The 288,358-nt window shown below is 40.0% G+C and overlaps 14 protein-coding genes across 23 annotated transcripts; 4 read left to right on the top strand and 10 right to left on the bottom strand.

Annotated features, from left to right (window-relative positions):
- The first annotated feature begins 22,754 nt into the window (after positions 1–22,754).
- On the top strand, positions 22,755–33,986 carry tada2a (transcriptional adaptor 2A). The gene is made up of 15 exons (XM_062419673.1): positions 22,755–22,884; positions 23,347–23,453; positions 24,173–24,232; positions 24,323–24,414; positions 25,204–25,361; positions 26,018–26,106; positions 26,415–26,487; positions 26,597–26,660; positions 27,852–27,895; positions 30,379–30,489; positions 31,096–31,167; positions 31,778–31,910; positions 32,306–32,349; positions 32,690–32,769; positions 33,524–33,986. Exons 1-15 carry the CDS (start codon positions 22,860–22,862, stop codon positions 33,707–33,709), a joined length of 1,338 nt encoding a protein of 445 aa, XP_062275657.1. The 5' UTR covers positions 22,755–22,859; the 3' UTR covers positions 33,710–33,986.
- A 14,096-nt stretch (positions 33,987–48,082) lies between these two features.
- dusp14 (dual specificity phosphatase 14) lies at positions 48,083–48,703 on the top strand. The gene has a single exon (XM_062419459.1). It carries the CDS (start codon positions 48,083–48,085, stop codon positions 48,701–48,703), a length of 621 nt encoding a protein of 206 aa, XP_062275443.1.
- An 8,754-nt stretch (positions 48,704–57,457) lies between these two features.
- Positions 57,458–93,127, bottom strand: synrg (synergin, gamma). 3 transcript variants are annotated; one of them, XM_062418787.1, is made up of 23 exons: positions 93,090–93,124; positions 86,613–86,653; positions 85,331–85,455; positions 84,708–84,835; positions 83,853–83,958; positions 83,637–83,748; positions 82,550–82,975; positions 81,511–81,789; positions 80,245–80,325; positions 79,881–80,077; positions 78,931–79,176; positions 78,705–78,844; positions 77,326–77,450; positions 76,660–76,722; positions 73,904–74,866; positions 68,144–68,695; positions 66,747–66,910; positions 66,529–66,582; positions 65,976–66,072; positions 65,465–65,613; positions 64,632–64,742; positions 64,467–64,505; positions 57,458–58,614 (listed from the first exon to the last, which is right to left on the bottom strand). In XM_062418787.1, the coding sequence occupies exons 1-23, from the start codon at positions 93,122–93,124 to the stop codon at positions 58,483–58,485; spliced, it is 4,365 nt and encodes a 1,454-aa protein (XP_062274771.1). In that variant the 3' UTR covers positions 57,458–58,482. The 3 variants fall into 3 exon arrangements, with proteins under 3 accessions (XP_062274771.1, XP_062274770.1, XP_062274769.1); XM_062418786.1 differs by lacking the exon at positions 64,467–64,505 and having other exon boundaries at positions 93,090–93,127; XM_062418785.1 differs by lacking the exons at positions 64,467–64,505; positions 81,511–81,789.
- Positions 93,128–103,026: 9,899 nt separating this feature from the next.
- On the bottom strand, positions 103,027–118,809 carry hnf1ba (HNF1 homeobox Ba). Of its 2 annotated transcripts, none has more exons than XM_062418911.1 (10): positions 118,127–118,809; positions 115,882–116,081; positions 115,271–115,538; positions 114,943–115,178; positions 110,071–110,225; positions 108,716–108,842; positions 108,408–108,590; positions 107,437–107,555; positions 107,080–107,124; positions 103,027–104,953 (listed from the first exon to the last, which is right to left on the bottom strand). In XM_062418911.1, exons 1-10 carry the CDS (start codon positions 118,504–118,506, stop codon positions 104,933–104,935), a joined length of 1,734 nt encoding a protein of 577 aa, XP_062274895.1. In that variant the 5' UTR covers positions 118,507–118,809; the 3' UTR covers positions 103,027–104,932. The 2 variants fall into 2 exon arrangements, with proteins under 2 accessions (XP_062274895.1, XP_062274896.1); XM_062418912.1 differs by having other exon boundaries at positions 114,955–115,178; positions 118,127–118,808.
- A 22,951-nt stretch (positions 118,810–141,760) lies between these two features.
- dynll2a (dynein, light chain, LC8-type 2a) lies at positions 141,761–145,610 on the bottom strand. 2 transcript variants are annotated; one of them, XM_062419026.1, is made up of 3 exons: positions 145,489–145,610; positions 144,792–144,946; positions 141,761–143,678 (listed from the first exon to the last, which is right to left on the bottom strand). In XM_062419026.1, exons 2-3 carry the CDS (start codon positions 144,921–144,923, stop codon positions 143,541–143,543), a joined length of 270 nt encoding a protein of 89 aa, XP_062275010.1. In that variant the 5' UTR covers positions 144,924–144,946; positions 145,489–145,610; the 3' UTR covers positions 141,761–143,540. The 2 variants fall into 2 exon arrangements, with proteins under 2 accessions (XP_062275010.1, XP_062275011.1); XM_062419027.1 differs by having other exon boundaries at positions 144,792–144,943.
- Positions 145,611–146,369: 759 nt separating this feature from the next.
- srsf1a (serine and arginine rich splicing factor 1a) lies at positions 146,370–151,576 on the bottom strand. Of its 3 annotated transcripts, none has more exons than XR_009925179.1 (4): positions 151,177–151,576; positions 150,422–150,600; positions 147,121–148,252; positions 146,370–146,674 (listed from the first exon to the last, which is right to left on the bottom strand). XR_009925179.1 is itself a non-coding variant. In XM_062419438.1 (4 exons), exons 1-4 carry the CDS (start codon positions 151,362–151,364, stop codon positions 147,713–147,715), a joined length of 738 nt encoding a protein of 245 aa, XP_062275422.1. In that variant the 5' UTR covers positions 151,365–151,576; the 3' UTR covers positions 146,370–147,712. The 3 variants fall into 3 exon arrangements, 2 of the variants coding, with proteins under 2 accessions (XP_062275422.1, XP_062275421.1); XM_062419438.1 differs by having other exon boundaries at positions 146,370–147,910; positions 148,080–148,252; XM_062419437.1 differs by having other exon boundaries at positions 146,370–148,252.
- A 2,020-nt stretch (positions 151,577–153,596) lies between these two features.
- Positions 153,597–155,529, bottom strand: aldoca (aldolase C, fructose-bisphosphate, a). The gene is made up of 8 exons (XM_062418897.1): positions 155,418–155,529; positions 155,034–155,245; positions 154,877–154,931; positions 154,621–154,781; positions 154,452–154,535; positions 154,086–154,260; positions 153,794–153,993; positions 153,597–153,683 (listed from the first exon to the last, which is right to left on the bottom strand). The coding sequence occupies exons 1-8, from the start codon at positions 155,527–155,529 to the stop codon at positions 153,597–153,599; spliced, it is 1,086 nt and encodes a 361-aa protein (XP_062274881.1).
- A 5,867-nt stretch (positions 155,530–161,396) lies between these two features.
- rskra (ribosomal protein S6 kinase related a) lies at positions 161,397–164,836 on the bottom strand. Its single transcript, XM_062419870.1, has 11 exons — positions 164,627–164,836; positions 164,445–164,528; positions 164,293–164,361; positions 163,698–163,767; positions 163,040–163,147; positions 162,876–162,916; positions 162,751–162,778; positions 162,528–162,617; positions 161,946–162,034; positions 161,765–161,875; positions 161,397–161,669 (listed from the first exon to the last, which is right to left on the bottom strand). The coding sequence occupies exons 1-11, from the start codon at positions 164,834–164,836 to the stop codon at positions 161,397–161,399; spliced, it is 1,173 nt and encodes a 390-aa protein (XP_062275854.1).
- Positions 164,837–166,615: 1,779 nt separating this feature from the next.
- LOC133980852 (bridge-like lipid transfer protein family member 2) lies at positions 166,616–183,725 on the bottom strand. The gene is made up of 40 exons (XM_062419671.1): positions 183,623–183,725; positions 182,962–183,101; positions 182,647–182,773; positions 182,426–182,475; positions 182,179–182,320; positions 181,976–182,094; positions 181,802–181,862; positions 181,524–181,722; positions 180,543–180,666; positions 180,305–180,429; positions 180,142–180,209; positions 179,899–180,035; positions 179,527–179,645; positions 178,875–179,071; positions 178,266–178,560; positions 177,979–178,184; positions 176,819–177,860; positions 176,505–176,696; positions 176,101–176,303; positions 175,843–175,961; positions 175,527–175,750; positions 175,192–175,382; positions 174,897–174,996; positions 174,587–174,786; positions 174,202–174,499; positions 173,956–174,113; positions 173,572–173,778; positions 173,326–173,425; positions 172,914–173,096; positions 172,626–172,747; positions 172,338–172,493; positions 171,871–171,992; positions 171,606–171,786; positions 171,203–171,289; positions 170,534–170,644; positions 170,307–170,442; positions 169,298–169,422; positions 169,102–169,203; positions 168,700–168,834; positions 166,616–168,440 (listed from the first exon to the last, which is right to left on the bottom strand). Exons 2-40 carry the CDS (start codon positions 183,030–183,032, stop codon positions 168,255–168,257), a joined length of 6,720 nt encoding a protein of 2,239 aa, XP_062275655.1. The 5' UTR covers positions 183,033–183,101; positions 183,623–183,725; the 3' UTR covers positions 166,616–168,254.
- Positions 183,726–186,276: 2,551 nt separating this feature from the next.
- glod4 (glyoxalase domain containing 4) lies at positions 186,277–190,022 on the bottom strand. Its single transcript, XM_062419677.1, has 9 exons — positions 189,888–190,022; positions 189,695–189,744; positions 189,459–189,579; positions 189,212–189,356; positions 188,006–188,142; positions 187,815–187,901; positions 187,600–187,713; positions 187,437–187,523; positions 186,277–187,342 (listed from the first exon to the last, which is right to left on the bottom strand). The coding sequence occupies exons 1-9, from the start codon at positions 189,975–189,977 to the stop codon at positions 187,277–187,279; spliced, it is 897 nt and encodes a 298-aa protein (XP_062275661.1). The 5' UTR covers positions 189,978–190,022; the 3' UTR covers positions 186,277–187,276.
- A 1,205-nt stretch (positions 190,023–191,227) lies between these two features.
- On the top strand, positions 191,228–195,328 carry mrm3a (mitochondrial rRNA methyltransferase 3a). The gene is made up of 4 exons (XM_062419672.1): positions 191,228–191,603; positions 193,876–194,120; positions 194,212–194,373; positions 194,466–195,328. Exons 1-4 carry the CDS (start codon positions 191,239–191,241, stop codon positions 195,053–195,055), a joined length of 1,362 nt encoding a protein of 453 aa, XP_062275656.1. The 5' UTR covers positions 191,228–191,238; the 3' UTR covers positions 195,056–195,328.
- A 462-nt stretch (positions 195,329–195,790) lies between these two features.
- Positions 195,791–254,857, bottom strand: nxn (nucleoredoxin). 3 transcript variants are annotated; one of them, XM_062419674.1, is made up of 8 exons: positions 254,382–254,857; positions 209,902–210,019; positions 207,199–207,332; positions 204,280–204,380; positions 203,987–204,093; positions 202,972–203,151; positions 202,230–202,354; positions 195,791–196,766 (listed from the first exon to the last, which is right to left on the bottom strand). In XM_062419674.1, the coding sequence occupies exons 1-8, from the start codon at positions 254,688–254,690 to the stop codon at positions 196,584–196,586; spliced, it is 1,257 nt and encodes a 418-aa protein (XP_062275658.1). In that variant the 5' UTR covers positions 254,691–254,857; the 3' UTR covers positions 195,791–196,583. The 3 variants fall into 3 exon arrangements, with proteins under 3 accessions (XP_062275658.1, XP_062275659.1, XP_062275660.1); XM_062419675.1 differs by lacking the exon at positions 254,382–254,857 and adding an exon at positions 224,905–224,925; XM_062419676.1 differs by lacking the exon at positions 254,382–254,857 and adding an exon at positions 224,861–224,887.
- Positions 254,858–255,820: 963 nt separating this feature from the next.
- Positions 255,821–258,469, bottom strand: txndc17 (thioredoxin domain containing 17). The gene is made up of 4 exons (XM_062419083.1): positions 258,220–258,469; positions 257,905–257,986; positions 256,509–256,584; positions 255,821–256,329 (listed from the first exon to the last, which is right to left on the bottom strand). The coding sequence occupies exons 1-4, from the start codon at positions 258,362–258,364 to the stop codon at positions 256,261–256,263; spliced, it is 372 nt and encodes a 123-aa protein (XP_062275067.1). The 5' UTR covers positions 258,365–258,469; the 3' UTR covers positions 255,821–256,260.
- Positions 258,470–258,982: 513 nt separating this feature from the next.
- Positions 258,983–280,077, top strand: kiaa0753 (KIAA0753 ortholog). 2 transcript variants are annotated; one of them, XM_062419128.1, is made up of 19 exons: positions 258,983–259,035; positions 259,289–259,393; positions 261,338–261,631; positions 261,787–262,057; positions 262,209–262,318; positions 262,421–262,483; positions 262,814–263,035; positions 264,281–264,458; positions 265,283–265,485; positions 265,713–265,843; positions 266,264–266,416; positions 266,967–267,056; positions 268,900–268,987; positions 269,112–269,174; positions 269,352–269,522; positions 269,749–269,830; positions 270,078–270,198; positions 275,609–275,842; positions 277,795–280,077. In XM_062419128.1, exons 2-19 carry the CDS (start codon positions 259,379–259,381, stop codon positions 277,943–277,945), a joined length of 2,640 nt encoding a protein of 879 aa, XP_062275112.1. In that variant the 5' UTR covers positions 258,983–259,035; positions 259,289–259,378; the 3' UTR covers positions 277,946–280,077. The 2 variants fall into 2 exon arrangements, with proteins under 2 accessions (XP_062275112.1, XP_062275111.1); XM_062419127.1 differs by having other exon boundaries at positions 269,109–269,174.
- The last annotated feature ends 8,281 nt before the right edge of the window (positions 280,078–288,358 follow it).

Raw genomic sequence — 288,358 nt, 5'->3', positions numbered from 1 at the left:
AAATCAAGTTTCGGTGTTGCTTCCTCAAGACCACTGTACACAGCATAAAACATTTAAAAACTATACAAGAAGAAATCCAGCTTGGAAAAGGCAGAAATACAATTTTCTCCACAGAAAATAATCTCAATGAACCAGAAAGCAATGCAGTTACAGAAAGAATCATGCAGCTATCACCTCTTTTTCATAGCATGAAAATCAATCTTCTGAGTTTACAATTCTGCTCAACTATTGATTGGAATGAGGTCAGGCAGTTTATATCACATCGTATTTCATCTTCTCAGGGGTTGGTGAAAGGCATGCTGGAAAATGAAGGCAGGAGAAGAACATTTAGCTCTAAAGTTGGTGTTGAAATGCACTGAACATTTGATCATTTAACATCATTTCTAATTGAGATTAAGATTTCTTTATTGTCATTTATCAGGATTCTTACGCATTGAAACAAACCTGATCCTCTGCATTTGACTCATTTTATACACAGCAGTGGGCAACTGCAGAGCAGCTCATGGTGGCCAATTTCAGTTCTTTTTGCCATTGCCAATGCTCAGGGGCACAGGAGAATGAACCCTAACATACATGTGGGATGGTGGGAAGAGGCCGGAGAACCCTGCAGAAACATATGCATACACAGGAAGAACGTGCTGGGTTTCGGTCTCAAGACCATCTTGCTGTGAGACAACAGTGCTAACCCCTGAGCTGATTTTTTTTAAACAGCAAAATTATGTGTAAACAGAAAACCCACTGCAAGCTTGTTGAAATCTTAATTTTGTCTGTAATATTCAGCTGGTAGATTCAAGCACACTGGCCCCGGTCCCCCTTGCTTTAAGGGCTTTTTGGGCTCCTGGCAGGCGCCTGCAGCTGGAGCAGACCAGGGTGCAGGACTGGGAGAAGGGGGTGGTTGAAGATTCAGAATAAGGTCATCGGGCAGTGCTGTGCTGTATTGATGGGTCACTGGGGAAACGTCCATCAACAACAAAGCCCATCCGTCCCGTTGTGCCTCCACACTCGGTCAGTGTGTCGGGTTTCAAGCACATGGAGTAGATTAGCTATATGTTGCTTTACCAGGGTGACGTCTGCCACACCTTGACTAAGCAGTGACTAGTGTGTTAGGAGGTCGCTCTTTGTTTTCTCAATAAACACAATGTACATTTAAGACTTGTTGCAGGATGGTGGTCCATTTACTGCAGCCAAAGCCACTGTTGTAAAGTAGTCTGAGGAATGCTGCAGGATTTTGGCACCTATTGTAGTGGAGAGTTTAACTTCTTTAGGAGGAGTTTACTTTCTGATACAGCTAAACCAAGCAATAGAGGGAAGTAAGCAGCTTAAAACAGTATTAATTGATTTTTGGCCACTTGCCAGAAGCTGAACATGCAACAATGATTATCGCCTTGTAAAATTGATATGGCAAATGTGTTAGTAAGTTGCCTTTGTACCCTTTAGCTCTGTTTTAGTCTCCACCCTGAAGGAAATATCAGCCCCATAGCAGCTAAATCCTTTACCATGTTCACCAGCTATTCACTAACTTTGTCTGTCTGCTGTTTGGTGCTGGAAGCTCGCACACAGTAGGTTCAAAGCTTTTTCACTGAGATCTGTTGCCTATTTTAGCGGATGAGAGCAGTGAGAGTGAACCAAATCAGTAAAGATGTGGGCTAGAAAACTAAAACAGTGAGCTGAAAGATGCTAAAACAGTCTGTAGATCTTAAAGTTAATTGCAGAAGTTTGAGAAGTGTTTTCTTTGAAAGCTTGTCACACAACAACTACAACTAAAGGCCGTCGATTGGAGCGCCTCTGTGTAAAAACCGGCCTTGCAGTTCACAAAGAAATGTATTATAATAACATACTTCAATACAAGGATGCTCTTTCTTCAGCCAAGACCACATACTACTCAACCTTAATCAGGACAGCTGATGGGAACACTAGAGCCTTATTCTCAACTTTCAACAATATTCTGAAACCACCTGATGCTCTACCACCTAACTTACTCTAAGTTACACAGTGTGATGCCTTCATGACCTTCTTCAATGCCAAAATTGAAAATATCCACCAGACACTGACTGTTACAAATAACTCTGCATCCTCTCTGCACTCTTGGCCTACATCGTCCGTCAGCTTTCCGCTGGCCAGCTTCATACTGCCAACTGTCTACGAAATAACTGGTCTTATTCATAAATCCAAGTCATCTACCTGCCAGTTAGACCCCCTACCTACCCACCTGGTAAAAATCTGCCTACCTGCCCTGTCCGCGTTAATAACTGACATCATACATTCCTCACTGACTTCTGGTGTTGTTCCATCATCACCAGGGGCGGACTGGGACAAAAAATTGGCCCTGGCATTTTGGACCAGACCGGCCCACTACATTCGATAACAGTGGCGTGCACAGACTTTTTAAAGGGCGAAAAGAAAAAAAAAGGGCACATACAGCACGTTCTCGCCACTGAAGAGGGCACTTTAGCTCGCGTTTTTTTTTTTGCAGCTTTAAAGCCACCAATCAATGTTTTCTAGATATTTATCCATGAAATTGTGCAATTTTCTAGTCTCACACCACCAGCCGTTTTGTGTAAACACCAATCTGTTTTTCATACAATAACTCACCACTCTAGGGGACTTCTTCGTGGCAAAATAATAAATAAAGCCTCCAAATATTATAAGCAACAGTACATTTGTGATGTGTGACCACAATTGATCCATACAAGTGGGAATATAATACAGTATGTTTTTTAGTTTGGCCTCCACAGACAGATCAAAGGGCAGGGTCAGTTACAGAGATGCAGCTATGTATTGGGTGTGTTTTGCTCAAGGCACTTCAGAAACCCTGTGAGACTTCATTGAACGTGTGTGTACATTGTGAGCTCATGGTTTGGCTTTCATTCTCCAGTTTGGACTGCGCTCAACATTCTTGTTTTTTGATATACTGTAGTGACTACAGCGTCCTTTATGCAATTGTTAAATCTGCTCAACATGATTCACACATTCCTTTCATATACACACAGACTTTTACAGCCAGGGGAAGAGTAAAACATTAAACCATGTTCAACAACAGCCACACAACTCAGGGACTTTCAGCCTGCATCATGGGCCACCAACAGTACATTGCTGTTTATTAGAACCACGTCAGTGAACTTCTCCCTTTCAAGGAATGCCTGGCTACAATCCCAAAACCAGCTGAACAATAAGGACTGAAACTGCAAGGTGCTATCTCTCTCACTCTTTATCGCACTGTTGTAAAAGTCAAATAGATTTTAAAAAAAAAAAAGGATTTCTTCAGAACTTGGGTGGTGAGGTGGTGATGAAGCTGTGAGAGCTGGTGAGTGTGTCAGGAGACAACAGTGTAACGCTTGGTGTCCAGTTTCAGGTTGCACTCACACTGCAATTGAATACACTCAGCTATTTCCCTGCTTGACTTAAAATCACTGAGCTGTCCTACTGACGTAAACAGCAGGAGTGACTTTTTACACATTTCAAGCTGGAAAAATGTTTCACACACTTACTTCAAAATTACAAATAGGTGCATTGTTTTCTTAATGTAATTTTCAAATCTGTCAGCGATACAAACTAAGAAACATTCACTTCAATTATACAATACTGGGGTTCAAAGAAACATTTTGGTAAAAACACTTACACAAGAGTTAGAAGATCGATATCACTCTCATATTTGTGCAGTATAAAGTATGCAGCTACTGCCAGCCACTTAGCTTAGTACAAAAAAACTGCAAAAACAACTACCCTGGCTCTGTCCAAAACTAACAAAATCCTACTAGTCCTCCTAAAGCTCACTAATTAATAGGGTTTGTCTTGTTTGTTTAATCCACACACAAACAGTGTAAAAACCAAATGCTGCAGTTATGTGCCGTACTTTTTCTTGGCTGAACAGTGACTTTCTGGAGTCCCTATGACAACAAAACACCAGGAAGTTACTGCACCCAAAACACAAAATAATAATGTATTAATTTGTGAGCTATAGAGGTATAGACTGATTTTGACCAAAGCCAGTCTAGTTGGTGTTTACTCTTGGAAAGAGAGCAAATAAGCACTTACTAGCCTGTCTTTTTACCAAAACCTTTCAAACCATACACTCATAAAATTGAAACTATGCACATTGCTAATCGTTACTAGGGGCAAATGAGAATTTGTATTGATTTAGGTGAGCTCTTTGTAACAGTCAAACATCAGAAACATTTCATTCAAATTTCATGGAAATGTACTTAAGTCAGTGTTCTCATCTTCACAACTCAAAGCAGTAACAGCTCTTTAGCTTTGTAGGAAAATAAAAAATAAAAACATCCAGAATTTCACCTGATAATTTATTAAAAGACATTAAAATCTGGTCTGATCTCATTTGCTGTAGGAGGAACATGCATGACTGACTCTACATGATAAAACAAACCAAGAGGACAATCCAGAGTGATAAATGTGTTGCTACAGTAAAGAGCTATTTGCAGCCTAGTTACAGTCAGTGATAAATCTGTAATAATCAGCAGATTAAGACGGAAATGTGTAGCACCCAAATTATATATATATATTTTCTGTGTCAAAGATTTTGTGTATAACCCCTCTCCTCCATGTTTCCTCACTGCATACATAATGACAGGCTAGATTCAGAAAAAGCCAACTGAAAATAGATAATGATGTGTTATCTCAGTCACCGAGGCTGTACAGTATGTATCAGTGCCAGTTCCCTGAAGAAAGCGTCAGTGAGAATGTCTCATATTTCCATCATGTTCCTTTAGATGAGGATACACTCTTCTCTGGTATTATTAGCGCTGTCTTATCAAGTCATATACGTCTGTAACAGTGTCACACTGACAGGATGTACATGTGAGGGAGGGCACAGCTAATACTGGCTGGCGTGGGCTCTTTGAAACAAGCTTATGAGTGACTCAGAGATCTTTAGTCTGGAAAGTAAACATGAAGATGAGGTCACTCAAATCTCAGACTCGTCTGCAACAGTGAAGATTTTTTAGCATTTGCTCATCAGAAAAAGCTGATGTTAGGGATGTTTTTGTATCTTACAGAGAGACGTACCCAGTATTTACAATAATACTGGTATATTTCATTTATTCTTTCCTCTAAAATGCCAAATTGTTACTCCCTTGCTCCTCACAGTCTTGTTTTCCTCCACAGGATGAACATGTGACTGTGGGCCTATGTGTTATCAAAAAAAAGTACTGTACCTACAAGTTGTCTTTCCAGAAACGTGACATGTTGCTGTTCATTTTACCTCCATTGTACTTGGGTGGAGATAGATATCTCAAAACCAGATACCAAAGATAGATATGACATGGTGATTGTGGCAGTTAGTGTAGTTTAGTTTAGTTCAGTTAGATTAGCATCTCAGAGGACTCAAGACTCCATTTTAAAGGGTAAATACGATGCATTAGGTCAGTTTCCCTAGTAACAACTATTAGTTACGTTAATTAAATGGTAACTTGAGAACAGAACAATATGCGTCAGATACATATTTCAAATTCAACAGTGTAGCAGGGTCATAGGCTTTCCTGTCGTAACAATAACCTTTCATAGATAAAAGTATTATGATATTTATAAAGGTGTGATAAACTGTTGGGAAAAAACATTAAATAAACTATAGTTGTAGGATTATGCAACTTTTTTTCATTCTTTGCTCAAAATATGAGCTTCTGAAATACATCCATACATGTTCAAGTGGAAATGTGATATGAAATATGAGTGGACAATGCAAACAACACATAGAAAAACCTTAGCAACAACCTTAGCCACAAAGGCTACATAATGGAGGCTGTTTATGGACATGGGAGATAAGGTAAAAAAACAACAACATTGCAAATGAAGCCCTCAGAGCAGGTTGAAGCCCTGGCTTTTATCATTATTACAACAGTATATAGATAACAGAAAATCACAAAAAGCACAATATGTCCCCTTTAAGTCTCAGAATCTAAAATAAATGTCCTTGTGTAGCTGTCTGTTTCTGTGTGTAATCTGTGTTTAAATCTCTCGTGACAAACACAGATTGAAACAAAACATTCACAGTCCTGAGTGGAGGAGGAAAAAATATATTACATGTCTTCAAGCCACAAAGGAAAAGGACATCCTCTCCAACTCAAACAACAAATCTACTGTAAGTCTCTATAAACAAGGTTAAGGTAGAATATGGTCGCCTTCACGCTCAGCGCCTCACTGCGCACTGATCAAACCAGTAAGTAATATGTCAAAAGGTGGTGAGAAATTAAAGCGATAACATTGTAATGGCCTTGAGTGTATATAAATCTCAGTCTGCTGAGCCTTTCAAGACAGCTGAGGATGAAGGAGCTGAGGTTGGAGGGTCATGAACTGTCTTTATGAGCATTGTGGTGACAGATGAAATGAAGATAGATGATAGGTAGAGGAGGTGACTCACTCATACACACATACAAACACACTGAGCCGTCTTTGCAGGACATGCACACAAGATAATATCAACACCAAGTAACTCTGCAGGAAAATCTTGTCAGCTGGGTAAGAAACAACTATCAGGAAGAAACATTTTAAAAACAAGGGCTCTCACTGTAAACTGCCATGTTTGAACAATAGAAATTGGGGAGGGAGGATGAAGAGTCGTAACCTAAGCTGTTGGTTTGATTTCAGCTTGCAAATGGAAAGAGTGCTCTGTTAACACTCCTGTCCTCTGACTGGCAGGGAAGGCCCTCACCTTTGACCCCAGCTGGATGCCTATTCTTGTAGGGGGGTTTCTTCCTGCTGCTTCTTTGCTGCTGTTTTGAAAAAGTCTTTCGTCAGGGGAAACAGCCATATGTCTATTAAATCCCTCAACAAAAAGAGAGATAGCTCACATCTTCATCTGGTTTAGTCAGGACAGTATTGATCCTCTCAGAAGACAGTTACATCATGTGTCAGATGTGAATATCATTTACGTAATGGCAGTCCAGTGACCGCTGACCCCTGCAGATGAATACATTTCACATGATTCACTTTGGCCCTGTGTCCCTGTAATCTGCAGGTGAATTATTGAACAACAGGGTTGGGATTGAGGAGATAATGCCTCAGCCTGAGTCATAATCCCCACCTGCAATTTTGAAATCCATTCGATTCCTGGTAATCCTGGCTGAAATGTGGAGCTGTGGGTTCATGTAAGCACATAAAAACATTGCTATCTGCTCTATATTTCACCAGTGTGAGACAGTTTTTTCCCCACATCATGCAGCCCTTACTGACATTTATTTATAACTCCATTAACCCATTCTTGGTTTGTCCCCTAGATAATTCTTAACCTCAGAAACAGCAGTTCACAAAACAGCTTTGGAGCTTTTTCAATATATCACATGATATTGACGAAAATGCACACTTTTCATCTGTTGATGTACAGTAGATCATGTGATTTGATTGAAGATTCAGAACAGCTACTAAATGGACCTTGAGGTTGAGGTCAACATGTTTTTATTTATATGAACAGCAGATCATATGACTATTTGCAATATGAAATAATTTGCCGGGAGTGGCTCAGAGAAAACAAATATGCATGTCCTAATCAAACACAACTAAAAACTCTTAGAGTACGTTTTTTCTTTATTTCAGATGTACATGTTAATCAATAGAGTCCTGCCTTGATCACACTATAAAGAGAATTGTTTTGGTTTTCAGGTTTGCAAATGTACTGTATTATTCAGTCTCATAGGCCTTGTGTGTATCAGCAACATGGCAATTGCAAGCAAAAAGCTTTGATGCTACCTGTCCAGCACTAGATGGCAAAAAAATTGTGGCTAGTAATGAACATAGCAGCCAAATGTTCAATTCAGGTTGATTGAAACTAAAACAGAGCTAAAAGGAGATTTATTATTAGACAAATGGCATGTGGCCAGAAATAGCACCATAAATTCATACTAATTTTGCTCTGTGTCTTTTAGATGTGATATCTGGATGTTCTCTCCCCAAGTGTCCCTAAAAATCAGTTAATACATCTTTCAGAGTTTAAATTCCCTAAATTTCATGATGGCTAACTGATAACTAATCCAATAATTCCTCGACGGACCATGTCACCCCTTCCATAAAGTGTGCTTTGGTAATATCTCTGTGAATTTTATGAGTAGCTAGAGATGCCTGCCTACCTCTCTGTGTGGAGCACCACTTCACATACACTCAGGCAAAGTGCAGCGACACTCACTAAATAACATCACCAGCAGCAGTGAAGACAAGCTTTCACACAAAAACCTGCTTCCTTCATGTTTGCAGCTGTCATCCTGCCTTGTGCCTCAAATGTCAATTATGTCATCTACTTCCGGTGTCAAATAATTGAGGTGGACACATTCTGTCATGTAAGGACGGAGTTGATCTTTCTATTCTGAAACATCTTACTTCAGTGTTAAAGCATCAGAGTCGTGGCCTCTTCATGACTTATGCCATCAGAGACTAGAGGGAGTGTTCCATTAGTTTCCGCACAAGAGGATCACCTAGGTGTGTCTGTTTAAGAGCCTGTGACTGTAAAGTTGGGGATGGTACTTTAGTTGCATCATCTCACTAACTCTAGCATTTATATCCCACTGTCGTGCATCCTAAGGCTTATTTGAAACATTAGGCTTTATGAGCAACCTCAGCACTTCTTTCCCTGATTAACACACAGGATCAGCACTTTTATACCACACACTAACTTTGGCACACTTTCTTACTTGCTTTGTTCTAAGGGGTACTTCGCAAGACAGTAGCGGTGGTAGTGGTGGTCCTGCAAGACCCTCAGCCATTCCTGATTGCCCAAAGCCACGTTCCCAATGATCACTGCTCAAATGATCACTGAGGAGGAGAAGTAAACAAGAGACGACTCAGCAGCTCAAACGGGGATAGCTCTTTCAACACTATGGTAATGTTTCAGTGTCACCAGATACAGGAGCTGACCCTCAGATGGTGGGGGTAAACGACAAGCCAGCAGCATCTCAGAACAAAAGTGTAAAGCAAAATAAAAGTGCAAACTAAATCTCATGACTCACATCTAGTCGAATATTTATGCATGCTTTAAGTGAATCATTTATTTATTGTTTAATGATTCACATGTCTTACTGTTGTGATGTGTGTTTGTGTTTGTGTGTGTGTGTTTTTGTGTGTGTGTGTGTGTGTGTGTGTGTGTGTGTGTGTGTGTGTGTATGTGTATGTGTGTGTGTGTGTGTGTGTGTGTGTGTGTGTGTGTGTGTGTGTGTGTGTGTGTGTGTGTGTGTGTGTGTGTGTGCGCGCGCACTGATGAATCTTGAGCCCATATTTGTGTCACTCTGCACTGAGCAGATAAGCAGGCCGTTGAGAGGTTCAGCGTATCCAGAGGGTCGTGAGGGAAGTCCTTTGGCCTATACAGGAAACTTGTAAACTGAGTCTGCAGTGCAAACAGGAAGTGAGTGATGGATGGCAGGTTTTGTTGTAGCAGAGAGACGGGAAAAGCTTGAGAGTTCCTCAATCTCTCCAGCACATGCCCGAGTTGTTAGAAAGCTGTTAAGTTTTTCCTGTGGCTGAATCAGTGAGTCACCGGGTCACATCATGCAGTTTCTTTTTACTGATTGGACTTTTGACTGTAATTGTGCTTTTTAATCACTATTTTTTTTAAATCAAGTAAACCCTCTCTATTTGCTATATTCTGTGTTTATCAGCAGACACAAAAGGCTTAGTTTTTGGCTTTTTTTGCTTTGGTATCCGGAAACCAAGATACTAAAAGTCGAACAAAATTAAATGGATTAGTGGTTGAAGAAGAATGAACTTAAAATACTTAAAATATTTGAACTACTTCTGTACTTCTACAGTACTTGCAGTTCTTGGTGGTCTAAGGGTCATGACCCCCTGTACTGCAGAAGAGACAGGTGCTGCCACATTTTTCTGTCCCGCTGCAACTGCTGCAGGCTGTCGTATTCAAATTCAAGAAATGTCCCCATCGTGTGACTTAAAGTTTCGACACATTCTCGCCTGTGTTTCATTTGCTGAGGTAAAAAGGCTAATTGTTTGAATTGTTTTATATTCTTTATAACATAAAATATCCTTTTTCTTAGAGGAAATACGATTTTGGAACATTGTCCCACAGTCTAGGTTAATAGAACCACAAACTTTACAAGATTGTCACAGATTATTTTCAGAAATACAAAACATAGAGGTGAAGCTGAAGTGCAGACTGGCACAAAAAGGTTTGTAAAAATACTTTCCTTAACTTGGCAGAAGACAGTAGAAACTTGACAGGAAACAAATGGAAGGAGAAATGGGAGATGACATGCAACAAAGCTCCCCGGCTGATTCATGGATGAAAATACATATGTCATGATTCCTAATAAAAAAAAAAGAAGAAGAAAAAAAAAAATCTGAAATGTTTGATAGTATTTTCATCAATTTTCAGATAAGCATGTTAATTATCTCAAAATTCCCTCAATATATTCAAGACACTGAATATAAATAGTTTTGTGCTGCTACTCTGGATAATATTAAACGCTAAGTAGCTTGCTTCTGTAATCCTCTGGGATGAATCTAATCTAAATGGTCTCAAATAAAACTGTTAGTTTAATCAGTGACAGAGCCAGTTAAAATCAGACTCTCCTCTTTACTTTCTTAACCACTTTTCTACCTTGTGCCTTTTTTTCTGGCTAAACAAACAAACCTTTATCATTATATTGAATACCAATTGATGTCATTTGTGTGCCAAACAGCTTTCTTTCAAATTCAGGGAGTTAATTATTTGTGATTAATTCAGGATATGATAAGAGAGCAAGAATCTGACTCACAGGCTGATGCTGTCTTTTTACTGCGAGTTATAAAAATGTTTCATGAACTCTGTTTCAGTGGATCAACAACTGAGCCAAACCTGCTGATGAATCCAACAAAAAGTCTGGAGGTGACTGGAGGCTCTTGATAACAGTAGTGCTTTCATCCTGTTTAATGTTAAATGCGTGCATTGTATTCCTTTATCCCCTGACATTTATTAGATTTATGTATTTACCCGTTTGCACTGTTTAGAGGAGAGAGACACATGCTGCAAAGTCAGATCTGACGCTGCTTTTTAAGCCTCCAGGCAGGCACCTGTTGTGAGCTTTTTGTGGTATAGATGTCAATAAGTATGAGCAGTGCTTCTCCATGACCGTGCTTCTTTACCTTCAGCTAAAGGGGTTCATACAGTAGGTCAGATACATACCTCTTTTTTTGCTTGTCTGTCTGTGGTGTCACGTTCCCCTTAAGTAGATATAGCGGACACAAAAGATGGACTTTTCTTGACACTTTTCTGCCACAGTTGCAGAGGTTCAGAAATAGCAGTCCTACTCACAACTGACACTCACACACTGAAAATCACTGACTCACTGACTCTTTGGACCTTTCATATCCTATTACCTCAATACCACACTGCTCCTGAAAAGCACATCCTTCACCAAGATGTTAAAAGAAAATTCATTTTAAATGGGTATGCACTAAAAAAAAAAAGCATAGGTTTAAAATTATTTGAATGGATGGACATTTTTAAATGTATCTATAATAATATGACAACTCTTCCCAGATTATTTTCTTTCCAATATCTCCTAATCTATGTACCATCTAAATATTTTAAGGAATTGGATAAAACCTTTAGGACCTTTGTGTGGAATGAGAAGAAACCAAAGGAGATATTTAAAAACATAAAGTTATCCAAGAGTCAAGCAGGACTGGCACTTATGCAACACAAATTAAGCATTTGACAGCACATGGATGAACAACACAAGAAATTCAAAATGGAAGATTTTTAAGGTAGTTAAAAATAAATATTCAGAACTAAAAGCTAAACATGGGTTGTTAAGATTCTGATGGGCACACATTCATTTGAAATGGACCCATCCTGGCCCAAATGTTTGCTGCTTGAGATTTTTCCAGATACATTTGTTCTTTTTACTATCAACATTAACTGTGAACAAAAACATAGTCAATATGACCTATGGCATCCTTTTCAGTGTTCAAACATCATTCTGTTCACGTGACCTGTTGCCATCAGTGTCTAAGAAAGCAATGCAAAATGAACAACACTGCAGCAAGACCATTCTATTACAGTGAGTGGCATTATAATGACTTTGAGCATATCTGCTGTGCTGTGGACGCAGATGCACAGCTGTGCTGTCTCTGACATAGAGCAGGATGTGCATGCCTGTACAGCCTCCTTGTACTCAGCATCCTGGCTGCTCAAGATAAGGCACAGAGGCACAGTGTGAGGCTGTGTCTGGCTTTCTGCCAGGAGACTTCAGGGCAAAGCATCCACACCAGCAGCACCACTGTGGACACTTCTGCATGTGACAGAAGTGTCCACAGTGGTTTTACCTCCCCACCATCATTATCTACCACAATATACAACCCTAACACGTTTAGGCTACTGTGTGCAGTACTTAAAAAACCTTGCAAAATATGTAAATACTTTACCATGTGTAAATAACAGCAGAATCACATTCTGAAAACTACAATTATTTTTCTTTGTTGCTGAGAATTAGATGAGAAGATTGGTACCTATTTTATCTGTCCACAAAATGTAGGTTGACATAAATACTCAAAAAAGGGGGAAACAGCTAGCTTGGCTTTGTCTGAAGCCTCTAGAGATGCACATAACGAAGTGTAACATTAGCTACTTAAGCTAAATTGTGCAGGGCAGCTGTTGTGATCCAGTAAAATGAAACTCAGTGTAATATTGTGATAATCGTCCAACTCAGTGCGAGCTGTGGGTGGTATTGCACTTTAGGCTACCTCTGCACAGTTTTCAGCCTCAAGCTGTAGTAGCCGCTTTCGACCTACTCCTCTAAAATGTAGTAGTTAACACATTTTATCTCTTTTGTTAAATCTGAATAAAGACCAAAGTTTAAAAAACTATTTTGGGGTTTTATGGTGGACTATTTTTTGTCCAGACACAGTAGCCTGGCTGTTTCCCTGTTTCCAGTGTTCGTGCCAAGCTAAGCTAACTCACGGCAGGAAAGCAAAATTAGCATATTTCCGGGGTTAGGGTTAGGAATAAAATGTTGAACTGCCCCTTTATGGTGTGTGGGTTTTTTTAGTTTGAATCAATCATATGTGTTACTCCTTTTGTGTAAATTGTTTCCAACTGTGTCTGTACAAAGCATGGCCAACATACTTGGAAATGTATTTTTGCCCTGTTTCCCTCTCAAGAATCAATTTAATTCATTTTGTGAAAAAGGAAGATCATCACCCACACATTTCAAAACCGCCTGACCCACCAAACACTGGATAATCAATCACAGAACACATGAAGGCTTAATTTGATTTTGTCAGTTTCTGTGTTATCGCTGGTTTCATTGCAGCTGAGTCGTGTGTTTTCATGTCAGTGAGCACATTATGTTACGCTGAGCTTCCTGTCAATCAAGTGACAGCCTCAGGAAGAAAATTAATCTCTACTAGAAAACAAATCCTTCAAAAACACATCATTTTACAAATATTGTGCCTGCTGTACTTGTAAACAACAGAAATGATTTGATTTTAAAATATATATTGAATCAGCTGTAACACCTGAGCAGCATTCATGAAAACTAGCCAAGCGACTACTTCCAAATTCTGCTACTGCCAAGTGGCTCTACAAAAATACTGAAGAAATATCCACTTTTATAATTAAGTGTGTTAAATAACATCTGGCATAAAAAAGTAATTTCAATGAGCACATTTGGAACATGAAGAAATGTGTCAATGAGAAAGTGTTTGAATTAATCTGACTGGGATGTGGGAGTAGGTACAAAAGGGTTGGGGAGCTATGTGGAAGAAAAAACAGTTAGATTGAAATAGTTGTGAATAAGAAGTTCAAGTAGGTCTGCAAAGCATCTTTTGGCACCCCTTAACAGTCATATTTTCTTATACCCTGGACCATAATTTACTTTTAATAATTTCCATTCTTCTCTGATTGCTGTTGGAATATAAACTAAAGGAGGTATTTTAGGAAAAAAACAAAGCCTGACTCCTCTAGATTCATTTCAGCAACTGTACTGTACTATAAATCAGATCCCAAACCCCTTAGTCAGGGAAAATACGCTCCATGTGGAAGCTGTACTGCGTTGCATCAGCCAAGAGAGTGGGGGGAAAAAATGTTTTTAACATGCAAAGAGGGCTCTGTGTGGCTGTGTGAGCCGGGGGCAGCTTTTCAGCCAGAGCTCCATCTTTACGAGCCCACAGACACAATCACACTGGAACATGTGGTTTTGATCCGCTCACGTGCAAGGCCGAGGCCAGTTAAAGCACCGGCACACAGCGATCGCTCACTATACTGCAGCAATGAGAACCACATGCCAGTTTAAACCCAAACGCCCTGATCTTAGACCCTGTTTTCAGTCATGTCCTGTCTCGGGGGGGGGGGGGGGGGGGGGGCTCTGTTCCCAAGCTTGTAAACAATGGCTCTGTATTCATTCAACTTTTCAAGCAGTTGTGAGACTACAGAGCCCCTCCTAAACATATGTTATTGTGATACTGGATCATTTTGGCTGATGAGCTAAAGGAATTTGTCCATCACAGTTTCAGGATGTTTCTCAAACACATCATATGGGTAGAGAGATGATACTGAATGACTTTCATGATACTGAAAGTTGCATCAGCAGAAGTTTGTCTGTGTGTGAATCTCCTGTGTTTTGGAGCGTTCATTTCACGTTACATGGTGAGAGAGAAAAAAGGCTTCATTGTGTTCTCCTCTGTAAGTATTTTCATACCATCAATGCAAGACCAAACTGACAGGCTCTACAACCCTCTCTTCCTCACGCAACAGACATGATAAAATCACTGCTCACCTGTTTATTATACATCAATGCCTTTATTCTTTACAATCTCTCCATCACACAAAGACAACACAGAGGAAAAACAAGTGCTGAGTTTGTTGTATGATAGTACTGAGGGGAAAAAGCTCCAGGGAGAAAGTGATGCCAAAATAATTAGACAATCGATTAGTCCAGTGGTTTCCAAAAAAAAAGAGGTCACAATATTAATCTGAAGTGATCGAAGATGATTAACACAGTGGGAAAGAATAAATATAAAGCATATTTCTACTATTAAGTTCATTTTGTTTGTGATTTGTCAGTCAATGTCAGTGAAAAACAACTATTTTGTTTATTGATTGATGGTTTAATCATTTTTAAAGCAATTCTTCAACTTAAGCTTTTAAAATATAAAAGCTTAATATATATATTATATAGTTAAGTATTATTTTGTGCATTTGTCATCTGCTGATGTACATTAGATCATGTGATTTGATTGAAAGCTTCAGAACAGCTAGTAAATGGACCTTAAGGTTAGATTGTTTAGTCACTTTTTTTAATACTAACAGCAGATCAAATGACTATGTGTAATGTGAAAGATGCTGCTTGGAGAGACAAAATTGTGAAAACAAATCCCTAAAAGAAATCTTTACATTACATCAGTTGCACCCCAACACACAAAATGAATGCATACAACAGCATTAGAAATGCTTTCTCTGTTAATATTATGATCATAACAATCACAACAAAAATGTATATTTGTCTTTAAATGATTTAGGTTTATATCCATTAGGTTTCAGTAACTTGTCAGCCATAGTCTGGCCTGGTTTATCACACCTTCTCTCTGACTCTCCCACTGGGATGTACTTGTAAATTTAGCCCATTTGCCCACTGTCTGGTCTGTGATGTCCGCGACTTCGCAACAGCATGTCATCTGATATTTGGTGTCATTACACTGCATTCGCTGACCATGAGCAGATTGTTAACAGCACACTTTGCACTCCAGTCAAGTCTTAACTGGGAGAAAAAAAACCCCTCAAATTCCCCCTCCAGCTAACAGTTGGCTAATCCCCTCCAGCTATCTGGTCCCGCAGAAAACCCCCACAGTGGACACCCAGACTGAGGCTTTTCTGCTGTGTGGTCGTAGAAAGTAGCACAGTGGACAGGTTGCAACCCTGACCTGGTGGCCGTGTGGGAAGACTGTTGCTGTCTAAGCACCATGCATGTGTCTTTATCTTCCTTTCCCTTTCTCTCATGCTGGTGCCACTGCATTCCAGCTTTGACCCTGACAGCCAGTCACTGCTTACTTGTACTCTTCAACACTCCTCTACTCTAACTTCTGAAGAGCAGGTGACAACCAAGAATACTTTCACTCTGCCGACAGGCTGCATGCCGCTGTAAGAAAAGAATATAGTGATGCCATGCCACATGTCAGAAGACACTTAGATTAGTGTGAGGCTCTTTATAGTGTACAATGAGGTATTCTCTTTAAAGATATTATTCTTCTCACAAACCAGCAGGAGCTGCAGCTTGAGGGCTCAAGGTCATTTATGCTACAACAGTTCAGCCTTTTATAAAAACTTTTTTTTTATTGTCCCACAGGACGCCTTGCTGTTATTTCTGTCCATTCTCTCAAATGCCACCATAGATAATGCATAATGCACGTCATCATTCTTCACCAAGATTAAGCTGGGGGTGGGGGCTGAATGGGCTGCTGGGAGCAGGACTAAAGCAACAGGCCTGTGGTGTCTCTCTAGAGCAGCACTGGGAGAGCCTGAGTGTGGAAGCCATCAAGGCTCAAGCAGCTGATGTGCTCTGACAATGTTGTGGTGGATCCGCTCTGCCGTAAGAGGTACATAGGAAACACGGTGTGGTTCACATGGGGAGCTCTTTTTCCATCCACAGCTTGGCCTCAGTGGGGTACTTCGTGTCTGTGTGTGTGTGTGTGTGTGTGTGTGTGTGTGTGTTTGTGTGTGTGTGTGTGTGTGTGTGTGTGTGTGTGTGTGTGTGTGTGTGTGTGTGTGTGTGTGTGTGTGTGTGTGTGTGTGTGTGTGTGTGTGTGTGTGCGTGTGTGTGTGGCCACATTTACACATTTCAGGCACATAAATCTAATCTCTCAGCTCACCCAACTTTTTCCCACACCAGCCTCATCCATCTTAATTTGTCCTCCAGTGGTAAAGTGGAAAGTAACTAATTAGATTTACTCAAGTCCTTTACTTAGTTATAACATTGAGGTACCTTATTTGAGTGTTTCTTTACACTTTTACTCTACTGCCATTTCTGAGGGAAATATCACAGTTTTTATTCCTCTATTTTTATCTGACAGCTTTATTAGTTTCTTTTCTGATAAAGATTTAACATGAGAAAACATATGATTAAATATTAAACCATCAGTTCATAACCTTTTATGGCTCGTGAACTGTGTACAATTGTGGCCCCTTGTCACGTTTCAGATGTTTGTAAGTTGTTAGCGTTTCCACCAAAGATTTACTTCCCCTCTAAACCTCTCAGGTGATTTCATTTAAATAACTGTCCAACAAGTCCAAATAAATACAAACTTGTGCAGCACAACTTTGTTTTTCTAATTTTTTTGTCCCATTGATCATCTTATAGCTGTAGGGGAAATATTTGTGTCCCCTGGGTAATTCGCTGAAGGGTTCTCACAACAACTCGTCTAAGTAAGGGATCTGAGTACTCCACCACTGTTGTCCGGCTGATCCCTTGGGTGCTTAAATTAACCTGCTGGCTCCTTGGACACTGTGGTCCTTTGGATAAAACTCCAGAGTAGACCTCATGGAATCCTGGTTGGCTCTGCTGAGGCCTAGCACATGTTTGCTCAGGGCCTGTGTTTCGAGGTACACCGCGTGGGAAACACTTCCATTCCACACCCACTTGTTGACCTCCATGAACTCTCACTGCGCTGATTCCTTGGTGTTACCTTGGCCGTGGGGAGAGGATGTCCCTCAAGCTCACAGGGAGGAGGAACATATGTAGTGGGAATATCTCGCTCAGCGAAAATAAACTGATGACACATATGAGTGGGAGTCATCTGCTTTTATTAATTTATCAAGTTCAAACAGTGCGTTTTGGTGGTATTGAGGAAAACCAGGTCATCCAGATCGTTATTGACATTTATATGAATGGAGAATCATCTTCATTACTGAAGGGACTTAACACCTCACAGCCTTTGCTTGCATTTAAATCAGAAGTGTCAAGTGCTGCATATTTGAATCCCACTCAAAATTCTTAACTTTACACAAAGCTGATAAAAGCAAACCTGTACAACAGGAATGTAGTTTCACAGCTGCTCCCACTATGACAAAAATGTGCTTCTTATCTATTGTCTTGTCGACACACATGACTTCTTAGTTTGCAGAGACACAGTTCTGAGTCACTTTGCACTATGTGAGGATGTGCTGCAAGCAATCAACAGCTCCCTGTACGGCTTAGAGTCACTGATAGTATGTGAACTTTTTTACAAGGATCTCTGTATCTCTGGATCTTTGTTTTTCATCATAAAGATCCTCTAACTCAACAAAAGTTATTTTATGATTGATAGAATAATATCAACAGGTAATAAAGCAAGCTTCAATAATATCCATAGGTTTAAAGAGTAATGCCATACAGTTCTTTCACTTCAGTTTATTGATTCAGGATGACTAAAAGTGATGGACTTAATTTCATTCACCAAGAAAGGCTAGATACACGTCACTTTTTAAATGCAGCGCTTCAGTATTGCACTTCTGTAAGGATGTGGTATTTGCAAAAGAGAAATTAGAAAAACAATTTTCAAAACTGATGAACCAGAGGCCAAGTTGTCCTGACTTTTACCTCGCAAAAACTAAAAAAACACCTCTGAGTCTTTCAATTCCCATATTTTTAGTCCCCAAGTCAAGGATATTTTAAACTGATCATCATGCGTAAATATGCTTGATTGCTCCTTTAAAAGAATTGAGCGTGGCTGCACCATCTGTTCATGCTCTACGCTGCCACATTGGCAATGCATTCCTATCATTATATGGAACTAAGTTATTTTAAGTTTTAGCATTATGATCATGAGTCATTCTTCTATTTTATGCATAATGTTTTATTTATTTTAAGTGCTCTGCAGTTTGTTTTGTGTTTTTGCCTGTCCATGTTTTATGTTTATGGTTTTATGCGTGTGCTTGATCAGAAAGTCAGCTTTCCTGGTGAATTTGAGCAAAAGTGTGCAATGTGCAGGCTTTTTTATGATAAACTAAAACAAGTACAATTACTGTGCAGGGATTGGAGGTGAAAGCTTAAAGACAAATTTCACTTTACACTTCACTATAGTTAATTAACTCTTCTCTCCTTCAAGAGACTTCAACACATAATAGGTGTCTTTACAGGTCTTCAATTGTTGTTTTTACATTAGTAACCAAACCAGCCACTACAACTACACCTCTTACCATTGTCTCTAACCCCTTGTACCCTTTATTGAGGTAGACATTTTACATAATATTTCATTTAGCATTTTCATTGCTTCACATGAAATAATTTATTTGATTGTTCTGATATCTCATACACTGTATGTGCAGTGTGTATTGAAACAATTGTTATAAAACATATTCAATAGGCCCATTGAGATTTTGTTCCTGACCTGAACATTTACTGTACAGAGAAACAGACAGCATGTTGTTTTCATGGTTTAATGAATTAATTGCATTCAGCAGCATGAAGGAAGAGAAACTGGACCTTTTAACTGTGAACAAAGGAACTGTATGTTAATTAGCAGTACTGGCCAGATGGGGCAGGTAGTTTAATAAATCTGAGCTGAAAGCATCCTTTAGAGAGTGATTACGCAATTACTGATGACTTGTCCTTAATTTCAAACTAAAGAAATATGATTTTCTGTTCTGACCTTAACTCACAAATCCAATTTGTAAAGCAAAGCTCTAAACGTGCACTCCAAGCAAGTATTCACTGACATTAGCGAGGATATTGACGTTATCCAGGTGGCTCCTCGTGCTCCCTTTTGTCCAGACTTATTTAAGGGGTTGTGTCCATTTTACCTCTTTGCTCTTTAGAAGTGCTTAATCTTGTTTCAGAACATTTCCATGACAGGAGCAGTTAAAATGTTTTTTTCAGCCTCTAAGGCGTGTGCCAGATGCCCTCTTTTCTTCAGAGGGGCCCTCATATTCAAATCGCAGCAGCTGGGGAAGTGCTTTGGTAAGAGGAAAAGGACTGGGCAGAGGCTGGGGGAGTTTTTAAAGATGTAATGGGGTGGGGGTGTGCATTTGTTTGGCCGGTGTATAATCTGGCACACTTCTATAACAGAGAAACCCCAAGGCTCTCAGTCTTTGATCCACAAGCAGTGTGAGGCCTGCAGGCTGGGGGTTTGCATGGTCTTTCAGGCCTTTTTACTCTTGGTGTGAAGGCAGAGGCAGAGAGAGAGAGAGAGAGAGAGAGAGAGAGAGAGAGAGAGAGAGAGAGAGAGAGAGAGAGAGAGAGAGACTCTGGGTAGGCGGGGGTGGCATGTGGCTGGAGGGACAGCAGGTTGTCTGCCCACAGGCAGTGATGCTGCAGCAGGGGCCGTTGTAGGGGAGCACACGTCACTCTGTGAGGCTGACATTATTTTCTTTGTTAGTCTCCATATGGATAATGAATTCTGCCCGCATTCACTGCCAAGATGTGATTTTATACAGTATGCTGCCACATATGCTGACCCTGGCATTTCCAATTGGCTTGCAGTGAGATTTGTGCTTTATTAAAGTCTCATGGAGGCTACAATACTGTCCTCATGTAAATTGGGATGCAGAAATGTCAGCTTCCTAGCTTTCTCTTTCTTTTTTTAAAGATTATTTTTGGGTTTTTTTTTTTACCTTTTTTATACTGTTGACAGAAAGTGACAATAAACATGGAAACAAATGTCCCTGGAGTCAAACCAGGGACATAAATGTCACATTGTATGTGTCTTAAACCAACCTTACCAGTGATCTTTTTAGCCCACATGTGCCCTCTGTGGGAACAATAAACATATACTATATGACCAGAAGTATGAGAACATCTTGCGCCACATACTTTTGTGTACTTCGGGTTTGGTCTGAGGCTGTTTTTAAGGTTTGTACTCAGTTAGTTCTTGTTTAAGGGACATCTTAAAGCTACAGCATACAGTGATATTTTACACAATGCGTTCCTCCAACTGATGGTCTTGCAGGTGAAGGCTTGTGTAAAGCCTTCCCTGACAAGTGAAGGCTGATAGTAATGTAACGCCCATGATTTTGGAGTAAGATGCTCAAAATTCAAAATGGGTGTTATATTTGGGTGTCCATATTCTTCAGGAACTGAAGTTTCATTTTAAATACAATTTTAATGGGGGTCTGTTGTTCAGAGTAAAGTCTTCACTCACACATAATTTATATTGCAAACGGTCACACAGAAAGGAGAAGTGCCTCTTTTAAAGATAAATAAATCATAACGCTCTCACAGGATTGTTGAACAAACCATGTTCTGGCAGTAAGCTGGAAATTCCACCGAGGGGGAAAGTACAACTGTCCCTTTATCGTGCACAGACTGTCGGGAGGCCGCTTTGTCGTTACTCATGGATCTGTGTTGCTGGAGGCTCTCATGCTGACTGAGTGTCTCCCCAGAGGGTCCGGAGAAGGGACACAGGGTACGGTGCAACTGAACACACTTGTCAATGTGGGTCCTCATCACAGAGATGGCTCAGGGTAACAAGAAAGGAGACCGCTCAAATTTAACCCAATGTGCAGGTTGATAACCACACTACAGCCTGCTTGATGGGCTTTTAATAAGTGTGTTCGCTGTGTGGATTTTAACCACTAAAATAAAGGAAACAATGAATTTTTGGCATCAAGTGTAATGAAATCTTAAATGTCAGAGAGATAAAGTTTCTCACTAAATGTCATAAGTTGCACCACAAGTTGCATCTAAAGTGACAGGCCAACTTTAGCACTTGTCACTAATGTCTTATGGGTTTGTGGCATGCAGATTTGCAGGTTTATGTATCAAGGTCATGAGATATCTGTTTTGCCAGGTCCCCTGATGTACAGTCACTTGGTTGTCCATTAGGTTTAGGTGCTCTCTTTGATTTGGGGGCCAAAGCTGGACACATCATCTGTCTGTCCATTATCCATCCCAGTGCATAATGGTCTAAGGCTCAGTTGGTGGTGTGTGTGCTGAGAGAAAAAAAAGAGACAAAGAAAACCATTCATTTTTTTCTTTAAGAAAATGGTGCAACATCAACACCCTGTGGTAGGATGGAGAATGACCACAGTCACTTCTTTCTAGCAGTAAGATGGAGCTGAAGTTTACTCAACTAATAAAAACTGATTATTATTTTTTTCAATTAAAAATACTTTGTGTTAGTTCAAATGTTTTCTAAATGTGCCAAAAACACAGAGACATTTAAAACCAACAAATCATATCTTATCCTGGTATAAGTAGGGCTGTAACGATTTGTTGTTTAAGTATTTAGTCAGAAAATTAATCAGTAACTATTTATTGATTATTGAATCATTGTTTTAATCATTTTAAGCAAAAATGCAAAAACTTTGCTGGTTGCAACTGGTGTTATGATTTAGAGCATTTTCTGTACCATACATGATAAGAAGCTGAATATCGTTGAGTTTTAGACTGTTGATCAGACACAACAAGACATTTATAGATGTCACCATGATTGTAAAAAATTATGATGGGTATTTTTCATTTTCTGACATTATATAAACCAAATGATGAATCAAGAAAATAATTGAAAGATTAATCGATAATAAAAAATAATTGTTAGTTTCAGCCCTAGACATAAGGGATGTTTTGTTTTGTTTTTAATAAGCCTCACATAGAAGTAGAGGCTATTCTAACCAACTGCCGTTTCCTGACTGATGGGAAATAGAAAGAGGATAATGCATTAACCAGGTGAATATGCAGTTTATGAAAAACTAATCATGAGCTATAGTCACTCTGTTACATGTCCAGCAAACATAAAATTACCACTAGACTATCCAGTAAATGGTCACAGCCACTCTGAAATGGTTCAAATGAGGTGAAAATAGGTCAGATTTGGTGGGGGGGGACTATCGACCGATCTGTGTTCGACTAGTTTTGTCTTCCTGAACAGACTTAGGCGTAAACTCAGAAAAATAGATCGAGCCATAACATCCAATATTATCCATTCTGGTTTTAGTTTTGTTTAAAAAGGGGCATCACATGGACCGTCTGGCATCTTTTGGAAGTAAGTCTGAATCGTATCACACTTTTAATGTAACCCCTGATGTGTTTAAAGTCAACATGCAGATCATTTTTCTCTGCTTATCTGCGGTTAGCCACATTAGCATTAGCACATAACGACACCTCTGCATGACAAAAACAAAATGGGTTATAATTAAATAAGTGTTGCAGCTTACACGGCTTATCAAATGGTTTCTTGCTGAATGCATTTCAGGCACAGGCAAAGTATAACAGGGATAAGTTAGTTAAATCTACGTTAGCTTGTAGCTTAGCTTTGAGGTTACTGATATTTACAGCCTATTAATCACATTTAACTTAAAGCTCTTTTTAATAGGCTCGTTTAAACCCTTTTTTATTGATTAGTTTGTGTTCCTGAATTTAATAACGTTTATCATAGCAATAGCAAGTTCTTATGAAGTGTGTAAATATCCACCGTGAGTTTACTTGACCAACATTTGTATTTTAGATGATCCTTTTGATAAACCACCATGCAGAGGCTGCTCATCTTATCTGACAGAGCCCTACATCAAGTGTGCTGAATGTGGACCTTCACCGTTTTTACTCTGCCTCCAGGTTAGTATGAGTTAAATATTCTAATGGCATTAAAGGACGGGTTCAAAATTACTACAGTCAGTTGCCCAAATGAACACTGACACATGCTTTTTCCGGCTTTAATCATTCCTCTTGTTCATACTGACCATTAGAAGATCCCTTCATAATGTTCTTACAATGGAAGTGATGGAGGACTAAATCCACAGTCCTCCTTCTGTGCAAAAATGTATCTAAAAGTTTATCTAACATGAAGATTTAGCCATCCAAATTTAGTTGAATCAAGTAGATATCTTTCAATATTACAGTCTTTTTGGTGCCTAAGTCCCTCCTTTTTGTTACTATATTTCCACCACAGATCAACAGGGAAACACGGTGTAAGGAAACACAAAGAGGGAATTTGCTGCAAAAAAAGATTGCAGTTTTGTCAGATATCCACTTGATATGACTAACTCATATGAGCTTCAGATAAACCTTTAAAAGCATTTTTGTGCAAAATTGATGGGACACACTGTGGATTTTGGCCTTAATCACTTACATTAAAAGGACATTTGAAGGGGATCTTTTAAGGAATGATTACAGCATTACAAAACCTATTTCAGTGTTCAGTGGGGCACCTGACTGTTGGTTTAAAATGAACTTGAAAAACTGTAACAACTATCCCTTTTAAGCCTTTCTTGATTTCCAGACTACTCTGTCACTGTTCAGTCTGACTGCAATTTAACTTAATGGTTTTATTTCAGTGTTTCACCAAAGGATTTGAATACAAGAAGCATGAGAGTGATCACAAGTATGAAATCATGGTAAGTTAAGTAAAACGTGTCTGCCTGTCATCAGTCTTTTTCACACAGACAGTTTCTACATGTAATCTCACACTTCACCTCTTCATACAGACATCAGACTTCCCTGTACTGGAGCCTGGATGGACGGCACAGGAAGAGATGGCCTTGTTGGAAGCAGTAATGGACTGTGGATTTGGAAACTGGTTAGTGTTAATGTTCTAATGGAGGCTTGTGACAGCCAGAAATCTACCCTTGTTTGACAATTTGTATTCACATTTCCTCCAAAAACTATCCTGGCAGAGACTTCTACCTGTGGACTATTACATTATTTGTTTGACATATCGTTTGGAGTCACTCTTTTAAGAATCTTCTATGACAGTAAACTGAATATATTTGAATTGTGGACATTTAAGGGCTTCATCTTGGATTTTGGGAAACGGTCATCTACATTTTTCACTATTTTCAAACAACTAATCGATTAATCTGGCAGATGATTGACAAATTAATCAAAAAGCCAGAATTAAACAGCCCTAATGACACATACAGTATATTTATCATGAAGTACTGAGTGCAATCTTGCATTTCATTCTGAGCCCAATGTAACAACTCAATAACAACTTGTCACCATGAATGAACTGTTTAGGTTATAGATCTAAATATAAAATTACGTAAAATCAGTATGCTGGAACATTAAATAAGAAGTCTCAAGATGAACCACATAAGCTTTGGAAGTAGTACAAGTCCTTCTCTAAATGTTCCTTATCATATAAATGATTTTGTGGGCTGAATTACATTTTTGGAAACGTTAAGTGAAACACTTTTTATTTAGATTACTTATAGACCCTTACACAAACATTTACAGTGCACTGAACTGTTTGACGTATCTACAATATTTACAACCCAGTGTGTTTTTTATTGATAGACCTTTCTCAAACTTTCTCTTAACTATTTTTATTCACTAACTATCTATTTATACTATTTCTCTCCTGCAGGCAGGATGTGGCGTATCAGATGCGCACTAAAACCAAAGAGGAATGTGAGAGCCATTACATGAAGAATTTCATCAATAACCCGCTCTTCTCCTCCACCTTGCTCAGCTTGCGAAAAACAAAAGACTCTCGCTTTGCAGAGGGCGCGATTCCTTTTAAACGTCAGTAGCCACATTACCATCCCATTACCATTACCATCATGTGTCTGTACAGCATTTAATATTAGTTGGATTGTGTATGTTTTATCACCTCCCAGCCTTGAATTCTGTCTGATTGATTTAAAACTATTTAGATAAAGTTTTTAAAATGACTGTAGCACTGATTAACACCCCTAAAGAAGTCAGCACCCCTAAAGATATGCAAGAGAAAGATAAGTGAAATCTTACTTCAGGCTGGAAAGATGCTGGCTCGACAGTTGGACAGAAGCAGTTGGATGAGTCAGGAACTTGTCTCGGCTCTTTTGGCTGAGTTCCTAGTTGGCTTCAGTTCTCTCTGTCGCAGTGTTTAAACATTTCTCGCAGAATTTGGCAAACTCAGGACAGACAGGAATTCTTTCTACATTTCTGAAATTTTCAAGGGCAGCTGTAAGTCTTTGAAAAGCAAAACTTGCAAGAAGTTTGGGGGTGTCATTCATGTCTTTGTTTCTCATCCTATATTTACATGATTCCCTTTATTTAATGTCTGTAAGTTTCAAGAAGCTATTAATTAGCTTTATGCTTAATATTTGTGTGGTTGTACCTTAAAACACAATCATTTTGGTTCTTGAAAAACACAAAGCAAATGTGCTGCATGCTCATAAGTTTCTCTGACACCACAGCCACCGATGATCCCCCTCGGCCCACATTTGACTCTGTGCTCTCTCGAGACATGGCTGGATACATGCCTGCCAGAGCAGATTTCATGGAGGTGAGGATAGTATACTTTTATATTTTTCTGTGTGCTACCTTTCATCAACTTTTAAAATGTACTTGCCTGACATAGAAAAAGCCGGTTGAGACATTTTTCATGAACAGATGGATGAAATGGCCTCTAGATTAAATGCTATTGAAATGGTGACTCATGCCATTGTTGCTGTCTCACAGTGAGTGACTCATCCCATTGTTTGCTTTAACTCATAAAAATGTTTGAATATGGGCACTTATCTTGGATCATTGATCGGCTGCATGTGAACTTAAAAGATACCATTTGTGATAATCTTTCGCTGTCTCGCCTAGGAGTTCGATAACTATGCAGAATGGGATTTGAAAGACATCGACTTTGTGGATGATGACTCAGACATTCTACGTGGTGGGTCGAATCTTAATAGTTTTTTGGGGTGTTTTTGATAAATAGAAGATGAAAGTGAATCACAGCGTTTCTTATCTTTAATTCTGTCATGCATATTCCTCTCTTTCAGCACTCAAGCTTTCAGTTGTTGACATATATCATTCAAGATTAAAGGAGAGACAGCGAAGGAAAAAGTAGGTCCTTTTTATTCATGAAATGATGAATTTACAGTATTTATTTAGTCAGCATCATGTAATGACCCCAGTCTGTCAGTAGATGGCATTATATGTTTCTATATTGGCTTTTTGGAGCCTCATTTCCATAGATCTTTTTTTGTTTGCTTTTAGGTTGAATAAATGCATTTAATACTGAATTAAAACTTTGAAGACAAATGGTTTTAAACCCTTGTATGCCCCCACTTAATATTAATGAATTCACAGTGATAATATATTTATAACTTCTAATCTAAATTTTAATTATTATTTTTGTTAAAAGCACTGAAATGACAGTCCTCGGAAACGTGGGTTGTAACAGTCAGCAGAGTGACTATAATTGCATATTCAAGCCTTTTTTCAATCTCTCATTACAAGCCACAGGGAGTCATTCAGGTGTAACTTGCAAGCTGCAGGAACCTCTATTTATACCTTGAATATTTATAGAAATGAGAAGTCTGTCCCCTGGTGAACGATGTGCATGCCAAACTATTTGACATTTTGCCAGTTTATGGCTGGTATCCTCACTACAGGACTGTTTGGAAAATGTTTAAAAGCTTTTCAGCTATAGGCACATGTAGCACATGTTTGTATGTTACACATTTTGTTAAGAAAAAAATCTTTGATGAAAATAATATATGAACTATGAATATTTGAACTTTAAACAATATCTGACTCACATTTAAATATAATGAATTTTAACAATTAGTGGTTCAGTTTGTGACCTTTTTTTTCTCTTTTGACCTGTTAATGAGTCAGTACATTATCTACACATCTCCGTCACCCTCAGTATGTCAGCTGTCTGTCTTGGACACACACAGTCAATTCTTGCTGTAATGCATCCATCACTAAATCAGCCCTAACGACCTCATGCTCTCTGAGCATGGAAGAATGGCATGTCTGGCTGGGGAGGCATTTGTGTTTCTTAGCTCCCTCTTTTTTTGCCCCCAGTTTATCTCTCTTAACTTGTAGCTTGTCAGAGAGGCTTCAGGCTCATGATACGGGCCGAGACCTCTAAACCCAACAGACCTTTTCAAGCAATTTGATTTGAGACTCAGACCAAAACTATTAAACATATTACTGACTTATAAAATACCATGATGACTTAGCAAAGGCAGAGCAATCAGAATATTAATTTGCATAGTAATAAATCGAAATCTTTATTTCCTTCAGGATTATCCGAGACCACGGACTGATCAACTTGCGGAAATTCCAGAGTGAGTCCTCTTCTGATATTCTCACAGGCTCGGCTGTGACAATATTCACGGCAGCTCGGGGAGGCATCTGATATATACCAGCCAAATCGCTGCAGTGGGTTTCAATGGATGCACGCAAACAGCTCCAGTGTAATAACCACCGTTAACCTCTGTGGCCTCCTCGGGTTGCTTGAAGTGTGGCAACTGACGGAACTCGTATTTACGATCAAGACTGCGAATAGTCCATTGGGGCTGTGTGCCAGAGTGTGCCATGGCTTAATTGCTTCACTATGAATAGCTCCCCAAGCAATGTGCGTAGCTGCCATAATGACTGAAATGCAGGGGGCTTCATTTATTGATCCACCTGTCACAGGTTGGATTTCAGCAAGCTCAGTAATGTAATTCTTTGCATCTCCCGGGTTGATGCATAGAGGTCAGACAGGCGGCGGGGGACCGCTATGAATGGATTTGTCCAATTAAATCCTCCTTTTTTTGTTGGAGATATGACGATAGACCATCCAGCCCGTTGCCATATCTCCATGTGTTGCTCTGTGAAATTGGCTGTGTTTTGGGAGTTGAAGAGTTCTCCCCTCATGTTTTATTTATGCATCCTCCAGCCTCCAGTTAGCCCTCCTCTCTGTCTCCCTCCTTTCCCTTATCTCTCCAGTCTTTCAAGACAAAAGGGAACTCAGAGTAGCTGTAGAGCTGCAGACTGGTTGTCATGGAGACTGTCAAAGATTGTGTGTGTGTGTGTGTGTGTGTGTGTGTGTGTGTGTGTGTGTGTGTGTGTGTGTGTGTGTGTGTGTGTGTGTGTGTGTGTGTGTGTGTGTGTGTGTGTGTGTGTGTGTGTGTGTGTGTGTGTGTGTGTGTGTGTGACATGCAATAATGGAAGCAGTATCCAAGCCCGAGAGCCTCACAGTATCATGTCTCAGTAACTACTGGAGGCAGATTGACCAGTGTTGTCATTGCAGGGCAGCGGCCTGTCTGAAGTCCTGTAAGGGTTTGTTATATTAAATGATTCAAGTCTGTGTTTTCTTGCTGTTGCCTTTGTTTGCATTCCGTGTTTCTGTGCCAGAATGGAGCCACGCAGAGGTCCAATGTTGATGTCTCCATAGAGATACAGACTTAACAATGTTATGTGTGTGTCTGTCCACTATTTTGTATGACTTCATGTGCTTAGTCGGGGATGGCAGCCGCTAATAAGCGCTCACACACACAGGAGCCCAATGAGGGAACTTAACCAACACACCCATAAAAGGTTTTCCTCTCTGGCTTTGACACTTGTCCGTTACTCAGCAACACAGGCACATTGAGACGAACACAACAAGCTCTTCAGACTGTGTATGCTTGTAGAGCGAGTTAAGTGGTGGTGAATACACATTAGTGGAGCATCGCTGTGACCAATCTCTGGGAGTGGTGCAGCAGGTTGCTTGGATCTGATGGTCTTATACATTTCCCTGTTGTGCTCTTCAGCCAGACTCTGTAAAAGGGTAAAACAAAACTGACAAACAAAACAGAAACAAAACTGCCTCTGACATGAACTGAAATCGCTGTTCGAATGATAGCAGCTCTGTTCCCTATAAAGATGCACCAATGCTGATATCGGATATCGGTCCAATATTGCTTAAAATAGCTGGATCAGGTATCAGTAAAAAGGGCCAACCTGATATTGGATACTTTTTTTTTTTCTTTCTTTTTATTTAATGAATAACAATTCAGTAAATGTATATCTATGTATTTGTTACATTTTGTTTTACAAAATTAGAAAACCAATGTTTAAGTCAAGCCTGATTTAGCCTTACACATAAAGGAATTATGCCAGTCTCTTCCACACAGTGAGGCATACAACTTATTAATTAAACACTGGTATCAGATCAGTACTCCGTATTGGCCGATACCTAAAGCCCAGGTATCGGTATCAAGACAGAAAATGTTCGATCGTTGCAAGAAGAAATCATATTTTGAGAATCAGGCTTTATTCACCAAAAACAATTATTGTATGTTAAGAGCGTGCCTTGGTGCAGGTGTCGATACACAAAAATAAATGATAATGTATATTGTGAATAATACCATTAGAATTTAAAACTGGAATTAAAACGTAGAAATATACCAAAACCCAGGTGCAAAGATACCAGCAGTGTTGAAAGATAAGAGCAGTGTAATCAGTGTTTTGTGTAAAATATACACATCCTTACAATTCACTCTGTAACTAAAAGATACAAACTCTCTTTTCACAGTAGCTTCAATGATAATGCAGTGCAGCCACAGAATGATAGATGCTTGTAATATTGATATGTGTGTACATATAGTGTTGAATCAGAGCAACATGTTAATGTTCTTTGATGGTTATCATAAGGAAAGTAAATTACAGCACTCCTATAATGCACAAAATAAACCGGATGATGTCTAAAAGTGTGTAAGGGGGCGGATTTTTCTTTTATATTTCTGTGTTATATTTGTTTATATCTGCTGCCTACTCACTTCTCTTCTCTCTCTTCTTACAGTGCTGGAGCGATGCTACCCAAAGGAGGTGCAGGAGCTGTACGACGTCATGAGACGGTTTGCCAGAGTGGTTGGACCAATTGAACATGACAAATTCATCGAAAGTCACGCGTGTTAGTATTTGGCTGATTACATGGACGGGCTCTGTGAAAGTGTGCATCAGTCAAAAACAGAAAATCAATTTACTCAGTTCTTCCGGAACAGCTTAGTAAACATTGCAGATCATGGCTTCAGAGTGTGTGTCTGTGTCTCTTTTTTGGAGGTTTTCCTAGTACGTTTATATGTGCAGAATGGTGAGAAATTAACAAATAAGATCATATATTTTCTAAATGTCCGCAACTGTATTGCAGCTAAGCACCATTCCTCTAGAACATATTCTCTCATTTGTTGTTTTGATGATGATGATGATGATGTCTCATACATTGGCCCAACGTCGCCCATATGTGTTGACAATTCAGATTTTTCCATAAATGTGTCACTTGTCTGTATGTGTTAACGACATGTAAACTGCATATGCACGTGTATGAATAGGCATTGATGGCTGAAAATGTGCATGAACTCTCTTTAAAACTATGTGCTGTGAATGCTTAGTCATTGTGTTAGATGTTGAGAAGGGTGAGACTTTAGCTACAGTTGTGAGCCACACAGTTCAGGTCAGTCTCTTTGAAACGCTGGGTACAGACTTCCCTTTAACTGTCTTTATCTCTTTTTCCTTCCAGTGGAGTTTGAGCTGAGGAGAGAGATCCGCAGGCTGCAGGAGTATAGGAAAGCAGGGATCAAGTCTTTCTGCAGTGAGTCTAGCCTGACCTTTCTCACTCCCTTGCTTGCCAAAGCTTAATTTCAAAGTTGCATGACTAAGCAGAAAAACTCAATTTATATTCAGACTTGAGTTGTGCTGCACACATTGTTTTGACTTTGGCATCAAAATGTTGTAATCATTATTATTTGTAGCTGCAGCAGCAGCACCGTCTATCAGACATCAGTTGTTTTGCTGTCTTTGGATCATTTTTGACATATTTGGCTAGTTTGTTGATCTGGACACATGAAGGAAATCTCAGCTGAATATTTTATTTAGTGACTTTATTTTAAAACTGGCTTTCTGCTGTTCTTGGAATGATATTAGAGAATGACTGGCATAATGAATAAAATATTTAAGTATCCCTTTGGCATAAGGTTTTATCTCAGTAAATTAAGCTTATTATAACAGATGTGTCACCTTCAGAGTTACTTTACTAAACAAACATATTGCTTATATGTCCCCAGGCCTCCCAATTTCATATGACATTGCATTAACATCATAACAGCTGCACCTTTTTTTTTTTTTTTTTTTTTTTTTACTGGCAGCATTTTGAAACCTTCCTTGTGATGTCTTTTTTGACCTCTCTGTGTAATTGCGGTCAGGTGCCAAGGTCTACGAGCGGGCGAAGCGAATGAGGGATGAAGAGCGGAGGAAGAGGACGATGTTGTGCGACGTGCTGCAGTACATCCAGGATGGCAGAGCCTGCCAGCAGTGGCTCAGCAAACAGGCTGCAATGTGAGACTCCCAAACTTTCCTCCTTGTTACCCAGCGTGTAATAGAAGGGCTCGTGAAGTCGTGCTCCCCAGAGACGCTGACCTCTGTCATCACACTCGGCACCGGGCATGCTGAGATGAATCGAGCAGATGTTTGTGTTACTGTGTATCTCTCCACCACCTCAGTCTCTTCAGTATTTTTTAGTCTTTTTAATGGGCCACTGCTTTTAGTTTTTCTGCTTTTTGTGTGTGTGTGTGTGTGTGTGTGTGTGTGTGTGTGTGTGTGTGTGTGTGTGTGTGTGTGTGTGTGTGTGTGTGTGTGTGTGTGTGTGTGTGTGTGTGTGTGTGTGTGTGTGTGTGTGTGTGTGTGTGTGTGAACTCGTAGTGATGCTAACACTTATTTCCCACTGATTACAGAGATGCTGGCATCACTCCAGCTGTCACAACGATCACAGTTTCAGGTAGGAAGCCTCTGTACTCTCTCCTCTCTGTTGTCTTAGCATTGCCCCAGGCACAGTCACATTAATGCAGGCGCTCCTCCATAAATTCACTCGAAAAATAGGCCCTACATGCATATTTATCTAGCTGTTTTCCCCTTTCAAATTAGCTGCCTTTCCTTAACCTCCAGAGCACAAAATGGACGCTCACTCCCACACGGTTTGCACACTGTAAATATTTGTACCCCTGTCTCTTTCCGCAAAGGAATTAACTGCAAGTTGTCAGCCTGTTATTATGTTATTTGAACTGTAGACCAACAATGGTGCATGCATATCTGACTGTTGTGGAATTCTTGCTCCACAGCAACAGGTAGGCGGAGCGCCCCTCCCCTAAACCTGACTGGACTCCCGGGAACAGAGAAGCTTAACGAGCGGGAAAAAGAGGTAGAGTTTTATGTTCTTAACCGTCTGAACGATAAGCAAAAGGGAGCTATCTCTCTCCAAGAACTCAGGGTCAGATTTACTGAGGCTCTTGCATCTGGTCTCTCTTGAAAAAGAGATTTTAATTTCAATAAGACTTTTGTACCAGGTAAATAAAGGAAGGAGAGCAGGAGTTTATTAGTATAGAAAATATCTGCCTCTGAAAAGCAGGTGTAGAAATAGGGCAGATGAAATTTACACAAGCCACAAGGTAAGTTTTTCTTGGAAAAGAAACTTTATTATAGAGCAGACATGGAGTGACTACACCCCAACATATCTAGTATTTGTTATCTACAAATAATATAACTTAATGTTGTCCTAGTAAATCAGGTGGTGAATACAATGCAAATTCTATGCAGCATACATTTGCATTGCATCGTGTTCTTTGTAAATCTTACCCTCTTTGGAGTGTGTTTGTAGTATTGATGGAAGAAAACATACAAATAGTTATAATGGCGCTCACTCTCAGCCAGTCCCTCTCTTACGGTATTCATGATGTGGCATTCAAAAGACACATAAAGTGTTTGTATGTATGAATGATAAAAAAGCTTCTCGTATTCTCTCTCAAAAAGTGATGAAAAATGTATTCACTCTCGACATGATCGGACAAGCACTTTATTTGAAGCACACTGAAGGCTTTTAACAGGATGTGGTGTATCTGTGTGTCAAAATACTGCTTTCTCTTTATAACCTTTACTTTTTTTTTGTGTGCTTGTAGCTATGCCAGGTGGTGCGGTTGGTGCCGGGGGCCTACCTGGAATATAAGCAAGCCTTGCTGAATGAGTGCAAACGGCAGGGTGGGCTGCGGCTGGCACAGGCCCGAGCACTGATCAAGATTGATGTCAACAAGACACGCAAAATCTATGATTTCCTAATCAAGGAGGGCTACATCACGAAGGCCTAAGAACATTTGATTTGACCACAGAGGTGAGTGGATTGTGGTCAGGAATTCGTTTTACTTTAATCCTGTAACTTTGTAAGCCTGTGTGTTGTAAGAGGTTCAGATTGTTGCTGCTCATTTGAGATATTTTAACATTTGTAAGGTCCTGTTCTGTTTTTGAGTCTTAAATGTATGAAAATGACAAATGTCTTTGTATAATTCTCTGTCAGAAGAACAGGGGCTTGTATTAAAATGAGAATGTATTTATGTCTCCTGTCATAAAATGTTTATGAAAAAATAACTTGGTGTGTATCTTAATATTTTAACTTGAACTGACTTGACTAGTTTGCCATAATTTCCTTGAAATTAATTGCGTAATTATGAGGGGAATGAACTGGGAATTCAACTGGGACCCATTTAATTCATTAATCCCAAATGAATTAATACTCTAACCATAGAATCTTTTAGTCATTGCTCAACTCAACATGCAGAAATTTGAAATTGCTCTACAGACAAAAACAATTCAAGGTATTCGGAGGGTAAAATTCCAACAACTACTCAAACTGATTTAAACACCAATAAGTGTAACATCTTTGTCAATATCTTCGTCTCTTTTGGAAATGACATCTGTTTTTGAGGCAGACCTGGCTTACACAGTATCTTTCAAAACCAAACAAATGTTCTCATTTTAGCTGGTAAGAGGAAGCAGGAGAGTCAGTGGATATGAATCATTCCTGACACCAGACAAATAGCTTTGTGAATTTCCAATATATTGATCCTGTGTAGCTCTAATAACAGCTTTAAACTTAACAACAGCAGCAAGTTGCAGACGTGTTTTCCTGTATCAAGTAAATTATCAAGGATTCCCCACTATGAATGACAACAACATTTTTCCATATGATGGATGATCCACATGCACATTCACATCTCACAGCACAGTTGTAAAATGCAGCCTGATCAACAGTCTTGTCAGCGTTTTTGAATGACCAGTGACATTGACACAGACAGTGGAATCAGTGACTCGATCCCTCCTGTCTCCATCTGTTGACGTGTGGGCCCAGTGTGACGTGGAAGAAATGTGATTAATGTAACGCAGGCAGGCAGGAGGCCACCGGCCTCTGACAGGCTTATCGGAGCAAAGAGCAGCTGCCGCATCAACCTCAGCTAACAGCCTGATTATAACAGCAGATTCAACCTTTTATGATAAGGGTGCGGTGGCTGTGGAGGAGCGTCTGAACTGCAATGCAGGGATTGAATCAGGATTTAAAGAGGATGTGAAAGACAAGAAATTCTGAGGTTTTTTTATGCCTCCATGTGTCTCATCAAATCAAGGTTCCAAACCAAACGCAAAGCAGCAGAGTGAAATTGCTCCTTTCATTTTTATTCACTTCACAGGATATAGTTTTCCTCATGTCACACTTGCTGTCTTTACCCAGCCGTCAGTTCCATCCAACCTCAACGAACCAGGCTTTGATCTATCTACACTCACCCTTTAATTTTCTGTTTAAAACTTGAGCTCTTATGCCTGCAAATAGTAGCAATCGGTGTTCAGTCTGTGGTTGAAGCAGATGAAAAAAATGTGACCTGGATTTTCTTCAAAACTCCACATTGACTGAAAAGTCAACCATATCACTGAGGATGAAGCCACCTCACAGTTTTTCAAGAATACTGGAACATACAATCACTACCTCTTTCTTCATTATGTGTTGTAGCTCATTTATCTTAGAGTGGGGGTTTCTAACACAACTTAATGCAAAGTGCATGGAAAACAGAAAGTCTTAAAGTATCAAAACCCAGTTTCATTTGTAGTATTAAAACACTTGTTCTTGAGGTTTACGATATTTAAATCCATTAACATCCGTTATGTCACAGTTTACAATATATATCAATATATATCCATCATCAATTTGGAATACTATATAAAATATATAATTGGAGAGAAAAAGTCATTAGAAAAATATTAAAGTGGAACATAAATGAAGTTATAAAACAACTGCAAAAAGTAATTAACTGAGTAGTTCTCACGCCTTTTGGAAATTAATGGATGAGGTTAAAATATCTTTCTCCTAAACAAATTGACATTGCCACCTTCTTGAAGCTACGCTGGGCTTAATCACCTCTGATTACGGCCACCATCAGTCTACAATTAAATCGTTCTTGATAATACAAGTGTTGTTGGCCCTTGCAGTCCACTAATTAAAGTTTTATTTGCATTTTATCATTTTGTCTGCATCTTTTCACTATAAGCTTTGAAATCAGTTGGCTTTTTTGATCCACCCCATCATCGTCTAGCATGAATGTTCCTGTTAATGCTTCAATTCAGTTAATGCTTAATGTAACTTAGGCTCAGTGTGTTGCATTAACTCTTGGGGAACAGTGTTTTTTCCCTTTAGTTCAGCTTCCTCAGCTGCAGAGGCCAGGTCTGGGTCAAGCTGAGCTGGCTGAGTGTTATATTAGTCTCGACAGCTTTATTTGTTTCTCCAAGGACGTGGGCTTCAGTCTGTGATTTGCTTTGTATCTCCTCTCACTTGGAGAGGATGAGAGCTGAATGCCCAAACTGAGAAATGATAGGAGATATGTTTTTTTAGAATTAGGTGCAACAAGTTTGCAATTCATCAAGTGCAATGAAATAAAAGACATAGTGTGATCAAGACACAATTATTTTTTACAGAACCTCTGTACAGAATATGTTTTATTGCCAGTCTCGAAGTCCAGAGGAAACTGCATTCCCAGAGTATCTTATTTCAATATCTTGGTGTATTTCCAATTAAAACAGGATAGACAAGCAGGACATAATGTTGGAGGGAATTTGATTTGAAAGTTGAAAAGAGAGCGTGTCATAAAAATTGGTTGGTTCAAGCACACGTTAGGGCTTTCCCAGACGAAAGCTGATCTACGTGAAAGTAATGTGGCGATGTCTTTGGTCATGGCTGTAAGAGAAGTTCAAAGGTGGCTGTTGTCACAGCCGTACAACCAAAGATAGCCTGGGACAAAATTCTGACAGCCATGTCAGAAACTTAGGATAAACATCTCACAATGTGACTGCTTCCATTAAGCAGCCTATTGGAATGCAACAGGAAATGATACACTGATCAACATGGCACTTTGATGCTAAACCCAATGATAGAGGTAAAATGAGCGAAATGTTGAGATTCCGATTAAGAAGAGAATCTTGTTGAGTTGTGTATGTTATGTCCTCCAGTTGTTAAAAGAACAATGCTTAGCTTCATTGTTTACCACTATAGCAGTGCTGATGACGTTGTCTTGTATATTGACTTACGAGCCTATGATTAAGCAGGTGTGATCATTGTACAGTCTACGTACATCAAACTTGATGTCACAACTAAGGTCATTACATAAATGTCACACAGTGTTGTTTGCAATAGATGAACAAGACTGCTGAAATCCCACAGTCTGTAGGTGTCATGATTGGATTTTGATATAAGAATACAAAGAAACTGATTTATTACTGATTTTTTTGTTTTTTGGCATATATTGTTAAATAGCTGCACAATATGTCCGGGTATGTGATCTAAAAGGGTTGAGAGGGTTGAGATTTAATCTTGACATTAATGTATTGCAACAAGCTGATCAGACTCACCTACAGATTTTGTAGCGTGGTCCTCTACAACAGTCTGTGTTGTAGTGGCAGGGGCAGCAGATGCAGCAGATGTTCGTGTCAACGCTCTGCATGTGTGCAGAGATGCAGTATTTCTCAACCCACACACACACTGCTTTCTCAGACACACTATTTTCCTCCTGCTTTCACTGCCTTGTCTCAGGCTCCCCACAAAGGTAAATTGATGATGACTTCCTTTAGGAGGAAACTCGTGTATTGGTGTTGATCTAATAAACATCACAAACTGAGAGAGAGACTCAAACAGGCACATTCCAACAGTTTGCAAACCTGTACACTTTTGCTTGCTATTTGAAAATCAAAAACACACTTCACAAGAAAGATAGAAAATGGAACCACAAAAACTGATACTAATCTGCATCAGGATTAATTATTTTCCATCATTTGAAAGACTGAATACAGAAAAGAAAGCCAGCAAACAAGATACAGAGGAAATGATGTGATTTCTACTGAGATATGTTCATTTGCTGTCAATTCTATTTCTATTTCTAACTGATTAAAGTATCAAGAAAGACAGGATCTGTCATCAAGCTATTTTTTTATTACAAAAGTAGGCTTCCATGTTTTGGAAATTAAAAAGAAAAAAAATCGATCCATTGGTTTTAGAGCTTCTCCTCGGCTGGTGTCTTATTGATTCTTTACTGCTGCTATTCAGGGAAAAAAGAACAAAAGATGTCTCCCACATCTTTGCTCTTTGTTGTTGTAACCCTCTTTAAAAGGACAAACTCCAGCTACAGATGTTATGCCGAGTTCTGTCTGCCTGCCAAGAATTACATGCACCTCACGGGAGAGCACATAGCTAAAGGGAAAACTACCAGACATTGTAATGATTTTTAGGGCAAAGTACCATTTAAAGGTAAAACCCTATAATCTTCTTTGTCAGGTTTATCAGTGATGACAAATGATCTGAAGTGTACAATTTTTGACCAATGTTTTATTAGACTCAGTACTAGCATTTCCTTGATACAATTACTCTGAAATGTACAAGGTTGCCTTATCTCTCACTGTTTTTAGGAGCAAACTCTCTCTGTTTTTTGTTGATGTGTTTTACGCCTAGAATTTCAGATAGTTATACTAAAATGAGATTTTTAAATGCGGAAAAATGAATGTGGGGTTTCAAATTCACCCTGTCAAAGCTGATCAAATAAAGTATATGCTGATAAAACCTTTTAAGTCCTATCAAACTTTGATTTGAAGTGTTGTTACTGAGTGTTATGGGGAGCATGCATTAATCGGAAGAACTGATTGTTGCTGCCAAGTATTGCATCCTCTATAATTTCAGCTTAGATTCATTATTAAATGTATGAAACTCACAGTGTCGAGCCAAAACCTGCCCAGAACTATATCCCCTCCTTTCTAAGACCAGGTGAGTGTTACATGTTTGTACCCATCCCCCACTCCCCCTCTCTCATATATATATATATATATATATATTTTTTTTTTTATGTATATATATATTGGCCATTATTGCGAGGTAGTGATTAACACAGAGGTGGCCTTATCAACTCAAGAGGTTACCTTGGCAACCAGGTCTGTAGCATACAGAGGTCTGAAAGACAGATCGGCTGTGGAGAGGCGGGGCAGCTCTATGGAAACACACACACTAACCTGTTTACTTAGGTCACTTCTGGGGACATTACATAGACTTATATCCATTTCCTGGAGACTTATCCTAACCCTAACCTTAACTACTACTTGCCTAACCATAACCCTTATCCTAACCTTAACCACAAACCCAAAAATCTGCTTCTTCTCGATTGGGGACATCGCTTTTGTCCACAATTGGACATACTGTCCCCAATTAACTGGTCTTATGTGTCCCTGAAAGTAGGCTCAGTCAGACCACACACACAAACACACACACACACACACACACACACACACACACACACACACACACACACACACACACACACACACACACACACACACACACACACACACAAACACACACACACACACACACACACACACACACACACATTTGCCCTGTTGCTCATGCTCATCTGCTGGGCTGAGGAGTCGTGACTAACCAGAGCGGAGCACAGAACTGAAGTCTCATCCCCCCACCCATCTGTCTACGTGCATCTTCTCACTGACTCACTATCATAAAAGAAGGGCTGTCAGTAAATGTGTGCCGTTCAGCACTAAATAAGACATAACATTGGAAAAAGATGCAATAGTTCCACAGTATTTTTTTCCATGGCAACAAAACGTGTGCCATCTCCTCTGGTGGAGTCAGACGCTGCTGAGGCATCTCAGGTCTTGTTCCTTATTGCACAGCAGCAAATGTGTTTGTTTGATGTCAGAGCAGCACCGATCAGAGTGACAGGGAGGCTCCATGCTGCGCTCAGACACCTCGCTGATCTCACATGTTGCCACAGCAAACACTTAGATCCCATGTCTATTTACCACTGTCACAGCTGGAGCGATGGTGCCGCCTGTGGGATCAGCAGTAACTTTATTTAGACCTCCATACCCAGCCTGCGAGCCAGGTCTAAACATCTCCATCACCACTGACCACAGAACACTTTCCATTCTCCTCATCTTACACCAGCTCTCTGCGCATCGGTCACACACAACAGCACAGACTTCAATACACATCTCAAGCTGGGATCATTTTATAGATTTACAGTGCATCTTTACACACTTTAGTATACACACTTTGGTCATTCATCATCTTATTAGCAGACGACATGGATACTCATGGATCACACATTCTTCCAGCCGAACTCTTAACTTGCCAAAGAAGCCTCTGACTCCATTCATGCTCATGAGGCTTTACTCCTAGTGTGAGGAGAAGAAAGTAAAGATCTTGCCTAAAAGACACGGAGAAGCACAAATCCCTGGGGAACAGTCTGGTCTTTCTCAGCGTGTGCCAGTACTTCTAGATACCACGCATGTTTTTCTGCTTCAGTTCTCACATCAGGACTCTGAAATGTGCTCACAGTCATCTTCAGCATTCTCCCTGAATGATTTCAGCAGCCTGAATGGGATCACTGCCCTAATAATTTGTTATTTGGATTGACAGGTCTCTGCTAGCGCTCAGAAAGTGTAAATAAGTCGCCATAACTGAACAGCACAGGTTATTGAGTGTACACATGTTTGAGGGATGTGCAAAGGATTTCTCGGTTGAATCACTGTGGCAGTGTCAAGCCCATCAGTTATCTTGTGTTACAGGCGGTCAGGGTTAATCAATGTCACTACCGGCTCATTCAGAGCAGACATGCTCCTTCAGAACATGGCTGCAGGTGCTTATTATTACGGTGATGGTGTCACTGTAAATTTTCAGCCTCCGCTGCAGACTGCAGAGCCATATTAAACGGGAGCGTCGTCCCAGAATGCCTCTGACTCATCTGACATTTCAGTTTGATTCTCAACCCCGGTCCCTGTCTCTGCAGCCTGCAGCTCTATCTCTCCACCTCTATCTCTCTATCCATCTTTTCACTGTTCTTATTCAAGGTTACCACTTCTTTAACATCTATCATCCCTTTTTACTTCTTGCTCTTTCCGTTCACAGACCTTTTGTGTCACCATTTCCTCCTCTCGTTAAACATTCATCAGGTGAATTTCAATCACCATTGGCACACGGCATGGGCTCTTATCTTCCCTCCATTCTTATCCTACAAGATGATGCACACAGCATTTCAAGTGCAAGGTCAAAAATCTGTGTCAACAACTGTCAGTATGTCTTTTTCTTTCTTCATGGCAAAGAAACAGTCACTGTTGCAGCATTTTTTTGTGGTTGCTCCGCCTGGTTGCTGCTGTTTATTTCCAGTTGATTGAATTTGGAATGTAATTAGGAGTGACTGAGGCAGGGGCCATGGGTTTATGGTTAGCAATAATATCTCCCCCAGGAGCCCTTTCAAATAGGATTCACTTTGGAAGACATGTCTAATTATGGCTTTGTACACGGATATATTCACTAAGGTCTGCACAGAAAGCCCTGCAGGTGCGGCTGCAGTCTTGAAGGTCTCCGAGCTGTGGTCATAGATGGTCAGAATGTCCAATGTCTTGAGCTCTGCTTGCATATCAGACTGTTTCTTCCAGGCTAAGGCATAATGAGATTTGAAATAACAGACCAAAAGAACAGACAGTATATTTGTTTTCCATATATGCCTGTAGCCCACCCTGCAAGGGCAACATTTAAATTGGTAATGTGTGTTTGTGTATGTGCATGTGTGTGTGTTAAACAAGTGCATAAAATTTGATTTGAAGTCAGCAGCATAGTGAAATGGAAACATTTTGCCTGTGCCACTGAGGGATGTGATACTACATCGTTTATTGCTTCTCCAACTCTAAGTTTGGTCTCTGGGTTTTATGAGTTCAAGACCTGCAACGTGATCACTGCAGGCATTCAAATAAACAGTTCACGTTGTGTTTGAAGCTTCTGTGTCAGTTGTTCCTCTCTGCTCACTTGTGTAGCATAGCTGTCTATATACTGGAGGGTGTCAGGGTTAGGAAAAAAGATTAGGAAACATAACACAGCAGTGTCAGTGAGGTTTAGTGCATGGCCCAACTTCAACCATTGGAAATCATTGACTATTGGGAGTTCATGTCTGCACTGTAGGTCACATTACAAGATAGAGCTGAACTGCAAATTATTTCTGTCAAGATAACTTTGTTTATACATTAATCAATAGATCATAGTTTATGTATCTGTCAAAAAAATTAATGCAGCTCATATTTTTTCAAAGAAGAAATAACAACAATTGGAATGCAAGGCTTTAGCTACCATTTAGAGCACTGAGGTCAGATGATAATAGAACAACATGTAGATGAGTTTACACTGCATGATTAAACATGTATTACTCTGGTTAAAGATCAGATACAGACATTAAAACAGAAAGACATACTCAGCTTTGAATAATAATTGGCATCTAATATGTTTTTTCCCCACTAATTGGTTCAATTACCTTGTTAAACATTTCTAAAAGTGTATCTACTGTATGAAATCTATGAAAATGCAAACATTTTTCATTTCAAAAGTTTATCTGCTGGACACAAGATGTTTCCTATTTCACTTTAGAGTCCATTCTCAGTGTTTGTGCACTGGAGGCATCAAGTTTCACATCACTGTGTGAGGTGCATAGTCGCACGATCTTTCTCAACCATCCACGTGTTGAACTCTAATTTTCAATGAGCACAGAGAAACTCTCCCACCTCAGCAGATGAATGTGATAACAGCCTTCTAGTGTCAAACTCCCAGATTTCTAAACCAAGAGTATAGATTTAAACATGGATCTTTATTTTCTCAACAAGCCCCAAAGGGACTCCCTAAAAAATAATTTTGATGACCAAAAAAAAAGGCAAGCCTGGCATGGCACTTGCTCCTCCTGCTCCCCCCACCCCCTCCTCCGCGTGGCACTGATTACTCTTCATCCAGCAGCAGCGGCGCTCTGTGCACGCTGCTCCTGACAGCGTAGACCAGGCGGATGTACGGATGGCTCGTATTTCTGTTGACTTTCACATTATGTTGTTGTGTGTCGAGGTTTGTTTCCCACTGCCTGGCCCTTTGCCATCCTCATCCTCTCGGCCGTCTGCATGATAGGACAGACTCAAGGTAAATGCCCGGAGTGTGAAAGCTGCGGATCCATGCCCGCCGGATTGGTGCAGGAGGTGAAGGCGCTCTGAAAATCTCCATCTGCCCGAGTGAGAGTCGCCTGGTAAGTTGAGTTATCCATCTGATGGAAGCAGTTTTTCACCATCATTTAACCAGATATACGATTAATTCACGGAAAAACCATAGATATGTTTTTTGAAATACATCTATAGTTTTAATTGTGATTAGTTTAGGCTATAATGTGAACTGAGTGTAATTGAAGAAATGAGCGCACCTGCCACACAAACTGCTGCCTTTAAACGAACACATGTATCTGCGCTTCTTCAGCCTAAAATAACAGCATCCAGGACACATTAACATCTTCCACTTTAATATGTTACATGATACATTTCCAAAAGCCTAACTTGTTAAGGCACGCACGCACATCGCGCACCGCGCACGAGGACGAGCAGCGCGTGCGCAGAGGAGCAGTCCTCATTCACAGCTCAATCATGAATTATTAAACTTGTGGAGTCATTCACACAAAGCTCCTCGTTTTCACACTCTGCGTCCCTGAAAGAAGGGGCGGTCAAAAACATGTTTCCTAAAGTTTATTAATAATTTCACAATTTATTTTTATTGTGAAAGATCATCTAAGTGGAATATGAATAAAGATAATTAAATATGTGTGGCCTGCTGCGTGTAAAGAAATTATCTCATTCAATCCTACAATGGAATATATTTGATATTCACTGCTTGTAGCACCAATTATAGATAATGATAAGTCTGTCTCATTAAATTCTGAACAGTGTCATTTTTTCATTGTTATAATCTGTCTCATCTGTCTGCTCTAGTGATAGATGCAATTATACTACTTCCTATAAACTTGGCTTTTTAAGAAACAAGAAAATAAGCTGAAACCAATTTGCTGCTGGCCCCCTTTGTGTAATAAAGATTGAAAACCTGAAAACAAAGAGGAATCATTTGTATGCGCGTTGTCACCCTCAGTGTCTGTTTTGCTGCACACTCGCCATCTCTCAGCACAAGACGTGTGGCCTCGACTCTGGCACTAATGTTTTGATGTTTTGTGTGACCGTGTCCATGGTGAGATGTAATGTTGTGGACTAAGTGAGCGAGAAGGAAAGTGCCAAAGCCAAACTCTGTCCTCATGAGGAATTTCTCCCAGCGTCTCTAAATGCATAGTGACCCTACCTCTTTGGAACCCGATGCGGTTGTCATCAAAGTGGCGGTGTTGTGAAGCTGCACCCATCTCTGTTTGGAGCAATTCAAAGCAACCCTGTCCGGCCACCAAAAGACCGTCCTTGTCATTGCTCCTGATTATTATCTAGACTGCCGGCTGCAGAGTCACTTTCAGAGATCACTCAGACTGAATAAATGGATTGCCTTTGATTGAGAGCCTGCTTGTGATTCTGCTTGCACCTGTCCCAGTTTTTTTTTCAGTGTGTTCATTCATCTTATTCTGTGGTGTGTGTGTGGGTATCAGTCAGGAATTTGCCGATAACCAAGTCAAGTTCGGCTCAGATACGGGTGTTGACGAGGTTTCACCTTCAGCGTTAGAGAGTCAGGCTTTTAATTTTCCTGCTGGTGGGTCACGTTTCCAAATTGTGTTAACGGAGGTGGAACTGGACCCCTGTGGATTTTTCCTACAGAGAGAGAGAGAAAGAGCAAAGGAGATGTGCATAAGAAGATTTGTAAGGTGGGACCACCTGTTGATAGATCACCCTGAGTGATTTAGAGGAGGGCTGGTTTTTGTAACATCAAGAATATTAGAGGAGTAAGCCTCAAATCCTGGGAAAGCAGTGTTTTAATTCAGACGCCTTAGTCACTGTCCTGTGAATGCCACTGAAACCTGAGTTTATTTTGGAGAATAAGTCCTCAGAGCAAGTTTGATTGACAGTCAGCTGCAGTATCCTCTCTCCAGCATACAGTAGATTTGTCTGTGGGGACATCCTCTGCATAATTCTCCCTCCTCCGCTCTCTGCAACCTCACTCCTGCCCTGCCTAAGGTATAAATAACCATGTGGATGGAGCAAATCTCCACAAAGCCCAGTGCTGTGGTACATCAGCACTTTGGAGAAGGCCTGGCATTATTTAGTTTTCTTATCTTTTCTTATCTTCCTCATCTGATTGTTGATATGGCTGCTTATATCTTATACTGTGGCCAGGAGGTTGCTGCAGCAGCTGAGTTTGTACTTTATCGTAGCTGATGGTTGTGTTTTCTGTCTCCTGTGAGTTAATGCATCAGCTTTGCATTCCTGTGACTGAAGCAAGACGTTCATTTATAGTTCAGTCATTTATTTTAGTAAAATGTCACAGTTGTTGTAGCCTGGCTTCAGACATCTAAATCGTTGCCCACATTTTTTGCGTGTGTGCCCATTGACGGCTGTTCGTCTGGTTGGAAAAACACCCGAGCCAATCAGAGCTTTGTAGGTGGGATTAAGAATCTGGGGGTCACTTTCCTGTGCCAGATGGCAATCAAAATACTGCCTCCCAAATTGCAACAAGTGTGGATAAGAGCAACTCAGCTCTACAGGCTGTTGCAAGTCTTCTTACAGAAATAATATTGTTTTAATTTGACATGACAAACTAGGGCTGCAACAAATAATTATTACCATTATTGATCAATATGCTGATTATTTTGTTTATCAATGTTTAGTGAAGGAGACAAGTAAAAAGAATGAGTGAAAGTCTTCAGATGTCATGTTTTGTCTGAGCAACAGCCAACCAAATCACACAGATAATGGATTTACCATCAAATATTAGAAAGGAAAGTGTTTGAGAAGCTGCAACACTTTTTCTTGACAAACAACAAAAAAATTAGTTGATTCTCTAAATATTAAAGATTAATTTTCTGTTGATTGGCTAATCAATTAATCAACTTATCGTGTCAGCTCTATTTAAAATTTCAACCGCTATAAATAACTGACTGTGTCCGTGTCAACTGAAAAAGGGCACGTTACATTTTTGACATCTGTTTCCCTAAGTGCTGTTTCTGTCACCGGTTTTGCTGTGCTCTTAAGTGCCTTCATCAGGTGAAACATCTGAAAATAGTAACCTTGTACAATACAGATTGTCACAAAGTATGAGCACTTGTTTCCTACTTATCACGAATTTGCAGGAATTCTTCTCACACTGTTCCTCAGTGCAGCTCTGATGTATCTCTGACTGCCTCCTGATGTGGTCAGGCGGGGTAACACTGGATTTCCAGAGTGCCCCTGAGTCTGGATCACAGCATTTGTTGTCTTATCACCAGTGGCGATGGTGTGGAGGAAGGTGGAATGAGCTGCACCACAGCGTGATCATGGCAACCATTTCAGAGGCAAAGTGCAGAGTGATTGGCAACTGTGCTCGAACAGGGAGGGCGAGTGTTATTTTAGCCTTTGATCCTTTTTTTCTGGAAAGAGAGGCAGACTGTACTTAGATGGCAAATCGATAGGAGGAGAGGGTTTAAAGGGAGATACTGGAGGGGAATTTTCACAATGGCAAGGCAATGAAGGAGAAGGCAGATCCAGCCCTGGGGAGGATTTTTCATGCAAAAACATTTCTATTCTCAAGCAACACCAACTTTCCTATTTTTATGCAGTCTTTTGACAGTAAAACCATTAAAACGTGGGGTTGCAACCTTTAAATAACATGTTATCTTATTTTTTATGTAGGTAGAGCTCCTACTAATGTTATTTTTATCATCATATAATTTGTCAATTATTTTATCGATTAACAGATTTGTTGTTTGGTTTTTATTTATGTTAAAAAATGACCCAAAGCAATGATTATCAAAATTGTCGGTTAGAATAATTTGTCTTTTGATCAATTAACTGATTAATTGCATATCTGGTTAGAAGTCGTAGCTGGAATTTTTCAGTTGGCCTGTTGTGGATTTTGAACATTTAAGGTGGTAGAAATCTGTTTCATTGTTGTGTCAGTCATGCATGCTCACATTTTTGATTAAAATTTGATTACTAGGAAGAATCACAATCTGTCTCAGCAGTCTGTTTGAGTTTGCAGGTGGCAGCAGGTGATCGGGTAGTTTTTTTGTTGGCAAGTTGAATTTACGTTTAAAGCTACTTACCTGTGTGTCTTGTTAACCAGACTGTTGCTGAAAATAAAAGAGAAAGACCTGTCGACCAGACCAGTGCAGAAGGTGTGGATGACGCACTACAAGTGCAACAGTGTGTGAAGTAGCGCCTGGAGCTGTGGGCTCTCTGCTGATAACTTAAGTATTAACATAGGAGGCTATTTCCATCAGTACAGCCAGAAATGTCACATTAGGATTCCTGTAAAATCTTTTTGCTCTGGTCTGTGTTGCACATCTTCATACTCACGTTACAGCTCATAAAAGCAAGTGAGGAAAACCATTTTCATCATCTTATTTGGAAAAAGAAAATGCAGTTAGAAAAATGATTTTTAGGAAATGTCATCCTAAAATGAAGTGCCTTATCGGTACACTTTGGCTTGATCATACAGTATATGAATACATTCCACCCTGCCGTTTGGTGCCATCCCAAACAACATTAACAGTGGCAATAGCCAGTCAGACGAGAGATGTAATCTGTATGTGGAGGCTGTGAATGGATGAACATGAGATGAGGTGAGTGTATGCCTCCAGGGGGTCTGTGCTCACATGGCAGAAGGAGGCACGGCTCAATGTGCAGCAGGTCCAAGCTGCAGCACGAAGGCCATTCGACCTGAATGTAGACACAGAGTACAAATAGACTGCTCCCTATAACAAACACTGTCTGAGGATGCATGAAAACTCTTTTATGTAACTGTGAAGTGAAGACTGTGGATCACAGGCTTTCAGCCTCACAGCTTCATGTGTCTGAATTAGTCAACTATCAGGACTGATCTTTAACAGTTATGGATGTCTGTCTTTAAAGTTTAAAGACACTCAGACAGCAGAATAAAATTTTTCTGGAAATAACTGTCTTTAAGCATGATGCCATCCAACAAAACACTTGTTTTGGAGTAAACACCAGTGATGTTACTCATGCTTGTGAAGTGTTTGTATGTTTGTCAGCCTGAGTGCTCAGCCTGCACTGAAAAAGAAAATGTTTAATTTAGATTGTAAGTGAAATCTGTTGTTGTGTTTCAGGAGCTGTCTGGCTGGTCCTGTCCTTCTACTATGACTCCGAGCTCCTGAAGATCTCTCTTTTTGTTTAGTTTCGGATTTTCCTCTTGAAGCCCATTTGATTCCACGATGGGTTCCCGCAGCCAAGGCTTCTTCCACCACCATCGTAGCTCCATGGTGCCAGCTACGGTGCCGAGGCTGCTGCCAGAAAACAGCAGCCTGCTAGGGGGTATCGCACAGATCACCCCAAACCTTTTCCTCAGCAGAGGGAACGTGGCGTCCAACCGCAGCCTGCTTCTGTCTAAAGGCATCACCTGTGTGGTCAACGCCACCATCGAGCTCCCCAACTTCAACTGGCCGCACATGGAGTATGTAAAGGTCCCTCTGGCAGACATGCCGCACTCCCCCATCTCCTTGTACTTCGACAGTGTGGCCGATAAGATCCACAGCGTGGGACGAAAACGAGGGGCAGTGCTGGTGCACTGTGCAGCTGGGGTGAGCCGCTCAGCCTCTCTCTGCCTGGCGTACCTCATGAAGTACCATCGGGTGTCTCTGGCAGAAGCCCATGCCTGGGTTAAAGCTCGTCGCCCCGTCATCAGGCCCAACGGTGGCTTCTGGCGTCAGCTCATTGAATATGAGAGGAAGCTGTTCGGCAGAAACTCTGTTAAGTTGGTGCAGACACCCTATGGGGTCATACCTGATGTTTACGAGAGAGACCGCAGGAGCCTGGCTCCATACTGGGGCCTGTGAGAGCTGTACCAGTATCCACAGTGAGGGATCGAGGAGGAACAAAAGTGAAGTTGAGCCCTTTTGCCCTTCTGGACTGCAGGTTCACGCCTGTTCTGGACAGGCGAATGAGACGTGTGTGAGTGTACATATGTGTGAAGCTTATTTAATGAATAATGGTGCGTTTGAACAGAGGGAGTCTAACCAAACACTGGTGGTGAACGGTGCTGCTACTCGTCCATCCATTTATGCTTTGAGTGGGAGCAAGGCGACTTCAAACCCAAAATCCTGAGGACCAAAGGATCGATATGGACCACAATGATGTCAGACACCAAAACAAGATAAAACATTCAGAGTGTGGACGTTGGTGCTGGTCTGTCTTTTTAGTCCCAGTGAGGAGGAGCACTCTGTGAAGTTGTTTGCTATGCTCAAGACTCCGCAGCTCTGACAGTGACTGAAGTCCTTTTCCTGACGTGATGTCATGTGATGGTATTGTGCCAGTTTTGCAGTTATCTTTAGTGTGGGGGCAGCAGCATGCTCTCAGTTTATGGTAGCATTTAAGATAAGTGTACAGATAAATAAATATATATAGGCAAAAAATTTTATTGGAATGTACTGATAGTGAGAAAAAAATGGCGCACTTTAACTTAAAATTTAAAATGATATTAAATCTACCTTTTTTAAGGGTGAAAATCTAAAAGATGTAAACTTTTATGGAGTCAAGGTCTTGGGAAAGTTCCTGTGTACCACAGGGTTGACTGTTCCATCCTGTGACTACACTATGTGATTGTAGTGCTATTTGATGCTGTACCAGGGTACCAGGTACTATCATAAAGCTACCAGGGAACTGGTAGCTTTATGATAGATGCTTGGAAGAATATTTTCTGTCCCACTGTTTTTGCCTTGTGTCCATATTCAATGGAGGTTTCAGAAACAGCAACGCAGTTCAGGAACCACTTCTGATGGTAAACTAGCCTGAAGAGTGATGTCACACAGGCTGAAAATCCTACTTTTGCTGACGTCTAGCGGTTGAAACTTTCAATTTAGTGTTTGCGCTCTCCACACCATAAAATTACTGTTTACCAATATAATAGTAGGGGTAGGATAATTGAGATGACAGTAAATCACAGTACACTGGTGCCAGTATTATCATACTTTATAATACTGTGTGTATCCAAATTTTAACTCTGGATCTTCAGGTAGAGCAATTCATTATCGTAATACTGAATTTGCGTAAAAATTCAAACTTGAAAGACAACCACACTTACTGTCATGTTTTCCTCTTCACTTGAACAGTTATTATGATGTGGCCAGGGCTTTTCATCATCAATTACTTTCATCATTCTCTATAAAAACAACCTTTTTAACACATTGGCATGCATTGGCTGGTCTGTTAAGCTGACGTCTTCAAATGGCAAGTTTTGTTCAACATATCATTGTAAATATTGAATTTACAATCATATTAAACAGAAAAAAGAGGCAAATCTTGCAGCAAATTTGAAAAGCTGGGAACGAGAGAATGATTTATCTATTTTCTGCCAATTGACTAATCAGTCAGGTAACTCATCATTTCAGCATTAGATACCATAGAGTGCACAGTACTATCCTGGTTTTGAGTCTAATCCTGGTTTTGATCATATTTGGGATATGGGGTTTACTTGGAACATGAGAAACTCCTCTATACATGATTAACAGTAACCAGGTTTCAGCCACTATATTCTGTGCCAATTATTGACTGAATATAAACTTGGACAATGCGTCTCTGCTTTGTAAAACTATGTTAAAGTGAAGCCAAAATATCTTCTTTCCAGTGTCAAGAAAATTGGCGGTGGTTAACCCAAATTGCAGAAGACAGGGATGTCTTATGCATGAATATTTATTGAATCTCCATCGAGGAGAACAGAGTTACAGTACAAGTGTAACACTGTGCAATGCCACTCTATTCTGACTCTATACTCTATTCTATTTACTTCCAGACAAGAGTGTTTGCTACCCTTAAATAAGGTTATTCTTCACAAATCTATCCATCTATTGGTTATTGAATAATGAACAAGACACTATATTGATAGTATATCGAAGTTAAATAAAGTCACGTAGTCTGCACATAGGTTACCAGTCTGACCATCTTCACAAAGCAGAGCATATCTCTACCTGACCTTGGTTATCATAGGAGACAGCCAGGCCAAGCTGCATATCCCAGCCCACTTCATTAGACGGAGAAATGAAGCACTCTAAATGAGACAGGTCATGACCTACTGTCCTCAGGATAGAAAATGTCCAGAATGACCCGTGCAACATGAATATTTCCACATCATTTGGAGCCAGAGTGTGCACAGTAGAGTCCGGTGGTAGGGTGACAGCCCATGGGACACGCCCCCTCAGGTTTCCCGCTGCCTGGCAGAGGTTTGAGAGTAGCTGTCACAGCTGTCAATCATGACTTCACACCCCTTTTTTATATAGTCAAGTAACTGTATACGAACAAACATGAAAAAATGAGCATGTGTATAAACACAATCACTTTGTCATGTACTTTTTAAAACTTGCCTCATGCCCCATAAGCTAACAAAGAGGGGGTTGGCTTTATGACGTGTACTGCACCCAGCCACCAGGGGGCTCACAATATTTGTTTGGCTTCACCTTTAAGGAGGTGTCATGTTGTTCATCTTTATATACAGTCAATGGTACCAACAAAGAATATTCAGAACCTGGTTATGGTATTTACATGTGACAGGACCCTGGTACTCCAGGTAGTGTATTCAGGTCTCTGATGGGCAAAATATAACCAGGATACTCCAAAAACTGCATCATAAGCAGGATACAAGTGCACGTCTAAATGCAGTCATAGAAAATTCTGTCTTGTAATATATGGTGTACTGCAGAATCACCCATATTGTAATACCATCATTATCATTGGCACTTAAAATATTGTGATAATTTCTTATTGTGAGTTACTGTCTGAGTCCCACCCTCACACTATAGAGCAAATTACAGACATCTAACACACACAGCAGTTATTTAGATATGATTATGAGTGCACATAGCAACACAGTTGTTAATTTCAACCTTCTTTCTTTCATTAATAGATGTGATATTAAGACAAAAAAAAATAAGTTCATGGGTAAATGACTGTAGAAAGAGAAAGATGTTCTTGTCCTGAGCACAATCTGTAATCTGACTTTACAAATCATTTAATGCCCCAGGACAGCGATATGAAATAAAAGAGCTCATGCCACTGTTAATGTTCTGATCTGGAAAGACAAATAAACATCTAACATACAATATTTCAGTCTTTTATTGTTATTAAAAGTGTAAATAGAAATGTACATTTACTTTAAAGGAAGAAAAAGGTACTGGCTACACCCGGCGATGTCTCACAGATGTTTTCACATGAGCAGGCTTTAGCGTTTCCTCCTCCAAAGGTATCTTGATGTTCACTCTGCACAGCCATTCCCCCCCAAGAGATGTCTTCAGATGTGAAAGCAACATTCTGTCATTCATTTCAATTTGCTGTGGCTACAGAGCAGCGGGCAGATATTGATGAGCGCTATTTGTCTTGTTCCCACACTTCTGAGGGACCTCCGAAGTGGTCTCCACAATGGATTCCATTACCTGCAGAGACGAGGCTTGTCTGATGACAGGCCGAGCACGACGGAGATGCACAAGTGATGGGTCCAAATTATATTCTGCACAACATTTTCTCTTCAGGAAAAAATAGATCTTTTTTTTTTCTTTTTTCCTGCCCCCTTCCCCTGTCTCTGCAGTGTTAATGTGAGTACATGCACGTGGTTTCCAGGGCATATTCAAGCGTTAAAAGTAAACACATCCTTCACCAGCAGCAGGATATTAACATCTATCATTAAAGCAGTAAGCAGAGCCATTTGCTTCATCCTGAGCATCTGAGGCAGGCCAGACTCCAGCAGTGCAGGCCATGCAGAACGAACTGAGCTGATGAAGTTGGAGGCGAGGACATTCGCACAGCAGCAGCCCAACAGAAAGCATCTGACTCTGGTGAGCTGCCACAAACTGGTCTGTTAGTATTTTCTTTACAAATTAATATGTTGATTTTTTTTTTTTTTTTTCAGATTACTTGTTTTTCCTAACCAACAGTCCAAAACCATATTCAGTTTACAACGGTATAAAGATATAAAGGAAAGCAGCCAATCCTTACATTTAAGAGGTTGGACTTATCTGTTAATCTTGTACTTTAAACTTAAATTATCAGTAATAAGAATAGATAATATGAAATATTATATATTATCAGTGTGTTTTAGCATCTTTCAGCTCATTGTTTTGATTTTCCAACCTGCAACTTTACTGATATGGTTCTGTCTCACTGCTCCCATGTCATTTTGTATCCAGCCAGCAGCTTTTTTCAGCAATTAAGTTCCACATACCCTGACACAGTGGCAATGAGACACAGTTAGTGAGCAGCGGGTAGAGCATTTAGCAGCTAAAGACCCAGATATTTCCCTCTGGAGTTGTAGGAGACCGAAAACAGCTAAAAGAGTGAATATTGGACTTACATTCAGCAGGTTGACAGAAACTAAAGATGCAACTGTTTGCTAACAAGTGCAACATATCAATCTAAAAAGTGATATGTCAGTGTTGGGTTCACAACTTCACAATTCCCCCACATGACCAAAAATGTGGTCAAACCTGAACATGAAGAGCTTTGCTAGCGTGAAAACATTGTGTGTGTATTGTTCCCAAATCAGATTCAGTTCTTTAACTTCATTTTTAGCCCTGGCCACACCCCTCTGTGATGCTTATATGCCTCCTTGGGGGGCGATTTGAGAACCATTAACCGAAGAATCATCTTCGCACTCGTGTCAGTTGTTGCATTTCCACTATGCAGGTTTTTATTTCATCTGCACAAAGCAAATATGAACATCTGCTTACGCTGAAATTATTTACTGAGTAATGGCTTCTCTGGGCTTCAAATTATACAGCCTTTAATAATTCACTATAATCAGCCTGAGCTACAGCTCGTCTCACTGTATCAATAGTTGTAAATCCAGCATTTCCATTTAAACAAGGCCATAAGCACAAGGCCAGTTATCAATATAAACACGCAGCTTTCACTGCTGCTTCAAATTTGACAACCTGATTTAGTTACAAGGCAAAGCATGCTTCAACCGTTGAATGTGATTCAAAGTATGTATTTTTTTCAGCTGTTTATCAACAGCTGTAAACATAAATGAAAAAAACATAGGGAGAGTGCCACTTATATGGATGCAACCAGCACTAGAAAACCTTAATAAAAGTCCCAGTGGGCAGTTTCTGAATGTTACCGCTTCATGTAAAGGTATTGAGAATGGAAAGGTGAGACTGTAATATAAAGAATCTATAAGTGAATAAGCATGAAGGATGAGAGTAACAGAGAGAAAACAGTCTCACAGTCAGATTGAGGAGTTATTTGAAGCGTGATGGGAGACCTTGGCTAATACAATTTGAGCTGGTAGTGAAACAAGTCATTCTTCCTCAGTAAGCGGCTGAATGAGTGCGACTGTCTTCTCAGCGGTGTAACAGTGACTCATCTGTCCGTCGCCTTTAAAGCCTCAACTGTCTGAACTGATTGATAGGATGGATACTGAGGCTGCACGCCAGAGTGCTATATTCAATTTGTACAAAACATCTCAACAGTGAAAATGACTAATATTTGTGTCCAGGTCATTAATGGTGAAATTGAGGCATCATAAATCTACTTAAGTGTTGCCTTTCAGTGGTTTGTTTTTAAGTAATGGTGGAGCGGGTTCTTTGAACTAGAGAATGACGGCTTCTTTATCAACATTATCTGCTTTTTTTTATCTTATCACAGATGCACTCAAATGTCAGTTTATTATGTACACCTACCTAAAGCTAATACAACAGCTCTGCAATAAACCTTCGCTACATGAAGGTGTTCAGAGATCAGGAGAATCACTGAAATCAAAAACAAGCGACAGTTGCATTACTCAAAAAAGGTCAGAGGCATTATTCTCTCCATTTCACAGTTTTGCAATAACTCTACTCTTAAAATATTCCGTTTTTTTTTTGTTGAAACAGCCTTTAACTTATTGTCATTTTGGAGGCGATCGATTACATTATACTGACAGGTATTTGTAATGTTTTCTCCCTGTGTTTATCTCAAATGGGGGTGGACTAAATATTAGAAATAACTCTCAGTATAAAGGTAACACACTGTAATTCAACAGCCCCCAAAATTAATCTGAATCAATCTCTTTAAAACAAAATCAGTAGGATTATATCCTTCTGGAGGTGGGATTTGTTGCAGGGCCATTGTATTGGACTGCATTAGTTTTAGGTAGGTGTACACAATCAAGTATGTATGTATGTCAAAAAATACCAAAAAAAGAAAATATAGAAATTACAATATAAATTAAAGCTGCAAGCAGTGATGAAAGGGCCCTCGCCCCCCCATGCATGTTGGGCTGTGGCGCAGTCGGAGGGCGCGCAGGTAGACGTCTTCATTCGCAGGCTTGTATTTGATGTTGCATGATGTGGTGAAATATCACTGCCTGTGTCCACTACGTGGCGCTAGAGAGCACCCACCAATTATATGTCATGTTGTAGTATGTGATGTGGAGAAGACATCCTGTAAATTTCATATAAATCAGTACAGTTGGCCAATCAGAAATCAGATTACAAGTAATCAGATTACTCTTTTGACGTTTGAATGGAGTCTGTAACTGAAAGTATGCAGGAATAATATATATATTTTGAAAAGCCTGAAAAATCGTCGAAAATCCCACATGAAACGGAAAACTGTGCACTTCCTGTTGGATTTAGGTCAGTGGTGTCAGCATGTGATTTGTAGGTCTTGATAAGACAAAGAATTGAGTTTCAGTTTGATCTTTCTACGACATTCCTATCAGGCGTAGTGGCCGTTTCACTGTGTCTAGGCGGCGCTACAGAGCCCATTTTGGGGTTAATTTTTCCATTTTATCAAATTTATGGCCAGACCTGATGTGCGTGGTGAATTTGGTCTGTCCTGGAGCATGTTTAGGTGGTCAAATTTAGGGTCAAAGTGGCATTAGACTCTCCTCCCATTCATTGTCTATGGGAGCGTTTTGGCAAGGGTTTTTGGGCACTTGACCTTTGAGGGCTCCTAAAATCCAAACCGGATGAGTAATGAAAAAGTTGTTCAGAACTTTTGTGAAGCAGGGTGTGCTAAGTCAGCTATTGAAGTTTGAAGCCGCCACGATGAACGCCCTTGGACAAGATAACGTTTGTAGGAGGCCAAAAATTGTCGAAAATTCCACATGTAACAGCAAATTGTGCACTTCATGTTGGATTTAGGTCAGGGGTGTCAGCATGTGATTTGTAGGTCTTGATAAGACAAAGAATTGAGTTTTGGTTTGATCTTGCTACGACATTCCTATCAGGCGTAGTGGCCGTTTTAATGTTTCTAGGTGGGGCTAGAGAGTTCCATTTTATTGAATTTTTTGCCAGACCTGATGTGCGTTCCAAATTTGGTGAGTTTTGGAGCAGGTTTAGGGGGTCAAATTAAGGCTCAAAGAGGCGGTAGAATAATAAAAAACGACACAAATACAATAGGGTCCTTGCCTCCAGGCAAGGGCAGGACTCCCTTCTGGAGTCCTCGCCCTCTTGCCTTTCGGCTTGGTCCCTAAAAAGCCAAATTATGCTCGAGTCAGTTTAGAAACTGCATATACATGGTCAATATTGATATTAGATTCAGCTTCACAAATGACATATCTGCTGAGCTATAATGTTGAGTTTAGTCTGACCAATACATTGATATAGCTGATATTATCAGCCACATTTTTGGTTAATTACAAATATATCAGTATTGTAGTGTAGTGTACATGTTGGCCAAGAAATGCAGCACAGAAACAGATGTTATGAGTCTGTTGAATAACAAATATCAGCTGAGAGATTGTAGTATCAGTATCGGCCTCAAAACTATCGCCAAAGTTTAACCTAGAAAATTCTCTAAAAGCAACTTTTGCTTTTACAACCTTTTTTTCTGAGCTTGTGGATAAATGTTACAAGCAGAAAATAAAGCAAGAAAACAACTCTTTTCACCAAAGTGAAAGCAATCAGTTGAACTTTCTGTGCCTCACTGTTTTTAGTCAATAATGTGATTGACTATGGCCTTGAAATACCAAAGAGCAGCAGTCAATACAGCACAGTATTACTTCAATCTTTCTCCTCTCCCACAGTTATCATTTCAGTGCAGCATCACAGACAATAAGAGTGAAGATGACAGGCACAGGAAAAGGGACGGAAGAAGAGTCGGTCTGCATTTCAAATTACACAGCCTTATTCAGTAATTGATTTCAGCGTTTGTAATTTTCTGTAATCCTGGTGTTCACCATGAGAGGAGAGGAATTCATTTTCTGCAGGAAATGAATTAGGGGACGGCGAGAGATAAAATGAGTGTTGTAGAACACACCTGAACACAAGTGTGAGGACGAAAATGAGATTGGTCCCCCCCCCCCCCCCCCCCACCCCCACCTACGGCCAACTGCTGGTTTAATTAGCTTAGCTTAGCATAAAGACTGGAAATAGAGAGAAACAGCTAGCCTGGTTATCTCCAAAGGTCACAAAGTCCACCTACTAACCTTTGTCCATTACATTTAAATGAATACAAAAAAGTATAAATGGCTTCTGATTTTTAATAGACTTTACTAGCTGTAGCTAGTGTAATCTATGCTAAAACTCATTACTTGGTTGAGAAATTATTTCCTGATTTGTTTTAAAAGCAGCTTGTTAAAGGCCCTTAAATACGCACAATAGAATCTTTGACACTTGAAATGAACAGTATGCATACTCATTTATTTACATCACATTAACATTACAGTTAGTCATAATTATGCTACTGCACGACACTGTAATATACAAAAAGTGCTGCTGCAATTTTAGTTCAGATCACAGTCGACTTCTTCCAGACTTTCAGATGTAATTGCACACAACACAAAAAACAGAAAAACAAAAGTTTCCCTTCAGGTCCCCAAAATCACAACTCTTTTCCTATAAAATACACAATTTAAATACCCAAAGAGGTGCTGAAATCTCCTCCAACACAGTGCAAGACATTCAAAGCAGTTATTTCAACACAATTCATAAAAAGGTAGACCCCTCGCCTTCCAGCCCAGAAGTGACAGTTTGAGTGTGAAAGACTTTCAAAAAGATATTAAAACCATAACAGCCACAGAGTTTTGATCAGACGTAATTCAAGTACAACAATAGGCTTATGATTCAACAGCTCAGGTTCAGTAGAACAAAAAAGGGAATGATGAATAAAATTCCTCTCAAATGGGAGCAAAGCAACAAGTGATATTAAAAAGTCAACATGTTTACAGACTTCCTTTGCCAGTGTTTTGAATAATATTGCACTCCGAATAATTTAAATACAGTCACTGACGAGTGATTATGTTGCAATATTCACCTTTTTTCTGCAGTGAAAATGATTTCTTAAAAGCATCATTAGTAATAGATTCAAATATGACCTGTACAGCTGACCTATATGTTTTAGGTAGTTAACCAGGAATAACAAAAATGATAATAATAATAATAATACAGCAGATAAGTATTTAGAGAAAGGCTTTAAATTTGAACAAGCTACTAAATCTGCACATGAACACAGGATCATGACAGAGGGAGATTTTCAGAGTACAAAAACTAATTAATAAATACAGAGGGATTCGGTGACTTTAAACATTGTTCTGTCGCTCTCAGCCCAAGGTGAGAGCCTGTGCAGTGCCAGTTGTCTGGCCCCTCCACCTATCTGAGGTTGATTAGCCCCTGCCCCGTTGCCATGGCAGCCGTAGCCAAAAAGCTCAGAGCAGGTCAGGCAGTATGAGGCCTGGGGGTTTAGGCTCCACACAGTTAATCCAGAAATTGGCACAGCTGGCGTGGTACTGGTGGCCTCCGTAAAGCAGCTTGAAGTTGTCCGTCTCCGAGTTGAAGGCCTGGCAGAGTGAAAGGTTGGAATATGTGAGACGTGAATCACGAAGACAATACACCCAATTCAGGGAGGAAGAGGAATATGCAGGGTGTGGAGAACAAATGGGAGAACTACCTTATCACTCCACTCTGTACTACTGCTGAACCACTACTGTCACACAGCTATGATTTATCAGCCTCCGTATTTCCAAGAATACGTCTAATTTGTGTCCTGCATTCTGCAGTTGGAGGTTAAATAATAAGACCAGGCACCAATTTTCATTTACAGCATGATTCACATCTTGATTTAAGAGCTGCGCTGAGGACTAGCTTTTCTGTACATGACCCTGTTGTACATTCCTGGCAAGCTTCTCCTTAGAAAAAGCAACCTCCAGCAATAAAAAGGATTTGAATATGCATGGGTGTGCAGGCGTTCAATACCTGCTAGAAAAGATTTACCCTTTTCACTTGTTTAAAATGCCCTGCATATAATTGCATTGAAGTGTTTGCAGAGGGCAAGGAAAGAAAAAAAAAATCCATTCTGTATAAAAACTCAATCTACAGAATCACCACAATCAGATCAACCACTTGCTGATTTATTGATCACATATAAATCGTTGTTTACAGACTCTCTATTGATCTATGGATTCTCAGCAAACCAGTAAGTGACTGATTTTTGATGGAAGACTGCTGTCACGTCTGAATTCAAAGCACGTGGATCCTTCCTGCTGTGACATATTTAAGCTGCATGAGCGACTCATGGAGGCAAGACAGGCCTGTCGATATTTCTATGACTGTGGTGGAATAAATGAATATGCACCACATGACACTGAGACGTGCACAAAGAGAGACCTCAAACGTCGGAAAGGTATAACACAGTGTGAGACATCGCTATATTGTATATGGATTTATTTCCACATGCTCTCGCAGTCGTGTGGCAACTGTATAAACCTGTGAAGTGTTTCAGTACAAATCTCTACCAAAAAAGAGTTTGATTTTAACACTTAATTTGTCTCTTAGGTCAAAATTCCTGTGTTTTAATCTGTAATCATGATCTTGAAAAACATTAATAGACATTGTGCATGTTGCTGTATCGCACTTGAATGCGCACATGACGACAGACAGCCATTCGGTTGGAAATCAACTGTATCGTCTTGAAGCTCTATGTCTGAGAAGCTGATGCCACAAAAGGCAATTTCCAAAATGTGGGGGGGAAAAAATAAAAATAAATCCTTGACAAGTACTTTACAACAATGTCAGACAATGCAAGATTACTCTATAAAACAAATCTAAAAAAAAAGCTGCCAGCTGTTGAATGTAGATTAGTAAATATTAATTTGTGCATCATGACATAATGAAAAAAAGACTCTTTGGTTTTCTTAGCTTAAAAATTGAGGTCATGATGGGATTAATGGCCACCAGTTACTGTCATTCCATCTATTTCAACTTAATCTGTCAAACTTCACCATTGTGCAATGTTTTAATTAAATAAAGACACAGGATTAAAGTCCAAGTCAGAAGATTTTGATGACCTCAGTTTTAAAATTGAAGTTGATCAAAGAGCGACTGCTTCACGGGGGGAAAGGTGGTGGAACCATCATCGTGTCCACTCCTGTTGTTGGGAATACTGATCAATTTATTTGGCTCAAGATAAAAAAAGAACGACACAAATCTCCACAGAGGCAAAAAAAGAAAATATTTCAGCTGCTTTCAAAAATCCAATTTGCTTTTGTGCATGAATGACTCTCCACACATAAAATCTGAATACGCTGTAGCTGTTCAGACAACACTTGAGCGCTGTGACGCGAGTTTGCATTTTCACCGGGCCCAGCTGGAGCGCTGCGTGTGCAATCAGGAGATGCTAATGTGTGTGATGTACAGTTTAAGAGTTTTTCATCCCTGGTGAAATACTGGAGCCGAAAGCGGGAGAGAGAGAGGAATGAGTCATGTGCAGTGAATCATAGCCTCCCACGCAGAAGGAGAGGGGAGACGCATGCAGAAAGCAACAACTGCATACAAAAAAAAAAAAAAACAGCCCACCACAACACACCACAAGTCAAACGTAATCTCCACCTGCCTGAATGCAGTCTGCAGCACAGACGCTCCAGCTGGATGAAGGGCTCTCTCACGCAAAATGAATGGCATGTTTCCACGCTTTTTTTCTTTCTTTTCTAACACACACATTTCACATGCTGAGTGATTCCTTTAGAAGCTCTTTTGTGCCCTGGCCTACTTGTTTTTAGCTGGTGATGTTGGAAGGAGAGGACGCTAAATGAAAGGGTGGTCGCACAAAGACGTATTGAAATGCCTCCTCCTTTCACTGCAGAGCCTTTCCCTCTCTAACCTCAATTTTTCCCCTCACCTTTTTACCCTCTCCCACTCCCAAGTTGTCTTAGATTTCACCTGTATATCAGTTAATGAGGGCTAATTTAGTCAGTTTTAACAGCGCCAGTGCAGACACATGCTGTATATTCTTAAGCCTTTTAGCCCGGCAGCCACTGGTAACTCCACTCTGAAACAAGACTATTCATGCTTTACAGCAGATAAAAGTGTGACTCCAATAATTCAGCTGACCTTTGCAGGTGCCTGTAAAGGTTATGACCCTCTACAAAGAGACATGATTCATACAGAGGTGCTACGTGATTAGATAATATTATAATCTAACCTAAATCTAAAATCGGCTTTCCTATCATTTCTAATATCATCGTAAGAGTTCAAAATAAATGGGGCATAATTACCCTTAACTTCCTGTCATTGTCTTTTGTCAATGCCTGTAAGCACAAGAAGAGTCAGCATGATGCAGCATATTCATGCGATGCCAAAAGCAGTAGAAAGAGAAGTATGCAGAGAATGAGAAACAAGCCGAAATTCAGTTGAGTTTTTGTCAGTAAAGAGCTCCTATTTTTCCCTGTGAAGGTTTGTTGGATGAAAATATGAAAGTTATTACCCCCCAGGGCTCCTACACATTTTTTTGTCTCATTCTTCTTGAATTGATCAGAATTTATTAACTCAGGATTTCAGTCAGTGTTAGCAGCAGATGCTGACAGAAGCAGATCATTATGGCTATCACCATAGCCATTCATTGTTTATGAATAAGAAGTATTCTTTGCAGGGATAAATATGCACATAAGATTTGTGTGGTGTTTTTTTTCCAAGAAAGACATTTTGTAGATTTCTAAACTTTTTAACACCCGGTATAGTCTAAAATGTATGGATATATAAGATATAATATTTCTCTGCCTTTCTTAGCTGTGTAGGAACCCTGGTAACTTGGGCCACAATGATGCAGGCTGTGACAGAGATGGTAAACCCAACAACAGATTTATAAACTGAAATTTTGAGCAGATGGGAACACACAGGAAAAAAAAAATCTTACAACGTTTGGACCTGAATTTCATTTCGGCACTGCTGTCATATTTCCATAAGTAAAAAGCTGCACTTCAGAAAGCTGCATTAATACAAACAGCCAGAAATGCTAAATTATTCAACTTAAAATCCTTTCCAGTGCTTCTCTCTGTAATTGCACAAATTAGCATTTATCATTTAACAGAAGCGCTGGAGCATCATTAGCTGAAAAATATCACTGGTGATAAAACTTGTAACTGCTGCTGCCTTTAAATGACAAACTGTGATTACATGAAGCTGCTGCTAGTTGCCCATCTCTGCCTCCAGACCTGAAGAGGGAAAACGATGAAAAAACTGCTACATGTCAGAAGTATTGCTCTAACAGCGAGAAGGTGAGACTGAGAACTTTCGAGGAAGGATTTCACCTCTGTCTAAATGGAAAATTAAAATTCATAGCATGAATTAACTGGGAACCATTAAGCTCACTTGTTGTCAAGTATTTTTCACATTTCTTTGAAGCCACATCAACATCTCCACCCTTCTGTACCTTTGGTTAAAAAATAAATAAGCACCTCTTCACTAAAGGACAATGCAACAATCAGTGCTGCCTGCTGTAGCCAAAGCTGCTCTTTCACTTCATTATACTCTGAGGGGATGCTATTCTCCACTTGGCTATTATGCATTCTTACCCGTGTGGCTCTGCCAAAAATGTAATTAAAAGATGGGTTATTAATCTCATGCTAGTGGCACAGAGACAAAATAAAACTGCATTAATTTTCCAGCCTGGCTTTATGCACACGAGTGAGAGGTGAGAGAGAGTGTGTTTGTGTGCAGGTCTATTATCAGCTGTACTCCCTGCTTATGACTAATGTGTAAGCCACATCTGCTCGCGGCCTAGATGCCTCTCCGTCAGCCATATCTTGCCTGGACAATCCATCTGGCTCTGGCTGAGCAACAGAGGGAACGCAAGAAACAATCAGTGCCACCATCCTGCCCTCTAAACCACAGGGTCCGAGGATACCATTAATGGCCCATGTCGATGAAAATCACAGCCACTGTAGGCAAGGAGGTAGACATTCTGCACATAGTGCCCCAGTAGGAGTTAATAGGTGAACAGTTATCAGAAAACACAGAGTGTTGTTAGCTGGAAGTGGCGAGGTGAGCCATTAATTCGAGATAGAGGCGACAGAATAGAAAATGAAACCCTCCCAAGACAAAGTAACAATCTTTTTGACCTTGAAGAACCAATCCCAGAGTGTAAAAAGTCACCCTGAGGTGCCAAAGTGACAATTCTCCTCTCTCACTCAGTTGCTTCAAGAGCACACGCTGTTATCTTTAGACACTTTTTTTCAGTCATCCTTCAGTAAAACAGCTAGGAGATAACAGTGATCGTTCACTAAACCCCTCCCCAATCTGCGATTGTCCAATCACAGCTTTGTAAACTAGGCACGGCAGATCTGTCAAGCTTTGTAGTAAGAGTGATACTTAGCACTTAAACAATTTGTGGTGATGTATTTTTTCTAGCCTTTCCAAAATCAAAAAGTGTTTAAATGTAAAGAATGCACTAACGTTTGTGTAGCATGTCAGGCTAATTATCTTATTTAATATTAGTAACCTTAGTTAGTTGTAAGTAATATTAGGAGTGTGGCTCTTGATGGTATCAGAGTTAAGGCTAAGATTAGCGATCTGTAGAAGGTTTTTACAGCAACCTGAGCAAATGTTTCCTTTTCCAAACACAGTTAGTCTTCATCCTAAAGACATTTTCTCTTGTAATATTAAAAGTAACAACACACTGTTTGAAAATGTATGTAAGTAGTGTAGCAGTGAGATAACAGGATAATTTTAAATTTTTCCCTGTCGTGCTTACATTACCAAATACATTATAAAAACACTGCTGTGTCTTTATTTACATGTTTCTTATATATATCATTAACTAGTGAGGATGCTGAATTTTATCCTGGGACATGCAGGTTTTGCTTAAGTCTCTTTGCGAGATTTCATATAGCAATCAAAGCCAGCACCAGAATCAACCAACTTACATAGTTAATATTAGTTTCATTTTATTAAGGTGTCATAGCTAAAACTAAGTAAAGCTGACAATGTTGCTAACCAGAATTGAGAAACCTATTTTTATCGATCTTTGTGACATCAATGACTCAAAGTTTCAAAAATGACTAAGAATTGAGAGTTAAATCTGCCATTGTTATCATTATAAACTGCATGTGTGGTGGGAGAAGAGGAAGCTTGACAGGCGTAGCAACAGTAACTAAGGTGAGCGGAGCTTAGTGAACAGTCAACTGATCCACCTGTAAAGAGAGTGATAATGTCTGAAGCTTTCTCTCTGTTTCAGTATGTGTCGAAGCAAACAATTGCTGTTCGCCTGTGCAATAGCAGCAGTGGAGAGAAGTGAATCCTGTCACTTTGGCCCCCCACCCACTCGCCCGGGCTTGTCGGTAAAAGGAGAATAGGCCCCCTGAGGCCCCCAGTGGGAAAGAGTGGAATGAGATTTGATTGACAGTTCACTGTCTCATACTCGTTTAAACAGACGTCCAAAACTGCTTTCTTCTTTGTTCTGCAAAATGTTTCAAAGTCAAAGAAGTGTCAGTTTTTATCCGCTTTGGATGAACACAACATTCATGAAAAAAAGTATCCGGTAACAGTAAGACGTGTGTATGTGTGTGTGTGTGTGTGCACAAACCTTGCTGCGAGCATCGACGTTGAGTAGACACACCCCACAAGCCAACTCTTTGGCATTCTTGATGCCGTGCCTCAGAATACAGGAGGAGAAATCTAGGGAGCTTTCATCAGGCTGCACAAGCAGACACAAGCAGAAAAAAACACACAAACAAATTTTACTTCCTGCCACAGAGTGAATGCAGTCATTTCTATTCTTATAATAACAGCAATGCAAACAAGACTGCTTACAGTAAACATCTCCGGGCCTCATCAGCTTTTTAAAAAGACTATGCTTTACTTCAACTATGTGGAGGAAAAACAAACACCTGAATATACATCTTTCATTGTTGAAAAAGTAATGCAAACTGCTACGCTTCAATTAAACAGTGCTCTCGTTTTATTTCTCTTTCCCTCCTTGAGAAACTGTGTCAGTTTTATCTTCTTGTGAAAACAGTATTCCTCCTCTACTGGCTCTGTGGAAGAGGACAGTCCTCTTGTGTGCTTCTGTTTACAGACACTTGCAGACAGCTGGATAAATAAATCTATACAGTTCTTGTCATCCTTGTTGATCCAAACACCCGCGAACCAAAAGGCTACAGATACATTGCATCCAAATCAATAGATTATTGATCTGGACTTAATGGACCGAACATACTGGATTCACTAACATTTCATTATGTTATTGGCAGCCTTTTTATTGTTAATTGATGTACAGTGCTGTATTATCATGTGTATTTGTGTGCCTGCACTTGGAGAGTATAAAAATGTCTGGATGATAAAAGAAAGCAGCTGCTTACATAAATCAGTGTATTCTTTTTGAGTGTTTGGTTGCTTTATGTCTGTCTGTTTTCTCACCGCAAGCTTGGCCAGTGACATAAAGCCCATAAGGTTGTTCCACACGCGGCTGATGTCCTTCAGCAGCTGCTGCAGCTTCTCAGAGCACACAGCTGTTGCTTTGATGCCCAGCTCCACACGCCTTGTGACACGATACACTTCCACCACACCTGACAATGAAAATAAATAAATAAACACAAGCACACACATCATAAAAACATATTTTGTTGCCCTTTCTCCACTGTTTTTTGTCACTCGCTGTGACATGTTTGCTGCTCACAGCTCATTAAAAGCAGAAAAACACAATAAAGGAGCAGGACCTTGTCAGACCAGGCAGTGATAAGCCATCAGACCAGAGCTAGTTTTAATCTTATCCTCTCTGTCCTTCAGAGGGTGTAAGGCCACACACAGAGTTCTTTAACAGACGCTCGTACCCAGTATGCAGTGAGTCCTGGCTTGTTTATAGTGTGGTGAGCAAGTGTGTGTGTGTGTGTGTGTGTGTGTGTGTGTGTGTGTGTGTGTGATTCCTCACCCAGCAGGTACTCCATGCCCTGAGCAGACTGGATGACCTCAGTGCAGACAGAGGAGCTGCTGATGCTATTTAGGGTGTTGTTGGCTTTGGTGATTACCTGCATGTGGGATGAGAGCAGCCAGCATGTTTTTGCTCATCGTAATCATCATTATTATACAACAGCCGACCAACGTGTTTGTCATATGTGTAACTTCTGCCAAAAAGTGTATGTTTTATGTAGGTAATTTGTGAGATGTCTTGCTGACAAAATACAGACATAGACTTCTTTTGGACCAAGAAACAGCTGCCTATCTATACTTTTTTCTAAGATTAACATGATTTGTGTTCTTTTTTTATTATGTAAATAATAAAGATAAAGGGTTATTTCCAATATAAATCAGGGGTCAACAAAAGAACATATCCCAAAACTTGCATGATCAGAAAAACGTCCTTTGGTTTAACAAGTGGTTGAAACTAAAATCTGTCCCTTCTGGTTATCTTCATTTATTTGACAACTTGTGTACACAACTTGCAATGCGACAGGGTCAGACACAGGACACAAACATATACAAACCTCCAGAGCACTTTCCAGACACCTCTGCCATTCATATGCGTAGCGCTCACTCTCCTGAAACAACACAACACAGAATTATCTCAAATGAACACAAAGGCAAAGCAGAAAAGGATAAGTAGCTGTGAGAGTACTGGCAGCTTTTAACAATCCTGAGTGCTGTGCAGGAATCTGGAGGTTAATGACATCGGGTCTTGTTAGCCACGCCGACCCTGCCTCACCTCCACTTCCCCAGTCAGATCCTTGTATTTGTCCCTGATGACAGGCAAGGTGGGCTTCTCACTCAGGGTGCTGGATCGGTCCCTGAAGGGCTGCTCTGGAGCCGGAGACGGGGGCGAACGCCCGATCTCCTTCTCGCCCAAACTGTGACTGCGTTTATGTGAGCCTGAGGCAAAGACATGAGAGACAGGAGGAAGATGGGTAATGTTAGAGAGGGCCAAAAAACACAAACTCTTTTTGGTTCAGTAATGGCGATGACTCATTTTGAGATATGCACCTGTTTGTTTGCAACCATTATACTTCCATTCTGTTGCGGCTAATTCCTCCAGGACAAGAACAGCATGAGTAAATACTTAATTTGTGACAAACAATAATTACGAACAAAACAGAGGCACAAATATGCAGGTATGAATTATTCATAGGGACTCATAGACTGAGAAATCCTGGCAGGGTACCACATCAAACATGGACACAAACTCATGCTAAGCCCCGACTATTCCATTGGGGAATAGCAGTTAGCGCCTGTGTGTTTGCATTCGTGCGTGTGTGTGAGGGTTGCCCAGACACAAGTAATCTACCCCCCAACTCCTCCACCACCCACAGAGACATGCGTCATAGCTTCTCTCCCACCCGACACATAACCAAAAAGCCCCACTAGGATCAGATTACTGTTCCACTGGACAAAGAAATAAGTAAAGCCATCGTCTTCACACAAATTAAATCCAGCACTGGGAGATAAATCTATGGGGCAAATGGGCTTTTATCACAGTGCAGGAAACGCTAATAAATTATTCGAGGAACAAATCGCCAGCAAACAGTGGTTAAAAAATGAACAGTCTTTAAGTGGATATGGTTAATTTCTGCTCATGGATTTGTTGGCCTCTGCTAATCCATCTCACCAGCCACAGCCGTTATAACAAACTGTCATCTCAACACTGCCATCTAATGTCTAACAGCTTTATTGCAGATCTGATCGACCTAGTATGAGGGGTGGGGTGGGCACAGATGCTTCTTGGTCTAGTGTTGCTATGCTGTTGTGTTTTGAAATGTAAAAACATGACATATTTGGCTGCTATTTAGATATTGTCACATTTTAGAGCTAAAAAAACAATCGGTTAATCAGTTAGTCACAACAATTCTGATTATCAATTGTGGTTTATGTACTTTACTAAGGAAAAAGGCCAAATATTTGGTGGTTACAGCTTCTCAGATTTAAGGGCTTGATGTTTTTCATGTTTAATAACATCTTTTTCAGCATTTTTGGGTATTGGACTTTTCATCAGACAGGCTCTTTGAAGGCTATTTCCTTTTCTTTTCTCACATTTTCAATTTAGCAAAGTACTCAAGAGTTTAAGCGCTATCACAGTTGGCAGAATTGAAATCGCATGAGGTGACTCACCTTGAACAGACAAGTCAAAGGTTGCCAGTTCATTCTTAATCATCTCCTCACTGGACTTGACTTTGGGCTGAGCACTGGCCTTGAGGAAGTCAGACTTGCCAAACTTTGGCTTGTCTCCCTGAAAGGCACCAAACTCATCAGGAGCTTCATTTTGGTTGCCCTCAGAGCCCGCCTCAGCAGTGGTGGCGGGTGAGTCAGACTTCTCAGAAACAGTACTTGCAAAGTCCCCAAAGTCGTCCTCGTCATCAACACGGCCCTGGTCACTGGAGCCAAAGTCAGCAAAGGCTTCAAACTTGTCATCTGTAGATGAGGCATCCTCGGCAGGGAATGAGGTGGTGATCTTTGCTACTGAGGTGCTTGTGATGTTTTCAGTGCTGCCAAAGGTCAGCTCCCTCCTCTGTGTCAGGACTAAAGATGGAGGGGCTGCCCCTTCCAGGCACTGCAGCTTTCTGACCTCAGTGGGAAGAGTTTCCTCCCGGTCTGACCAATCATAGCTGGTCAGGGTGCTGAGGGCCGATGTCCCAAAGGGGTCAAATTTCAAGTCGTCTCCTTCTGTAATGACAACACAGACATACCAGTGGTTCCTAGGAATAGCACAGATGCTGTCATGATAGGTGGTATATTAATGAGTCTGCCAGAGGGACTGAGATTTCTGTCAAATTATCACTATGCCACCTATCTACAGTTCAAGTGATCTCTCATTTCTACTAATGATAACAGGAACAGGGCCTTCAGAGAGCAGGGATAAAGGTCAGATAATCCAAATTACAAAACCTACTTTCAAACTGTGTTATGGTTACTCCACAGACAAAACTTTTCATTGGAAGAAGTTTTTACCAATGAAATAGTTTGTATGAAAATAGATGTCCTTGGATTAATCATAGTAACCTGAAAATATTTTTTGGAAACATGTTTGCATTAGCTTTTGAAACCCCATTTTTACTGGAGTAGAGGTCAAGATCAGATATCTCAACACCTCCACAAATAGAATAAAACCCGCTTGTCTAGATATCACTACGTAAATGACAAAACACAGTGGGGTCCAAAAGTATGAGAGCACTTTAACATTCAAGTTAATGTGAAAGTGGTCTCAGACTTTTGGACCTCACTGTTTGATTTTTGGAATTTGAAAGAACTGGCTCTGTAACTTTAAAGGCATCCTGTGTAGCATCATTTATGCTACATTGTCAGCTGTGGCAAGAATGACATCAGACGTAGTGTAAAGGACCCCTCTCTCCATATTTTGTACTTAGAAGACAGGAAAACAAGTTCTGCATCACACCGGCAATCACAGATGTCATTACACAACACATTGATTATGGTAACTGCAATATAATTATACTAGCACTTGACTAATTTGTGTTGTTGTAACTAATGTGACGCTGGAGTAATAATAAATTCCTCCAACTCACATTTTTGGGAGTTATTATCAGGGTAAATGAGTTGTTACACATTTGTGTTGATGTTTATGATCACTAATAGAGGAGGTTTGTTTTAGAACACTGGCTGTTGTCATTGATGGCAAACAGCTTTCCTCACAATAACCTGACATCTCTTTATACCAAATACAACAAGCGTTTTGTCTCATGACTGACGTTCTACTAACATCAATAAAAGGTCTTTATTGTCATTACATCTCGTCTGTTTGTTTTTTTATCCGTGTTGTGCTGACAGAAAACAGTTTGTGATCATTTTCTTTCCGTCTAATATTATTGGACAGAGCTGGCACACATTTTTCTTAGTATTCAGGTCTGCCTCAGTTTCTCTCACACACTCACAAACACACAGAATGACCTTGCTGAAACCCTCCTATTTTGCGTGGCAGAACCTTCTGACACAGAAAGCAATTTGTGAAATTGACAAGGATCTAGTGCTGGAAGCCTTGTGTCATGAAATCATTTTATGGCCTCTCAAATAAGGAAAGGAGAAAATAAGACGGTACGCATTTCAGCAATACCAACAGTAATATTTATTACGACAACATGAGTAGAGAGAAAGAGAGAAAGGTCACAAAGTACTGTGAAATAGCTCTATCATTACAAGAGGTTTGTCAAACTAACACTTGTAAATTGGATTTCAGTCATTTAGAATACAAGGGCATGCAGAGTCAGGAAAAAAGGAAGAAAACAAACAGCTAAAAAGGTAAAACAAAGATTATCCGAGGATATAGAAGCAGAAACCAGAATGAGAAGGCACATTCACAGACTAAAATCAGTAATTCTGAGGAGATGACAAATTTGTTTAACTATTAGGATGTAAAGCAACAGGTTGTGTTTTTTTGGAAAAGATTTGAATACAGAACACTTGAAAAGCCTGGTTGTAAAGATAATTCAAAGAACAAGCTCAAGGCAGGAAGCATTAACCCTTTGAGGACCTATGAGGGAAATTGGTAGAGCGTCCCAAAAATCAATGCTTGTTTGTAGAAGATTATGCATGAAACGCACTTTAGGACCAGTGAGGCGTTAACAGCCACAAAATGAAGAGAATGTCCTCTATATGAATTTAGTTCATTATATGAATTAAGATTAAGTCCTGGTGACAGAAAAATAAGGGGATGAGAATACAACATCTGATTAATCTAAATGTAAACATGATCTTGATCAAGCACTCAAAGGGTTACAGAAAACAAAGAGGGCCATTCATACACCTGACATCCCAGAAAGGGCCTTAATTACATCCGATCACAGATGCAAAAAAAACAAAAAACAGATTTAAAGAGACAGTATCCTTTTTCTCTTGCTACAGTGATTGTTGGTCAAATCAGGCTAATGTGCACAAACTCTTTATGATCTCCTAAATAACAGCACATCATTATTACCCAAGACAACAGTGTTTAACTTGGAGTGATAACCTAAAATACTTTAATGAACGTTACTTATTTACTAAATACTGTAGGCTACATTTAATTTACATAGTTGGCAAATCACAGTAAGATCAAGGAGTCTTCTCTAGTCTCAAAATAAGAGCTCATATTCCTGTAATAAAAATACACTATTAAATCTGTATGTATACATTTTTTTTCTTCCTTTGATAAAAACAACTGGCAATACTGTTATGCATAAAATTGTAATCTTGTATTATGTTCTTGTCAATTTCACAAATTGAAAAGGCAGGCACACTGCAGCAAAAAGCAAGGCAGGAAGGGTAATACTGACTTCATTATGTTCTCAAGAGATGCAGACTGGAGAGCCACATAGGATGAATTCATGCTATCACAGATAACGGTGAAAATGAAAACGAAAAGATAAAACTGATTCCTTTTGTGCTCCAGACTCAAAAGGAACCTCACTAAAAGAAATACTGTCTCTTTAAGATTACGTGAAGTACGTACATGTCCAGAAACACAGTGCCAAAGCATGGTGAGGTGCTCAAACGTCTCGGCCTGCTACACTTAAAGAACAGGTTTCATCCTATAGCTCTCCGAGAGCATCAGATAAATAAGGGTGAAAGAAGGGAAATGTGGAGCAGCCATTACAGTGGTATAAAAGCGTCTTGAGAATGTATTGATGTTAAACTCGGCAACGTCTTTGCCCGATCAGCAGTAGCTTAACTGTTTTGCTGCAGCTCCTTCAACTGTTGTTTGAACACATCGTCTTACGTTCTCAACACAAAGGGGCCTGTAAAGTCGGCCACTGTACAGAAACTGAAATAAGGCAATGAGGATGTTTACATTTATGATTTCTGGTTTTAAAAAAAGCGGTTTTATCAATTTCATGGAAGAAAATGATATGATGGCATACATGTGACCATTTGTTCAACTGATCATTAACTGATATGTTGAGATACTTAAAGCTTAGAACTGAGACAGTTGAGTGCTTTAGTAAAAGTGAATGTCACTGCTGTCGGGTGAAGACCTTGTCAACTTGTGGTACTTTAAAAAAAAAAAAAAGAAGAAGAAAATCACAAAAGTCTAAGTTTCAAGGCTTTTACCAGACAACAATTACACACGTCTCTTGTTACATCTGTGAATGGTCTTGTGAATGATCGCTGTGAAACATGAGCCATGACATGGAAGGTGAGATGCTCGATGAAAAAATGAATAGCACTGGAGAGGAGAAGAGGGAGCGCCGCACGTGGACATTACCTGATTATTACAAAAATGGGTCAATCTCCTTTTAAATAAAAAGGACCAAACAACAGGTCAGTATTGTTTTAGGTAAACTTTAACTCCACTTTCATGGAAGTGAGGTAGGGGATAAAAAGCTGACACACTATTATGGAAACATCTCATAACCAGAGGACCATTTTATCCAAATAATACTGCATGACTAATCTGAAAAAATACTGCAGGGTATTACAATAAACGCTCACATTCAAACACTGATCTGAGGAGAAAAAAAACACCATGCATCCAGCTAATAATGTGCCTCACATTTCAACTCTTTCTGTTACACGATTCACTGTTGCAAAAATGTCTTATTTACCTTTTTTAACTAATCATAATTATATTATTTGGTAAACATTCAACACAAACCAAAAGTCAACAGTTATAAAGGTGAATGATAGCTTACAGATAATGCCACTGGTAAACTGTGATTGGAATAAATCAAGATTTGCTCCTGCAGAGGATCGTCATCATAATGCCCTCCTGTACTCAGCTGTACACACACACACACAGGTTTGTGCAGTTATCCTTCTTAGGACATTGTATTGACTTGCATTCATTGTAGACAGACTAAACCTAAACCTAAACCTAAACCTAAACCTAAAACTTAACCACAACCAATTTATGGCTAACCTTAACTTAATCTCAATGTATCCCTAACCTTAAACAGGACTTCAGAAATGACGTTTAGGGCCAGGCTTTGGTCCCCACAAGGACTACTGATCCCGACATGGGTGGTGTTAATACTGGAAACGGTCCCCAAGAGGTAACAAATGACACAAACGTGCACACGCACACACACACACAGTAACATTTGTTTAGCTATCTTAGTGAAAACATTAATAACATACTGCATTCTCGAGCCCCTTACCATCACAATTAAATGCCTGACCCTAACCCTAAACTGAACCTAAACCCAACTCCAACTTTCACCCTAAACACTAACTTTCACCCTAAAACCAAGCCTGAAGACTCATAGTGAGGACCGGCCAAAATGCCCACACTTTCCTAAAATGCCCTCACTCCCCAGATATAAAACTCAAATTGGTTCTTACAATGATAGCCATACAAGTACACACACACATACACACAGCAAACACACAGTCCAGCCTGTGGAGACAAAATGTCCACTGAAGGGAGGCGCGAGATCTGCCACTGCAGTGTATACTCAACAAACAGTGAGCTTATCCGAGTCACACAGACACCAGCAGGGGACCTCGTCTATGAACTGACTGCCAACACATCAAAACCAGACACTCGTTATTTGCAAATAAATAGATATGGGCCAGGACCTTTCTGTCATTACAATAAAATATGCAGAGAGGGAGGGAGGGTCAATATGGAGACAAAGAAAGAAGGGAGGAAGGAACTAGAGGTTTAAATAAATTGATAAATAAATAAATATAAATAAATAAATAAATAAATATCTTGAGATGATTGATGAAATGTAGAATGAATGATATGATGCGACTAATCTCATATGTAATTCATGTAGTGTTACGTCTGTCTTGAGTATTTAAACATATTCAATTATGACTTGCGCTTTGATCCCGAGTTTGGTGGGCACTGACGAGGAGAGGCCACTGCTGGCCTTGGAATTACAAGTGTGTGTGACCAAACAGGGCCTCACCAGAGCAAACGCACTAATTCCTCACCTGTAGCGGGGGGCTGGTGGGCCGAGAGACCCGGCAAGTCCAGAGAGCTGTCCGACATCACGTGCTTCAGGTCTCCGCCCATGTCCGACAGCTTCATGTCCAGCTGCACTGACAGTGCATCCTCCGAGTCTTCTTTTCCCACACTGCTCCCCCCGATGGACGGGAGGTCGAGGGACTTGACAGAGGCGGAGTCCTCCTTGGCCTGTTTAAAAGCAGCCACCTTGTCTACCAGGGTCTTTTCTGAGGCACCGAGCGCTGTGCAGAATTTTGAGGACTGGAAGTCGGCAAAGTCGTCTGGGTCACTCTTGAGAGAAGAGAAGGAGCCTCCACCGCTCTCCTTGGTGTCATCGTAGGCCAGGCCTCCCTCCAGAGACAGCTGTTTGAACACGTCATATTTGTCTGAGCTCTGCTGAGGTCGCTGCTGAGCGGAGGTCTCGCCTTGAACCCCCACACTGCTCTCACATTTAGGCTCGCCACCAGAACTGCCAAACGCCATGAAGTCAGCGAAGTCGTCCTGCGGCGCTGCCACAGCTCCTCCAGCTGCTGAAGGCGGAGCAGCATCAGAAGAGGAGCCGAAGAGGGCAAAGTCACCAAAGTCATCTGCCCCTCCCCCTGGGGGCTTCGTTCCACATGGTAAAAGGACTAGCGAGGGGGGCACAGAAACAGAGGGGAAGGTGCTAGGTTTTGTCTCAGCAGGGGCGGGAACAGAGGGAGCTATAGAAGAGAAAAGGTCCAGGTCTGCCATGTTGAGAGGGTTTTTGGGCTGAGAAAGAGATACTGCTGGCTGTTGCTGCTGTTGTGGTAATTGTTGTAGAGACTGAGAATTGGGGAAAGCAGAAGGGAAGGCAGGCTGAAAGATCTTGGCTTGTTCGGAGGGGTCTAGTGGAGAGACGCTGTCGGCGGTTTTAAAGTCTGTGAAGCCATCATCAGCGCTGACAGACTTGAAATCTGCAAATCCTTCCCCTGCGAACCAAAGAGGACAAGATACATTTTATTAAAAATATCACGGCAGACAGACATAATGGGATCCAGACAAAAAGACTTCCTCAGCCACGACTTGTGTCATTTTACAATCCTACAAGAAAGGAAGCGAGTGGATTAGTTATGACTGTGCCGCGTTATGAATGTTCATGGTAAACTTCCAGTCCTCTGATTAACTGTGCTCCTCGGGACGCAGAAAATAGCACACATCACTGCACAAACAAAGCTACATCATCTAAAGAGACACACATCCCCACTACCATGCAATGATCAGTTCAAACTGGAACAAAATATGAATAATATGCCATCATGCAAAGAAATATCCATCTTAACAATATATTTTGTCTCTTAATGTACGAATGTTTTCTCTCTTCACTCTTTCCAAGTGCAAGTGAACTAACAGAGGCCTCCAGTGCTGTTCCAATGTTTTTGCTTTTCATTTTTAAAGTGTCAAGTCTTTGTGCAAACAGAATAAGTAAAAATACAGTAGAACTACAACTGTGAAAATTATATTTAAGTAACATTTGCCTAGCTTTGTGTGCCCAATAATGTAAAAAGATAGTTTCTTTTGGAACCTGATACAACACAATATTTACTCAGATGTCAGAATAGTTTAGAAAAGACAGATTTGACTTCAGTTCAGTCTTGGAAATCACCATTAATATACTGGCTTGATGGATAAATAGGTTTGAAAAGCAAAACATTAATTATGTCAGTTTTTACTCCTGAAGTAGAATGATTCAGGCTGCAACTTGCAATTATTTTCATTATCGATTAACCTATTGATTATTTTCTTGATTATCCAATAAGTTGTTTGGTCTATAAAGTGTCCAAACATGGTGAATAAACCAGAAAATATTCACATTTGAGAACCTGCAATCACAGGATTTTTTCTTAAAAAATTACCCAATACGATAAATAGATTGTCAAAATAGTTGCCAATTAAATTATTGTTGCACATTGGGTAACTTCAACAAGGTGTGTCAGAATATGGGATATGATGTACTTTACTAGATGTATATGTTAATGTTTAAAAAAACAAAAAAAAGATTTCCAGATTGGCGCATGAAGATTGTTTCAAGATCAGTAGCAACAATTTTTATTAGGAGTGACTGTCTCAACAAGCACAGACTACATACTTTAAGTTGTTTGATATTTTTGTATAAAGTAATATTAGATTTATTTTAAATTCAATAATAAGTTAAATCACTTAAGATGGGTATTTTTTTGCATTCATATTCAGTATGCTACAAAAACTTAAGCAGCAGTAACAGAATCCTTTTGTCTTTGTGAAACATGACGTTCATATAAAGAACAGAAAAAAGTCAGAAGGTACTTTGGTATAATATATGCGTGAACTCAAACAGAGAATCTGTTCACACTGCTGGTGTGCGGTGGAAAATAGAGATAACTAATGGGCTCATCCGAGGTGGAGCCTGACAATGCCAAGGAAAGGTCACTGCAAAGCACGACTTACTGGAGTTGTAACAGCCGTGCCCATCGAAAACTGTTCTAATGAAACAGGGACGGGAAACAAACTGGTATCAACACTGCAGGCTTGCAGAACAAGATTCAGTTTAAAAAATGGCACAATGCTAATACAGCAACCTGATAGCTTCAACCAAGTTTTAATACAATGTTTAATTGGTGGGAATTTCACTCTCCTTCCTACAAATTTCAACAAAGCTTTGTTTAAAGACGATGTGAGATTGTTCTTGAAGAGAATGAATGGATTTACTAACGTGTGTGAGTGTGCGTGAAGAGGAGTTGCTTACCGACTGGTTTCTTGTCAGCTGGTTGCTCAAGTTGTCTGAACACACTGTATTTGTCTCCAATATCTGGATTGAAAAAACATAAAGAAGACCAATGTATAAAAATCCATCATCTGTAACATGGAGGTAAGTATTACCTTAATGCAGTTTGGTAATGCACTGTGTGTATTGTCCAAGGGCAAAAAAGGGTTTATAAAGTGGTAAAAACATTTCCTTAATACTGAAGGCGCCCTCATTTAAGCTGCTTTGGATAATGTTTCTCCGGTTTAAAGCTGCAGTAGGTAACCTTCAGGGAACAATATTATTTTTGAGGTAATAAAAATTCTGTATGCGGTGGATGGACAAGGATAATATTTCAGAATACGTGGAGCAGTGGTTACAGTATTCCTCAGCTGCGTCATGGCGAGATGTGCCAAACCCATCTGAGTGATGAGACGCTCTCTGCTTTCAATCAATCCTTGCCAGCTCTCTAGCTAGAAGGAGTGCGATGTGAGTCATTCCCTATGTTACCATGTTGGTTTAAAAATCTGAAGCATATTTGTACTTTACCAAGAGCAGTTTTAATGTATGAAATAAATGTGAATTTTTTTTGCCACGATTTACCTATTTTACAGAGAGCAGACAATTTTCCTAACATCCTGAAAACCCTTTGTGAGGTATTGAAGGTACCTGAGGGAGGGGGTGTAGGCTCTGCAGGCTGATCCACAGACAGCTGCTTGAAGACAGCGTACTTATCAGAGGATGTGACGGAGACAGAGGAGGAACCAGACACTGGAGTCAGCATGGTAGGTGCACTGGAAGGACACAATAGCTGTAGTCAGAAATCAGGCAGCGAGGTTCAATAGTGGAGTTAAATCCCCGTAAGCTGTCTGAGCTGATTGAACATTTGCCGTGGGTGAAAAAGTTTTGAGAGACTTTTTTTCTCTCTCTCTTTCACTCTCTGTAGACCTGACCATAACGGTGATTATGAATCCAATGCAGCTGACAATATTTATGTGTGCTGTATTAAAGGTGGTAGACAAAATAATTAAAAGAGTATATAGAAAGAGTATTCATATTTGCAAGAACAGTTACAAACATGGATCATATCAGTATTTGTCTACCATAACATACTATACTCATCTGTCATAGCATACAAAGCTAAATGTAAGCAAATGTTGTATAAACATATGTATATAACAATATAATTAGATCGTACAAAGCTGAGCATGTATAAAAATCATAATTTACATTGTTTAAATAGCTGATCTGGTGAAACACAAGAATCAAGTGCTATGGGGAAGGATTAAGCTAATTTCCCAGTGAATACCAATTTCCTCAAATCCCTTTCTCTGAAGACATCTGACAGTAACGTATGCCTGCCAGTTCAGCCTGGCAAACCTACACCAGCTTTTTCAGCCTCTCATTTAATTAAATGACAATCTCAGAACTCTCATTACTTTGCTGAAACAGTCTGACTTGTATGTTTTCAGGGGAGAAATATGATTTTTTATAAAACTCCTACAGTATGCCACTTAGATGGAAGATAATTTAGTTCTGCCTTCTCTTTGTCTTTCAACAGATAATTGCCTTTCAGCTTCCTCTCGGTGAAAGGACAGTCTCTCTATAAGGGCATAGAAAGTAATATAGAAAAATGAGCTTATCTAATATCCACTGAGGTGAATTCATTAAGCGATGACCCAAACTCATTGTTATTCTGAGGAGGTTATTGCAAGATATTAAGACAGTGTTGCTGACTGTATCAATTCTAAGATAGACAATACAAAACATAAAGATTATGCAGAATAACTGCTATAAATAACCATTCAGGGCTGAATATTAGACCCTCATCACTGCAAACATTTAGAAAATTTCTTCAGAAAAGTAGAAGTAGTAATGAAAGGAAATAATGAGGAACACTGAAGATAGTGTATAAATATATATACGATAATCTAAATTTAACAGCTGGTGAACACTTTCAGCTTTTTAACACACTGTTCAATCTGTGTAGCACATTGTTCAATTTCAGGATTCTTTATAAGTATCTCATCAGCGCGCACATTTGTTACCTGTTTTGGTGTTGTGATGCTATGCTGGTGGGAAAACTTGCACTAGAATCCCCCTGGAACTCAGTGAAGGCCTGGTCTCCTACTCCTGGCTTTGGAGCCTCCTGGAAGTCCTGAAAATCATCGTCATCGGTTTTGGTTGCCTGAGACGAGTCAATGTGTTAGTGAGTGTGATGTGAGTTATTATCAATAACAAGAAGAGGCAGAACTAGAAACATGGCTGTGTTACCTGTGCAGGAGGGAAACTGGCAATGAAGTTAGTGTTTGTGGGTGCTTGAGCCGATGCTGCGGGTGTCATTGCCATGACTGGTGGTGCAGGCGTGGGCATGGCCATGGAGACAGGGGGCTGGGTCATCAAGGGCTGCGGGTGCTGGGGCATGACAGGAACCATGGCCATAGCCAGGGCAGGAAGGTTGGGCACTGGTGGAGAAGGGAACTGACTGAGGATTTCCACATTCATTGCTGGGAGGCCACTCTGAAACAAGGGAAACAGATCTTAGGGATGAGCTGGTCAACAAATCCAATGAAAAGGGCAAAACTTTAATATTTCATCTTTTGATTGGTTAGAATGTTGTGATGTAAAATCAAAATGTCAACTAATTTATGAAAGATAATTAAAGGGAGAGAGATCATGAGGGCCGTTAGAGCACAGTGGCGAATCTCAACCTATTTTATCTGCTGGCGTTATGTATTCACTGAAGTAGGAAAAAAGACTTCTGTTTGCACATAAATTATTCAGTAGAGGCAGATTTCTTTTGAACAGATGTCACTGGCAGACTCAAACTTTTTTCACCACACCTTGTTGTGCTAGTGTTTTAAGACTCTTGAAGATTTATATCACCAAATGTGTCTTATTATTCCTCGCATGGAAGCGGTTGCATGCAGTGTTTCGTGAGCTGCCTGCAGATTTGCATCCTCCCAGGGGTGCTGGTGACAGGCCCGAGCTGAGGATGATAAGAAGCCTCCTGCCAAACTCGTTTGAGGGGGGCTCAGCCATGTTTTCGCCTAACAATGCTTCACGAGCCCTGGGCTGATTCACAGCTCTGCCTCCTTCTCCTGGTTTCCAGCTAAGCTTGTCTAATTTCAGTGTAGAGTTTGTGGCGAGGCGCCGGGGAAGCAATGGGAGGTGATTAGTGATGTCATTTTAAGTGGATAATTTGTCTGGACGCCAGTGTTTACCTGCGCCACACCAATTAGTGAAAGTACAGTGTAGAGCTCCTCCTTGGTCAGCATGCCAGGTGTTGTGCGGTTGGCCGTTGCCCAGATTTGACCCAGAGCTTCCCTGGGAAGACCTGATGACATTAATATTGGGTAGAGCTTGGCTGTGTCTATCCCTGCTGGGGTCATGGTGATTTCAAGAACCTTCTTGAACATTTCTGAATACAGAAAAACAGAGACGAAAACATTAATGTATGCTTGAAATGTAGAGAAAAACTTCAGCCATTAGTGTAGTTTCATTTCTTTCCACATAACACAGACTAATATCATGTCGATATGAATACCTGGAACGTTATACTCGCTGTATTCATGTGTAAATGTTTACCTGGGACAAGGCTGTCGTTGTAAACCCAGGCTGGCAGCATGGGCTGAATGTGCTCTTGTTGTGGGTAAACGCCAACACCCGCTGTCACAAGCAGAGAGAGACGCACACAAACACACACACAGAGTTAGTCGTTGTTGCAAAAGCCTTTCCCAGGCATACGATTTGCCAAGCCTCTTGGCAGCTGAGCCCTGCTGGTACCCAACTCAACAAAAATCATACACCTGATGTCTGGAAGGCTCAGTGCAGATGTAATGCTCCCCTGCACTGAATCACAAGCATCCTGCCACGTCAGACTTTGATAAATCAGTCTGCATTTTCCAGCTTCAAGGAGAGGGGAGGATGTGTTTGCCTTGTATGAAAAATATCTAAAAGTCTAATTCTACTGTTGACGTCGACCTTAATAAAGTTATTTTTCCTGCAAATAGAGAAGAAAAAAAAGCTATGGCTTGCTTGAGTCTCTAACACTTTATCTGCAAGGCATATGTTTACTCAGGCAGCCACAGTCTTGGGGTTAAATGAATCTTATTACAAATCTCCCCAGTCTCCATAATGAGCCTCTATATTTCCCTTGATGACACCAAGGACACAGACAAACAAATAACAGCACAAAGGAGTAGCAAAGTGGCATGCACAATCAGCCTTGGATTATGTTTTGGCCCCAATGGCACCTGCCAATCCATGCGCATCCTGTTAGACCAAAGCAGTCAGCATGCGCCAGAGGTCGTTCTCTGAGAGGGTGTTACACAGCGAGGGGAACAGACGGTAGCTTATTGAGTCAGCAGGTATTACCCCAGGACCTCTACAGACACAGTCCATTTCCACATCGTGTGCGGAGAGCGCCAACATGAGAAGACCCTCTAATGAGATTTGGCCTGAAGTAATGGAGGTACAAAGCGGGCAGAAATAAGAGCACAGACTTGGCTTAGGAGAGCGAGTAAAGACACCAGGCAGGACACCTAAAAGACACTGCCACTCCGCAGTAATCCCAGAGGTGAAGAAAATTGTGTTATTTCATTTCAGGCTGCGATAGTCTGATTCCCAGTGCTGAATCTGGTATAAACCAATTATGACCCAAAGAAACAGAAGAGATTAAGCTGCTGTAAGAGGCACAGAATTATGATGTTGGGGTTAAAAAAAAGAGTGAAAATATTTACCCAGGAAAGAAATAAAACTACTGCCTAGAGGACGTGTTAATACTGCAGCAAAGCAAGGGAGAGAAGAAGAAGAAGAAACTGTGAGAGTCTGATAAACAGGCATTTCTCTCACCACTGTCACTACTGGTTTGAGGGGATGAGTCAGCGGCTGATGGGGGGGTGTTGGGTGCTGAAACCGGAGCCACGGGTGGCCTTTCTGCGACGAAGACAGAACTCAAGTCCCCAGAGGCTGCAGCCCAGTTCCTGGCTTTAGTGCTGGACTGAAACTGGGCTGAAACTTTAGTTCTAGGACCCATTTCAGCCATACTCTGCTTGGATTTAAAGCTAACGTGGGCCGTCTTATCACCCGTAAGATCACATGAGGAGAATAGCTTCTCTTCCAAGGACGGGCCTAGAGGGGTGAATGAGGGACAAACTTTTATAGCTATACACAGAAATGCAGCTTTCCTCTTTTCCTTGATATAAACTGGCCATTCTGATATACTTGTGTTTATATTTATTTGAATATCATATAGTATGTATTTACTACACTATACATGATGTTTTGTTCAACTGTTGCACTGCACATGGTGTATTAATACTGTATAACTATTTTCTGGGCCAATTAACCACGTCATATTCCAGATGCGACCTGCAATTTTGATTCAGTATCTTCTCATGTCAGAGGCAAACAATCCAGAGGCCATCTAATGTGTCTACTCCAGATGCCAAACAACAAGATCAGAAATGTCTCAAAGGATTGGGATGTCACTCGATGGAGAGTAGCTGTTACTTCTCTCTGTCCTATCATTCATAGTCGAGAGGCCGAGAGCTGTCACAGAGCAGCTGCTCAACCAACCAGATTAGACAACAGATGACACCAGAAATACAGCCTCTTATCGGGACACCCCCTAATAAATAGATTCAGTATCAATGGTGGATACAGAAAAAATATGGTTCAAACTCGCTAAAGCACAAATTCCTACATGCTCTCATTCCTAGGGATAAAGCAAGTTAGGTTTCTTGCAGGTTAAACATCCTTGCTGCTTGCTGAGTTGTTATGTCTGGTAGCTTTAGCTGTGCTGGCTGCATGCTCCCACACTGCAACAAAGTGTTGACTCTAAATTATGAGGATGGGAGGGGAGGTGTCAACAAAGCAAAGGAAGAGTTACCTTGAAATGTAGGTTGGGAGCTGGTGCTGTTGACAGCAGAGTGTTGGGTGGCAGTGTGAATGGACACAGTGGCAGGGAGGGACTGGGGGATGGAGGACGAGGAGGAAGGGGGTGATGGTTGGACTTTGGCCTGAGAGGAGAGGTGGGAGTTTATGGAAGGGAAGGCATTTGCAGGACCCTGAACAAAGTCACTAAACTCGTCATCGTCCACAGTGAAACCTGTCTTAGTAGAGGAAGAGGGAGGTTGGACGTGGGAATAAGAGGAGAGCCCGAAGGTGGAGGAAGTGGTGGAGGAGGAGGAGGAGGAGGAAGGGAGGGAGGCAGGAGCATCTAAAGGCCCCTGAAAGTCACTAAACTCATCATTGTCTTCTGTTAAAGCTGCGGGGAGGGAGTGAGAGGTGACAGACGGGTGTGATGGCGATGAGTCTGCAAAAATGAAGAAATAATGATAATGGCACAACACATGACACACACTACAATGGAGATTGAATTAAGGGCTGCAATATTGCAAGAGTGAGATAGACTATTCTGTGCAAGATCAGAATCTGTAGAGCAGCAAATTCAAGCAAAATTCATTCATATTTAGATTTAATGAAATACTTTTTAATTAAACTACTGATTATCAATTTTCCAAACTACAGCATTTGTTTAAACATTAACACCAGAATAATGAGCATTACTTCAGGCTATGTTTGATGAATGCATGCCCACAATTCTCTGAAATGCAAAGGTAAAAGTTAAGTGGGGGATATCTATAGTTTTAACACAAAGTTCAGTAAGTTTGTGAACAATGACGTTCACAAACAGACATTGTTTTGAACAGATACAAAAATTAACACACTACTTCAAAGTGAGCACAACAACAATAACGACAAGTGCACAGATGAGATGAGAGACTGAGGAAAAATAATGGGATAAAAAGGAATGCAATCAAGATATTTCCACATATGGTTCATCTGGATGCCAGCTGGGCAGACATCATGTTGACCTGCCTCTAATCCAGTTATTGTTCCTAAACAGAGACAGCGATACAGAGAGCAGATCTGCTGATGGAGAGGAACGACAGGAAAAATGTGTGTGAGGGTACCTGGGTTCTTGGTCTGTGATGATGGAGTTGGGTGCATCTTCGCATCTCTGCTGAAACCGTCCAGGTTGCCTTTGATTGCCTCCAAAGCATCATCCCGGCTCTTCTCTCCTGTCTGAGAGCAAAACAGCAAAGTATCGAAAAGCACAGTGAGTTACAAAGACGAGCGCTGGACACATCAGAAAAATAGTAAGTTAAACAGAATGTTGAGAGACTCACCTTCGGTTTGACACTACTGAGCAGCCTCAGCTTCTGTTTTTGTTCCTCAAATTGTCTTCTTTTCCTGTCTTCCTCCAGCATCTTCTGCTGCTGCTCCAGACGTTTTCTGTGTGATAGAAGGAGTGCAGACATTACATGGAGACCCAAGTAAATATTATTCTAAAAACTGGTGGGAGAAAAGTAAAAACTATACATTTTTTCATTATTATAAACACAATTAAGAGGTGAAAACACACACTATTTACTCTAGTGGATATATTCATTAAAATAAAAGAGACATGAAGAGGCCACAAGTAAATAAAAACTCAACAGAATGAGTTCTGAGGGGAAGCTGAGTGAAAAAAGAGCAAAACCTCAAAGTAGTTTCATCATTAAATAAATAAATGGAGTGGAAGAAAAAGAAAAAACAAGAATTGGCAGCCAATAATGAGGCTCATTAATGAATAATAGCCATATTTTCCCCTAATGTAATCATTACTGCTATTTAACAACTTTTGCTTTTGCTTTATGTATATATTCTAACTCTAACGCTCATGAAATGGATGTACTTGTGTGGAAATTATAAATCCTTGTCATGACTTAGAAATAGTATCATCCACAGTTAAAAAATACATTATAGTTACATTTAATCAGATATTGTCACTTACACCATAATGTTTTATATATAAATATTAAATAGACAATTTAGTATTTTTGAGGTATTTTTCTCTTTATTAGATGGTAGAGAGCTGACAATCAATAAAAAAAAATCAATGTGATGAACAGATATAGATGTAGACTACCCAGAAAAAAGCCTATTGAACAAAAAAACGATGTAAAGAAGAACCATCATGTTGAAGTGTAAAGATGTCTTACTGGTGCTCTTCAGCCATTTGTTTCTGCATGTCCGCAGTATACTGGGGTGCGGCAGGTCTCATACCCATAAACTGTGGCTGGCCCAAGAACTGCATCCCGGGGGTCTGCATCCCGATAGCCATCCCGCCCTATTAGATACAACATACACACAGACAGCAGCTCAGAAATCTCATTAGTATTCAGGCAGTCAGACTCCATTCACTCAATATTAAATGATCTCACCGGAAAGCAATGCAATTCAGAATGATGTTAATGGACTAAAAGTCTTGTTATAAAAAATCACCTGGCTGCTATACATTCCTGTTAATGTGCTTATGTTTAAAACAGTCTGGGAGCAAATGAATATGGAAGCAAATAGGGCCAGGGGAGCCCTTAACCTCGGCCTCCAGTTGAATTAAATCAATTAAATCAATACAGCACTGTTTCACTATTATGTATTCGTCAACGAAAGTCATTACACCAGAGCAAGTTTGTTAAAAATGCCGATCATTGAACCACAGAGTCAAAGAGTCAGATAATAAAGAAAGTGTCCATCTTGTTGTATAAATGTGTTATCAAACTGTGATATTGTTAGATATAAAACTATATCTAACATTTAAACACACACAGATACACAAACTCACCTGCATCGGCATGGCACCTGGAGGCATCTGCCCACCAAAGTTCATTCCCATCATGCCCTGCATATTAGGCTGCATCACCTGAACCATGGGGTAGCCCTGCTGTTGCTGCTGCATGGGCGCCATGCCTGTGGAAACACACACACACACACACACACACACACACACACACACACACACACACACACACACACACACACACACACACACACACACACACACACACACACACACACACACACACACACACACACACACACACATTGTTACAATGAACTTTACACACTGTGACAAATACTATATTCAATTAATATTTGAAGTGTGCCAGTCCGCCCAGAGCCTGGACATGATTCAGTATTGCGAATCAATTTCCTGTACAGCTGGAAAAAGATATGGGCTCAGCAACAACCAAATCTGTTTTTCTAGTGACTGCTGTGACAGCTTGGAGCAAAACAAGAGGAGTGAGGGGGGGAGAAAAAAATGGAAAATTGTGTGTTTGTTTTCACAGATGCTGTGTAAGCTTGTAGAGCTGAGCAGCCAGCTCTTACTGGAGCCTCCAGATGATTTAACATGTTAGGGCTCAACTAGTGCTGAATAAATGGCTTGTTTAGGAGGCTGCACACACTCTAATTTGACTGACAAAAAATGACATTGCTAACGGGAGCATGTAATGACCCCTGAGAGACGCCTGTCCCGGTGGTGCGTGGATGGTTTTTCGGGTGTGTAACCACAAAGTCAACAGCCTAAATATGACGAGCACACACAGCTGAATGATAGCACATCTGAGGCCCACAGTGCACAACATTGGGTAGGGGTAACAATGTGTAAGCTCCAATGTGACATTTCCTTGCTGCTTCATTACGCCTCGTGACCTTATACAGCGAAGCTTACTGTTAACAGGAAAGACTAATAAGAAGCAAAACAGAAATCTATTTATAATCTTTCATGAGGGAGCCAAGAAATCACATTACTAACACACCACAAGTAAAGCATTTTAATTCATTTGTCTCATCAGTCACAGGTGCATGTTGTGGTTGTTTATCTATTTTGAGTGTATTTGTACTTTTTTTTTTTCTGCCTTACTCTTAAAATAGTGTCATAATAAGCGAGCTGGCCATCTGGTCGGCTACATCTGTTTGGTTTCATATTTAAACTAAAAATTATATCTCACCGACTGCACAAAAATAATCACTGATTCTTTCTATTCAGTTGTGTAGCGTCAAATATCCCAAAAAGCTGTGTGGAACAATAAAAGAATAATAACATTGATTTAAGAGTGACTCACCTTGCGGCGGTCCCAGGCCCCCTCCAACAGGATACATAAAACTAAAAAGGGGAGAAAGGAAAATAAAGTTTAAAGTCATAAAATGATAACACATTACAGTTCGTCAGCTATTTGACCACATGATGTGAGAAACAGCCTCCTGTCCACTGCAGCCGAAAATACAAATACAAAGATTCCAATTGGATTAACTGCTTGTACAGTAATGGCTAATTCTTTAAATGCAATTTTTCTACACCTGCTACATGTGAAACTGAACGACCATTTGATAATCAGACATGACGGTATTAGGCCGTAACAGAAATCACTGAATTTGTAACAGAAAAACATGTTAAAAGCCTTAAATATAATACAAATGTATGAACTAAAAGATGCGAATGCATGAGACTTGAAATGGTTTAACTAAAGACCTTTTTTTTAGAGAATCAGTGAAACTATTTACATTCATTTTGTATTTAAGTGTACAAGACTGTCGATAGCACAGCAGAAAGGTGTAAGTTTGCCTATTTATCACTAGATATTGCCGGCCTACAGCATGGTGAAGCTAAAATTGGGACTGAAAGGGAGAAGACTCCTGAGGAAACAGAGGAGGAGGAAGGGGCTGCTCTGGACAGAGTGACAAAAGACGACATCAGGTAGTGTTTCCAGGAACGGGAGAAGTGCCATGACAAGTGTATCACATCCCAAGGAGAGTGCTCTGAAGGTACTACTAAAAGATTTATAATAAGAGTTTTTTTAACAATACAGACACATTTTTAAGTCACCCCTTGTTCAAAATATAAAGAAGATCCACATTAATTTGAAATAAAAATGAACATTTAATGCTTTGTTGAGTCGGTCCATCTGAAGGCGAGTGTGACTACGAGCACTATAGCATATCTGACACTTAGAAAGAAAAACTGATTCGATATAAAGTTTGCTGTTGCTCATCTCGGCATCTTTTTGGCATCTTAAAAAATCTGCAGTTACAGATTGAGCCTCTCCTTGACCCTTTGTCTTAAGAAACTCATAATGTTTCCAGTTTATTCACAAACACCAGGCTCAAGGTGAACTTTTTCAGATACCCATCCTCTTTGAAATTTTAACGTCAATGCCAAACAGCAGCAGAATAAATGCCAGACGCTAAACAGGCGGACGAGGAAACGTCGTAGACACGCTGAGGGCGACTTGGACTCTGTCACAGCGGCTCGGTCTGTGTTCTGAGAAACGAGAAGCCTCTGAGAAATAATCAGAGGAAGACTCCACGACCTGCCAAGTCTCTCCCTCCTCAGCCGAGCCAACACAAACAGGCCTTCAGCTATTTGTCAAATAACTTATTACTGCTCAGTTACTCAGGCTGGAAGAGATGAAGCAGAGACAAACACAAGAAAGAGCCAGCAGGGCTTTCTGCTACCCGGCCTGACTTCAACCTCGACCGAAGCATCAATAATCCTGAATCATGATGCTGCTTTTAACTTCTGTACCGCTAACAATACGGAAGAGAGGCAAGTTTTAGTAAGTGCAGTCAGTAGGGGTGTGACGAGATCTCGTGCCACGATCTTGCGAGACTAAAATGTGACGATATTTCTCGTCGACGTGAATGTTGGCTCGCGAAGCTATAATTAAGGGGCGCACCAAAAAAAAAAAAAAGACAATCGGTTTTCTATCGCTCATTCTCACGTCATGTCTTCTTTTTATAATTTCACGTGTAGATCATTAACCTTGTAGCTTTTATTTATGTGTTTTTTTATTAGCAATATGTTATAATTTGTGATAATTGGATTCTTTATTTAATTTATATTTATATACTAGAATAGTTTCTATTCTTTAAAATTTACTTTTTGGTATTTGTGATTATATCTAACTTTTGTATTTATGATTGTTATTTCCATTAATACCAAAATTATCCATCTATAAAATATCTATATGGGGAAACCTTTTACAGTGCTGCATATACTGCATATGATAATTATATATTTAGAAAGTAGAACTGAAGTGATTCATTACAAGATGATCAGTTAAAACATTTCAAAATGCACCTGCATTATTTCCATTTTGTGAATTTCAAATAAAAGAACAGTCATATATTTCCTCATTGAAGTTTTCTTAAAAATAGTTAAAATCTCTTCTTGTCTCGATCTCTTGAACCCAATATCATGTCTCGTCTCGTGAGCTGAGTGTATCGTCCCACCCCTAACAGTCAGTGTTTTAATCTAAAGTAGTAACAAAATACTTTTCACTGTCAATTAATGTGACAATTTTATTTAAATTAATTGTACATTAATGTGACGCATGCACAAACTGCTCGAAAGCCAAAGAAAACTTATCATTTACAAAGACGCAAAAGTGAAAAATGCCGTAAATCCTCACATTTAGAAGCTGCTTAATTAATTAAAAACAACTTTAAGGATTCATCGATTATCACAAATGCTGTCAGCTAATCGTTTTCAGCAATGTCGGTCACATTCGACGGCCACAAATAGTAATATAAAAACGCAAAATTAACAATAACAGCTGAAACGATTAGTTGATTAACTGATTCGTCAATTAAAAGAAAAATAATTGGATAAATTATTAATGTAATATTAGATTTGACAATGCCTGACAAAGATCTGTGAGATCCAAAGGTTGCTTTTGTAATCTGTAACCTATTGCATTTCCAAAGTAACCTTCCCAAAGTTGCTGGGAGCTTTTAATACAGTGTGTGACTATGCGTGTTTTTGAATGTGCAAATGAACGCCCAAAAGTATTTGTAATCAATTAATTGTGCTTTTAATTTTTACAGCAAAAAAACCCTCCAAACATCTTCTAATTAAAGCTTTTTAAATGTGAAGATTTTAGCTTTTTCTACATTTTATAACATTGTAAAGTGAATATTTTGGGGTTTTGGATTGTTGGTCGGGAAAAAAAAATCTCATTTTAAATTGATCTTATCATTGTCCAATTGATGATGAAAATAATGGTTAGTTGCAGCGATGCATCAAATGTCTATGTGCTCTGTATGTAGAGTGAAAGGTGTGTGTCGGAGCAATGATCACCTGACCTGTAGCTCAGGTCTAAAAAGTGTTTTCAGATCCAGATCGTTGTTTGGGTGTCACAGTCTGCATCTTCACTGATCTGCTTCACTCTCACTTCTCTCCTCACTGTTGTTTTTGTCTATTGTGGCCAAAAATACGACTGCTTTATTGTTGATCGTCTGTCTTTTATTTCAAACGTACCCGGCAGTGCAGATAAAAAACAGCCGCTTGGCAAAATCTGGCACATTTCCATCATAATGATGTCAGTTTATTGTCCGTGCACTGTTGGTGGTTATAAATAGAGATGTAAGAGGGCAGCTGATATGAAAACCTTCATAGTGGCGTTTCTGGTGTTTAAATTACAATGATTCAGTGTGTATACATGAAGGCTTTTCAGGCAATGACTGAACTTGTTTTGCTAAGTCATCATTTAGAAACATTTAACCCCTAAGCAAACAGAAGAGTTTCACCTCCACAAAGTACTGATGTAGTCTGACTGTCTGCGTTTATCTTCAGTGACGAAAGCATCCCTCACATCTGCTCCCTGTAAGATTTGCAGCTTAAAAAGCTTTTACGGGGACGCTGTATAACTGCTGCCCACCATCCTGCAGCAAATAACAGGTCACAGCTGAGCAGATTTACATCCAAGGAGATCAGCAGCGATAGCAGCTGCGGACACCGGGCAGGCTCATGCCTTGTAAAAAGGCCTGTAATCATCCAACAGCTATCATGAAACTGTTTTTTTAAAGCTGGGATACAGACGGCAGGGCCACGAGTTTCAGCCAATGTCATCACTGCGGGGGAGGCTAAAACTAAAATGATTTCAGCTTAGTCTGAAGCTGCTCGTACACAGCGGATAAAAAAGGAAATACAAACCGACTTATTGACTGTCGATGAACCCATTATTTCTATTCTGTAAGATGTCGAGAATGTGTTAATCGATCGTGATCATGTGGCCAAAAATCTATCCAGGTTACCCGATTGAAGCACATTCATCAAAAGAAAGCGGTTCTTCATTAATCTAGATAATTACCAGCCAGTGTAGCCGGTGGGCCAAAAGCTTCCTGCCCTGCTTACAAATACCAAACTAATTCATCTCTGAACACTGTGACCTGATATAAATGACAAATTAAATGTATTTTCAGGCTCTCAAATCTCCAAAATGACTGAAAAGAATAAATATATATTAGTTCATTATTAAAATAACTCAACAACAGCAAAATACACCACCAAACAAACAATACACTCTTGACATGCAGGATATTACATCAGGAGATCATCTGACATTCATGAGGTCAACTCTTTGACAAACGGTGTAATCACATGTCCTGATGAAGACAAGAGACATTTGCACGGAGCCATCATCGCCTCATCCAATTGATATCATGCATCTCTGTCTCAGTGTCCACCGGGAAAACAAAGACAACCGCTCAGCTTCATAACATAAACACATTATATTGATAGATTTACTCTAAATGCCAATCAGGTTTGCTACAGGTGTTAACTGAGCAGGTTTTGTACACTGCACTACTGCTCCACCTCCTGGTTTTACACTCAGACACATTTTACAGTGTTACTGCTGTATAATCATGTCAAATACACTGAAAACATTTTCTTTTCTCGTCTGTATATCCATTATTTTATTGTGATGATTTGCGTTTTTTTCTCGTCAGTAAATTTGATATCTCCACACTTAAGACATTTAAGGCTCTTAGTCAGACAAAACAAGCTAATTTAGGGATATTACCACAGCCTCTGATCAACAACTAATCAAGAAAATGATTGTCAGATGAATCGCTAAAGAAAATAATCTTTATTTGCAGCACTGATAAAAAATGAAAACTGAAGGTGAAACAGATGACAGATGCACCAAGATTAAAAAAAAAACTACTTTTACAGGTCTGAATTCAACATGAGGCACATTCACTTTGTGTTTTTTCATCATACATCATTACCCAACATGTAAAAGGTGAGGTCAGCAGCAGTGGAAAGAGTAGCCATGTGGAAACATTTGTCCATTGTGTCTTATTTTGATATAGTAATTTGGAAAATCTGGGGGAAAAAATCTATTTGATTGCTTAATTGATGAATTGTTTGCTCCATTAAATATGAATTACTGTTACTAGAGCTCAAGGTGACGTCTTCAAATGTCAAATGTCAAAATATTCAATTTTTTGTCACAGAAGTTGAAAAAAGCCCAGTGAATATTCACATTTGAGAAACTGGAATCAGGTAAATAACACATTTTATCTTTAAAATATAAGGCTAACTATCAAAATAGCAACTAGCCTATAAGTGTGTGGTGATCTATTACAAAAACAGATATCACAGTGCTAGATGCCATGGTTTTTTAACTATTAGTTAACCTTCCTGTTGTCTTCAGGTCAATTTTGACCAGGTAGGACAACAGATGATAACTCAAAAATGAGGTATTTAAATGAGGCCTATTGACTATAATTTGAAAAGAAAAATGTGTAAAAACGTGTGGTAATAATTTGTAATGAAGTTGGCTAAAAAGGTCTAACACAGAATTGGGTGTCTTTTTCCTACTGCACACACTCGCTCTACAGCCTTAAGGGGTTTTGGTTTCAACTGTGGTATCAGCTCACCTGGTCAGTCAGGATGCTTGTAGCCAGAACATATGTATTATTCAAGCAGCTCAGGCTCAGCTTATGAAAGAAGCATGACGAGGCTGGGCTTTTCTTTTCTTTTCTTTTCTTACACCCCCTCCTCCTTCTTCTTCTCTGCAAACCATCACACTCCTCTAATTAGGTATCTTCCAGTCAGTTGGCACTGACAACTACTTACTCGCTTGAGATGCATGTGTAACAGGCTTGATCATGTGACTGGCTGGGTAAAGACAAATATGCATGAAACAAAAAAAATGCAGAGCAGTTTGACTCCTGAGACACATTATCAAGCCTCTGCAGCAGCTGGTGTGTCAGAAAAGGAAATAATAGTCTATTTTTTTGAAAGATACTCAAGTCCTATTAGCTCCACCTTCTTTAGCAGTCAAGGGTGTACTAACATAATACTACATACGCCTTTTACGTATTAAATATTTAGAAGGAAATTCGATATATTGTCAGTAAATGACTACCAGCCGTGTACGGGCCTCTCTACTTAGCTGCCAACTACTTTCTGACTAATGATGACTCTTTACGATAAATACCATGTTACCACTGGATACCGTTAGCTCCAAACATAATAGCTGTTATAGTAGACATGATGTGTAAACAATGGTTGATATAGTAATAGTGTTACATTATTTTTGGAGCTCTGATAGGCAGCAGCTAGCTATCGTTAGCTGAGACACCTGACAGCCATGTCATCTCATCTCCCTCGACAACACAATCAGCCTCTATCGCAGTATTTGAGCTGCCTCTGAGGCCTTAACGTGAGGCTTCGCGGCTGTCGCAGGAGGATATCCCACAAACAAATGACATTATGACAGACACGGTTGGTTTTTAAAAGGCTAAAATACCTGCTGCCTCCACCTGATCCTGGCCGCAGCGCCATCTTGATAACAGCAGTCAGCAGTAGGATGGTGACGTCAGCGGTGACGGAGGCAGGAGAAGAGGAGTATGCCCTGCGTGCTGTTTGACAGGCTCAGCTGGTAAACAAACAGGGTTGTAATGTAATAGGTTATAGATGACTAGTTACCCTATTTAAAATGTAATAAGTAAGGTCACTATTTCAGTTACTTTTTTGATCACTTGTCTAATTTTCTAACAAATGTTTTCAACTGTTAGGGTAAGTGTACCCATTAAGACTACAAAATCTAAGTTCAGGTGTTTTTCATGGATACTGACATGATTTATAAGGGAGATCATTTCTTCTTTTCTAAGATTTATCTCTTATTTTAAAATGTATTCATCAGTTCATGTAGATTTTGGAATATAAAATAAAGATATTTTATGAAAAAGTTTATCAAAAATCTAACATGGTCTTAATTAATACTGTGACACCATTTAAGCCCATATGTGCTCCAAATTAGCCCATATCATGATTTATTTACACAATATTTAAAAATAAGTAAATTTAGTTTTCAAAGAATTAAAAATATATGTATTCAGTATCAACAATTAGGAACAAAACCCCTCCTCCTAAGCATAGTCTGACTTCAGATGTAACCCCCTTTGTAATCACCAACATTTTCATAAGTAACTGAAATTTAATTACACATTTTTTTCTCAGTAACTGTAATGGATTACAGTTAGATTTGTTTTGTAGTTAAATTACCTATCCCATTACATGTAACAAGTTACTCCCCAACATTGGTAAATGATTATGCACTCACTGGCCTCTTTATTAGGTACACCTGTGCAATCTAACTCAATCCAATACAGCAGCTCTGCTATAAATTCGACATTTATGAATTTTATACATTTTTAGTTTTTGTTAACATTGTCAGGAAGGTGATATTCTGCTTTATGTTTATTATTGAGGTCATAGTGGTTGATGGTTGTATTATTGTGCATTATATTGACTGGTGATCCTAATATTTGTCCCCTACATTAACATACATGAGAGGGGAGAAATATTAGGAACATGAAGAAGAGTATTCAGATCCTTTATTTTGCAATATTTCCTTCTGAAATGTAGTGGAGTGGAAGTATAAAGTAGCATAAAATTGAAATACTCAAGTAAAGTACAACTACCTCAAAACTGTACTTGAGTACAGTACTTCACTAAATGTTCTGAATTACTTTCCACCATTTTACATTATTGTTTAAAGCTCAGTATCCACAATGCACTGCCAAATGTCATTAATTAAGAAAAAAACAGAGGATTAAATACATAAACAGCAACAGGATGTTAATCTCGGCCTGTAGTTATTTTTGGATAGAGGTCTTGTCCTATAGCTGATACTGTATCATGGCAATTTGGGTTCTTTACACTTGATATCAATTTCTAAAACCCTGTCTGCTATATCTCTGTAGTTCTAACATGACAAAGAATTGACTCAAAAATATTGCACATGCACATTGATTACAGTGAATACTAAAAGCCATGCTTACCTTTTAATGGACTTTTAATGGATTAATTTGAGCAGCCACAACAATTTTATAATCGGAAACATTAGCAAGAGGACTGTTGTAATGGTCCTTTGTTTGGACTATAACTTTTATGAAGTTATTTTGTCTTCTTCTTTGTCTCTAGGCTATATCATTGCTTTTGTTGACTTTTTTATTTTCCATCTCATTGCCATTTAAATGTGTTAATAGAGTTTATGCCTCATTTAAGCCTTGGTGTTTGAAAGGTGCTGAACAAGCTTGCCTTTGTTGACTCATTTCCCACATTGACCCTCTTCAGTTGATATGTTCTGCACAGATAGCCTGTAAAATCTTTGTTTTAGCTCTGTTATTATTAGAAATGAAATAACTGGCTATTATAGTTTCAGACAGGACATTCTTAGATATGTGCTTCTATGATAACTTAAAACTGTACCAATGCTGCAGTATCTTCTTTTCTAGTATGTCTTTAGAAAAAAAGGAGCAGTGAGTGGAAAGAGCAAACAAGCAGGAGGGAAAACAAACTGAACACTATAGAGTCGTTGTTGGGTTTGAGTGTGCAAATCAGTAAGAAAGAGCACAACACAAGGCAACAAATGTCCTAATCTGTAGTGTTGTTAGCTGCAGTGCATGCAGTTTGCCAGAAGATGTCAGTGTTGAGCTTGTTTGCTGCTGTGTTCATGTAAACAACATGAAGGCACATCCTGCAGTTTTTACAGGAGTTGGGTTCGTCTTTGAGACAAAACCTGTGTGCTGTCCTGTGTGAGCATGTCATTTAAGAACTTCTTCTTAAATGACATGCTGATGAAATCCAGATCATTACTGGAGAGACTACTTACTTATCCTTCTGCACAAGGACCATAATGATAAAAGCTGTGGAGTCTTACAAGGGCGCTGATCAGTTCACATGTTACATTTTGAACTGCAAATTTTCTCTAAGAATCTCCATTAAGTAACTTTAAAATTATAAATCACATTTTCAAACTTTATTACAATTTTATATAATCTGAATCTGATTAATACAGCACATAACTAAAGATAGCTAGATGATGTTGATGTTGACTGAAGTACTCAGACTTGGGAGGCCCAGTTTTTTATGACTGCATTGTTGTATCAAATGCAAATACTGTGAATACTTTTGAAATATTTTCCTCACCTTTTCTTGCTGTTTACATGATATATTCAATACGTTTTGGAGCAATATACATACGGCCTTTTAGATTTTGTAACATTATTTAAATACATTCTTCCTTTGCAATGCAGTACAGTTTGCTAGATGGATATGTAAGGCGAAGAATATCAATTTACATATTATAGACCATCTTCATAATTTATAATTATATTACAATCATGCTGTTATTTACTCTCAATTCGTAAACTGTGAGAAATCTTTATATTCCTGAACCACTTCCTGTTGCAGTACAGCAACATAGTTTTTCTGTTTAAGTCATCCTGTAAATTAAGTTATTTAAAATGTTTAATTGGATTAGCACTCATTAACAGTATGTTATGTACATAGATTTTTTCTTTGCTGTATTCTTGGCACCTGTGTCTATCCCCTGATGTCTTGTCCAACATTTTTACTGGCTGCTTGAAGTATTGAGGCCATTGTGTGTCCTGACAAAGTGATTCAGTTGGCAATTTCATTGTTCAACTGGCAACATGGTGGAGTAACAAGGAAAAGCCTCTCTGGCATTGTCTTACGGGGTGTTGTTGTGAAAGATTTACAGCTTAATGAGAGTAGTGTAAGGCACTGGATGACAAGCCCACGCTGCTATCCATCACCTGGTCTGCCCTCTGCCTTTGCTATACCTCAGCTTTATTCAGGGGCAATGATTTAAAGTCCATATACATGACAGAGGAAGAAATGCAACAATTTAAGACTTTAGAGTGACTAACAGCAAGGAGGAGCTGTTTTAATTTGGTCTTGGAGAGTAAAAGCATTTTTTTTTTTTACAGTATTTTATGCAAATAATGAAGACACTGTGGTCTTTCTTAAGGTATTTAATTATTCTGTCATCATTTCACAGCAAATTATTCTTTTTCACCTCACAGTATGGGGCCTTTGCAAATAAATGAGATCATGATCATCATCTTCAGTGTGTGCTTGAAGTTGAATGTTTTAACAACCTAATTTGAGTTTACAATCAAATAAAAATAATAAAAACTTAGGCATGGCATTTATTTAATTTAGCCGATTCCAGTATGTATTTTAAAACTTTTTTTTTTAACTTTTCACTTCACTTTTAGACCAACAAAGAGTACCTTTACAATGAATGTAAGGACATTCAATACCCAGTCCTGCAAAAACTCTGGAGCTGCAACAATTAGTCAATTAATGAATTAATTGTCAACTATTAAATTAATGGCCAATGTCTAAATTTTGTGATCTTCAGCCTCTTAAATTTGAACGTTTCATGGTTTCTTAAGTATTTTATGGCAGTAAACTGAATCTCTTTGGGTTATGGACTGTTGGTCGGGACAAAACAAGACATTTGAAAACATCAACTTGGGCTTTGGGAAACAGTGATTGACATGTTTCACCATTTTCTGACATTTTACAGACTAAACAACTAATCGTTAAATCAAGAAAATAATCAACAGATGAATCCATTTTTATTTAAACTGTGTGGACGGGGCTTTGAAACAGCATCTAAATGTTCATGCCGAGGAAAAAAATGTGCAGAAAATATAATAACACATTTGTTATTGTACAAAAATTTGGCCGATTAAATACCTGTACCCTGTAATCTTGCAAATCATGCTCATGTTTGGGCTTTAAATGTTGTTAATTATCACTTGTGTTGTTGATTTGTTTACATGAGCTCATTGCAACTGTTGGATGATTTTCTGCTACTACTGTCTGCTCCAATTGAGCCTCATTAAAAAGATGATCAGGCCTCTTTCAGTCTCACGTCCCCTCCTCTTCTATGAATCTATTCACTGGCCTCAGAGAGCAGAGCGAGGGCTCCCTCCCTGCTGTGTGTGCCAGGTTTAGCTGGAGGCCGGTCGATTCAGTCACATCCCCTTGGTGGTTGGATCTGGACTGGTGGTGGGCAGCCCCCCTTGAGATAGGAGGTCTGGTGAGAAAGGTGAACATTAACCCGGGTCCCTTTCTGGGTATCCCACTTTTCCCCATAAATCATTAACCTGTCCAGCATCAAGCTGGTGACAGCATCAGCATGACAACATCAATCTGTCAGGATTCCTCCGAACCAGGGAATCTTACAGTTTTTCAGCCTCACATGCAAATAGAGTGAATTTAAACGCAGGCTGAAAACAGACTTGCACTTTTGCCTTGCAGAGACTTATCTGAAATATTTTGTGCTACCCTTCTCTTGACGTTAATGCTTCTCTACACTCTATAGCCTTCAGGTAAAACCCCACTCAGAAAACCACAAGCAAGCTTTGTTTTCCTGGTGCTTTAGTCTGTGAGATGTTTCCTCAAAAATTGTCAAAAGTCAATCTCCTCTGTACATTTCGATACTTTGGGATTGGTGAGACTGGCAACGGACTTTCAAGCTCTATGTCTCTATGTTATCACAGTCTGTGGTGCTGCAGCAGGTTTCTAACAGCTGTGTTAATGAGAGGTGATCCAGTCTTCACTATAAGGAATTTTAAAATCTGACTGATAAGCCTGAATAGCTTATGCTGGTTCAATCTTTTACTTTTGTTGATTAACTAAATTCACTAAACTCATTTTTTTAATTACCTTATTAACCAAGTGTCTCTTCTTTATTTTCAATCATAACACTTTACATGTTTCTTGATTGATTTATGTCAATGTTTTGATTGTTTAACATGAAGAGGATACACTCTAATATTTCTTTTGTCTTTTTTTAAGACAAAGAAGAGCTTACGTGTTACATATTGCTTCAGTTGCACAGTTAAAAACTGCTCTTCTTCCTCTGGCCATTGACGTTGATTTAAAAATAGCTGTGTGATTAGAGAGAAGGGAAGTGAGTTAACTTCTGTTAAGTCTGATGAATTAAATAGTCTCAATTTCTAATCAAACCTGAAATATTCATGCAGATGATCAATAATTTGAATAGTTGTTCATGATTAATGTATTTAAGTTTGTCTCAAAAGCCTGACAAAGAAGGAAAGACTGGTTCATAGTTTATTCTAATTTTGCTGCATGCTGCAGGCTGTGTGCAGGCTATGTATAGTTGTACATTTCATTTATATGTTAAGGTGTGTAAAGCAAAGCACCTTGTATGCTTGTCTTGTTATAAAGAGTTACGCACAAACTAATGCTGACAAAATATCACTAATACATTTATTACTTTGAATAACATGTTAAGAGTCCTCTAAATACACTACAAACACTGTGTGCATTATATATGTGTATGTTTTGTGACATGATGGACATTAAAAATATTTTTTGCGTTCTCATCCTTCATAGTAAAGCTAAACAGTAAATGCTAATGAGTTAAACTGAACTGAATCAAATAACTTAAGATCAAAAGCCGCCTATCTTTTCATGTGTGCAGCCTAGCTGTCACTGTAGGTGGTACTGGTGCGATGTACGGTGAAGGGTACTGATTGTTACTACGGAGGCCTGACTGATCTCCATGACTGTGCAGGAGCACAACAGAGGACTCCTTGATCAAGGCTTTTGATGGAAGACTCCTGTCAGAGCAGCTCCATACATGTGTATGTATTTCTCCGTAGAAGGTTGGCGTAAACTCTGGTCGCAGTGACCAATTAGCCCTGGCAGAGAGTGGCCTCCTGACCCTTGATCCCTGCTGGGTAGTCTTATCCATTAACCCCTTGGGCCTCAGCTGGAGTTGATGTAGTGTCTTTTCTTCTGGCGCGGCTAAACACACGGGCACATTCACCCCTCAGCTTCCACTTTCTGTCTCTTTGTGCCTCTCCTCTAATCCCTGTGTGTCATCTCGCTCCTCGTGTTGACCTCTCGAGTCCTCGGCTGCACTGAATCTATTGGTCCACTAGCATCTCAGCAGACGAATAATTACACTCTCTAACAGAGCATCCTCCATGCTGTTAGTTTTCCTTTTTTTGTTATTTTATTCATGTCATGAGCTTGGATTTAAAGATCAAGCAAATTAATTGTATAAAGTTGCCTTGATAGATTATATCATAAAGTTATCACACATTAATAAGCACAATTAACATACTAGAATATAAGAAAGTAGACTGATATCAGTTGCATAGTGATAGTGTGTACTGTACATAAAAATTCTAAAATACCGTAATTTAAATAAGTAATTTAAAAATGTTATGGTTTGATCATTTTATTACATTTGCTCATCTTAAACTCATCTCAACATGAGGTGCATGCTTGTACGGTGCTCTTATACTCACTTGGACAAACAGCATTTTCTGTTCAGGGAATCAACATGTGCAACTTAACCACACAACCCAAAATGCATCATGACAGGGATCATTTTAAAGTAGGTAAATAAGTAAAGTATATTTACAAGAGTAAAAAAAAAAAAAGACCATAAAAATAGTACAATATAAGATCCAGAAAAGGAAACAAACAATAAAACACAAGCAACAACAAAACAACGCTAGGCACTATGAGGCAAGACAAAGGCCAATTTGAATCAATTAGTCTTTGGCTGTTTTTAAACTCATACTGTACTATATTATACTTTTATTACATCTTTTTTTATGTTTTGTGCTGCTCTGTGTGTATTTTCTTGTTGAATTGCTGCTGCTCCATATGTGTTTTTACTGTTGAGTTTTATGGATTTTAAAGGTCCATCTATAGGGAAAGTAGCCTAGGCTGTAAATTGTTTGGTATGTGGCATCAGTTAATGTTATATACTTGTCCCCACAAATAAGCATTACATATAATTCATAAAATTAAAAAAGATTTGATTAAGACTGTTTTTGCATGTATTTATCTTCTATATTAGATATTAGAAGCAGTAATATACTAGTACTAGTAACAGCAGTAACAGTAATAGTAGCAGCACCAGTATTTATGGTTTTATTGCAGGAAGTTTTATGGTATCTGCGCCATGATCATGTTCGGTTTCAGAGGCTTACAACTTGGCCTTATTGCAAATGTGTGTGTTCAGTGTGAGTGTATAAATATTTAATACATGAAAGGGATGATTTTAATTAAGTATCTGCAGAGTCCAGCACATCTACACAGTGAATGTTTTCTGATGGCATTGTGGTTTGAGTAACAGAATTTGTGTGGTGTTGGCTGGTATCAGTAATGACCTTTCATTTTACTCTCCACCTGTTTGTGACTCACACCAGTTTTGTGTGGTCATGTGTTCTTTGTTCAGGTCAGTATCAAACAAAATGTTAGCAGCCAAGCATGTAAACAAATTTGTTCTGATGGTTTAGTCTTCTGTGAGGTGCAGGGTGAAGAGTTGTTTTGGTGGTTTTGGTGGGTTAGGGTTAAGTTTGAATCAGTCTGTGAACACTTTTGATCCCTTAGAATTAGGCATAACTATATAGTAAGTGACTTGTATAAAAAGATGTATGCAATACTAACCTCAAAAGGTTATTCATGGCAAAACTGCTACAGATTTTATTTAAATTACACAAAACGAGAAATACATTTTACCTTCATTTTAGTTGTTAAAAATATTTCGAAACATATCAAAACTATTCTTAAAACTATGGTTTTAATGATACCATGCCTAAATAAGCAGTGTGTAATATATTTTTAAGTCTTGTTAATCTATATTTGTAATCTGCAGCATACTGAAACACTTTCAGCCAATTACTTTGTTTATGTAATCATTTATTTGACTGAAAACACTATTTTCTCCCATAAATTAATAATAAAGGATGGCATGTGGAAGTTCCTAACTTTAACTTTATGCTGTTAACATCAAGCTTCGATAATGTTCATCTGATCTTGCTCTGAGATCGACGTAAAAAGCTCCATAAAATGCCTGTCTGCAAGTTGATGATGTGATTATTGAATTAAACACTTCTATGTCAAACATTATTGGCTGTAAGGTGGGTGACAATGGCACAAAAAATCCTTCAAGCTCACCCCTTAAAAAAAGACTTACAATAAAGCACATGGGGAAAAAGCTTAACCAGTACAACCAGTCTCACACACTGATCAGCACATGTTGTGAATTACAAATTCTTAAGTTAATATCTTAGAGCTGCTAATGAATCAAGTTTGTATTCAAACTCTGTTTGGCAGCTGAATTAAATGTGAGGTTTAGGGAGCTTAGTGTTGTATTTCAAACTCTAACAGATGCTAATGAGTCTCCCAATATTTCCGTTTCTTTTGGAGAAAAGAAGTCAAAGAGGTACGCTCAGATCTTTAGAGGCTTCCTGGGTCTGGAAATCAAAGGCCTCATTGAAAACCAAATAGAGCAACATCAGTGGATTACAAGGCTTTTCCCAGCAGGGCTCCATGACGGAGGCTGCAGGTCAACACAGGGGTAGAAGAGTGCAGTGAGGGCAGTCACCAAGTAATATATACTGCAGCTGGCTAACAATCCAAATGCAAGCAACATTTGTATTTTGCAATGAATGTTTTGCATGATGCAAACTTGATGTCTTTATTACGGGTATGGCTGCTCTTTACGGGCCATATTTAGGCTTTTTAGGTTTACATTTGTGGTTTTGAGTGAATAATCTAGAGAACTATTGGTGGGATTGCCATGAAATTTGGTTTGGTAATTTCCTCTTCCTCTCTGTTTACTCCAAAGTACTTTGTGCCCAGTATTTAATGACCAAAAACCTGCAATCCTAATCACATTCCCATCAGCCTTGGCTCTATTTTGTGCGAGATAATGTGTAAATGTTTGCATGCTAATACATGGTCAAAATGTAAACATCATACTTGCTAAACATTGGTACTTTGACATTGTTATTGTGAGTATGTTAACATAATGATTTTAGTATTTAGCTAAATGCAAAGCACTGCTGTGTCTATGTAAAGCCTCACTGAGCGGCAAGCATGACTGTAGACTCTAACAAAGTGTAGATTTGATGGTCTTGTTACCTCGCCAACCACACCTCACCTTTCTATCTGTATGCAACTTTATCATCAAGAGATCTTGATTAAGCAGCACAAGTAATACAAATAACTAGCTATATCAGTATTAATTATTATGCAGAAAATAAACGTGACTCTATTATACATCTACCTAATTAGAAGCCTAATTTTTAAGACTACCTCATTTTCATCCACTTCTAACTGTAATTCTTTCTGTTTTCTTTTTGTAAACTTCCCTGTCTTCAAAATTCCTCCCTCATCCTTACAAATGCATAAAAATGTGAACATAATGTGAAGAAGTTAAACTGTGTGTGTGGGTATCAGCTGTATATAATAGGCTTAAATTAAAGTAAAGTCGTGTTTTTTATCACTACTGACAATTTACATGTGATGAAAACAGCAAGAAATTGTTCCTTAGTTCAAACAAAACAACTGAAACCATAAATTCATTTCAAAACTTTTACTTGAAATATCAATATTTTCTCAGAAAGTATAAATAATGATTTATGATTGATTTCAATTTATACAAAAATAATACATTAAGAGGGGGGGGGGGGGGGGGGATCATGTCCTGTCACACAAGTATGAGTGCCCTCTGATCAGATGGCAGTAGATGTAGCTATAACAGTCACAAACCAACCAACATAATAATAACAATGTAATGACCTAATATTGAACAGGAGACTGGATCTGCCACACCTGTGGTATGATATGGACTGTTACTGCTTCCATTTCTGATCAAATCTTTTTGTCCAGTTATAGTGAAAAGAAAACTTAAATTGGTCCCCGTCTCACACTCTCCCACCATTAACCAGCTACTCTGGGACTGTGAGTATCTAATACTGTCAGTGTGGGTGTCTGAACCCTCAGCGACTGCTCCTCTCCCCCAGCGTTTATGTCTTTGTGGATTCCTGTTTGATTAGAGTTGCCGCTGTCACAACATTGTCGGCTTTCATGTCAAATTGCCAGACTATGATGATTGTTTTGTTTCTGGATACTTGTCAATATTTTCATTCTACCCCGGGGAGTCCTACGCCGTGATTTCCCTTATGATGTGGAGTATTATTAATAATATTTGTCCTATTTTGTATCTCTTCACATTGCAGCAGGAAGTGGGAGAGGGAAGGGAGGGTGAGTCCCATTCCTGAAATTCACCTGAACCAGTGTGCAAACAACAGCTAAAGGTTTCCATGGAGGCAAAGGACCACATTTAAAGTGTGTGTGAGTCACCCTCACCACCTCCCCCTTTACGGCAAGACCTGGTTTACAGACAAAGCAGGCTAGCTTTTGAGACATGACAAATACGAGCCGTACCTATACTCAGCTACATTCAAACTCTTATCCTCTGCTGTATTTGTTACACATCTGTCTACTTGTGTGTCATTTTACAAGCAGCTTTATCAAAAGCAGCTCCAGTTTATGATAATTGTTGGTGCCTTCACTGATGGAGCATATTAATTTCTAGTCTCACGTGTGTGTGGAGCTCTGTGCAGAATCCAGTTATACAAAGCATTGCATACACCTAATAGACGCATTGCATAGTCCTTTCAAGATTGTCAAAGTCTTTTCAATCATAGTATACACATTGAACAACTCGAGATGATGAATCCCCCGAGCAAGAAACTCTGCACTATCACTAGTGCAGTAAACTGAGTGTGTGAGAGAATAACATGGAAGACTCCTTTTCAGCCCAGTAAGAATGTCAAATCGCTAATGTATGCACAAGATCAATACAAGGTTATTGTGATTGTCACACAGTTCAAAGTCCTGTAAGCGGGAGCATGATTTGTGTGGACCGTCAAAGGCATCCAGGAACTTGGTTTGAGTGAATCGCCTTCACCAAGTCCGTCAGCCTTCACAGAGGTGTATCACTGTCTCTGTTGGTGTCAGTGTATCTTCATATTTCCAACTTAAATCACAGTTTAATATAAGCCCACCCAAAGCCTTCATTCAGGTCCATGCATGTAGTTCAAGAGCGTTTTTTGTTGCTTGGTGTTTGTTCCTTTGTAATGTCAAAGAAGGGATGACTGTCTCTTACAATTTTTTTGAAAAGGGGCTTGAAAATTGAATACTGTTTTCAAAGATTAAAATCATTTGTCCTTGTTGATCATTTGTGTGTGACAGAGGGGAATCCAGTCTCCTCACTTTCAGGTGCAGTGAGTTGTTTTTTGTTTTTTTTCCTCTGTCCCATTTCTCATTTTCACCGCCAAGCCCAACATCGTCACTCTTCTCGTTTGTTGACTGACTCATCATCCAGCGCACCGTTGCTGGTTATTAAGAGTTGTCATGGTTACCGCGGTGAGAGGGTGGAAAAATGTGCTCCAGTTGCTGGGCACTGAGGAAGTCAGGTGGACGCTCTCACCAAGCTTGAAGAGGACACTGAAAGAGAAAGCGAGAGAGAGAGAGGACAAAATGTCAGACAAAGCAGGCCTGCGTTATGTAAAACAATAAATACAATCTGCCCTGTGCTGTAACACAGGTGTATATATAAGGTGCATCATTTCCAAAGCTTCCTGAGAGCGACCTGACAAATGAAACCTATGTAAATACGTCACCCCTGCACCTTCATGTGCCACACCTGACCAAATAAATTCCTCATCCCTCTTCTCCTGACGCTGAAAAGCCTTGTTTCCATTGAAATGGTCTCTTTTTTTCTCTTTTTCTTTTTTTAGATTGTTTGTGGAATTTATTTTCCTTTTGCCTCTCCTGGGGTGGAGGCTGCTGACCCTGGTGTGACCCTGCAGCCAGCAAACAGCTTCACCTGATAAAGCTGACCTGCAGCTAAGACCTGAGTCATTAGAAACTGGGCTGTGAGCGGAGGTGAGTTTTAAACAGTCTCAGGTACAATGGAGGGTTCTTGGTAAACAATGAGTGTTATAAAGCCTGAGCATGCTGGTCATGTCATGAGAAGAAGGCTGCCCCGTCCAAATAACGTCCTGATAAGAAAATACCTGGGAGAGTCTGCTCACTAATTGCTCTCTAAATAAACGAGTTTGAGAAATGTCACAGGGCAGTGTTGTGCATAGCCAGTACGGGACAGTAAGTACTTGTTATTAGCTTTCCATTTTATATTACTTTATACTTCTACTTTATTTCATTAAAGCTGCACTTTTTACTACATATTTGGACTGTTGTAGTTACTGGTTGCTATGCGGGTTAAAATACATAAACTTAATACAATGCAAAGATCACATCAGTTGCCTTGTGTCTACTTGGGGTCCATGGTTATGTTTCAGGTGTCTAAGACCTGTTAACAGTTGCACCAAAGAGACATTTCCCCTCTAAACTTCCCAGATGGTTTCTTATAAATTGCTGTCCAGGGCATCAGTATTTCCCAAAAAAAATAGAAAATTAGAAAAATATTTCTTAAAATAAATGCAAATTTGTGTTACAGTTCTTTGCGTTTGCTTTTTTTACTCTCCCATTAATTATTTCACACCCCCTAAGATTCATCTGAAGACCCTTTTGACACTCAACTAAACTACTCGTGATATAGGAAATAGTTAAAACTAGCCAAAAGTAGTAAAACCATCTACAGCAGTAAAATGCTTCTTCTATATTGATAAACCAGTCACAATTTTCTACAGTATGACTACATTTATATTAATAGTGGGACTTTAAATGCAGGAATAGTTGTAATTAATTATTTTTACAATGTGGTAATGATCTGCATACGTAATCCACCACTAGGTACAGCTTTTAGCACAAGGTACATCTCAATTGTGTTGTAAAAGTTTAGTAGATGAACTGAAAGGTGCCTATTTCATAGCCTCTGAGAGATTTTGCGTGACTTCCTGACTACACAGAGGATACACCACGCTCTGAGCTTTCATGCCGTCAACCCATCAGTCTGTCAGTAGCAGCGCAGCGGTACAAGCACTCTGCCTCAGCGTGGGAAATTGAGCGTGTGAAAGCACCGTGGACAACTTTTCAGGCTAGAGCGATCACCGAGAGCAGGGAGAAGTAGGAAAGAGGAAGAGACGTAATTACTGACCAAAAAAAAAAGAAAAAAGAAAATAAGAGAGGGAGGGAGAGAGAGAGAGAGAGAGAGAGAGAGAGAGAGAGAGAGAGAGAGAAGCCTCTACCCCCACTAGGCCCATCTCATCTCCAGCCTCACTGTAGCATGGAGGAAAGCAGAAGGACACTAGGAACTTTGATTAACAGTGGGGCTCATTTCCTGATCGCAGAGGTAACTCTCACCAGGGAGAGGAAAGTGAAAGGAGGGCGCATTAATCAAGGGCCGTTCAGGCTGAGGGAACAGGTGATTGATTAGACGGCTGTTTAAGAGGAAATAGGAATTCTGAGGAGTATACTATCCATATATCTGTCTTGTCTGTTACTCTGAAGTAAAGTGGAAGCATTTGATCTTAAACATCAGCTAGTAAAGTTTTTTTTTTAAAACAGCGTGCACGGCTACAACAATTTCAAATGATTTGATTACTTGTGCAGTTCTGGTGATATTACTCATTTAAACTGTGTGACTGAACTGATAAAATTGTATTTACCCAGGAGAGACCCCCGAGTTGCACCATCTTGTTTACAGGAGCGTCCTAATGTGACAGAAATTAAACAAGTCAACACACAGTCATAACACACACACTTCTTCCTGTACCAAATCTAGTTCCTGTTGTCAGTGATTATTTTTGTGTGTCAATACCCCCCTTTTTAAAGTGTAGGAAATACTCCACAACAGCATTACAGCAAAAATGGCAATAATATCCCACATTTACAGTTGATTCACATGCAAATAGCAAGATAATGATTACAGATGCTGAATTTTGGACTAAAATTTGCAGACAGGCATAAAAAGGTCAGATGGTGTGTCTAACTGTGGTGTTGTGCCGTGTGGGATAAAGACTGACCGTCTTGCTTGAGGACATGGAGCTGAGGGTGCTGAGGCTGTTGGCGTCTGTGACCACCATGGCCGAAGGGAAGCGTGACGGGTGGGAATATTGTGGGGGTTCCTGCTTGTGAGGGTACACTGCAGAAGAAAAGTAAGATGAATAATTAGATTAGCAAACACATTTCAAGGCCAATATCAGGTTTAAAACTACTCTGTAACATCTTAATGATAACAAGAACGAGCTGTTTTAATATATTCAATATCTACAGGTTTTGTAATAGGATGTTAAAAAAGCAACAACTGTCCAAAAGATACCAAAAGAATAAGGTAGGCTAAAGAAAACTATTATAGTTTCAATTTCGCTGACTGCTTTTAATATTAAGAGATCATTTGCTAATTTTGGTTCCACTCCTCTCATCAGAACTGCGTCCATGCATGACACCAATATTAAAGTCGGCGAGAAAATCAAACCTTACAGATTATAATAGGTTGAATAGGTGAACTGAAAGAGTGTGACAAGACAACTTTAAGTGATCACTAGACGATTAACGGGAAATTGTTACTTACAAAATGTCTTTTCAGGCCTCTACAAATAATTGAACTTAAATAATTTGAGAAGGAATAATTACTGTTTCATACCAATGTCACATAGACATAACTTTTTCCAGATCCATATTTTAATTCTGGGGCTCTACTGGAATATCTTTGCATGATTTCAGTTCAGCCTCTCTCTGAAACAGGCCGATTTAGCTCCTGTCCTACAGTAGTTGGATTTTGCTTCTTTTTGCCATTCTTTGCATGGAATATAAACTTCTCAAATACATGTTTGAGCACAAATCCAATGTTATAACAGTATATAAATATCTGAAAATCACAAAAAACAAGATATTTCTTAAAGTACTTAAGGTTGGGAACAACTGACATATTTGATTTACAAAACTGACTTGAAGGCTTGTTTACAAAGAATAAGACAGCAGAACTGTTACGTACTGTGTGAGTGTGTGACAGTAGCCATGAACGGCTGCTGGCTCATGTGGCTGGGAGACTGCTGCATCAGGCTCTGCTGGTGTGGGCTGTGAAGCTGCTGGGTAAACTGCACCGGCTGCAGCGCTGCCAGGCTGCCCGCCACACTGTTGATCACTGGCACTGTCTGAGACTGCGACGTGTTTAAACCTGACGAGACACAACCAGATCTCAGTCATTTCAGATCAAACTAAAGCCATCTCATGATAAAATAGAGTCATAGTTTTTACACTGAATTTTCTGTGTTTAGTTATAAGGAGGGACGGAGGACTTACTTTGTGCTATAGCCATGACTCCAGAAAGAGGCATGATGAGGTTCTGTGACTGCTGATGGCTGTGATGGGAACTGTGGATGTTGGTCAGTGTGCTCACAGGGGGAAGTCCTCCACCTGAACCCGAAATCTGAAAAAAGATATAAAATAAATAAACGTATAAAATTGCAACACAGTTTTGCTGCTGTAGTATTTGTTATAACAGACTACAAGTTATGGAGGCTGGAATATCTGCTAAGTAAATTCACTTTAAATGTATGTACAAAGTGAAACAGATGTTTGCTGCTAAACAAACAACAGACATTAATGTTGACTTAGTTCTGATTCTTTTGTATAACACTGAGCTTGTGTAACTCCACTCATACACAGCACATAAGAAAATACTGATAAGGAACAGAAGGTGAAAAAAAATAAATCATAAGAAAAATGTCTGTATGGAAGACTGTGTGTGTGTGTGTTTTTGTTGCGAATGAGGTGTAGTACATTGACGGATGGTTTGTATGGTTTGTATCTGCAGGTTGGTTTATATAAACACTTTACTGCAAATTTGAAGAAAAACAAACTGGATTGTACAAAACAACACAACTATCTATTAATTTACAGTAATTGCTATCTGGATCGAGACCCTCCCACTCAGTCGGGATGTGGCTATTTGACTAGGCTGCCAGCTGCCCATAGAGGAGAGACCTGGCCGGACGCACATCTGCAAATAAGGAACTGTCAGCTCTGCCCTGCTGAACGCCACACTGCCTGTCCTCCCTGTGAGTTTTTCATATAATGTTGCTCCAAAGAACTATGAACTTACAGCAATATTAGTGTCTGTTTATTAGTGTTTAGTGTGTTAGTGTTTATTTTTGTGTGTTTTGACAGTAAATCACACTTTCTATACTGTACTAAAAGTATGTTGCAATATTTCTCAAACGTTATGGGGCTATGCACAGGTTTCCTTGTCACTGATCAAATATTGGACTAGGGCAGAGGGGAGAAACTCTGAAGAAGGGAAAAAAATCTGACATAATCAAATGTTGGCGTCATTTCTCTGGCAGAACAAGCAGCTCCACCTGTGTCTCCTCTTTCAAGGCATTTAATCAATAAGAACAGAATGTTTCTTTGTCAGGTTTATTGGCTGAGCAATGAACATGCCTGGTGCACTCTGGTGAAGGCTGAGTGTGACTCCAGCCATGGCCTGCCACCTCGACTCCACCTTCCAAACAGAGCAGCACAATGTGCTAATTGTTGGCTCTTGCCAGTAGGTCCACTGGAGAGGAGGTTCAGGAACCTGCTTTGTACGTTTATGCTAAACACAGACCGGCTCTTATCTAATCTGAGGCCATGAAGGCCCAGGTGTGTTCACTCACCATCTTGGCGTCAGGTGACAGCAGACTGTGGCTGGGGTCCAATCCTCCCGGAGACACCTGCTGGAGCACCGACTGGCTGGTCGCCATGGCGTTGCTACTGTGGTGACTGATGGTTGTGGAGGACGTGACCTCACCGGGTCCTTGGCTGTAGCGCACTGAGAGAGAGAAAGAGAGACACAGAGAGTTAGTTTCAGCTGTCTTGGCTCACAGCCACTGTGTCCTACAACTACTACACTTATATAGGGCAGAAAGATAGCGGCACAGGCCTCGTTCTGTGGTGAGCATCGCCGCTGTCATTCCGAACAACCAATCTCACCTGCTCTTTGACTCAGATGGGGGAGGACAGAGCAAACAAACACATTGACCCGTCCATGCTGCTATCTGCTTAGCTCAGCCAAGGCCATTCACTGTGTACACGCACTCGCTACAGCAAAACTCCCATAAGACTTTCAATTCAGCATACAAATGAAGTTCCTAATAATGTCAGTATAATTTCACCATTTTCACAGTGAATAAAAACAAAGCTCTTCTTTTAGTGCCATCACTTAATCTCATGTCTAGACTACTTTTTGTCTCCCACTGGAAGCCCAAAGGAATGCTTCGATCCTCCCCACAACCAACAATCAAATGCCTGTTTATCAATGCAGGCCCTCTCTGATACCAACAGAGTAAACATTACACAATTACAAGCAATGTCAAACACATTCTTATCCTGTGGTCTCAGCCTCACACAGACAGAGAGAGCGTCCCTCCCTCAGTGTGACAGTGCAGAGACAGACTATGTTTGCACTCAAATCTCCCATCTTCCCCGAGCCCTCTGTCCATGACCCAGGTGTGACTGCCTGAACGCTCTGCTGAAGTCAGTCAGACATGACAGAATGTATTGATATACAGCCTTTTCAAGATAAAAAAGAGGGAGAGGCACTGACACTTAATGTGACCAATGGGAGGGTCATTGATTTCTTGTCACCGCTGGGAACTGGAACAGGATGTGTTTGCAGATCTGAAAGTTTGCTTCAGATGTCAAAGAAAACAAAACAGCAATCATTTTTGACAGAGGAAATCCTAAACAATCATCTGTCTTTAAGCTTTTTGATGATTAACTTGTATCAACCTCATTGCAGCAGAATTAATAAAAAATATTGCATAAGATGCCATGCATGTAAAGAAATAGTTCAGTTCTAAGATAAGAGTGGCATTGTTCTTCTTATCTAACTAGAAGAAGAAAAGCAAATTTCCCAAAATGTTGAACTGTTGTGTCTGAAGCAAAGAGAGACACCGTATTTCATTATCTAAGTACCTGTCCTCCATTTTGTCCAGCCCACAGACTTCATATTGTCCTCTCCAACATACTCGCAACCCCACAACACTCCACCGTGCCTTGTAAACACTGACGCAGAACAATAAAGCACTCCATTGGACTCATGACCCCCATTGCCACACAATAGAGTAGGACTCATAAAAAGGCAGTTATCTCAGAGCTGGGCGACCTCTTAAAGTGTCAGAGGGAGAAAAGGATGCTATTCAAGCCACTTTTTTTTTCTTTGGTCGTTGCAGTAATTCTAGCTACAGGGAACTTTGGAGTAAGTAAAGAGGACTTCTAAGATCCAAACTCAGAGACTCCTGAGTTTCTAGAAAGCTAAGTCAGGGGATGACTTCGACCATCATTTTACTAAAAGACTCTGTAAAGCTTAGACTTTGCTCTGATATGATGGCACAATCCTCATAGAATCAAGGACTGCTCTTTGAAGGCAGGGGGAGGGCGAGAACTTCAGAAGGGGAGTGGTAGCAAGAGGCTTCAGCAGGTTTAAAAGGCTCTAGCTCCCTGTGTGACCCATGTAATATCAAAGCCTGCCTCCCCAACCCCAGGCAGTGCTCATTGTAGTGCTGCTGCATATAACAGACCTCCTGGGTCTCTGCAGGACGTATCCAGTCTCTTTTTTGTGGCTCTCTGGGAGACACAGTCAGTGCAAGTAGAAAGTGCAGAGCTAGGCCATCTTTTCTGTGAGTGTGTCCCTGTTCCAAGCTAGCCTGAGGTGACAGAAAGCAATGCAACCCACGGATAATCCCCCCCTGCTACTGTATCTGATCTGGAACTTCTGAGTCTGCTAGTTTTTTTAAAGTGCAGAAGGATGCAGCTCAGCTTACATAGCACTGGCTCAATTTCATGGCGCTTTCGTCTGCATTAGCATCACATAAAATCACATGTCTCTAAACTCAGTGCATTTTTATCAAATCATTCACCCAAAGAAACTGTGCAGGATTTGTCTGTTGCTGTTTGTACACAGTCAAAGTTGGGCCGTCCTCTCCGGCTTAATGAAACCAGAGGGAGAGAAAGAGAGAGAGCAGCAGTGGTCGAGTGAGCCAAAGAGTGAATGAATGAGAGCGAGCTGTGGCAGCAAGAACAAAGTAGTGAATCGGATAAATAAAACATAATTTTCTGATTGTTTCACAGTGGTTATGTTCTAAACCACAAATAAACACCCTCACATCTCTGCACACCTCCACACAACCCTGTAGGAAAGCATTGCTGGATTTCATATGAATGAAAATCCAGCAAAAAATCCAGCTGGCTTCATCTTGTCCACTATGGCCTCTGTGCGCGTGTTAGTGCGTGTGTGTGTGTGTGTGTGTGTGTGTGTGTGTGTGTGTGTGTGTGTGTGTGTGTGTGTGTGTGTGTAGCTCAGCCCCTCAGTCAAACAGACACAGACCTGTTCTCTTTATACATCCATGACACCGGAAGACTGAAAGCAGAGGAGAGAGACCGAGACAGCGATATAAACTGGTCGTTATGCTGTGAGTCCCAACCTCACACCCTGACTGTTGCTGGGGGCTACACACCCACTGCCCAAAGGTTGATGCCAAGAAACAGCTCAAACGCAGCAAAATAATAAAACAATAAGAATATACAGACAGAACGCAGGGTCTTTGCAAATAAATACACTGCTACACACTTCTAGTTGGTCATAAATGATGATTGAGCGAGATATACTTTTGTATGAGTTTATACATTGGTTTGTTTTTTGTTTTTTTGGGAAAAAATCCTCCATTAATTGCTTCATTCATGCTTCAAAGTGAAAGGCCCTAAATAAGATGGATTAGTTAAGCTCAGTAAACATTATTAGTGGTTGGACAGTAGGTAAATATTGCACAGGACAACACAGGTGTGTGCTAACAAAATATGTAATCTCCCTCAGATCAGTTTAATTTCTAAAGGTTAAAAAAAGGCTGTAATCAAAACTGCTTGTCACTGTTTGACTGTCTATCCAGTTGTGACCAACTATCCAACGAACCGTAACAGAATCAATAAAAACTCCCAAAGTAAGAGGAAATTCTTTGATTTGACCCAGCAGTGACCTTTCTCATATGACTGAAGGTGTGGCGACAATTTAAGGAGGGGGATTACTAGCTTTCTCTATAGGCGAAGAAGGGGTCATCAGTCCTGTCTGGCCAGAAAAGAGCCAATACCCCAGTGGACAGCTCCTGCTGCTCCAAGTCTGCACCCAGCCTCAGCAACTATACTAATACCCATAAAGGTGAGGGGGTGGCTTTAAAATCAGTCCTCCTTAAGGCCCAGCAGAGATAAATGAACCTAGGTTACAGTCACTGCAGTCTTCTAATACACCACAGACAATGGGACCCCCTGCCGAGCCAGAGTATAGAGAGTAGAAGTCAGAGGAGCCCCTTATCAAAGGCCTGGGAGATGTAGTAGCAAAGGATTTTAATTGTCCATTAAGCATGCATAATACAGGCCGTGCCCTAGCAACGCAATGAGACGCCCTGCTGGGATATTATTGTCAGGCCAGGGGCTGACACTGAAAAACAGCTGATGCTGTCGGCAGGATGCCAGCAGGACACCTTGTAAGCAGCCAGCTGAGGGTTTTTGGGGGAGCAAAGTGCTTTCCACCAGCGACCCTTCTCTTCTGACGCTACAACCATATTGCTGACCCCTCTGCCTCTGCAACCTGAGGTCAATGCCTGGTCAGGTGTTCTAAGCGACAAAAACACAAAACTCAAGCAAACAGACAATCCACAAGTGGGACCAGTTTATCCAAAGGTAAAAGAGCAAGCCAAGGCAAACAGTTTGTTTTCCCTTCAAAGCTCACCTCGTGTTCGGACACGAGAGGACAACAATAGGCTCTGAGTGAGTCTCTCAAATCACAGTTTTATGGAGGGTGAGTGATGGTACGGAGGGTAAATGCTCTGTGAAGCCTATCAGCTTTGTTTTTATGTCGTATACACCAGGTACACTCAGTCAATACTAATTACTGCGAATGCAAACAGCAGGTTGGGGTGAAATGGTCAGAGCAATACCACACAGCATTTCCTTGTTTTGGCAACTCTCAGAGAGGAGTCATTAGCAACCTGTATGGCGGTGGGGGGGGGGGGGGGATGTGGAAATGATGGCGTAACGTTGAGGTGATCTGGATGTGTCTGTCCCCCTTCCCTGACCCTGGCCTGACCCTGGCCTGTCACAGGATTGCTGCCCTTTGTGTCATGCTTCTCCATGCTGACTTTGGAGTGGAGATTGCAGGTACAATGTGGATTGTTCTCAGTGTGTTTTCAAAGATCAGAATAACAATGGCATTTGCTCAGCTCACTCACTCACGCTCATTGATCACTTGCCCCCTCTTTCTCTGCCACTCTGATCACATCAACTGTGCTTCTGACAGTATTTTCACACTGAGGAAAACAAAACCATGTACTTTTGGAAACTATTACTGAAAAATGTATCTCTAAATTGAAGTTAGGAAATATTTTTAGGATTATTCTGTCACTAATCATGCTCTATTTGCTAACATAAGCAAAGGTAGCATATAATATGTCCCATGTGCTCTCTGTGACGCTAAGCTGCACGTGAAACAACGCTACCTGTCATCTTACTGGGAGGCGAAGCGCTGGTCTGGGGGTGATGTGGCGAGCTGTGTGACAGCAGAGGGTTGATGCTGTGGGTCGGCGTGGTGTAGGCGTCCATGGCCAACTTCTGCCTGAAGGCTTCCTCTTTGCGCCGGTTGGCAAACCAGTTGTAGACTCGCACTTCTGTGACCAGGTTAGAGCCGAGGCCCTGAGCTTTGGACGGGGATACGCCTCTCTGGAGACACTCGGCTCTGCAGGAAACAAATTGTACAAAGTGAGAAACTTGGACAGATATTTACTGATATTTACTAGGGAGGTACAGGAAGTTGTCATGTTTGCCCACCTGTTGCACTCTTCTACCAGAGCTTCCCTCTCCTCTTTGCTGGGGTTCTTCTGCCTCTCATAGGCCTGGTAGAGGATCTGTTGTGACGCAGGCCCCCATTTGAAACGGTTACGTCTCATTTTCTTGCACGAGGGTTCACTGCCGACATCTTCACCGGGCTGACCCATGCCCTGACCGGTTGGGTTGTATTCTGGGAAAAAAAACACCGGATCCTGATTGCCTTTGTCTGACATATTGCTGCCAGAGCCTTGCACTGCCTGGTTGAACTCTGCAAAAATAAGAGGAGGCACATTTAATGAAAGTGGAAAGACATCATTATAATAATAATAATAATAATTATTATTATTATTATTATCATTAACACAGATAAGAGTGGTGTTTTCAATCTATAGATGCTGGTTTGTTGTTTCCTTTGGATGGAATATTACAACAAAAGAGTGAAGCATGCATCTTTTCAATTATAACCCTCAATAACAGGATCTAGGACAGGCCTACTGCTGCATCCACTATAATGAGGAAATGTCCAATCCCTCGCAATATCCCTGCAGGTTTGAAACCCAAATAAAAAGCAGGCCAGGGCCAAGCTGTGAGAAACTCAAATATTAACTTACGTCTGAGAATTTCCCGCTGTTTCTTGACATACCAGGTGTAGAGGGCCGCTCGCTTCTGCGTTTTCATGGGCGTGCCTTTGTTGAGGTGCTGGGAGAGGTGAGACTGGTTCAGCCCTGTGATGTCCACCACCTCCCGTTGGGGAATGTTGTGCTGCTGCATGTAACCTTTGATCATGCGGGCAGCACGCCATGGATCCTCTCTGTGGGTTCAGATAAAACACATGAGCAGAAAACATGACTCATTTCTCAACTGACCTATGAGCAGCTACAGAGGGGAAAGTAGTAAAGAACAAAACCAGTTTTACACAGATTATAAGGCTGAAATAAAGTTTTTTATTCTACATCATACTATCAAATTACTGTGAGTTACATGAAGAAATGTTACATGTAGAAGGGAGAGATTTTAAGAACATGCTTTAGTTGATTTTAAAAGTTTATTTGCACCAATTACAAAGTCTAGAGACATAAAAACATTATGATCAAACACTCAGCCGCTCATGGACTTGTTCCTTCCCTCTAGTTTCCCTGGTTTGCAAGGTCTCAAGTTTAAAAGGGGCTGTAACGATAGTAAGTACCCTCACAGACAACCCGTTTATCATTGTAGCCCATTCAATAGGCTGTAAATATTTTCAAAGGTTAGTTCAAGTGGATTCAGTGAGGTTGAGAAACTTGGACTTAGTATTTGTCGCCTAAACTCCTGATTTCAACCAGGAAACAAGTTAGATTAGTTTCAATTTGCAGTAAACTTCTGCTACAATGAAAAAAATGTAAAACATAAATGTAAACATGTTCTCATCCATTTTTAAATAGACTGACATTTTGAAATCTGGTTTAAAAAAAATCTGTTAGGAGAAATATATGAATATATTAGTTCAATTATAGAGCCAATACAGGATCAAACTAATGCCATAAAACAGCAATATATAAAATAGCTTTGATTAAAATTCTGTCATTTGTCTTTACTAAAATGAGTCTTGCTTTCATCGTTAATCAAAGGATAATTTGAGGTCAGGATTACATGTCTATATGATGTTAAAATTAGAGATGACAGCACATCTCAAATAAAATCAAAGTTCAAAGACATTTTTTTAAAGAATAACACCTGGACTTTGATTTAATTTATGAAGTAAACATTATTCTGTATCTCTACGTTTTTGTTTAGTTTTTTTCAGTGACGCTGTAACGGGAAAAAAATACATTTTCTTTACCTTACAATCCGAGATTAGCGGGCCCAGACACACTGACATCCGTAATTATAGCAAATCTACACGCGTGTGTTTGTTTTGGAGAATGTGGAGGCCTACATCTCAGTCTGCTGGTTAAGTGGGAGATGTTAGTTTATAACTTTTGACAATGAATAACCAGATCTCCATTCACTCTAATCACACGCCACTGTGTATCTTTCAGTTGATGATTTATAGAATAAAATTAATAATAACTTAACTACACGTGGGTTCGTTTGGATTTTCTTCCGGCCCTGTTAGCCGACGATAGAGACTCAAATATTAGTTTTACAGTGAAACGAGTGGTTTGAGTGGAGATAATTGGAAATAAATGGATTAGTGATGTCAAATTGCCATGATGGGTTTACTGTCACGTAGATAAAAGGAAAAAACAAAACTGCTTTATTTATAGTAATTAGTAGGCTAAATGAGTTAATCAAACTGTATTATTAATAGTGCCTATTATTATTATTAATATTATTATGGTTGTTGTTATTATTATTAGTAGTAGTAGTAGTCGTATTAAATGATAGGCATATACTTACTTACTTATTATTATTATCATCCAACGTGTTAATCATATTTTTTATTCTAAATTCCCAGTCAGAAGTTTCTTCTTTCTATTGACTTTCCCCTCTTGTGGCCTCTTTGCCGGATTTTTTATCGGTGATAGGTGGAGTAAAGTTAATAATAAATAGATCTAAGTTCAGCTGATATTTTGCAAAAGTAAAGAAATAATAATCCATGTGGATAATTAGTAACCAGAATGTGAAAACGAAGCCGTGGCGGGTTATTTTAAAATTGTAAACAAAGAAGGGAAAGATACTTTAGGTAAATTAAGGCCTCGTTTTTCTTAATTTAAAATTAATTTTCTAACTTTTTAGAGTGTATAGCTCGCCGCACTTAATTAAGACTAAATTTGTAAGACATCATTTTCACTTTCTAGTTTCACATTCATATTGAGACAATTTTAGTAAATTGATACACTTTTTAAATGAGAGAAATGTAGCAGGAGAACGTACGCCAACATGCGCTCCACCTCCGCCCTCTGCTCCGCGGCCTCCTCCGTGTTGAGGGACTGGAGCTCCCTCAGGATCGGCGGCGTGTCGTAGTCGTCCCCGTCCTCGGAGCCCTCGTCCCCGGACAGCTTGCCCTTGCTGTGACCATTGGTGAGCGTGTGGAAGACGGGCTTCGTGTCCTGCTCTCCTGCGCTCATCTTGCCACTCTGCGGAGCAGCGGGAGACATGGGCAGGCTCTCCAGTTTTACTCCAAAGCCAGCCGGGCTTGGGTCCATATCATCCAGGGCCTGGATCAGAACATCTTTGGTAACTCCTGAGTCCAGCAGGGCGCTGAGGAGCTCCTGCTGCAGGGATGTCAGCTTGGATACCATTTTAGAGAACATTAAAAACACAACATAGGCCTGCTGTGCGTGCGCGCTGGGGCAAAGAGAAAGGTGAAGAGAGAAAGAAAGAATAATTTTAAGTAGAAAAAAAATAAAAAGTTCCTTTCTTCCTCTCTGGTCCAGTGTTGTGGGGAGTTTACCGCTGCTGACACCTGCTCCGAGAAGCTGCTTCACTTCCCTGTTGAGGGGAGGATGGAGTTACTTTGCCATGATGCTTTCTCTGTGCGGGGGAATATAAAACATGGTAATGAGTGGGCCGGCTGATGTAAATCCAGAGAATACGGCCCTCTCTGGGCCGAGGTAGACATGTGTTTACACTGCAGCACTGCTGCTTTTATTGGCTCCCCTTATCAGCAAAACTTTCATGGACTTTGGACCCTGTTGTATATGCCATAAAGACTTTTAAGAAAGGCGAGCTGCACATATCTAAATCGCTGGATCAGATCTCCCAGCAGTGGCTTTATTCTTTCATACTTTCCGGGATACTCTCTGCTAGAAATAACTTATTAATCACATTTCATTTAATTATGCATTCATGTTTTTGTGTTTGTTGTTGTTGTTTTTTTGTCTATCTACGCCCACTAATTGAGTGACTCAAACTAGCCCATGTTATTATTTAAGGCTTTAAGTCTTCTCATTAGGCTATCATTAGTTGGCTGCTACTAATGGGCTAATTATGTTCAGTAGGTAGGTGTTGATGGTGTTGATAATGAGGTATTGGTGGCTGTTTTCGCTGTAATTCAGCTGTTTGTTTTATTTAGTGAAACCCAATAATCTAATTAAGTCAAATATCTCACGTTATGTCTAGTTTTTTATATTAAGGCGAAAACTGTCGTGTCCCCCCCCCCCCCCCCCCCCCCCCCCCCCCACGACTTTTAACTCTGGAAAAGAAGCCAAAAACCTTATAATATCCCCGGTGCTTTTTCTTTTTAAACGTATGGAAGACATGCTGCTTTCACATCATCTTTTTTTCCTAAAAAACAAACAAACATGATGTTATTAACAAAACAGCAGCAATAACATTGTGACAACATGACATTATGGGCCAAAAATCCCTTCAAATTCTTGAAATGCCTTCATCTCTTAACCAAATAGATAAAAGAAATGTCCTTCACAAACCTTCAATTCACTCAGGAGTTAAAGGCACTCTTAATCATAAATGTAGTACAGGAGCAGTTTGGGATTATTAGAACAAAAAAGCAATATTTATAATAAAAGTGAGTTTAGTTTTGTTCATCCTACTCTCACAGAGATGCAGCGACGGTAGCTGCAGTGTAATGTTAAAGGCGTCCAATCTGACTTTAAAAGTCACACAAACACATTCAAATTAACGCTGTGAACTTTATTAAACACACTGAACATCAGCAAATGATATGTTGTGTAGTTTAAACACTGTAATTTGACAGGTATTTAAAAGGAATAAAACCGGGATAAATCCAGGAAAGTAAAGTTCACTATGTGAACAACTGAGTTTTCTCATTGATGATGATTTTTATGCTGCAGCAGTCGGGTATTTTTAAAGCTCTTCCATAAGTCTTAAAACTCGCTATTTACAGCGAGTTGAATCATAACTTGACTTTTTAATAATACATCTTAATCTTCAGGCATCAATGACTCCTCCTGGGGCAAAGACAAAGTATGCATAATATGGTAATTATGGTAAAGTAGGTGAAATTGATAGATCGGGTAATTTGAGCACAGCAGGTCACATCATTTCACAATAAAGAAGAAGGAGACCTTTTAAACACATTTTTAAACATACTTTATGAAAACAACAGCATCTATACATCCACTGATGAGTGTGATAGTTCACAGTGGTGGCATGTTGCACCTGCACTCTTATCTACAGTGGAACAAGGCCAACACTTTTGTAGAAACTATAAAATATATTGTACAACTTTATTGGTGATGTTTAAATTGCCTTAAGATGGACTGTCTTTTAACCTTTATTCTCAATAAATATGGGATTTAAATGAGATTTCACTGTGAGCAGTGGAGGAATGTAACTAAGTACATTTACTCAAACGCTTCATTGTGTGCCACTTTACAAATATATCTTGAATTGTAAGAATAAATTCAAATTGCAATTTTTAATTGTGATATCTTCTAAAATATAGCCTATAAATATTGCAAAATGTATATTTTATATATATTGTCTGGTTTACTCAAACTCAGAAAACTAAACTAATGTGCACCATGAGGGATTTAAACTAATGAATATAAAGAGTAAGATTACAATTCTAACATTTTCATTTTATTAAATCTGAATGAATAAAAAAAAAAGATGAACATATTCTTGCTTGAGAGTTGGAGCTTGAAAACTGACCTGAGTTCAGGTCAAGGTGACTCCGGTACAACAGCTTATTTTCATGGCATCCATTGCCATAGAAACAGACATACAGTATATTTTCAGCAAACGTATTTTCTGGAGCAAATTATATTTTTATGAGCCCCATTTGTGGAACAGAAAATACAGTATTTGTTTGTTTATTTTTGACAGGATTAAACTTTCTGTAAACAACAACAAACAATGTGTACACAGAAGGCCTCCTCTGTGAATATGTATAGTGGTTTACAACAAGATACTTAGCCAATTATTGGTCAGACATGTAATCTTTCAGTGTAGTATCAATGTGGTTGATCATTAGTAATACACAGGATCACCCTCAGTCTATTAACACCAGAGCCAATACGATGCACTGAGACTTTGTTGTGAATAATCAGTTTTGTTGTAATAATCTAAATGTGACTTTTTGAAGAATATTACACACATTTAACAACTGAGATGTCCCAGTTACAATATTGTGGAGATAAACAAGTGCAAATCCACTGCTAAGCCCTAGAGACACACTTAAGGTCTCCATAAGAGTGTTAATTATTATATTAGCCTAGTGATGTTTAATTAATGGTACTTTGTGCTCTATTGAGGCGAAGACCTATCTTTTTTTTCTCTCTCGGTCTGCGGCCTGTCATCTAAAAATCTGCTGTTTGGGGTGTCATTACACAGAGTAGACATACTCTCTTATCTGCTGCTACTATTGTTGTATAATTTTTTCCCCTGAGATGCACACCTTAGCTGCCCTTCGCTCTGGTGTAAAGTGCCAGACGCTGTGTTATGTGGGTAAAGTTAATAGCCCAGTAGAAACAGACAAATTAGAGTCTGTCTGCAGCTCGGTCATCTCCGGCGACACGTTAATGACTCAATTGTTAGTTTTTAGGGCCCAAAGAAACTGATTGATTTTCTTAATTCCTGAATAAATGGGCCATTTGTTGTCTGCCACCGAATCTTTTCGCACAATCGCAAAGAGTTCATGTAAGAGTTTGAAACTGAAGATAAGAATTCAATACCAACAAATTAGTCACATTTAATGAATTTGGCCCCATAGCAGAGTTGATAGATTACATCAATTTGAACAAAGTAACAGATTTTTCAACTAAAAAAGACTAAAAATACATGTGAGCATGTTTGAAGGAAGCCATGTGTTACGCAAAAAGTAACAAACAAGTAACATTGGTTTTAACAGGCATACACACTCACACATGCACACGCATTTGTGCACGCACACACACACACAAACTGAGATCTTGCCACCTGTGGATGACAACACATTGGCGTTCATATTCTGGCACTTTCACATGTCACCATTTAAAATCTGTCAACCATTAACAACAAATAATAACAAGCAGCGAAAACAGTTTATCCAGTACACTACCATCACGCCTGTTGTGAAAGCGGCCTGTGCACTGGAGCGCGGTGTGGAACACGGACTGCTCATTACGCCTTTCCACAGGCTGGTGACATACATGTTGAGCAACAAGGGACAGGGACCATCTTGAGCAGGGACAGTCCACCTGTCCCTGTTTCTTCACCTGGTCATCCATCAGCAGGCCCCTTAGGGACAGACCAGCACTGAGATCATATATGATGTAGCCTGCTGAAATAAAGGATAAGGCTGGTGATAGTCTGTATTTTTCTTACTGTCCATAAAACCAACAATGAGTTAATCCCACTAACTAGTATATTATATGTAGCTGATGGTTAGCCTATTCCTCCGTGCCATAGTGCTCCACTGTCATCCAAAAATGTTTAAAACCACAGTTGTTCATCTTCACTAGAGTACTGAATGTGTATCTGCTGCACAACAAAATGCTCTCTTTACTCCTATTTGAATAAAATGTGTTAAAAGCTGCAGTGCCCAACTGTTTTAGGGCATTATTTTGCCTTTTTTTCAGATATGAAAGTGTGCCTTGCCTTTAAAGATTGACATCTTCAGTAGGAGCTGATGGGTTTGAGTGCTGCATGGTGATTAATACATTGTTGTTTTTTCTATCTTCGTGCATTTGTTGATAATAAGAAAAATATAGAATAACACCATCATTATCCTTTGACAGAGAGTGTGTAACTCTGGTACAGGTGTAAGATTTAAGTCAGGGGTTTCTAGCCACCCCAAAATAAACATGAGGGATTGTAGGATGATTACAAGAAAGTTAAGACAAAGAAGAACATTTCTGCTTCACAAATGTATGTCTATTTTTCTGACTTTTGTTCAATCAATGCCTTTTGTCCATAATTAAAGACTTTTACTTCTTCTAAACTCTGAAAACTAAAAACATTCATAACTCATAGACATATATGTCCTGTGGTGATGACAAGTGAGTATTTTTGGTTTTAAAGGGATCCTGAATGGAGTCGCTGTTGAAAATAGGACATCCTTTCTGTTTTTCATTATAAGTGCCTCCCTGTCTATTAGTGCCTCCCAAATCCCAACATAACCAGTTCCTAAATGTACAACAAATGTGGTTTTCAGGATGATACAACGAAATCACTGAAGGTATTTTGAAGCTGTAATAACCAGTTTTGATATGTTGTTGTTATGTTGTTATTCTTATTACTACTTCATATTTTTCACTTTTCCATGAGAATGTTTGGTTTAGTTGGCAAAATAATCATTTAATTTACCTTTTAATTGCATCAAACTACATTTCCATTTTCCATTTTTCTGAACACTACAAGGACTTTACATCCATGTTGGCTTATAAATTCAAACTGATCGTTTCTAAAGTAAAGAAAAAAGAAATAAAAAAGAACTACCAACTGAACAAACAACTGTTTAAGATAAATAACTTTCATTTTTGTTTCTCTAAAGTTTGTCACACCTGCTGTACTAAGAGCGTCAAAAGGAAACGGGACAGTCAGATTACTGAAATACAGTTTAGATTAAAACAATTATAAATATCAACATTTATGCAAATATCCTGCAAATGTCCAGCTGTTGAGTTTAATTTTCATGGATATTTTTTTAGGTCAAGGCCAACAGTTAGAAACGGACAGCAGCACAATGCATATATCAGACTGATGCAAAGACTACATAGTTTATCTATCCATTTAAATGTAAATTACAGGTATGAGATGCAGCACTATATTAATAAGTTTGAGAGTATATTTGACTACCTGGAAAGTAGAATCTCTATATGTCATGTGAAAGGTTTTTTATATCATTTTACACATGATTGCTCTCTAAAGCTGGACGCAGCCAGCACACGCCTGTTTTCCATGTTTTTTTAACATTTTGATCGGAGCTCCAGAGACGCACTGTGAGTACCGATGCCGGCTCACGGTGTGCTTGGCAGCTTTTGGTGTCTCACTGACCTCTCGTGACCTTTCGCTCGTCAGCTCACTGCCTGGCCGGTGCACCGACCGGAACATTTGGAAAGTGGCTGAAATAAAAAGGGCAAGGGCTACATAGTGTGTGCGTGAGATAGAGGAACAAGTGGCCATGTACCGTTCCACAGACTGAGCTGGACCTTACCCTCAAACTGAACTCTCCGACCGCTCATCCCCCCTCCTCAGAGACCGGAGACGACCATTTGTTGACAGACGCTGCATTTATCTAATCATATAATTGAATAAAATTGCTTGTAAAAGTCCTTCCTGAATTTTCTCCACAATTTTAAAGTTTTGACTCATAGGAGTAGTTCAACATTTTGGAAATCAGCTCTTTAGATCCCTGGCTGAGGATCAGGTGAGAATATTGAAACCAGTCTTGTGGCATCAATCTTCTCACCTAATGCTTGAAGATTTTTGGCAGCAAGAAGTTGAAAGGGACAAACCAAAGAATGAATAAAGAAAATAAACTTTGAAAACCACCCTAAAGTGAGGAACAGCAGATTGACTCAGTATGCTTTGTTAGTTTTAGACAACAAGGAAAAATGTCTCAATGACTCAACCAGGAAGTGTCAGCAAGGAAAAAAACAACCCCCCAAGGAGGATCTATTACTTTAAAAAAAAAAAAAAAAAAGGAAGATAAGAGTCATCGTTTAAACGTCATTAATCATGCAAATCCTCATCCTAGTTTATGATAATCACAAGTTGTTTTCACATACAGTTATCTGTCATAAATTCATCAGCGGTCAGACTTTTCCACAAGTGCTTTGATTGCATCAGAGCTCGTCTTCATTGGTTGGAGCAGCAGCTTTGATCTCTATCATCAGAGCAATTAGATTTCATCACCCTGCCCATGAATCACAGGCAGATAAACTGAATTGTAGCACATAGAGCATTTTTGTTTGCTGCTCACTGAAACCTGTGAGGATAAGGAAGGGGAAAGTGATGGAGAACGCTTACATCCAACCTCTCCTCCCAATTCATAAACATGACCTGTGGATGATCCTGCGCTGGGAGAGCTGGGGAGGCCTGAGACTGCTGGTGTGTGTGTCACAGGGACGATGTTGGTTCTGTCAACATGCACTGCAGCAGGGTGTGTGTGTGTGTGTGTGTTTGCGTGTGCGTGTGCGTGTGCGTGTGTGTGTGTGTGTGTGTGTGTGTGTGTGTGTGTGTGTGTGTGCGCGTGCGTGCGTGCGTGCGTGCGTGTGAGAGAATTTCTGCGGGTTTTGAATCAGGCCCAAGACTTGAAAGTCTCTTAGCTGTGTTTGCTCTTGTGACTGCACAAGGTGTGTGTGTAGTGAGGGATTGAGCTTTTTCGTCCTCTATTCTTTTGTTAAATCATGTCAGATCAGAGCAGCTTTGAGGTTAGGCTGTTAGTCACGGCACGGCAAACTAGTCTCTGTCTCCGTCTTGTTTGATAACGTCTTAACTTTTCTCTTGAGTTGTTTTTTACATTTTTTTTTATTTTCATGCAGCAACAAAGCAGCTGATACGAAACACCAGAACAGACACAACAGATTTGGGATTTTCCATCCTGTGAAGCTCGTGCACCAAGTGAAGTCACAAAAGTTTGCATTTGCATTTTGTTCATCAGGTCAGTGTGACCCTTTGTGCCTGACACTCCCAACACACTTTTACTGTAGCTGAGCCAAGCTGCCAGTGTATCCTGTTAGAGTGAGACTATTTCATTCATTTTGTGAATTTCAAAATACAAATTTTAAGCCCTTACGACTCTCATTAGCATGTGTTTGAAGACACATATTAGGGAGCAATTTGATAGCTACGGTCATGCTGAACCCTCTGCAGATAACTTATGAAAGCAGTTGGGCTGTCAATGATGCCAGCATTACCTGTGGAGCCACCAGTGGTCATATCCTGGATTTTAGGAGTCTTAAATCACCTGTCCTTCAGCTTGTCCAACCGTCACAACCTCCTTTAATTCTAAAGACCATTTCAATGTTTTTCTGAGCAAGACATGTTTGCTCAGTCAGTAAGAGCATATTCAGGCTCACTAAATGATAGGCCTAAAAGTCTAGATCAGTCCCGATCAGTTGGATCAGGTGATTGAAATCCTGGGTTCAAAATCACATGCAGCTACTAGGAATATAAAAATCTCTCAAAATGTTTAAGCTTTCCGTCTGCAATTTCATAGTCCAAATGTACAAATTCGTAGCTATAGCTTAAAATAGGGCTGTCACATTTTTCAGAAAGTTTAAAAAAATCTTCTAGGACTATCATACAAACACAAAACACACTGAATAGTTAACTTGTGCTGTGCTGATATATGAAACACATCTAAGCCCCACAACAAGTGAGGATAAATAGTTGACAACCACATCGTATTGACAGTGTGCTGACGTATTAAGAAGTCTAAATTTTGTGTTTATGCGTGTTTGTGTGTGTTTGTCTCTGATTGGTGGTCCCCCGGCTGTCCTCTCCCCAGCTGCTGCTGCTGCTGCTTTCTCTCTCCTGCTGGCTGGTAGTCAATATTGACTCAGGGATCGAAGCAACAGCCACTTTGTCAAGGTATACCAGAGGGCAGAGCTGCTATCTCTATGGCATCAGGTGAAAAAATAAAAAGACTGCTCATCACATGTTATAATTTAAGAGAACGATACTAACTCTGCACTAGATTTGGAAATGATGCGTAAGGAATGTTTGAATACTGTGAGGCTATTTTGACTTAAAAATGACACCATAGAAGATCATTTTGGAGATGTAAATGGTATGGTGTAATGCCCAATATTAATAGCTTAGTAAATATAATACTGGGATATACGGAATCTCAGTGCTTGCCCACTTTTGTATTTATTTATTTTTTTACATTCTTTTTCATTATTGTAGCTTTTTTTAATTATTTGAGACATTTTGAAACATTCAAAAACCTTTGAGACACAATTTTCGCTCGTAAAGATGTGAACAGCAGTGTCACAGTCAAACAGATTGACACCGTGAAAGTAAATGAGCCAAAAAGCACACGCAGTTACACTGAGGCATAAAAAGAAAACTGCAGTCAAACAAAAGGCATCATTTTTTTTCTTTTTGGTTAAACTGGAGTTGTTGTCTGTTTTTAGTGAATAGATGAATAGATATTTAACATTAGTTGATTTTACACATTTGACAGAGCCAGCTCTTATTTAAAATGTGTGGAGCAAACCTGCTAAAGACTCAGCAGACAAGGGGTTTCTATTGTTCACTTTTCTGAGATAAAACTTTTTATTTCTGTGAGTTTGGAGATGAAATCATTTGACAGAGTTCTTCCAGCATCTGGCAGTCGTTCCTGAAAGCACAACTGTATCCAAATGTTTCCAACAGTGTGCAAAGTATGAAGATGTTCGATCGACCTGCACAGAGAAGGACCACATTTATTCCCTAGTAATCTATTAATGACTGTTAAACTAGCCACCTCTGTGTAGATTTGCATGATCCTAACACCAGCTTGTGAGCTCCATAAGCTTGATGCTGGCCAACAGTTCCATACCAGTGGTTCATTTTGCATAGTTGTGCTGTCAAGGCATCCAAACATAGGACTCCTTTTGTTTAGGGATAAAGAGTTAAAGCTTAGCTACAGGATGTGAAGTTGTGATCTGAAGCTCGTGTTGAACTCACTGCTGTCACCTAGTGAACGATGGCACAAACAGCTCAAGTTCAATCAGCTTTTATTCTTATGTGAGAGTTTTATTGTACTGGCTACACTTTCTGCATAACATATAACAATAAAGTTGAAACACACACACACACACACACACATCAATGCCCAGTATGACCCCTGACCTTATTTTGATCAGACAAACTGTGCCAGGTCCCTGTAAGGTGTGTCACGGTGCAATAAATCTCCTGAGAAAAAAAACACGAGTGAATCAGACCCGAGCTGCTGAACTCAGCGGGCGGTCAAACACACACACATACAAGGAAGAGTTTGTGACAAACTATTCCGTGATAAGAGATCTCTTTATTTGGAGGCACATTTGGAAATGAGATTGGAATGCAGTTATCAGATATTTACTTTGTCCTTGTTAACATCCATATGCTGTGGGAACCCTTTGTTGTGCCTCGCAAGAAGTGTCATGAGTCGTTTATGCAAAAACAGACTGAAATAATTTGTCTATTAAGCCCTTCATACAAAGAAACGTCTCCCCACAATACTTCATTACAGGTTTTCAACTAGGTAATTTTTCTTTCTCGTATTTTATTATTCAAATCTTTTTATAGGGCTGAAGAAGTGGAGCTACCCAGTATGTCACATGAATGAAAAAGAAAGCAAAGATTAGAGAAAACTCTATAAAGAAACATATTTTTTGGAGAATAATTTTAGTTTTTTCTTGTTTTCTAACCGTAACTAATTATCTTGTGACCCTTGAGATTATGGAGGTCCGATTTAAACACATTGATTTATACATTATTTTCCAACTGAAATTAAAACTAATTATTTTCATTAAGATCAAGCACCACCTCAAATATATTCTGTCTCAAAGATGTCACACCTGTATTGATAAAGCAGTGATCAGAGTGTCCTAATGTTCAGTGGGACACAGGAGGACAAACATGTGATTTTGATTTCCCTCCATGGCTGCCTGCCTGCCTGCTTGCCTGTTTTTCTGCCTGTTTTTCTTTCTCCTTGTCTGTGCAATTAGAGATTCAAAAGTAATTACCTGCTCGGCTTCCTCTGCGATTAAACGGCAGGTTCACAGCACCCTGATTAATGCAGAGGCATGCACACCTGCCATTAGCGGCCATGAGAGGTGGAATGTTCTGACTGAAACCCTGCAGAACAAACACTGCTGCTGAAGCCTGCATAACACAGAATTACACAACATGAACATAGACACAAAAGTGAAAAAAATTAATACACACACCGGCCTTTAATTACATTCATGTTGCCTCTTGTACTCTGAAAAGGTGCTGGAAAGTAGTTACTCATGTAATGTTTAGGATAGTGTAAAGCATAAGCCCTCTTTAACAAAATTAAAAAATATACTTACCCTAGTTTTAGAAGTGTTGTATTTTTTAATTAAGAATTGTAAGTAAACATTTTGAGGTCCACTACAGAGAGCGATGCCTTGGTTGTGTTTGGGGGCTCAGAGACCACATCTGTAAAATATAGGTAAATATAAAGGATTTTTATGTAGGTTACTGTATATCTGTAATTAATATTAAGAGTACTGTTAACAAACCTCTACCTCCTTCAAATCCCAAATAAGTTTGTTTGGACTGTTTTTAGAGTTTATAACAGTTTGCTCATAAGAGGTGTAAGAGGAAGTCAGACCTCTCTGTGGTCTAACTGACCCCAAAGTGATGTCACCATGTAGGAGTACATGTTGCCCGTTTCTCTGTCTGTGAATTGTTTTTACTTTTTACTGAACAAATAAGAGTCAAATGTAGTTGTATGTGTACCTCATATAAAACATGAAATATTTCCTTATTTGTCCTGATAACAATGCTTTATGGTCAGTCCTGTATTCTGTCACCTTCATGAAAACCCAGTTTGTGTGAAGGAAGTAGCTGCCACTTCAACATGTTCTACACTTTAAGTTTTAATACAGTCAGAATAAAAGAAACGATTTGAGGAAGAAAATAGTTGACTTTTCAATTATTGTTATTATATTTGCACATGCAGCGGTGTGGGACTCTAAACAATAAGGAAGTAAAGTCAATGTCAACCAAACACAAGTACAATTGTGAGGTACTTGAACTGTACATGAGTATTTCCTGTATTATTTTACTGCACTACATTTCAGAGGGACAGGTTGTTCTTTTTAAATCCACTACAGCTGTAGTAAATCTACAAAATAAAATGCTGGCTATCAATTTCAAACTCTTACTATATACTTTATGAGTACATATTTAAAAATTGTAATTCATGGATTTATTAATATATTTCAAAATTTCTATGAATACTGTGTAGATTAATCATAGGCCATTAGCTGTGTTTATCTTTGTTTATAAAGAGCCATTTCTCTACAACTACTACACTTTAAATATCATTAATTTGTTGTTTAAATTTCTGCAGTTTTACATTAATGAGTGAAATCTGCTCTCTCTCCTACTATGACCAGACACCCATAGATTTTTATTTTGGCCATAAACACTCCAATAACATGAAAATGTGACAGTAGCTGCAATGACCTTTAGTGTCAAGATAATTTTTTCTGTCAGCAGTTTATTTACCTGGTGTGACAGATGCAGTAGCAGGTTATCTGTCCAAGTCTATAAGCTCTTTTTATTTCTTTTTTTTTTGTTAACAGTTAATGTATAACCGAGTGTGCAAGGAATCAGCACATTTCCTTTTACCTCATGCACCGATCAATGCTGGTGTGGCTTCGCTGTGAGGGAAGCTAAATGGGATCATTGTCAAGAGAGCGACAGTAACACAACTCATCGTGTGTGAACGTTTGATACGAGACAAATACAGCAAACGAGATGCATTCAACCAGTTTAGAAGTGAACTAAAGAGGGGAAAAGTAACTACAAAAAACTGTGTCTTTAAGAAAAAGGTGAAAACTGTGAACACTGCTGGCAAAAACATCTCACAACTGTCAACTTGTCATGATAAGCTCCAATCTTTCCATTAGTGTACAACCTGTTTTTACTGTAAACATGAACTTTGATAGGAAGGGTCTCACAGGAGCTCCTCTGAATCCTCTTTGCTTATTTAAGATCAGTTTTTGAACAATTAAGATTCTGGCCCTGTGCCACCTACTGTGGAACTCAAAGTTATCTATTATTTCATGAGTAAAGAGAAAAAGCTTCACACTCAGTCAACCATGGCGCCTGTCATGTCCCCCAGTGATTGCTTAAAGCACCTACAAGTACCTTCTCTGTAGTCATCAGACTACATGACTTTCAATTCCGGTAAACCCCTGAGAAGCAGCTTTACATCATGTAAAAACACTATTAAATTTGATCTTGGTCATTTTTCATCCATTTTTTTGAAACTATTCTGCAAGGTACACCATTTGTTTCAGTGGTTCCCCAACCTGAAAGAAAAAAATATAAGATCATTTCCCAAACCCTGCTGCGTTAATCACTGTTGCTACACCTGTGAAGCTTTCCAGTCTCAAAAATGGTACATATGCAGTTTACAATGATAACAATGGCCAATTATCACTCAAAATGAATGTTTTCAGGCAGAGTTGGACAAAACCAGGCTTCTTGTAATTGGTGACCATTCATTTTGTTGGTTAGGGCATAGCTGGCAGATTTTTATAAGCTGTAGATTACTAGCTAATTAATTTAAAATAAGCTAACGTAAGCTGAGTTGGTTGGTGTGTTTCCAGTGGACTTCTTGTAAAAGAGAGATTTAGGCATTTGTTAGCTACATGCACAATATGTAAACTGAGGCTAAAGCTAAATGCCCCAAGCAAAAAGTCATAAACACAAAGCATTTTTCTTGAATTGCAGTGTAAAGCTAATTGGTCCTAGCTTTAAGTGTAAAAAGGAAAAATGTAAGATAGGGCTGTTATTTTTATTCTAACAACCATGTTTGGTTAAAAAAGTTAGGCTGCACGTTTGTATTTTCAGGCAATGTGCTTTTGGGATGAGAACTGAACAATGTGTAAACGTAACCTAAAGTTACCCTATACTCTGATAGTACACAGTGGGGTAATACAGAGCTGTAGTAATGGTGAACAGGACTTTTTATGACGTAACCTGTAACCCAAAAACTAATAGTTAAATGTGCTTCTTGGCCTTGAAAGTAGGCTAGTTAGCCTCACATAAAAACAACTGCAACTTTGGAGCAGATACACACTGTTTAATAAAATCCTTATACTTCTGTTCTAGAAGACACCACTCTCCAAACTTTTGTTAATGTGCAATCCCATTAACTACAAATAATGGTCAATTAAAGGAAGAAAATAAATAATTTTGTTAAATTTGTACGCCTTTTCTCTAAATGTTAGCTTTTCTTACTCTCATTTTTTGGGCCTCTAAAAGTAAAACAATCCCAGAAGGAAAAAAACATCTTTTGGTTGAACTGATTTGACTCTTGTGGGGTCACAAAGACATTATTGCTTAATTTTAAGGCTCCAAAAGCCAAATTTGTTAGGAACCATATAGGCCCTCTATAGTGTAACAACACTCAAGCCTCAAGTACCTACGTCTGTCATCTCTTAGTTATTTATTGTCCAGGCATCTCTTTCTTGCCCTTCCTTTTTTTTTGGCAACTCTCTCAACCTTGCAAGACATTTGACTTGGGGGTGATCGTTGTGTGTTCAGAGTTCAGACACTGACAGTGAAGCAAGATGGTGCCAACGGATCTGCCAAGAACTGACACCCCCCCCCCCCCCCCCCCGCTCTGCCAGTGGACTCTGGCCCTCTGTCTCCACGCTCCTCTGCTCATCCCTAAAATTAATTCATCCGCACATCTCTGTCCCTCCAACACCACATTAACCCTGACCACAGGAGGCATCCTGTCGGAAAAAATGTCCCTGTCTGGCTTCACGGTGAAACATCAGGTTGACCTTTCCACCTCAGACCCCTCTCTCTGCTCTTTTCCCACCCTCACATTGGTTTACTCTTGCTCCACCTACATTTCAACATAGTATGCGCATACTGGCCACTGATCTCAAGGACTACGGGTATTATAAGGGAAGAAGAAAGAGTTAAATTAAGAATCTTTGATTGTAATATGAGAGTGAACATCAAATTAAGCCTTCTCGCTCTAGAAACATGTCATTTGTTGCCATGCATTTGTGAGGAAGACTCATTTCAGAGGGTCACGCCACACTGGCTGCTTTCTGGAGGACAGAGAAACTGTAATTGGGGGCCATTAGCTGTTGCCCAAGACCAGTCATGCAGGGTTAGTTTGTAGATTGAGATATGGTGACTGCACAGTCCCACCACTTGTATCAGTGTCCCCTACCTGTGTGACTCCCCCCTCCCACCCTGACCTCCCCCACCAAACCCCCTGTATGACCCCCTCAGTCCTGACACCCCCCACACACCACATACCTCCCCACATCCTTTGCTTTTTGCTTTGTCTTTAAACAGACCTTGAATAGAGTCAGGGCCATCAATGCCGAACAGCAATCAAATAAAAAGTCACTTTTATAGCAGCTTTAAAATGCTGTCGGGACTATCTATACCTCATAATTTACCTTTTTGACAGCACCTGCACTGCTTTGATAGGAGCCAGGATTAGCATCTTACCTCTGGTTGTACCTGCAGTGTGGTCACAGCTGTGAAACGCTTCCTATAGGAAATGCTGGAATTAACACACATTAATTCAGTCCTGGTAAGCATTTCATGTAGAATTATTGTAGGAACAGTGAGACTACTGATAATACTGTACTAATAAAACTATCACTGATGTTATTGTAAACACATTGTTAATGTTAATAATAATATTTCATTAATTGTTAATTGATGACCATGTCCTAAACAACTAAACTGAACTTGCTTAACTAAACAAGGTAAGCATAACATTTTCTAAGCTAAACTAATCTAAAGAAAAATAAGCTAAAGCTAAGGTTAATTCAACTAAACTAAATGAGGTAAGTTAAGCTAAAGTAAACTAAATTAAACTAAACTAAGCTAAGCTATATTTAAACTAAATTAGGTAGCATTACTGGTCAGATGATCAGTATAACAACCTAAAAAAAACAACAACAATATAAATATAACATAAAAAAAATCTTAATCTTTATGATAAAAAAAGACCATAATTTTCATAAGTTAAAAAAATATAACTGCCATGTCTATTAAAATATAGGCTACTGAAGGAGGAAAGATAAGGTACAAACATACTATCCAAGGACAGAAGGCAGAAGTTTTTTTTCTTTTTGTTCTTCACATAGTACTTATTTATAAACTACTTATGAAACTGATAATGCAATATATCGACACCTCAATAGATGCTGATACAGACCAAATTACTCTCATATGCATCTTATTAGTATTAGTGACTTTCTTATAAGTGGGAAAAACTCCAATAAAGGGAATTTCTTAAGTCATTTTCATGATTGTTGCATCAGGGTACAGAGATTTAGATTGTTCTCCAGTAATATAAGTAAAATAGGAAAGCTGCAGTGGGATAAAAGTGGAGAAATCTCTCTCATGTGAAACTAAAATGTTTCATATTCATTTTTTTGCAGTGCAGGATCACCGCTGTAGTCACAGAGCCAGTCAGTGGAGCTGGAGTTTCACAGTTCCTCTCATAAAGAGTTGCCCTGCTTTATGGCCCTGTTGCCCAACATCACATGCCTTCAGTGCTGGGATATGATCTGAGATAAGGCAAGAAAGTACCGAAACAAGACTCACTCTCTTCCTTCCTTACGGTGCTTGTTCGGGTAAATGAGCAAGATGAGGACTATATGGAAGCTTAGTTTTCAACCTGTTGTGAGAAAGACACTAAATAAAAAGTCTCCTGAATGAATGTCTTGCACAATCTTGTCTCATATCTTCATATAAGGTGAGGAGTGGTTTTAAGGAGAGAAACTGAGACTGTCAGTTTGGAGGATATCAAAGCATGTCTGAATCACTAAGATGCCCTTATTGCTCACAAGTTTTATAAATCATGTCTTTATGATAAGCTGATTACCTTATCCTTGACAGCAGCGCACAGCGAGGGTCGTAAAGGTGCAGGATTACGAGGTGATGGTCCATAAAGGGTTTGGCTAAGATAAGATGGTTTGTGGGAGTGAGACTCAGAACTGGTGACTTTAGGTCAATAGAAACCTGGCTTTCTTACTAGCAATCAGACTGACTTAGCCTCATAATACTGCAAAACACTTTCTTATGTGGTCACATATCCAATATTGGTGTTCAATTATGACCCTCTGTTTTCCCCGCGTAGCAAACTTTTGTTTTCAGTAGTGCCTTTGCAGATAAGGTCATAAAAATATAGCGGTCCATGAAAGGCAGCCATTTCGACCTTTAACCTGTTCCTCACTTAGTCATTCAGGATGTTTGCAAAGATCTGAAATGCGTTATGTACTTGATTGCATAAGTTTGCATTATGTCAAAAAAAAATCATCAAGTATGGAACTACTGTTAAGACATGAGTTGAGACATCTGTACAAGAGAATCTTATGAAAAAGGGTCTGATGAACTTTATGTCTGTATCTTCCACATTGTTATGCCAACAGTCATAATGAAATGCCTCCCCGGTGAGGTCCACCCTTCTAATCTTCCGAATGGGTCTATTAATGAGCCTAATGGCATATGAGCGATACCACCCCTGAGTGAAACTGCATGGGGTGACTGCTTCAGCAACTTTGCGCATTGCCATGCAAAGCTTCATGGCTGCAATCCATTCATGGGAAACCATTAGAACAAACTGCTTTCAGGTGCAGCAAAGCAGACCGGGCATGCTCATTTATGAACCAAATCCCCTCTAGGTACCCTACGCAAGGACAAAACACAAACTGTCTGCATGCAAACTCTCACACCCTTCACAGAGCAGTACTCAGGTCCTGCAGATATGGGGAAACTGTACTTACGTCTGATTTCGTATTCATGTTTTTTTGTCTTATGCTCAATATAATGAGTAACTATTATAAGGATGTAGCAGGAAAACTCTTACTTTCCCTTCAGTCGTGGTAATTTCCAGTTTTTCTACTAAGCTTCCTGGAGAGATTTCATAATTAGAAGTTTTTGTAAATAATTCTCTAATTTTCTCTCTGAAGTAAGCTTTATGTTCATGACAATACATTGACCAAATAAACTAAACATTACATTAATCTAAATGATGGTTCATTTATGTTTTTTAATCTGCTAATTAGATTATAAAACAATCCTTTATGTCCATAAATTGGGAAAGGTAAACTTTCATTGGTTGGGTTGATGACTACTGTTGATTCTGAGGTTTGTGGCTCTAGAGAAATAAAAATGTAATGATGATATGTAAACATTATTATTATTAAACAGTATTATCACCAAAAAGATGTTTGCTGACACCCTAAAAGATAAGATGAAAGATGCCAATGCACAGAATCATCGTCTGATAAATATCAAAAGCTAAATTAAATATTTTCTGAATGTTTATTAATTGTTCAGTTTCAGCCCTCAGTAATAAATAAAGCACATAATTGTATTTTGCTCCAAAATGTTGTAATTATTGTAATTTTTATAACTTCCTGCTGCCACTGATCCAGCTGCCTCCTACATTCATTTCAAAGATAAAAAAGACAGACAGGAATAAAGAAGAGATCTGTCAAACAGGGGGAGGTCTCCCTCTTGTGGTCAAAACACTGAAGTGCATAAACGCAAGCCCAACAGAGACTAGACTTCATGCACATTTCTGATCAGTCAGAATAATTAAGTCTAATCATCCTCAGAATACATCATGTTAAAAACTATTTAACATGCAGTCAATTATTATTAATAATAATTATTTTACACTTTTTCCCCTGATGAATCCCTTTGATGCTCTGTCTCTGGGACAAATGACACAATTTAATTTGCTTGAACTGTAAAAAGAAAAGCTTAAATTAATTACAAAATTAATTAATTCCTACAAACTTCTGTTGAACATCTTTCTCAAAAACTAAAACTTAAATTGGATTATATTAATGGAACAGAGCTTGTTTCTCTTTTCAAACCAGTAAACACATTATACAATCTAACATACCCACATTGGTTTATGGAGATTTCCTGTATGCTCATGCTGCTGCCTCCACCCCTTAAACCTCTGGACGTTATTTATCTAACTACGACAGTGTCATATATTTCATTACAGCGGTCAGCTTTCACACTCACCACTGTGAGTTATATAAAAAGGTCAGAGGTCGTCCCTGACATCTAGAAGTCATTTAAGAGGCCTTGCTATTTAAGTTGTTGAGCTAATAGCCATGACATCAGATCACAGAGCAGGTTGGCTTTTAAAATTCCTCATACAGTCTCTGAGCTAGGGAAAACTGGTTTCAGGCAGTATGCACCTCACTGCTCGAAACACAGCTTCAAGTTAGAGACACTAGTTCCACTGAGAGACTTTGACGTTTTACTTACTCTTATTAGTTATTCTTCAGACTGTTTGCTTTAAGTAGTTTGTCAGGGAGTGTGTATGATGGTTGTTGTGTGATTGTCATTCTTTGTAATATATATATCCTCTACTCATTTCCCTCTTGCAAAAGAGATCTTGATTTCAATTAGATTTCCTGAATAAATTAAGCTTAATGGGAAAAAATACAGTTAGTGTACCTCTATTTTAGATTATTTACAAGAACAGAAATAAGCATAAAGAATAAAACAAGGATACACCACAGGGCAAATTTCCAAGGTTGCACTATACAGGCATAAAGCTTTACATATGTAGATTTTAGACTTAAAGCGACACAGACCTACACTGTGTCACTGTATATGGAACAGTTATATAACACACTATTTCAGTGCAGTCATATACATAATGTAATGGCCACAGATTTAATGTTTTCACAGACAGTGCATAGAGGTAATCTGACAAGCTTCCTCTGTATTTTTTTATGACTGGGCCTTTATAAACTGACAAAAATCTTTATGTCTGTTTGTCATACACTGTAGGAGGTTCACACTTGAAAATTACAGACAGAAATTCTCTCTTTAATGTGCCATTTATTGGCTGTTGGTCATTTTTACTTATGGTATCAGCCATGTACTGTAGATGTACAGTATATACAGTATGATTTTTCTTCTTTTTAACCAAGTATGAGCTCAGTCAATAAAAGGGGGATTGTACTTATGTGGCTATGTCTAAAAATCCAAACCATATGAATCTGGAAAATGTTCACAGGTTTGTGCATGTGGAGGCAAAATGACATGTAGGTCTGTTTTGCAGTTAGTGTGTTGTGTATTTCTACAGCTGGGCAGCATTCACAGCAGCAATGGAAATAAACATTAAACAGTATACAGGCACACAGAGCGAGGTCATGTTCACCCCCCTCAACATACTCTGAGTCTGTATTGCTCCATTGGTTTACTGTAATAAATCCTCAGTTACAGTCATGGAAAAGGAATCATACGTAGTTTCTGACGTCTTTTTCATTTTTTTCAACCACTAAGCACTCAGCAGTCCTGAGTGCAGAGGTGCATGTTCTCATTTTCAAGGATTTTCCTGCATTCAAAGTTGATTCCCCCAACAATAACACCACGTACCTCAGCCTACACACCATGCAATTCTGTCCATGTGTCCAGTTGCTGCTATTAACATATTAATGCGCCTCTTTCCTCTTTATTGACATCCCTGATGTTTGAGTCTGAGTCATTTGCCTCCTTGTTATGCCAGTGTTAAATCCACCCACTGGTCATCACAGTCTATGAGGCATCTGCAGAGCCATAACATTCACTACATCATTGAAGGCTATGCTCTGAACAAAACAGAAAGTGATTTTCAGACTGGATCTTGTAAGGTGCTGAAAAGTGCAATTTGAGAGCATATATGAATATAAATATTATGCAATAAAATTATGTTTTTAAGATCATTCAAAGATCTGGATATGACTTCTTGATGTCTCAGTTTAATATAAAATAAGCAGTGTGGATTTTGAAACTTACCCTGCATTTAGTAAACCTTCTCAGATGCATAAATTGCTTTAACAACATAAGAAATGTATCTCTTATCAGTTAGTAAAAGGATTATTTCCAGTTAAACCTAATTCAAAAAGAGATCTACTATCTGTCATCCATTCATTTGTCAGTTGTGAGTTTAAGGCCACAATTAAGACACAGGAGCTGAATTTTCATGTCTTGAATGATGAAACTTAATGCTTCAAACTGCCTCAGGGTATACGGTGGATGTGATACATATTTAGAATTAAGCAGCAGGGGTTAGATTCAGCCTGGTCAATTATCTGTGTGGTCTACATGTAGCTCTGACTCTGAATTACAGCTTTGTGTGGGAAGATGGTTGAAGGCAGGAAGAGGCGATGGACAGGAAGCAGGCAGGTAGTGTATGTGATGGGGGCAGGAGACGCTGAGGGGGAAAAACAAGAGTGTGTAGTAGCAAAGGTTTTGTTTAGGAAACAGACGCGCCTTTGACGCATTTATATTACAAGTGTGAGTGAATATATATGTGAAACCGTTATGATACATCTTGTTTTCTTATATTATTCAGTATTTTTGTGAAACAGGCAAGTGAGCATAAAAGCTTTGATTCCTTATTCATGTAATTTATTCAGGCTTTCAGACTCACTAAAGCAAGCTGTAAAGTAGAGTATTTTATTTCTCTCTCTTTCTATGTTTCTGTACTTTGTTTTTATTATTAGTGTGTGTGTGTGTGGGGGGGGGGGGTATGTATGTGTTTACTATGATTGGGTTTTATTTTTATTTCTCAAATTCCATGTTTTTTTTTCAGTTAAATGTTTGTTTTATGTAAAGCACATTGAGTTGCCACTGTGTATGAAATGTGCTATATAAATAAAACTGCCTTGCCTTGCCTTGTAAAGTGAATCCCATGACAGTGACTGGTTAAAAGGAACTTGTGAATTTCTTTCAAAAAGTGTTCCAGTGAACTCCCCAAAAGTCTCTTCTATCAACCCAGTTTGACCTCAGTCTGTCTCTAGAAATTATTCATTAGTCCCTTGTCCTTTAATTTGTCTGCTCTGTCCGCTGTAGTGGCTCTGTGGGCTCAGATGTCCACTTTCAGACATAACGTAACTGCAGCACAAACTGAGCACAGAGGCACAAGTGACGCTCTATTCATGCTGCTTTAGTCAGTATTAATTAAACAGCTGGCACTATATGGCATGAGTACAAAATATCTGAAGTAGTGTTGGTTACGTTATAGGTTGTAGAACATTAATGATTTGATGGAAGACATCAAATTGGTCATCTTTTATGAGTACGTTACACTGTAATACATACCATTACATCAGCCCTGGTCTTAATACATGAAGCTGAGGTCCGACTGTTTTTCTTTGTCACCTACAGCCACGAGACCATTTGAATTTTCATTCAAATCTGACTGAAGATATACTAATCAGTGAAATAAGCTGATTTAATATTTACAAATGGCTCTAAATGTCACGTCATTGGACGTCACCAATTTGTGCTGTACTCACACAGAAATAAAGCACAGAAAAAACTACTCTATAAGGATTTTTATAGTGCAACTTGGAGGCAGAATCATTACTTAGTAGCTGAGTGTAATGGATGATTCTGACTCGAAGTGGAACGCCAGTATTACACTTTCATAAATTTCGGGGACGTTTAAGAGACATATTTTGGAAGAACTGTCAAAAGCGAGGCAGGAAAAGATGCTAGATATCCTGACTTTTTATCTACTATGTATCAATCTGCTAGATAGCTGGATCCTGGATTTCCCATAATTCAACTTGACAGCGTGTCTTTGTTAAACCCTCCCTGCCTGGTAAACGTCCACATCTATTAAACTCCACATCCCCCGTTTGTATTGCAGGCTTTCCGTGAAAAATGTGTTGTCTCCAAGCACCAGTTGAGATTTCTTTATACTTGACAAAGCTCCCAGAGCCACAGTAGACATAATACAACTGTATTCACAGACTAAGTAGTACTTCACATGAGCAGTAAATTGACTTTAAAAGGATAGATGAATGAATTTTGTAGATTTTGGAGGTCAAATCAAGTCAATTTTATCTCTGTGTGGACAGAATAGACCAACATAGAACGAATACAGTGTGGGAAAAGCAGAACGTCCCATTGCTTCCTTCAAATTGTAAGAAATGGGAATCTTATATATCAGTTTGTCACACAGACTAGTGGACAGCCGTGTGCTTCAACAAGTCGTACAATATGGGTTTATTAGCACAACACTACAACGACTGATGTCACAGTTGCATGGTTTGTGCTCATCTTTGAGTGAAGGTCCCACAGTGGTTGCTATGGATCGCTTTGTACATCACACCACTTGAGTCTCTGTCATTCAGAGTAAACACACAATGAACCCAGCACCACAGCTATACTGTGTGCCATGCAGCTTAAACACATCAATACTACAGCCTATGTTCTTCTCTCTATTATCAATCTTCCTCCCTCAGCTTGCAAGTATGGATTTATATCATCCCATTCTTTTGTCTGTCTATTTACTGAAGAATTGGCTCACTTTGTACAGGTTTCTTACATAATGCAAATTTAGCAAAAGTCCTATAATTAATACGCTGTATATAAACATTTAATACATGGTTTATAACACACTATAATGTAGTTGTAAGCAGATATGAGGTACATTCTAAATGTTCCTTAATGTAAAGATATTGTCAGCATGTCTATAATGCATTATACACCTTCAGGCTAACCTAAGGTAGCTGTTTCCCATCTTTATGCTAAGCTAAGCTGATCAGCTGCTGGCAGTGGTTTAAAATTTCTTCGTTGTATCAATCCTCATATTTATCTCTCAGGAAGAGATAAATGTGGCAAATGTGAAAATATTTCTCTAAGTGAATAATTAATTCTCAGAAGTATTGCTGATTTATTTTCTGTTCACCAACAAATCAAATAATTGAACAAAGATATGCCTGAAAAGTTGAGGAAATGCGTATAATGTAGTGAATGAAGTATTATATGAATTTAAAACTGCTCTTTGGCTGAAATCAGGGATGGTGCCTGAGAATGTTAACCCCTAATTGACTAATAGTCTTCTAAAAAAAAAAAAAAAGGTATGATGACAAAACAAGAGGCCACAGTGTAATAAGTCAACAATTAATTTTTATTTTATCCAGTTTATACGATTTTGGTTCTGTAGCAACCTACTGAATAACTCTAATGAAGTGCAATTGTACTCAAGCCGGTTACAGTTGAGAGCAATGACAGGCACAAGTTTTGTGCAAATTTAACAGCATTGGAACGTCTCCTACATATACACAGCAAAAATACATGCCAGAGGAAAACAAGAATAAATTAGTTTACATAGACAATAGTTAGGAAGACTTCCCTCGAAAAACAATGTCAATCCAAGCTAACACTTCAGAGATACACATTTCACCCACAGCTGGAGTACAGGAGTGAACAACTGAGGAAACATTCAGTCTTTACGCACAGCAAGAAATGTGTGGCGTTACCTAACTCCATGGACTAATTCCCTTTGATCTTCCCTCCCAAAAGAACACATTTCACTCACCAGCATCCAGACATTGTACACTTCCATTTTAAAACTAATTATATTAATATTGACACGACAGAAATGAAAACCAAAAATCAGTGTGCTAGACAAGAGATACGCCTGTTTCATGGTTGCTTAAATCAGTCCCAACTCAAAATGCTTTGTCTTTACTGCATGTCTGGCAGTACACTGGCAATGCTAAAATAAATGCTTGATGGGATAACACATCTTTAAAGTATCACAAGCCACATAAAGACGACACAACCATCTGAAAGGCAGCTGGTAGCCTCGGTAGAGTAGACTGCAGATGTTTTATCTAAATCACCTTCTGAATGCTGTTTTATAGCAATAACTGGGACAAGACACACATCGGCTCAGTCCAATATCTACAAACTTAAAAGGTGAAAGGTGAGCATTTGTTTGTATAGTGTGTCTGATGACAGTTAAATAAAATGTGGTATTACCCTCCAAACATGCAGAAACAAAAGGATTATAAGACTGAAATCTAGAAGTGAGTCGGTAGATTTTGGTAACCGGTCTGGAGTGTTATTACTCAGACATTGAAGGATAAGGTCTGAGTATGTGAGCTTTATTTGCTCCATCGTCTTTCACAGTGAAAATTTAAGAGCTGAAAAACTACATTTCTACCTGTTTGCACTGGTTGGTTCGTAAATGTCAAGCGTGTTTGAGGTTTTGACATCTTCTCCAAAAGTGGCTGTAGTACATTTTCGAAATCCAAATTGAAACCATTACAGGGTTTGTAAATGCATCTTCAAACATAATTGTGTTAAATCAATAAAGATAGCAGCTATAAAACGAACTCATGCAGTCAGGTTAGAGTATGTGTTGACACATTGCGTCTTATTTTGCAGCTGGAGTTCCCCTGGAAACCAACGGATGCTGCAAAGTTTAAAAAGACAACAGCTCGACTATTTTGCCCCTTTAACCAACCGACGTTTGACGTTTTTTTTAATGATGAATTGTTACAACTGGTGCACGCAGTATGATTTTACCATCTAAACCGACAGATGGAGTCTCATATCGGGGTCTGGCAATGCCGTTTGGGACGGAAAGCAGATGCACCACTACATTCTACAGCTTCCTTTTATTGTACAATCAAGGGCCACACTGAAATCTTTTACAACCTAGAATTTAACAGCATTAACAAAAACTACTTCAGTTGCATTCAAATGGCAACTATCGAAAAGTAAACTTACTGTAACATACATATTAAATAGTGTATAGTCCATGCAACTGCGCACGGCCAGTTTTGCATCATTATGGTATGTCATTATTAGTGTATGGGGAGAATTCAGCCACCGCTGCATTTCCGATTTAAGGTTCAGGGAGAAAAACTCCTCAACACCTTTCAGAAACGTCTCAGCCAGACTTGAAGAGCAAGATGGCCACTTGGCCCAAGTAGAAGTAAATGAAATGCTTTGTCTCGTGAGTGACGTAGCTGCCGAAGTTCCTCCCGACGATGCAGTGCCAGGTGGGGTTGTACTTCTTGTCAAACTCCTGGGGAAAAATGAGATTACACAACAAAACTTACTGACAGCAGTCTTTAAGACCCTGCATTACAAATCATGATCAATCACTGATGACTGAGGTCAGGACTGCAACTAACAATTAATCTCATTATTGATTCACCTGCTGATTATATTCTCAATTAATCAGGCAGCTGTTGTAGCTATAAAATATCAGAAAACAGTGATGTTATAATTTCCCAGAGCCTGAAGAGAAATCTTTAAATTGCGTGCATTATCTGACCAAAACTCCAAAGTTATTCAGTACTTATATGAGTAAGAAAAGCATCACACTAGTACACTGGAAAAGCTGGAAACAACAAGCATTTGGAAAAATGGATTGTCTCAGCTCAGAGTTTACTTTATGCAGTTAAAAGCTTAACATAGTTGTTATTGCATGGGCTCATTACTCTACTATTTTATATTTAACTACTTTCAGGCAAATAAATACACAATATAAAACTTTATTAATCCTCAGGAAATGCATTAAGCAAATGAAAACAGATAAATTAAGTATTCAATATAAAGCAGTGCAGTTAGTGTGGATACAGCTTTGAAACAGCATTACACCATAAACATAAATCTGCCTAAATCCTTTGGCCTGGATGTTTTATGGCCGTGATTTAACTTATTTCAAATCCTATTGTTGCTTTTTGTATTTTATGATTTTCTTTTGTCTACTTTGATGTTTCTATTATTTAATTTTTTTTTTTATCATTTATTGTGTATAAGTCTCTATTTTCTGTCACTGTTTATATTATATAGACTGTCTTGGACCAATCTGTAGTTTGTTGGACTGATTGATTTATTGAAACTATCACAGAAAGCATTACAAGATTAAATAAAGAATCCTGATAATTAAATAAATGTTGGTGTCAGGTTAAAATGTTTGGAAACATAGTGCTTTGGGGGGGGGGGGGTGATTGGACTCATGACCTCATGTATTTCTAAAACCTGTGTTTGGCCCTCTTCATATACCCATATGCAGCCTCTTCTCTCCACACAGGACCAAAAATAGATGAGAATAAAAAAGGCTTTGAATTTGCAGATCATGTGCCACTGATGTAAGCTTCACACAGCTCCACTTGGATCCATCCTGTCTCACCTTCTTGATGTAGGCTGCTATGTCTTTCTCTATGTTGTACTTCTCCATGGCCTGGGTGGCACAGTCCACTGCGTCCTGCTGCATGTCCTCGGACATGTCCGCGTTTTTGATCACTGCTTTCCTGTCAGTCATGGTGAGGATGATGATGATACCTGCTGAGGAGAGGGGATAGGAGAAGAGGAGAGGAAAGGAGAGGAGGAAGGGGGGGGGGACGCTCACTCAGACGTACTGCACTGAAAATTAACACCACACGTGGTGATGGGGATGGTTTAGGCCAGCTGTATCATTGCTAACATCATTCATACGCAGAGAAATGGCACTAGCAGGTTTAATAGGGCATTAGTACTGATTTATAATAACAATGTATTAATGTTATATATGTAATCTTCCTCCACTAGACGACGATGACTTGAGCGTTGCATAGATTGGCTGCGAAACTTGATACAGGTGGAGTTAAATTACTTGGCAAAATCACTTTCTGATCATAGAAGCATCTGCATCAGTACACCAAAAAAGTATCTAAATGCATCTTATTAAATATTATTATCTACCCTGGTTAAATAAGCCTGCTGTTGTGGACGTAGCCAACGATCTACATGACTTTAGCCACATACAGTAAAAAGCACAAAAATCACAAGTAAGACTGCCAAACCATGCAAGTCAACCTATCTGCTGGAGGAGGAAATCTGCAACTCACCCTCTTCTTTAGCCTCCTGGAAACACTTCTTTCCAAAAACAATAAAGAAATAAAGATGAATTTGTCCCAACGCAGTGTGGTGGAAGGTTTTTGATGATGCTGCGGCTAATTGCTTTTTAAAGATTTACACAATAAGCATGTAGGTAGGTTGTCTCTTGTGTGTGTATGTGTGTGTGTGTGTGTGTGTGTGTGCTCCAGAAGCTCCCCGCCCCTCTGCTGCATGATGCACGCTGCCATTGGCTGAGCTGCAGCCTCCCCGATGTGTCGAGAGCGTTTTTCTCCAGCTCCTGTCTGCCGGCATCTTATTTCATCCCACAATGCATCATTCACTGTGTACACCACTAACGGAGGGCTTAAGGGGGAAATGAGAGTTTGAGCTCGCAGGCAGGTATCATTTGGCTGTGTGGCTTTTCATCGGTCACCGTCACAGCTGAGAGACAACAGGAGTCTGAATAGAAGCTGTTTTTTTTTGGTTTTTGTAATCATTTATACAACTACAGTAAAGCTTTTATAGACAAAAACAAACCTGACTTCCTCTTCCATTGCTCTGTCAGCTTCAGCTTAACAGTCTTTCATCATTTTATGTATATATTTTGTCATTTGAGTCATATTTACACAAATACACTCACACTGTAATTACAGACATAACCACAGTCCTGGGATACAGCTACTAATATATTAAGTTAAAGAAGTTTAAATAAATATATATGTAATATTCATCAATTCATGTATCATTTGGTTTTCGTTCAAATAAAAAAACAAACTAAAGTGTTCTTGTTTGAAATTGTTTTATTGAAAATGCTGAGAGAGAAAAAGATTATGCAAAATAAAAGATACAAACTACTCCCAAATAAACCCCCTCCCTCCCTCCCACCCCAAATTACAATTCCTTCATACCAGGCATCTACGATTCCATCCTTTGATCCAACTTCCTGGTCCTCTGTTTCCTTTTCTTGTAAAATAAAGCCATTATCACTGAAAAACTTTAAAAGATAGGCAGGGTGGGGGGAGCTAATAAAAAAAAGTTGCTCTGGGACTCCCGTTAATTAGTTCTGATTTCAATTCATTTGAATCCTGGAAATCTGATCCCGTTCCGAGCATCCATCCTTGCCTATCCCTTCCCTAATCGATCCACTCATCCAGCTCCAAGGATTGGGATCCACTGAGCCACTCCTCCAATCAAAACCTTGAAATACCAGGAAGAAAATCAGAGGCAGACCGTTAGAATAAAATGTCAAAATTTTGGGCCTAATTTTCCATTTTTGAGCACTCATGTCAGATTAAGAAGAAAAAACAAAACGAAAATGCCACTGAGCACAAAATCTTAAATCGCTCCCTGAATTTATAAAACATTTTAACCAAAAAAAGAGGACATTATGTTAAAAGTGGGACGCATTTGCAACAAAGTAGCAATTCAGATTTACATTTGACAGCAAAAGATGTTACACTTACATCACAACACTTGATCTAGGACTGCTTTTTCTGTCACAGGCCAGAGTAGCATGTTAAAAATGTAATGTATATATAGATGTATATATATAACAAAGTACAGCACATATGGCTTTGTTAAAGTATGACATGCATGATATAGCAACCTATCAAAATGTTCAATTTATGGAATATGAAGCGTACCATTGCCCCGACCTGATTGCTCCTCATTTAGATGTCCTATCCTGACCATATAAATGAAATGTGCTCCACAATGGTTTTATTCCAAATCACTTTAATCCTTCTCTTCAGATGTCTAAAGGAAGACACAAGGGTAAAATACAGTTAAGCATTGGGCTCCTGGTCCAAAACAGCCCACCCCAAAATATCCAATGAGACAGGCTATTTCTTTTAAAAAAAGAAAAGAAAAAAAAGAAAAACAAAACAAAACTCAATTTTCAATACTTGCAAAAACATTGAGTGCAGCTTTAAAACTCAACATTTTTGAAGTTCAACAAAGCACAATTTCTAATGTTGCAAAAATTGAGAAGACAGAAAAAGAAGGGAAGAAAGGGAAAAAACACAAGGACAAAGCAGCAGGACAGAGGGGAGGAGGGGAGGAAGAGGGTGAAAAGGGGGGCGGATGAGTACACCTACATACCAAGATCATCCACAAGGACATCGGGACATGAAATGCAAAAATTTTAAATCAACAGCTGACATCTGGAGAAACTCATAAGGAGGTAAAAACAGTAGGGTATACATCAAAAGGGCAAAACATCAGTGGTAGAAAGGTTTAAGAACGGGAGCGAGAGCGGCTGTGACGAGGTGAGTAGCGGGGTGATCCTCTGCCACGGCCACGGGAATTGCTCCGGCTGCGGCTGGCGCTGCGACTGCGGCTCCTGCTCCGGCTGCCACGGCTGCGAGAGCGTGATCTTCCGTAACTCGGGCTGCGGGGACCGTCTAATTTCACACGAATGTAAGCAGTCTCTCCCTGGCAGACACAAGAGAACTTGACATTGAAAAGACAACATTTCTTCCCATGGCGGAAAAACCACAGATGGAAATGAGGGCCGGGTGTGCTTCAAACATGTAGCAAAGTACTCACCTCGGCACAGCACAGAAACCCTATCCATGACAATGAACCAAATCAGTACACATACCTCATGTGAGCGGAATTTGGTGTTGTCCAGTTTTCGAACGGCATAGGTCATGTCTTCTTTGCGCACAAACTCTACAACGCCGGTTCCATCTCTGAAAACGTCAGCGTAGCACACGTCGCCAGCTTCACGCATGTGGTCCTTCAGGTCCTGCCAGCTGCCGCTCTGAGGGAGCCCTGAAACACAGCATGATAAAAAACCATGTTAGCTGACACATGGAGAGCTTTCCTTCAATGTTTGTTACAAGTGCAAGACCAATTTGTATTCCCCAGACAGTAGCTGCAAGATTTGGTGATACAGCAGCATTTCAATTTATTTGGGTATTCTTAATAAATAATAGTAATAAATTTTTAGTTGTCTTTTACACAAGTTTTTGTATTTTTGCTGTGTTGCTTTTATGTTATGTTGATTGTTCAGCACTTGTCAACTGGTATTGTTTTAAATGTGCTTTATAAATAAATTTGATTTGAAATTTGACTAATTTTTTTACATTTTTTGTCCCACCTCTGGTGTTTCCTCACTGTTTTTATTGAGTCTTTGTTTTGTTTTCTTTTTAAATATGTAAATCACTTTGGGTTACATTACCCTGTATACAAAGTGCTATACGAATAAAGTTTGACTGACTGATTGATTCAGTTTTTAAAAAATTGTATTTTTATTGTTAAGACATGTAAAATGCAATTATGTTTACAAAAAAACACTGCAATGCTAAACTTGTGTTTCTCTTTTATTGAATGACTTTGTATAGATAGGCAGTTTCTGTGTGTTATGGTGTGGCATTCTTTATTGGTGGGTGTGTACTACTACACTAGTGTTATAAAGTAGGTGTTATGTTGTAGACACAGCTTTTACACATTATGTTTTAATGTTACTTGGCCAGGAACAGCAAAATAGGATTAGCCATTTTAGATGAACTATGACTCACTTTAACTGATAACTGAGACGTAGAGAGCACATATAACAATCTGGGGATTGTTTCTTTCACATTGAGCTGTGTATGTAGACTAGGGGTGTCACGATTCTCCAAATCCTCGATTCGATTTTATTTCAATTTTAAAGGTCACGATTCGATTAGATTTTTGGGGTCCTTTTAGCACAGATGCTTATGCCATTTTTAGAGTAATCATGAGTGATATAATCTCCATCAGTTGTTTGCAATGTACCACACTAAGGCCCTACTGTCAAAAATAAATAATTTGTTAGCAATATAATGTAACAATAACTTGTTTCAGCAGTCAATTGGAAACTTACTGTAAACAAAAGAATCATGTAGTGACCATTTTGTAACTGCAGTGTGCACTCTTCATATTAGATGATATTCAAGTTCACAAATAAAACAAAAACTAAATTAAAACAGCCTAATGTCCATAGCCATCCCTGAACAATTGAGTGTGTTAACTGTCCTAACATTGACCTAACTGTATCCTAACAGTAGCATTTCTGGTGCTACAAATACTCCTATAGTGCTAGTTATTGCTTTAGTGCAGACATCCCAACTCTCCCGCATATTGATAGCGGCTCCCTGACGCCCGCAAATTATATACAATCTCCCGTAATCTGCAGCGAGTGAGCAAAAGCGCACGCTAGAGTGTGTTATAGCTCTGTGTTGCTGCTTATTAGACCAATCCCCCCCCCACCGGACCGACAACCAGTTCGAGTTTGGTTGATGTGGCTCCTCTATCAGCAGTTGCCATGGTGTGTTTTTACCGGCTGCAGGTCCAGGTTAGAGGAGGTAATGTTGACTCGCCGCATTTCAACATGTGTTTTTTCCCCTCTTGACTCGCCTGCAGGACGTGACTTTGGGGGCGTGGCTACATCCTCGTTTCCTCCTTTGATTTCGAAGGTCGAAATTGTGAGGTCATTTCGATCGATATTCGATTTACAATCGAGATCGTGACACCCCTAATGTAGACGAAACTGAATTAACACTTAAACTCTAAAAACACTGGTTCAAAGCTGCAGTCATAAATAAAAACTAGTTTCTGTGTGCATCACCATTGTGGACAATGCTTTTACTCACTGCTTGTATTAATGATGTGTTATTTGTAGTTCATGATGTGATGTTTATTTTAATTTCATTTATTTCTCAGTTTTCTCTGTTTTTGTTGTGTTGACCAGCGAGCCCAGCGACTGCAGATGAAAACTAACCTCTTGGCTCACTCTGACACATTTACATTACGGTGTGAACTAAAATGTTGATTGATGTGTGTACTATCCCTACCAAATAAATCTTAAATAAATAAAAATAAATAGACATTGTAGTGGAGACAGATGTTCATCTTAAGAAATACACAAAACTAAAGCTAACCTCTGATAATCACCACTTTCTCTGTTGCTCTGCTTACCTGACACAATCACCCTGTACTCGGAGCGTCTGGATGGAGGCCCATATCTCCCTCTAGGAGCACCGCCGATCCCGCCGAAACCTCCTCTGGAGCCTCTGCCACTCCGAGGAAACTCTACACGCAGTCTGTAGCCGTCGTAGTCATATCCATCACGTCCGTACACGGCATCATCGGCGTCCCTGCAAAAAAAACAACCACCAACATCACAGTTTGAACATGAATGAAAACATACGGTGGAAAGCATGCAGCCATCATTTACATGCAAGAGGTGAAGGATGCAGTCAGTCAGCCATGCTAGCAGATAGCGGTGCCTGCTTTATGTTGCTAATCCGCCTTGTATACATCACGCTACAACATTTAGTTTCGCTTTTAATTTGCTTTGCAAGAACTGATAAAAAACAACAACAACAAAGTGTGCACTGTGATTGCTTTTCCAGTCAGTGCACAAACATACACTGATACCAGATAATAATGCACAATAGAGTGCAAGTACGAGTGTATTGCCTGGTGTTGTCTTCCGAGCCAGAAACAAAAGCAATAGTGTCTGTGTGTATTTAATGCACCAACAAAAACAGAGCAAAGCAAACTAAATAAGCACAAGTCTCATATTACTGTAAGGACATACATGAAGCATGCAGAGAGCACACACACACCACGTTTCGTTAAGAGGTGTGCAGGCTCCAGGATATAGTCAGAGCCCGTTGGTAGCTCCACACACACAATGGGGCTGCTGCGGCCTACTAGCCAAACCTCACCTGGGGTCCTCGAACTCAATGAAGGCGAAAGGAGGCCCCCCTCTCCTGTTCTTCAGGTCGATGTCTCGGATCGTGCCGTACTTATAGAAAACGTCCTCCACGTCTTTCGTGCGGATATCTGGAGGAAGGTTTCCGACGTAAATCCGACAGTCGTTGTTCCCCGCAGGCCCCCGCACGACACCCGACATCTCTGCTCACTGACAGCTCGTTGCTCGCTGGGTTTCCTTCAAACGACAGACACCGGGAGCCTCGACTAAAAGTGAAATGCACGTTTTAAAGCCACAACCTGCAGGTTATTGTTGTCTTTTCTATGAGGGACAATCCTCTCGGTGCTCGCTCACACTACTCCTGTTTTTTGTTCTTTTTTTCTTATTCTTCAGGACCCGCGCTCCTTCACCGACTAACGGAAACACGGTGGATATTATTTGACGCATCCGCTTAACAAAATAGTCCACCAATTAATTGACAAGGTGTAAAGGTAATCAATTAGTATCGTTTTCTATTTACAGTGTGAAAATATATATAATTTTTTTCATCACATTTTATTGCCTTTTTTTCAAATATGAACAGCCACATAATAAAACGAGACAGCAACAAAGATAACAATGATAATACAATAATTCAGTAGAATTAGCAGCACGATATAACCATAACAAACATGCCCAGCTTCCAAACTGAAGTTACCTCAATTTCAACAAAAACTGAACATTACAACTTCCACAAGTGCAGGATTTCTTGCAAAGCTGTTGTCATAGATGTATTATTGTTTTGGCTACTGCCGGTGTAATAATTTTTCAATGTTTCAAGTGTGTCTTCAAATACAGTCAGGTGTCCATATGAACCCACAGTGTGTCCACACAGTCAGTTTGTACAAAATGCATTATAAAAAAAGCTTATATCAGGCTTCAGCAGGCTGCATTAGTCTTATTAAGTAGAAAACTGTCACAGTCTTTTTAGCATCAGATTCCCTCTTTGTGTTTCCCTGTTGAGCTGTGGTAAAAAAAAAGAGGGACTTTGGCACTAAAAAGACTAAAGCTTAGACGACTTGAAGCTTCATATTAGCTTCAAATAAACTTTTAAAATACATTTTTGCCCAGAAAGAGACTTGTAGATTTTGGGCCCCAATCACTTACACTATAACATTGCATTATGGATGGATCTTCATTATATGAACAGGAGGAATGATTACAGCAAGAAAAACCTGTTTTATTTATTTTATATTCATTGGGCACCTGACTTTTGTTTTAAGACAAACAAACATTTCTGTAAGTATTCTAAAAGGACCCTTTCCATCTCTAGTCCCAGCACAGATTTTACATTGACTCACCCAATTAAAGAAAATGCACAATTTCTGTTTTCCATGTTACATGAAGAATTGTATGTCTTTATGTCACAGAGTAAAACAGTGGGAAAATGTACAATAGGGAATAGGGAATGTTTAATCATGCACCTCTATCAAGCTAGTATTTACTTTTAGTAAAATATGTACCTATATAGACTATATACTTCTAAATATGAAGCTTTGATGCAATATTTAATAGCATATTTTGACAAGGATCATGAAATAAACATTGTTTATGCCTTAATTCAACAAGTTTTCAATAAGAAAACATGAAGGAAGTGTATTAAGTTATGTTAAATTTACATGTTTATTTGTATACAAGATGTAATTTACTTCTGGTTTGCATAGAGCTGTTAGAACAGTGATATAAACTATTATAAAATCAAATAAAATGTCCACACAAGACTTTACCGGAACACTTTTATTGCTTGAATGCTCACATTTGAACTATGTTTATCAGACTATTAGGAATGAAAACATGTAAAAACACATTATGTCGTGCTGATTGTATTTTCTGCCCGGGGACTGCAGATGCAAATAAGTTTTAATCTAATTCTTGCACAATATTTCTAACTGTCATCACTGCTAAATTGATAATAAAACTAAACTACAGCACACAAATCCACACACTCATTCACACTGAGAAGCCTGGCACAACTTGAAGATACTTCCCTCATAACAGATTGGGAATTGTACCACTTAGAGCTGATATTCACCTATTTCCACTATTTAATTAACTCTGCCGTGAAACAAGCAGTCAAAGTTTAATTTCCTTTTCAGCACATGGCAAGGTCGAGTTTGTGGGGCTAAATATTAAATGTGTGATTTTAAAAGCTTTAGTGATGGCACAAGCAAACATCTGTCACTCAATAATTGCATTAGAAATACCCAAGGACATGTTCTGATTGTCCTCATTCGTCAAGGAAAGAAAATACACCGCCGCTCGTTTCCATATACAATCATCATGAATGTCAGTATTCTGAGATAACCTAAAGATCTACTCTATTTCCTCTGTAATATGTCTTGTTATGGTAATGGAATAAGACAGCGCTAATTGAAACATGGCTTCTGCTACTCTTCAGTATGCATGACAGGAACCATAGCTGCCGGCCTCACGGTAGTTCTCACCACCTGTGTACTTCCCCTGACATGCCAGACTGTTGACCTGTGAGCAGAAACAACAAACAAACACAACATAAGAAACAAACACTGGTTAGTATTTAAGAACATTTCACATCACATGATTCCTTTGCAGAAAATAAGAGTTGGACATACCTCCGCTCTCTTGATGAACTGCTCAGTGGCCACTTTTTCGTTCTCTTTATGTCCTCTCCAGGCTCTGAGTGCAGAGGCCTGCAGGGCTCGGCCAAAGGAGAACGTTAAGATCCAGGGTTTGGCCAGAGGACAATTGTTAATGGCATTGAGGTGGATAGAAGCCTCTTCTTCGCTCTGACCACCTGAGAGAAAAGCCACTCCTGTAGGGAGAAGAAAATATCATTTTACCTCCATGTTGTTTCTGCAGGTTTCTGTGTCAAATCTTCTCCAGATATAACAGCCTTTGGCTCACCTGTGACCGCGGGAGGCACTGTGCGGCGCAAGGCGGTGACAGTTGCCATAGCGACCTCCTCAGGGCTGTACTTGGTGGGGCAGCTGTGCCCAGGAGTGACCATGTTAGGTTTGAGCAGGGTGCCTTCCAGGTATACATGGTGGTCTGACATGGCCTTGTACACTGCAGCTAGGATCTGAAATCCCCATGTTGTTTTACCAAAGAGACAACTGGTGAATTTGTTTTTTTTTCTTCTGTGTCTCACTCAAATGACATGTGGTGTTGTCATATGAACACACACACACACACACACACACACACACACACACACACACACACACACACACACACACACATACACACACACGTAAGAAGTAAGCAACCCACCTTCTCAGTGATGTACTGGCACCGTTTCAGATCATGATCTCCATCAGGCAAAATCTCTGGCTCTATGACGGGCACAATGCCATGCTGTATGGAGACAGGGGAAGTCAACAGATTGGCACTGATAGATTACATCACACAGCTATTACCCTACATAATATCGAGTCCTGACCTGCTGACAGATACTGGAGTAACGTGCCAGAACATTTGCATTTTCTGTGATAGCCAGTTTAGATGGATTGGTGTCACTGATCTTCATCACACAGCGCCACTTTGCAAAGAGTGCTCCATCCTTTTTATACTGTGCACAGCGCTCCGACAAGCCATCCAGACCTATGGAGGAAGTTCGAAAGAAAATTATCAATAATATGTTTTGCAATTTGTGTCTATATGGGTGACTAATGAGTGATACCAGCAGTAAACTTAACCCTGTGTGGTGGTTTCTCCAGAAGTTCCTGCCAGGGGGACAACTCCCTTATCAACCTGAGAAATACAGGACAGAGAGGTGACAAACAAGCTATAGATAGAGCTATTGATCAGTTAGTAAATTCCACATGTATATTATTTGATCCTTAACTGCCACACCTTGACACCGACAAGGATGCCCCTGTCTCTGATCATTTTGACAAAGAGTACACCGTTATCAGAGTGTTGGTACAGTGTCTCATGGAAGAAGATGACCCCTCCGATGCAGGTGTTGATGCGATCGTCTGCACTGAAGAGGATCTGCCGGTACTGTCTTCGGTTCTCCTCAGTGTTCTCCACACCAACCTGGGCCAGCCGCTTTGCCATGCTGCCTGCAAATAACATATTGTATATGATGTGCATATTAATATTCATACTTTGAAACTTCGACATTTTCATATTTCACTGTAAGAAAGCAATTTTTTACATGCAGATTGACTGTGATTGTTACGCTATGCATGCTTTCACAGTATAAAAAAGAAATAAAGAGTGCTCTTTACAGACCCACAGACTCATCTGCTGCTAGGATGCCCTTCCCTGGAGAAACTATGCGTAGGGCAATCTCACTAAGTTCCTTCTTCTGCGCCTCAGAGAGTGTAGGGAACTGGTGCGTCATCCTGAAAGACTGACTTTAATAGGAGATGTGATCATTAAAGTTGTTAAGATGTCAACACTTTTTTCCCTTCTCATAGTGGGTTAGTTCAAAGCTTAATGGTGATTGACGAAATATATGGTTAAAGGGTAACGTCGAGTGGCCAGTCTACAGATGCAATTCCCAAAACATGGATCTCCAGTGAAGTATCTTGACAAGTCAGCCAGAAAGTTGCCTCATTGATTTAATTTACATATCATTGTAGATAATTAAGCAAAAAACTAATCACAATTAAAATAAAAAATATTCGTCATAAAAACAGCGACTCAAAAATATAAAAACCCTAGCCTGGAAACTTAAAGTAGCAAAACAATTTTTTATGGTTTGCATAGAGTGAGCATGTACAGTTGGAGCTAGTAAATAATCTTAACTTTGGATACAATATGAAGTCCATAATATCACTTTAAACAATTCATAATATTTGCAATATTCATGAACACTCCTAATTATAATAATAATTGCAGTTCTGTTAACATCAATGTCCCATAAGCTGCAAGTTAACAGTTAATGGCCTTTAGAAAAGTGTACAGGTTTACCTATTTAAGTCGGTTTTATAACCCGAAAACAAATCAAATAATAAAAACGGTAAAAGTTCTTACCTGACAGAAAGTGAAATCAAATGTGTCTTCTCTTCTGATGTGATGAACACTGACGCAGACTCTCTGTCAGTCCTAGTTTGTATCTAGCACAAGTGTGTCACACCTCATGAGCCAACACCTCTAGGCGGGGCTTGTACACCCATCCTGCCCCATAAAAATTTAGAGATTTTTGATGAATCACTCCTCTATTTAAATACACATATATATTTCTGTCATGCAGCTGCTTGATTTTAATGCTGATGTGGCCACTTTCACATTTCTTCCACCACTTTGCAACAACTGACTCAAGAATAAATTCATATTTTTAAATATACAGTGTTGGTTAGATGAGTCTAATTGGCAACTTTTAACTGTATTTTGTGTATTTTAACTACGCAAAGTTGTGTTTTTTGGGCCCCAGTCCATATTTGGGATGATTATGAAATAATAAATGATGTATTTGGTCAGAACACTCTACTCCTATAACAACCTAATTTAAGCGTTTAACCTTACCCCATGGCGTGCTATTTTTATTTTAATTAGTTAAAATGTCCCTCGAGGAAAGTTTTTAATTCTCCTGATAATTTGGTCTTCACACTCGAATTCACAGGGGTGTTTTAGTCCCTGAGCAATTCATGCACTCAGTGGCTTCTTTTGCAAGCTTTAAACCGTAAAGAACACGATGGAACGTTTCAGAAATAGAAATCACTTCCAGGTTCCAGTCAATGTAAATGAACATGCTAATTTAACCAAAATTAGACCAAAAATGAGGTCGGCTAAATCATTTCCATTTTGAAAAAGGGTTGTTTTTTTCCCCTTTTCATGTTTCATGCACACATTACACTGGATTCTGGTTGAAATAATACAAATAGAGCAGCTGATTATCTCATATAGTGTATAAGAACATTGATTTTTGTATAGTAAAGGAAGTTAAGGATGTTGCTTATGGCTTTAGCTGAGAGTATTATATGAAGTTGGCCACTGCAGTGTGAGTGATGTTCAGGAGGAAGCTGCATGTTTTCTCATTATGTAATCGTACTATTTAGTTTAGACTAAATGGGACAGCTCACTAGCATTTCAGGGGACTACTTTCTTCACTATTGTGGGTCAGTGTGCCTCCGAAATGAGATATGGGTCACTGGACTGCCTGCCACTATACAGCCACAACACAGACATGGTGGACCTGTCTAAGACAAGGGCCTGAGAGGAAATCCAATGTCAGGAGGCGGCGGGAGGAGGAGCCGGTGAACTCCCATTCAGTAGACACATTTTAAATAGACACACGATTTCAAGAAGAACAGCAATTATATGTGGCTGCTTCCACCGGGACACTCGTTTTTTTTTCTCCCTCTGTTACCTAATTAAAAACATTTAATGATGATACTTTATCTGGTCCTCAATTTTCTGTCCTATTAAGGTTGTCCTCAATGGGTTTGTGGGCTCCTCTAATTAGGTCAAGCCAAGGCAGAAAGTTGGCTGTAATATATCCAAGTACGATGCTCTGTATGCTACGATATAGCAGCGGGTTCAGTTCCTCAACTCCATTGTCACTGATCCTAAAGAGACATTTAAAATAGACTGCTGACATTAGAGTGTGATACATTTAAACTTTCGAGGTTCATGACCTGTGTATGTTCAGTTGCCACTGTCTTGATGGTTGACGAAACCCATTTTGAGCAAAAGAATCCCCTCAACCTAAAGACAAAGAAGGCCTTAATGTGTGCTCTTACCCTTATTGTCAAGTGAGAAACGCCATAACACCTTTCTCAGAAAATATCTGCAGAGAGTGAGAAGTAGTCATGCAAACTACTCTTTATTGCACATTTTCAATACATTTCAGTGTAAACCAACTTGTACATCCAACTTTTAACTGACTTTGAGATTCACCCAGAGAATATGTATAATGCAAAATTAGCAGGCGGGGAGAGAACTATATATGATGGGGGAATGAGCTAGAAGACCAACTGCACCACCTGGGTAAATGCACCCCAGTAAATATGTATTACCAAATAGAAATCATCTGGAGACTAAGTTGCAAGGTGTCAGGTTGCTCAAATGTTAGCTTGATTCATGTTCGCTTTGGATGTGAGCTAAATGCTTTGCATGCTCGTAGGTATTAATGTGAGTGTATTTGCATCTGTTTTTGTGCGCGTGCATCTGTGTCACACAGCTTCACCTGGAAAGAGACAAGCTTTAAAAGACATTCACTGAGAACATTCAGAAGGTGAGCGTAATGCAGGTTTGAAGATCATGCAGCTGTCAAAGGGACTAAAAGCTATGACAGACAGCCTGGAGAAGATGCAGGCTCAGGTCTCCTCAGTGCTCTCTGCCTCATATATGGAGCAAACTGCTGTCAGCAATTGTCACTGACGAACCTCTTCTCTTTATCTCTCATATTGTTATTTACATCCTTTGAAATATTTTATGTTTATATATACTCCTATCTATCCAAGAACATAAAATAAACATGTTTTTACTTGTAGAAGATACTGAGTCCAGTAAAGATTTAATCAAAAACCTAAATTATATAAAAGCAAAGATTTCCTCTCTAGAAGTGCAGCCAGTAGCTTATCAGTACATAACTACATGTTCAATACACAATATGTATGTAGTTTATTTGCATAATGACATCCATACTTAGATGAAAAGACTAAGCATCCTGCTGGCCCGTAAGGAGCTGCTTGCTGACCTATGAGGCGAGACAAAGAGCTCTGGGAGTCCCTGTGGAGAAGCTTTGTGTAAAGCTTTTTGAGAGCAAAGGCTGAACCCTTTACTGCAGATTTCACTTTTTTATTGCTTTAGACTCAGGCATAGTTCTCTTATTCTCCTTTGATACAAATGTGGATGACGAGAGTTGATGAATGTCAAAAATAATCAAATCCTGCTGTGTACAGGATTGTGAAGCCAGGAATGTGAACGTCAGTAGATGGCCAGTTACAATTTCTTTGAATAAGAGAGTGGAGGGTGTGTCTGTGTGTGTACACTTTGGTGAGCTGGAAGGGAAAACCTACAGTGTACAGTATCACTCTTGGCAAACTGAGGTATTATCAGTGTGTCTCCACCCCTATTTTTTTATTCCCACCAATCCCTGCCAATTAATAATAATAATAATAATAATAAATCAAACTTATATAGCGCTTTATGCGGTGCTCAAAGATGCTTTACAATTTCCCTATTTCCCTATTTAAAGCTATGAAACAAATGTTTATAAGTTATAAAAGGTTAAAAAACAAACAAACAAAAGAAGACAAAAACAAAGGTTAAAACATGACGAGTCCAGTGGGAGCTAGGAGTTGAAGGCTAGTATGAAAAGGTGTGTTTTTAGTGCAGATTTGAAAGAGGAGAGGGTTGGGGAGATTTTGATGTGAGGGGGGAGTGAATTCCATAGGGTGGGGGCAGCAACAGAGAAGGCCCGATCACCCCAGGTCCGGCACTTAGTCCGGGGGACTTGTAGCAGGTTGGCAGAGACGGACCTGAGGGATCGGGAGGGGGCGTGGTGATGAAGGAGGTCAGCAAGGTAGGGGGGTGCTAAGTTGTTGAGGGCCTTGTAGGTGGTGAGGAGGATTTTAAAGTTGATTCTGTGTTTGATTGGAAGCCAGTGAAGTTCACGGAGGACAGGTGTGATGTGTTCTCTGGAGCGGGTACCGGTGAGGAGGCGTGCAGCAGGGTGTCCCAGCAGGGTGTCTCAAAAAACAGAGAATTTTAATACTGTGTATGTCCCACCTCACTCAGTTTTAAGATGAGCTATGGCACAGATATCTGAGTGGTATACAGACATAGTTTGTTCTGTGAGTTCAGACATGAAGTAGACAAAGCAGATGGGTGCTATATCACTTGGCTTGCAGAACATGATTAATGACAACCAGCCTCTGAAGTTCAACAAGTGCCAGATCTGCTTCATCTGTTCCATTTAGCCAGTCGGTTACAATGAACCAAATTGTCTCCCACAGGCAGTGATGACCACATTGCTCAGTCAGCTGGGAATAAACAGCCAAGCTCACAATGACTCATTCCTTTGACTCATAGTACCAGTCTATACTGCACTGCTGAGGTCTGAGAGGCTTAGAGAAGAACTTTCACCAAAAATGTTGATGTCAATATTCAAATCCAAAAGCAGCATTTATTTTTATTCTGTGCATCATTTTACACACATTCCACTGTGGCTCAGCCAGGCACATTAGATATATGCAAACTTTGCCATCTGCACATTTTAAATAAAGTTCTGAGAGTCCAAACAAAGTTCAGCTGTGTTGAACATTTGTATTGACAGAACCTAGAGAGGGCCTGTGTAGAAAAAGTGCTGCATAAGATGCCAGTTTGTAAGCAAACTGTGGGCAAGAGGCAAACAACCCTGCACAGTTAACTGAAACCAGCACAGTGTGTAAAGGCAGAGGCCTCTCTCCATCCACAGGAACTGGCCAGTAAAAGTAAGAGAGCGTTTGGCCTCCTGGGGCTGATTGCCAGCTGCCCCACTCCTCCTCCACCCCACCTTCCAAAATGCAGCTCAGCCTTGTGCTGTCCATGTCCACTGCAGCAGTGTCCGCTGTATGCTCCTGGCTCCCTGGGGCCTGGGGCTCCAATCACAGATGCAGGCTACCCCTCAACAGCTCTCACCTCCCCTGCCTGTGTGCTCACTTTTTGGCTGCTTCCTACTCTCCGTCTGCAAGTGTGCCTCGCAATTGTAAAGGTTGGCTCTTGTACTCCCAGCTAATGCTCCACCCCTCTCACTCTTCAGAATTCAGGCTGCAGCGATGTTTGTATTCTTGTCCGTACTCACAGATCCATTTGTTTGCCACTGGAACGTACAGAGAGTTGGAAACGGTTCAAATATGCTGCATAAGAAGAGTTTACATCCATAATAGCAGCTCTGTGAGGCTGTGCATAGGAACAAAGATGTTATGAGTGAAATTCTAATAATAGAAACGATTGATGCTATAATAATGTTTACCATCTTTTCACCATCTTAGATTAGGTTATTTAATTGAACTCCAATATTGTATAAAACCAGAAATAAGAATCCAATAAAGTTTCTTTATTATATACTGTCAACAATAGAAAAGGAGAAGTATGTGTGTGAAAGTTGTTTATAGGACAACAGTTGCTAGCAAATATGTTGATATTTACAGATATTTACAGAGGAAAGGGGAATTTTCACACATTCCAAAAGTCCAAGAGGTAACATGAATTAGAGACAACTTCTGTAGAGTTTCTGTATTCAGACTCCAGTATATGCTTCACACGCTTTTTTGCAGCTTAGTTTAGGTCCATGTTGGTCACAGGAAGAGACATTTCAGAAGGAGTTGTGGGAGAATGAAGGATTTTATCACAGTCAAAGTCATCAAAGTAATCCAGTGAAAGGCCTCTCGTCGCTTTGGCTGACCAATCCGGATGAGCCCTGAGCTCAAGGATGAATTCAACAGGTGTCTTTTGGAGGATGTGAGAGTCAAACGAAGTGCTGCGGAGGAAGGCTTGCATCTTGTAACACTCCAGGTTACGAAGGCGGTTCACTGGATTCTTGCACAACAGCTGTGTCATTCAAGACAGATCGAAACAGATCAGAATATTTAATTCAGAGGGATCCCAGGTTCTTAATAAGAGAAAACAATATTACATTTACTGACCTCGGTGAGCAGTAAGATCAGAGCAGAGCTGAAGGTCTCTGGTAGCACATAGGAAAACTCTCTGACTTTGCTCAACATAGTAGTGTGGTCTGGCTCCGCAGGTATTGGGAACTAGATTCACAAAGAAATGTTCAGACAGTTGACCAACAAGTGTAGTGCTGCTAAATATACAGGTACTCACCTCTCCTGTCACCAGTGAGAACAACATAATACCAAGAGACCACCAGTCAGCAGCATGGTTGTATGGACCCCCACTTAGCACTTCAGGAGCTACTCAGAAACAAACAGGGGAAATAAAGGATAAAAACACAATTTACATGGTGTTAGATTCATCAACATAACTCAGAAAATAAAAAGGAAAAATCACAAAGACAAGCATCACAAATTGTAGCACAAAGGAGCACAAAAATATAAATGTTTTTGGGGGTAAAGCCTTTGTCAAAGAACCCAAAGCAATAGCATGCAAAGAACATCGCAGGTGCACTGAGTTCATAACTGGGTCAACTGAATCTAATGGGAGCAAAACACAGGTGGGGCTCAAATGTTGATGCTGTCGACGACGCAGACGCAGACGCAGACGCAGACGCAGACGAAGACGAAGACGAAGACGAAGACGAAGACGAAGACGAAGACGAAGACGAAGATGAAGACGGAGCTTCAAAACACAGACAGTGAGTTGACATGTACTACACTGTACCTGAACCAGCCACAAATTATAAAATATATATAATACATTTTATGAGAATAAACATAAACATTTCACCCATGTATTGGATTGTCCCACATATTGTAAACGCTTTTTCTCCACGTGACAGACGACGTGACAGTCCAAAATCAGACAAACGAGGGTGACCTGAATCATGACAAAACACAGGTGATGTACATGTACATACAGTTCTATTTGTAGTATTTTAGTATGAGTAATTATTTGATTAAAGACATCACTGTCATTTTTACTTGACAGAAGTAATAGAAAAAAGCATTACCCTGGTCACTCAAAAGGATGTTCTCCATCTGAAAAATCAGTAAGATTAGTATCATAAAAAAGTTGGAGATACAAAGAGATTAATATGTTATATCAGTCTAATTGCGTGACATATAAAAATGTTACCTTTATATCTCTATGCATGAGCCCTAAGTCATGCAGATATCCTAGAAATAACAAACAATAAGATAGAAAGCAAGAAGATGTTTAAAATCCCTCGCATAATTTTTGCATCAATGTAAATCAATGCATACAGCAATGACACTTTATATGATGAACTTAACACTGACCCAATGCGCTGCCCAGCTCCGCAGCAAAGAGCCGAACCTCATCTTCACTAAACTGGCCTTTCAGTAACCAGTAAGTGTACAAGTCTCCAGTGTCACAGTAGTCACACACTGCAGAGGATGAGACACACACACATGCATACTTTCAGGTCTTTGAAACTGGCTGCAGACAGTATGTAGAAGTACGGTAGAAGAGTTAATGCAAGGCAGCATTTTCTGAAATAACGTATTAGAAATGAGGAAACCACAAGGGAGCAGGATATAAAAGATTTGCTTGTCACAATGTTGTGAAAAGTAAGAAAAAAGGTTGAGTCAAGTCAAAACTACTCAGGTTTTTGCTTTGCTAAGCTTAACATCCTGATTTTAGGAAATCTCTTTGCACTGTGTACTTCAATAATCTTTGTTTAATAAATGGATACAATGATGATCAGTGATTGATAAAAGAATGCAAACTCATTCAGATGTGAAGATGTGAGTTTTACCCTACACTCTCATTAGATGGCAGTGTACCTCTTCAATGTCCAGAACTGAGATTTGTAATCAAACTGATGGACAGTGTATAAATATGGGACAGAAAGGGAGAAAACTAGTCAAACATAAAACAGTAAAAGGTAGCTGAAGTGGAGAGAGGTTCAAACTGTGCCACCGTTTATTAACTCACTAATGAAGAGATGGCGCTGTGTCTGCCAGCACTCCTGCAGATTGTGGATAAATGGATGTTTGAGCTGCCGCTGCAATGCAACAGTTGACACACACACACACACACACACACACACACACACATAAAGTGACAGTGAATATAACAGTGAGAGATGGATACAGATGTTCCCTATATTTCAAATACTATCATACAAAAGACTGAGGAGAGAGGTATTTCACTATAGTGCTTGTTGGAAATTGGATTGTAGTCCTTAACAATTCTGCATCCAGTCATTAATTTTGCAGTTTGTGTGTTTCACTATGTTTGAAGTCACATTTACAGCAGGAAGTCAGCCCAAAATCTGCAGTAAAAGATCAGTCATTTAAGAAGAAGACACATGTTTTTCCAATTTCAACAATCAGTGTAAAAATAGTTGACCATTGTCCTTTTATAATTGTAAAGAAAATTTCACTTTTAACATTGATACTCATTCTGACTTGTACTCGTAGCTTTTCTTTTTTTGCATTGATTTTTTTGAAGTATATGTAGTGTAAGTGTAACAACAGTAAAGTATCAGCACTTCCACCCATTGAGAACACTGAAAACTGTGATATACCTGGATTATGACTTCCTCTTTTGACTGCTTTTGCAGTCCATGCTTGAAAATCTCTGACTTTGGTAAAACCTAAGCCACAAAGAAAAATGATTACACAAAACTATGAACTATTATATGATCATATATAAAGCTGTTTTTTAAGCTGCACTAACCTTAACAGCGTAAGTCTTCTCTTTAAGAACATCCTTCACCTTCACGATGGGTCCAAATGACCCTTTGGCTATGAAACCCAGGATCTGTAAGCAGGAGTACAGTTATTTCTGCTGCTTTTATGCAACATCTGCTTCAAAAATCAATTTCTATTTAACATTTTTTACTTTGTGGCGAAGAGTACCTGGAAGTGGTCTTGTCCAGGAAATGTGCGGTGTGGGAACTCAGGCAAAAAGGCAGATATGAGTGCAGGAGGGGTACTCTCTGTGTCTGATCGATCAGCGCTGTCCTCTGAGGGCAGCAGGAGCTTGGGGACGGTAAGTCTGTTGTCCGGTCCCTCGACCCGAGAAAATACAGCCGAGTGTCCGAGCCCGTGAGCGATGTGGACCCCCATGTTTGAGAGGAGTCCATGACTGAATCGACGCTGAGCAGCTGGACTGTCTCTCTGCATTTAGTGGGTGTATAAAGAGGATTCAAATGGTTTAACATCAGTGGTGGACTGTAACAACATACATGTACACAAGTACTGAACTTTAGGTACCATTTTGGGGACTTTTACTACTATTGTGATTTTACACTTTTTAATATTTCTACTCAACTACATTTCAGACAGATCTATATGATTTTACTTCACTACATCTGTTTGGTAGTCACAGTTATTGGATACTTTGTAAAAATGAAATACAAATCCTGCACTGATTTTAAAACTATGATGCATTCTTATAGATTAAACTAATTAACAGTGTCTAAAGTGGTTAAAATGAGCTCCCTCTCAATCAGCTGCAATATTAAAATACTGTTTACATGTTAGAGTATCAGTGAATAATGACATCATTAAACACAATATAAACCTGGCAGGTTATTGTGTTTCATAATAATATTTTTTTCTTTTGAAAACTGTATTTTCACAGAATTTTACAGATTTTAAATGCAGATATTTTATTTATAATTGAGCACATTTACTTTGTGGCATTTTTACCTAAATAATGTGTACACTTATTCCACCAGTGCTTATAGAGATGATTTCACAAGAGGCACCATTGTTGCCTCAGTAATTATAATTAATCACTAATTACACAGTAATTACCATTTCTTGTCTGCAATCTTTCCCCACAAAGACTTGCTACGAATTTTAGTCTGAATTTAATCTAATTTTGAAATAAGACTTGACATGTATTTTCTTGTTTTAGACTTTAGATCTATACATTGAATACGTAGAAATATATCATTTGAACATCTCCACTGTCCACGGAGCCTTGTAAATGAAAGACTTATAACTCACTATTTTTGAATATAGTAAAAGTCAATTGCTGATTAAACACAGACTCGATCAGCTAATGAATGTCCATGAGTGCAGCACAAACGGAAAGATGTGATGACCCTCATGCTGCTGGGGAGAAGGTCACTGCACACTTAACCAGCAACTAATCGATAAGTCTATTTTTGACAAGACCTCAGTGTGTGATTCCCAGTGCGTCTCCTTAAAAGGACTGACTCTGGAGCAGAAGACCAGTCCGATCATCTTAAAAACGACGACACAGGCTTTAAATAAGTATATTAAAGAATATTTAGAACACGCCACAATAACGCACTTCAAGGTCTGATTTTATAAATCTATCAAAAAGTTACGCAAATGCAATTTTACTATGAATTCCTTAGAAAAACGCAAGACATCCAAAACACACCTAATCATATGACGACACTGTTGTAATCTCGTATATTTGGGTTTAAAAAAAAAAAAAAAACCACATCGTTTCTCACGTGTTAACAGCGCTGATCAACATGTAAACAATCTGCAGCTGATTTGAGATTTACTCACCTTCCTGCTTTTACTGAAGTCGCTGCCCATCACATCCTCACACGGTAACTAAACCAAAGTATTTCACACTAATATAGTTTTAAAAATATCTGATCTAGCTCATCTTCTCGCGTCCTTTTCCCCTCAGTCGTGTCTGAGCCATTACAGCGATGATGGAGAGAGAAATGTTTGCAGCTGTTTGCAGAGTCATCCAGCGCGGGAAGGGCTCGATTCCGCTCCAGTTAAAGCTGTCAGATTAATGATCAATCATCCCTCGGTTCCCCCAATTTACACTGACTCACAGACCTGCCCCCCTTTCTCTATTCTTTATTCTGCACAATCATCCAAAAAAAAAACCCAAACCCACACACACAATGTGAGACTATAACACTTTTATTGACAGACAAAAACAATAAGCCACAGAGCCAACAGAAATAAGAAGAAATCTGCGTTGTCAAAAACAGTGAAAATCAGTCAGATAGGATCAGTTTAATTGAAATGTTGTGTCTTTGTATTCTTAATAACAGGCTTAGCAGCACAGTTATAACAAGTAATCAAGTAATCAACAGAAAATAAAACTAAAACAAACCGTGGTTACAAAAATATCAAAATACTTTGCATAAAAAGTGCTTTTGTGTTAAAATTACAAAACATACACTCAGCAATTAGCTGCAACATATCTTTTTTGTTTTGTTGCCACAATACCATCAAACCAGACCACATTATACAATACACTGAAATGTTTTTGCTGCTCCGTTCTTGATATATTGCACTGGGGTGAGGTACAGTCAAACAGCTAGCTGAGGGATGCAGACTGTTAGGGCTGGGTAATAAATCAATATTATATGTATATGGTGATATGAGACTAGATATCATCCTAGATTTTGGATATCGTAATATTGTGATATGGTGTAAGTTTTTTTTTTTGCTTTTAAAGGGTTCATTACAGTAAAATGATGTAACTTTATTAATTTAACAGACTACTCAAGCTGTTATGTTATCTGCTTTCATCCACTTACTCATTATATCCAAATCAATGATGATTATTTATCAAAAATCTCATTGTTTAAATATTTTGTGAAAGCACCAACAGTCATTCCTACAATATTGTCTCGATATCAATAGAAGTATTTGGTCAAAAATATGGTGATATTTGATTCTATCCATATGGCCCAGCCCTAAAAGTCCATCATTTGTAACTAAAATATAAAATAGCATCATTTGTGGTAATTTGTGGGCAACGGCCTTCCTGTCAGAGCGACAGTCATACAGCCGTGTACAATTTCTATAAGCTTTATTGATAAAACATATACTGATATATTTATTTATTTATGGTGTTTCAAAATCAAATTTTTTACAGCCAACAGCATCAAAGAGGTTCTCAAGGTGCTTTCAGTTGAGCTCTGTTTAATCTAGCACACTTTGACAGGTTCTGACATACAGTGTTCCCGAGCCAGCAGGAAAAGGTGCTCTCAGTCTTGCATTTGTAGAAGCGGAGGAAACAGTAACAGTGAAGTGCTCGCTACATAAATGTTCCTCGCTACATTCAATGCAACCCAAGTGGTCATTATTTTTTTGAAAGTTGCAGAGTGAGATGTTTTAATGGCACACAAATAAACTAAAATAATATATATTTGGTCAAAATGGCACCCTGGTAATCCTGGAGCTGTTTGAGTTCTCTGCAGGCTATTTTTTATTTTTTTAACCAGAGATTTTGGCCATATTTCAATTCTGAGACACACCAGGAGTTGCCTTTCAAAAACAACAACTCCAGACTATTTCTCTTAAGTTCAGCAGGTTGATATGATATATTAAAGTAAAAAAAAAGAAACCCTCCCTTTTTCATTGTGATTCTTGATGCCAGTCTGATATTTTGACCCCTAACAGGCAGTCTGCTTTTCCCTGATGCCCTTCACTGAGGGAGAGTGGCAGCTGCTGTAGTGCATCATTAAAAAACAACAACAAAAGTCAGTCAGTCAAGTCGTCTCTTGCTGTGAATGTGTGTTTTTGTGTTTCACTTGCGTCGACTGAAGATGCTCTTCTTGCTGGAGCTCTTGTCTGCGGTGCTGAGGCCGATGAGGAGCCGTGCCTTTTCATCTTCCTCTTGCTGCTGCATACTGTTGTCCGACTTCCCTTCGGACGCCTTCCCCCGCAGATCTGAGGCTGAAGCAGGCTTAAGACGCAGCTTCTCCTTTATCATCTGAGCAGCACCAAAGAGGGGAAAAGGGACAAGTTCATGTACAGAAAACTTTTCAATGTTGTTTGTGCTCCTGGTAATTCTTGGTGATGGCAAATTAATAAAAAAATGCAGAAAGTCTTAATAGATTGATTTTAACATTATCACAGAGCACATGGTGGTATTATAGAGGGTCTGTAACTGCCTTCAATCACAGTTTATTTGGGGTTAAAGTAGTGAAGGTTTGAGAAGGAAAGGATTCAAAGTCCTAAATGTTGTGTACCTGTGCGACAAGTGCTTTCCGACTGTCCCTTTTCACAGCCATGGCGAAGTCCAGCCACGTCCAGGTGTTGTTATGGTACTCCAAACAGGGAAGAACCAGGTTCAGATCCTTCCAGTCCACGCTACTCTTTTCTCCCTGAGTAAAATTGTAAAACATTAGTTCAGCTTCTAAAAAAACATCAACATCATCATTATGGGATAGCACTTTGTGAATGACCTGAGCTGGTGTGAGAATCATCTTTTTCATTCTTAAAGTGTATTACTATTCCTACGGTCCATTTTCAATCAAACTTATTGTAAGGTAGGAGGTTCAAAACAGGTTGACTATTACTCATTATTCATCATATTAAACAAGAAATTTCACCAAAAATCGATCAATAGTCAATACTGCACAGGAGCCCACCTTATAGCTGACACAGAGCGGCACTTGGGGAATCTTGATGTAGATGAAGGAGTTGTTCATCGCAGCTCTCTCCTTCATCTTATCAATGTCATCAACAGGATGCTGGTGGCAGAAATCATATAAGGCCATTACATTTATTTTGCTGTTCCTCTGAACATCAGAGATAAAAACAATCAAATTAATCAACAGTCTTCACCTCTGGAGGTTTCCTGAACGACCTCCTGACCCCAGCAGTGCGATTCAGTCCTTGGGTGACACCTTTGCTGGGGCCCATAGCGCCCATGGTGTCCTCTGACTGCTGCCGAGGCTTAACAGGGATACCTGTGACACGGAGCAAGTAGCATGAGCACTGTGGCCTCTGCGTGACTCTGCACCCTACACCTCATACTCCCACTGAGACTCTCTTGTCTCTCTCTCTCTCCCTCTCCCTCTCACACACATATAGATATATGTATATCTCAAGGTCATATCCAAAGCGACAGAGCCTTTAAATAGTCCAGAGAGATGACATAACACAGTAATGGGCTATTTAATACCACACACACACACACACACGTCTGGCAGAGGAAATGGAACCTGTTATTGACCGGGTAGATGTAAGAGATGACAGGGTGGTAAATATGCACAAAGAGACAGGAGTGATGCAACTAACAATTATTTTCATTATTGAATAATCTGCCAATTAAATAAAAAATAGTTTAAAAAAAATGCTAGTTATAGCATTCCAGATTCAAAAGGTGACATCTTCAGAAGATATTCAGTTTACTAACATATAGGACCACAGACTAAAAAATAATGAATGTCACTCATTGGTTTGTGAACTCCTATTTTGAAGCCTTGGGTTTGCATTTTGACCATCACCATCTTGGATTTCTGGAGCCAGAATTGACTTGTACGATAGGGTGGAGTTTTTTTAGTGCACCGATGCTATGATGACCAAAATGTTATACTTAACTTTCATGAATTAAAATCAAACTTAAATATCTACAGCTATAATCTGTGAATCTGGTGTGACGCCATGGTTAAGTTACCTAACCAATGTTGTCACTTTGGCAGTGACTTGCCTGTGATGGGGTCCACCTATTATTTATTTTAATGATTTAAATGACTTAAATGACAAATCAATGATCAAAATATTTGATGATTCATTTTCTGTCCTTCATCTCTAATCATTACAGCTCTACTGCTGTTGACAAAAAACATACCTGTAGTAACCAATCTGAATTTGTCCTCCTCATCAGTAACCTCTTCCTCTTCAACATTTCTTCCTGGGAAGAAAAATCCCATCATTCTCTTGAAGAACTGGTACATCAGCTGGATGGTGAGAGGCACCACATTCACCTGATGATGGAAACATTCGTTATTTTAAAATGTGTCAATAAAACGCAAACCAGATGTTTTAGTAAAAACAACTGCAAGTGATGTTCTTCACCTCAAAGTGCTCCTTGACAGAGATTCCTCCCACAGGGGGGCGCACTTTACTGAAGATCCGCAATGCAAACTGTCGACCGGACTGGCAGTTACTCTGAGGACGAAGCACCACCTATGAAAAAAAAAAGTATTAATCTTCAGCTGCATCACAAAATGAAGCTCATGTGTGAGTCTGTGTTTGATGTCATTTTGAATTATACTTTAATATTAAACAACACACACGAAACACAATATGAACACAGTATGAAACATTTCAAATGCAATTGTAATGAGTCCTCAGTCGCACATGCATCTCTGAACCATGGGTGTGCATGCAACACTTAATATGAAACTCAAGAGCCACTGAGTGATCCCATCTGGATAAACAAGATGGAGTCAACACAGACATCACAGTATTGTCACTGTACCAGCAGTGTACATACCCTCACTCGCTGCACAGAGGAAACCAAGTAGAGACTCATGAATATTGGAGAAAATGGCACTGTGGGCTTTAATATACTGTTTGTATGGATAAGTCCCTTCAGCACAGTTTTAAGTATGTCATTGCTGTAATTGTTGTACAATTAACATCAAAACAACTAGAATCAAATTAAATGAATGTGTGTTTTGTCATTTAAGTGACTAAAAGACAAAAGAAGACAAATCTGAGTCATCTCAGTATCTTTTTTACCTTGTATGCTGCATTGGGCAGAAGGTTGTTCATTGTGAACCACCCTAACTCCAAAAGATGCTCTGCAGTGTCGTCAGACTTGTTCAGCTGTGGGGACAAGATGTGTTCACAGTGTGTTTAACATTTACCATCCAGTACAGATTAAGTTTAATACTGCAGGAGCCTGATATTGGAACAAGAAATCATATTATACTGACTGAAGTGCAAGTTGTCTGGTTTACTTCAGATTTTTACAAATTCAACAGAATTATACTGTACATATTCGTTATCGTGGGCTAGTTTTTGAGAAAGAAAATATTAGAAAAGAGCTAGAGCAGATGTTTTTTGACAACTGGATTGACTACAACCATCAATCAGCTGTTTTGAAATCCATAGCTGTGGTTGCTTGCTGTGCCGTGCTCACCTTGCTGTACATAAATCTCTGCAGCTCCAGCTCAGCAATGCCAAGCTGGCCGTCCTCTTCAGTCAAACACCAGCGGGCCTGGGCAAAGTAGATCTCCGTTCTCCTCGCCACACTCACATCCTCCGGAGGCTTCCGCAGCTCCAGCTTGTTTGCCCGTTGCAGCTGGAAATCCTTAAAACACCTGAGTCGAAGAGATTTTTGTTTTAACTCGAGTGCCATATCTTTGAAGTACTGATGTGAATGTGAATCACTGCAGATCTGAAACCTGATGAGAATGTTGAGCTCTTCACTCTTCATCTGCATATCATTTTTCTCCTGGTTTAGCTGGTTCTGCAGCCTTGTGTTGATCTCAGTGAGTTCGTCACTGCTCAGTTCATCAGGTTGTGCCTTCAAGATGAGTAGGGAAGTACATGTTAATGACTTAAGGACAAATATCAATAATCTACGTGGTCTAACTCTACCTGGATGTTTATACTTAAAAAGGACCAAAAACTGATGACAGAGAGAAGATTTTGTAGACCTTATGTATTTGTTTAAGTTTCCACAACGAAGTAAGCTTAGTTTACAGTAACACTAGCATCATCAAGCTTTTCTCTCACTTGATTTGTAAATTTTTTACATACCATGATCACAGGAGTGGTAATTATGGTTTAAACTGAGCCTTAAAGAACAATGGTCATTTAGGGAGTAGATTGCAGAGTGGCTAGTGTGATACAGCACTGTGAGACTCACCCTGATGTTAGAGTAAATTTGTTTTTCAAGGCGTCTAATCTGAGCAAGGTGTTGCCTGACTGCCTCCTGGAGATGTAAGATGCTGCTGCGCTGCTCCTCAGGGTTACTAGAAATCTCCAGCTGGAAACGCACACGCTGCTTTTTCTCACTGTGCTCCTGGGCACGCCCAGTGGAGGATGAAAACACAGAATAAGCAAAGATAAGATAAGATAAAAGATAAGGAAATGGAAATCTTCTGTTGTGTGCACTGGAAGATGGGACCATCAGCCAGATGATACTCCAGCCTACCTTGCGTCTGGGTTCCACATGTAACAGCAGGTTGTTGACGATGTCCAGGATCATAGCGTACTGCACAGGGTTAGTGGATATCTCAAGGTCATGGTGGATGAGGGTAAAAGTGTCCACGGCCCCTGAGAAGTTAACGTAATGACACTTTTTAGGGTTCACTGATGGCAACTGATGGTAAAAAAAAACAGTCAAGTTTTCATCCACTTTACACATTTTCTGTAGCCCGATTCTTTGTCATAAACATAGGTTTAAGATACTGTAATATTTACAGGTGACACACAGACATACCAGCCTGTTTTTTCAGCAGATCCTCCTTCTCATGGTGATTCCTCAGCTCTGGTGGTTTAATCTGTGTGGCCAACTCTGGGTTGATGTCGTGACTGTAGCTGATGTAGTGCATCCGGCAGCTACACCGTGAGATGATACGCTGAACCTGCTGCATCTCGTTCACTTGGGCTGGCTGGTTCCAGTCTGTACACACACAGAAAAGGGTTAAAAATTAAATGTATAAAGACAAAAGTTGGGCAGTGAAAGGCATACAAGACATTTGATTAAACAAACTCTCTTTCAGTACAAACAACATCAATTATGTGTATTCAGGCAGGTATTTTTTACAGTTGTAGAGCAGTGTGATCAGTTTATTGCAGTCTGGTGTTTATCAAGTGGTGAGGGAGAACAATGTGTGTTAGCAGTGCCGTACCTGTAGTGGTGCTAACCATTCCTCCAACAGCCTGGCCGCTCTCCATCAGCTCCAGCACTGAGTCTAGGTTACGCTGCCTGTGTTCCTCTATGTTTTTCACCTAAACACAACGAAGAAGTCTTGGGCTTGATTTTTAATAATGTACTGCTCACCGAGTGAGAAATTTAAAAACACTAACATAAGTGCGTTAATCTGTACTTATTAAAAGAAAAGTAATCCTCAGCCTGACCTGAGGGCTGTGCCTACCTCCAGCCACAGCTGCCTGTCCTCTTGCTCTGATGGGTTGGGCTCCATGGTGGCAAAGTACTGCATGCCATCCAGCAGACAGGTCCAGGTGGTTTTCTGTTTCAGGGTGTCATTATACCAGGCAGGGTGGTGCTCACACTGGAGCAGCTGGGCCTTGGCTGCAGACACCAGCACACAGCCTGCTGTCTCTGTGCCACGCAACATCATCTGTTTAAAGCAAAGAAGAGCAGGATTCAAACTTGTGGGCCAGCCAGATGAAGAACCTCAATTCATTAAACCAGATTTGGGAGAAAAAAAACTAAACTCTCAAAAACATTTAAGACCAAAGAATACAGAAATACTGAATAAATCGTTTAAATAAAATGCTATTATCAAGGCAGTTACTTGGCAGTTAACCAACTCGATAAACCAGTTGCGGTTATAGACATCATCAGTCTGACAAGCTGCGATGCCACACAGCTGATCGCTGACACCGGAGTCCTCCTCTGAGAACACCACAAACTTATCCGTTTCTTCAATCAGTTTCTGGAGCATTGACGTTCCTACAGATAGAAGAGGAGAAGGTGTTAGATGGACTTAGAGGACTTTTTCCTTTTCCAACAGGGTCCATTAGTAAAGCAAGTTCCTCACCTTCATGTTGATTTTTCTCTGCTCGATTGACGATGGGCATAACTGGTGTGGTGGGGGCTGTGGAAGGAGAGTAGTTGGAAGGGGAGCGTTTCAGTTTCTTGGTCTGCAGCTGTGGGTCAATTTTCAGACCCTTCAGAGCTTCAGTGGAGAGGTTTCTCTTCAAAACTGAAGCCTTTTTATAACCGTCATACAACCCAAAGGCTATGTTCCTGTTGGTGGTGGTCCAGGAAGCACGCAGGTCCACCAGGTGCAGTTTGTGAGTGTAAGAGGCATTAGTCTCATCCTTCGTGTTCACCTCCTGTCAAAAACAGTAAAAAAAAAAAACCTTATACATGAAACCACAGCAGAAAAACAGGCTTGTACTACAGCAGCTCTGGGCTTTTACCTCTTCCATTCGGTTGCTCTGTCGCTGGTAGCTGAGAGAGGACAGACTGAGCAGGTGAGTCTTCTTCACCTGAGCATTGATCTGGTGGTCAGCCGTCTCATCCCAGGTGGAGGCCATCAGATGAACGGTCACCTGTGAGAGCTCACTAACCATCTGAGTTACATTCCATTCGGAGATCAGCCTCCTCATCACAGTGCCAGCTGAAAGAGCACACAAACACATACATGCATCCACATTTCAATAAGTACTAACTACTTTATGTTATGTTGGGAGATGATTTGTTTTAGCAGTATCATGCTAAAGCCTGTACCCTGTGGAATAAGTCTCTGTGCCCCTCGAGTGAAGACATGGCCTTTGTTGCACTCCACTTGGATACCTCTCTGCTGGGCAAAGGAGGCCCAGTAATGCACCTAAAGGAGACACAATAAAAAATATACCATTTATCAGGTTAAGAAAACAAGAGGGAAACCTATTAAATTGTTTCTCAGAAAGCAAGGCACATACTGCATCAAGTAACTGCAAATGTAGATTTCATGGTCAAAAATGTGAAACAGATTTTAATTGGAAGGGGACTGTTGCTAGAAAGCAACCTAATAAAAACTTACTTGTAGTTGTGGGAAGGCAGCTGTGTAGGACATCTGTTTGTAATGCTGACCCAGCTTCTTGCGGACTGGCCTGAGGCTGTGGAAGAGTTTGCCTCTGCAGATTGGTCTAGATATGCCTGTCCAGGTGGCCCAAAAGTTCTGCATCCATCGCAGGGTGCTGCTGTACAGCAGGATTCTGGGCTGGGAAGGGTCTGAAAAAGAAAAGAAAAAAATATTTTCTACAGCAAAATACAAATATAATGCTGGTGTCAAAGTATAGTGGGATTAACTTATTATTGTTAATGAAATAATAATTTTGAGCATAAACACATGTAAGAAAGATAAGTTGAACACACCTGTTCCACAGTGCTGGTTAAGGTCCATGGTGATGGAGAGGTTGAGGTTCTCAGAGCGAAAAGCTCTGTAGGAGTCATGAGGTTGTCCTGAGGTCACGTCTGCAATGTTTTCCGCACAGCAGAGCATTACAGCATGGTGGTCATAGGGGTTGCCATGGCAAAGCCATTGGAGGTCAAGGGTCATACACAGGTTGGGCAGGTGTAAAAAACAGATATCATCGTACCTAGTATGGGGAAAAAAGGAACCTGTGTAACTCTCTCTACAGATACAGTTGAAAAATGAGACACCAATTTGAAGTTCAATGCCTTCACTCACTTTGATGCTGTCCTGACGTTAACGTCCAAATCTCCTTTAAAGACAAACTGCCCAGGGTTCCAGTCAAAGTTCAGCTTATTCCACTCCCAGTGCATGTTTTCTGTAGTGTTGTACGGGTCCTGTAAGAATGCAAGATTCATCTTTATATCAGATTGGGTGACAGCTCAGATACCACAAGAAACTAAAACATAAATAACAAAAATGTGAGGGTGCCATAAAACAGATTTATACTTCTTTATTATTTGAACAGTGTTTTACCTCGGTAGCTAGCTGATGAAGATTGGCCTGATCAATGTCCATAACCCAGCGTCCATGCAGCAGGAGACGACTTTTGTCCCACCAGGCCAGGAGAGGTGAGGGATCAACTGTGGGTTTGGTGAGCAAATCAACTGACTGACCAATTAAAGTCCAGGCAGGGTCCCAACATGGTCCCCACACAATGGTGTAGAGAGAGATGTTGGCTGCATAAAGAGAATATTAATGGTCAGTGATTGAAAGAGTAAACTTCATACAGTAAGAAAGTTGTGATGGTATAACTATCCATTTACAGATGTGTTATTTTCAGGGCAACTTAATATAAAACATAAACCTTCACATATTCAGCTATAAAACAGATAAAGTGCCTTTCTGGGGTGATTGTGTGGTCATCACATTTAACTCACATTTGAAGTCATAATAGAACTTGAGCGGTGGCATATTCCTGTGGACTGTCACATCTCCCCATGGTGCACCAAGTGGGACAATCTCTTTGCGATGAGCTCTAGCCTGTCCATCCTGCTCTGTCCCGATGAGACGCCCCGAAAGTCTCCAGTCACGGATCTCAAACAGGTAGCGAGGGTAGTCCCGGATTCTCACTGGCACAACGGAAAGAGTGGAACGAGGTGAATTTATTGTGTGTATGTACAAAAGAAAAAAAGAAAAAAGTTAAGTGCAATTTAACTTCTGCGATTAATGCTGTAAATTGTCTGCAACTTACCCAAAAATGCAGCCAGTTTAAATTTGACAGCACGGCACCACTGGACCACCAGAGAGAGTCCATCTCTGGGGAAGGGACTGATCCCGTCAATGTCCCTCAGCTGCTCTCTCACCCTTTCTGGCCCATGAAGAGCTTGGTCAGCCAGGACTACAAGTTCCAGGTCTGACACAGTCCAGGTCAGCAGAGACTTCCTCATGGGTGTGTTGGCATAGAGTCGACCTGAGCGTTGGATGTAAATCTCAATATGCTTCTTCTCCAGTGAACTGTACAGCTCTTCTATCTTTCTGGCAGGCAGAAGTTCTCCGTGCTGCTTGCGCAGATCTGCCACCTTCTTATCCAGAAGCTGCAGGCGCTTTGCACTTTCCTTGCTCTCATCTTTCATCAGCTCATAGTTGTCTCGCAGCTTGATTTCAAAGACATCATCCAAGAAGACAAACGAGAACTGGCTGATTTTGAACACGAAGTCAGGAGGCAGAGGCTGGACAGCGGTCGCCTGGCTTGGGGAGCGATGCAGCGTCTTTAACCACTTCTGTACACTGATGGCCATGTCGAAGGTATTTGAGAAATTGTACTGGTAGGGGAACTCTACAGCCATGACTGGGCAAGTGAGCACCCAGACACAGTTGTGAGGAGTGGTGAGGAAGGGGAAGTCGTCTCTGTGCAGCTGCATTTCAGTCAGCTCTGACTGTGTCTCCACATCTAGGCTTTTAAAGGAGACAATATTGTTGCCGTCAAAGTTTAAGATCAAGGAGGGGGAGCACATGTGCATGGAACCAGCGTGCTTGGAGACTGATAGGGCTTCTGTGTGCAGGAGAATGTAGTTCTTCTCGCTAACATGGGCTGTCAAACGAGTGCTGCTGAGCTCGACACGCACACACAACCCTCTAATTGGGCTGGAACCTTCTGTAGGTTTGACAGGACAGTCCTCTGCTTGGTCTCCCTTAAGCATAAGCCAACAAGCCTGAGCTTCGGTCACATGCTGATATAAGACCATATGATCTGGTGGCGTCCATTCAACAGCGAGCTCCTCTTCACATTGAATCTGATTGAGAAATCAAAATATGTCCAGTTTAAACCCTGAAAATATAGTGAGGCAGATACAGTACTGACACATAAATCCATTCAGTCCAGAGAAATAAACTTTATCAAGATCTGATTACCTGCAAGGTGTGGGTGGTGATGTGGTAACAAAAGGCTATTGTGGTGAGTTTGAGGACAGGGTTGGGAGTCTGGGAGGCAGGACAACACGTTTCCATGTTCTCTGTGAGTGTCTTAACCACTGACAAGCTAACACCCTCTAGAGACACTCTTGAGCTCTCTGCAGAGCTCAGGACTCCGACTGTATCCATCCGCAAAGATACAGCTCCTAAAGAAAACACAAGCAGATCAAATAAATAATAAATATGGCATTTCTTTTTAAAGTTTGAAAATGTTTTTTTTAACCTACCTGCCAGATTAGAGACAGTGAACACATTAACATCCTCCAGACAACAGTCCAGTTTAAAAAGCAGGGGTAGGTGTGAGGAGGGGAGGACTACAGTATTGTCACTAGGGGGAGACAGTGAGGCCACGTCTGACAGTTGTGGCCCTGTGTCAGGAGGAACACAGATGAGGGACAGCAGGCGAGACAGACACAGTGCACAGGTCTCTGAAAGTTCCACTTGAAGTCCCTTCAGGCTGGACTCCACGCTCAGACTCGGACACTGGCTACTCAGCTCCACGTGGGACCGGTTCAAACTCCCCTGCAGGAATGAGAATGAACAATCCAGTATGCAAATAAACTCTTTGTAACTTGTCGTTACTTAATGTGTGATCTAATTTGTGGTTAGGAGAACTGTGTTCGAGCTCTGTTTAACGATCATAAATAAATGTTGAAAAAACACGTTGCAGAAAGTTCTTCATGAAGTAGTTGTGTATTTATACTATATGTGGGTGTGCTCAAGGCCATCCTTCATTATGTTTTTTACATAAAAATTAAAAATGAATCTAAAGTCTCCTTTTACTTAAAAAAAAAAAAGTGAGTTTCTAAATGTTCCCTAATCATTTGAGCTCTCACCTGAAGACGCAAGGAGTCTAGAATTAATGCTTCTCCCCACACGTGTTTACCAGGAGGGTGGGGTGCTTGTTGGATGTGAGACCCCTGACCCACTCTCCACCAGAAGTTGTCCAGGGTCAGTGAGGCACGCTGGTGCACGTTCTGGGACTCCGGGCTCTCTTTAATGTCAACTTTAATGTCAAGAAGATGCTGCAGTTCTACAGGTGTAAAAGGGTAAATGTCAAGAAAACAATCATTATTTTGAGGACACACATTCAAATTTGCAGCAGTAAAGTGGATTTAAGTTGTTTTCCATAAAAAGCTGACATGGATAAAAGGAGTACAAGTTAATATGCAACCTTTAAAAGGCACTCAAAGGAAATGTGTTATCTAATCTTGACTGGTATGTTTGAAAAAGGTTGACTCTATAGTTGACTACAGAATAAAAACCTATTACCATTTATTGAAAGAGACTTTGTTGTAACTATAATAAAAGACTTGCACATGATGTAAAGTAATTACATTGAGTGCTGTTGCAACACGGAGTGGTCAAGTTACACTTTAACTCAACAAAGTCCTCATTTTGCAACGTAGCAATAACACCACATGACATCCGCCTGCCTTTCTTCCAATTACATATGCTTGTGTGAAGCATGTCAAAGGCTTGTACTACCTGCGCTGGCAGAGAGGAAGCCCAGAGCAAAAGGCGTTGTGTCTCCCAGCTGAACAGACACATTAACGTTGGACACAGAGGAGGTAATCATCACAGGGGCATCCAGGTGAGGGAGGCGCCTAAGGAAAAGGAGGGTGGGCAAATAATCTAATGGACTACACAACACAATAACGCCATGGAGAAACAGAATGCAGAATGAGTGATGCACAAACACAAACACAAACATGTGGGTAAGAGAGAGAAAATAGTAGAAGATGTTAGATTAGTAGTAGTGTTTTTTTTGTTTTTGTGTTTTTACCAAAAAAAAAAAAAAAAGGTTACACTCCCCACAACAAAGTGCTGTTCACATCATATTTTCCTACTACAACTTGCCTTTTTCTGTGTGCTGCTTTCCTATGGATCAGTTGTTCCCATGGAAATAGATTTAGCCAATGGGAGAACTCCTGGTGACGGTAGTGGATGATGCAAGTGTTCACTGTGAATGACCCAGAGATGTCCATTGATGTGACCTAAAGTTACAAAAACATTCGAGAAAAAGTCCAAACGCTGTAAAATATTAGTCACGGATTCAAGAAGCTTTGTTTAGACATTGTGAATATCAAGCAGCTTCTTAACCTGCAGAGCTGTCTTCAGGGTATTCACACAAAGCATTCTTTGCCTGCTTTGAGAGAGAAGGAGTCCATCTGCCAATAAAAAAAAAGAGAACATGTTATTTAAAGCTTTTTCCTCCATCCAGCACTCTCTCTGCATTGCGCCTGTTGCCCAGCTGTCCACTAACCCTCTAAAAGGAGCTCCAGGCTACTCTGGGGAAAGCTCAGCTCAGGAGTGAAGCTTTTAAGGTGAAGCTGCTCATAGCCACGTCCATAGCAGACCTTTAAAGACTTCAGAGTCCAGTTCAGGTGTCTGTGTAGTTGGGAAAAACATAAAAAATGTTTGTGGAAACAATCATTCAAACACTAAAGAACAAAGCAGCTGAATGAAAAATGTATTTAGCTGATTGTGAAAGGCTGACTCACCTCTTCTGGCTATGCATGGATAGGGTTACATTTGTGTTATCAAATTCCACATTGACCTTGTGAGGCATTAGCTGATGAAACCGTTCCACAGCTTCAGTCTGGATGAATTCAGTGTTTTCACTCTCTGAAAGAAAACGTAATTGATATTATTCAATTAACTTCAATAAAAAAATATATAGTATTAATAAAATGTAAAGTTAAATACCAGCTAAAGAGTCTTTAAGAAAAAATATTTAAGTATATACAATAACTTTAAATGAAGATTTGATTTAACATATCAATCAAACAATTGTTTTCCACCTAACTTTTCATCAGTCTGTATCAAAAGGTTTATTTTTTATTTTTTAAGTTAAAATGAGTAGCAACACTGGTTTAATTGAAATGCTTCTGATAATCTAAAAATACTGTTTGAATGACAATATGTGACTGTGCAAGTTAATACTGTGTCATTTCCCCATTTCCCTCGTGGTTCTTAGTGTTTTTACACTAGAAAAACTGCCAACCTAAACCACATACATGCTGCTGGTGCCCCACTGCAAACAAACTTATTTGCTTCCATTCACCTTATAATGACTCAAAACACCTACAGATAAACAGTACATAAGCTGAAATAATGATATTTTTAATAAATTACCTGATTAACTAACATTTAGTTTCTTATTCAAGAATTGAAAAAACTTAAAGACACTTTCTGCAACTGTCAAATTAAAGATTAAACAATGTCATTAAGCACAATGACATTTTCAGCACCTAGAGAGGTCAACAAAGCTCTATTATATAACCTTGTCCTCATTTTGTTGCTGATCAGCAGGACAGCTAAACATATCACAGAAAATTGCAGACATCCAGGTTTTAGAATAAACTTGTATCAGTAGCCATAGCCAAACAGTACTTGGTAACCACCCTGACACTGACTGTGAGTGGTTATCCCTGGTTTGTTAAATTATTATAATAACAATTTTCCCATTTTAGACATGATACCTTGTGTTTGATCACCAGAGGCATCTTGAATCCTCCTTTTGGGGGATGCAGGCACCAGGATTTGGCTGAGGAACAGACCCTCGTGCAGCTCTGCTATAAGCGTCCTCACACACAGGGACAGACTACCTGGCTTCATATCTGGCAGGCTCACATCCCCAGACAGCAACAGGCTCAAGGCCACTTCAGCCAAACATATGTCCTACAATGGAGAGCAGGTCAGGTAAACATATTCAATCACAAGCCTCCATTTCAGTGAAAACAAACAGACAAAAACTCACCAACTGGCTGCTTTTTAGCACTTTACTGCTTAGCTGTCCGACCGAGAAGTCCCATGCCAACCTGCAAAACAGTTCATAAAAATAATAACCGTGCAGCATGACAATTCCTTTTAATGTATCCAAATTAAATTAATGGTTCAGTCAGACCTGTGGTGGACAGAAAGACAGAGTTACCTTTTACTCTGGTGGTCAAGTAACAAGGTGATGCCTTTGATAGTCATGTGCCACAGAGACTCTGACAGTGATAGGTTAAGTACCATCACATTGATCGAGCTGATGTGGAACGACAGTAGCTGAGGAAACAAGATAGGAAGTGAGATTCTGTCTACGAATCACCTTAAAAGGATTTGGATATGATGTACTGTGAGGCTGCATACTTGTGACAGAAAGCGAAGTGTTGTGGGGCTGACTGAAATCTTCCCTGACTTCTTCCCATGGCTCTGTTTCACCAGAGGTTTCAGTGGTGCTTGTAAATCAAACCTAACTCTGGTTTCCCCAACACACAGTGCCAGGTATCGCCTAAAAACATAAACACACATAATTAATTATTTTAATACGTTAAGGTTTAGCACATCTGAGAGATTAAAAACAATCAAACAACAACCAAAATATATAATAACTTACGGCAAATCCTGGTTTATAAGTTTGCTTGAAATCCATATTCTGTCAATTTCCTGTGATTAAGACAACGTAATGGCCAATTAAGTCAAAGAAAAGTATCTTTGATACGTCAGACAAACAACATAAATTATATTTTGGCCACTAATGAGCCGAAGATGTACCCCTGCCATGCTGTATTGCTTGAGCTCACTACATAAATGTCACATAAACACAGTGTGTCTTACCAGAGTGTGCTGGGGATGAAACTGGATACTGACTCCTTGGACAGAAAACAGCCCGACTGATTTGATCTTTAGCTCGGCACCCAGTGCGCTCTGGAAGACGCGCACAGCCAGGGAGCAAATAAGCCATCTGAAAAAGCAAAAGACAAACACAGACATCTTAGATCCTACACTAGAGTTGTTCCTAAAATAAGATAAATCAAGATTAACAAACATTTGGGCTGAATTTAGTGAGCAGTGCATGCACAGTTTTAGGTTAAACTTAATCAAGACAGAATTATACTTTGTTATCATGTCCTACACCCACACATTTCTTACCTGAAAATGATACATAGCAACACAATCCCAAGCAGAAGAATCAGAAGGAAGGAGATCAGCAAGAGAGACATTGTGTCCCAAGTTGTTCACACCCAAATCGTGGACATGGAGCTGGCTGCTCCTCTATCTGCTAACAGCAGCTGTCAAAGAGGAAGAGATACACCTTACATTCAGGTGCTACTGTCTGCCTGCTAGGAAACAATAACCAATAAGTCATATAGCACTGTAACTAGCTCAGGCAACATTAAGTATGCTGATTCATAAACATTAATAGTGTTTTTTCAGCTAACAGTACCAGCTAGCCTCACTGCTAACATTGCTACTTAACTGCAGTGTAGTTACAAATGCAACAGAAACAGCGCGAAGCTAAACTATCACATAGCAATGTCTAAAACCTTTTACCTCAAGTTACTCCTTATTGAGTAGCCATCGCTGGCAAAACATCCAGTCGGTGTCAGTCCCAAACTAACCACACATGAAATAGTTAAACTTGCCGCCGCGTCACCCAGAAAATCAGGAGCAAATCTGTACTAGCATTGTAGCATGCTAACGGCTACCTCTGTTAGCATCGCTGCTACACTACAACTCCGCGCGATTAAAGTAACTACTGTAAGAGTCTCTAAGCTGTGTTAGCTCCACATACTTATAGGGACGCACTTACCCTAGCAAACCCAAAGCACTGGGTGTTAGTTTCATGGTATACTGCTGCAGACAGGAGTTTCACCTGACAGCTAACTCTGCTCCCAGTAAACAGTGCTCCTCTGCTCAGCTGGCAGCTCATTTCAGCCAGCTGTGAGGAGAACAGCTGGAGCTCCGCCAAAGATACTGCTCAAGCTCATATGATTGGAGCTGGAACACTAAGTGGCACGAAGGCCTTATTCATGCATTTCTTAAATAAATATTATTATTTACAGTTTTTTATGTTTAACAACTCAAACGCAGTTTTGAGATGATTTGGATGCTTGAAAACTCATAAAACTTTGCACATGTATCAGAAGTGGTGAAAGTTTTATACCTGATAGTAAGTTGGTCTTGGGTGTGGCAAATTGGCTCAATTGCACCCCCTATAAGGTTTCAAAGTCAAAGCCCCCCAGCTTTAAATTTGACATTGATGAACGAAATTTTGGAAGGCACATGTCACACCTCCAGATTTTTTCTTTTTTAAGTTTCAAGTTTCAAGTTTATTTTATTTATATAACACTTTAAAAAGCAAACAGACCAAAGTGCTTCTTAAAGGCAGGCATAAGCTTACATACACACATACAAGCATAAAAGGATTAAAAAAACAACAACACACAATTCAAGCACACATTTAAAACCCAAAGAAATCAGATAACACATACAACAAATTAAACACAGTTAAAATAAAAGTGAGTCTTTAGATGCATCTTAAAAGTATCAAGTAATAGACTCAGTCTGTCTAATGGCCTCTGGCAGGCTGTTCCACAGCCGAGGGGCCACTACAGAAAAGGCCCTGTCCCCAGCCTTTGTTTGCCAATGAGAGGGGCTCTGCCAGCATGCCAAGGAGGGAGGATCTGAGGGGTCTGTTTGTAAGGGGTTAGAAGTTCAGAGATATATATGTGGGGGCAAGAGTCACAATCTATCCCCAACAGGAAACTGGCCATTTTGAGTTTTGTGTCCATTTTTAGTGCCTAGCAGATATGATCCCTAATCTGATCCATCTCACTGCTCATCCCTAAACCATCTAACCAAGTGGGTCTGTGGGTGTGTCCTGTAGATATTATTACAATATATATATTTTTCGCATTTTCTGCCATTTATGGACGCTATACTTGAATGAACTCCCCCTAGCAGATAAACCAGACAGGGGCATTACTAGAGATGTATGGATAGGGGGGTATTTGTCATGTCATTTTTCAAGTAGATCTATCTACAGACTTGCATTATCAACACAACGCACCCAGGGTTATGCATGAACAGTGAGATGGTAAGGGTTAGGGGTCACATGGGCATGTCATGTAGTAAAGTGGGTGTGTCGTTTAATATTGCAAGACTGCAGATAGACCCTTCTCACCTTTTTGGTCATTCACAGATGTGATACTTTTACAAACTCCTACTAGCAAGTGGCACCCCATATTTGGTCAGTAAATATAAAGACCTTCAAGATGCTAAACTGCAAAGCTTTTTGGCAACAGGAAGCAAGCCTTATGTTGCAAACTTCCTTTGTTTTACATGAAATTTAAAGGGTGTGGTCTACTTATGATATACAGAAACTTCACATCAACATTACATCAGTACATTTAATGTGTGTTTTCTAGCACCAAATAGTAGACACAGGATGTGATAGTTATCTCCTACATGCAATGTCCAATATCCATGAAAATGTATTTCCATGGTCAGGCAACATGCAGTAAATATATTACAGCATTATATAGTCATATCAAATATATACTTAATTTCCAATATGTCATCTCCAGCACCACATCTGCATACAGGAAATATTTACCCTTTCATACAGTGTCCGATAATCCTGAATATTCAAAGCCGCTGAGGAAGTACAACAATTATTGTTGTCTAGGTTCAGGTCAGACTTTCCCATTTATTCCATAACTTTAAGTTTAAAAATGTGTTTTTCTTCTACTTCCTACAGTTGAATGTTTGATCCGATGTCAATCATAGACCAGTATGTAACTTACACAAGTGTGATGTAGAAACTTAACACCTCCACTGCACAGACACTGAGAATGGACTACACACAGTGAACAAGGAGTTGCGTCCAGCAGTTCAACTTTTGAAATGACATATATTTGTATAATTATAACCATGATGTAATTTTCAGGGTTTTAATTTTCTTTCAGAAAAACCCTATCAGACTCAAATTATTATTCATAGTAGAGTATTTACATCCTAAAAACATGTCTGGAGGGGATCTTTTATCAGTTCAGTTACTTGTTGGCATCATCTTACATGCAAATGATCTATCTTTCCCAGTTCTTATAGAAAATATTGCCTTTAACTCTAAGCAGTTATGTCAACGTTTCCATTGAATAATTTATCTCAAGACAATCTCAAACTGTTGCTCTTTCTCTGGAGGATCAGCTTCATACCAGTTTCTTTGTATAGCTTTTTTCTGGGTATAAGTAGAATTTTAGATATCTATCTCTTCTTTGTACAGGCTCCTCAAGGTTCTCCAGGTACATTACAGAATAATAATTTCAAATATTAATTATTAACTATGTATTCAAACATAAGAAGGTTATTCAAAAACTCACTCCCAGTACATACATATCCACTAAATGATAATAAATAGGTAAAACAGAAAATAAACACAAAAAAGAAAAGAAGTTAAAGGGCAGCATTTATTTATTTTTTATTAGTAATATTGTTTAACTTTACAAAGAATATGATTTACGGTAAACTGAGCGAATTGATCTATAAGCAGTGCACTCTTTCACAACATGATGCTGTTGATGCAAATTTCACACCATACAATACAAAACCAAACAGCTAGATTTCCAAACACCTGCCTGCCGGTCCCAGACCTGGAAAGCTCATGATTCACTGCATGTTAGTGGTAACTTTGGTAATTTGATGAAAAGACGGGTTCACAATTAGTTTTAGGACACACTTGAAAAATTGTGAACCTGTCCTTTAACTGCAATTTTATAAAGAAGTTTCCACCACTTAAGTCTAATATCAACAAAGACAGACCTTGTATTACTATCTAATGTTGTGGTGCTACAAATGACTGCAAACAAGCTGAGTGCAGTGAATTGTGGGGCTGGGTAGTATTACTCCACAGAAGGAGCATGGTCTCACCCAGGGGCAAAATGAGTTGCTGGGACCCTATTAAGCCTTCTGTTCCTCCTACTTTGTGGAGTGTGTACACTTTTTCTATTTTCTCCCTGGTTAGAAATCCAGCCTTGCATAGGAGTAGTGGTTCATACATACACGATGTGCAGAAGGTGGTCGGTGGGGGTTAATTGGAGCCCTGCTGCAATCTCCATCAGGGTCCTCCAAACAGGTTTACCTAGCAATATGATATCTTCCATACTTTTAAAGATCAAGTCACATTACATAAACATTTTCTTGTCCTCTCTGCCTTTTTGAGAAATACTATAATCAGTTGGACTGAAAATCCATCAAACTTAACAAATGGTCCTTTTACTAAGTGCTGTCAATACCACTGTGCCTCACAGCATACTTCAACAGAATAAATCTTACACTGCAAGCCAAAGGATAATTGAGTTGACATTACAAGAGGAAGATTTACACTACAGGTGCCTTGTACAGCATCTCTCATGAACTAGTGAGAAATTGGTGGTGCACAGTTTTCCAGACAGGCTCCTTCATCTCATGCAGCAGCTTTCTGCCTGTTGTGTTTGGCAAACCACTCGTCACTTTTATCTTCTGCCATAGCCTAAAAACATGTAAAAAAGCATAAAGAGCACACACATGGTGAGTATCTAGTATCATATTTAATGTAGACAGTAAAATATTGGAGCAACACCAACCTTATCAAGCAATTCATTTCCTTTGGGATCCACCATGGACAACTGCCTGAATGCTTCATCTCCAACAAAGCAAATCTCATGGCAATCCTAAAACAAACATTACACTGTTAAAATGTTCCATGGAGACTCAATGATTGCAGCATTATTTAGGAAAGGCACTTACTGGGTCAGCCAAAATAACCACTTCTACTGTAGCTTTTCCAGGAGTGTCCAAGCTGACTAATGGGGTGAGAATTTTTTGATTTTCCTTTTTCATCAAAGCTTCAAGGTCAGGCAGCTGAGGAATGTAACAAAGTATAAATGATGACAATTAATATAATGATCACGGTTCTCCATTATTAACAAACATAGGGATAGAACCATGAAATGATACTTTACTTGCTCCCGTGGGCATGAAAATGCTATCCTGCCAAATGCTGTTCCATGATCTACGGTCCCACAGATATCATGAAGCTCCAGTTTACACTGAAAAAGATAAAAAAAAATAATGATTACATGCAGATATAAATGAATTTATTCTAGGAAATTTTGCAAACAGAGAAATCATTGATATCTTTTCTTTAACTCACTTGAGTGTCTCCAAATCCCATCAGCACTGTTTTCTTGTCCTCATTCTTTTCCACCACCTTCATTCCCAGGAGTGTAGTCCAATAGTGGGTCGACCTCTGGAGGTCTGATACTCCGAGACAAACCTTCTGCACAGGGTCTGATAACATATAATAATGTGTTTTCATTGTTTAAAAAAAAAAAAAAGATAATAATGTTTTACTTTTTTCCAGTATACTAAAATAAATATATATATATAACTGATTTTTTGATGAATCAATTATGCATTACTAAATAAAGTAATTTGGACACAAAGTGATCAGTGTCAGAAATGCATATTTAGTTGAATAATAAATAAATAAATAAATAAAATTACTTATTTCAAAATACATTTTCTGTATTGATTGATTAATCAATACAGAAAAAAAAACAAAAAAACAAATTAACAAAAATTAACAATCAATTTTAGGTCATTTATCGAGAAAAAAATGCCTAAACATATCTCTGGTTCCAGCACTTTTTTCTCAATTTTACATAATTGTAAACTGAATATCTTTGGCTTATTGGAGTGTTAGTTGTACATAAGTTACTGGGAACATGTGATGGAATTTGTCCCTATATTATCAACTAAATGATAAATCGAAAAAGAGATAGATTGATTAATCCTTATTTAAACAGGTAGTCGCATGCAAGTGAGACCCGTGTAAAAGAATAAATATATATACAGTTTAAGCACAGACAGACAGACACACAGATAATTCAGACATGCCTGACATTATTGTCACATTAAGAAAGGTATTTACAAGAGGGAATGCGAATATATGAATACAACCTTTTTAAATACTAAGATGAAGCGATAATGAAAATAATCATTAGTTGCAGCTCTAAAACCAAGCAACTCTTTGCTTTTTTGATGTTTTAACAAGCTCAGGTGTGGTAGTTTTTCTTAATAAATGGGATCAAATACAAAATTAAACAGTTTTCTATATTAAGCTCTTTTTGCGCTTGAGGTTTCTTCCCATTAAAGGAGAGTTTTACTTTGACACTGTCGCCAAGTGCATTGCTCATCTCTGGAGGAATATGGTCTAGACTTGCAAAGTGCCCTGATATAACTTATGTTGTGATTTAGCGCTATACAAATTTAACTTGACTTGAGCACTGGATAATTCACGTAGATAACTTTGCATGCAGGAGAAAGAAGACAGACAAATGAGGCTTGTATAAGTCACCATTGGGAGGCTGCTCTTTGTCCAGCAGGTAGAAGGGATACCCTCCTGGAGCCTGTGTCAGGTACAGAGCTTCTCCTACCTCAGTGAGAGGCCATCCCAGACGCTTTGCATTGCTTACAGCCTGGCTCGACTGCAGAGTGAGTCCCTGAAGTCAACACATAGATGACAATTTAGTTATTCAAGCAACATGCACACCTATATGTATGTTGTTGTCCTCTGTGGAGGTCCCAAATGAACTCTCACCTACCAAGAAGTCATTTCCGAGTTGATACTCCCCCACTCCATAATTGTAGGTCAGTTCAGCTACAAAATGATCATCTTCTGGGCCAAAGCCAATCATTGTCTTGCTCCATTTTCCATCGTAAGGGCTGTAAAGTAACAAGATGAAGGCAGAGTTAGCATTTTGATGTTAACAGCTGCATGACTGTGTGTTACACTGAGTACAAAGTCCAGCTTGTGTGAGATGTCTCATATGTAACTTACCCATTACACGTCGCTTTGCAGCCTTCCTCAAACTCTTCATGGCGTAAAATCTGTAAAGAGTAGAACATAACATTCAATATGGAAACACTGCAGTTTGTTCCACGCACATAATACAAGAGGAATTGCAACACATTGTGTTTTAGATTAGCAACATCAACATTAGTCACATCCGGTCATTACAGGAAGCAATTACCTTCATGCCCAGCACATCTCGATAAAACGTGGCTGTTTTGGTCCTGTCACCAACTTTGAAGACGAAATGCAGAGCTCGTCTCAAAGCCATGTTTCTGGATAGATGTTATGATGTCTGAGCAGGGAGCGATTAAGCTTCCTGCTGATCGATTTTTCTGTGGTCGATTGGAGGAAAGTAAACAGAAATAGTGGGCATGCTGGATAAAAACTGATCTTAATTACATAAAACGTGTTTACAAACGTAATAATGACTTAAATTATACTAAAGTAAATTACTTCAAATGACTGTCTTATTGTAAATGATCAGCATTAGTATTAGTGGTATCACCAACATCTCGCTGTCAAAACGTATCGATGAAACATTTAAAATAAACTAGTATATAGTATATTTAATATCGAAGCCAATTTCCGCCAATGTGACTAAAACAGATCCTGTAAGTCAATATAATGAGAAACCTTCTCAATATAATGACAAAGTAACTCAAAATAATGAGAAACTATCTCAAAATAACTAATAAGTCACGAAGTCATTATTTTGAGATACTATGTTTCTTTTACATTGAACAATTTTAGATAAGATAAGGTGTATTATTGATCCCCCTTGGGAGAAATTCAAATTGACACAAGCAGTATACAGTGAAAAAACAACAACGCGTTAGGGTGAAAGTGGTCAAATAAAATGAAATAAAAATAAATAAAAAATAAAATAAATAATAATAGATACAGTAAACAATCTCTGTGTAAATAAATCTGCAATATATATAAATGTGCAATATGCAGAAGTTCCTGAGATTATAAACATGTGTGCAATGTTCCTGGGAGTAAGAACAGCATCAGTCTTTTTTTGTGGCTGCTTGTGTTTTTGTGATCATTTCATTTTATTTTTTCCAAATACTCCCTGTACTGTTTTTTCTCTATTATTACTGTGCTGTTAATAAATAAACCTTCTTGATGAAACGTTTAAATATCTCTTCTTGGTGATAAAGCCCCTCACATTGTATGAGTTACAAACATTATCCTAGAAACTAAAATAAACTTGGATTCATGAATGTAGTTTAGTTTAAAGCTACTCTACAACAACTTCATCTGCACCTGATCCTAACTCCAGTCCAGTAGGCGGCGTTAATGCATTTATAAACTATAATTTTTCCTAGGACGGCGAAGTCATGACCCGCCCTACTCTGACTCTGATTGGCTTACCGTGATATTATTAACCAATCGAAGGCAGAGTAAGGCGGGTCATGGCTTCACCGTCCTAGGATTAAAACAAATCTTTCTGGTGGCGGTATGTAGGTTAGTTTACGCGTTATAAACACAATCCTGTGAGATGAGCGAAGAAGAAACGGGGCAAAATGGCAGCATCCTATGCGAAAAACGTGATATGTGCCCTCTCATTAAACAGAAATGCTCTCCTAACAAGAAGTAACAGCTTTATAGTGGAGTCAAAACGCTATGTGAGAGGACTGAGAAGGACACCTTTCAAAGTGTTACTACCTGAAAACGAGACGGGAGAAGTGTTGAAGCAGTCTGAGCCAGCAGTGCAAAGCATGAAGAGGCAGAAGGAGTTGAAAGTCACTTCATCTACAGGAGAGCATCCCGGTGAAAGTGACCTCTTTAGGGCGAGTGGCAGCCTGAAGTCTGCTCATGTTGCTGCTACAAAGGATCACATTGATGGGCTGCGCTTTGAGAGGGCTTTACCGGGTGATAAAAGACTGGGGTGAGTGTCACAGTGTGTGCCAGTCATGTCACAGTGAACTTGTAAAGGAAAAACCTAAATTTAGTGAATATCAGGTTGATAACCTTCCTTACACTGCTAGATAACGACACTTACCGTAATATTCGTAATGTTTGGATCAAATCTCCCACTAACAGTGTGACGGTTCAGTGTTCTTAAGCTTAAAACGATATTAAAGTGCTCAAATGAACACTAATATAGTTTTTTCTTGCTGTAATCATTCCTCTTGTTCTTACTGGCTATTAGAAGATCCTTTCATAATGCACTTTTACGGCAAGTGCTTGGGTGCCAAAATCCACAGTCTTCCATCTATGCAAAAAATGTATGTGTACATGTAAAAGTTTATCTGAAGCTTCAAATGAGTCAAATCATGTAGATATCTTTCAGGCGGCAAAGTTCCTCTTTTTGTTACTATACTTCCACCACAGCTCAACAGGCAAACACAAAGAGGGAATTTGATGCTATAAAGACTATTATGTGGCAGGTATCCACTTGATATGAGCCTCATATAAAAAAGGTTTTGCATACAACCAATGTTTCCTGAGGGAGGGACAAGGGGTATAACATCAGTATGGGGATTGTGTTCTCACAAGATTAACCAAGGAACCTTTTTCAAAATGCCTGTCAAGGTAAATGAGACTGTATCCATCCCCTGCGCCTACAAGAGACCCTGTAGTCTCTGATCTTCAATCTATACTATACTTCATCAGGCCAAATAGGTGGTGAAGGGCTGACCAATGTTGTGTCTTGTTTCTCTTCCTGAGGGAACATTGGTTATACATTAGGTCCATTTCCCTTTTGGTGGGTACACTTGGTACAGCACATCAGTGTGGGGATTGTAGCAGACCCCACTCAATCCCTTTCTAAAGGGATTTCACTGGAGGATTTCACTAGGAACACACTAAGAAAGTAAGATGTTTGCTCCATCCCTTTATAAAGGCATGTGTGTTAACCGTGATACACAATATATGGTAAAATACCAATTTGGCCAAGTTATCAATACTTTGTTGGATGACGGACGCCACAATTATAAACTGAAGGTGTCTGTTCCATTACTGTCTGCAGTAGCAGCAGAGGAGTGAGATGTATATCCTCCCTCCTGCTCTTTGCTGTAAACACACGTAGTTATTAGTGAGCAGCTGCTCTCATGTCTCCCTGTTTGGCAGAAACAAGGAAGACACTGCCTTGGGTCTTGAGGAGTTGTAGCATATATTCACCAACACATAACTTAAACTCTACAAACACATGTTAGCTTGTTAAACAGGTATGTAAAGTGGTTATATTAGTGAAGCTAAACAAGTGCATGTTAGATGGGCTAAATGTAGCAAAGCAGCTTGTTAGCAAACTAAACAAGTGCTGAGTGGAGAACCTTTGTAGCAACGCCTAGGGCAGGGAGCTAGCTCACCTCCAAGCAGGCAGATAAATTACTAGCAAGGGTCTTACAAGAGCCATGTAATGTGAGGTGAAGAGCAAAAAAACGGAGGAGTAGAGAATGTTCAGAGCATTTTGTAACCTCAGGGGAAGGCAGGACTTCTCCTGCCTATGACAGTCTCATGCTATGTTTGCCTAGACAGACATTTTTAAAAAGGTACATCAGGTTGTTCTTATGAGGATGCAATCCCCATACTGATGTACCAAGGGTGCCAACTGAGAGGGAACATACCTGCATTAAAGTTGTTATTTTCTGTTTTTGTGAAACTGAGGTGAAAAAGGTTCAACTTGATTTTGAAGGCTGGAATTTGTGGCACTGTTAAATTGTGATGTTTGTTACCAAGAGTTTCAGCTATTTTTGGTCCACAGTTGATACAATTTTAGAGAAACAAACACAAAACAATCAACAGTATCACAAACTACAGTCTCAATAGTGACCATAAACTTGACTGAAAGTGATTATAACCCTTGGGGAGGTTGGATTTCTATTGCAGGACAGCTGCATAACACTCTTACTTTTTGTACTACCTAATAAACAATAGATATACCAAATAAACTGGCAACAGAGTGTTTGAATGATGTGTATATTTACCTTACTATTTGTACCAAGCATCTTTTTAAAGGACCTTGTATTCATTTATTTAGAGTGTACTTTTTCTCAGCCAGCAGTTTCAGTTAGTCCTTTTTGATAATATAGGCCAGATTTAATTTTCTATTATTCAAAATATTTCCAAATAGTGATCATTTTACACACTGACAGTTCACACTGCTACTGACAGTTCATTCCCCTCTGTCTCCCCCTTCTCTCTTGCCTGTCCTGCAGGAAGGTAGTGAGTGTTGCCCGTTCCAGGACGTTTCGGGAGCACCAAGGTAAAATCCTTCTGGAAGGTAGGCGTCTGATCTGTGATGCCCTGAATGCTGGTGCCAGGCCACAGATGGTGTTTTTCAGTACTGTGGATCGGCTCCGAGAGCTTCCCTTAGACAAGCTGAGAGGGGCTACGTTAGTCAAAGTCAAATTTGAGGACATCAAGATCTGGTCTGACCTTGTGGCCCCACAAGGAGTGATAGGTAAGGGTCACATATATGTGGTTTGATTCATTATGAAGGACACATACTCACAGGTATTGTGTTTTTGTTGACTTCTACTTTGTTTTTGCAGCCATATTTTCTCGCCCAGACCCGTCACGGCTGAAGTTTGTAAACACAAGTCATTCAGTGCCATTATCTCTGATATGTGACAACATCCGAGACCCTGGCAACCTTGGGACTATGCTGAGATGCGCTGCTGCTGCTGGGTGCCATAATGTCCTGCTCACCAAGGGTATGCTCATGTAATCAATTCGAAGTGTTAACTCCACCCCTAGATAATGTCCATGACTCTTTATTAATCATTCGTTTATATGTCACCAACAGGTTGTGTTGATGCTTGGGAGCCTAAAGTACTGCGTGGAGCAATGGGCGCTCATTTCCGTCTTCCCATTTATCCCAGTTTGACCTGGGACGATATTGAAAATCATCTCCCAAAATCTGTGACTGTCCATGTGGCTGACAACAGCTGTGACAGAAGTAGAGAAACTGAGGATGTGCAAGTTAATGCATCCCACAAGCCCTCCAAAGCAGGAGACTATGGCTGGGTCAGCACAAAGAATAATCCAAACAACATGCGCTACCAGGAATACGATCTTGATTCCGACTCAGATTGTGAAGATGTGGGACTTTCAATCCCCAGAGTGGACTCCAAGCTGTACCATGAAAGCTGGGCTCAGAGTCCTACTGCTCTTGTGGTTGGCGGTGAGACACATGGCCTCAGTCTAGAAGCAGTCCAGCTGGCCAAGAAAACGTCCGGTCAAAGGTTGTTCATCCCTATCGTTCCTGATGTGGACAGCTTGAATTCAGCCATGGCCGCCAGTATCCTTTTGTTTGAGGGCAGGAAACAACTATTAAAGTTAATTCAGACATCTGGAAGGAAATGGAAATCTAATGCTGAGCAGCAGTTTTCGTGATGTTCCCTCTAAATGTCAGTATTGTATGAGATTTTCTGTGTACATTAATTCTTACTACTACAGACAGTAAGAATAATTAACAGAATAATTAAAATGTCCATTATACATCCTGTTCTACAAATAATAAAGCACTGAATTTCAATCAGGGATTTGTGACGTTTGTCTGAATTTATGTTTTGTGTATGGTTTTTTTATGGCTGCATCTAAAAATTTTTTTCATTATTGGATTTATCTGCCAATTCTCTTGAATAGTCATTTTGTCCTTACAATGTCAGAAAATGGTTTCCTAGAGCCCAAAGTAGCATCAACCCAGAACCAAAAGCTTTTAAGTGACAAAGAAAAAAATGGCAAATCTTCATATTTTAGAAGCTGGAACAAGGAAATGTTTGATAGTTAAAACATATCTATCAAAATTGTTGCTGATTCTGTCAGTCCACTGGTTGAGGAATCTTTTCAGCTTGATTTTCTTCTATCTGCAGGCTTGAATATCTCTGAATTCAATGTGAAAAAATGTTAGATGCATACAAGATGCACTGTGAGGTCAAATGTTTCCACTTGCAATTTAACAAAATGAGTCCATCTGCATACCATCTCCTATAATAAATGTAAGATTTGCCTTGAGTTGAGCCTGTAAGTTGTAGGTCTTACAACAAAGGAGCTGTTGAGTCATTGCATTGTGTGCATTTTACATATCCAAGAGCTAACTTTATTCATAGAACTTAACAGGAACAGAAATTTGTGCTTGCCAGTGAATTTTTAATGGGTGTGAAGTCATGACTGAAGATACAACCCGGGATTAACAGAATATAGGGATTTATACATTCAACACTTTAAAGAATGCCTTTTTTTGTGCCATCAGTTATAACCCGGCCTTCTCATTACGGGACCTTCACAGAAAATCCTCATAATGACTTTGAGATGAGAACCACCATTAACAGCTGGCTAGAGATGACTTTCACTCACATCATAAAACACACAAGACACAGGGGCTTCAAAACATCAGTCATTGGTCTGTTACAAGCAAGTATAATGTGTTCTTTAATGTATGTGCACCTGTCATACTGTTTTTTTATGGCCATAAAGGCTTACGGCTACATCCAACTGAGTATGTGTACATATGAAATGCTGCAATTTTTTTAATTCTTTCTCATCACTGTTCAGAAACCAAAAGTAACAAGGATAAGCTGAATAAGTAGGTCCATTGGGTAACTCTCTGGTTTTCTCTAGAATTCAGAAATGCTATTGATTGGAAAATAATACAAATACTTTTCTTGAGGCCAAAACAAACAACAATCTCCATATATATTACTATAGGGACTATAGTCAATGCAAGGCACCACAGGAGAAAGAGAGGACATGTTTAAAAAAATGTTAAAATGTCAGTAAAAAGTGAGACATCTCTCTAACAGTCTGACAGAGTCAGGGGGAGGAGTGGGAGAGATAGGAGGCTTAGAAGGGAGAGGGGCATAGGGTTTGATGATGGAGTGAGTCCCATATACTATGTCCGCTTCCTATTTGGACTTCTTCATTAAATGGGCTCTGGTTTGAGCTTTTCACCCAGGAAGTCGTTGACAAATTGCTCCACTACGGCCGGCGTTATCTCCTCAACATCACGAACATACTTGGCGCGGGCTGACATGTCCAGGATTGTGAGCAGAGGAGCTGCCTCTGGGAGGTTAGTGTAATCCCGCAGGGAGTCGCTCATGTCATCCTGTGGTAAAAGAGGGAAAAAAATCATTAGCTGTAATATCACCATGGTACATTCCTCACAGATGACACTATGAATTATGTGTTTCACTGCTGCTCATCGGTTCAAACTTGCTTTTGGAGAAGAAAACTAGGACAGTGCCCTTTACATGAAGTATGCCAAATTAAGATTACCACATACAATTCAGCACTAACTGGCATAATCTTTATTAATTTGCACTTCTTGAAAGAGAATAATAAACTATCTCTTCTCCCGTCTTCCTGCAGGCAGCCTGCCTAGAGAGACTAGAGAGCTGGTGCTTAGTCACTCCCTCCTGCTGTGTGCAAAGACGGGAACCAGGTGGGGTCCAACATCTCTCACTTCACGTCAGACATCTGACGCAGCAGAGCATTTGAACGGCACATGTGGGCGGGAGAGAGAGCAGTGCACAAACTTGAGAAAGAATATGTTCAAAGTGGATTACTGCTGGATTTGGTGGGTACTCCAGTTTTATCCATTTGTAGTTTTTTTATTAAAAGGGCTTCACCCATGTTCTGCCTGAGGCTTGATGTCACCCTCCACCCTTTAACATGTCAGGATTATGTCAGGATTACAATCCCTTTAACCACAGAATTAATTACCACCAGACAGGCAGGCAGGCAGGCAGCAGCAATTTCCAAACAAGCTTCAAAGGATCATTAATTATTGAGTCTAAATAAGAAATTACACTGCTTCATAATTCAGCTTCAGTTCCAGGCGGGAGTGCATCTGTAGTTGGCATTCCTACATTGACATTGATCTTCTCTGAGTCAAATGGATTTCATGCGTCATGTTTTATAAGGTCATACAGTTCACTTATTAAATGGGATATTCCTCTACAGCTACTATCATTTGAGACATTCTCCGCTCCTCATGACAGCATGACCTGGTTTCCCTGCGACTAAGCTTGTTGGCTCAGAGGGAGAGTTACAAAGATTAAAGATCAGTTTCATATGGAAAAGATTATGTTGAAAATGCAGAACTAACAAGAAAGGGCCAGAGGGTGGCAGTAAAACAAAGAGTTGGGCCCCTCAAAGCAGGAGAGCCTCTGATGTTAATACTGTTAGATACTGATTCAAATGTCAAAACAAAGTCAGAGAGAGAGCGACTTTGGATGGATTTCCTGCAACATATTCTCACACTCGAGCCTCGCTGTTGTTTCTTTCCCTTTATCAGAAAACCCACAGCTATTCTTGCTAAACGGATCAAACCACACAATCAGCTCTCAAGACTTCTCATTGAATAGCTTGGCTGTACTGCTACCTAAAAAGGATAAATATGCCAAGATGAAGTCTGTGACCTCTACTTTGCAAAACTGCTAACAGATGGAACAGATGAGTTGCAGCGTGGTATTTGGTTGTCGGCAGCTAACTTCCTCTGAGCGGAGCCCATTTTATTATGCTGCAAATCACCTTATATTGACCACTTAATACTCACAGATGTAAGCTGTCACTAAGGACAATGTTCTTACGAGTGAAAAATACTGTTCGATTCTCCAAGTACAAATAGAGCCTTTCCCTTGCTTCCCTCTCTTTCAGCCGTATGACTCGTAGATTACAGATCATCGAGTTTTGCAGTGTAAAGAGACCACAGAGAGAGAAATTCCGCAATCTGTCAGCGTGGCCTTTCCAGCCTCTCCGATATGAGAAGATATAATCTCTGCTTCGGCCTTCGCCTCTGTAGGAATTCATGCATCTTCTTTTGTGTGGCTTGTGTAAACTGCTTCTCCTGAGGTGCAGCTATTCCAGAGGACCTCCCCATCACCGTCTCCCCGCCCTGCAGCTCAGCTCAGAACAAAAAAGACAAAGGGCCTTTTTGCTATAGCCTGAACTCACTGCTGTGATAAGGCTCAGCGTGTGTTTACCGTGTGGAACCTGCTGGGCCATGTCAGGCTTATTCTGATTATTGATGTACTGTGGCATTTCACAGACGATGACCATCTGATAAGGCCTGAACTGATAATGATAACAAAGCGGCCCCACATGCAGGGCTGCTTCCATCAAACTGGACAACTTTGATGTCTTGAGGAATGAAATTCTGAATATTATCTTTAAATGTGATATATTAGAAAGCAGACAGTAGCGAGATGACAGTATATGAGGGGGGAGAGAGATGGGGAACACCATGTAACAAAGGTATCCAGCCGTGCTTGAACCAAGGCTGCTTCGGTTCATCATCAGTGCCTTAAAACCCAAAACTGCCAGGGCACCTCAGATTATGGATATTCCTTATAGCACATCAGTCCATACTGCTATAGGACATACTGAAAATACATTATTCCCTAATGTTAACAAATATGAGATAAATTCTCAGCAGATTTAACCTCATTAACTCTGCTAGAACAACAGCGTCCACTAGTAGTCCCTCTCTCCCTTTCTTGTGGTTTTGCTGTAATCAGGAAGACCTTGCTTTTACAAAAATATGGAGTCTTCAAAAATCCCCCAAAATGGTCATACTGTGTCCCACTTCAAATTTGAGGCAGTATTCACCGGTATGTGATTTATAGCCTCTTATTGCCCTCAGCCTTTACAGACATTTTCTAAATGTTTGCTGACTTCAAAGACTTCTACTCTATTTCTGTATCAACTAAAGTTACACTTTGGGAGGCTTCCTTTCTGGCAAGACATTATTTATTAATATGTGGTTTAGAGCTGTAACCATTTTCTTTTGAATATATTGTTTCACTTTTTGCTCCAAAACAGGGATCTAGTGGAAGAGGTTGAACAATTAAAGAACATCTCTTGAGCTACAAGAGGTATAAAACCTATGTGCCAAGAGAAAAAATAAACTGATAATAGGAAAGAATTTTTGATGTTGTTTCTGAGGAGTATATGTACATCTGAACCAAATTTCATGGAAATGCATCCAATCATTGTCGACATTTCCATCAAAACCCCAAATGTCAACTTCATGGTGGCACTAGAGGAAAGTCAGGGGATCACCAACGTTATTAGGATTCATCCTCTGGGCATCATAGATATCTGCAACAAAACTTATGGTCCAAAATCCATCCAATAGTTGTTATTTCAGTCAGATATCGACAGTAGTGCACGAATTGACTGACAATGGAAAGTCAATAGAGCCAGTGTGGCTAAATTATTTTATAAAAAGGCATGATTAGTATTTGTAAGCCTACATAAAAAGGACATTAGCTTTAATGATTAGGCCAGCTTATTTTCCTTGCATTTTTTAGCTAATACAAGAAACTTTCATGTGTTTAGAATTAAATAACTGCTCATGAGGCAGCCCTGCAGTGTATAATGCAAACCATTGTGATCCAGAGTCAAAGCAATAATTCTGTTTAGGACACACACACACACAAATCAAACATGGGGAAACAAACGCTTTGTAGAGCAAAATCACAGATGACTGCTTCCCACAAAAATCTGTGTGGGAAAATCTTATGTGAGTGAATAATACCGTTAGTGTTCATATTGTATTTAACAGCCAGTACAGAGCAGAATGAATGAACAGAAAACCTTTCGTTCTGCATTTATAAATGGGTAAACTACTCCCTATGGCTTTTTTCAGTGGGGTAAGAAGATCCTGTGTCATTCCGCTCAGCCTGGGCTCCCCCTGAGAGACTGCCAACATACTGCTGTCTCATTGACACAGAAAACCCAGCAGCTGGCCTGGCAAGGACCGTGCGACTACCAGGGCTAACCCCAGCCAAGGTGCAGGAGTCTGAGCCCACAGCCTGGAAGCTTTGGTCTATGAACGACTGCATAGACCGCCTTAAACAGGAAGTGATATCTTGACCATGAACCCGAGCTGGATATGAAACCCAGTGATTTCATTGCCGGTTGACTTAGAGCCAGGAAATTAAACCTGTGCTACATGTTGTAAAAATATCTAGCTAAGCGTATGTGCCGCAAGGGAAACAATGCAAACCTAGACAGCAGCTTAAACACAGGACGCTTCTGAGATCCAGTGCAACAATGCTGCTTTGTGTTAGGTCAAATAAATATTGGCAGGAAGACAATGAACAGCATGAAAAAGTATCATGTCAACTCTCATCTTTCTGAAGACCTAAAGCTGTTCTGTGTATGCATGTCAATGACATTTCAAGGCTGACATCAGGGAGGAGCAGCCTTGGACTGACACACGCAGGGTCAGACAGTTAGCACATGTGCAAGCCCCACGGCCCGAAACCTGAGCCTGCCCTTGGCGTGTGACATAAGAAACCAGCGCTGTCCTCCAAGACTCCCGGGCATTGAGAACTTGGAGGTAAAAGGGGAGCTGGAGGGCAGAGAGCAGGGGAACTGAGGAGAGGCAGCTAATCTGGTAATTATGTCTGCTGCTGCTGCTAACTCCACCAGTCCTGGAAAGGTCGAGACAGAAAAACACGAGATAACAAGAGTTATGAAAACCGCACAGTCTGTCCCACGTAGGGGAGAGATGGGAGGAGATAAAGTAGGAGATGGATGGATGATATGAAGGCAGTGGAAGTAAGCAGAGCAAGTCTGCCGACATGCTCTGGTTATAACCATCTTGATAGAGGCATCTAGTTGATTCCTGGGACATAGATAGGAGCCTCTCGAACTGTTGCAGGTTCAAGAGGCTCAAAAAAGGTGCCTCTAGTGCTGTCATTTCAACAATTGCAGAGGTGTTGGGTGCAGATATATCACTAAAGGTGTATATGCAGGCTGATAAGAAACTGTAGTACAGAAATGCATGAGATATGTTGTATTTTCTGTGGATTACCTTCAACATCTGTAGTCAGTGCCTCTCTGTATATCACTACTCATCATGTTAAAGCTGTTGCGATCAGTATTTTCATAAAACAAATGACCCAATGCCTATATGTAATGTAAAGTAAAAGGGGTTGCTCGTAGTAATGAGTCCACAGAGAATTATCACCTGACTCTCCTCAGCTCTGTGGAGCTTTTATGGCATCTGTCAGCTCATTGTTTTGGTTTTATGGACCACAATTTTAATGTTTTTGTTCACTCTCACTGCTCTCATAGGGGCATTTTCAGCCTGGTAAATGTAGGCAATTGTATGCTGAGTTTAATATATCAACTTAAAGGTGATAATATGTTAATGTTATGTTTATGCTTCTGGTTTATGCTGCTCCCCCATTTGCCAAAATAAATCTGATGTTGTAGACTTAAACTTGTTGCAACAACAACTGCGGAAACAGTGTTGACAATGCATAGCTAATACATATACTTTTCAACTGGTCAGCACCCTGCTTAGTACATATCTTTATCACAGTTCTTAAAAAAAGGAATGCTTGACAGACATGTTTGTGTAGAAATTATTATAGTTATTATTATAGTTATTGATATCTGCAAGTGATGACTGAAGCACATTGCCTTAGCACGGCACACTCACAGATGAGTTACAGTAAGTTACACAAGAATAAGCCCCAACTTGAGCTACACACAAGTTTGTGTGAAATTGCATTTTACTCTCTCTTAAGTGGCTTTGAGTGGCTTATCTCACCTCTCCAGCCACAAAGAACAGCAGCGGCGTCTCCTCTTCCTTGGCTTTGTACTTGGCCATGAGCTTCTCTGCTATTGGTTGAATCAGCTCCTTGGCTGGCTCCAACTCGCCCTCCTCTTCAGCGTCTGAACAAACCAAGTAAGAGACACACAAGAGTTGTTAAAAGTATGAAAAGGCAGAAAAAAAGAGGGGGGGGGGGTGAAATAAATGTCAAGAAGCCACCTGGAGGAGGAAAAATGAACAGATGAGTGATACAGGAACCAAGGAAGGAGAGATGATTGGTGGAGAGATGAGTAAAGAGATGAAAGTAAGTGTACAGATCTTGTTTTGCTATCCAGTCTGACCTTAAGAGACACCAGGGTGGTCTCAAATGTTGATGGTCATCTCTGTACACTTCAGTATTTTTCTGTTTTGTTATGTCCAACTTTGACATTTAGTGCCTGCCAGTCTTCACAATAGCAAGAGCAAAATGTCCTGCATTCAGGTCAAAGTGGTTCTTGCAATGCTGTTCACAAACCTGCTGGATGATTCTTCTTTGTACCTGCTGTATTACCATATAAATAGATAGATAAATACTAGAAACATTTTCCACAGACCTTTGGACCTTTCAACACTAGAAAATTTTTCCATAGAGTCTGACATTCAATATGCTTCACATAAATGCCACTTCATTCATGCACATGGAGCTCCAGGCAGAGCCCCGTGTGGAGTTGTGCTGCATCTTAAATGCCCGTCCACTCACCTACAAACAGTACCAGGCAGGGCCCCTCGTGGAGCTGCACGGCGTTGGACTCGCTGAGCTCGAGCACGGGCCGGGGGTGCCATGGAAAGAGCCGGCACTCCGGGTCGTTCAGCACCTCCACGCGGCCCTGTCGCGTGATCATGTGACCCTCTGTGTCCAGCAGAATCAGTGTGGGAATACCTGGGGAAGAAGGAAAGAAGAGGTAAGGGAGAAAGACAAAAAGAGGAAGGGGGGGAAATGGGCAAGAGCGTGGGAGGTGGGTTGGTCATTTCCTTCCAATTATCGCTTCATGACGCAGACTGTTCCCTCTCCCACTGAGATCTCTTTTGTTGTGTGGATGTTTTAGACATTTTCTGAACAGTTTTTGCCCCTCTGGTGACTTCTGCTTCTCTCCAGCTCTCTCTGTGCTTTCACTCCTCATGTGCCTTCTATTTAGGAGCAATTGTTTAACCCTTCTCACTGGCTTTCACCATGCTTCTGATTATGATCTCCTTGCCTTATTAACAACCTTATCAGAAACAGACACCAACCAGGACCACAGATAATGCATGAGTCAGTGTGTTCTTGTCTGCGCATGTGAACAACAGAGGTGGGGGCCGTGGTGAACTGCAGAGGTTTGAGTGCAGGAGGGGGGCAGTGTTGACTCGTCCTGCTTGCATTCCTCACATACTTTGCAGGAGAGGCCATGAGCCAGCTCTTGCTAACTTCATCCACAGTCTTCTGAACACACACAGAGGAGGAAATCAGGAGAGAGAGAGAGAGAGAGAGAGAGGGAGGCACAGGGCGAGAGGCGCAGCACTTCCGCAGTGAATGAGACAATAAACTTGATAACCAGCCCACATTCCTCAGGCTGCAGGGCAATCTGTGTTGCTGTTTCACTGCCCAGCACAGAGAGATGTCAGCCATTGTGCCAGTGTTTCAGTACGTGACATAACTAAGCAAAGCAAAAAAACCTCTTCCTATAAGCTTGAGCATCTGAAGCAACATTTACAAAGAGGATGCAGCTGTTAAATACCTTGTATTCCATAAAGTCTGTTAAGTCGTGACCGCCGAGCCTCATCTGAATATGGCACCGCCAACCATGGCATCTCGCTGAAGTACTGTTTAAAGGACTCCTCTGACCTAGAGTGGTTGGAAAACACAAAATGGCAACACGACAGATGTTGAATGGTAATGTCTATTAACAGCTGAATGGAGAAAACAGATTATTTATGTCCTTGATCGACAGAGACAGATGTGTGTGTCAATAAATATGATCTATGATCTATGAATATGATCTGGTCTATGCACTGGCACTGTGAATCTTACCTGTCAGCGCTGACAAACACAATCTCAAATTTTTGACCCGACTCTTTGACGATACGATATGATTCCACCAAGACCCGGGTCAAACTGCGGCATGGCGGGCACTAACAGACAGAGAAAGAGGGAAAAAGAAAATGTACAATAAAGTCAATGAGTGAAGATACAGCGCACATAATGACACTTCTCATCAAACTCCTTTTTACAAACTAGCTTCTCTTGTTTTGTTTCCAGCTTCTTCAAATATAGCACAGACCTTTTAAAACACTAATCCTGCTGTCATACTCTATCTTGAGAAAGCATTTGTTTTTGTGTGTGTGTGTTTGAAGAGCCCAATACTCCAGTCAGGCAGGGTGAGTGGTGGTATGGCTGGCATTAAGATGACATCAGAGTGCCATGGCAGCGGAAAGGAAAACAGAGCAGTCTAACTTCTAACCTCTCTCCCATGCTCACTATATTCTCTCTGTTATAGCATTTTCAAACTATTTCCTGTGCTTTCCCAGTAGTGAATATTGAGTAAAACACCAATACAAGATTAGTAACATAAGGGAAGGCAGAAGTAAAAAAAAAAAAAAAAAAGTGAACAAAGAAAGCAAAACCTTTTAAACCACCTGATAGAAGTTTGCCTTTAGCAAATCCTGTCTGGTATGAGTGAGGTCGTAAAAACTCTGTCCTTTGTGTTTCAGAGATGTTTGAGATCATTTGGTATTTTGGTTATTTATGATATTGGCTTATATATTTCCCTTTCCTGATCTGGAAGGCTGCAAGTAAGCGACACAATTTTCTGAAGTTACTAGCTAAGTGCAATTAACATTAAATGCCATAACTCTTTGGGCATCATGTCCACATATTAATATTATCTGTTGTAAAATATTTAATAGAAGCACTAGTAGTCATCTATAAACATATGGCACAATGGATGTACATGGTCACATATAATGATTTTAATAGTTATGCTAGCAGGTAATAAAATGAAATGATGAATGAAATAACTGCCTTTTGTGGCCACTTGGGGGCCACAACACTGATATATGTGGCAGTGTTCAGACCAAATCTGGCAATGCTTGAAAAATGGCAGGCCTCCTTTATTGGAATGGGGGCAGTGCATTTATGATGCAGCGGTCATCCAGCAAAAAAGTTCAGCTTCACCTTTTTCTGGGCCGCAACATGATGTCATCTAACAAGGTAAAATGATGGCCAATCATGTAAGTGAGTGATCAGACCCAAGACGTCAATGGGAGGAAACTTTGTTTGCCATATAATATTTCATTTTGTTTACTGAGAAACTGTGAAAGGGAAGAGACTCATTGCCGCCACGATGAGCTGTACAACCCTGCCATGAAGGGGTACAAAAATATAAATAACATATATATGGGTGTTAATAATATAATAATAATAATAATAATAATAATAATAATAATAATAATAATAATAATAATAACAATAATAATAATAATGATAATGCCCAAATCTCTACAGAACCCTGCATGGTATGGCCGCATTGCCAGATTTGGTCTGAATGCGGTCTTACATCTTAAAAGGTGAGCAGCTAAATGCTCCAATGTTCAATGTTCACCAGCTAGCTAGTTGCTAACTTTGCTGTCAGCTTCTAGTAAAAAAGCTCTAAAAATTGTCTGTACACTACCTGCACAGCACAAAATAGCTGTTGTAAAATATAAAAAATTGATTAGTGATTCTTTTTTTTAGGTTGTAAGTTGCACATTATTTTAATTCTTACAACATTATCAAATGCAGTATGTAGTAAAACACACCGCCTGTTCTAAATTATTAATGCACAATTCATCATTGTTCAAGTTGATTATAGTTGATACAGTATGTCAAGCATTTTCATTGATCCAGTCATGCATGCTCATCACACTGACATGGGGGATAGTGGGAATTAGAGTGGGAAGCACAAAGCCTTAATCAATTCTCTGCTCATTAATTGACTTCTTGCTCAGTTGCTCATCGAGGTAAACACTATATATTGTGCTTTATGCTCATTATACTCTACAAATGTGGTGTCAATAGTATATCATTGCAAAGCTGTATGTGGGCTTTTGTTTGCTAGTGTGTCTTACTGAACTTGGTTTTAAACTAAAGTTGTATTGTAAAATATAATTCCCTAACTCTGCAAGCAAAAAGCCAATGCACCATGAAATATACTGTCGGTCACGTCTCACTGCCATGGACCATTTCAGCTCCCTAAAACATTAGAGGAAAAGCTTAACAACACTTCTCTGTAAATGGATGCCAAGGCTAGGTGCTGCTATTTCATATTTGTAAATTGACTTAATTAGGGATAGATTTACATGAGCAACTAGGGGGAATGTGGTGTAAAAACACTGCAAATAAACTCCTATAATGGCTTTTGTGACTTGTCCTTTTCAATCTTGCATGGGTCTGAAGTTTAAGCCAACCTTCAGGCGTCACAAATCCCAAAAGCCGGTCTCCGAGGCTGAGGCTGAGGCTCTGGCAGCTGCGATGCTGAGTGTCCTCACTAACCTGCACTGCATCTCATCAGAAGCAGTCCACCGATGATATGACGCCTTTCTTGCATGACTGAGTCACAACCTTCACAGGCTATCAACAGGACCAGCCAGAAAGAGACAATAGACTGATGTCATTGGGGTGTGGTGACTGTTACTTACTTTAAAAAAGGCCCAGAGGTGGTAGTGAAAGGATTGATGTAGATAGTTAATCATTGTTAATGTAAACACACACACACAATGGACTCGCCTGCACCCTTCTGCTCCTCTCTCTTATCTGTTTCGACTACTGCCCTACCTCTTCCTGCTCTGCCGCCGCAACCCTTTCTTCTCATGAAAACCTCAATGTTTTGACAGAGTTGGTGGGGCCAGAGAGGTAAAAATCAGGATCTCTAACCTGGTTTCTTTGTCCTCTCTTTCTGCCCTCCACACTCACCCAGTGTGCTGAGAAGTACACTCCCACGTAGTGTCCCTCCAGAGAGCTGCTGTCTGTTGTCTGCCTGTTGTTCCTTAGCAGAGGCCCTGCCACCACCTCTGCAAATGGCTTCGGCCCCCAGGGGAACTCCAGGCCTGGGAGAGGGTACAATAGGGAAGTGGAGGGGTAAAAATGGGAAAGAAAACATAAGGAAAAGAACGGTTAGAAAATACTAGAGGAAAAGTCAGGGATCATCTAAATCAAAATCATGTGGGGACTGTACAAAATGTCTGTCTCCACAAAATTTCATGACAATCAGTAAAGGTGTAAATCAGTAAATGTTGAGATATTTCAGTCTGGGCCAAAGTGGACTGACCATCCACCAACCAACATTGCCATCCTCTGAACTGTGCGGCTATCATTGTCAGAAACATGTTTCAGGTAAGTAGAAGGGAGAGGCACTTTTTCTGTCTGTGTCATGGCAATTAGAAAATCAAAGTCATGTTCACTTGTCATGCATAGATCACTCGCAAGCTTTTTTGTGACTTTTGTCATCATTTGGGAACACACACCAGACAGAAAATCTGATTTTAATGATGACTGAAAGCCATGCCTTTCAAGCAAATGAAGGCTGACAGAAATACTTCCCTTTCGCTCTCTTTCACACTTTCATTTCCTTTTCAAGGTGTCTTCATTGTTACCCTCAAACTCTAGAGATGCATTTGGTGCAGCCAAATTAAAAAGGGGGTAATCATAAATAAAACCTTGTATGGCTGGTTCATAATGGCCTCTTTATTTGATCATGGTTGTCTAGGGCTTCATTAGGCAGGAATGACAAGTCTGCACTGCGTTGGCGAGGCCTTTTATTGTCGTCCTGATTGTAAAAGTGCACTTCATCTTTACGCTGCAGGCTAGTCTGCCGCCACTCAAGTCAGGCTTTTCATCGACAGTGAAAGGCAGAGGGTCCCGAATAATTCCCCCGTCCCTCCCAGCTTCCATGTACTGCAAACTTTTACTGCCCTTTTCCTCCTCTAACTGTAGCTGCTGTCGATGAATTGATTTGTCACGTCAGGGACAGCTCTCAGTATGCCTCTCAAAAATATACATATTATTAAAAAGACATTAGAGACTAAGAGATATACATACGAAAACTGAAGCTGTAACCTTGTATTTCCTTTGAAAGAGGAAGTATTGTTAGAAAATCTTGGCATAATCAAATGCTCATCGTCGCTACTGAGGGATAGATTAATCTCTTCTGTAGCCACATCTAGTTTGGAAGCACAGTTAATGAATCATGGAAATAATACTGCAGGCACAGACTGGCTTTCATTAGCCAGACAGAGAAATCTGTCACAGTCCTCATGCAAAATCCATTCCGCTTCTCTGCTGTGCTGCCATAGTGCCGCTATTCTCCCTTCTCACATGACTAATAGCAATTTTTTTTAATGCTAACCAACCAGAGTATGAAGAGCAGCATTTTAAAACGTTGAGATCTTCTCAGGCACAGAGGAGAGGACGTCCTCTCTGCACAGGAAAGGAATGCAAGCCCACCCTTGTTAATTCTCCGTCTCCACTTCAAAGTGCAGAAATTATAGGTTTGCAGTTGAGGGAGTGAGACATGGACACGCTATAATATTCATGCATCACCATAATTACGGGAGCATCAACACAAACGAGAAGGGGAGAGTTATTGCAAAATGTTTTGGCCAAATTCTGAATGATGTGGCGCTGCAGTATCTCCACAGGGAACTCTGACCAGCCATTTGGCAAATATCATTACAGAGAAACAACATGCGTGCCATGCCTGTGTATACATAAGTGTAGCCTTAGTACTACACACAATACACTTTGGTTTATTTTAATTTCTCAAGTTTATCTTACTCTAATTTTATGTTTGTGTAACTAAGCTCTATGAAATACTGTGGTTAATTGCATATTTTAGTTGTATAATCAACACCCCAATCATGCAATCACAACCAATTAATGGCACTGTAACCATAGATTAGATAGACAGAGTTCCTTAATGATCCCACATGGAAATTACAGTGTTAGCGCAGCCACTTAACAAATCACAAAATGCAAAAACAAAAAGGTAGGGTAAAAGAAACACAATACAATTAAAGGCTTAATGATATAATAGGCTAACAAATAAAATATAAATTATATATTTGCTGAATATATACTATTCAATGATATTAATATGCTATAGTCCACTGTACATTGGTCAGGTGGATATTGCTAAGGTAGTAAAGTGCAGGATTATTATTGTTTTCTGCCTCAGGGGAACTTTATTTCCTAACAGGTGTTGTTTTAAGGGGGGGCGGGCAGTTGAGAGTGTAACACTAATAGGTAAAGAGTCTTATCTGAACACTGAGAGAGTGAAGTTGTGTTTTACTGTCTTGTCATGTTGAGGAATTCAGGTTTACATTGGTATGAGAGACAAAGTGTGTGAGAAACTGATTTATGCTCCTCTGTCCTCATGACCCTCAAATGTCTTCCTATTACCTCATTACACAGAGATATTTTCAGTGGTTGGGGTTAAGGTTAACCATGTAGCAAAGAGGATTGAGGTCAGAGCTCGAGGTTAGGGAATTAAAATAAATCAGCAGGATGTATCATACCAAAAAGCTTGTGTATGTATGTGTGTGTGTGTGTGTGTGCGTGTGTGTGTGTGTGTGTGTGTGTGTGTGTGTGTGTGTGTGTGTGTAAGGCTGCCAATCTCACCTTTGGGGTCATCTCTGACCACCAGTAAACCATTTCGACACACCACCTTCCCCGTAGCTGAATCCACAAACACCAGAGATGGGATACTGGTCACCTTGTACTTGTTCCACAGCTTCATCTGAACAGAAAAAAGGATGAGAAGAGTAAGTTAGGGGGGGGAAAAGTGAATGGAGAGACCCCAAAAACAACATTCATATTTATTTCAGTTTAAGAGGTGGAAAAACTGTGAAATTATGTCTTCACTGCACCTGAAATTTTATATTATATATACAAAACAAATGTCAGTTGAGTCCCATATGTATTTTATAAGATGCAAACCTTCTTGGTTATATACAAAGAGACTCAGGAGACTTGTAGGCTGAGGAGTGCAGTCGGCACTGAGTTGATTTAGTAGATGGTGAGAATCACACCGCTGCAGGGGTGATCTAATTTTAAAGAGGCTGAATCGGAGCAAACTCCTGCTGTCCCTGCTGTGTCATGAATAAGAGCAAATGGGGGAGAGGAGGACGCTGAAAGCACAACTTTGACTATGTAGCGTTAAAACGTCTCTGAATCCTTTGCAAGTGTTGAGCGCTGTGAATTATTGGATATACGATTCACACTTTAATAGGCATTTATGAGCGCCCATTGGCCTTATATCCAGCCTCCTATATGAGAAGCTGATAGTAACATAGCCTCATAAAGTCAGAAAATACTCTTTACAACCAGACATCTATGCATGAACCAACGCTATTTATAGAGTTCGGCAATTGGTGTAGTCCTTCACATCAAAGAGCAGATCAAGCATTTCACATATCTGAGACTCACTTTCCATATCAGAGGGAAGAGTCGTGATAGCCATGTCTTATAAAGAGCAGCAATCTGCACTGTGCAGTGTTGCTGCTTCAGCAACTACAGAAGAAGGAGATCCCTCACATGAAATCCTGTATCAGCTCAAAGCATTTGGAGAGGAGAAGGAACATGGTCTCCAGAAAACTATTGTGTCTTCAATATGATGGAGTTTAGTGGCTGTGCACAAGACTGTGATTTTTCTAAGTACTGTGCAGTGTGCATTTATTCTCCTTCTCCTGGTTCACCTGGTTATTGGATCAAAATGCCAGAAGAGACTGCTGGGAATTACACTGTGTAAAAAAAACACATATTTCAAAATAGACAAAGTACTTAAAAGAGAGATCAGTTACTTTATCTTTGCCAAACAAACACATATTTCATCCTGCCATCTAATTTATTACAGGCTGTACCAAGTTAAACACTTCAGTACCCATATAACATAATGATTTGCACTGTCCGGATGCTGCTGAAGTTATTCTGAGAGCCAAATGAAGTGAGCACTCCTTTCCTCAGGGCTTAGTGAAGTAAGCCAGGAGTTTGGTTACCGTTGAGCTCCAGGTTGATAAAAAACGTTTGTTGCTCTTTTTATGAAAACAGTGACTTAACTGCTGGAACTGAGCACTCTATAGACTCTGAAATGCAGATTTCAATAAAAGAGGAGAGAATATGTTTAAGCTCATAATGTGTGTCCCCCTGTTTGGCAAGTGTATGACAACATGTGTAACTAGAGGTCAACCACAGGCACTCTCTGACAAGCAGAGGTCAGACGGTCTGTCCCATGGACAAGACGACCCGGAGCCTTCCGACTATGTTGGTCTGGAAGTGCCTCAAAAGCAAACTTCAGTGTCTGCCACAGTCAACAGTTTTACCACATGCTCCACGCTGCTCTGGAAACTCAATCTCTGCTCACAAATTGATGGGGTTAGGGGCATTAACTGTGACTGTCTCCATAAACTAACATGCCCGACACTGCATCTGCAGCCATTTCACTCTGCTGCCTGCTGTAATCCAGGCTGACGATGTGAGATTGAGTGCCAGATTTAGCCAAAAGAGCGTGAGCCCTGTTCACACCTGGCATTAACACGCGTCTTGGGTGATCCGATCACAAGTGGACAGCTCTAAGTACGTCAGTTGACACCTGGCATTAAAATGCGTCTCGAGTGACAACTTGCGATCGGGTTTCAGTTCCCTGCTCTTTATGCAATAAAAATGTACGTTATTTCTGTTTGCAAACCAAATGTGTTGTTGTTTTTAACCGGCAGGAGGCAGCAATGCACTTCCCGTGCCTAGTCTGCTGGAAATGAATAAAGGAAGAAGTTTGCAACGATCTTGGCGTGTGGGTAAAATCAAAACTCTTTGGCCCAAATGAAAATCAGACAGCATGTTTTGTGTATACCCATCTACAAGAATCATTTTTGCCTGTTGTGGCCTCTTGTTGTTTCACACTTTAATATGCCATTGTTGACACACAAATCTATGCAGACGACGTCAGTTGAGTAGAAGGTCCTTCAGTGTGACCCAGGACACATTTGCTTACATGCTGCTAAAAGAATGTGGCCCAGACCACCTCTAAACGTGGTCTGAGCAATCGGATCTCAACGTATCCTGAAGGCATCTTGGGTGCGTACACACCTGTACTTAGAGGTGTCCACTTGTGATCAAGCAAGACACACGTTAATGTTGCGTGTAAAACAGGGCCAAAAGGACACAGGATTTTAAAAAAAGGAGGCAGGTTTTGCAGTAGCACTGAAATGTCAAGAAATATATCCCATGTCAAAGCTCAGAGTTATTCACACATGCAATTACTACAACAACCTTAGCAGCAAAGGCTACAGGACGCAATGGGCCCTCAGTTAATCGGCAAGATAGAAAAAAACTTGGAAACTAAATGTTCAGAGCTGCATCTGTCACCATGACACCACAGGCTATTGTGTACGGTCATATTTAAATAACTGGAGCAGAGGGATATTTAGAGTAGGGGAGGATGTGTGCACCAAATCTGAGGCTTTTTATGTCCTATCAGTGCTCTCTAATGCTGCAGCATCAAGAGAGCAGCTAAGAGATTCGTGTGGTAATCTGAGTGGTAGAACCATGCAATTCCTCTTCTTTGTCTTGTCACTAATTTACTACATCCTTGAATCTTTTCTGCCTGGTGATTTGGCTGCAGATCAGAGAGCTCTGAGTTGCTGAATCCTCTTAGGGTGTGGATTTGCCTTTAGAATGAAAGGGCTGTTCAGATTGTAGGGTGGATGGCTGACCTTGTAACTACAACAGCTACATGTACTGGAGCCTGTGGCAAGTGTCAACTGGATTTCAGCATCTTGACAGACAATAATTCAGCATGCTTAGGTGGGGTGACAGCTGAGTGTTGAGTTTTCATTGCCATTGGTAGCAGTGACTTGGCTGAATCTGCTTATAAATACAAAAACCTTCCTCCTGTATACGTCAGAAATTTGCAAATGTCTAACAGTCGTGACTGGTGAAAATAGTAAAGACAATAGCTCTCGTAATAAAAGTGCACTTTTCTCTCTTTTTTCCTCTTCATCAATAGAAAACATGAGATTCGCACTGCACCACAGTGATCCATTTGACCAAAGCACTGTTTCATTGTAGAGAGCCGCAGGCCATCTATTACAGCGGAGTCAATAAATACAGAACGTGACATGATATGTTGTACTAAAAAAAACACACATAAATCATACTGTCAAATATGCCGTCACTCCTTAGCTTGTGAAACTGCTTCAGGCTTGTTGAAGTGGTGTTACAGATATTTTTGTCATCTCGTCCAGTTTTATGAGTCATTTGATCAACGTGTTATGTGCTGCTGTATGTAGAGCTGAAACAATTAAAGGAACAGTTCAACATTTTTGGAAATAAGCTTAGATAAGCGTTAGAGAAGAAGATCGATACCTCTGTCATGTTTGTGTGGTAAATATGAAGCTACCATCAGCAGCTGGTTAGCCATTTCTCAAAAGGTGCACAGTCACTTCCTGTAGTCTTCTCATCACCATGAGGTTGGCAAGCGAGCAGCAGAGAAGTGACTTTGCCAGGGAAATAAATAGTCTTTCCCCCCCTGCAGCAAAACCACAGTGTGTTGTTATGATATAATATATGATGTGTTAATTAGAGCTTGAGAGGTGCCGATAAGCGGATTCTGTTACCTTTGGGCAGGGACAGGCAAGCCGTTTCCCCCCCCATTTCCACTCTATATGCTAAACTAAGCTGACCATCTGCTGAAAGTGATATCGTTCTAACTCTCAGCAAGAAAGCAAACAAGTGTATTTCCCAAATTTTCTAATTACTTGTTAATTTTTTTTTTGATAGTCTTTTATATGCTTTAAACTGAATATCTTTGGTTTTTATGTCAGACAAAGATATCAGACATTGTCATACTGGACTCTGGGACACTGACAGACATTTTCTTGTTTTCTATAATGTTTGACAGAATAATTGGTAATAACAATAATCTGCAAGTTGTAATCCTAGCTGTATAAAATACGTTGCTGCTGCAGAAATACATACATTATCCAACAGAGTGCAAAAGAGTGGTATCCAGTTTATATGTAAAATGCTTATAGATTGTATTAAAGGCAGCAAGATTGCATGTTGCCACTCCCATTTTCCTCTGAGGGCGCTTCTATTCATTATCAATATCAGCAGAGTGTGTAACTATATAGCCAAGCGGGAGGGCCTGCCTATACAGTTACACACTGGTTTAACTACGCCAATAACCCCTGTAGAGAGCCCACCAACTGTTAAGACTCTGGGGAGAAATGGAAATCCATACTAACAATCTATTTACTCTCCTGAACATGCAGGCATTAGCCTCACACTGCGCTCGGTGCTCATCATGCTAATTGGATCACGCATGGTTGCAGATCCATATCCCGAAGAAGAGCAAATCAGCCCACTGAGGGGCCAGTGGATCAGCATGCATGGACACACCAGGCCAACGTTACCGGGGTTGGAAAATTTTATATCATCTTCTGATTCTTTTTAATGGGGATATCTGCATTACTTAAGTACGTGTTCCCCTTCTACACTATGAGTGAGTAGGAAAAAAAAAACCCACTCCCAAGATATCCACATTTCCATGTTAAATGTCATGCGTGGCGATCGCTTTCATGCTTTTCGCACTGTTGCAATTTATGGTGACATTCTGCAGTTTAAGAGGAGGTTAGTTTAGGTTCCGGTGGTTTAAAAACTTTTAAATCCACACACATCTGCTTTAGGTTTGGCCCAGTCCCCCTTGAAACCCCTGCAGCCCCGTCCTGCAGTGAAATTTGGCCTCTGTCAGTAACTGGTGGGTCTCTGCAGTGGCTGCTTGGTTGAGTGTGACTCTGTGAGAGAAATAGAGTGGAAGAAATGTCTCCACTCAACCCGCCCAATTCACCTATCATTGTTCGAGTTCTATCTCCTCACAGATCTGCTTTCACTGGGCTGGTCTGGCGTCTGCGAGTCGCTCCCATTCCTGCTTTATTACAACAGTGTCATACAAAAGAAAGTCAGCCCTTTACAACAGAGCACATGAGCAGCACCCTGCTGTGATGCTGATAGCAGCGCAGTCTTTTATCTCTTTAGTACCACACATAGGACAAATGGTGATAATCCAATTGATATCTTCAACATTTCATCCAGATAAACAACCTACAGTATTCACAATTCATAACTGTACAAAGTAGATTTGTGGAATTTAATTTAACCTACTCCTAAATTCTCAATGGTATTTATGATTGGGCAAAAAATGTTCCCAATATAATCTTTTCATCCACGTCAAGGGGAATTTGTTGGCACAGCTCACAGCACACATAATGTGCTCCACATTATTCAGCAAGTAGTGAGGACATTGAGGGATTCGTGTTCCAGTTTGATTAGATTTAAATGTTCAAAAAAAGAAGTGAAATAAAATTCAATTAAATGCTTAAACTTGTGCGATTATCTCCTGCACAGCAGAGATAACAGTCAGATGGTCAATGGCTTTGCATTGATCTCAGTTGTTAGTGTGAAGACATTTGATGGGAGAAGGGAGGCTGTTTGTCTGATAGACTGACCAGCCCCCTCAAGACATGTTCAACAAAAATCATTGTCTTTTACTGTGACTTTTTATTGAGACTGCCTGCAGGCGGTGTGATCTCTGACCGTATGGATTTACTGTAGCTGTGCAAGGAAGAACAGGCTGGGCTGGACTCGCCTTTTGGCAGGCACTAATGCAAGCTTCTTTAGAAAAATCAAGCCATTGCCTGTGTGCACTGCACTCTGACAACATGGATTGAATGAATTTGGGGTTGAGGTTATCCAACATGTTAGTGCACAACAGCATCAACACTTCATTCATCATGTGTCAGGCAGCTTTCTGGTTAAAATCTTTTCTTTTCATTTCTTAGGTTGAAGACAGATGAGTAACAAACTTCTCCAGTCTTGCTCCCTATATCTCCACACTACACCGCTGTACTGTACTGTAACTCCCTTTTGGCTGGGCCCCTGCAGCCAGCTTTGACATACATTCCTCCATGCTACACCCCGCCTCTGCTCAATCTGCTCCCGAGGCTCTCAGTAACTGCCTGTATCCACTTCAAAACCCTGTTGCTGCTCTTCATGGCTACAAAGGGAAGCCTCCCCTCCCACCTCTTAGCCATACTTCAGCCCAGCTAGTGTGTGTTACTTAGCGCCTCCATCTGTGCTTCTCTGACCCGACTATCGCTTTACCCGTTCAAAAGTCTTCACCGCCAGGGCTCCCTAGGTGGTGAAATACTCATCTCAAAGCCTGTGACAGCTGCACGCTGCCCCCTTCTCTGTTTGGTGACCCCATCTCTTAATATGCCTCAGCACCATCTTGTTTTGCATGTGGATATCGTTTGGCTTCGTACAATCCACTACAAGAACAATGACTTCATCTGTCACTCGTTTCTGCACCACTGTTGTCACGCGATTCACCCAATTTCCTACCAGAGTCAGCTATATTTCTAAAATATAAAAAGAGCAGGCCGCTCACTCCATTCTATTCCACACTGCTCATTACAGAAGGCTCATCCTGTACTACACAGCCATCATGTTGGGGAAATGCTCTTCCTCAATATTGTTGAGATGAGAGCACAGCAGGCTTCGCATCATGCCTCTTCAATGCAGAGCGTTGCCGCAATCTTATGCGTTTCATTAATCCCATAATATTCTTTGGCCGAGTCATTTTGGTGGAGGATCCACGGGAGACGCTGGCTAAATTGCTTTTTCGATGAAGACCGCCCCGTCGCCACGGCAACTCTTCCCCCTTCCCTCCCCTCTCCGCAAAGTCAGGACATGTCACAGAGTGCCAGACACATTGTGGGCTCTTAGTTAATAATTCAGTGATAAATTAACGGTTTTGTGAGGTAAACAGGTGCCAGAATGTCAGAGGGTTTCAGAAAAAACAGAGAAACAGAGTGGAGAGAAAAAGAGAGAGAGAGAGAGAGAGAGAGAGAGAGAGAGAGACAGATGAGGGGGAGGTAGAGGGGGAAGGTGGTGGGTGTTTTCCCCTCCAGCCTTGTGTGGAGGCACAAAAGCGACCCCCTGAATACAGGCTTTAAATCCAAACTTGGACTCTGCGTGGCGAGAAGTTTTTATGTAGTGAAGAACGCAGCGTAAAAAAAGCAGGGGGCATTGTAAATGAGTAAAAAGCTAGGGCTCAATAGGTATCTTCAGCATTGTGTCTCTACAGGCGTGGGCTACCCCTGAGGCGTACATTCTGCAAGGTCAAAGGTCAGGACGGCAGGGGGTGCATTCTTCGCTCCCAGTGCTGTTTAGACCAGTCAGCCTGCCTCCCTGCCCCCCAAACACTCACTGTTCTTTATTTTTCTCTCGTCTATCCCCCTTTTCTTTAGGATAATAGGATAAATTACAAAGATCCAAGTGTAAACCTATTACACACACACACACACACACACACACACACACACACACACACACACACACACACACACACACACACACACACACACACACACACACACACACACACACACACACACACACACACACACACACACACACACACACACACACACACACACACACACACACACACACACACACACACACACACACACACACACACACCTAACCCGCACTAATGTGGAACATTTTTAAATTGCAATCTTTTTTTCTTTGCTTTGGCCTTCCATCCACACACGCATCTGTCTCAAAACACTTTGTCAATAAAGAGTGAAATTAAAAACATCAGTGGTGTGTTGCAGTGTGGACATTGATGTGTGATTACAATCTGATCTCAGGCATCTGTTCGCCATGTGATCCGTTTTTGAGAATCCTGATTCACTTTCAAACTCACTCCTCGTGCTTGATTGCTGTAAATAACAATCCATCCTTTCGTAAACAGTGAGCAGCTTGGTGGTAGATGGAATAAAGCTGCTGTCATGTGCAATCTGAACCCTGGAAAACACTAAAAACAACAGATGTGGTACTTCAGATTTGGTTTTAATGGAATTAGCTTCTGAACTCACAAGAAACTTACAAAAATGTGAAAAGTATATGTATTAAAAAAGGAAAGAGTGACATACAATACATAATTCATTATAAAATCTTGATAACATTTGACCTTTACCAACACAATACAATTTGGCCATCGAGTAATTTGAGAGAACTGTTTGGACAGCTATAATTTTAGAAAACTATGTGAAAACACGTAGTTGCTGAATTGAACATTTTCATAGTTTAAATATATATTTTGATATTTTCTCCTGAGAGTTAGATGTGAAGTTTGATACCACTGCTACTAATCTTATCATCTAACTATCAGCAAGACAGTGAATGAGTGCATTTCCCAAAATGTCAAACAATTGCTTTAAACTGCAGATTTGTCTGCAATTGTGCAGACAAATCTGAAAAAAGGTCAATTTCTGCAAGTCAATCATTTAACCTGCTGAAAGACCAATTCAAGTGAGCAGTAATGATTTACCTCGAAACTGTTCACAGGATGACAGAAGCTTGTTGTGTGAAAATTGTGTCATCATGTCTCAGGTAGTAGATTCTCACACCTTCTACCACCAGCCTGTTTCATCAAGTTGAGGCCTGCATGGTCTAACAGACAGGGATGATATAAAGCTGGTCTGGCACTGGATCAACTGGACCCGCTCTATCAGCTACCTTAGCGTGACCCTTTGAGGCGGGCATTATACGCTCGCTGGGATCGGCCAACTCATGACTTGGAAAGCCTGGTGCATTTTTGGGAGAGTGTTTTTTTTTTTGGGTTGCACAGTGTGTTCCAGAGGTAATACAACACACAGACACACATACAACTGTAATTCAATACAGTATGGGATGGATTCTGGCATCAAATTAAGTCACACACACACACACACACACACACAGTAAACGTCAGAAAAGCACTTTGTATAGCCTCATTAAGTCTGTGCGGCTGCAATGCCTTTAGGGATCTCAAGCCATTACATATTAATAATCAGACAAAACACACATTAGAATAAGCCTTTCAGCACAACTTGATTTTCACGCATGTGCTCTTTACACTTACTGCTCAATTAGCTACACTCAGCAAATACACTCACAGCCGCTGTGCATTCATTCTACCCATAAGACTCCACATTATGGTTTCTGTGGTACCCCGGTTTCCTGGAGCGCCAGCGGAGGAGGAGAAGGGGGGGGGGGGGGTTTTGGGAGTCGGGTTTAGACAGCTTCCCTGTTGTGACCTCTGTTTGACCCCATATTTAACTCCCACACTCCTCTTTTTTCGCTCGGGAAGCCTGCAGGAGCCGCAGCTCAATTCCTGATCCCATCGCAACACAACACATTAATATTTATGGAAATTTAAGGGGAACATTTCAGACACATTGTCAGTGTTTTGTGCATAATCACGGCAGCTCTGGATTCTTTATGCTCCAATCTATCCAGCGCATTTTTACATTTAGGTGGCTGGTTAGTACTCTGTTGTGTGTGTGTGTGTGTGTCTGTGGGGTGCTCACTTTTGACCAATATATAGCGAGAAAACAAATTTCATGCATGTAATTCAAATTTCTTTATAATGATATTCAAATGGTGGCAATCTCATTGCATCCTGGGATTACTGAGCAGAGGCCCACCAGACACACAATATTTGGACTACATGTCTAAAGCTGCAACGATGAGCTGATTACTGGTTTCTTTAGTCTTGAAAACTGAATATCTGAGTTATGGGTTGCTGGTCGGGATGAAACAAGACATTTTAGTTTAAGGTCTTTGCGGTGTGAGCCATTTTATAGATCAAATAACTAATCAATTAATTGAGAAGAAAATGGACACATTAATGGATCATTAAATAAGTGTTAGTCACAATCCTATACATGTTAAAATAAACGCACCTGTATAAAGGTGAAGGTGAAGCCGGTCATGTCTGGGTAAAAGAGGGCAATGTGAAATGCTGATTTTGGAAAGGTAAAAGGTAAATATGCTTTATAGCAGTAGCATTAGGTTATCTCACCAGTGTATTTCGCGTAATTTCATTTCATTCTGTGTTATGATTGGCTGGTTAGTAAATGTGGGTTGTAGCTGTAGTCATATATAATAAGACTTTGGTCTTACATTTCTGTGGACTTGCCAAACTACCAGTATTCACGACAAAGGATTTTTCACCACGTTTCTCTCATTATTTTCAACTTTCATCTTGGATTGCCCAAAATCATACAGTGTGAAGGAGCCTGAGCATTTTATTGTCATTCTCCAAAAGCCAGATAGACTGTTTAGATGTTGAATAATGTGCTGACCGCATCCAATAAAGCGCAATATATATGCGATAAGTGCCACAGGGTTGAGACACTGCGTACTTGGCAGGGTACTATGTATTTTTGTTCCAATTGTACCCTCCACAGCCAGCAAGGAGTCTCATAAATCACAATGACACCCTGAGTCTGCACTGCCTCATAAAACAACACAAACTCCTGCCGGAGGTAGCTTACCTAGGCCTCAGAGTGCACACACACACACACACACACACACACACACACACACACACACACACACACACACACACACACACACACACACACACACACACACACACACACACACACACACACACACACACACACACACACACACACACACACACACACACACACACACACACACACACACACACTATATATAGCCATGTGAACCCAATTTTTCACATATCCATCATATCTTCAGTAAATATTTCATTTCTACTGCTGTGGGCTACAATGCACAATGATGGGCTGCTGCTACAACAATGGTTTCATTTCCTGAGGGAAAGGATGTTCTTGCTCTCTCTGTCCATTACCCGAGCGAGATTTTGTTCAAGGGTGAGTTTGGGTTACATGGTGACACTTTATATCCATCCATTAACCTGTTTCGTCCTCTAGGCTTACACTCATTAAAAGTCACATCTGTTTGGCTGTGGCTGCAGACCAGCCGTGTGCATTTTATAGCCGAGCTGTACATCTGGACCCCTCTTGTATCTCTCGCAAGCCCGCCCTCAACCCGCCCACTCTACACTGTACACGCCGTATTCTTAGCTTATCCCACCAGCCTGACACTTTCCACAGCAGCCGCAACAGATTCAGACTTCCATAAGCTCTCCAACAGAATCTGCCCATATTGGCCAGTTGAAGAGGCTCATGGGCACAGATTTCATCTCATCCAGATTAAGTATTTCATAAAACATTGCACAAATCAAATATCCATCATGGCTGCACCACGTCTAGGGATGCAGAGGGAAAAAAAACCCTGTTCACGGGCACACAGTTACATTAAACAGAATATATTTATGCAATGTTTGTTATTAAATGAATAATGTCAAGAATGAAGGCAACTTTAAAATTAAAAGATGCTATAATATCTGACAATTTGTATGTCTTTGAATGTTTATCTTAATGCACACAATTCAACTGAGAGTTTTAAGAGATTGAGGACACTATTTCACTGCATTTAGATCAACTGCAGACTTCCTTTCTAAAACAGAATAAAAAAATAGGATAAAGAGTAGATAAAAGGAAAGACAGACAATGGACATAAAGATTCAATTGGGAGGAGACAGTCAGGCTTTGAACAACGATAAAACAGGACATAAAAGAACATTGTAAAAATGCTTCCATGTACAACTGTGCTTTGAAAAGTGATTTAAAAAGATACTACTGATCTGGCAGAGTGCTGCAAACCTCAGCAGCTCCAACATCATAGACCAGGTCACCTTTTGTTACAAGCCCAGTTCTTGGAACAACCTGTAAGTGCTCTGCCAGAAGACCTGAAGACCTCGCTCTCTCTCATAAGTAGTTATAAAAAGGTCTGAAGTGTAGCTCGGAGCCAAACCCCTGCTGAGCGTCAAAATAAACATCCATCCATTTTCAAAATACTAAAGGGTCAGGTCTGGTGGCAGCGCAGCACAGCAAGCACAGTGTCCCACCCGCCCGCTTACAACTTCCTTTCAGCTTCTCACGGGGAATCTCCAAGAGCTCCCAGGACAGCTGACACACATTTCTATGTGTCACTGCATTGAGATGCATCAGCCAACATAACCTGTGTACTGTCATATCTACAATGTTTCATGTAGAGATTTTGGCTAGAAGTAAAAGTCAGACCATCAAGACCCGGTGTTCAAAACGTTTGGCATGTTTTAGACCATTAACTACAAACTACATGTGTGTTACTTTCATTTCCGGGCTGCATTTTCATTAAATGTCGGAAAATTGTGTTAAAATCAACTTCAAAAAGCCCAAAGTCGTCTTTAAATTGCTTTTTTTGTCATACCAACAATCCAAATTCCAAATTTATCAATTTTAAATGTCAAATTCCAGAAACTAGAGCTAGGTCATTTTGGCTAGGTCACTCGTCAATTGCCAAAACTCACTGCATTCTCATGTCATTTTGTTTTAACATCCAGAAGACAAAGAAGTGAAAAAAGATGTCATGAATTTGGTTGGTTTTCACATTTAGAAAGTTTGTGTTATGAAATCTAGGTTGGAGAGCACCCTTGAACTCACTGACAAGGACTTTCTTGAAAAGCAGTCACTGCCTGCAATATAACAATATATGCGAGATGAGAAAATAACACAGGTGATGAAATGTTTTTAGCAATGGATTACCCATCTCCAACAAGTTTCATGCATCTACAAATTGATTTCCAGGGAACACATTGCAGATTTAAAAAAAAAAAAACAATAAACATATATTGCTGCTTTGGAGAATGGTCAGCAGGAATGTTGCAGCAAAGGCCCTATAAGTCAGCAGATTAAAAAAAGATTCCACTTTTTTCCTCTTTTTCCTCGCCCATCGTTTTTATCCTAAAGGGCAGGGTGATAATTCCTTCCGTCTTTCCTGCCAAGCCAATAAACACGAGTTAATATATGGCTGGTGTCGCTTTTCTTCGCAGAGTTGATACTATTTACGAGACCGCATTGTTGTCAGAGCAGGCGTGGTCTGATGTAGTGAAACTATATACACTTAAAAAGCATGTCTGTGTTACAACTCAAATAAAGAGTGACTTTTTCCATGAGATATAACAGTCACACAACACTAGTCAATAACACTATACAAGTCATTTACTGTTACGTGCTGCTGAAATGTTGTGTTGACAGGCAACACAAAAAGTAACATGAGGGTTTTATCATCATTGTAAACAAACATCAGACATTGAGAGTGAAGCAGTGGCAGCAACAGAGATGATGAAAGAAAGGTTGAAAACAGACAGACAGATAAGAGGGAGAGAGACATGTGTGTCGATTTTCAGGGTCACGTCGCCCCGGTGGAGGGCTGATTGACAGGGCAGAGCGCAGGTTCAAAGTTCAAGCCTTTAATAGCCAGGCTGAAACAGCAAAGCCTTCATGCCATCCGTTCAGGGCCTAACCTCCGTGCAACCCCATATCCACTCTGACACCACTGTCTCAGCTTTTAAATGAAACTCTTACAAGGAAAAAAAAAAAAAAAACCTTTTAAATAAACATTCAGTTATTATAACTGCCTTCCCACCTTGTAGACCTGAGGGCCTATTTTTGTGGGATTTGTCTTGTACACACCTGTAAAGACTCCAAGGAGCCAAGCATTGCCAGGAAAAAAAACCTGCTACAGCTTTTTCTTTTTTTTTTGCTGTGTGATTTCCATTAACAGAGGTAAAGCAGGACATCCAGAGTCTGCGCTTGAAGCTTCCGCTGCATCAAAAAAAAGCAAACGCCATCAGAGAGAAGTGTGTGCCCGCCAGTGTGTTTGTAATTCAGCTCCATAAGCCTGACATCACAGATCTGAGGCCTCTCCCACACATGCAGGCAGAGGTCACCAGCCCTCGCTAAGCCTTGGCTTCCTACACTCTCCCCGACTCTTCAGATATCTTATTTCCGCAGTTCAAGGGCTTTTTTAGACAAGATGATGTAATCCTCCAGCACGAATCCATTGTTCATTTACCTTTTTTTTTTTTTTTTTTTTTACTGTTTTAAAGCCTGGAAAAGCTCGAGCCACTGGCAATTAAACAATGTGTCAGAGTGATAATATTTGGTTGGAACACACAGGGAATAAAGAAAATATGGAAGATATTATGAGCTTGACACAGATTTTATGGCGAGTCAGTTACAGCATAGTGTTATTAAGTGATTTAACTTCAAATGTACACCTCCAGCAGATCTAAGTCATAATTTGATAACTATTGTCATGGTGGAAGGGTTACAAAGAGGATTAAGGTACAGGGATACAGGGATTAATGAGAGCGAGAGGAAAATATTTTTGTGATATTTAAGCTACACTGGGAACACATTTTCCTACAACACACCACTGAGTTTTATAATGGCACCAACATGGACGCTGCATTCACTTGATATAGGAATTGCTGCTGTAAAAGACACTGTTTTATGTGTTGACTTTTGTATGACTAATGACCATCTTCATACACAGACTTATAAAATCATTAATGAGGAAATGTTCGATGGGCAAACACATGTTCTATACGTTCTACACATGTTACGTTACTTTCTGTCACTAATCAGTAGTGGCTTTCTCTCCTATTTTCAATTCAATACAACTTTATTTATCCCTGTGAGGCAATACATACAGTACAGATACAGTACAAATGCAGTTGATAGAAAAGAAAAACAAAAGAAACTATGAGGAAATGTTAACAAATACATTAATAAATAGCTGTAAATACCTCTAAAAGATACACAAAGGAATGAGGCCGTACAAACAGTTTACCTGAATGCTGCACAGAATGAGATGTCACTTCATACGGCAGTAACTCAGTAACTTGTAGTGTAAATAAAAACGGTACAACGAGCCAAAGTGGGAGTTTTAGTTTGAAACTAACAGTTAAAAACATAGCAGTTAGTGCTGGCTTTACTATTGAAATTGCAATCAAACCTTCATTCAGTTGGTGCAACAGACTGTTGGCTTCAACTTCCCCGCAAATCGAGTTTTAATCTCAAATTAATGACAATGTGTTTGAGATTTAAAGTAGGACACTTAGACTGGCTTTTCAGCAGCTCATAAACAATATTTTCGATGAATGCAGCTTCACACAGACATTATTTACTCAGTTAAAATGGTGAGACTTTTCTTTGTTTTTTTTATTACAGTTCATCTCCAATGTTTTAAACATTTCAGGCTGCACAGCAGAGCAACGCAGACCTCTGTCTCACAGTGACTTGTCATCAGGCTTTGCATCTAAAAGGAGAGGAAAACTATTAAAGCTTGCCAATAATCAGGAAGAAAAATGCAGTGCGGCTTTGTGCTTTAGTTCTTTTACAGACTCAGAAAGAGAAGAGAAGACGACACAGGAGGGCTGGAGTAACAGATCTTTGCATCTGTTAGCCAACAGCATCTTTTAAAGGGCACAATACAATACAACTCCAACAAACAGATACAGAACTGGAAATGAATCACTTCTGCTTCCATACAGTTGTGACCATTAGCTCATGTGACCTTTGTAGTGAGTACAAAATGGATTCTGGTTCAAAGGGTGGGGAAGTGGAAGGGGTGTCCTTTCCCGCTTGGACTTCCTCCAACAGTTCTCTGGACCCAGCTACGGGAAACCTGCACATAAGTGCAGCCAAAACAAAATGGAAGAAGAAGAAGAGGCGAATGAACCTGAAATGACTCTCCTGAGCTGCACAGTGCATGAAAAAAGAAAGAAAGCATACTCTATATTCTGTATCTTCATCAGTGACTGGTATGTTTTAAACAATTTAGTAAGCATCTTACATAATAAAACACAAGTAAGCCAAATGCCTTATAAACCAATTTCCTGAGAGTGATCCACAGTCTAAAGATAAAGCAAAAATGGCAGGCTGCTAACGAGAAAGCCCTGAATGCATTATTGTCCTGTGCTGGTTTTGAAAGGCTGTCCAGGGAAATGTGATTAATGTTTTCCACAAACTCAAAAGAGGAAGTCCCAGAGGATTTGGACAGAGAGAGAGAAAAAGAGAGTTGCACTTTTCAAAGTCGTCAAGTTCAGTAATAGGCTAACATTAAACTGAGGAATCCATTGCCAATGAAGGAGGCCCTCCCATTAATGTGAGTCATGCAAGACCACAAGCAGCGGTCATAAAAATGCAACAGCCAAGAGCAAATGAAATGCCAAAACAAGAAGGAAAGCTATGAAATGGTTTTCCATGCACCTCCAGATCGAGGGGGGAAAAAAGACAATCACCAGTTCTTTTTTGTCACAATAACTGTCCTCATTAGACCAGATGTGGCCGGCACTGAGCAACGCCATTCCCCATCCTGACGGCTACCATTGAGCTGCAAGCAGAGACAAAGAGGACACACATGGGTGAGGTGCTGATCTCCCTGCGTCTGTGGCCGCCTGGAATGTGCTGCTGGTTTACAGGGTTTATAAATAACCGTCAGAAACAGACAGACACAAAAGGCGCTGCTGTTCTGAGCTGGACCACTCTCACAGAGCACCCTCTCCGCCCTGAAGGTTACTACCAGTGTCTCACCGGAGCAGTTAGCACCACTGCCCAACCCACCCACCAAACCCAGCCTGACTGCATGTGCGTATCCCTGCAGCTCCAGCATCACCAGTCTGAATTCAGAAAAAAATAGCCAAAGCCACCTTTAAGAGTAAAGAAAGTGCTAGTGTGTGTGTGTGTGTGTGTGTGTGTGTGTGTGGGTGTAGTTTAAGTAAGGAAGAAAAGAGAAACAGCATCCAATTAGAGCTGCAGCTTAGATTATTTTCACAATTTCTTTTATGATGTAACAATAACTGTTTAGTCTATTTAAACAATTTTTTTACTCAATTATCCTTTCAACAGCGACACCTGTCATGGTCCAAATGTGTAATTTAAATTGATTTTAAAACTGGATGTCATGTATGAAAGTGGACATTGTTACAATATCTGTCAATCATGTCTGACCCCTGTCACCCTTGCCAGCCGCTCTTCCAAAAACTCAGACTGAGAGCTCCCACCTCCACAGCTTCTTTCCCCAGGCAATAACCATCTTAATAAGGACAGTAAAAGACTGTTAAGACAGCAACTCCTCTTCACCTCTCTATCTAATTTAAATTCACATTGTGTATGCTGTGTTTTTGTCCTGCACTGTACGTGTATAGATTTCATTTAGCTGTACACACTTCAATTTATTTTTATATCTACATTGGTATTTATATTCAGCTTTTCCACCCCCCTCACACACATCATTTTTTATCATGTCAATATGTAAGCACGCAGTCCACAGCCACCACACCAGAATCTTTGTAGATGACTGTCCCCGTCTTTTCTTACAGTTATGTTTGTGATTATATTTGATGTTTTATGTTCATGTTTATTGCTTTTTCGGTTCACATCTGGACTGCATTGAAATCCTTGTACTTGCTACTTGTTGAATAAATCTGACTCTGATATTTGAAATACAAAGTGACTGTTAATGTTTAGGTTACATTTGCACTACTGGCATAAGGTAACCATCTAACTATAACCATCTAATTACAGTAGCTTACATTTAGCCACTTTCATTGGTTACTTTTAGCTATAACTTTTAATCATTTATCCATTACATTTTGCTCACTGCAGTCAGAATGTGAGCAGCTAGTCTGAACATGTTTTGACTTACCTGCTTGCTTGCTAACTAGTTTTCAATCGCAACGAGTGGTATTAGACTGCTACAGCATGTGGATATATTTGCTCAATTTTCTTTTCTTTCCAAATCTGTTAAGCTACTCCACAGTCTTTCCATGTCTCACTGGTGACACCCTGGGGTATAAAGACACAACCCATCTGATTGGGACTGTGAAACAACACATCAGGTCAAACAGGAATAGGTTTTGGAAGTAATGAGACAATGTGGCTTCAAGGATGGGGTTGGATTACATACTATCATGAAGAGTGGCAGCCAATTATTTGAAAAGCAACAAGTGCTTCTCTGCAAAACTATTCGCTGTGTCAGAGCTGATAGGAACAGATTATGACGAGAATCAATCAGTGCTGACACATTACAGCCTTCATCCCTTTTCTGCTGGTTGCTGGGGAGCAGGAGCCTGCTGCTGCCTGTGCCAGGAGCTCAACCAAGATAGAAATCAGCCTGTTTTTTATCTCTCAGTCCTCATTCCTCTCATCACCTTTCCAGTCCTCCATTCCTTCTTGCCCTCCTCCACGCTTTTAAAAAAACAAAACAAGGGACTGTAATGGCATGCATTGAGCATGCTGGAGAGGTAGATGGAGGAAGGAGGAGGGGGGTGAAAAGGTGACAGGCTGCACAATAGCCAGTCACACCGCATTAAAATGCTTTTCTACGACACACGGTAGAAATGGAAAGTGAGGAGGGCTGGACAATATGTACTTATGTCCTGTTCTCTGCATGGTGGAAAATTGGATTGTGATGCCGATTCTGCTCTCCAGTGTGATTTGTCAGTGACACAGTTTTTTCTCAAAAAATGCCACAAAGAAAATACATCATCTGAACCAGCTGTTTTCCCTGGCCAGGAAGCGAGGTTTCTTTCCTTTTAGGGCGCTAACCCAGAGAGTCAACAATGACATGGAGGGAAAACAACACAGACTGAAAATAGATGTGTCTACGTCTAATTCATCATGTCTGTTAACACCTGAATCCCACTTTTTCCTTCCATATATCAAAAGAGAAATGTATACCACAGCAAGCTCGCATAAAATGATATCTACATCTTTATTCGAGTTTTAAAAAAATAAATCTTGCTAGGCGTAAAGGAGTCATTTAGGCATTTTTAGAAAAGACTGCTTAATGGTTTCCACACTGGCTGAAGGAGACAATGTTTGTAAGGCAACATGTATTTGAGGGAACATTTCCTGGCGTATCCATTTCTTCCTGTGGGTGTGATGTGATTGACAGTGAGTTGTACGCACTGATGTGAAAATAGTTGACTTGGCAACAGTTACAACAATACTATACAGGGAACTCTTGACTAAACCATGCCAAACCTCAAGGAAGGATATGATAGATTATTTAACTCAGGCAATTTTCACATTTGTGCTGGTTCTTTAACACAGCAAAACAAGTGAAGGCTTCCTAACGCCTCATATCCCCATTTTAGCAGACTATGTGCAAACAAACTAAGAATAAGAAAGTTTAGAAACCTTAAAAATATATATTTTTAAGTCAATCTATAGAAAGTGCATCACCTGCAATTCTGATAATGAACCTGTCGCACATAGGTTCCTAAAATGTGTTTTACACAATTTCTACTTGAATATCTTTGTCTAACAAAAAAAAGCTATCTGAAGGCATCACCTCGGGTTCTGGGAACAATTTTAGACTAAACTATTAGTTGAATAATTGAAAAAAGATTACTTGTGTGTGCTGTAATATCCCTTATCACACGTTTCGGGATGTTAAAATGACATCACGATCACCAGAGAGACCATAGCGCTGCAAACAAAGTTGTCCCTAAATGTTCTTTTACATTCATTGTGTGGTTGCTGTAGCCTATTTTTTACTTTTACGGGTCCATTCAAGGCAATCAGTGCTTTAACCTCAGCGTTTCTTGACATGCAGAGTGTAGTTACTTTGCAGACACACATGCAGCTGCTGGATGTAGAGCGGATCTAATTAAATGCTGTTCCACATTAACAGGATTGAGGAAACCTACAGATTTCTGTCTGCTCCCTCCGGCCTCTGAATGGCACTCGGTGTAATGCATACGAGCAGGAACCGGACCAAGTGTTTCCTAGAATATACACACATCCTCCCAGACACAAGTGAAACCGACATCCGTACACATAGATGACCAGTACGCATTGTGTCCTGGAGTGGTGTAACATGGTGGTGTGGTTAACAGTTGCACAATGGGCAAGTGGAGAGATCACCACAGTTGAAGCTGCTTTTCAAGGCTTAGTGTCTTAGTGTCGTAGCCCTCGGCGATATCTAGAGGTGTAAGCTGTAATGTCACTCTCACTCTCAGTCTAATTATATGTTTAGCTTTACCTCACTCCTCTGGATTGAGCTTAATATATTCCATCTTTGCCTCCAGTCATCTCGTTGTCACTAAGCTTTAGGGCTTTGGATGAAAACCCATGTAGCTCATGTTTTGCTTCTAGCGCTGCCAAATGCCGACCAGGAAACTGTGGTCTGTCCAACACATAGTATATGTGGTGGCCTACAGAGCGCACTGTTTGTAAGTGGTTGCATTCACCATCATAAACTAGCAGCTAAATCTGAGTGCCGAATGTGGGTTTGCTCATAGAGGCTTTGTGTCAGTGATGATCTGAGCAGACAATGAGCTACATGCTGATTAACAGGCACCATGAAATCAATTCTGGTTCACTCACAGCAAACTCTGTAGCAGTTCAGACTACTCATCTTCTGCTTGGTTCCAGCTGGAGAATTAAACAGTCCAAAATGGACAAAACAAAAAGTATGACGATATCTGAGCTGAGAGCTCTGAAATATAAACAGCAGGCCGGTGTTCTTACAAATAGAGAGTCCATATGGGAGTCTGCTGCACGACTGGCTCTCTTCGCTCTGTTTATGCGCTCACTCACATTTGTTGAGACAACAGAACAACTGGGCAAGATCTTGGCGGTCACTGCTTCACATGACTGACTGCAATGACCGGGGGTAGAAACAAGTTTGCTCAAATAATATTTATAATTACTGACAGATAACCTACCACAAGCAGACCGCACAGCCTGCTCTTTGCTGCTGCATGTCACTGCTGCTGCTCGCCCTGAGCTTTATGGCCCTGAAAAGTTTCCAGCCATTTCATTTAACCCTATACCACGACAGCCCACTTTAAGAGTCCCACTGAGACAAAGTCAGAGCATCTTTAGCTTCTGTGCTGTGACGGATTTCCCAGTGAAATGGAATATTTGAGTGGTGTATAGTTACAAGAGGGATTTAAGTCAAATCCTTCACATTTGATTGGACCGCTAAAAAAGTGGGTGGGGTTTACAGAGTTAAGTGTGATATGGTGCTGCAGGGAGAAACTGAGCTACAGGGCTCAGTTTGCTCCTCACACACCTCCGTCACCTGTTGTTAGATCAGGAGGAGGTTGAGCGGAAGTCGAATGAATTAGACCAAAGCAGCCCCATCGTTTTAGAAATGAAAGCAAAGTTGTTTCCCCACTGGTATCCAAACACACATATCTTCCTGTCTCTCTCCATATTACTCAGCTACTGCGACCCACAAACGGTGATGTTTTTAGCCGTTTTATATGACCAGTGTGGCTAGCTGCTTGTCTAAAGTCAGGATTGGATGAACTTGTGTAAACGCCCCTGAGCACAAGATGACTCATCAAACATCTGAAACTGTTTTACAGGGAGAGAAACGACTGATTTTTTTATGTAAAATACTCTGATAATGATTTTTTGACATATATTTGGCATGTAACAAGAGATGAATGAAATAATTAAATGTATTTATCATTTCACTGGTACTTTAAAAAACAGCTTGAATTCACTCAGCCTCTCCTGGGGTGACTAGAACCAAGTGTGTCAAAGAAATTGCCCCAAGAGCCTAACAATGTTTTTACTGTATCACTGCAAAAACTCTAACATGTAACTTATAAGGAATGCCTGAATTAAACTATCATGTGAAAATGGAATAAACAGCTAGTATGAAACAAACATTTACCTCTGTCAGAGAACTATACAAGACCCAAAGTTTCAACACTCAGTAGAGGCCCCCAGGTGCTCTAAATTTTAATGTACAGTGCAGTCAAAAGTTTAGACACACTTTCCCATTCCCCTGAATGAGATAACGTGTCAAAACTTTTGACAGGAACTGTACATTACAAAATAAGAAAGAGAGGAATATACTTATGATATAGCTATGTTTACTGCCTTACAAGTAGCAGGATTAGAGTAGAGATCGAAGTACTGATAGTATTGCTAAAAGACGGTCTTGAGGGTCATTACAATAGTATCCAAGATGCTGTTTTTTTGGAGTTTGTGATCAGAAATTTCATTGCAAATATGATGTGTTCTTGTTTGCAAAAGTGACATCTTGGTCGGAGGATAACCCAAGAGGAAAGTTTTTAGAGTCATTGAAAATGGAAAACAGTTAATCCGTCCAAGTTTTATGGTATTCTGCCCATCAGATTAATATTTCTTGGGCTCTCGGGAGTGACAAAATGAAAGGAAAAACCTGAGCAAATGAGCGGTGGCAGCATTACAAATGCAGATGCTTCCATAAAGGAGATGAGGGATCACTGAATGGTTTAACGAGTCTTAAATGTCACATAACTCAACAAACTGGAAGATTTTGAATGATATACAATGCTCTCCGCCATCATCAGAGCTCTATGCCAAGGAGTATTGAAGCTGTGCTGGCTGCTAATACTGGCCCAACACTATTAGAACCAAGACACTGATGTTGGTTTTTCCTCTAATTTGTCACCCATCTGTGGGATTAATTGTCTGGGGCACACAGATATCCTCAGCCCTTTTAATGTGAATTCGGCTATTGGCAAAACCTCAAAGTGTTGATGACAGTGCAAGGCAAAAGGGCAGGTCACCAACCTATCTATCTAATATCCTTTTTTGGGACAAACCCACAAAACAACACTGCCATCCTTGCCAGATTTGTCAAATGATCTTACTTTATAATTAACAGTCACGATCATTTGACATCAGGGGCAATTAGGTATCTTAACACTGTATTCAGCTTTTTGTTGATTACTCTTTTTGTCTCTGGCAAGAAAAGAATCTGGAAAGCAGTTCTGCTACATGATCTTTTTCCCAGAGGAATACAATGTTCGCTTGTGGAGCCCACCAGATCATTCTGGGTGGTCCGGCCAAGTGAGCAGCAAATGTACCAGCCTGGACTGGTTCAGCCCAGATTGGACTTTTGTATGGGACACTTTCTTTTTCACTCTGACTCATTTCTCTGTGGTGAAAAAAGGCAGATCGGACAATGCCATCCTTTTTTTCCTCCCATTTTTAATGAGCTCACAAACGTCCTGAATCGACTTACTGTTTCCACAAGGAATTCAGCAATTTTTATACATCATACAACAAAAACAAACAACAATAACAACAACAAAAAAACCCTCTTGCCTACATGGAATTACTGTAGAATATGAAGACAAAAGGGACATGATGCAATGCTGTTTTTTATAATTGATTTTCCTCCACAGTCCATTCCATAGGGGTCTACAGAAATCCAATAACCGCTAATTGCTCCTCCAAACTTGACCACTTGGCTCGTAATGACTCCCTGTCTTTCGCACTCTGTCAATTTTTTTCTTATGTCTCTATAACTACAGCTCATCACATGCTTTAGCCCTCTCATGAATTCACAGCTCAGAGCCCCTCCCTTCCTTAGATCGTAACGATTAAGTGAAGTATTTGCCTGAGATTGCTCAGGGTCCTCTCCGCCATTAGAAGCCCACCAGTCTGGTCCCTTAGCAACAGAAATCTGCAGCCAGAAGAGGCACTCACCTGTCAGACAAAGTGCAATCGCACAAGGCTGTAGCTGTCATGAGAGGTAATGTTTAAAGAACAAGTTAGTTTTATACATATCTCAACCTTCAAATCTTCAAACCCTTGCTGCCATTCTTGTGTCTACCACGAATCTTTCAGCACAGCCTAAAAACAGCAGAGAAGAAAGGAACGCTGCAGGGAAATGTATGTTGAAAACTGCCTATATTTTCCTAATTGGAGGAAACCTAAAAGCACCCTTTGCGAATGTAGCCACACTGTCTGCTTTCTCTGGGAAAACCTAACATCTAGAAAAGGCATTGGGAGGTTTATTTGATTAATTCCAAACAGCTGCTTAATTGCTGCAGCGTTGTGTTGCATTAGGGTATGATGAGCAGCACAGAGCCAGGCTTTAGAGGAGTGAAAAATAAAACAGATATCCTGGTCAAAGATCCCTTTCATTGTACTAATGATATCTCAGTCTGAAGGCATCTGCCCAGTTGAAGAAAAAGATACTTTGAACAGATCTGTACAAGCACAAAACAGTGGCAGTGTTTTCTATTTTCATATAATTTTCATTTTATTATCAACACTAAAAAAAAAAAACACCCAATGATGATATTAGGTGCACAAACCAACCTGTTACTAATATCTAGATTAGCCTGTGTAGTACTTGAAGGCTTCTCCTTGATCTACCTTGGCTTTGATTGTACCCATGTTGGACAAAAATGTCAATGCCAATAAGTAAAATTGTCAATTAATTTAGATGATATCAACATGAAATTCATTAAACATGGGTTCACTTGTTGTTTTTGGATACAATATGACAGTCATCCACTAATTGTATTATCAGCTCTGAAGATAAATATAGATGGAAGATAACTACACCATGAAACTCCACATACACACAAAAGAAAAGATAGTAATGATGGTTAAATGCCACAAAAGCAATTGGAAGTTATCCATCTGTGCAGGTGCAAAAAAAATGACTCCTTTAAGGATACTGAAGTTACAAAAGAGAAATGAACAGTCAGTTGAGCGGGGACTTTATCAACAGTAATAGCCCATATTGAAATAAATCTCTAGAGCAGGAGTGTAAGTGCATTGATGCTTAACAAGCCCTGTCGAGAGACGGCTTTGCATATATTGAGCAGTACTGTGGGAGCTTTTGAGGCACCGCTGCTGTACTCGCAAAATAACTCACGACTATATCCAAACAAGCACATTTATGCTTCTGCTGACTACTTTTCAACCCAGCTAATGATTAATACCATCCCAACAGCAAGGCAGCCTCTAAGTATTCTCATAAAAGCTTATTAGCCCCATGTATCAGTGTGTTCCAATTGTTGTTTGAAGTGGATTTCTGGAGTGTCACTGCCTTTCAGGCCCTCCTCCAGCACTCGCGCTCACTCAACTTGAGTGACAACGACGCTTGTTGCGGCCCGGGGCAGAGGAAAGGAATCACTAAGTGAGGGCTGAAATGAAAAGAGCAGCCCTTGTACGGTTGTCACAGGGCAAAACGCCAGAGACACTGCAAGCAGGGGTTGACTTCATAAGCAAGAGCGCTTTTAGTTCCCACTGTGAATAGCACATCAGCGATCCAGGGCAGCCAGCCGCCAAAAGCCTGAAACCGAGCGCCAGCCCCCAGCCGGCTCCCCAGCCCCCGGGCCTTGATCTACCACCCGTCACTTGCTATTCCATTGAAGAAAAAAGGCAGTTTAATGCATAAAGGGATAAACAAGAGAATAATTATATTTCTAAATCACGCTTAAAAAGAATCACAGAGGAGGAGGAGAGGTCTGATTATTTGGAAGAAAAAAAGGAAAGATCCACAGACCCTCCTGTGTGAAAAGAAGCTTCAATATATTGAGATGTTTAACCTTGAGTGCTTCTGTAATATCCATGTGATAGGCTTTCTGTTGAGTCAGACATACATATGGTACAGAAAGATATTTCCATTGAGTATGACAAAGTATGACAAAACACATTGTGAAAACAACAACAAAGCTCTTCATCACATTGTTGTTGTTTTTTTCCCACCCTTGTACAGCGCAGCTTTCTCCCTCTCAGCATCCTTTGGGTGTCTGTGTCGAGATTCTGTGTTGAAAAGAGAGCGATATGAAAGCAGACTATAAACAATGCATGACAAGTGCACTGCATCCTGTAGTGATCCTGCTGCCTTCAGGTACCAAAGGAAAAAAAAAACATAAAAAAACAAAAATAGGTGCCATCAAGGTGCACTGATAAAAGTAATATGAACATAAATGGCACCCACACACTAGAAATCAAGACTCCTGTTCTTTCTGTTAAATATCTAAAATGATTGAAGATTTCAAAGTCAAAATATTTAACTTCCAGGCAGCTCTGCAGTATTTCCAAACAATCACATTTTTGGCAGCTCTGAGACTGATTGGTTGATGTTGACAACACTGTGCAGGGGGTGCCTGGCCTGTGGAGGGGGGCTCGTTGGAAAGAAGTTGGGAGGGAGTAAGAGGCTGGATGGGGGAGGGGGGGGGGCGGTAAAGAGGATTACGAGGGGCCAGCATTGAGGGGGCTATTGTTAGAGCCTGAGAAAGTGTGCAGGAAGAGTGGCACACACTCTGGAAACTAACCTGAAACTCTGACCTTCCTGGTGAATAACAGGAAACTCTGAGATACAGGTCTGCACAATAATGCTGAATCCTTGCTTGAAATCAGGGCTCTAGCTTAAAGACCTCCCGTTGTCCCGGGGCTGATTAAAAAAGAATCTGGAAGGATGATTTGAAAAGAAAAAGTGTGCAAAAACCAGCCACAACAGGTCCAAATCCAGACAGCTTTCTGAGACTGTTAGCACTGAGCAGAAGTTAAAGGAGCATCTCAACATAAGAATCCCAATAAATGTAGTCTCAGTCTAAATGGCCCATTTTGGCCACGAATGAGCCCCGGTCTACTTGTTACCTGTCAGGCCTTAAGTAACACGTTGACCAGACCTTCTGACTTCAGCAACAGCTGGTTCATCGCGGCCTGTCCCTCCACCAGCTCCGACATCATAGCTAGCCATTAGCTATTAGCTGGAACACCACACGCTGCTAGCTGTGCTGAAGTTAACCATTAATGATAAAGATGATGAGAAAACAAAGATTTTAAATTGGGGACAGTCCACATTCATTTCAGGACATCTTGGATTATAATTCCAGATGGTTCCAGGAGGATGGTGGTAAAATTTAAGAGCCTTGGCTGAAATGACGGCGATGTTCAAGATTTAATCTGCACACAACAGAATTTCCTACAAAATGTGTGCAACATAAAAAAAATATGTACATCATGGGAGAAATGTAGTATTCGAGTGGACTGCCTGTTTAACATCATTTTGACCATAGCGGTTGCCTGTTTCCATTTTTCAGCGGCTGCGTTTGGCAAGCCGAGATGACAGAGTGCTGCTCATCTGGGAAATTGCTGTGGCAGGAGGATGTTGCTGAGAGGCAAAACCCATCATGTCTGTAAATGCAATTATTATCAAAACGACTTTGAGTTGGGGCTATGAACGATGAATTCAAGCTGCTATTAAAGCGCTACGAATTTGTGACAAAGGAAAATCCACTTCTGTTAAAAGGCCCCGAAAATGTTCTCAATCAGCTTCTTTCTATGGGTGATGGGGTCCAACATGAACACAACACACAACAGTTCTGGTTATTTCACATGTGAGATTTCTGTTGATGCAGTTTTATTTATTTATTTATTAAAGCCAGCAAGCTTTTTGAGTTTACTGGTTTGAAGTGGGCAAGCATAAATCAAAATATAGCAACCCTTAAACTGAAAAGATATTCTTTTGTGGTTGTTGCTCATCATTGCCAAACCACGGTCAATCAAATGTGATCAAACCACACCACTCAATCCTGATTAAGATTAGCCTAGTCAAAACAAAGTTACAAAGGGCTTTACATGGTTGAAACCAATTAAGCAGTAAAAATACCCCTAGTATTAGATAAAAAAATTACAAAGTAATAATAAAAAAAAATTAAAGCTGCGAGCAGCGTTGGGCGGGACCTCGCCCCCTTGCGCACGTCGGGCCGCGGCCGTCAGGTGCATTTATCGGACACTGCAATAAGCTCTCTCTCTCTCTCTCTCTCTCTCTCTCTCTCTCTCTCTCTCTCTCTCTCTCTCTCTCTCTCTCTCACTCTCTCTCCTCTCTCTCTCTCTCTCTCTCTCTCTCTCTCTCTCTCTCTCTCTCTCTCTCTCTCTCTCTCTCTCTCTCTCTCTCTCTCTCTCTCTCTCTCTCTCTCTCTCTCTCTCTCTCTCTCTCTCTCTCTCTCTCTCTCTCTCTCTCTCTCTCTCTCTCTCTCTCCTCTCTCTCTCTCTCTCTCTCTCTCTCTCTCTCTCTCTCTCTCTCTCTCTCTCTCTCTAAAAGGATAAGTTTTGAGAAGTGATTTAAAAAGACATCACTGATTCTTTAAACCTCAAATCTTCAGACAGGGAGTTAAATAATAACCGATAATGTTGTTTTTCCCACTCAAACTTTAACTTAATGTTACTTAGTAATGAAGATATATGTATATGTATTTATACATATACATATACATATATAAGGAAACCTGACCCAGTTTGCTCGTCCTGTTCTCCCTACTGTTGGTGGGAAGAGGACCCTGCTGTGGGGGTGGAGTCTAAAAAAAACAACATAACAAAATGGTGTGAATGTGCAAGTGTATGTCCAAGCCCCTCAGGTTGATAGTAAATCTTCGGAGTGGTCCTGTCCACACTTAGGTGTCTTTTCCCACTCGGTGTTGAAGCTTTCGAACGTTAAACTTTTACTGTATTTACTCTCAAAAATTGCATCACAGGCAAGCAAATCCATGCTAAGTAGCTGCTAAAAAATCTTGGAGCCACATATGATCCTTTGAAATTCTTTCAACAGCAAAGGAAACAGCTGCAGTTGAACTGTGTTGACTAAGCTAGCATACTGCAGTAATTATTTCAGTCCTCATGCTGGCATCCTCCTACAGCTGCTCACACTTCACCACTGGCAAACACAAAAGCAGGCCCGGGATGCTGGTTGGAGCCTCACTCTTGTTTCTCGTCTCTCACTCCCCCGTGTTAACTTAGTGCCAAGTACACAAACTAAACCCACTAAACCCCAAAACCACCAGCATATTTCCCTCTGGCACCCATCTACAGTATATAAACAGGCCGTGACTGGAACAGATTTCCATCATTTAGATAAAGAAGTGTCATCTGTGTGACTAAGCATGGGTAGCAGAAGTATGTGTTATTGTACAGGCATAAATAGGCCTACTGCACAAAATCAAGAGTTACATTCAAAACCGCAGCATGAGGATATCAAAGCAGAGTCTGAATGAACATCAAAAACATGGTAATCTGAGGAATTTTACATGGAATATTATGACACGTAATAGCTGCAATTTCAAGATCAAAGATGGTGCGGATCATTGAAAATACACCATTTCCTTCCTGCTTTTCATTGCTGATTTTCAGCTGAGAAAAAAAAAGAGGGTGAAGGGTTTCCTTCGACTCCTCTGGCCTGTGGGTGATATTGTATGCTGGAGTCATCAAGGAAGAGGATGCAGCCTAATTAAAATTTGATTCTAGGACAGCAGGTTTGGCTTTCAATGCCAAAATAATTCAAGGGTCTCACAAGGGAAGGGAAGCTGAATGGATAAAGGGGGAGCAAAGTGAGGGAAGGCTGTAAAGCAAGAAATGATAGAGTTGAAAGCTTTGTCTATTCAGCTGAGCCACAATGATATAAGACCAAACAGTAGACCACACTGCAAGAAGTGTTTTAGAGCTGCTTGTGTTTCTCTATTTCAGACAAACGACTTTAAAATATTTAGCGCATCTTTACGACAGCGCATTTCCATTTCGTCAAGACTCATGGCACTTCTCCGATGCCTGGTTCAAAATGGTCACACTCGAGAAACCCAAGTGTATTATAACCTAATATTCCAGAGCAGCGTGTGGTGCACTCATTTCTCCAAACTGCCAACTAACCGGCTGCAAAAGACATGCAATCTGTTATCTCTATCCACGAACTTACATAAACCACTCTGCTTTCCACGGAAATATTCAGAGCTTTGAGGCCACGCCAGATATTTAACTTGGCTCTGCCTTCAGCTCCTGAGAATGGATAGGACGAGGAACATGTTAAAGGTGGGCTGGAAAAAAGAAGAAGAAAATGTACAGTTGTTGTTATGATTCCCAATTTTATTCCCAAGGCATTATGTATTGTTATGTGCTTAAAAAGCTGACAGTTCTTTCCAGTTCTGCTTTGTGGGAAAGGCTGTATAATTAAAAAAAAGAGAAAAGGCCACCAATAATAGCCTTTCAGCATGAGTGATGTTAAATGCTGCTTTGATATTTTTGTGATTATGCTCTGATGCCAGTAATTAGAGAGGGTAATTACAGTACACACTATGAACATACTGTATCTCTACCTCACTGGCAGGTCCCCACACAGATTTATTTTATCTTACCACAACAGAATAAAGAGAATACCTCGTGCTCTCAAGCTTAAAAAGAGGAGCAATTGAGGAAACATAGTGCTTCATAAAGTACCTGTGAAAATTTTAACAGGCTTACACAGCGTTCTGGTCAATGTTTTTCTGACATTTTTCTTTTTCTAATGTATTTTTGGACAAGTTTTCTATCTGCAGCTCATCTCCACCACTCAGACAGCGAAGCACCTGGAGCAACAAAGCGACGAGGGGGGAAGCGATAAAGTGATGAAGATGCCTTTGTTCAACAGGGGAGTTTTGGCCACACTGTGAACTCTGCGGACGTGGAAAGAAAATGATTCCACATGTACGCTTTTCAACTACAATGAGCTACTCTTTGCACTGAGAGAAAGAAGTGAAGATCAAAACGGAGCCCTTTTGGTGCGGGTCAGCCTTCTCACCTTTCTCACTGAACCGGTTTCATTCATACCAGAAAAAAAACCCTGCAGTCATATTTTCATTTGCAATAATTCTTTAGCTTTATTCCCTCCCTTTCGGTCTTTTGAAAACATACTACATACCTCTGGCTCGTGCTGCCGACCATAATTATATGATAGATGAAAAGAGAGAAGGGAAATAGGTATATGACTTGGCAGAAAGACACATTCCTGACACAAAACCTTCATAAGCAGCCTTTTTTTCCTGCTTCAGTTCATCAGTTTTGTTTCTTAAGGACACAAACAGCTACACTAAAAGATACTTAATTATGCTGGTATAGTTTACATTCATATCTTAGGAAACACAGGCTCGCTGACCACAATACAAGGGGGGGGAGTTTGTCAGAGCAGAACCGGCTACCTTTAGACTTAAAGAGCACACCTGCTGTTTCCAAATCCAAGCGGCACTGTCAAATGAGCAGGTGGCGAGTGACATACTGGTGAGCTGTGCAGCCGAGGGAGGGTTAAGTATTTTGTCTGTGTTTACTCACTACCTGCACTCGCACGGTCTCCTGACTCAATTTAACACCTCACAGGCTACAAGTAACATCAGCAGGAATGGTCTCACTTTAAGCTCACATGCTCTCTGCGAGTTCATCTCCTTCAGAGAAAGTAACCATTCAGAACATCGGCTTCAACTTCTGTTCATGTGTGGGATAACTTGAAAAATCTGGTTGTGTTCATACGGCATGAAATTATACAAAATTGTTTGGTTGCAGTGCTTATTTGGATGATAAGACAATGTAAACTAATTTTTAGGATCATCAAACCATCAGTGCGGTTTATACATGACTGTAGTGACTAGAACTTTGTCTGCAGAGAATATACAGCAGTTTATGCAGGATATAACTAGTTGAAAAGACTGCTGTATTGTGAATGCTGTACAGCGACCGTCAGGGAATGGTTCTTAAGCTTTAACCTTTATCTGATTAGTGAACAACACAGGTCCTGTGTGGTCATCTATCTCTTGATATGCTATTTTAGAAAGGAAACCATAGGACTTGAAGTGAAAAAAATGGATTGTCACAGTCAGGCCCGGCACCACACAAAACTAACTGGATGGGCTTTTGATTTCCCCAGTGGAAGTGGCTCTTACTTGCTCAATAATAAAGATCTAAACTGAAAATTGTGAGTAAAGCCTTGGAATAAGTATTGTTGATAAAATCAATAGGCTAAATAATTAAAAAAAAAAAAAGATGAAAAAGCTCTCTCAATAGATTTGCAACATTGCCAGTTCATATACCCCCCCCCCCCCCCCCCAACTGTAGCTAAACTGGTTTCTGTCGTCCAAATTCACATGATGTTTTACAGTTACAGAGCTACCCCCTAACCCTCAATACCTGTAAAGTAACCAAATTTCTGCCACAACAGCAACCTGCTAGAGAAGGCAAATATACCATCTTTCCTGAAAGCGCCCTAATCATTACAGAAAAATGACTTTGATAACAGTTTATAGCCTGTAGAAAAGTTCTGCTGCTTTAGAGTGTGAAAGTTCATACTCTTTCTGAGGAATTTTAACCCTGATTCGTCTCAGATTTCTCAATTTCACAGTATTCCTCAAGGGATGGAGTTAACTCAGTGTTGAGCAGAGCATTTCACAAGTCATTTTTTACAAGTCCAAGTCAAGTCTCAAGTCTTTGAGGGTCAAGTCCAAGTCAAGTCTCAAGTCTCTGGTCAAGAGTCCGAGTCAAGTCTCAAGTCTCTCGCCAACACTAAATCAAATTCAAATTCTGACCTTAGAGCTGTACAATCCTTCATCCTGATCAGTTAGCCTTGCGAGCACCTGCCCATGTCTGTTTTTGTGGTGTTTTAACTGTCTGCTGTCACTGAAGTTTGTATGTATGTATCTGTTTGTATGTTGAGATGCCCTCTCCTGAAACTGTAACCAAATCTACCTTCGGCTATTACCTTGACCTAGACCTTGATATAGGACAGTATGAAAATGTATCAATTGTAGGTTCACTATAGAGAATCTACTGCAATGTGATGTGAAGAAACATACACTAAGAATTATTTCAATTCCATAACTGTATTTTCTTCAACCATAAAATAATTATTTTAACAATGTTGTATATATATATATATATATATATATATATATATATATATATATATATATATATATATATATATATATATATATATATATATATATATATATATATATAAAAATGACCATAGTTAACGCAACGTTGTGTTTTTTAATAATTAGTAGCGGAGCCACTAAGTTAGTGGCACTAAATAACGGAGTTGCAGTGGTTTCCTGTCTGAGCTTTCAAAATAAAACCTTTGCTATTGTGCGCTTCTTATTATTATTAACAAACAAATTTGGGGCTTGTCAATTACAGGAGAAATGACGGGAGGGCGGCGGGAGATGGGTTCGAAATATGGGAGAACCAGGGAAAAACGGGAGTGTGAAGGCATTGTATCCAAACGTAATGATCTGAGGCACTCCTGCTGAACTTGTCGCACTCGCCATTGTCAATGTCTGATACTGAAGATGCGCGCTTCACACAAGGCGCATGCGTGTGGCATGACGTTGGTGTTTACATCTAGCTCAGAGCCAGAGATCATACAAAAAGATGAATGACAGATAAATAATGAGAATAATAATAATAACATGAAATAAAAGTTGTTCGCGAGTCTCAAGCCTCGAGTCGAAGTCAAGTCTGAAGTCTTTTGAGGTCGAGTCCAAGTCGAGTCTGAAGTCACAGTTTAGTGAGACTTAAGTGCAACTCGAGTCAGAGTCGCGAGTCCGAGTCCCCAGCTCTGGTGTTGAGCAAAAGAGTTAGTAAGTTGACAATGAATAAGGACCTTTTTGTAAAACCCCTGTTGCTTTTGTTTGGGTGGGAACAGAGACCAGACACGCAGCCCAACAAATAACGTCAGGACCTGGCATGTAAAATGCTTTACGATGCTGCCATGATGCTATGTTTCCATAGTAAGCCGAGTCAAGGCTGGGCACAATGGAAGTTGGACTAACTTCAAAATAATCATGTTAGAATATGTTCACATTACAGTAGCATTATGTGCTCAGAGTCCAGAAAAACATAGAAGAAAAGCGTTAGACTGCATTAGACTTACCACTGCATTTACTCTGTAGGAAAATACTTAAGTGAGCAACAGTGGTGAAGTCCATAATTTGATGTTGCATCCAATGAATCTTCCCTAGATAAGAGCCCTGTGACTGCGTCCCTTATCTCCCCCTCTGTTGCCCTCTGAGAAAAACAGCACCAATCATCATGTGTCTCAGCACTGAGTGAACAATGTCCAGGACAAGAAAGAGGCCAGCCACAACTCTGTGTGTGCCAGTAATCTCTCTTTGAGGACATGCCGTCTCTAATTGCCCGGACACTTGTGTCCGAGGGCTGCTCTCGTTCCTCAGTGAAAAGATGAGACCTCTCGTGCTCCTTACAACAGGCTTAAGCTGATAAACCCTTTCATTCAACATGGCCGTGGGATCGGTGCTCCATGCCAACAGATTGAGTTAAAAAAAGGCCAATCAAAACAGCGATTAGCCCCCAACACAGAGGCAGAGCTAAGCCACAGCGCAGCCTCAGCAGGGGGTCCACTCTCTCAAAACCGTGAAAAGTGTCTGATGATTTGTGTGAGCCTTTCCTGACTTCAACACGTTCTTAAGTGCAAAAACACGAGCTGTAATATGTTCAGAATGGATGCAGTGCAGTTTTTATTGAACAAAGACGTGGCACAGTTGATTCGAAAATGGGACATGACAGCTGAAGAAATGCGCAGGCTTAAAAGACAGAAAAACACTTCAGTCTCTCAGCCGCCAGCATGAATCCAAGGCTACTTCTTCACTCAGAGGGTGTTCAATGACAATCTCTCTCTCTTTCTTTCTCAGATGATCAGTACCTCTCATGATGCACTTTCTTCCTGGCATGGTAGCGTTACCTTGCCTGCATGAGTCTTCCCACTAATGTTCCCCCCAGTTACAGGCGGCAACATTGCCAATACCTCTATATGGGCTCCCATCAGTGCATTCTCTGACCTGCTGCTGTTGTACATTATACAGAATCCATGGGGTTTCTCTGTAGCAAGGTCAGACGAAGTTCTGTACTTGTTTACTTGACTTGTAGCTGAAGTGAGCCAACAACCTTACACCACACAATACATTATGTATCCCTGTTGTAAAGGAAAAAAAAGGCAGGCTTTGTTTAAACAAGATTCTTCTTCTTGAAAAAAACAGAAAACAAACCCAGAACAGACGTGTGTTGTTGTTTGGGATATTTTAAAAAGATGATATGTATTTAAAGCTGCACTAATCAATATTTTTATATAAACAACAGTGTAAACAACTATGTGGAATGTAAAAGATGTCGTCTCTCAGCTCTGTGGAGCTTTTCATTGTTTTGGTTTTTTAGGCCCCAGTTTACCGTTTTGGTTTAAGTTCTCATTAACATTGTTTCCAGATGCAGGCAGTCATTTTTTTAATCAAACAGTTCTGATAAATCAACTATACACTACCTGCCCAGCACCAAACGAACGGTTAGACAAAGTTAGCAGCTTGCTGGTGAACAAAGTTGCGTATTTCAAAGCTAAAGAGAAACATATTTAGCTGGGGGAGACAAAAAGAAGAAATATTGAATCCAAATGAAATGTTTCTGTTGCTCTGTAGCTTTTGGATGTGCAAATAAGCTACTGTTTGTTCACTGTATCAGCTTTAGAAAAGTAATAATGTCAATGTTGGTTTTAAAGCTTATTGCACTACCCCCAAGTAGACCAAAAATAAAATCAATTAATGCAGATTTAAGAGTTTTAACAAAGTTTGAATCTAGACAAGCTCAAGAATGTGGTGTTATTTACATCAAAAGACACCAGAAAGACTATACTGTTGAAGCCACCACATGTAGAATTTGGCTCTAAAAAAAGAAAAAGATACTGTGGCAGATCTGACCCATGAACACTGAGATGAATGAATGCATTGAAAGCAGCACAGACGGAACCAATTTTCCTCCTGGATTAAATCTAATGTAATCAGAACAATTTAAAAGATGCTATAATCACATAAAAATTCCATACATGTTGGCTTTAAAAGTACATCATTTAGCAGTTAAACTATTTCTTACTTGTGTAACCTGAAAAAAAGACCTTATCGCTTCCCCCATCACCGTCTTTCAATAGCAGAAAATATCGAACAGCAGGCTGAATAATAAGCCCCGACTTCTTGTTATTAATGTAATGTATCTGACAGCACAACAGTATGAATCAATTTATGGCCAACACTGCTGCACCATTATTTGTTTTCCAGATTAGCGTGCCCACCAGTGACCTTGAGTAATAGCTCACAAATGTATTCTAAAGAGTCATGTGACATGGGCGTGCACACACACGCCATGACAGATACCAACTGGGGAAATCAACATATCCATTTGTCCAACTAGATATAAATATGCAATTATGTGGGGAGCGTGTTGTTGCAATGGTGTCAAATAGCGCAGGCACAGCAAACTCAGTGAACCTGCCCGCAGACAATTTTGGACATTTAGATTAATAATCAAGATAGAAGCACATTAAATGATATAAATTCAAGTATGCATGTTTGCGTGCAATCTCCTGGAAGAGAAGGAGCTGGGCGCGCCTGGAAATGATTCCAAGTGACTCTCTGGTTATTACAGAAATAATGAGCAAACTACAGGCCATGAGATCTGCTTCAGCCAGACTCCCCTCCATTTTTCCCTCCATTTTTCTCTTAACGTAACATGCAAACTCTGCAAGGACGACATATAAATTAGCGACAGAATTCTTGAGTCTCATTCAGTTGCTGAGCTCCGACAAAAAGCACGTCTGAAGATGCTTACGTATGCTTCTTCATTCTTCCTGCAACTGCTAAAACTCTTAACTTGCAACCATGCTATGCAATGAAAACTGACTGAAAGAGCTGATTCAATATTATGGAGAAGATTCTTCTGGGAGGCTTTCTGTGGTGCCATCTGACCTTATTAGACATATGATACATCCTCAGCTGCCTCATTATCCTGCTGCAGATTAACAGCTCACTGTAAATGTAACTTCTGTGTTGGAGCAAAGTGAGGATCAACATTCACTAAGAAGAAACTAATCTGAATTATGTGGGGTTAGCAATGTCAAGAAAGAACATCCAATTTTTTTTTGTTATAGTACATGAACTCTCTGAAACAGTGAGCAACAAAAACATATGAACAAGCAAGTAAAAATTAAGAAGAATATTGGGTGACGTGGCCTGGTCTCCCAGTGGAGACCGAGCACTGAAGTTTAAGCTTCTTTCTGTCAAAAGAAATTGTGACCAAGTGCTATTTTGGGTTTTTTTTTTTGTTCAGTTTCCTCTGGTACTCATGGTGACACAAGTAAGAAAGCCCAGAACATAATTTTTTGGTGTGTGCGTGAGTGCATATTCACACATTGACCAGCTGTCATTGGATGTCACTGCGGAGACACGAGATATTGGAAATAATGTCCGATTACCCTGTCAGGGTGTTAAAGAATTGCTTCCCTTTTTAGGAAATAAGCTTCCTCTTTGCTTTCTTGCAAGAAATGGTCTAGCTCATAATAATCAGTAAAACCACAATGTCTTGTGTTTGGTTTTTAGTATGGGATTAAACTAACAAGATATAACATGTTAATTGTAGAATTTAGAGTTGATGGTTTGCAGATTTTGTTACCTTTGGACAGCGGGCTAACTGTTTCCCTGTTTCCAGTCTTTGAGCTAAGCTACACTAACTGGCTCCTTAATATTAAAGATAGCTTAATATTTACCTCAGCATCTTATATCCATCTTTGTAAAGTCCTAGAAAAATGTGGACTGAAAGCTACTCTGTCCTCATGCAACATTTGGAGGCCCATAAAGCCCAGCAGAGCTTCTTCAACCACATACTTAGTCTGAGGTATTTCTCTATTCCTTCTCTCTCTTTATACACACACACTGAACTACCTTCACATCACTGCACACTTAATGTACGCAATTCAAGCGTGTTATAGCAGCAAAAAAAAAGAAAGATGTTTAAATGTGTGTTGTGTTCAAAGTCAATGGAAAAGTCAAATGGCGTATGCAACATTACAGAAAACAGCCTTGCATTCACTCTGTCAGAGTGCATGCTTGTCAGTCGCTGGTTAAAAATCCTTTCACCGTATGCAACAGCTAAACTGTAGGCAAGACAGCAGGGCCGGTGCCAGTGTGCCATGCTGCACGCTGAGACAGTGGCTCCCTTTGTATGGCTAGCTTCTTTTCAGACAGGAGCAGGAGCTGCAGGAGCACTTACACTCGGATGAAAACACCACAGTGAGGGGGGGGGGGGGGTTTACAGCTTGCATATACACAGACGACAGTGCTTCCATCCTGGGAGCGGCGTGGTCACATGGAAGGGAAAGGGTTATCGTCCAAGGGGAAACTTGTCACGCCAGAAATGTTCATGCTATGAATAAATTTACATCAAATCAATGCTGACACTCACTGATAGAGCAGATATCATAGAGCAGATAGTTTTCATCGAATGTCAGACGAGAAGTAAGTGTAAAGAGTCCCGGGCATCTGTCCGTCATTATGCCCCTTTTCATTTAGCTTAAGAAATATGATCTGCGGTGATGATAAGGAGGAAACTGGGCAATCACAAAGAGCCAACATTCAATCTAGGAGAGATAACAAAAGGAGGACGAAAGACAGCTCTGGATGGCAGGATGCCCCTGGGGCGGCTGTGCTGTTATTATGTTGGAGAGGGCTGCTGAGCTGCGGTGTGGGGCAATTAGAGACCGGAGGATTGACTGGGGGAGGGTCCAGGCACAACAACCCGTCCATGAAGTGTTCTCAGCTCAGAGGAAAGCAGAAACACACCTCCTGAATACTGCAGCAGTAGAAAAAAATAGAGAAAAAATAACATGATGATGGTGGATTTATGAATTGAAATAACAACCATCTGCTTATTTCTATGGAAAGAAGCTCGGTCTAAGCTGCCTCCCTGTCATCAGTAGAATCCAAAATTAATATCAAGCCATTAAATACCGAAGTTTATGTGGCGCTGGTTTGGATGATTTGACTTGTATGTGACAATTAGGCTGGTTTGGGGATAGTGTACGCAAGCAGATGAATCATCTGTTGTTCCCATCCGTAGCTACTGCAGACACTGCGGTGAACACATTAGCCACGTCTATTATCTTTAACGTCACTCCGCTTCGGAAAGTCCTAGCTGAAAACCACAAAGAGTCCAGGAACCGTCCAGCTGGAGAACATGGGGACAAAGAGGAAAAGTCAATCCCAGAGTCTTGTTTCAGTGGTTGGTGGACTGCAGACAGAGGTCGCAGCCTTACAGCTTTTGTGTGTTGTCGCTTAACGTGTAGATAATGGAAGTAAAAACAGATCAGGTTGCAGGAGGGAATGGGTTTTTTTATAAGACATACAGCACGACTGTTCCGTCAACTCTCACATGGGTAATTTAAGCTACTGAACTTCACCTCGGATGGGTTCTCCATTGTGGCCTCTCATAATATTACACATCTCCCAGTAAAAAAGGACACAATGGGCAGTGAAATGGGACAGTAACACAAGCTTGGTGGTGTGAGATGTAACAGTTGGCATTGCTGAGTATCCTGAGCCCTCACAAACACACACTGTTTCCATGCTCTCTGGCCCTAAGCGGCTTCAGTGGAGCAGGTGTCTGCCCACATTCTTTATATAAGCTCTTGTCAAACACGGCGCACAGCAACAAGGCCTCACAGCTGCAGGACAATGGAGTCACGGTAAACTACGGCGCTGCAGGCAGGCATGCACGTTTTCTACCCAGAGTCAAGGTAACAGCTTTCACAGAGTCAACTTACAGTTAGAAGTACAAGCATGTTATTTTTAAATAGTAATTATAAAAGCCACACTCCATTTCCAGTTGCTTTTTAATTATGCCACATTACAGTTTTATATGAGTTCATCAACAGCACACACATACTTTTACTGAAGTGATCCATATTCATAACCAGCATTAAAGCTAATAAATAAAAACAAAAAAAATCCAATAAATTATTATAAAAAACATACCTTGAGCACAAACTGCAGAGAGGCAAACTGGAATAAATTTATGAAACACTCCCAGTGGGCATACACTGGTGACAATTTTAAACATTTCTGGGGCAGTTAATAGTTATTTTTTCTCTTGACCTCAGCTGTCTCTAAAGCCAACCAGTTTACTTTACCTTCCTTATGAAATACAATTCCTCAACTATTCAAACAATGTGAAACTTTAACTGTCGTTTCAAGGTTTCACTGGTCATTTAATCTGCCAAGGTCAAATGCCTTGAAGTGAGGATTAGCTCATTTACTATTTAGTCTCAGAGCCAACTTCATATTAGGCTACTTACTAAACCCTGTGTACTTTGATCAGAGTGAATATATGATCTATGAGAGTGCCGTTTTAGTTTTCTTCTGCACATATAATCATTTAACTTTCTGGAGGTAGAGTTGCTGTCTTTAGATTTCACACATCGAGCATGTAAGAACTAATTTTTATGTCCTCCTGATAAAATACACCATGTTTGTTCCCATGCACTGCAGATTGAGCAGAAACTGGTGAGCGATACATCCTCTAAATCCTACAATTAACTCTAAAGCTCGCAATTACAGATGTTCCACATCACAGTAGCCTCAAAAATGTCCCATTCTGTTGACGTTATTAGCCCGCGCTGTGTGAGTGAACACAACAAAGGAGAAGGCATCCATTAACACAGGCCCACAAAAACCAAATGCAACAAAGATCAAGAACAGAGATTTGCCACCTGCGGGTAAAACAGTTCAGGCCCTTTTCAAACCACTTCTGCTGACACGGGGCAAGGAGAGCTGAGATGGATGATGAGTAAGCTGCACTGCAGTTTTCAGGAGACCAGTGACATATTGATGAAAGGCATCCTTAGCCCCTCTCTCGCACCCTTTAGACCCTGGCTATGAGCCGAGGGAGCAGGGATCCTGCCTCTGGGGTCCGACCAGGAGGAGTTGAACAAGAGGCCTTTCTCTCTGTACTATGTGAACCCCCCCCCCCCAACACCACAATCTGACGGCACCGACAGCAGGGACAGCTCTGGCAACATCTCAGCTTGTTCTCCCCATTTGGCCAAGTTGGGTTTTCACATCAAGTTGGCCAAGGCTTTAATTGATTTACATGGAACTCTCTCTCACTACTGCTGCACAAGTCCATGTAAGGCAGTGCCAGCGAGCCAAGACCGCCAGACAGCTGGCCATCGTTGAACAACAAACAGACGTCCACTCACTGAAAGCGTGCTAGTCAAGGGTCCCCCAAGACACACTAGAGGATAGACTGCATGCTGTTCAGAAACTGCTGTGACTCCTTAGCCTGTCTGGATTTAGGCAACACAGCACCTTAAGAATGGAAAATATCAAATAAGAAAGACATTTTTCCACAGATAAAATAAAACAAACTATTAAACAGTCTATAACCAACACATGTGTATCTTTAAGATAAAACATCTGGCAAACTTTTTTTTATATAAAAAAAAGCACACCACAGTATTACTAAATTTAGTCCATCTACAATGAAATAATAAAACCAATTCAAGCTTTTCATTCTATTTATGTTGTTTTTAAAACCATCAGAGGGCTATATAACAGTTTTCACCTCCTTCAAGGACAGATTGAATCAAGATTGGCCTGAACTTGCAGTTAACTATTCCAGACTTCCCCTTCTCTCTGCATTTAATCGAGAATATTATCCCTTCTTGACTAAATAACAAACATTTCCTGCAACGGGAAGGCCTGGATAACCCCTGAGTAAAAGAAAAGAGGACAGCCTCCAGTGAAGGAGAGATAGCCAAGTCAGTATGGGGGCAGAAAGGAGGGGGGAGGGGGAGGAGGAAGAGGAAGAGTAGGGGAGGAGGCACAGTCAGAGATTCTTAAAGGGGGAGTCGAGGCTCTGAAAGACGCGATTGAAGAAAAATGGCATCCTTCGCCAGGAGATGAGCGTTACTTACACTAAGTCAAAAAGAGTCTGGGAGGAGGGCCGAGCAGGCTACTTACTCTCCGCAGACCCACAACATCAACAGAGCCCTCCACTGGGTCAACATCACTCACCTATTAGGTCTGTGTGTAGCACACATGGGTCTTCTGCAGTGACTGCAACAGTCACATCATGGACAGTCTTTCTCGGTCGCCCAGAGCCAAATTAGAGACATTATGGTATCCAGTGTTATCTCCAGCTAACTTCCCACTTCCTGACTTGCAAAATACAATTCTCAAACTTGTATTAGACACATGTAATTTAACCAAAAATGTAAGGAAAACATGTGCATTTTTGTCCTGATTTGACAACATTGTGTTACATCAAGATGCACAGATCCCTTCACTGAAGGAAATTAATTAAAAGAACAATATTCTAAAAGGTAAATGAAACATCAGTTACTTAAATTATGAATAAAAACATTTATTTCCTCGGTGGAGCATTTTATATCAGGTCCTGCAATATAGTCCCCAATCAGTTGGACAGGAGAAAGGCAGCAGTGTAAATGAATGCACACACCCCAGCACATATAGCTGTAACCTGATAATAAAATCTAAATGCCAAAATGCATAAATCCAGCTTAACTATGTGCGTGATGAAGGCTAATGACACGCTCTGCTCGCTCCTGGAGATGTCATTTATAAAATACTGCTACTGCAGCTGCTGACAGAAACACCATTTTTCACTGCTGCGTTAGAACAAGAGAATAGGCCGAAAGGTTGGATAAAACCCAAACTGAACCAAAACTGCAGGCCTCTGCAAAAAGGAGATACACGACTGCTTCGCTCTATTCTCATAAAGGCAGAGAAAGCCAAAAGGCTGCCAGCAAGAGCCTTGAACAATGCTCATGTCGATGCCACAGATATTTTTTCCACAAACACAATAACGCTGCACTGTGGTGATGGATGTGCTCCGCCTCAGACAACAACAGGACAACCTCCCCACTCCCCGCCCCCCCTTCAGTCATATCCGAGACTCATTCACGCCTAGGCTTCATTATGAAGTGTAACGGAAATCATCATTGGCAATCTGAAAGAATTTACAAGACAATGGTTCAGTCCAAGTCATGCCTCACCTACACAAAGAACAGTTACTGCTGTGTTCGCTAAATGAGGACAGACTCAAGACGGGATACATACATGACCAAATACAGATAAAAATAAAAGGTATGGCCTACAACACACACACACACACACACACACACACACACACACACACACACACACACACACACACACACACACACACACACACACACACACACACACACACACACACACACACACACACACACACACACACACACAAAAGTTACATTGTATTTGTCACACACTGCTTTCTTATATTATTTTCTAAGCAACATTTCCTTTAAAAATAAATAAATCAGGCCTCATCTTTTTTAAGCAAGGTGTCAAAATCCTGTTTACCATCTTTAGGACAATTTTAAAGTTATACCAGCGTTTCACCTAGCAGTTGATACTAAGCAAATATATCAAGAGCATACAGTAGATTTGTTTAGACCTAATGACTTTGTAAATGCCTCAGCTGAAATCACAGTTAGATTTAGAGACAGATAATGAGACATCCTGCATGCAACACTGTCCTCCTTTCTATTGTTTTCAAAAGATTTAGCTTCATTTTTGCAGCTGCAAGTAAATATGAAGGAAACTTCTACTAGATATAATTACTGTTATGTCATTAAAAATAAGTAATTTATAAATAAAAATGTTTACCAAAAAACAAATGAATCAAAATACTATCATTTATAAAAATCTGTTATACATTTATGCTGTTTTTAGGCAGGTTTTCAGGGAGTGACCTGGCCAAGACAGCAGCATAAACATTGCTACAATAATAAACACAAACAATACAAACAGATAAATAGGACTGTCACACACTATAAACAAATTTAATAACACAAATGCTCCCACCCACTTATTATTTAACCATTTAAAATTTAAAGAATAAATCTTATTTTTTTTCTGTCTGGTCACAGTAAAAGGCTCACATTTATACCAAATTGTCAGAATTTATATACATATAATAGAAAAACAAAGTCCAGCTATCCTATTTTACAAAAATATAACATATTTAAAAGTATTGATAGGTGAGACAAATCAAGGTGGACGACTAGAAATACTAACAATGACAGTACCATGATGTTGACACCAGGAGGAAATCATGGAAAGCTACAGATGAGACATGATGGCAAAACAACAGGCCTTCACTGTGCAGGCTATCCATGCAGTAACCCTAATAATGTGGCAGAGGCAATATAATAACACTGCTCTGTGATGATGCCCAGCTGAAATATGAGTCTAAATGTAAAATATCAGCTACTGGACACACTGAAGGAAATTAAATCATTCTTTTAGTCTGTTTCCTCTCCTTTTGATAACTTGTGAGTGTCTGGCCTGCTACATTTGGATTATCTTAATTAAAGGGAGTAAAGGGTTAAATGGGAGAGATATTATCAAAATGCTGGAACTTGATTATGTATTTTTTTTTTAAACTTATGTCCTGGATTATTCTTGTAATCTTAACTATTGCTGGACATGTCCTTTTTGTTTTTACTAAGTTAACTGTTTATTTGTTTTTGTATCACTGGCTCCATTAATTTTCTTTCTGAGTATCATATTACATAGCCTAGTTATGAGTGTTATCACCTCATTTAACTTGGTTTCTAAAGACAGACATGATAAGATGATATATGCTTAGCTGGAAAGAGTCAGATTTGAGGGAACCCGAGTAAAAAAAGAGGTCAATGATGTTTGAAAACCAATTCCCTGACCCAAATGAAACCATATACACCTGTGCACTGAGAGAAGATGCACACATGGCGGGTTCTTGTAGAGATTTCTAGCACACTAAGCAGAAAAAAAGAGAGTATGCACTATACTACTCCTCTTCTTCACCCATCACCACAGCCCATCTTACCTTTTTGTGTCTGTCTTTGAAAGGTAACGCAGGCCATGGCATCTCCTGCAAAAAGTCGTGCCAGTGTTTCTGGTCCTGATCAGACGAGATGAAGACGATTTCCAAATTGTCTTTATGTTCAGATGCCTTTTTGAACCTGCTGTAAAACTCGCACAGGCTGGCGTTGAACTGCTTGCACGGCGCGTTCAGGCTGCATCCGAAGAATAGCCCGACCAGAGACAGCTTGGCGCCCAGAGACTGCACGTCCACCTCGGCTTTCTCGCTGTTGACGAGCCGCTCCCCGAGTAGACTCACCAGAAACTCCGACATCGCAGCGCAACACTCCACGAACACACAATGTGACCCTCAACCGAGGCTGCTGCACATGTAACCGCTATGTTTAGGCGACACCCAGCACGTCCTCCACCTCCAATTTGAGGTTTTTTAGGTGAAGTCCCAGCCCCTGCGAGGCGTTGTGGTGTGTGTTTTCACCGCTGCTCGTCCTCCGGTGTGAGCGCTGTGCAGGAATGCACTCCGCTTAAATCCCCCTGACTGCAACAGTGCTTGCGCTCTTTTTCCCACACACATTACACTTTCATCGTGACATCTGGTGAGTCTGATTAAAACAGGATACTGTGTCACTGTGTTTCTTAACGCGCTATGAATAGAAAACGAGGCATGACTCGTTTAATGTCAGACTTTATAGATCTTATATCCTAAAAATTAGCTAATTTTCTTGATTTGAAAGCAGCTGGGTTGTGAGTATGGCTTCCAAATTACATTATGTTAAATTCTGAGGAATTCTTTTCATTTAATAAGCTTCATTACAAAACTCAAAAAGAAATTCTTCAAATAAATCAAAAATATCTGACTGGTTTATTAATACACCCTATTCACGTGGATATGCTGCCACCTACAGACCATACTCATTCAAGGAAAAATTGGTACAGCCCTGAATTTTTGACCTCTATAGAGGGAGGGGATCGGTGGCATTTTGCTGGCATGATTTGGGTCCATTTAGAGGGGATGATCACTACGAATGAATATAAAGTTGTTGTGAGTGATCACCTGTGGTGATCCTGATGGGAGTGGTCTCTTCCAGGATAACAATGCCCCCATGTATAGGGCACAAAGGCCACAAAATGGTTTTGTTAGTATGAAAATGATGTGAATAATATGCTATGGCTTTTGCAGTCACCAGATCTCAATCTAATTGAACACCTATGGGAGATTTTGGACTGACATGTTAATCAGCGCTCTCTACCACCATCATCAAAACACCAAATAAGGGAATATCTTTTGAAAGAATGGTGTTCATCCCTCAAGTGAAATTCAGACTTTTAAAATTAATGCAAATGCATATTGAAGATGTTCTGGAGGCATGTGGTGGCCCAACTTTATATTGGGTTTTTCCTTTAATTTGTCACCTGTCTGTAGTTTCCACAGAGAAAAATGCGACAAAATGTTCAACATCACTTTATTTAAGTGCTACTGCAAGGCAACATCAGTTATATTAAACATGGCCACAGTAAAAAAAAAAAAAAATCCCAATATATTCTTATAATCAACTAGTGTGCTAAATGACATTTGAAGAAATGTATCAACTAAAATTACCCCTCAGAATTGAGCGATTGCATATAAAACACAACAAGACACGTTTTTAATGAATTACATCCATTCTGTGATCATCCTGCACATACTACAATACACATAAAGCTGTGGATTACAAAGGATGGTCATTATTAGGGTTGTAAACTTATAGAGTTGCTGATTTGCTTCATATTACAGTGGAAGTTGTAGCTGGCATTGTATTATTTGAATTGCGATAAATAGGATTTTTCTTCATAATAGTGAGCAAATCTTAAATGCTTCGTGACTGATGTGCAAGTCACAGGACCTCTCAGTCCTCGGTGAACATCATCCTCACCAGCTCTGATTTGAGGCATTCGTCCTCCACCAGTTTCTGAGGCTGAAACACAGAGATGACACAGGTATGACTTTTAATATTGTTGTATTAGACTGCAACAACATAACAAAAAAAGGCTTTTTTTAATTGCAACATTTGAACACATACTTGAACATTTAATGGAAGACTTATCATAGGCTATTTTAACAATAAGCTGTAATTTTAATGGTGGTCATCCTTACTGTGCCATAACGCAGTAGAGTAGGAACTCCACTCAGCTTCAGTGTCTTCTTGAAGTCATTTTTTGGATCCTTCCAACTGAAGAATGAAAAAGACATGATTGTAATACATGAGTGCTCCATACAAGTCTGAAGATGAATCTCAGTTTTCCAGTGTGTTACTTTATCTGAATAGGGTCATACACATTTTAAGTTGGAGCTGATTAATCGATCAAGAGAAAATCAATAAATATTTACAAACATTCAGGAGTTACACATTGTTACATATCATTGTCCATTTTAAAATGTTGTGAAATTTACTGGTAATCAGAAAGAAGAAATCACTTTGGTATGTTAAGTCGGTCCAATTGTTTCTTACTTTATACTGAATTTTTCATTGCACTTGCTCAGCTACTTTACAATTTGTACCAGGCTATTTTGAGCCACTTTCTTCTAATGCTTCAGTCTCTTGCCTCCCCCTTTTGTATAAAAGCGTAACCCTAACCCCAAATTACAAACTGTAAATGTAATTTGTCCACATTTACATTTTTCATTTAAAGCTTTCATTTAAATTATTTGTTGCAGCCTCAATTAGTGTCATGCATAGAACAAAATACAATGTAAATTGCACAGAAATTTAAAAAATGCAGAGTCAACATGTTGTGAATAACACAATACCAAACTTATCACTCTAGAGATCAAAAACACTATGTCTAGAAATGCTTCATATTTACAGGAGTGCAATTAGTCAAATGAAATCCACCTTTATGATGTCATGCTGAAACTATTAGTTGATTACACAACAGAAAATGTACCGATTTTAATTTTGATGATTGCATAATGTTCTTAATATTCCTTAATTCATCAAATATAAATACATGTTATTGATTAACACCTTCACAACAGAGCTGCAACGATTAGTCGATTAGTCTCCAAATATTAATATTAAAGCAACTATTTTGATAATCAATTAATTTTTACTAGTCATTTTTTAAGAAGTAAAAAAAGCTTCTCATAGATGTAAATGTTCTGGTTTCTTTAGTCCTCTATGATGGTAAACTGGATATCGTTGGGTTGTGGACTGTTGGTCATGACAAAGCAAGACAGTTTAGGTTCAATCTTGGGAGTGATGAACAATTCCCGCCATTATATGGAACAAGCAACTAATCGATTAATAAAGAAAACAATCAACAGAATAATCAATGATGGAAAAAGGATTGCTAGATACAGCCCTACTTCATAAGTATTAGATTTACTTATGTTTCCATTTCATGTTTGTTGCTGTAATCAATGTTACATGGGCTCTCATAGCCTGTGATTGCCATCATTTATGGCACATGTCATCTGGTTATCTGAAGGTTTTGTTATGGTAAAACAGTTTTCCCTAAAATGTTGTAATAAAGAAGAGTATAATACTAACTAAGCTCTTTGTCCAACTTGACAGTAGATGAAGACAGAGCCCTCAGGAAGGTGAGTCATCTGCCCTCTCACCACTGGTTCAGCTGCAATGGAAGAAGTAAAACTGTTGGAAAATTGACTGAATTAAAGTGCACAAGATATACAATAATTAAACATCAAGATATTTGGAAGTAAAACGGTGTAACCATTCAAAACAAGGACAATAAATACAGCTGTATATGGCAGGTCTCTAAATGAAGGTAAACGCATATTAACTATCACATATTGAGCATTGGATTTAAAAAAAAAAAAAAAAAAAAAGAGTATCTGACGTTACCTGTTACACAGTCTGGACACCAGCTCTTTCCTTGGTCGTCTTTATCACCAGAGAAATAAGCAAAAATGTCTTTTCCTTTCCTCTCAGACACAGCCTTGCAGAACTCCTCGTAGCCATGCACACTCACTTCTTCGTACTGTGCCATCGTTCAGTTTTAGACCGACTGGATGAGAAAATGCACGGATTTGCAGCTGTTTGATTGCAAGGATCTAGCAAGGTGTCAGCAGTCAGCAGACAGAAGTTATGCTGCTCTCTGAACACTGAACCTGCTAAATAAATAAATAAAGCCCCTTCCGGTATGTTCAAAGGTTCTTAAAGTGACCGTGTAGCTAAAGTAATATCGAAACTTTAAAAAAATACACACACGTATATATACACGCCAGGTATACTATGTGAATATGATAGTGAGTAAATCTATCCCGGCTTTTTGTGTGAAGTTATCATTATAAAATTTTTAATTTGTTTTTAAAAAAGGCGGTTACAGTGATGTTTGAATGCTTTTACTATCCGTACTCGGTGTTGTGTCGAAATCCGTTCCCTCATCGAATAATGCTCCCCTCTTGTTAAAATAATGTTTTGGCGGTTGGAGTTAGGTTATGGTTACGGTTAGCTGGTTGGGTTTGAGGTAAGCTTGGGTAAAGGTTAAGCACCTCAGAAGACAACTGGTTGGGGTTATGGAGAAGGGGGAACACATATCGACGGGGGAACATACTTCGACATAACACCGGTAAAACAAAATCACTTCCGTTTACGGTGGTCTGTTGTTGTCATGGCGGCGTTTCAAACTGTCGATAAGCCTAGACAGTCATTTAGAAAGTTCGTTAACCCTCTATTATAATTTAATTTAAGTTTAGCTAGCGACAGTGTATGCATACATCATTTATAATACAAAGACTATATAGACTGTAAAAAATAACGGGGTTATTAGCGATGTAGAAATGACTTTGGGATTAACTCTTAATTCAGGAGCGCTGTTAGCGTTCTCTTGCTAACTCTCATTTACAATGTCATGAATTATTTGGTAGTTTGACTCAAGTTGGCAGTTGCTTTCGCTATAATGACTGCGCAGTTCTTGCAGGTTGGCCTGCATGGAAAAGACTGGGTTGTTTTAGGCTCAGACCGAAACAGTCACAGCAGGGGTGGAGATTTAACCACTGCGATGTCCCAAACCAAGGTAAAACACAATTAATACAACGATTCAGCTGTAGTATCATTCTGGTGTTTCGATGTAACGAGTGACCGTGTTGACTGGTGACTTATGTTCTGGTTGTTATAGTGACGGCAGCTGTTGAAAAACACGATCAGAACACATAACGTTAGGTGTCCTTCTTAAAGCCTTTACATTCAGTGTCCAGTACAGTATATATTCATCGGGCCCTTTTAGTCTCACACATCTTTTTGAGTGCTAGCTTGTCAATAGTAGAGGTGACGCTGAATCTCGTTTCAGTGTCCTTATTAAAGGATCACATCATCACATTAAGTTAAACAGACGACATATTTTGTGTACAGAGTGGCAAATGGGTTAATTGGTTGAATATGGGCCACCGAGGATAACTGTATAAGAATCCCAAAATAGGCAGTAGCTCCACTGCCGATTAATAGGCTACGGCTTGTCACCCACAATAAGGAACGAGCTCAATGCTTCTTGCTGAGCACAATTTAACTTTCGTAAATGCTTAGCGTAGATAATAAACACAGATGAGTATTGATTCAAGTAAAATTAAATAGGTTTTTAGGCTTTTTTATCCCAACAGCTGCGACGGTCGCATTTGGCTGAAAGTCACCAATTAAATCCGATTCAGTCTAATGCAGTAGCTGTTAAATAAACCCAACCTTCACAATGATTGTAATGTTGAATTTTAGTTGAAACTGAGAGGTGTTTATTCAACTAACGTCAGACAGTATGGCCATTTTGGGGACTATAGTATGTGGTGCTGTTGAATAGTGATATACTATCACGTATTTCTCATATTTTGTCCACTTATGAGTGAGCATAGACTAAATATTGCACATTTCAGTACAGCACAATGCAGTTCAGCTTAATTAATACCTCCACACCCACCAGGACCATTACTTCAGGACATATTTTGCACAGCGTTTTATTTTTTACAATCCATAAATCAGGTCATGTATGTATGTTACAGATTTAATTCCATTTGCTTGACTTCTATTAACTTCTTATTGACTTCTTATTTTGTTTGCATTTACTGCTCCTAGTTCTTACCTGTGACTAAAACTGAACATTATCACCATCTTGAAGTTTGGATTTATTGTGATTTATCTCAGGGCTGTTGTATTAATAATAATAATGATGATAATAATAATAATGATAATGATGATGATGATGATGATAATAATAATAATTAATTGTTTTTATTATTATAACAATAATAACTTTATTTATAAAGCACCTTTCATACATAAAATGCAGAAAAGTGCAGCTCAAAGTGCTTTACATTTAAAGCAATAAAACAAGGGCAAACAAGTAGAGCAAGTTAAAATAAACAACATGGGTTAAAAAGGGAAACAAAATAGAAACAGGTGTGAAATACAAGATAAAACATAGATTACAATTATTAGACTGTTGTATTAGACTGCATTGGATTGGCAGTGGTTAGTTGTACTAAATGAACTGGCATTGCATGAGTTCAAATTAAGTGAATGATAGTAAACCTGCAACGATCCATCAAGTAATCACTTAGCTACCAACTATTACATAAATCACCAATTATTTTAATAACTGAATAATTGTTTTGAGTCATTTTTTAAAAGAAAAAATATCCAAATTCTCTGATTCCAGCTCTTCACATGTTCTGATTTCTATGGCAGTAAACTGAAAATCTTTGGCTTTTGGATTGTTTGTTGGGACAAAATAAGACATATGAAGATGTCATCTTGATGTATGAACTTTTCTCACCATTTTCTGAACCAAATAACTAATCAGTTCATCAAGTAAATAAGCAACAGATTAATTAATAATGAAAATATTCTAAAATCAGAGCATTAAATGACAGAAGTGTTTGTCAGAGATTGGTATGAAAAGCATGATTGACGATTACAGTGTCTGTTTCTGTCACATACAACACTGATAATAACATCGATATCTTACACGCCACAGCTGTTGTTCAATGAAGCCATGCCTGCAAGCACCAGCAAACGTGCCACCCGTGTAGCTCCACCAGCCCCCATTGTGATTGAGAAACTGCTGCCACTGTCAGAGGAGCGGGAGAATGTGGACAGCACCAGGAGCTCGTTCAGCTTCACCGCTCTTTCCGAGGATAGGCTGCAGGCTGCGGTTAAGCTGGCAAAGAGAGATCTGAGACGGAGGCACCTTGTGTCACTGAACCAATCTCCGGCCAGACCTTCCCAAGAGGTCTCCCTCTTTGAGACGAGTGATGTGGAGCTGCTTCAGGTAGTTGATCTGCAAAAATCATAAAGTTTACACTTTGTAGTTTATTATCTAATTTACCTCTCACATGGAAGTAATTCATCCCTGACTTAACACTTCTGGACTCTGCTCTGACTTTGTCTGTAAATGGCCTAGTGATTCTTTTCTTTTCTTCATAGGAGCTAGGGACCAATCCAAGTAAGACAAAATTAAAAGCCTCCAGTCCAAAGGAGAAGGCGTCCCGACCTGGAGCCAAACAGTCAGAGCACACATCTCACAAGCGCCCTGTCTCTCCCACACCAAGGGTTGGCCAGTCACCCCCAACCAAAGATCCTGGCCCAAGGCCGTTGGAAGGAGCAGGCCAGCAGGCTTCGTTAAGCCAGGAGATCCACAAGCTGCAAAATGAGCTGGAAGTTTACATCCAGAAAGTCGAACAACTAGCTAACAGCGGTAATTCCCCAAAAACGGCTCGTTACAGAAGGCCTGTGTCTTACTGTTGATCACATTTTTTAAAAATTTCCTACACTTTACCCACCACAGTAATCAGACTCTTCAATTACAACACTAGTAGAATTTTACAGTGTACTTATTTGAACAACAGGGGAGAAAATGAAGGAGCCACTGGATCCTGATGAGCAAAACAAGCTGGAGCTACGCAGGCAGAAACAGGCAGCCAGCTCAGCACGTATCATCTATGTTCTCCAACAACAGGTATTTTAGTCTGCGGCACATTTAATTGAAAAATCACCCTGCTGACTTTTTTAATTTTCTCAGTTTTTACAAACGCAGTTCTCTTAAATTGTTATTAAATAGGTAAAAGAGATACAAAAAGACATAAAGACACTACGCAGCCAGAGAACGTGGGACACCAAAAAGGTATGTCACAGCTTTAATGCTATGTAGGACTGGGGCCATTTGTTGCAATGTTGATAATTATTGATAAATCGCACTTCTATCAGTTGTGTTTGTCTCTGTGACAGGCATTTAAATTAAAAAAGACAAAGCTGTTTGTTTTCTTCTCAAATCAGCAAGTTAGAAACATGATGTTCAAATAACAGTTCTATGTGGCAATATTATTTCCACATTATTATAAAAAATGAACTTGATTAATTTTGTTAAAAGGACATTTCATAGCGCTACTGCTAAGCCAAAGTCATTATTTATACATGATACATGTTACTCAATGGTAAACTGATTTACTCTCAGTCCACAGCAATAAACAGGCTAGCAGCAGCCCACCGGGGGACACTGAGGGCCTTGCAGGTTGTTATCCACCAGTTGTCGGATCAATCTCATAGCAAGGTCCCCCCTCATTACAGAGAGCTGGGCCAGCTGATTCGCCAGCTCTCTTTGTGCTCAGCTAAGATAGAGGTGGATCAGGGTTCAGCTGTGCCTGAAACGGCCCTCGACATCCTGCAGAAACTGGAGGTGAGGAGCGTACTGTACAGTAAAATCAAAGGCATTTGGACAATTATGTGGGTTTTTCATCATTTTGGCTTTACTCCAGCACAGCAGATGTGAAATGTAGATGTAATTTTGTCTTCCAATTTTAGGGCAATATGCAGAACAGCGATCCTGACGGGACAAGTTAGACACTTAGGGCCTGATTTACTAAGATCCCAAATAGTGGGTACTAAATTGCGTGCACGGTGCAATAGATTGCGCGTGCCGTTTGCGTGCGTTTTGCGGGTGATCTACTAAGAATAACTGCGTAAATGAAAACAGGTGCAACGGGGTGGAGACAGCAGTATTTAAAGGAGGGTTTTGCGTGTCTTTATGGAGAGTTTGGACGAGCAGAAGCTGCAGGCGCAAAATGAAATGTAATCAGATTCTAGTGGAAGAGGTTAACAAATATATTGAGTTATAACAAAAACAAATATTACCAGAGAAACCGACATATGGGAGAGTATTAGTGACAAAGTCAATGCTGTTAGTAAAACCAAAAATATTCCACTCCAAAATTATTAACACAGGTGGAAAAACGCCGTCCTGTGCGTATTCTGTCATTGTGCCACCGTCTCCTCCTCTCCACAGTGACAAAAGTCAGCTGTGCGCAGTGCGCAGCCGGTTAATGCCTGACCTTCAAAGGTGTTATTTATAGACGCAGTTAGCGTCAGAAAAAATACCTTCAGGTTTAGTAAATCACTTTTTTGCGGGTGATGTCAAGTTTGCACGCGTTTTTACACACGCAAACCTTTAGTAAATCAGGCCCTTAGTGTCAGCCCAATTCATTTTCATTCACTAAAAGACCAGACTGAAGGCAAAAAACTAACAAAGCATGTAGAAAGTAAAGTTGGCTGCAGTGCAGATCTGGCAGAGCATCATAAGGGAAGGTGCAAAATGCGTGCTCATGTTTGTGGGTCATAGACTAAAGTTTGTTATCAAGTGTGAAGGATTTGTAACCAACTTTTATTATTCTTATGATTATGTTGTCCTGTCCAATTCCTTTATGTCCCCCAATAAATGCTGGATTATTTACAAAAAGGATGATTACATCATTTACTTTGATAGTATAGTAAACTAAAAAATAGATACGTGGTCTGAAGAGTGTTTAGTTTGTTGACTGATATATATCACTTGTCTAAATATGCAGTTTATGTCATGAAGGCATCATTAAGGTTTTTTAAGAGTATAATCCAAGTTTTGAGTGTCTTGTCACTGTGCTCCTCGTAGACTTTGGATTCTGCCCTCAGTAAACAAGAGATGCTGCAAAAGATGCAAGCCCAAGCATATCCTCCACGCAGGAAGTCTCCTCATCGCAGCATGTCACCCACAAGTGCACCCAAGGGTCACAGCACCTCAATTGTTCGAGGACCTCGCAAACCAGCAAATCCCAAAAGAAATATCCGGGGTGAGCACTGACTGTACCTATTAAATTACCTTTTTCTACTCCCGAGAAATCAGTTTGTGCATGTGTAACTATCAATCACTTTCTGCTTTCTAACTTCACCAACAGTATTAATACAATGTCTAGCCTGATGAATGTAATATAAATGAAGTATTTTCCTTCCAAGTTTCCTACTAATGGTAATGGTGTACTTGCTGCCAAAGCCTGTAGGAACTGCCAAGAGAATAAATTGAATGTATGCCGTGTGATGAAGGATGAACCGCTTAGTCTCCCGTATGTCTGGAGGCCACCTGAGTGCTTTTGTGTGGTTGTGTTCGGGCCCCCCGCTGTGTTTAAACGGCTGCACCCTGGCTGAAAATTCATAAGGAGCCGTGAAGAAGTGATAGAAAAACAGGAACTGAAGAGCAGAAGTCTGGCCCTCGGTCCCCCGTTGCTTAGCCTTGTGAGCGGTTAACTCCTGCTGACTCCTGTTGCGCTGAGAGGCATCCTGTGGTAGAAAGGACACAAACACCTACAATGAGCTAGAGCTGCAATCTAGATCTCCCTGGAAACAAGCATCCGTGTCCATGTACCACCTAAACAGCAGTCAGTGGGGATCCAACTGATTGTCAAGAGTCCTGGCTAGTTGTCTAATTGGTGCTGTCATCGTAGCTCATAATGCCTTAGCCAAGCTAGTTCCAAACAGATTTCTTCATGTTTAATAGCAAAGCTGAAGACTATAGTTCAAAAAATGACCATAGCAATTAAGTAGTTTTTCTGTCTATATAACATTGAATCAGTATATATGAAAGCAAATCAATGGTTTCGTTCCTTATTTGTGTTGGCAGGTAGGAGAATGGTGTCACAGAAGCCCAAAACGACCTCTTCTCTCCAGCCCATGAGCAGAGCAGAGGTGCTCAGGGCCGGCCTGGAGAGTCTCGCCCAGCAGAGGGAGCTGCGAGAGCCGCCGGGACGATGTCAGACCAACACTACCCACAGAAAAGGAGGGGCGCTACACTCTGAGATGAGCAAAGCTGACAAAATAATGAAGGTGTTTACCAAACTTCTATAAAGTTGAATATTGAATGAATATATGAATATAATGCATGAGAAGTGCTTTGTATTATATTGGAAGAGGTGTGATGCATTTTTGGGTTCTTTTAAAACAAAGAAAAAAAAAGATGTCACTACTAACCATGAAAAAAAAACATGTAAAAGATCTAAACATACATATATATATTTTTAAAATTATTATTATCGTTTTTTTTTTTTTCATAGCATAATCAAATGCAAGATGCAGGCTTCCAGCAGCCTACAGTGTCCTCTCGACTTAGAGTGAACCAGCTCCCTCAGAAAGAGCACTCTGTGCCCTGGATGCCTACATCCCCTCACTCTCCTCCTCCGCACAGGTGATCTTTTTTATCTATCCGTACAACTGATGACACATTAGATTTCACCATAACCCATTATTGTTCGACAGTGTTTTTGCTCTCAGTCGCTCTCAGCTCACACTATATGATTAATGTCTTTACATAACTAAGGTTATGCTGTTATCATGTCTGAAACTGTAATCTCAAGGTAACCATATGCAGCCAATATGAATCAGTAATGCATTTTAGATTAATATGCCATACACTCAAATAAAATGGAACTGAATTAAACATTTGTAGGCACTGCGACAAGGGAGGCCTGTCTGATGTGCATAAAAATGGCCTTCATCTCCATATCTCCCTGCTCAAATCCCCCTCTCCCACTTTTCCAACTTGTACTGATATAGTATGCATCTGCGTGCCTGTGTTTCGTTTTCTCTTCGTTATAAATCTCAACAGATCTCCTCAGAGGAGGAGACCAGAGCCTCGATGTCTCTTCTCTCCTGTGAAGCCCTCACCAAGCCCTCCAAAGCAGCAGGCGGCTGGCAGTTTTGGAGAAGAGCCAGCTCTAGACTCAGGCATGAAGAAACAAGCTCAGAATGAAGCATTAAGGTGAGGCTCACTGCCTACACATTTTATAACCTGATTTCTGTCTTTTCAATTTATCAGATCTGTCAGAATGAAATATTATTGCCCACAGATAAATTAAATCATGTTTTTTTTTTAACCATCAGATCAACTTTGCAAAATTACAAAAAAAAAGCCAACTGGGTTGAATCTAGGGAAAATAAATGTTAATGATTACTCCCTCTGTATTCAGTGAGTTATTTCTGTGCCAGACCCCACTTGCTCAGGGCCACAGGCAATGCTCTGATTCTAATTCAAAGTTAATTCTTTCCAATAAATTAATCTAGGTGCCTGCTAGATTGAGGCCATTTCTCTTTGTGAGTGATTAATAGTTGGCCTGTTTTTAGTGCTTATAAGTACCTCATTGATTGAGTGTTCCACATATGTCTCTGTTTAGTCAAATCTTAATTACTACAATTGTGCTTTCCAATTAATCAGGGTCTAGCAGCATGATTTTTATAGATAGGGATTATTTATGTGAAATGCTTATTAGGTTTGCATTTTGCTTCATTTGATGATTACTGACTCGGTACAGGAAAGCCTGGATGGATAAGATGACAATGCAGAGAATGAAAGCGCTCAATCAGCAGAGTCAAGAAGAGGCTGAACGCATTCAAAGACTAAGGTACAGTAGTAATACAATTAGGGTTTTGGAAGACTTAATTCATCTGTAGGGATGGAAATTGAAGGTTGGATATAGATCCAGCCAAAAAAATCAATACTTTTTTCAATCTATCTGTACCTAAATTGCAATCTCTATACAGATGAGGACAAGAAATACCAAACTTCACGGAAAATATGCAATTAAAGTTTGCTTTGAAATAAAATAGTTCCCAAGATTCCTACTGAATGAGACAAATTATACTAAACTCAACAGGGACAGGATGGGTATATTAACCGGAGTTCTCTTCAGAGGCCCACACCATTATTATGTATGCCTCATATGAACATTTTGCTATTTAGGTTTTTTTATGAAAAATAAATATTTTTCCACCAGTAACACCTCTAAAAAAGAATAAAAGAATAAATCTCACTGCTAAACCAAGGCAGTAATCCACACAGTAATCTACCATACCATTCAGTGCACCAGGCCTCACAGTTTAATCAACAGTTACATTGGGAATTACAACACGGACACAATAACCTACAAACGATAGAAACAGGAAATAATGCAGCTTGTGATTGCAGCAACACCCCCTCAGCACCAGTGAAAGCACATGTTCCTATAGATCACCAGGCATTGCCTAATTAGTTATTGGACAGTTAAACTCTGCAAGGCCAGCAAAGAAACACACTGCAGAGGTTGCGGTTAACATTTGGTCCATTAAGCATTCATTACATAAGCAGTTGGGGAGGTTTGTCCTTTATGCTTCTTCTTCTTTCAAACACAGCTCAACCAGTGGTTCTGATTTACTGCTGCATCTCATGTGATTTAGTTTCATGATCCTGGTAATTTTGTGCATAATGGCTTACTGGAAAACATGAATGGAATTGCATTATTGTCAATATTATTATTTCCACCAGGGTATATCTTATTGAGGATCACTAGTGTCATGGAAATAGTAATAAAGCATTTCATCATGAATTTCTAATGTACAATAAAAAATAGGCATTAATACATTTATAGTTACAAGTTTACAAATTAATTAATGAGTCAATAAATAAATAGACTAAATAACTAATAAGTAATTCATTATTTGATATGTTAATGAGTAATTAGGAGTAAAGAGGAATTATAAACATAATTTATAAATTAAATATTAATCTATAAATAGTTCAAATTAAAAAGGGGTTTCCAAAAACAACATAAAACAGTCAATAAGTTCATCTTTTGAAAAATACATTAATGAATTCATAGCTAAATAATGGAATTTAAAGATCTATTTGAAAATGCAGTTTTAAACTGAGAAATAAATGACTGGATCCACAAACTGAATTAAGAATACAGATTTTAATCAGGCAATTATTTTTCATTTCTACTTCCATTTTAGCTTGCCGATTTGCTGAGTCATTTATTTTCTCCTTGTAGCCACTCCATTTAGCCTTTCTGCGACACTGGGCAGCTAAAACAATGCGGACCACTCTCCCTTCGGAGAGAGTCAATAAATAGTCACTGTAGTGTTCTCATAACAGGGGTTGGCTCTGTGCAGTGTACACATAGTGCCTGACAAAAATTACTCTGCTGTGGCTGCTTTCTTGTGTAGACGCCCATCAGGTTTGAAGATCAATTTTAATCTGTTTAGCTTAATTATAATCCATGAAAAGAGTGGCTTAAATCTTTTTCAGTGGTGTAAATGACTCAATGAACATTTTTTCCCCTTATGACTCAAAATAATTATTTCTAATTTAACTATCTTTAACTGTACAGCACATTTTATTTAAGCACCTCATTTAGATTCTTTAAGTTAAAGCTTTAAGCCAAGTAACTTCCGTGACAGCTTGCAATGTGGGTGTGTTTTGGTTCACAGGTCTGAAGTTGTCTCGCCGACTCAGTGGGCTGAGCGAGCTGAGCAGAAGGCCAGAGAGCGAATTCAGCCTCTTCTGGATGAAGCGCAGGTAGGAAGATGTATCTCTTGTCTGCATAGAGCCATGTTTTATTTTGTTATGGACTAAGTAGGAGTAAATTATGTTTATTCGGGAGTGATGATACTGAGCTTGTATTTGTCTATTTCCACAGCAGATTGCTGAGTCTAGGATTAGCCCCTCACTAAGGAATAGACTGTCTGAGCAGGCTGTGGAGAGGGTGAGCCATGCTACTGTTGTCAATAATTCACGGGAGAGAGGAGAATTGGCCCTGCTATTCAATTAATAATGAATAATGACTTTTAGACTCACTAAATCCACAAGGACTTCCGATTTTACAACTGGGTCCAATATTTACCTTTTGTTTTTCTGTTGTGCTGAATTTTGTCCTTCACAGGCAGCAGAGAGAGCTGAGCAGCTGAGTGATGCCCTTCTGGAAGATCTGTTGGAGGATACTGCGCGGGCGGCGTGGGCGGCTGAGGCAGACAGAAAATTGGAGGGCGTAGCCGAGTGTAGACTGCAGGCCCCCACCCTAGAGAGTATGCTTCTTCGCATGGAGGAGATACAGGTGAGAGCTGCCCTACAGAAAGGTCTACCACCGAAAGGTCACCATGGACTCCAAAAGGTTGCCAGCAATCGGTTTGTTATTTATAGTGAGCTGTTAAGACAGCTCTGGGCTGGTGCTGCGTACTGATTATGCCTTGATTATGATGTTCAGTCTGTTTGACATGGCTCACTGCAGGCAGGTGGACAGTATGTTTATAAAATGTGTTTCTCTCTGTGTGCCTGAGCAGAGAGATCAGGAGGAAGTGAGGAGACGGTTTGCTTCTATCACCTATTCAGACCCTCTTTACCAGGACCGACCAGGACCAGCAGGTACAAACACTGACTGATCTGCCTCTGTGTTAAAATACACTTCTGTTGATCATCTGTAACTGCGCTCAGAGAATTTTTCCTCTCGTCTCCTATGGATGGAGACAGTGCTACAACTGAGAGAATAACCGAATACCATTCTCACTGTATGCTCCTCTTGTTTTTTCTCTGCCTGTCCCCTGTTCCACCCCATCCCTCTTGACATACACTACCACTGCCATCCCCTCCCCTTCCTTTCTATTCTTTGCAGGACCCCAGCGCAATGTTTCGGGCTCCAGGCCAGCCTCTCCTCTGCCAATTAGGCTCACAAAACCAGTGTTGAGACAGAGCTCTGCAGCTGATATTGTCCTAGAGAATCCTGTAGAGACTGGGTGGGTTACTATGTCCTTTACCCTTTTTTTTTTACACTCAAATCACTTTTATTTCTCACATTTATCTGATGCCTTCCTCTCCTTGCTGTTTTATTTGTCTCAAGAGGCAGTAAGGAAATTTGCCGGAATATTAACTGGAGTGCAGTATCAGTGTTTGACCTATATAACTTCCCTCCCAATCTTTTGAGCTGAAATTATAAGTCTCAGCCTCCATTATAAGTTATTATTGCTCCAGCATCATAATGATGATTACATGAAATTATGAGATAACACTCTTTTTGAAAAAAATATGATAGTAATATATTTATATAGCACTCTTCTAGTACACAGTGCGTTCCATATTAAAAGGATTTACAGAATAAAAATCTGAAACCCATGTAAGTCCCTCCTCTATGACATAGAAAAATTAGGAATAATATATTATAGGCAAAAAAATAAATATAAATAAAAGCTTCATATACAAATTAATTTGATTTATTTGAAAGTCTAGGTCAGTTTTTATGAGAAAAAGAAATCTACTGAGTAACAGATAAAGACAGCCTGTGGTTTCTTTTGCTCTAATAAGAGCCACAACAACACCCATCACAGGAAGTCATTCACTATTAGTTTAATTACTGCTCTGGACAGGATAAAAAGTGAAGTGGTTAATGGTTTTCCTACGATGCACAGTTAGTGTTTTTTTCCCGCATGATGTGTCATTGCCCTATAATTGCTCTCCCACTGGGAGGCCTTACTCATCCCACAAAACTCACTCTTTGGCTAGCGTACCCTGGGCAGAGTCTATTCCTTACTCCGGCAGAAGACTCCACAGAGAGACCCTCCACTGCCCAGGGCTTTGGTTGCAGCTGCTACACTGCTTAAATTAATGAGGAACTTGGAAGGAAGAGAAAAGAGAGTGGAGCGATAGAAGTTGTTGACATAGACAAGGCAGCGGGATGCTGCTTCTAACAAATTCAAGCAGTACCATTAGAAAATTAAAGTTGGTCAGTCTCAAAGTGCCCGAGGTACAGTTCCCTCAATGGAAACATTGCTTTCATATCCCCTGTGCCGGTCACTCATCTTTCACTGATTTCCTAACACATCCATCAAGTAATAGTTCTATTTTTTGGCAAAAAATGACACAAGCAAGTCCACTATTTGCTGTCTCATCTTTTTGAAGAGTTGTTATGATTTTCCATTACTTATTAATTTTTCAGAGGTGTCCAACTGTGAAGCTTCTTTATAGGAACGGTCATTTGAGAAATGCCAGCACATTTGTTCTCAAACTCCCTGTTGGATAAAAAAGAGACATGCCTGTCAGGTTCAGGTATCTTCAGTCTTAATTAGAGTGCCTTTATGAATTATTGGAACCTCATTGGACGATGACCTCATCTGAGTCATGGTGGATATAATTAAGATTTTGTGACACTGATCAATAGAAAAAATGTAAAAGTAAAAACTAATCACTACAAAGTAACTTACAGTAAATGAATTGTATATAGGTGTGAGTGTGAATATGTACTGTCATGTGTGGTGAAGTGCCATTATATAACAGGGTGGCTCAACTTTGAAACCAGAGACATCACCGACTAATTGATTAATCGTTGCAGCAGTCTGGTTTTAAGTGAATGTTGGAGCAGATACTATTGTTTTTTTTGTCAGTACATTAACACAATCCCAATAGTGACAGAGGAATTCAGTAGCATGGAGATGTGGCTTAGTTGTCGGCCGACTGACAGATTATGCCGAGTGCATCACAGAATCTCTATTCCATTACATTCTCCACGGCTGTTCTTGTTCAGTGATGAAATGGTAAGATAGGGCAATTGCTAAAATGCATAGATATTGAATTAAACTTGAATTAAGAAAAAGGAACAAATATACATAAAATGCTGCCTATATAACTTTAAAAAATAAAATAAAAAGTATTGACGCATATCGAACAACACATTGCCTATAATTGTGAAAGTCTAATATCGGCTGACAGATATATCGGTCGGACTTTATTTCTAATAAATTGTACAATTTAGTCACCTCCTCCCCCCCTCTGAATGAAGGCTAAACCATTCAGGAGTCAGGAGAAAAAAAATTGATATTAATTTTCACAGCCAAGTGGTTAAGGAAAATTTTAGTTAACAGTAAAGGTATATATTGTGAACACATGTAATAAAATGGCTGACTGAGAGATAAGGCCAGTAAAGATAAAACTCGTATTACAAGCAGATTTACTGTTTGTCAAGCTTTTCCTCTTAGCTGTTATAGATGGACAACAGCATTTTTTCCTCAGTACTTAGACCCTGTGGAGGTAATAAAGTTGGAAGTAAGCAGTCATTTGGTGTAAAATGAAAAGAGAAATTGTGTTTAGACGGCATGCTTTTTTATAGAGCTGTCTTTTGGGGTGAAAATATTGCTTAGTAAACTGATCTGAGCTTGTGTTGCAATGATGCAGGCAAAAATGACACATTCTACATGACTTAAGTCAATGGAAGAAAAAAAAACAACAGCCTGCATCTTGTTGCATCACTACTTTCACTCTTAGGTTCCAAAATGAGCATTGACTGCTGCTTTAGGACAGACTTGAAAAAATTGTAAGCCTGTCCTTGAACTGACCAATCCTAGCTTTGTTGTGAGCCGCATACAGAATCCTCTTGAATGCTCATGCTGATGTAATGTCAACATGTATCCATTGAGGACATACCAGAATGTGTAGGCCTTCAATAGGAAGTAATAGGATTTGAGTTATATAGTGGTCCTTCAGGTAATTGTGAAATGACATTTGACATGTACAGCCTGAAGAAATGAGCTGCAATTATGTACAAGGCTCACTTTTATGCTGAAATGAACAAATATTGCAAGAAAACATGTGGAAATGCCTAGATGCAAGAGAGGACCCAGACAATACTCTAAACCCATCATGGAATAATTGTACATATAATGAAAAATATTATATTGATAAACACTTATCATTCTCAGGTATTCACAACCGTATCCAGCTTCAGTTTAGTTATAATTCTTGTATAAGTGCAAGCAGTTCAGATACTGAACAATTTGTGCAGTAAACACAGTATGCTGGGCTCTAGGAGAGAGAAAAACCCGGATAAGCCAGAGTGGAAAATTATTGATGACATTGATGAACTTCTGCTCACTTTGCTCGTACAGCAAACCGAGCAGCCGTTTAAAAGAGCACTTGCTCTCAGCTCCCATGAAGGCAAAAGCTCGGAGAGACGCATCAGGTGCCGCCGTCAGCAGGGAAACAGAATCATGCTCACTCAAAACACACAGAGAAAGAAAATCTGTGACAATGACACAGCTTACAAAAGCATAGAGTGTCAGTGTGTCTATCACTTGAATCTTCTTTGATTGTATTGTTTCACGACTAAAGGACACTGGTAGACTGTTACTGGTTATGGCTTCTCTGATTATTTTTTTAAAATGTAGATTCTGTTATCCAGGGAAGGAAAGGAGAGAGTGGAAGACAGATGGGGGAATGCAATTTTCAAGAGAATTACTCTCAGTTGATTTGGAGGGAATCATCATTACTTATTGTATTATTAATAGGTTCTCTGGCTGTTTTTTACCATTACTATTCAGTTGCCATTTAAATCAGCACGATGCATCTCCTCGTATTGACAATATTTTAGCTCACTTTTTCTGTGCTGGCAGGTGTTTACGTGATTATTTCAGTATTTTAACTACCTTGTTATCTTTCACCAAACATAACACAGGCACTGTCCTCTTGAAGAGTATTTCCAAAACAGCATCCATTATTCTTTACCCTGCCCGATTTTGTGTTTGTGCTCTTGTGTGGGTACTATCAAAGGACCACTGAGACAATGGGGTGAGAGAGATTTCATCTTTGAAAACATCAGCAGAGCGTTAGATAAGATTTTTGTATCCATGGTGAGGAGCGCAGATCCAGGCCATGATTGCCCCCCCCCCGCTTCCCCACCTTGGCTAATGCTGGCTGACCCACCACAGCTCCATCAGCAGGTCAAACAAATTGATGGAAAGATGAAAGACCCACTCAGCAAACCTTTCATATATTTTTTTTCTTTCTACTGTTTCCCTGCAGGATAAGAATTTCAAACAAACTAAACCATGTGTCACACAGTAGATGGCTGCTTGTTCATTGTGATGACTTCCACCTTCCACACAATGACTTCATTGATTCAAATACATTAAATAGACTGCAGGGAAGTGCATTACCACGTAAAGAACACTATTGCAACCATCCATACATTTTCCTCCACACTTCTCAAACTCCACCTCCTTCCCATATAATTGATCTTTCCTGCTTCTCTCTAAAGCTCACCAGGGCTTCTGTGAAGTGAATCAACCCCTACTATCTCTAAGCCACATTTGGCTTTGTCCCACTCTGCTTGCGTCCCCTTTTGATATATCACATATGCCGCTTTCATTTGCCAGGTCCTCTGTTTCCCAGGGGATACACGGCCAGAGCTTTTGTAGAGAAAGGAGAAAACAAACTTGAAAGTCACTTGAGGTGATTTCACTAATTGTTGATACTGCTCATCTTTATTGTTTGTGTATTTCCTGAGCAGGACATGATGTAGGTGCTTGAGGTTGAGGATGTTTTTTGTGGTTACCTGTCACACAGATTTATTGAAATAGTCGCTACAGTCACTTGTCTTGTAGCCCACTAATGGATCATTATAGGGCTAAATAACCACTAACACTTTTGTAACATTTGGTTTCTGGGGATTTATTTTATTATATACTTGTATCACCATTTCACAGATAAATATAGAAGACTAATTTTCCCCTTGAAGATAGTTTTATTTTGCCAGTGACTGAATGATGTTAATTCACAGGAAAGGCAGGCTGGATGGTTTTCATTTCTGAACATGGCCCAAAAAGTGTGGGTGCTTTTGCAAGATGATGTATTTTGGACAAAAAAACTATTTTTAGACTCAAAGCCAAGTCGACTATGTTGGCATTTTTATATTTATGGCCAACCTATGGTTTGCAGCCCCTACAGTCAAAACAGAAACAAGTTCAGCTGAGGCAGGGGAGCACAATAGAGAGGCACTTTGCTGTGGGAACTGCTGCAACACTAAATATAGCACCAAGAGCGCCGTCGCAACAGCCAGGCTGATTTGTCCAAGCAGAGAGGATAATAAAGCCAGACTATGGCAATGCCCAGCTGAGCCCCTGCTCACTCTGAGCAAGGGGCAGGCAAGGGAGCTGGCCCGCATGCTGACATCTCTCCTAAATTCATCGTCTTGAGCGTTGTAATTCTGTTCAATCACAGCTCTGCACTCCATTTTGACTCACTCGTCAATAATTTAGTTTGCCCTTTCTCCACAGCCGCAGCCATCAGAAGCGCTTTACCCAAGCTCATACAGTGTGAATGGTCAAGGTAATGAAAAGGTGTAGTGCCTCGCGACATGAGCATCCTCTTGTGTTTCCTCAGACACAGTATCCTCTCTGAGAACAGCTTCACAGAGGAGGCATCACAAGAAGAGCAACAGACAAGACACAGCAAGGTGTTTCCGGGTCCAGTGGAGAGAAACACAGGGACTGTTATCTCTGTGCCAGGCAGCATGCTGAGAAGCATCCGCAGGTACAGGGAAGACTACGAGGCCTACCTACGCATTGTGGCTCATGAGGCTGTCGGTAGCTTCAACCCCTGGGCCATCACTGACAGGTAAAAAACCAAAAACCAGAAAGGATTCTTATGATCTTAATTCCCCTCTGTTTGACAGGATTTGTAGTGAAACAGTGCTAACAGTGAATCTCACACTTTTTTTTTAATATATCTGAGATTTTATAAAAAATATTTGCTCTATGTATTAACAATCACATACCAGTTTGTCCTTGCTTCCTTCTCTCTTGTTTGTCCCTGTTACCTGATACAATGTGCTCACTCTGGGAGGATCGTGCAGAGTATTTACCGTTGTGCGTCCTCTCCCACTCACAGATTTGCATACTTAACAGAATTCTTAAGTTGCTGCAATGCAGAACGCAGATGACGCCCTCTCATCGTTGTGAACATACTGAGTCAATTTGCTTGATAGATTAGTCTGAATCTCTTAAAAGGGATTTTTAAGGTGGTCTTTAAAAATGCATTTTTGGTCCCTCTGCAGTGTATATTTGCAGTGGAGTGGGAACAGCTCAATAAGTTGTTTTGCTCAAAGTCAGAGCTGAAAACTGCTATCCAGTCGCATCCATGGGCTCTGACTGCTTTTGTCACTGGCTCATTATCAATCCTGCATCAATGAAAAGATTTCTGTTTTTCTGTATTTAGGGAGAAAAGACTCCTGTATGAAGAGAAGGCATCCAATTATCTCTGTGTTTTTGGAGAGAGAACACATACATATAAGCATGTACACCCCCTGCTATTCTGACACAGTGCAGAAACCTGTCCGTGTGATGAGATGGTAATGAGCAGCCTAGTGTTGCTGTAAATCCATACCGCCTGGAGGATCTTATTCATTCAGTCTGCTAACTGATTGTTTGCACACACAAAAAAGAGCAAAACTTCAGCACAGCTGGGAAAAAAAATCCAGAAAATATACACACTTCAAGCTATCTTAAGCTTCGTTTGAATTAATTTAAAGCATTTTTCCTGACAGCTTGGTGAACAGATGAGTGAGTAACCGCAAAGCAAAGCACAGCTGAATGATAAACTTATGTTTTCCTGATTCCCTGAACACTTATGTTGAACATTTCCTTGTGCGTATTAACTGAAAGCTAATTTTGTTTTTGTGGTTTAATTATATTTTTTACCATCAAACATACAGAATATGAGGAGTCATTCAGGTGAGCTAGCACGCCTTTTAGAAGTAGTGTTATAAACATTTCATAATAGCTGTTCCCAATACATAATGGTAGATTCCTCACTCTGTGTCACTGAGTTTAGAGAAAAGTATTCTTGTATTGGCTCCTCAAAGCTACAAATAGCTCAACAACACACAATTACTGTGATTGTTTTGTTGCACCCACAACCAAATTATTTGATGTTTTTGAGTCTTTGTAATGGAGATCTTCCATGTCTCTGACTCATTTGTGAGTTGACCTAGATAATGATCAAAACACACAAATTTAGCTTGGTGCTGCACACCAATCATTTGAGTTATTTCCATTAATTTTATGCCTTTTCAAGGTGCAAATTTGACCCAGTTTTTCATGTCCAGCACTGAAAGTCAACAGACACACACCGGTGAGGGAAAGCCTGCTTTAATTGTACCTTTTGCATTTCTGGAGATCTCCTGAAATCTCAGGAATAGGGCTCTTTTTAGGTTATGTACATATGCTGTTATATCCAAGTCCCTTTACCTTTTTATCAAGCTGTTTTAAAAGGGTGTAGTCTCTGATCTTTTGGCAGGAGAAATAAAATAAATAACAATCACACTCTGCACTCTACTTCTACAAAAGATTGAAGTTGAATTGTAGTGACATAAGTCTAACTGTTTCACAATATCATTGTTTCAAATGTTTTGTCAGAGGAAAGGGTTGCCTTTTTTAAATCAAAGTTTGTATGTGTGTGTTTAACTTTCAGAAGTGAGTGAAAGTCTCTGCAGGATGATTTTGAGGAAAATATCAAAACTTCCTCTCTCTAATATCCTTTTGTCTTTTTTGTTCCTTGTTGTCCTTCAGCCTGGCGGAGGAGTTACTGTCGGAGGCTCTGGCTGACGTAGCAGCAGAGTTTCAGGACGTCGTCGAGGAATATGCAGAGGCCGTCTTCACCTCAGAGTTTCTTCAGCCGATCCAGTCACCTCCTGCTTCAGCTCCGGCTTTAGTCAGCTAATAGAGTGTTACATCGAATCTGTGGCAATTTCTTACCAATTGCTCCAGGGTGTATTTATTTTAGTGGACTAATCTTCATTTTGAGATTTTAGTACAATGGATACGAAATATCAAAGATCCAGGTTTATTTTGTTGCAAAGGACTGTGATTATTTGCTATTTTTCTGTAGTTTTGTAAATCTAACAAGCAGATTTTTATTTTGCAGTGAAACTTTTTTCATGTATGTATTTAAATTTTTATTGTACATAGATCTGAAAAAGTGTTTATAGATCACTCCTTTGATATATCAACATGGGACTTTATTTAATTGGAAATGTCGTTTTTTTTATTGAAGCGGCAGCAGACAAGACTTGAATTACTCAGGGAGCTTTAGTCACATTATTTTTTATGGTCCATCTGTATGTGTGATTGAATTCCACCGGGAAAGTTAGTTTAGTTTAGATAAGCTTTGAGAGACCATTACGACATTACAGAGGATTATAAGATTACTGCCCTTCCCTTGCACATAGTTTAAATCTCCCTGAGGATTACTCACACTTTCTATTTTCATGGTGCAAGATGGAAATAAATTAATTACAAATGGTTTCCATCAAAATGATGTTGGAAGCTGAGGGCATCATCTGTTAATCAATTTCCTCTTTTGTTTTAATGTCTCTATAAAGGGTCTGAACGCAACAGGGAGCTTTTTTTCCACTCACTGGTTAATGTGTTATCTCAGTAAGTTATGACCACTGTGAGGAGATAGAGTACAGGAGAAAGAAATGTAATGCGCATTGACATGACATGGACATGTTTTGGCAGCTCTTCAATATGTACATTCACAATTCATGAGGACTCACCAGAGAGAGCCTCTCAAAATATGGACACTAGTTTATATACTGTTGGGGCTGACCAAATGTATCCTGCATAGTAATGGTGAAATGTGTCGATCATGAATGCACAATAAACAGGGTGGACTCAGCAGACTGAGCAGACTCTTGGCCCCCAGAGAGCAACATGAAAGCCATGCAGACAGTGCAGAGGGGACACATCCAGATGTTGCACTGGCCTGTGGGGACCAGCCTTTGACAGGGGACATACAGTGACTGAATGAATTAGCTCACATCGAATCAGCTGTCCCTATTTTCTCTGAGGCTGGGTTTCTGCATGGGCGTCTGAATACGTGCAGGCTTTCACAGGCTCGAGCAAATTTGTTCTTTTGGATCTAGGACAAATAGAAATCGGTAGGCTCAAAACGAGCAGAGTATCGCAGTCCTTACTCTGACATACAGAGCTGAGGTTGCACTGACGTCGAGTAATGGGAATACATGAAACGCATGAAATGACTCCGTTAATATTCAAGAGCAAATTTTGTTCTGTTCAAATTATAGCTCAGAAATCGTAAATGTGTCTGCCAAAAGTCATTTGAAAGGCAAAGCAGAATAGACTTTCATTTCTGCCACCTCAGCAGCCTCCACTCTGCATTTGACTGTGAGACTACGTTGTCAAGCCAAACACAAATTGAATGAACCCAGTGAAATCAGTCCCCTGCTTTGTTATAGAATCTTAAATATGTATTTATCTGTGGACAGTGAACATTGTTGAGGTCTTGGGGGTCACTGCTCTTCTATTGATTTTTCAGGATGAACTCTGACCATGCACTAACCGATGTTACCGAATTAGCTCTGTTTTGCACATAATTGTAATTTCTAATGGTCAGAGAAGTTCGACCTTGCTGCCAGCCTGCACTGACTCATTATCACAGCTAATTTCATGATCGGAGAGGGCACAGATGACTGCAATGTATTCATGATGCATTGAGGGGGCTCTTTGCCACACAGGTACAGTCCATCAAGCCTGGTTTGTGACATTTGGGTTGCTTTCAAGGCATTTTCAGCCAAACCATGGTACTTATGCCAGATGGATATGAAATCTTATGGCTTTGTAAGAGGTTATTACTCATGCCTGCCGTTCTCAAGAGATTTTCTGTTGGAGCTCAAGTGTCAGAGGGATGATTTCAGCTGAGACGCTGGTCATCACTGAGCGATCTGTCATGCAAATCCTGCCATTGTTTGGATTTCACACTCTTCATTTCCCTATTGCGAGTTCCTTTTCAGCAATTCATTTTGAGGCTTTCTGAGAAATCCTGAAACACCTGTGACTGCATCATTTGCAAAAATAAAAACCTGATTCAGTCAGTGCTTTGCTTTGTTGCGTCTGTGAGTGCTCTCAGAACGAGATACTAGATTTGAAGTTTGCCTCTGAAATGAGTAAAAAAAATAAAAAAGCAAAGTCCCGGTGAACTATCTATGAACCCTCAGCAGATATGCCTGAGTTGAAGTGGATACAATAGAGTTACAGTATATAGAAAAACTCATCTTTTTTTTAAGTTATGGTGTAAGTTACAGTCCACACTAGATTGACACACAGAATAGCTCATTTCAGCAGGAGGAGCAGCATGACCTTTTTCCTCACTAGCGTACATCACTCATCAACTCATTGAACTTTCTCCTTTTTGATAATCGTTACAGTGAACAGAGAGCTTATAAGCAATATCCAACTACTGCCCACTGAGCCAGGTTCCACAGGATAAGCCTCAGCTGTTTGTTTAATGATTAGTGATCATTATGAAATGATCTCCCATGTACCTTTTCATAACCATATATAAAGAGGTTTTCATTAAATAGTATAAAAGTGATATGATGTTACCCACCGGAAGGAGACCCCGAGGAAGACCCAGGACACGCTGGAGAGACTATGTCTCTCGGCTGGCCTGGGAACGCCTCGGGATCCTCCGGGAAGAGCTGGACGAAGTGGCTGGGGAGAGGGAAGTCTGGGTTTCCCTGCTTAGGATGCTGCCCCCGCGACCCGACCCCGGATAAGCGGAAAGAAGATGGATGGATGGATGATATGATGTTTGATCAAAGGGTTAAGTAGTATTCAGATCTTTTATTTAAATGAAAGTAGCCACTCTGTTAAACGTACTGAATTAATAATTCTACCCAAAATATACTTAAAATAAAATTACTATTATTATGCAGAATATGCCTTTTAATGTACAGTAAGCAGCATTTTAAACATGTAGATGGGCAAGATCGTTTTTTTTTCTTTTTTAAACTTTATATATTTTTAGTTTGGTAGTTTCATCTCTATTCATCATATATATCATATTTTACTGTATAATCCAGTCATGTTTTGCGTGTAAAATCAGTAACCAAGACAAGTACCTCAAAATTGTACTTAAGAACAATGCTTGAGTAAAGTACAGTCATCTAACATTTAAGTGTTCATTAAAATTCATACAAGTGTAAACCAACAATTCTGCTCGTTGTCTACCTAAACAGTCACAATTTTATATCAAGGACTAAACAAAATGTGTCCTTAAACAGGCAGAGTAGAGATGTGTTGTGTCTGTGTGAAACAGTTGAGCCGTTATGACTCAACAGTACCTGAGTGTGCAGGAGAATTGCCAGTCTAATATCTCAACTTGTGTAAGAGTCACAGTGACACATAGGCAGAGGTATATCTTAGTATAAATCATCATAGTTTTAAAGTGCAGAAATCATAGAGCTTCTTCTTTGGACTTAAAGTTGTTGATTGTGTTTTTCCACCCACAAGGTCACTGAATCATTTTCACAGACAGGAAACAACAACAAATCTGCACCCTAGGTGCTAAAGTCAGGTATGCTGAAGTGTTTTGTGACTCTTTAATGGCTCACAGAAAGACTTACACTGCTGAAACAGGGCTTGACTTCATTTTCCAAAAGCCCCACAGTGGTAACTGACCAGGATCGACATATGTCTGTAAATCATCAGAGTGATTCTGTTTTTTTTTGTTTTTTTTCAGTGAATTATTTCCTATTGTAGGTGGGTGCTGGTGTGTCATGGGTAAAAACAACCTTTGACAGAGAAGGAGAGCATTGGGCAGCATGGAGAGAAAACTTCCAGCAAAAGAAATTAATTAGCCCGTTTATTCACTTGGCTGCAGTCAGTGAAGCCATTTGGTGTAATCAGTGCTATCCGTCTCTCTGGCTCCCTGGGATTAAAGCGTTTTCCTATTAGTTGTTCTTGGTGGGATCTCAGTGTTCTGGGCCAGACGTGTATCATCATTGGCTTTCATGATAAATACAAATTGGCTGCATGTATTCCTAGTAGTTTTGTAATGTAGTGTGGCTGGCTCTCTGATTCAAGGGTGATGGTTCAGCTACAGGCATTTTCCTCTATCAATATTCATTTATGTGGACCAGGCTGCCAAATGATGCTCCAGGCAGACCATCTTTCTGGGACAGCGTGACCTCATGTGTGGTCATGAGCAAGAGAGAGATAAATGCAGCATGTGTTACATCACAACCATTATAGAGTTTAATGTGCGCCATAAATGAACTGCGAGAAAACCTATTTTTCAGCAATTCAGGTCAAGTATTGCAGCAGTGAGGGTCAAGATAAGCTTAAGAGTGAATTAGAGGCAGACATTAGGTAAAGCATCTGTCAGATTAGACCAGATCACACAACTGGATTTAGGGGATTTAAGGCCGAGGGAACATGATTCATATGCTTCATTTCTCTGTTATTCCTAGAAAGAAGAGGGAGAAATAAAAAAACATTGTGCTTATGCAGAGGGATTTTGTTTCATGTGGTTTGGTTTTATTTTGAGACACTTCTTGTCAAAGCCTCGAAAATGTTTTGTTCTGCTTGGCTGACTGCCCCTATGTAACAAAGGTGGCACCTGCTGCTTCACTGATAGATAGTTGACAGGATACGGGATAGGTGGTTGTTTTCCCTCCTTCATCCTTTGGCCTCAGTGATTTAGTGTCGCGCTCCTCCACTTCATACTTCATAGCGTACTCTAAAGATCTGTAACTACACCCTACACAGGGAAAAATAGGCTGCACAATACATGCAATACAACTGCATGTGATCCCTGTGTACACAGCATTCACAATGACTTTTTCTTACTTACATTCACTTGCTTACTATTCCTGATAAGATTAGATTCTGCTGGAACTGACTTAAGTTGTAATGGCGTGCCAGAAATAGGCTACATTTCTAGACAGCTCTACGACAATTCTTAGTGTTTTTAATGGATTAAATCACCGAGATAACGGCTTTTTTTCTTTTTTCTTCATCCATGATAGGCTACTTCTTCATGAGCATTTTTGCAAAGTCAGAAAAAACGGGTGATAGGAGAGAGGGGACGCATGCCCTTCAGCAGCCGCGGACGTGCGCACCGCTGGAGGCAGTCGAGCTGCAGAGCGCGGGCTCGTCTGCCCTGGGGAACTCTGGCTGATGTTAGCGGCGGAAAGGAGAGAGGGGGACGAGGGAGCTGGGTGGGCATGACATGTGAGCCAAGTCTGCACAGATACATCAAATACCCAAAGTATGCCTACTGCAGGGGCGGGTCGACGCACAGAGGGAGACTTGACTCAGGTGAATGAGAGCGCAGCTGCAGATTTTTCTCTTTCTTTTTTTCTTCTTTTTTAACCAACGGTGAGAGGAGAGCCACACTGCAAGCTGCAGCTCCCCCGGTGCCTGCTTCACCCTGCTTCAGTCTGGCAGGCGTCAAGGTGCAGGAGGCAGCAGGAGAGAGGGACGGAGCGGAGGAGGCGCCGCTGTTTAATGAACTATCCTACACAACAGAATAACGCAGAATAGCGCGACGGCTTTGCTGAGTGACACCCACAAGAGAGAGGACACTATGTCAGAGAGAGGAAAAGGTAAGGGGGTGGGGGGTGGGCAAGCTGCATGCATGGTCGCGTGCTAACAGGTAGAAAGATGCGTCTCGTGCTTGGATGTTGGCACGCGCTACATGGTTGGAGGCAATCTGTTGGAATGTGCGACGGTCAAAACGGGCATGTCCATCCCGGTCTGTCCTTAAATATGTCTGTCAGTAAGTGAGCCTGTCTGTCCCTGTGTGTGTGTGTGTGTGTGTGTGTGTGTGTGTGTGTGTGTGTGTGTGTGTGTGTGTGTGTGTGTCCTGGCTTTCACAGTGTGAGTCCGCGTTACAGCCAAATGTGTGACCCTTCCGATTCTGTGACGCTCCGGGGTCAAACCTGGACAAAAAAGGGACTGATTGACCAAATATTGACACATGAGGTGTTTGTGCCCCATAGACAGACCTGCAGGCCTGTGGTGGTCACCGGTGTCTGCTCTCATTGTAATCGTGTGTGTGTATATGTGTGTGTGTGTGTGTGTGTGTGTGTGTGTGTGTGTTTGTGTGTGTGTGTGTGTAGGTGTGACTCTAAATACAAATGGGGAGTGACACTATTTTTAGTATCAGCTATTAAAATAAGGCAGAGGATGTGACTGCAATGTAAAAACTTTTGCAGAGACAATTTGGTTAAAATTGCCAGTCAGGTCACAGTCACAGCAGACACATTATCTATTCTATTCTATTCTATTCTATTATATTCTATTATATTTATATTTATATTTCTAGCATCAGACCATTATGGACAAGGTTAAATCAGGAGAAGAAAATGACAAAGAATAATACAGAGGAGTTCAGTGCATTGCTAATAATAGCAGACAGTTTTTCATGCAGCTCATTTGATTGTTAAATTAGGCAGGCTGGGTGGTGCTGCCTGTGTGAAATAGTGTTGACAGGACAGAAGCCATGACATTTCTGTATAAAAGGTTAATTTCTGCTCATCCAGAAGTTTTTCTTTTTTTTTTCTTCTGCTGCTCAAATGTGCCACCTGCTTGAATTGTGGGTTCAAAAGTGTGCCAAAAATGCAGTGATTTGGGAGGTTGTTTATTGTTAGGATTGGTCATTATGCAGCAGCATCATTTTATGGCAATTTACTCTCAACCTATGGTGCAGTGTATGTGAAAAAAACAAACGTTTCTCTCTTTTCGGACAGGCTTTTCATAATTTTCATTGATGTATAGAATCACCTGTTCTAGTGTTATAGAATACCAAGTGAGTGCAAAAACTTGACAGGGGGCAGCGGTGTGGCATTTTGAGTAATGAGACTTAACTTCATTAACTTAGAGCTCCTGTTTTGTTTAGTTTTTCCTTGTGTTATCATGTATCTGCTCTGCTGAAGAGTCCTTGAGCAAAGCCACTGAATCTATACAGCTGTAGGCTGTTTTGTATGTGGCCTTTGTGATCTTACCTTTTTCACATGGCAGTCGCATGCTGATGGGGGCACTGAGGGTGGACGAGCACTTGCCCCTTTGCCCCTTGATGTCCAAAGTGCCCTTTTGTCAAGGTGTATTTCTATGTTTAGCTTAGCAAATTGTTTTATATGCAGTTCAGTCAAACATTATGAACTGATTCTTTCACTCAAAAATACTTAAAGCCTTGGACTAATCCTGCCATTCAGTTACCCTTATAATAACAAAACCTCAGTCCTCACAGTTTATGATCTAGCTAGTCTATACTGTGGCCATTATGGCTGTGTGCCTCGTCCAGCCTGTAGAGAATGTTGCCTTTGGCTGTGTGATGTTTAATAGGTGCCAAAAGAACAAACACGAACACACACACACACACACACACACACACACACACACACACACACACACACACACACACACACACACACACACACACACACACACACACACAATAGAGAGCGAATCATAGTGTCCCTCTGATTTCATCAAGTGGATGATATAGTATGATGTTGTTTGTTGTAATATTCCATGTTATATTCTGTTTGAATATGGGACGCTATAATTCAACAGCTTATGCTGTAAATTATGTTGGTGTACAATGTTTTAAGATTTTTTCCTGTGTGCCACTTTTAAACTTTGAGCATGTGCCCCTCAAAAGATCAATGCATGGCCCTGCCACGGGGCGACAGTGGAAGGAGATGGGATGAATAAAATATCAGATCATTATTCCTCCCTGTCATGATTAAGAAGCGTCAACATAGAGAGAGGCTTTTATTTTGTGTGGTTTGGGATTTAAGATGCTGCTGCCTTGGATTTAGAGTAGCATCCTGAATAGATATTAGAGCAGGGACAAAATATTTACATCTCAACAGCAAGCTGATTATAACAAAGTGCTGGGCCCAGATCAGGAACCTGATTAATTTTTACATTAAAGTTCCCCTTAAATTACTTAATATAGAAAGAATATGTTACCAGCAGTGGTGAAAGAAGTATTCAGATGCTTTACTTAAGTAAAAGTACCAATACAGCAATGTGAAAATACTCCATTACTGTACATGTAAAAGTCCTACATAGAAAATCAGTCCTTTCCAAAAGGTCAGCTGTTTTGGATTTGCTGTTTTCTGCGTCATATACTGTACAACTCTAAACTGACAATGTTTTGGTTTTGCACTGTTAGTCAGACAAAATCAGCAAATTGTAGACGTCAGTATGGCGTCTGAGATGTTGCGATTGCGAACGCTGACTCAATGATTAATTGATTAGTCAGGAAAATAAGTGGCAGATTAATTGATAATGAAAACAAGAAGAGCATCATAAGTTGCAGCCTGAGACACAAGCCAGTGAAACGGTTAATAAAAGACCTGGTTCACAAAATTGCCCAAGGAAAGGGAATAAAGAAGATCTTTTTAATTGTAAAACTGGGGCAAATATATATAAAGGCTTTATTTGCATATTCATTATTTAGATAATGAACATGAAACTGAGAAATGAGAAACGTTTTGTACATAACAAAGTCAGATACAGCTTTGAAGGTTACCAAGAGTTTGTTGTACTCTAGAAATCAATCATTTACTCCTATTTTTATCAGACAATCTCACAATACAAATGAGTTCCTTAAGGGTGAAAAAAATTACAAAACAATTTTTTATCCCAATAGCTGCGAATAGATATCTTCTCCATTTCATCTTAATTGCTATAAAGCATTGAGGCTCACCGTAAAATCCAGTCACTAATGGGAACTTAAGTGTGAAGCCTGCTATGCTCCAACAGGCCGCTAGCAGATTGATGGCAGAGTGCAGTATGTGTGGAGTTGCTGTGAGTGCATCCATATCTCAAGCATGCTGTTTATCTGTTTCCATTAAATATTACTTGACCTTACTTGGCAGTGTAACTTGTGAAGTAGAATGCTGCTTATAGGAACATTGATCTTCAAAGTCTCACCATCACGGCCAGGACAAACATTTTAAGTCCATGACTTTAATGTATGTGCAGATCTTTTCATTGTCATTTTCAATTATAAGAGGGCTGCAGGGGCCTCTACTCTTTTTAAATCCTAATTTAAATCTTGTGTCTCCAATTCACTCATTAGTGAAGTGCAAAATCTACATTATTTCTTAGGATGGGGGGCTGTGAAATAAAAGCCAAGGATAATATAGACTCACTGTATATTTCATCATTAAAGTGTAACGACCCGTGTTTATGGACAATATCTGAGCTTAACAGGTTGCAATGGCTTTTTGCAACCTCTGCAGAAACATGGCTTTGTGCCCAGATTCTCTGGCTGTCTGTTAAAACCCCAGTTTTAATCATCCAAATATTGAAAGATAATTTGAGTGGAGTAAAGGATTTAGAAATTATGAGGGCTTTTTTGAGTACATCTTTGGTCCTCCAAAATTAAGCAGTGTGACTCTAACATAAAATAATATTAATAGATCTCTGATAGTCATTTTTTTAATGGCATTTGGTTGTCCACTGCTTTCGAAGCATAAAAAGACAATGCAAACTGATGAAAATGTAATTCCACAATAGCCTTATATATGTGTTGGGTAAAAATTAAAATTAAAATGCAATAATCCAATTAGCGTTTTCATTTTCACATACACGCACAAGCATTCTATGACCATATTAAAATGAAAATGGAAAAGCTGTTGGACATTTAATCTTCAAAGTTGTACCCTGCTGTACAGTGGACAATATTAAAATGTTAATTAAAATCAAAATGCATTTTAAACAGTATAACCCACTTTTCCATTTATGCAAGAAATATTAAATATAAAAATGCAATTTTCTAATAATTTGAAAATGAAAACGAAAACTGTATTTGACATTTTAATTTTCAAAGACCTGCTGTGCAGTGGACAATATTCAAATAGAATAAGCAAATGATTTCTGCCAATCTAATGCATTTACATTTACATGTCACCACACTCTTTTTGTGTCAAAATAAAAAATCTGTCAGTCCTCTCATCAAGGCAGGTTTTCAGCAAAAATGTATTTAAAAGTTTGTCTGAAGGCTCATGTTAGCTTCAGATAAACTGTTTGAATATATTTTTGCATAGAAGGAGGACTGTGGATTTTGCCCCCCTTCACTTACATTGTAAGTGCATTATGAAGGGATCTTCTAATGTCCAGTATGAACAAGAGGAATGATTATGGCAAGAAAAACATGCTAGAGTTTTATTTTACACCTGAAAAATTGTGAACTCATTTAATTTTGGGGGGGGGGGGGGGGGGGGGTTAATGGTGCTCACAACTCAACCCAGCTGGTATAGGAATTCAAACCAGTATCTCTCTCTAGTTACATGCCTGTTTCTTTATC

The sequence above is a fragment of the Scomber scombrus genome, chromosome 5 (genome assembly GCF_963691925.1).
Source record: "Scomber scombrus chromosome 5, fScoSco1.1, whole genome shotgun sequence".
Taxonomy (NCBI): Eukaryota; Metazoa; Chordata; class Actinopteri; order Scombriformes; family Scombridae; genus Scomber; species Scomber scombrus.
Note: the sequence above shows the minus strand (reverse complement) of the source record. Positions and strands in the feature narration are given on the sequence as shown.

What these genes read in the sequence shown, in the direction of transcription:
- tada2a (XM_062419673.1), top strand. Translation starts at nt 22,860, where the DNA reads ATGGACCGTCTGGCATCTTTTGGAA. An exon ending in ATCACAAGTATGAAATCATG is followed by an intron (nt 24,233 to 24,322) that starts GTAAGTTAAGTA and finishes CTCTTCATACAG; the next exon opens with ACATCAGACTTCCCTGTACT. An exon ending in TGACTCAGACATTCTACGTG is followed by an intron (nt 26,488 to 26,596) that starts GTGGGTCGAATC and finishes CCTCTCTTTCAG; the next exon opens with CACTCAAGCTTTCAGTTGTT.
- dusp14 (XM_062419459.1), top strand. Translation starts at nt 48,083, where the DNA reads ATGGGTTCCCGCAGCCAAGGCTTCTTCCACCACCATCGTAGCTCCATG.
- synrg (XM_062418787.1), bottom strand. Translation starts at nt 93,124, where the DNA reads ATGGCGCTGCGGCCAGGATCAGGTGGAGGCAGCAG. An exon ending in AGCTGACAAGAAACCAGTCG is followed by an intron (nt 74,867 to 76,659) that starts GTAAGCAACTCC and finishes TTTGGTTCGCAG; the next exon opens with GGGAAGGATTTGCAGATTTC. An exon ending in GTCTGGAAAGTGCTCTGGAG is followed by an intron (nt 66,073 to 66,528) that starts GTTTGTATATGT and finishes TCCCACATGCAG; the next exon opens with GTAATCACCAAAGCCAACAA.
- hnf1ba (XM_062418911.1), bottom strand. Translation starts at nt 118,506, where the DNA reads ATGTTCTCTAAAATGGTATCCAAGCTGACATCCCTGCAGCAGGAGCTC. An exon ending in CTGGTAGAAGAGTGCAACAG is followed by an intron (nt 115,179 to 115,270) that starts GTGGGCAAACAT and finishes TGTTTCCTGCAG; the next exon opens with AGCCGAGTGTCTCCAGAGAG. An exon ending in AGTCATGGCTATAGCACAAA is followed by an intron (nt 108,591 to 108,715) that starts GTAAGTCCTCCG and finishes GTGTCTCGTCAG; the next exon opens with GTTTAAACACGTCGCAGTCT.
- dynll2a (XM_062419026.1), bottom strand. Translation starts at nt 144,923, where the DNA reads ATGACTGACAGGAAAGCAGTGATCAAAAACGCGGACATGTCCGAGGAC. An exon ending in TAGCAGCCTACATCAAGAAG is followed by an intron (nt 143,679 to 144,791) that starts GTGAGACAGGAT and finishes ATTTTTCCCCAG; the next exon opens with GAGTTTGACAAGAAGTACAA.
- srsf1a (XM_062419437.1), bottom strand. Translation starts at nt 151,364, where the DNA reads ATGTCGGGTGTCGTGCGGGGGCCTGCGGGGAACAACGACTGTCGGATT. An exon ending in ATTGAGTTCGAGGACCCCAG is followed by an intron (nt 150,601 to 151,176) that starts GTGAGGTTTGGC and finishes TTTTTTTTGCAG; the next exon opens with GGACGCCGATGATGCCGTGT. An exon ending in GTACAGGGTGATTGTGTCAG is followed by an intron (nt 148,253 to 150,421) that starts GTAAGCAGAGCA and finishes GCTGTGTTTCAG; the next exon opens with GGCTCCCTCAGAGCGGCAGC.
- aldoca (XM_062418897.1), bottom strand. Translation starts at nt 155,529, where the DNA reads ATGACGCACCAGTTCCCTACACTCTCTGAGGCGCAGAAGAAGGAACTT. An exon ending in GCCAGTACATCACTGAGAAG is followed by an intron (nt 154,261 to 154,451) that starts GTGGGTTGCTTA and finishes TGGGGATTTCAG; the next exon opens with ATCCTAGCTGCAGTGTACAA. An exon ending in AGTTCATCAAGAGAGCGGAG is followed by an intron (nt 153,684 to 153,793) that starts GTATGTCCAACT and finishes TTCTGCTCACAG; the next exon opens with GTCAACAGTCTGGCATGTCA.
- rskra (XM_062419870.1), bottom strand. Translation starts at nt 164,836, where the DNA reads ATGGGGGTCCACATCGCTCACGGGCTCGGACACTCGGCTGTATTTTCT. An exon ending in GGAGCTGGGCAGCGCATTGG is followed by an intron (nt 162,917 to 163,039) that starts GTCAGTGTTAAG and finishes TGTTATTTCTAG; the next exon opens with GATATCTGCATGACTTAGGG. An exon ending in TCTCACTGGTGACAGGAGAG is followed by an intron (nt 161,876 to 161,945) that starts GTGAGTACCTGT and finishes TTGTGAATCTAG; the next exon opens with TTCCCAATACCTGCGGAGCC.
- LOC133980852 (XM_062419671.1), bottom strand. Translation starts at nt 183,032, where the DNA reads ATGTCTCTCTTGCTGATCTCCTTCCTTCTGATTCTTCTGCTTGGGATT. An exon ending in CTGCCTTCCCACAACTACAA is followed by an intron (nt 174,997 to 175,191) that starts GTAAGTTTTTAT and finishes TGTCTCCTTTAG; the next exon opens with GTGCATTACTGGGCCTCCTT. An exon ending in ACAGGCAGCTGTGGCTGGAG is followed by an intron (nt 173,426 to 173,571) that starts GTAGGCACAGCC and finishes CGTTGTGTTTAG; the next exon opens with GTGAAAAACATAGAGGAACA.
- glod4 (XM_062419677.1), bottom strand. Translation starts at nt 189,977, where the DNA reads ATGGCTTTGAGACGAGCTCTGCATTTCGTCTTCAAAGTTGGTGACAGG. An exon ending in CAAAGAGCAGCCTCCCAATG is followed by an intron (nt 188,143 to 189,211) that starts GTGACTTATACA and finishes ATATGTTATCAG; the next exon opens with ACCCTGTGCAGAAGGTTTGT. An exon ending in TTTCATGCCCACGGGAGCAA is followed by an intron (nt 187,714 to 187,814) that starts GTAAAGTATCAT and finishes TACATTCCTCAG; the next exon opens with CTGCCTGACCTTGAAGCTTT.
- mrm3a (XM_062419672.1), top strand. Translation starts at nt 191,239, where the DNA reads ATGGCAGCATCCTATGCGAAAAACGTGATATGTGCCCTCTCATTAAAC. An exon ending in CCGGGTGATAAAAGACTGGG is followed by an intron (nt 191,604 to 193,875) that starts GTGAGTGTCACA and finishes CCTGTCCTGCAG; the next exon opens with GAAGGTAGTGAGTGTTGCCC. An exon ending in TAATGTCCTGCTCACCAAGG is followed by an intron (nt 194,374 to 194,465) that starts GTATGCTCATGT and finishes TGTCACCAACAG; the next exon opens with GTTGTGTTGATGCTTGGGAG.
- nxn (XM_062419674.1), bottom strand. Translation starts at nt 254,690, where the DNA reads ATGTCGGAGTTTCTGGTGAGTCTACTCGGGGAGCGGCTCGTCAACAGC. An exon ending in TCAAAGACAGACACAAAAAG is followed by an intron (nt 210,020 to 254,381) that starts GTAAGATGGGCT and finishes TTTTCTGTTCAG; the next exon opens with ATGAAGCTGTGGAACAAGTA. An exon ending in CTGCCTGGTACTGTTTGTAG is followed by an intron (nt 202,355 to 202,971) that starts GTGAGTGGACGG and finishes TGGTTTGTTCAG; the next exon opens with ACGCTGAAGAGGAGGGCGAG.
- txndc17 (XM_062419083.1), bottom strand. Translation starts at nt 258,364, where the DNA reads ATGGCACAGTACGAAGAAGTGAGTGTGCATGGCTACGAGGAGTTCTGC. An exon ending in GTGTCCAGACTGTGTAACAG is followed by an intron (nt 257,987 to 258,219) that starts GTAACGTCAGAT and finishes CTTCCATTGCAG; the next exon opens with CTGAACCAGTGGTGAGAGGG. An exon ending in CTCTACTGCGTTATGGCACA is followed by an intron (nt 256,330 to 256,508) that starts GTAAGGATGACC and finishes TCTGTGTTTCAG; the next exon opens with CCTCAGAAACTGGTGGAGGA.
- kiaa0753 (XM_062419127.1), top strand. An exon ending in AAGCTGACAAAATAATGAAG is followed by an intron (nt 265,486 to 265,712) that starts GTGTTTACCAAA and finishes TTTTTTTCATAG; the next exon opens with CATAATCAAATGCAAGATGC. An exon ending in GGACCGACCAGGACCAGCAG is followed by an intron (nt 269,831 to 270,077) that starts GTACAAACACTG and finishes TATTCTTTGCAG; the next exon opens with GACCCCAGCGCAATGTTTCG.